This window comes from Dromiciops gliroides, chromosome 4 (genome assembly GCF_019393635.1).
Source record: "Dromiciops gliroides isolate mDroGli1 chromosome 4, mDroGli1.pri, whole genome shotgun sequence".
Lineage (NCBI taxonomy): Eukaryota > Metazoa > Chordata > Mammalia > Microbiotheria > Microbiotheriidae > Dromiciops > Dromiciops gliroides.
In genome coordinates, this window is record NC_057864.1 from 33,992,243 (window position 1) to 34,242,514 (window position 250,272).

A 250,272-nucleotide genomic window follows, 5' to 3' on the forward strand; every position below is an offset into this window, starting at 1 on the left:
AGACTGTCCATAATAAGTTCCTCCACTTTCTTTCCTTTCATTGTCTTCTTAACTCTCTACAGTTTGGTGTTTTTTCTTTCTTTCTTCTTCTTTTTTTTGATGAGGCAATGGGGGTTAAGTGACTTGCCCAGGGTCACACAGCTAGTAAGTGTCAAGTGTCTGAGGCCAGATTTGAACTCAGGTCCTCATGACTCCAGGGCCGGTGCTCTATCCACTGTGCCACCTAGCTGCCCCTACAGTTTGATTTTTAACCTCATCATTCATCTGAAAGTGCTCCATCCAAAGTTACTAAAGATCTCCTAGCTGCCAAATCCAATGGCCTTTTTGCAATCCTCATTCTCCTTGACTTCTCTACAGCCTTTGACACTGTTGATCACCCTCTTCTCCCTAATATTCTCTTCTCTCAAGTTTTTTTTGGAACATTGTTCTCTCCTGGTTCTCTTCCTACCTCTCTGACCATGCCTTCTCAGTTTCCTTTGCTGGATCTTCATCCACGTCATGTCCACTAACTGCAGATGTCTCCCAGGTCTCTGTCCTGGGCCTTCTCCCTTCTTCCCCTAAACTACTTCACTTGATGACCTCATCAGTTCCTAAGGCTTCAGTTATCATCTCTATGCTGATGATTCACAAATCCTGCTCCAATCTCTCCGCTGGCCCCCAGTCCTGAATCTCCAACTGTCTGTTGGACATCTCAAACTAGATGTTCCATAGATGTCTTTAATTCAACATGTCCCAAACTGAGTTCATTAAATGCCTCCCAAACTCTTCCCACTTCCAAACTTTCCCCTTACTGTCAAAGGTCCCACCATGCTCCCAGTTATCCAGCATCATAACCTAGTTGCCACCCATTATTTCTCACATATTTAAAGTGCATAGAAGAGAACAGAAGAAGTTCAGGAGACACAAATAGTACTGTATTGGAATGACCATATTCAGTGAATTATAATTTTTTTTAGAAAAAAGCTGTTCATAAGTGAGATTCATAGTTTGCTATGCAGTTCTCATTTTCTGTTCTTCATATATGGAAGTGAGCCCATTTGTTTGTTAAAACCTGTCAAATTCATGTAAAAAAAATTGAAAAAGCAACGAGGGGATTGGAGCAGATGGCTTCCCAGGCTCACATACTCCACTAGCATCCACAAGAAAAAGGCATTTTGGAACCCTGTGACATAGCGTTGGTCAATCAGGAGAGAGGAAAATCTAGTGGTAGGAGAGAAAATAAAGAGGAAAAAAAGTCATTTTAAAAATGTATCCAAATCTGGACTGCAAAGAAATAATTCTTGAAAGAAAGAAGGAAACGGCTCACAATTTGATTTGGAAAGGGAAGAAAAAGAATCCCTTATATTCCCTGCAAAAAACCCTTCAAAATCTAGTTCAGCTCAAAATTCAGAAACATCCCCCACCCCTAACCCAATTGTGTGGTAAGCATCCTTAATTATGTACCTCCAGTGTATTCCTGAGGTCAACCTGCCCCCTAAAATCTATCAAAATGCTCTGGACAGGGGCAGCTAGGTGGCATAGGGGATAGAGCACCGGCCCTGGATTCAGGAGGACCTGAGTTCAAATCCAGCCTTAGACACTTAATGCTCACTAGCTGTGTGACCCTAGGCAAGTCACTTAACCCTCATTGCCCTGCAAAAATAAACAAAAAACAAAATGCTCTGGACAAAGCATCCCATGAGTGATAGCTGTGGACCACGGGTGACACTTTGACCAGATTGGCCAGCACACTGCCTTCCTGAAGCTCATGGAAAGGCATTGTCACTTCACTAAGGCAGGGAGCAAGCTGGGGCAGTGGATAGAGTGCTGGGTGAAGAGTCAGGAAGAACAGAGTTTGAATCCTGGGTCAGACACTTTTTAGCTATGTGACCCAGAGCAATCACTTAGCAACTCTCAATTTCAGTTTCCTCATCTGTAAAATGGGGATAGTAATAACACCTCCTTCCCAGTGTTGTTGTGAGGGTTAAGTGAGAAAGCACATAAAAAGCGGGTTTTTTAAAATAGAATTTTATTTTCCAAAATATATGTAAAATGCTTTATATGTAAAATTTTGTTTTTACATATAAAGAGTTTTGAAAACCTTAAAGTGACATATGTGCTAACCACCACCAACACCGCCATCATCATCGGGTCGTCCTCCTCCTTCTCCTCCTCTTTCTCATTCCAGGGAGCGCAATATCCTATTGGTCCACCAGGTGGCGTGCTCTGATTTGAACTTGTCACTGACCACTGCCCAAAGCTTTTGTATCTCTTTTCTGTGATTTTATGATGACTTTATTTTTAACACTCAGTCTACGGCTCAGGGTCAAAAGCATTTTTGTGTTTTGGAATCTATTGCTTCATAAAACTTCTCTAATATTTTGACTTCCAGTTTGTTCCAATTTTAGTTAACATTGTATCTAACAATATTGTATCTAATCAATAATGCAAAACCAAACGGGGTGGGAGAGGGAGAGGGAGGGCAAGACAAAGACAGAGAAACAGAGAAAGAAAAAGAGACACAGAGAGACAGAAGAAGAGAGGAGGGAGTGATAGAGATAGAGAGGTGAGAGGGTTGGGAGGAGAGAGACAGATAGGGAGGAGAGAGAGAGGGAGAGAGAGAGGAGAGGCCATCTATTCTCCCCAACTGAGTCTACATGAATCTATGAGTTGACATGGATACGAGGTCCCACCATTGTTCCTGTCCCCATTGTGTCTTTTATTTTCTGCCTTCAATTCTCCTGTAGGAGTATTGAAGGTGGAATAAACTGGATATTGGGAGTTTCAAAAGGTTGGGAGAATTCCCAGGGCCCCAGGAGAGAGAGTCCATGCCAGAGTTTGCAGCCAGCTGAGCCCAGTCGGCTAGTAGAGCTCCAAGAAATGACCAGGACCCAAGCCAGCGCACTGCAGTCCAGATGCCAGACCCTACAAGCAAGGGGACAACTCTGTCCCTCATCTACGTCCCATTTGGAATGAACTTGAAAGAAGTAACTCAAAATTATGAGAACGAGAGCCATTCTCCAATCACCAAAACTAAAAGAAATGCTGGGGGCAGCTAGGTGGTGCAGGGGATAAAGCACCGGCCCTGGAGTCAGGAGGACCTGAGTTCAAATCCAGCCTCAGACACTTGACACTTACTAGCTGTGTGACTCTGGGCAAGTCACTTAACCCCCATAGCCCCAACAAAAAAAAAAAAAAGAAAGAAAAAGAAATGCTAATTAAAGCAATGGTGAGGTTCCACCTCACATCCATCTTGCTGGCAAAGACTATAAAGGGGAAAATGACAAGTGTTGGTGAAGCTATGGGGAAATAGGCACACTAGTGAATTGTTCATGGAGCTGTGAAGTGGTCTGGCTCTTCTGGAAAATGTTTTGGAACTATGACCTTGAAGTCACTAAAATATGCCTTACTCTTTGATCCAGAAATACCACTACGAGGCATAAACTCCCCAAGAGATGAAAAAAAGAAGAAAAAGTTGTATATGTATGCAGATTTTTTTTTTTGTAATAGCAAAAAAATGGAAACTGAGGGGGAACCCATCTACCGAGAAATGGTTAAACAAAATATGGTATATGAATATAATGGAATATTATTACACCACAAGAAATGACAAATGTGCAGTTTCAGGGGAAACTGGAAGACCTCTAGGAACTGATGCAAAATGAATCTGAACAGAACCAGGAGAACAATACAAACAGCAACATTATAAAGAGAAACAATTGTGACTAACTTTAAATTTTTTTTTTTTACTGACTTTTTTTTTTTTTTTGGTGAGGCAATTGGGGTTAAGTGACTTGCCCGGGGTCACACAGCTAGTAAGTATCAAGTGTCTGAGGTCGGATTTGAACTCAGGTCCTCCTGATTCCAGGGTTGGTGCTCTATCCACTGCGCCACCTAGCTGCCCCTGACTTTAAATTTCTGATCGCTGCAAAGACCTGATTCCAAAGGACTGAAGATGAAATAGACAACCCTCCCTCCTCCACCCCCACCCCCAACTAGAATAAGACAGTTTTGTGGGGTTTTTTTAGTGAGGCAATTGAGGTTAAGTGACTTGCCCAGGGTCACACAGCTAGTAAGTGTTAAGTGTCTGAGGTCGGATTTGAACTCAGGTCCTCCGGACTCCAGGGCCAGTGCTCTATCCACTGCGCCATCTAGCTGCCCCCAAGACACATTTTTTAATACAACCAGGGAAGAATTTGCTTTGTTTAAAAATAGATACATATTTGTTATGCATTTTCTTTTTCTTTTCTTTTTCTTTTTGTTCAATTGGGGTGTGTGTGTGTGTGTGTGTAAACAGAAAATAAATGTTTGTTCATTGAAAAAAATTACAATTAATTAAAAGAAACACAGGCAGCTAGGTGGCACAGTGGATAGAGCACCAGCCCTGGAGTCAGGAGGACCTGAGTTCAAATCCAGCCTCAGACACTTGACACTTACTAGCTGTGTGACCTTGGGCAAGTCACTTAACCCCAATTGCCTCACACAAAAAAGGAAACAAATGACCTTGATGGAGACAAATGCCTCAAAGCTCCTGCTTTCAGTTTAGGCCCATTCTTCAGGGACTGAGGTAAGAGTATGCCCCCAGTTTTGGGGGATGATTTTTGCATTTTTGTTCTTCTCAGTAAATCTCAGTAAAAATCCTTTTTAAAAAATCATAAAAGTCTTTTATTATTTTCCAGTTACATTCAAATAGTTTTCAACATTTGTTTTTTTAAATAAGTCTTTTATTATTTTCCAGTTACATGTAGAATTAGTTTCCAACATTTGTTTATATAAGATTTCCAATTTCAAATTTTTCTCCCTCCCTATCCTCCCTTCCCCCCTCCCCTAGACAGCAAGTAATCTGATATAGGTTATCTATACATAATAACATTAAACATATTTCGTCATTAGTCATGTTATAAGAGAAGAATCAGAGCAAAAGGGAAAAACCTCAAAACAGAAAACCAACAGCACCAAAAACAAAAGAAATAGTATGGTCCAATCAGCATCCGTATTCCACAGTTCCTTTTTTTTTTCTTTTTTTTCTGGATTTGGAGAGCCTTTTCCATCATGAGTCCTTTGGAACTTTCTTGTACCATTGGGTTGCTGAGAAGAATCTAGTCTATCACAGTTGATCAACACATAATGCTGATGATACTGTATATGATGTTCTTCTGGTTCTGCTCATCTCACTCATCATCAGTTCATGCAAGTCCTTCCAGGTTTCTCTGAACTCCTCCTGCTCATCGTTTCTTTCTTTTTCTTTCTTTCTTTTTTTTTTTTTTTGGTGAGGCAATTGGGGTTAAGCGACTTGCCCAGGGTCACACAGCTAGTAAGTGTTAAGTATCTGAGGCCAGCTTTGAACTCAGGTCCTCCCTGAATCCAGGGCCAGTGCTCTATCCACGCTGCCACCTAACTGCCCCCTGCCCATTGTTTCTTACAGCACAATAGAATTCCATTACATTCATATACCACAACTTGTTCAGCCATTCCCCAATTGATGGACATCCCTTCAATTTCCAATTCCTTGCCACCACAAAAAGAGCAGCTATAAATATTTTGTTACATGTGGATCCTTTTCCCTTTTTTTAATGATCTCTTTGGGAAAAAGACCCAAAAGTGGTATTGCTGGGTCAAAGGGTATGAACAGTCCCATAGCCCTTTGGGCATAATTCTAAATTGCTCTCTAGAATGATTGGATCAGTTCACAGTTCCACCAACAATGCATTAGTGTCCCAATTTTTCCACAGCTTCTCCAACATTTATTATTTTCCTTTTTTGTCATTTTAGCCAATCTGATAGGTGTCAGGTGGTACCTCAGAGTTGTTTTAATGTGCATTTCTCTAATCAATAGTGATTTAGAGCATTTTTTCATATGGCAACAGATAGCTTTGATTTCTTCATCAGAAAACTGCCTGTTCATATCCTTTCACCATTTCTCAATTGGGGAATGACTTTCATTCTTATAAATTTGATTTAGTTTCCTATATATTTTAGAGATGAGGTCTTTATCAGAAGTACTGGCCATAAAAATTGTTTCCCAGCTTTCTGCATCCCTTCTAATTTTGGATGCATTGCTTCTGTTTGTACAAAACCTTTTTAATTTAATGTAATCAAAATCATCCATTTTACATTTCATAATATTCTCTATCTCTTGTTTGGTCATAAACTTCCCTCTTTTCCAAGGATCTGAAAGGTAGACTATTCCTTTCTCTCCTAATTTACCTATGGTATCATCTCTTATGTCTAAATCATGTACCCATTTTGACCTTATTTTAGTATAAGGTGTCAGATGTTGGTCTATGCCTAATTTCTGCTATACTATCTTCCAGTTTTCCCAGCAGTTTTTGTCAAATACTGAATTCCTATCCCAGAAACTGGGGTCTTTGGGTTTATCAAACAGTACATTACTAATGTCATTTACTACTGTGTCTCCCATGCCTAACCTATTCCATTGGTCCTCCACTCTATTTCTTAGCCAGTACCAGATAGTTTTGATGACTGCCGCTTTATGGTTTTTTGGGTTTTGTTTTTTTTGGCAGGGCAATGAGGGTTAAGTGACTTGCCCAGGGTCACACAGCTAGTACATGTCAAGTGTCTGAGGCCAGATTTGAACTCAGGTTGTCCTGAATCCAGGGCCGGTGCTTTATCCACTGTGCCACCTAGCTGCCCTGCATGACTGTCGCTTTGTAGTAAAGCTCCATATTTGGTACAGCTAACCCACATTCCTGTGCATTTTTTTTCATTATTTCCCTTGATATTCTTGACTTTTTGTTTTTCCAGATGAATTTTGTTATTATTTTTTCTAGATCTATAAAATAATTTTTAGGTATCAACATTTGTTTTTATAAGATTTTGAGTTCCAAATTTTTCTCCCTCCATCCATCCCTCCCCTTTCCTCAGGACAGAAAGCAATCTGATATAGGTTATATATGTACATTCACATTAAACAAATTTCTACCTTTTTTTTTTTGGTGAGGCAATTGGAGTTAAGTGACTTGCCCAAGGTCACACAGCTAGTAAACTATCAAGTGTCTGAAGTCAAATTTGAACTCAGGTCCTCCTGAATCCAGGGCCAGTGATTTATCCACTGTGCCACCTAGCTGCCCCACATCAAACATATTTCTGCACTAGTCACGCTGTGAAAAAAGAATCAGAGCAAAAGGGAAAAACGTCAAAAAAGAAAGAAAAACACAAAAAAATAGAAACAGTATGGTTCAATTTGCATCCACAGTTGTTTTTTCTGGATGTGGAGAGCATTTTCCATCATGAGTCCTTTGGAATTGTCTTCGATTGTTGTATTGCTGAGAAGAGTGAAGTCTATCACAGCTGATCTATCATCACACAATGTTGCTGTTACTGTGTACAATGTTTTCCTCATTCTGCTCACTTCATTCAGCATCAGTGCACTTAAGTCTTTCTAGGTTTTTCTGAAATCCAACTGCTCATCATTTCTTATAGCACAATAGTATTTCATTATATTCATATAATACAACTTGTTCAGCCATTCCCCAAATGATGGGCATTTCCTCAAATTCCACTTCTTTGCCATCACAAAGAATGCTGCTATAAATATTTTTGTACATGTGGGTCCTTTTCCCTTTTTTATGATCTCTTTGGGGTACAGACCTAGTAGTGGCATTATTGGGTCAAAAGGTATGCACAGCCCCACAGCCCTTTGGGCATAGTTCTAAATTGTTCTCCAGAATGGTTGGATTAGTTCACAACTCCATCAACAATGCATTAGTGTTACAATTTTTCCACAGCTTCTCCAACGTTTATTATTTCATTTTTTGTCATATTAGCCAACCTGATAGGTGTGAGGTGGTACCTCAGAGTTGTTTTAATTTGCATTACTCTAATCAATAGGGATTTAGAGCATTTTTTTCATGTGGCAATAGATAGCTTTGATTTCTTCATCAGAAAACTGCCTGTTGGGGCAGCTAGGTGGCACAGTGGATAGAGCACCGGCCCTGGATTCGGGAGGACCTGAGTTCAAATCCGGCCTCAGACACTTAACACTTACTAGCTGTGTGACCCTGGGCAAGTCACTTAACCACAATTGCCTCACTAAAAAAAAAAAAAAAAAAAAAAGTGGAGACCAACCTATAGGTGGCAGTGGTGATACCGATATAGGCCTGCCCATGCCACTCCTTGGCTTGAAATGCTTCCTGGCTCTCTGGTATTGGAGTCAAATAGAATCTTTTCCTTGGTGTTTATTTTTCTTTCTTTCTTTCTTCTTTTCTCCTTGGTGTTTAAAAAGTTGCTTCTACCTGCTGTGATCTGAGCCAGCACTAGAATTAGCATGACAGACTTGACTAGACCAGGAGCAGAAGCAGTGACCAAGTGTTTTTGTCTGGCATATAGTAGGTACTTAATTAATGTTTATTGACTTGATTTAGGAAGGAGATCCAGAGAACCAGAGATTTCGTTTCCATATGTGTTGTCTCTCCCTATTAGACTATGTACTCCTTGAGAGCAGGGACTGTCTTTTCTATTTGTTTTTCTAGCTTTGCAAACAGTAAGCACTTAATGCATGCTTCATTCATTAATTTCATCCATCCATCCATCCATCCATCCATCCATCCATCCATCCATCCATCCATCCATCCATCCATCCATCCATCCATCCATCCATCCTTCCTTCCTTCCTTCCATTCATCCATTAATTGTAAAGCATAGAGACCATTTCTAAGCTGCCAATCTCTTCCTGATGAGTTCCAAAGTCCAGAGCTGGAACCTTGCACACATACGTCTTCTCTCTCCACCCCCACCCCCCATAATTAACAGTCATCCTGTATCATCCTATCGACTTGACGAAAGTACAGGTGCCAATGCAGGGTGCTTACAACAGTGCCCCAAGTGTTGTGGGGTGTATATCAAGTCACCTGGATCATGTACCTGTGTCACCTATGGGTTTTCTCATCCAGGATATTTAGATTCTTTGCAAGCCACAGGTGCTCAGTGTTTCTCTTCTTCATTTTCCTGCCTTCACTAAGGTGCCAGAGAAATGAAGAAAAGCAGGCTGGGAGTGAATTGCCCAGGACTATAAAGATAAAGGGAAGGGGGGCAGTTAGGTGGCATAGTGGATAAAGCACTGGACCTGGATTCAGGAGGACCTGAGTTCAAATGTGACCTCAGACACTTGACACTAGCTGTGTGACCTTGGGCAAGTCACTTAACTCTCATTCCCCCCCCCCCAAAAAAAAAGATAAAGGGAGGAGTAGGGACATGGAGAACCATCAGAAGCATAGAGCTTTTACCTGGGGATCAACTAGGAAGTGAAGGCTGTTCCACCAAGAGTGGGGCTGGGGGAAGTCACCTCCCCCTCATCTGCCTTTGGGACTGGAGGAGCACTAGAACCCCTTGGAAAAATGTCCCCTGGTCACACCTGTTTCCTGGGTGAGTGGAGTTGGAAAACAGAGAACCTCTTGCAGAGAAGTTGGGGTTCCAGAGCTTCCTAGCAGAGGCTGGGCTCAGCTGCTTGAGTGGGGGAATTCACATTAGATTTTTAAACTTCGGATTCTATTCAGTCAGTGCTGAGGGACAATGTGAGTAGGTAGTCCTTTTGGGTCAGGTAAAGTTGGGAAGGAAAGAGGCATTGGGGAGGGGGTGGGGCGAGATTTTAATAAATTATGGCATTTGGTGGGGGTGGGGGTGAGTTTTATACCCTGGATAGAGAAGAGAGCAAAACTCTAAAGGGAGAGCTTGGAGCCAGGTAACCCCAGGTAACCCAGGGCACACCTGCACAACTCAGGGTTGGAGCGCCACCTGGTGGCTGTGGATGAGATATTGCCCTCCGAGTTGGTAATTCCAGCCCTATTGGAAGGAGGCACGCAGTGCTGTCTGTCTTTTACTTCCCTCCCTTTCCATCTGCTGTACATTCAGCAGAGGCTCATGTGAAAACCCCTGCCCTGAGGTGTGTGTGTTTGTGTGTCTGTGTCTATTCATTTGATGGTTTGGTTTTTTTTGGTTTTTGGTTTTTTTGCAGGGCAATGAGGGTTAAGTGACTTGCCCAGGGTCACACAGCTAGTAAGTGTCAAGTGTCTGAGGCTGGATTTGAACTCAGGTCCTCCTGAATCCAGGGCCAGTGCTTTATCCACTGCACCACCTAGCTGCCCCGTGTATTCATTTGTGTACACATGGTTTCCCTATGGTATAATGTGAAGTCCTTGAGGGCAGAGTCTGTCTCATTTGTATCTGTTTCCCCAGGGCTAAGAACACAGTTGGTGCTTAATAAATGCTTGTTGAATTGAATCCCTCCTTTACATATGAGGGAAGAGGCTTGGAGCAGGCAAGTTACTTTTAGGGGGTCACACATTTAGTGACTGTCTGGAGGTGGGATGTAAAGCTATGTCTTTGTCAACCACAACAGACATTTATTAAGTACCAACTGTGTACCAGGCACTGTACCAAGTGCTAGGGATACAAAGAAAGGTAAGGGGTAGTCCCTGCAATCAAGGAGCTCATGGCCTAAAAGGGGAGACAACATGCCAACAACTATGTCCAAACAAGCTATGGACTGGTTAAACAAAGACAATTGAGAAGGGGAATCCTTCCAGTAGAAGGTAGGATTTTGTTGTTGTTGTTTGTCCTTCCTTCCCAAAGAGGGCCACGACATCAGGGTGATGTCACAACCTCACTCTCTCCTCCAGAGCCAACTGGGTCCAGCGGCAAGATACACATCAGGACGACTGGTGATGGCCCCAGACGTTTAAGGCAGTTGGGGTTAAGTGACTTGCCCAGGGTCACACAGCTAGGAAGTGTCCAAGGTGAGATTTGAACTCAGGTCCTCCCAACTTAAGGGCCACTGCTCTATACATTGTACCACCTAGCTGCCCCAGAAGGTAGGATTTTAGCTGGGACTTGAAGGAAGCCAGGGAAGCTGGGGGTGGGGGGAGGCGGAGATGAGGAGGGAGGGCATGCCAGGCAGGGGCCACAGCCAGAGGAAATGCCTGGAGTTAGGAGATAGAACATTGTGAGGGTGGAATACCAAGACCAGAGTCACTTTGTGCCTGGGCCTCTCCATATGTCTCTCATCCCAGTCTGTCTTGGATCAGCCATTTCTATATGGTTTCCCCCCATCAAACGGAGCACCTGGGTTCTCTGGGCCACACAGAGGGCCCTATAAACAGTAGGTGCTTAATAAATGCTCGTTGGACGCTGTCCCTGTTGCTACCCCCAGTGGCTGATGCCTGATCCTGATGCCGGCTCCTCTTCTCCCTGACTCTCCACCTCCCAGAGCCTGGGGGCCATGTTCTCAAATTCATTCACCTAGGATAATGAAACCTTGAGAGATTGAATGTAGGTGTGGGAGAGGCATCACCTGTCCTTGAGCCCTGCACATACCTGCCCATTAGCCCCTGATCAGTGGTCCAACCTGTGCTTGAGGAGGCAGACTGGTTTCCACCCCCCTCCCTCATCTTTACCCTGCTGGAACTGGGGCTCACCCAATCAGCTTCAGCATAGCCTAGAGATTGGCTTGACTCAGCCCCGTGTGGGCCAGCTGGGGACCCATCAGCCTCAGGCTCAAGCACACCCTGTCCCCACGGAATTTCACCTTCCTCTATTTAGCCCAGGGTTGTAGGCTGTCCCCCACAGTGCTGGCCACGCCCTCAGCTCTGGGTCATTTGCACATGTGATGAGTGAGCCACAGGGAACAGTATTAGAACAGCTATGTTGCTGCCAAAGCAACATTGATTCCTAAGGATGACCTGCTGGGTCCAAACATTCTTCTAATTCTGAACCTGTCCAGCTGTCCCTCCGGCCCATTCATGCATATCTTTGGGTCCAGTTGTGACTGGGTCAAAGTTTGGCCCGTCCCAAGGAGAGCCGTCCCTCCCTCCCTCCCTCCGCAGCCTCTCCTCGTGGTGTAGGGAGCAGGACTGCAGTTGGCGCTTGGCCCTCAGAGGGTCGCTGGGGAGGGGTCAAACCCCCCCTCTGGGAGGTAGCGGCAATCCAGGAGTCCAGCAGGGGTCTGAGGAGATGGGGACGAGCTCTCAGGCTTCCCAGGGTTGGGGCAGACCCCGTACTGGGCTAACTTCCCTTGTTTGTGAGAGGTCTGGGAGTAGACAGCTCCCTGTGGAAAGCATGGAGAGGTTGGAGGGTCACTCAGGAGGTGGGCAGCTGGGCTAGTGGATAACTACCAGGAAAGAAGAGTCAGGAGCCCATGTATATGAAACCTGATTATTCAAATTTATTAACATCCAGAATTATGCAATGACGCTGCAGTCTCATAACAAGTAGAAAACAGACGCGTGGCGTACAGCCGCACCCACCCAACAGCACTACACCCACAAGGCAGAAATGAACATTGTCTCCTCCGACAGAGTGACCCTGAGTGCCCACCCCCCACCGGTCGGGCAGGCCCAGGGTGCTCCCCTGAGTGAGGAGGAGGAGGAGGGGGGAGGGGGGATGCGACTAGGTACACCGAGTCCAGTAGTCTGGCCACATTGGTTCATGAGGACACCCTGAAGTCGAACATTTGCTGTGATGATGAATTATTCCTATAAAACAGCTGCAGGTTGGTGCAGGACGCCAGGGTCTCTGAGATACCCCCCGTCCTGCATGGAGAAAATGTGCTTCCCCCGGCCGGCCCGGGATGCCACACAGTGTGGGGGCCGGCCTCTGGATTGTGCTCTTCCCTGTATGTTTGTGACACTCTGCTAATTCTTCTATTTGCAGGGAGGGGCCAAGTGCCTTGGCCAAGCCTGGCCCCGCCACCCACCCAGCACAGGGCAGCAGAGAACAGAAAGAGGAGGCGGCCGCGGCCACTGTGCCTGCCCACTGCTCTAGCTCCTGCCTTCCCGCCTCTCCCTGCTCAGGGGGAGGGATGGTATTTTTAATCTCCGCAAACACGGGGGTGATGGGAAACGCCCTCTCAGGGTCTCCCCAGACGCTTCCTCTGTACCAGGCTGTAATTGTTAAAACACGCATTGGAATAGATGATTGGAGCTGAGAATTTCCCTTCTCCCCCAGGTCCCCTTCCTGCCCTCCCTCCCCTCCCCCCAACAGCTGTGGCACCTAAAAAAAGGCCTTTAAAGAAAACCAAAGAGAAAACAGAACAAAATGAGTGGTGGTTCCCTGCAGCTGCAGGAAACCAGAGCTTCTCCCGGAGCGGTAGCAGCCCCTGCCCACCCACCCCCGCCCACTGCGGATCCTGGGTGTGGGGCTGCTCCCTGGAGTGGGGGGCTCCCCAGGAGGAAAGGCATCTTCTGTTTATTTGTATCAATAAGAGTAAACACAAAGAAAAGGAGCAGAAAGTAAGAAAGTCCCCAACCAAGCCCCGAGCGTGGACCCTTTCACCGCCCACAAAGAAGGGAAATCAGAAGCGGTTCCAAAACCCACCCGGCTACCCCTACTGAACTGAGTACAAAAGGGGGCTCTGCCCGCCTGCCCAGGGAGAAGCAGCATGAGAGAGTGGGGGGCAGCCGGCCCCCCAGACACGTTTGGCTCTGGGGTTGGAGGGGAGGGTCCTGGGCCACGGTCTCTCTGGCTTGGAGAGCGGCTCCCGATGCCCCTGCCCGGCCCCAGGACAGGATGGGGATGAGGGGGAGGACGAGGACAGTGGGTGAGCGAGCGGAGGTTACGTTGCATAGTGATCGAAGCTGCCCAGGTACTCCAGCGCCGCTCGGTAGCACAGTTGGTACTGGTCCTGCCAGCAGGGGTGGAAGATGAGGTGGTGGTCTGAGGGGAGCCCCACCCACCTCGGGTGCCACCCCCACCTGAAGGCAGCAGTGCTCATGTCCCTGGCCTTCTCTTCTTCAAGGTAAACACCCCCAGCTCCTTCAGCTGGTCTTTTCCAACCCTAGCTGCCTCTGCAGCTGATCTGAGGCCCAGGACTGACCCACAAACCTCCAATGGAGGGCTCCTCCTTCCTACAAGCTCTGCCTCTCACTGCGGCCTAAGATACCCCTAGTCTTTCTGGGGCGGGGGGTCACTTTTCCCCTTGCTTTTGTCATCCTGATGCTGACTCATACTGAGCATACAGGCAGTCCATTAGGACCCCTGGATCTTTTTCAAGCAGATTCCTTTGTGAATTTTAATACTCACATCAGACAGAGCCTCATCTTGTTGGATCCAGCTCAGCTCCCCAAGGGAGCCTTCCAACACAGACCCCACCTCCCCACTTAATGTGCAGGTGCCTGTACCTCTGTCTGCACCATGGCGGGTCTCTGTGTGCGCAGGGTCTTCACGGTCTGGAACATGTCCACCACACCCTCGTAGCGCATGCGCTCCAGGACGATGCTCAGTGTGATGAACACTCCCGTGCGGCCAACCCCAGCACTACAAGGGAGCAGCTACAGCATCAGGGTCTTTGTTCCCACCCGTCTCTTCTGCCCCTTGGCCCAGCCTCCTCCCCACCATAGGCCTCACCTGCAATGCACGGTGATGGGCCCGTCCTGCCCAAACTGCTCCTTGGTCTTGTGCACCTGCCCAATGAAGTCGATGAAGCCCTCCCCGGTCTTGGGCACACCCTGTTCGGGCCAGTCTGTGAACTGGAACTGGCGGATTGTCCTTGACTGGCCATCCTAGAGGGACAGTGATGGGGGGGGGGGTGACGGGAGGCCCTCCAGGCAGCTGTCCCTGAGTATCCTGTTCTCCCTCCCAGGCTTGGGGCACATGTGAGCCCATGTATGTGTGGGGAAAAAGTGGCCCGGGAGGCCGGGGAGGGGCTCACACCGCACTGTCCTTTCTCAGTGTGACCTTCCTCACACCCACATTACAGAAGAGGGGACTGAGGCCCTGAAGGAAAACCATCTGAAAGGGGAACATGAGGAGGGATTGTTTCCATGAACGTACAGAAGCAGGCGGCTGGGCTTCGGCTGACGTGACCGGCACACACCAGGACCCCCAAGAGCCAGGCTGGCAGGGCTGTGGGGTCCTGGAGCACCCCACGGGCACTCGCCACACTGGCGCTAATCTGGACCCACCCACTTGCCCATATGCACATACCCTGGCATCCGTGACCTTGAATTCGCGTAGGATGTACTGGGGCATGTTGTATTCAGCCATCGGGTCCACCACAAAATACTGGTAGCGAGCAGAACGTTCAGCTGGCCAATATTGATGGCATTTCTCCTGGTGGGGTGGGTCAGAGAAAGAATCAGGGCCTGGGGCAGAGAAGCCCAGGGGGCAGGGGGAAAGTCTGGGGGGCAGATGGGGTCCAGGGGCCCAGCCAGGGCAGTTGGGGGGGGGCAGAGATGGGGCCCAGGGGCCCAGCCAGGGCAGTTGGGGGGACCAAGAAGGATCTGGGGGGGATGAGGGAGAGAACAAGAGACTCACCCGTCCCATCTCCCGGAGCTTGGTCAGCATCACCACAATGGTGGAGTTGTGTTCCCAGAGCATTCTCCAGAAGTCCTCTGTACTCTCAGCCAGGGGCCCCTGTGTGGCGATGTAGGCCTTCTGCTGTCTGGGGTAGCAAAGGGGTGTCACCTGCACTGACATCTGGTGCCCAGGAGCTGTACCTTGGCTGTGTCTCTGACTCAGACACCCTCCCCGCCCCGCCCCCCCAGCCCAAACCCAAGCCGAGCCATGTCTTGTTCAGTTCTCCCCCGATCACTCTCCTGAGGGCGGAGGCTGAGACCAAGTTTTCCACCCTGGCACTGGTGGCCCCCCCTATCCAGCTGCCTCTGGCCCTCCTCCCCCCTGCAGGAGCATCCTTCCAGCCAGGCAGGCAGTGGTCCGGCCCCACCGACCTGTATCCATCAATGAAGCTGGCATTGATGTAGTCTGAGCCCTCCACGCCGCGGATGGGCTGCAGGCACACACGGGTCAGCTCGTATGGCATGATGTTCACCAGCCGGTTCTTGAACTTGTTGCAGGGAAGGTTGGCGCTGATAAATCGCGATGTGTGGGCCTTGGAACTTGCCAACAGCTGTGGGAGCAAGAGGGCTTAGTCAGGTGGACCTCTGGGCACCCTGCCCTGGACTGGGCTGGAGGCAGGGCCCTGGGGGCTCTAGACCAAGGAGATCCTCAAGAGCACAACTGATGCTTCAAGGAGGATTACTAAGGGTTCCACGTCAGTGAAGAGGGAGGTCTCTGGTGGAGGGCCCCAGGGGTCTGTGCTTGGGGTTACTGATGACTCAAAGGAATCCACGGCCTCTTAATCCAATCTGCAGATGACCCCAAGCTGGGAGAGACGGCTGGCACAACAAGGGAAAGGACGGATCCCCAAAGATCACGTCTGACAAAAGCAGGAGCCTGACTCTCGGAAGATGAAACCCAAGACGGACAAATGCAAAGTTACACTTGGGCTCCAACAACCAACCTCCCCAGGACAAGACAGGAAAGGCCCGCTTGGAAGGCTCTGAGCCAGCAGCAGGGCCCCGGCCACTAGGGAAACCTAAACCTTGGCTTTCGATGAGAGGGACAAGCAGGCGGCTGTCTCACGGCCGTAAGCCCTTCTCCGATCACACCTGGGGGTCACTGGTCAAGCAGAGTGTCCGGAGGATGGTGGCCGGGTTGAATGTTCTGGGGGTGTTTAGTGTGAAGGAGAGAAGGCCAGAGGGGGTGGGCAAGGGGTGAGACATGAGAGCTGCCCTATGGAGGAGGAATGAGACCCTTCCTGCTTGACCCCCAAAGGCAGAATCAGGAGCAAGGGGGGCCACTATCTGGGCAGGTGCTGCTGTCCCAGCAGGGAAAGGGCTGCTATCAACCTGAGGAGGGGCTGGACAACCACCTGTGGGGAAGTCCAGGAGGAACCAGATGCCTGCCTCTGAGCGGTTCAGACCCTGGTGCTTCGCCCACCTTGAACTCTAGCTCCATGGCAGTCACGCTCTCCCCAGGTGGCACCTGGCCCAGCTTCTGGATGTGGGCATAGAGGCTTCGGGCTGGCACCTCGGTGTGGCCGCACGTGGCAGCTTCCAGCAGGGCCTCGTGGATGAAGACGTATTGATCCTCCGTTTGTACCATGTAGTTACGCTGGGAGCGCATGCACGTCACGTGCCCGTAGATGTCCACAGTCTTCTCGTGTTTCATGCGCTCTAGCATGGCGTCTGTGACGATGAAACAGCCGGTCCGGCCCACACCAGCACTAGGGGACACACAAGGACCGGGATCAGGCCTGGAGATGCAGCTCTTCCATTCCCGGTCCCTCAGCCTGGGCCCAAACACGTGAATCCAGGCCCAGGCTGGTCTCAAACACGCCCAGTCCCATGGACCTGTGCTCTGGGCAGCTTCAAATCAAACGAAATGTAATGGGAAAGATGTCAAAAAGTCAACTCATAAAATATCGGGGGGGGGGGGGCGCCTGGGACGCATTAAGAGCCAGAGCTTCCTGTCCTAAGGAGGGGACAGACCCCCTGACTTCTGCCTAGGCCTGTCTTCAGTTTGATGCACCGGGGGTCAAGGACAGCACTAAACTGGAGTGTCCGGAGGAAGACACCTGGCACAGGGGAGGGGCCAGACTTCTTTAAAGGAAGTGGGGGCATGTGGCCCAGACAGAAGACTCGGGAGAGGCAGAAGGAACATCTTCAGGTGTCTGTGGGGGGCAGGGGGGTGAGTTCCCTAAGCCTCTTTGGGGAGGAGAAGGGAGTCGTGTCCAGGTAGAGGATGTGCTCGTTGGACTGAGGGTCCATCTGAGCTCAGGACCACAAGACTCGTCACTCTGGCCTTTACAGCTGTGGGACCCAGGCCTCGGTTTTCTCATCTGGACCCTGGACCCTGGACCCCTGCCCCACCCAGCGTGAGGAAAAGGGGCTCTCAGGTGCAGGCCTCACTTCCCAGCGTTCTCCGACCAGCTCCCATGCTACTCCCTCCAGTCAGTGTCATTGCTCACATGCTCTTTTGCATGGCCCTGGAGGGGCAGCACCTCTTCCTGGGGCTGAGCTAGGCCTCCTTCCACTCTCTCCCCATTGTTAACAGAGCTTTGCCTGAGACCTGTCTTGAATATGCTCCTTCCTCTCCTCTGACACTGCCCCCAGCCCGGTGCCAGCTCTCCTCACCTCATACTGGCACCACTGCCATAGCTGCTGGGGTGGGGTGGGGTGGGGTGGAGGGCCTGCCTGCCTGGAGCCTTTCCCCGCTCCAAACCACCCTCCATTCAGCCACTGAAGTGACTTTCCCACTGCTCAGGTCTGATTAGGCCATCTCCCACCACTCCATAAATGCCAGTGGCTCCCTATCACCTACAGGATCGAAGACAAAGCGCTCTGACACTCCAAGCCCTTTTTAACCAGTGACACTGGCCTGGCTGGCCCATCTGTCAGGCCTTGCCCCATGCCAGGAAGGCTCTGACTCCTGGCTGCCTGGAAGCCTGTCCCACCCCCTCTCAATTCTAGGGCTTTCCCTCTTTTTTCCTATTTTCCCTGCATGCAGCTTGTTTCTACATATTTGTTTGCTTGTCTCACCCATTAGATTGTAAGCACCTTAAGGACAAGGCTCGTCTTTTGCCTCTTTTTGCATCTCCAGTGCTTAGCATAGTAAATGTTTAATAAATACTTACTATGCAGATTATCTGTCTGAATTATGCTGGATCCCCCCGTAGAAGGTGAGCTTCCTCACCACAGGGATTGTTTTGTTTTCAGTCTTTATATATCTAGCACCAGGAACTGGGGCCTGGCACAAAGAAGGTGCATAATAGCTGTCCTTTTCTGAAATAAAGGAAGCTAAATAACTGGAAATTCATTGTCCATGATCAGGCTGTACCAATGTTAATAACAATGACTACACTACCTAATTAAAGGATTTGGTGCCACAGCAATCAAAATACTAAGAGATCACATGACAGTTTGACAGTATCATCAAAAATCATATAGAGGGACAAAAGGTCAAGAATCTAAAGAAAACAGGGGGCAGCTAGGTGGCACAGTGGATAAAACACCGGTCCTGGATTTAGGAGGACCTGAGTTCAAATGCGGTCTCAGACACTTGACACTTACTAGCTGTGTGTCCCTGGGCAAGTCACTTAACCTTCATTGCACAGCAAAATAAACAAAAATAAAAAATAAAGAATCTAAAGAAAACAATGAAGAAAAGCAGAAAAAAGGGAATATAAACATAGCATTATCAGATTTTAAACTATATTACAAAAAAGCAACCTACAGAACTATTTAGTTAAAAAATAGAAAAGGAGATCTCAGTAAAAAAGGTTAAACAGCAATCAATAAATGTTAGTGTTAGGTACCATGCCGAACAGTGGACACAGAAGTAAGGGAATATAGTAATGTAGCATTCAGGAAACTAAAAAACACAAACTGGGGTGGGGGGAAGTGTAGGGGGGTACAGAAATGGATTTCCTATTCTGACAAGAACCACTGGGAAAACTGGAAAGCAGTTTGGCTGAAATGAAGTTTGGAACAGCATTGCACACCACATACTATAAGAAGCTCCAAATGGAACATAATATATATAAATAGAAAATAGAAAAGGTCAGACCTTTAAAAATTAGAGGCTAAAAGAAGCAGGTAGCTTTCACACCTATGGTGAGGGAAGAATTCTGAACCAAAGGTAGAGATAATTGTAAAAATTCATAGAAGGAAAGAGCTTTTTAAAGATTCATTAATCCAGCCCTCTTATTTTACAGATGGGGAAATTGAAGCCTAGAGAGAGTAAGTGACTTGCCTAGGATCACAAAGCTAGCAAGTGAGATTTGAACCCAGGTCCTCTGATTCTAAACACAATGCTTTGCCCACTGTGTCATCCCAATAAAGAGACTTTTAATTACATAAAATTTTAAAGGTTTTTTTTTGCATGAACAAAATTAATATGGATAGAGTAAGAGAAAATGATGAGTGAGAACAATCTTGGAATGACACACATACTATTTTTGTTTTGTTTTGGTTTTTTGTAGGGCAATGAGGGTTAAGTGACTTGCCCAGGGTCACACAGCTGGTAAGTATTATATGTTTGAGGTCGGATTTGAACTCAGGTAGTCCTGAATCCAAGGCTGGTGCCAAGGCCACTGCACCTCTTAGCTGCCCCCTTGACACACATACTATTGACAAAAGTTATAAAGCTAAGTTATACAGAAAATTGATTCAAATACCTAATTCCAAGGAGTTCCCCCAAGTGATTAAGTGGTCAAATGATATGAACTTTGGAAAAGGAAAGAGCTTTGAAAAGAGAAATTACAAAGATGAACAACCACAAAAAATGTTCCACATCACTAATAATGGGGAAATGCAAATTGAAACAACTCTAGGGTTCTATTTTAACACTCATCAAATTGGCAAAGATGATAAAAAATGGAACTAGTCAATGTTGGAAGAGGGACAGGAAGAAAGATACGAATACATTTGTTGGTGGGATTATGAACTGCCCCCAGTATTCTGGAAAACATGGAATCACGTGAGAAAAGTCGCTAAACTGTCCAAAACTTGACTCAGTGGACTGCTGGGCATATACCCCAATGAGGTGAGGGACAGAAGGAATTTATAAGACAAAATATTTGGGGCAGTATTTTTTTGTGGCAGCAAAAAGCAGTAACCCAAGAGCACTTGTCAATTGGGAAATGGCTTGGACAAACTTTGGCCCATGAATGGAACGGAATATCCCCTTGTGACTTTTCCTGGTACTGGCGCCAGTCCCTGAACTCTGAGATACGGCCCTCGCATCTCTACCTTGGAGGTGCATAGTTTTTCTGCATGTTGTCTTCTCCCTGTGAGGTCCCTTAGAGCCAGGAGTGGGGTTTGTTTCCCCAGGGCATAGTACAGTGCCTGCCACAGTAGGTGCTTAATAAATGCTTACTGTCAGATGGCACCAGAAGGAAGCATGTGAAGAATTATAAGAAACCTGAGATGGCAGCCAGGTGGTGCAGTGGATAAAGCACCAGCCCTAGATTCAGAAGGACCTGAGTTCAAATCTGGCCTCAGACACTTGACACTTACTAGCTGTGTGACCCTGGGCAAGTCACTTAACCCTCACTGCCCTGCCAAAAAAAAGAAACCTGGGAAGACTCACAGGAGTGGCCACAGCATACCAGACACAGTGAAGTCAGAGCTGAAAAGGGAGCCAGGCTGCAGGAGCGCCTGGGAGGGAGCCCACTCCTCCTTGGCAGGGGTCTGCAGGCCCCACACTGCAGCCTGGAGCCCGTCGGTGCGGCTTCCTTGCTTACAAGGAGGGGCTCCGTGGCTGGGGCCGGGGCCGCCCAACCCACCCCCCACTGAAGGGACTTGATCGCTGAGCCCTTCCTCATCTGAAGGTTGTTCCCAACAGAGAAGGGCTTGCTCTCAGTGAGTCTCCTCATACCTGTCTTGAGAAGGGAAGATCCTTCAGAGGACAAGAGCCCAGAGGCTCCCAGCCGCAGGGACCTCAGAAACGCTGGGCAAATCCCGGGATTTGGCCCTCACTTTGGACAGCCTTTGTTGTGCTAATTAAGTCTTTTCCAGGCTGCCCCTCCTTCACCTAATGCTCCCACACTCTATGCACTCGCAACCCCTCTGGGGGGTCTAACTAGACGGCAGCACCCACACTGACCAGGCCCAAGTCAGAGATGGTCACCTCCCTCAACCTCTCCCGATGCAGCCCGAGGTCACGCTGGCTATTTCAGCCTGCTTCATGTTGAGTTTGCGGTCCACGCAAACCCCCCTATCTTTTTCAGTCAAACTGCTGTTCTAGCTAAGCCTCTATTGGGAAGTGAATCTGGCCAACCCAATGGTCAGACCTGGCATTTCTTCCAAGGGGACCTGGCCTGATGCTCAAGGCCATCAGACATTGTGGAGCTTGGGGAGCAGTCGGTCTCCAAGAGCAGACCAAAGTACCCCTGTGCCCGGCCCCTCGCACAGGCCCTCACCTGCAGTGTACCACCATGGGCCCAGCATCCAGGGGGTTGCAGGCCTTGACCCTGCGCAGGAAGGCCAGGGTGGGGGTTGGGTACTCAGGGACCCCGTGGTCAGGCCAGGCCAGGAACTGGAACTGCCGAAGCTCCCGCTTCTCACTGGAGCCGGTCTGGCAGGAGAAGCGTGGGCCAGGGCCGGGTGTCATTGTGAGTTGTCCATGCTGACGTCCAGCCCATTCCCCGCCTGCCACCCCCTCCTCCACCCCCTCTTCTGGGCCCTCTCTGCACCCTGCTTCCCATCTCTCCCTGGGAACCCCCTTGGGGCCCTGGCACCTTATAGAGGGCGAAGGTGCGGACGGTGTAGGTGGCCAGCTCCACAGTGTCCAGCAGCGTCACCTGGACGAACCCGTAGGTCTCAGTGCCCCGGCTCGGCCAGTACTGGTCACATTTCACCTGCGACAGGGACGGGCAGGGCTGGATGTAAGGGCTGGAGGTTCCCAGGATCTTGCCCCGGGACGGGACTCCTGGACCACTCCTCTCCCTGCCTGTCGAGGGTCAGCCAGCAGCCAGTCCTGGTCACAGTGGGTCCGGCCCATTTGCTGCTACATTTCTCTGTCATGTTCATGAGGTATTTCCAGGTGCCCCCTCCCAGTGACACACACCAGATTCTCAGGGTCCTCAGCCTGTTGCTGACGAAGAACCCCCACTACATTGTCCCTGACAAGTGTCACTCCCCTGCTGTTCGGAGATTTCCAGTGATGGGGAGCTCACCACCTCCCCAGCAGCTCATTCCTCTTTGGGCAGCTTTCCTCAACACCTGCGCCTCCCACCCGCTGCTCGTGGCTCTGCTTCAGGGCCTGCTAGAACCAGGCCAATGCTGGCCTGGTGACGCCGGCCCTCCTCTCAGCCCCCTCTGCCGCTCACCCGGGACTTCTCCTCCAGCCTCGTCATCATGACAATCGTGGCCGTGCGCTGCTCCCACACCATGCGCCAGAAGTCGCCAAGGGTCTCGGGCAGGGGCCCCTGGGTGGCAATGTAGGCATTCTGCTTACGGTAGCCGTCGATGTAGTTGGCATTGATGTAGTCGCTGCCGGGGACCCCTATGGGAGCCAGGGGCACACACAAGAGTGTGACTGCTGCTGGCACGGCCTGGGGTAAGGAGTGGGAGAGCTGGCCTCTGGGCAACCCCCGCCCCACCTTGGTCTTCCCTTCCGTAAAATGGGTGGAGGGTCCCCCAGCTCACCATCAATGGACGTGAGGATGACTCGAGAGTGGTCATAAGCGATCACGTTGGCATAGCGGTTCTTGGGCTTGTTGACCTCCAGGTTGGAGTTCTCCCAGGTGAACTGCTGCCCAGGGTCAATGGACTATGTGGGGAGAGGAGCAGGCAGAGCTTCAGCAGCAGGCAGACGGGCACGAGAGCCTCCTGCTTAGGCTCTGCGTCCACCCCCGCCCCTCTCCACTTAGTTCTGATGCTGCCTCTTCTGGGAAGCCTACCCTGATTCACTCCCCCTTCCCTGCACAGGTGGCCTGTGTCTGCCACGCATGGGAAGTCCCAGGGGCAACGGAAGGGCACTGACCAGGTCAGAGAGAGGAACCTATGTGGGACTGGTCCTTGCAGAGAAAGAGAGATGAAAGTAGGGCTTCATTGGGGCACTCCAAGTGGGGGAAACAGCATAGACAAAGGTGAACACAAGGCCTTGAGTGCAGCCCTAGGTGGTGATGTGGCCTGTGCTCACCAGAGCCCTGTATAATTGCCAGTCTGAGCACACACAGTTGGGGGGGGGCACTTCCTGAAGATGCCCTGTGGTTTATTGGAGATGGGGTTAAGGGGGAGAAAAGGGCCTGGACTGAACCAAAGGTCTCGGGAATGGGAAGGCAGATGTGAGAAGCTATGTGGGCAGCTGGGACAGGACTTGACCAGTGAAGAGATATGGGAATGGGGGAGGGAGGGGGGGGCTGGGATGGGGAAGATGGCAATAGGAGTGAGGGCAGGACCGGAGCTGGGCCTCAGCTTTGGCGGAGCCCCCAGAAGCCTCTCCTGACATATCAGGGCTTCTCAGCACAGGGAGCACACTCTTTTGCTGGGAGATGAGCCTCCCACCTCCCCAGCTCTCCTTAAGGGCCCAGACCAGACCTGACAGCATGTCCCCTCATATGGGGAACCCCCTGAAGGCAGGGCCCAGGTCACCCCCAATCCCGAGGAGGATGGCACTCCCTTTAAAACAGCCCTCTCCCCATAGCTCTGTCCTGTCCAGCTCCTCTTGCACCCTTAACTGGGGGCCTGCTTAGGGTCCCCCCACCCCACCCCAGGCCAGAGTCAGTGTCTGATTCCTACAGCCCTCTCACCTCATACTCCTGGGAGAACTTCAGGCCATCATTGGCCTTGAGCCGTTCAATGTTGTCAGCCAGGTCGGTTATGGGGATGGGTGGGTGGTCCCGCATGCCTGGGGATCACATAAGAATGTCCAGGTCAGTGGTGGGGCAGGGCAGGGTCTTGGGGGATAGCCACAATGCATGTGTGTGAACACATGTGAACACGCGTGACCATGGGTGAGCCAGCACATGGTGGTGTGATGATAGACAAGGCAGCACATGCGACGACACATATGGGTGGAGCATGTGAGAGAATGGAGGCAAGAAGATAAGGGAGGCAGGTGTGCGCGCACACGTGTGTGTGTGTGTGTGTGCACGCGTGCGTGTGGGGGGGGGAGGGTCCCGAGCCTGGGCGCTGGCCCCTGGATCCCTCGAGGACAGAGCAAGGAGGCACTCCTCCTGAGGGTGACAGAAATCTGCAGAGACATGGGGAGACAGTCAGACCCAGAGATGGGGAGACAGATGGCTGCCTGTACAGCGTCCCCAGCAGGGCCCTCCGCAGATGGGGAGCTCACTCCCTGGCCCCCTGCGCTGTCCCTGCTTCTGCCCCAGGCAGCTATACTGGGAGTCCCGCCCTCCTGAGGCGGCTCCTGGGCGCCCCAGTCTTCTCTTCCAGAGGAGGGGCCATCAGCCCTGCACCACCTGCAGTGACCACCCACGCTACCGCCTCTTCACTTGCTTGGGGTCTGCACTGAACAGCCTTGGGCTGCAGGGAGGTCTAAGCGGGGCTGAGGGCCCTGAGGCTGCAGCTCTGCCCCCTCCACGTAGGCCCAAATCCCAGGGGACATCACCCGCCCTTCACACAGCTCCACCAATAGGTACTGAGAGCAGGGGTGGGGCTGTGGCTGAGTGGGGAGCCAGGCAGCCAGCACTCAGGTGCTCTGACCCTGGGCCTCTCACGGACCTCAGGACTGATGGCTGCCCAGGGCCCTGGTAAAGGGGGTCTGGGGTCTCATCAGGAACCTCCCACAGGTTCAGAGAAAGACCAAAGAAGGTGCCCAGCCCTGTGCTGGGCACTGGGGAGAACAGGCCCTGCCCTCAAGGAGCTCACATTGGCCTGGGGATGAAAGCATATGAAAATGAAACAGGAGGCTCCGAAAAGAGAAAGCCCATCACCCACTGGGGGCATCACAAAGGGCTCCCTGTAGGAGGCAGCCGGGAGCGAGGACTGGAAGAGAGACAGATTCCAATCCTCAGTGCCCCAGGGAACCCGTCCTTCTCACCTCGCCATGAGCCTCCCTCAGCTCGTAGGGTCGCAGGTCATGGCCCCCCCCACTCACATCCCAGCTGAGGACACGAAGGGCCAGGAAAGCCTGGCCCAGGCAGTGCCCAAGGCCTAGAGCTGGAAAGGACCTCAGGGGCTACACAGGAAGCAAGGATCTGGGGCCGAGTTCAGGCACAGGTCTTCCAGCCTCCAGGGCCAGCACACTGTCCCGGGCCGCCTCACGCTTTTCCCTTTGAACCCAGAGGTAAATGCACCTTCTCCGATCTTCGGGGCTGCTGATTCAGAGGCCCAGCTGTAGCCAGACCCCAGGACTCACTCTGGAGATGCCCAGGGCCCCAGGCCAAGCCCTGAGACCCTCCCTTAGAGACCTCCCTGTGGGTCTGCCCTGTGCTCTAGTCCTCACATACACTGATGGTCTAAGAGACTCGCAGAGACAGAGAGATGGGAGAGATAGCAACATGGAGAGGAGATGGAAAGGACTGGGTGGGGATGGGAGGAGAAGCCCCAAGAGGAAAGGGAGAGAATGGCCCAGGCTGGAAAGATGGGTCACAGAGAAGATGAGACACGAGAATACAGAGACGCAGGAAGCTCAGAAACTAACTTGAGATGTTCGGGCAGCTGGGGGCACTGGAACCTGTGAAGAAAAGACAGACAGAACTCGGGGCGCGAACGAGGGCACACGCTAGGCCTCACCCCCCGGGCTGCTCGTGGTCCCCAGAGCAGGGCCCAGGCCAGCACTGCAGGGACGGTCAGAGAGTCAGGAACAGGAAGGAGGGATGACAGAGGCAGGGAGGCTAAGAAGGCCAAGGAGGCTGGGGCCAGGGACGAGGGTGTAGAGTAGGCCTCAGACCAAAGCAGGAAGGAGGGATAATGGAGAGGGGGAGGCCAGGGCCAGGGACGAGGGCATAGAGTAGGCCTCAGTCTGGAGCAGGAAGGAAGAAAGATGGGAGGGGGGGACAGAAATGACACGGTCTGAGCTTAGCCCCTCTTGGGGATCAGGCAAGGTCCTCAGAGGCACTGAGTGCAAGTCTGACCTGCCTAAGAAGCCCCTGGACAGGAGGGCTGACTGTGGACATCCAGCTGGGGCTTGGAGCCCTCCAGAGACAGGAAGCTTACTACCTCTACTCAGGGCGAGGGACAGGTCTGACATCAGGCCCCACTGCACCATGTTCTGAGGCCAAGCAGAGCAGCCTAGCCTCGGGTCATCTTCCTGGCACTGGGCTGGCCAGGGACACAGGCACTGCAGATTTCCAAGCCCTACACAAGGCCTGGAAGCAGCGAGGATGAGCCCAGCTCAGCCTCCCCTCCCACCCCCCCCCCCCGACCCTGGCAGCTCCCAAAGATCCTACCTGGGGTCTGGTAGTTGAGCCTTCTCATCTCCACAGGGTCAGAGGAGTGTGCCAGCAGCGAGTCCTTCAGCCCCACAGACTGCTCATCCTTGGCCGAAGGAGAGTTGGTCCTTTTCCTAAGAGGGCAGAGAAACGTCCTCTGGGTGGGGTGGCCTGGGATCTGGCAGTGGTGGGGAGCCAGGGCAGAGTGAGGGGGAGGGCAGCCAGAGTCCCGGCTGGACCTTGGAGCCCTGAAGACATGACATGGACGGCATGCAGATGACATGATCAGCACGGGGACAAGCACACCAAGCCCGGGTGAGCTCCCTGAAAACTTGCCTCAGCTCATCCTCCGCCAGGGAGGAGAGAGCCCAGCCTGGCTTACTGTGCCATGCTGGCCATAGACGGGACCCTCTCTGGTCTCAGACATCTGGGTGGGACGGCAGAGATCCAGGAGATGAGAGGAGCCAGGGAATGGCCCCACCCTCCACCTGCCCAGGCTGGCCAGGGGCACGTTCTTGCAGGCCAGGCCCTGGAGGTGGGGAGGGAGGGGGCATTGAATTGCCTACTTCTCTCTTTGGTCATGCCTGGTCCCAGCTTCCCAGGCTGGCCCTGTCCTCGTCTCCTGCCTCAGTCGCTCCAGACTGGCCCTTGGCTTTGCCCTCACCACACTGGCTACCTTAGGCTATGCTCTGTCATCATCTCCATCTCCACCGCTAAAGCCCTGGAGCCGGCAACACCCCCTTTCCCTGATCCTGTGGCCTCTGTACAGCCATCTCTCTGGCCCCTCTTCCTGGTCATTCTCTAATCCCTCAGAGACCGACCCATCAGTGTCCTGCACATCCTGATCCATCTGTGACTGATTCTTCTTCACCCTCTTCCCAAAACACCCATGTGGGCTGGTGCCAGGAGTGTGTCCACATCCCTGCCCTCCCTTTATTCCTGCCCCCACCAGCCCGTCCTAGTGCCATGCTCAGGCTCCAAATGCCTCATTCTCTCACCCTCACCTCTCTTGAATGTGCTCCCTTCCCTCCTCTGACATGGCCTCCCCCCATTCCTGGTGCAGGCCCATAACACCTCACACCTGCAACAGCTGCTAGGGGATCTGCCTGCCTCAAACAGGCTGCCCCACTCAGTCACCCAAGTAGTTCTCCTAAGGGCAGGTCTGACTGCGTCACTCCCCTACTCAATGAACTTTAGTAATGCCCTGCCTACTGCCTGCAAAGTTAAGTTCAAACAACTCCGGCTGTAAGGGCCCCTACAACCGGCCTCACCTCACACCACTGGCCTCCAAACACCGTCCCAAGCCCACAGCAGGCTCTGGTCACTCCCCATCGGGTAGTGCCCTGCACAACCTGTATCCCCTGCCTGAGTCATTCTCTCCCATCCCTCAGACTCAGCCCAGGGGCTGCCTCTTCTAGAAAAGGCTCCCTGATCTCCTCAGGCCCCTTCTTGTACCTCGCTTTCCCAGCGCTGTGTCTTGACAGTTGTGCTGGCGGCTCATGGGCCTCCAGATGAGCCACTGTCCAACAAGGGCAGCCACAGACTCTTCCCACCTCTCCCCATCTCCTGTGCTAAGCAAAGGGCGCTGAACGTAGCAGATTCATGGTCAAGGTTTGCTGAATGGATATGTGTGTCAAGGTTCACATGTTGTGTGTCTGCCTGGCTTGACTTCACAGATGAAGAAACTGAAGTTCATCAAGGTTGCTAAAAGGCAGAGACTGGCTTCCAGCTGCCTGACTGAGGTTAGGGTCCTGCACCCTCTAGGGAGAACATCCTGCCCCTGGGTAGGCCCTTTGCTTGCAGATGCAAGGAGGCCCTGGCTAGAAATGGGCCAGGGGGTTGAGAAATTAGCATTTGCTGGTCCAGGCAAAGCCCTCAAGTCCCTGGGTCACAAAGCATGGCTCTACTGGGCCCCCAGGATCATGGGAGTGTGTGTGTGAACCAGCAAGCAATGAGGAGGTGGGCTCTGCTGGGCCATGAGAGAATGCTGGAGAGATGTGAATTGGCAAGGGAGGGAGTCCCTGCTGCTGCTCCTGGGGAAACTGAGCCAGGGCTGTGTCTGTCTGTTCCAGCGAGGACTCAGGAAGAAAGGCTATGGGGGCGTGAATTAGCGCAGGAAGCTGGGAGCGCAGAGCGGGGTCTGAGTTCTGGTGGCTCAAGCCAGGGTGGGTCTTGCAGGTGAGGGGGCAAGAAGACAAAACGGGTTCCTACCTTTCTTGTTTACTAGATCCAGAGACAAGCAAGGACAGAAGAGAGGAGCCGTCAGTATTATCAGAGAGCCCAGGGCCCCACAGGACACGCATGATCCCCGTCAGTGAGCATGGGGAGGCCCTGGCGTGCCTCCCTTTCCTGGGATGTCTGCACTGAGCCAGCCCCCTCCACCGTGGCCATACACAGCACCCTGCGGGGCCCTGGAGGTCAGCAATGAGGCACGAGCTCCCAGATACATAGACGGGCACACGCATGAAGACATAACACGTGGACAAGAGGGATGTGGACGCCTGAGGGCAAGGACCATCAACTATTTCATCTGTCTCTCTTCCCTACGTCTGGCAGTGGGGGCTCGGAGTGGCCCCAGGGCCATCTGCTGCCACCCCTCACTGTACAGTGGGACTGAGAGTGGAGGGGTCACGATCACCCAGCAAGGAAGGCCTGCTGTACACGGGAGCAAACACAGCCAGCCCTGTGCTCACACACACACTACACCCCTACACACGTGCACACCCACACCCACAGATACACACACGTGCACACCCACCCGCCCCTTACACTCCCACATATGTAGACACACCCCAATACACACGCGTGCAGACACCCACACGTGCAGACACACCCCTCCCCCAATAGCCCCGCCCTCACCTCTTGAAGAGGAGAATGGCGATGACGATGAGGATGATGAGGATGACGGCCAACACAGGACCCATGACCCACAGCATCTCGGGCTCGTCCTGCTGCTTGGCGGACGACACCTCCACAAGGATCTCATCGGAGTAGGGGCTGGCCGCGTACTGCCGCTGCGAGGGGGGGCACAGCTGTGAGGGCTGGGACCGAATGCAGACGCAGGGTGTGGGAGGGTGGTCGGGGGAATGTGGGGGCGGCCTGACCTCAGAGGGAAGCAGCGTGAGGCTGGGCTAAGAGAGCTGTGGAGGAGTGGGACCAGAGGACTCGGGGGCAGACTGGGGTTGTTGGCAGGAGGACAGCATCGGGGGGCGGCCAGGGACCAGAGAAGGGGAAAGGGCAGAAGCACAAGGACATAGACATGAGTGGAGAGGAATTGGGAAGAGCCAAGAACACGCCTGAGGAGGAGGGAGACCAGACCCAAGTGGGGGTGAAGAGTCATGGACCAGGGGAGGAGGCACAAGGGCACTGGGGCAATGGGGGACAACCCCCGCCCTCTGGGGTTCTGGCTGTCCCTCACACGGCCCCCGTGGCCTTTCCCAGCCCCTGCCCATCAGCCTTCTACTCAGGAGCCCTGCCTCCAGCCCCTCCCCTCCCCCCTTCCTTCTCTGCTGCGCCTCAAACATGGGACTTGAGGGGCAGGCCTAAGCTCGGCAGCTACCGGATGCCTCTGGGTGAGACCGGATGCCTCTGGGTGAGAATGCCGGTCAAGGTGGCAGAGAAGGCCAGCCACGCACTGGGCACGGGGCGCAGACGGAGATACTTCCCGTTCAGAAGCCATCGGTAAATGTGGTTGGGCCAAGGCAGGAATAGCCCCGGTGGGAGCCCGGAGGGCTTTTGCTACATCACTGAGACGCTACCGACTCTCCAGTTACAATGGCTGTGATCTTCTTATGAAATCAGGGCCCCGAGACCCCGTCCCCAGCAGAATGGCATCTGCCCGCTGAGCGCGGCAGAGAAAACCGGCGGCATCTCTCTCCAGCGGGTGAGCAAGCTCCGTGTCCCATGGCCTTCTCCACCCCCAGCCCCGCCACTCCCTCACACGCGCCCACTGCTCCCTCACACTCACCGTGTCACCAGCCTCCAGCGCGGCCAGCACGAAGCAGTGGTAGCTGAGTTCTGGGGACAGAGGCCGGTTGTAGAAGCCATTGTAGCTCTTCTTGTCTCCGAGGGTGAAGGTCTCAGGCAGCTCATCCACCTGAGCTGCCACATAGGGCTTCAGCCGCTCTATCTGCCGCCGCCGCCGTGCCACTGTACCTCCCTGGCCGATGGCCTCCAGCAGCTGGAAGTAGGGGACAGGGCTGGGGAGGATGCCAGGCACCAAGCACTCTCTTACATACCCTCCCTGAATTGCCTCCTTGAACCCAGGAAGGGCACACTGAAGCTGCTGACCCTGAAACCTTGGGTGTTGCAGACAGAGCTGAGTTCAAAGGCTAACCACCTCTAGCAGCCCAGGGAAGGAGTCCAAAAGCTGACCACTTTTGCCCCTGCCCAAAGGCCTTATTCCTACCTGATCCAGCTCTAGCTCGTCCGGTGTCTGCCAGCGTGGGCTGAGGGGCCCGCTGGCCAGGCGGTCAATGGGCACCACCACAATGTAGAACCACCTAGGACAGACAGGAACCCCGAGGGTCAGCCCCACGGCCACTGCTCAGACACACTCACGCAAGACCTCTCCGGGAGGCTGCGGATGGAGGATGGTGCCTGGCTGGAGGCATCACCACCAGGTCAGCTGGAGGTACTCACCTGATGGCTGATTTGGTCTCTACCCTGGGGAGCGTGAGAGTAAAGCGGCCATCCTCCATGTACTTGGCCATGGGCAGGGGCTTCTGCAGCAGGAGGTCAGGGGCCGTGCGGATGGACACCAGATGCTGTAGGCCGCCGGCACTGCTCCCACGACTCATCAGCACAAATGAATACTCGGTGTTGGGTTGCAAATCCCGGATCAGCTTCTTCATGGAGTGACCGTCTACCTCCACACTCTGTCCATTATAGAGGATCTGCGGGGCAGGAGGCCAGAGGCCTAGCTCAGCTCTGACCTCAGGCCAGGGATCTACCTCAGGCCTGGCCAGAATGGAGCCTGCTCACCCACTAGGCCTCTCTGCTTCTGTCTACCAAACCCCAGACCCATGCCACCAAAGGCTTGGGTCCATCCACCCCCAAAGCCCGGCCTCATCCACCCCCAAAGCCCGGCCTCATCCACCCCCAAGTCTGCTCCATCCACACTAAGGGCCCTGTCCTGCCACCATTACGTATCCTCGGCCAGTGTGCATGGCAGATTCGGCCTCAGGAAGGGTACCCCAAGCACAGGGCAATATCTCTGCAGTGACCTGGAGCCTGGTTGGGGGGAGGCCCATCCTAGCACCAACAGTGGGGCTATGCCAAGTTCTCCACAGTCAGCAGGGCTGGGAAGATCAAAGGATCTTCTCTGAATTTCTGCCTGACTGGCCCCACCTGAGCCCAGCAAATGACCTTCTCCTGTGCTGCCAGCCCTCATGCTCCCCAGGCTGTGCTGCCAAGTCAGACCCTGCGCCTCAAGCCAAGGTCAGCCAAGTCTGCCCACAAACACCCGAGCCAGAGGACAAAAGAGACAGCCTGGTCCTTCGGGCGCTCACTGAACCTCGTTGGGAGGGAACCCAGTGTTCCATTCCCCAACATGACCGGGCCAGGACCTTCCCTAAAGCAGCAGAAGGGAACAGACGCCTTGGGAAGCAGGCCGGGGACAAAGGGCAGGGGGAGCCAAGAAGGGACGAGGGGAGGGAGGGTGGCCTGGCTGTGAAAGCAGATGAGAGACCGCCAGGGAAGGCCAGGAGGTTGCAAAGTGACCCGGCGCAGGGGCAGGGCCCAGAAATCTGTGGGGACTCTCCCTGCAAAAGCAGAGCAGCTCAGAGCGGCTGCAGCAGCCTTTGTGGTAACTGATGCTCTGAGGGGTCGCAGGAAGGACGCGGGGGGCACCCTTTGCTGGAGCGCCGTGGGGAGGGGAATCTGAGGACTCAGGCAAGGAGCCAAAAGGGGGTACAGAGAATGGAAAAGACCGCCATGGAAGCAGGCAGCCTCTCGGGTGCAGAAGACAGGAACCAGGACGGTACCCAGAGGACCCAAGGACAGTGTGGCTCAGAGGGCAGAAACCAGGGCCCAGAGGGGAATGGCCTTCCCCAGGAGGCAGGTGGTCTAGGAGCAGAGGCTGGACGCCCACTTGTCAGGCAGGCCAGCTTCCTGGTCAGGTTCAGGCCAGACCAGATGCCTCTGCGCTTCTGTGACCCCCTTTTCTGCCCCATGGGCTTGTTCACTAGTATGCCCTGCCAATCTCACTTGAAGCTCTCAGATGCATCCCTTCTCTCCTCTGACCCGGTCCCCACTGACCACTGCACGAGCTGCCACGGGGACCCTCCCTGGGTCAGCCTCCACTGAGCCACTGAAATGAGTGTCTTTAGCCAGAGCTCTGTCCCCTCAGCTCCCCGTGGCCTCTAGGATCAAAGCCCTCCTGCAGCTGACTCCCACGCCCTTTTCCACCTGTGTTCACGCGTGGTACTGCCCACAGCCTAGCTGGGCCCCATCCAGCATGTGGACCTTCGTGTCCTCTTCCACCTCCATGGGTGGTGCAGACTATCCCCTATACCTGGGACAGGCTCCATGCTCATGTGGCGCCACCTCCTCCTGGAAACCCTCCTGGATGCCCTCAGCACCCCCTCCTGGCCTACCTTGAATGGCACTGAAGACTTGTAGGAGTCAGGGACTTCCCAGCTAAGCAGCACTGACGTCTTCATCACAGCATTGACCCGGAAGTTCTTGGCGAACACTGGAATTTAAATCAACAAAGGTCACAGAAATGTTTTCTCCCTGGGGGTGTAGAGGGGTCCCCAAGTACAAGGTATGGTGAGGGGAATTTTCAGGACTGGCCCCTGGGGGTCCACAGCAGCAGGAAAGCATGCCCCATGTCAACGGGAGCTGAGAGTGACCACTAAGCTGATGGTGCCAGCAGCCACCAGGCAAATGTGATTGAAGGCCACCACCAGGGTCAGAGGGCCATTGCCACCAGGGTCAGAGGGCCATCGCCACTGATAGTCAGAAAGCTACAACCAGGGGTCAGAGGACTGTTCCAGGAGGGCGTTAAGACCCACCACCAGAAGTCACTGGGAAATTCCCTGAAGAAATCATTCACTCATCAAACATTTATTAAGTCTCTCCAGTGTGCTCCCAAGGAGGAAGGGCCTCTGCCCTCAGGGAGATGACACTGTGACTGCTTCAACAGAGGGTTCTGGGAAGGCCAGGGCATCAGGGAGGCCTTCCTGGAGGAGGAAGATCAGGAAGGGGATTCAGAAGGTGAGGTGGAAGCGAGGACAGTCCAGGCCAAGGACACAGCCCAAGCACAGTCCCGGAGGCAGGAGAGCCAAGGGCACATTGAGAGGATGGAGAGAAGAGCCTGGCCAGAACGGAGAGTAGGAGGTAACAGAAGATAAGCTCGGAAAGGTGGCTGACGCCCGACTGTGAAGGGCCTCGAATGCCAGACAAGGAAGGCGGTCAGAATCCACGGCCTGCCGCCACGGCCTCCCACCTGGAGCCCGCCCTCCCTGTGGCGGCTGGTCCCGCTGACGTGGGTGTGGCTCACACACCTTGCTCCACGGGCATGGTCCGTGACTGGATGCTGGGGCTGAGCGGGCCCGGGCCACGGCTGGTGTGGGCGCGGACCTTGACGTCATAGGTGGTGTCGGGCAGGAGGCCGGCCAGGGTGAGCCAGGTGCTGCCAGTGACGCTCTGCTGCTCTTGCTGGCTGTTGATGTCCCGATACACCACGGTGTAGTTGGTGATGCGCCCATTCCGCTCGGCCAGCACAGGTGGCTCCCAGCGCAGCTCCGTGGTAGACGTGGTCAGCCCCACCACCTGCAGGTTCTGCGGAAAGCCACTGGGGGCGTCTTCGGGGGTGCTGACTTCCTTCTCCGCCGCCTCGCCAGGGCCTGCGCGGTTCTTGGCCGACAGGCGGAAGATGTAGGTGGCACCCTTGTGCAGGCCGGTCACAGTAAAGTGGTGGTCCTCCTGGCCAAAGGCCACCGTGGTGGGCTTCTCCTCGTCCGCCCGCTGGTACTGCAGCCGGTAGCCCAGCAGCTCACCCGGCACGTCCTTGGGTGGGTGCCACTGGATGAGGGCCGTGTTCATGGCTGTGGTGCTGACCATCATGGTAGGCCGGCCTGGGACTGAATGAGAGGCCCCCCCACACCACTGCTGTCAGCGCCTCACTCGTCCTCTGGCCTGGGGGAGGGCCCCCCCAAGGCTGCAGCTCTCCCAGGGCACCCACCCTACCGTATCTCTGTCCCCCAGCCTGGCTCACCTGCCCCTGTAGTGGTGACGATCTTGGGCTTGCTCCGTGCCCCGTCCCCTTTGGTTGTGTAGGCCGCGACGGTGATGGAGTAGGTGGTCTCTGGGGTCAGGCCTCCAATGGTGGTTTCCTGGGGAGTAGGAAAGAAGAGTCCACCAGGGTCCTGGGGCTAACAGGATGGTGTCCTCTGAGGTCTCTGCCTCAGCCCAGGGGAACAATGAGCTCAGCTCCCTATCGAGCCTGAGGACAGAGTTGGGGGCTTTCTTTGTGCCAGGGATAGAAGCAGTCCAGAGCCACTCATGGAGGCCTGGCGGCCAGGGCAGGAGGAAACTGGGGAGTGCCCCTAGAGGGGTTTGCTCCTCCCTCCCCAGACTCAGTTTCCCCTACAAAGAGGGAGAATGACCCCTTCGTCCTTCTCCTCCAAGACAAATGTGGGCAAAGCTAGAAGCCCTCAGGAGCAGCTCATCTCAGCCCTTCGTTCTGCAGATGAGGACACAGGCCCAGAGGAGGGAACGTGGCTCAATTGGGGTCCCACATGTAGCTGGGAGCCCAGTCAGGTTCACACCAGATTCAAGGCCAGCAGGGCAGCTGCATGGCCCTGGGCAAGCCCCCTCTCCCTCCATGAGCCTGCTTCCTCTTCTGCTGAGTTAAAGGGAGTGGGGAGGGGCTGGAAGAGATGGCCTTGAGGGGCCTGGGGACAATCTACTCCCACAGTGGCCTAGTACCTGCACTCCTACCACCACCGTAGAAACCTGAGGACCCAAGATCCCAGGGCCAGGGGAAGGGGAGGAAGTGACAGGTGCCCAGACGGGCCCGCTTCCCTCAGAGCCCAGCAGAGAGAGAATCCAGAGTGCTGGCATCTACACTAGGCTCCCCACGCTGGTCCCTGCCTCTGCAGTACCATGCAGGGCACCTTGGCTCAGACACATGCCAAACCACACCACACCATGCCACACGCCACGCCACGCCACGCCACGCCACGCCACGCCACCAACCCCAGGTCGGGGGGGAGGGTCTCTTGAGGATCCGCAGACTGGGGGCTGTTGCCAAACCTTTCCCAGCCACGGGCTCATGGTGCCTGCATCCTAGGTCCTTTAAGCCCCCTCCAAGGTAATGAAGTCTGGGATTGGAAGGTGGGGGCTTCCACTCAAAGCCTGATGGGGCTCAGGGACCTCGGAGGCAGCCATCACCAGCCGCTCGACAGGCAGACAAGGGTCTGGACAAAGGGTCCCCGACAGTCCTGGGTCTCCTTGGCCTGTCCCCCCCATACCAAATTTTCCCCAGTGAGGAGGAGCCACTCATGCCTTTACTTACATAGTCCTCTGACTCATCTGGCCGCCACTGACCACGGGAGGGAGAGAGAGAGAGATGGAGACAGACACTAGTGAGGGAGAGTGAGGTCTGGCCAGGGGCGGGGGGGTTCAGGGATATGAGACAGCTCTCTGGGGAAGCCAGATGGAGGCAGGGCCAGCAGAACCCAGGCCCACATGGCCCAACTTTAGCTCTGCCTGCCCTGCACACAACATCCATGGGACAAGTAAGTGCCCACGATGTGGAAGACGGAAGAGACATTGCCTTGGAGGGCCCAAGACCCCCCCATAGGTCAAGAGGGGACGCAAGCAAGCTCATGGAGACTCAGGGAAGGAGTCTGAGAGCTAGAAAGTGGGCATAGGGGTGGGGAGTATTCCAGGTGAAGGGAATGATGTGGGCAGAGGCAAGAAACAAGAGATGTGACAAGGGAATGTGTGCAGTGTCCAGGCAGAGGGTATGTGGAAGGGAGCAACTAGCCTGATGGGGTATGCTGGGGCCAGTGTGGGGAGGCCTCGAATGCCAATGGGAGGAGAATGGGCCCAAGTGCTGGGAGTCTATCCATCCCGGGAAGCATTTGGGAGCTGAGCTCCGCTCTAACCCAGTGCCACGTCCCCTTGGTGCACACCCCAAAGAAATCCAAGGGGCAAGAAGGCCCACAAGTGTGGTGTTTTGCGGGGGCAAGGAGCTGGAGACCAAGGGGCACCCCCCACTATGGAGCAATGCCCATCCATGTGGAGAGGCTTTTAGGAAGGGGTCCAAGAAGCCAGATTGGGGGAGGGGAAGCAGCCCCAGGAAAGGTTTCCAGATGGTGAGAAAGCTCCAGGGGCCATGGAAGCTGCTTTGTCATGGGAAAGAGGGGCTGGATGTGTTCTCTGGCCCTAGTGAGAGGAGCAGAGCTATAGAGAAGCAGCAGCCTTCCAGCTGATGGACAAACAGCTCCCTAGCTGGAGCAGGCTGCTCATAAGGTAGTGAGCTCCCTGTCTCTGGAGGTCTGCAAGCAGACCAAAAGAATGCCCACTTCAGTGGGGTTGTGTGGAGAGGCAGGATGACCTCTGATATCCTTCAGTATCCCCGACCTTCTGGGGCCAGCCTCTGGGGGACCTCCATCTGGTTGCCCAGCAGTGCCATATGCTTCCCTGGGAATGGCCTCTGGCCTCAGCCGAGTCAGGCAGATGGGGTGGGAGAGAAGCCCAGGACGGGTGTCCTTGAGATGCCCCTGCTCAGACAGATGGCCCCCACCCCCAGGGATCACCCAGCCTGCAGAGGCCGTGTCAGGAGCTCCAGCTCAGAGTCTATGCCACATCACTGGGCGGCTGTCAGTGGGGGGCAAGGAGCGAGAGGGCAAGGCCAGTGGCAGGAGGCTGCCATCTCTCCCTGGGCAGCCTAGAGTGAGCGGTGTGTGTTCTGGGGCTCCTGGGGAGGCCCTGAGAAAAGAGGAAGGAGTCCCTGCACCTTGGGGGCCTGACGACTCTGTCCCTCAGACAGTGCCACGTCCCACCCCCCTCCCTGCTCCCCTGCCTCAAAGTGGCAGGTAGGCATCCTGGCCTGGGAACAGGGACACTTAGTCCCGTTAGCCCATCACCCACCAGGGGAAGGAGAAAGAACAATGAGGCTCTTTAGCTTGAGAAGCGGAAGCCGAGAGACTATATGGGGAAAATTCAGTCCAAGGCCTGGAAGGGAAGGGAGCTCGACTCCTGGGCCTAAAAGGTGCAGGGGCAGAATCAGGCATACTCAGCCTGATGGGCTCAGGAAGTCAGTCTGCTGAAAGATGAGAGGATTGCGGGAGCAGGGCGGGGGCGAGGAAGTGGGCAAGGGAGACGATCGCACTGTTCAAAAGGCACCCAGGACTTTCTAACAAGAAAGCAGGAGTGCCTGTCTCCGCTCCGCTCCCCAAGAGCAATGGGCTGCCCAGAGGGCCTTCAGCTGCCCTGGCTGGAGCAGGGGTGAGGGAGTGAGCTGCCAGGGGAGGGCTCTGAGCAGAAGCAGCCTTCTCAGTGGGCTCTGTGAGGAGCAGGGGCCATGCACCCATGTACCCAGCGTGTCTCTCTGGGGTCTGCCCAGGGACTGGCCTCAGTTTATCTGCCTGTGATGAGGCACCCTCCCATTGGCCCCCACAAGGCTCCCTTTCTCTGGGGGGCTGCTGCTGGGCCTGACTGCTGGCCTCTGGGGCCCCTGCCCTCAGCTCTCTGGGGGCCGAGGCTCAGGGAGTCGTCCCTCTGCCCAGAGAGCAGAGGCAGGTGGCAGGGATGGGTGAGCATGACCAAGGTCACGGGAGGCCTGATGGGCCATGGTGGAAACCCCAGGGGAGAGGCTGGGCTCTCCCTGCCCCACATCTGCTCTTGGGTCTCCCGGGAATGGTCTCTGCCCCGAGGCCCAGGGCCTCAGGGCCCGCTCTAGCCCCAGGCAGGCCGCCCTCCCTACCGTGGCATTCCCTGTTCCCGTGCCCATCCCTGTGCCCGCCCCCGTCCACCTGTTCCTAACTACTCCCTTGTCCCAGTGCCGCCCGTCGCTACCTGTGCTTCAGCGAGCATCACGTCCTTGATGATGGGCTGCCCGCGGGGCTCATTGTTCTCCAGCCGCACGTAGGTGACCTGGTAGCCACGGATCTGGCCATGCTGTTTGCCGGACACAGGCAGCTTCCAGGAAACATGCACCGCGGTCGAGTTCACCGACTCCACCTCCACCTTCCTGGGGGGTGCGCTGGGCACTGCGGACGGGGATGAGGCGTGTCAGGGCCGGGCCAGGCCCATGGGACACGCCTCCGGCTCAGCCCAGCCCCCGGAGGAGCCGCGGGCCCAGCTCGGCCCAGGGAGAAGGACAAGGCCCCAGACTGGGCATCTGCGGAGTCCGCTTAGGGCCTTGAGGCGCTGACCCGGAAACCCCACCTCCTCAGCAGCACAGCCAGCTCTGAGCCCGAGCCCAGGACCCTGCAGCCCATCCATGTCCTCTGTTGCTGCTCTCGATGCCACCAGGTTCTCTCTAGACTGGGAGTTCCCTGAGGGCAGGAGCTAACTTTTCTCTGTAGCTTCAGTGCCAAGCATGCAGTAGGTGCTTAACAAATGCTTGATGATGGATGAACCCCCACACCCTGGCTGCCACCACCACTGGCTGCCACAATAGAGAAACCCAGATGGAAGGAGTGAGTTTCTTCCTAAATATGCGAAGTCTGAGGACCTGGGCTCAGCACTCGCCTCTGCCCCAGGGGCTGGCACCAAAAACGGTGGCTGGGAATAGCCTCTCTTGGGGGCTAGGCCCTTGCAAAGGGGAATAAGCAGAGCACTGAGCCCCCCAGCCCCCTGCAGCCGAGGCCTATCCATTCTCCCGCATCAACGCCTCACATCTATCCGGGCCCTTGTCTGCCACTCGGGGCTGTCTTAAGAGCCTCCAGATTGAGTGTCCTGGGTCCCCTCTCTCCAGCTTGCCCTGCACAGAACTACCAAATACAGATGTCTGACCACGTCCCTCCCCGGCTCCCTAGTTTCTAGGATGAGATGCTCCCTTCTCTCTACCTTGTGTTCCCCTGCCCCCCTTCCTCCTCCACATGTGCCCCCCTCTACCTCTTATTTCCCTCCCCCTTCTTTCCACCCCTTGGGCCTCCCCTGTCCCTCTGTCTTCTCTCTACCTCTCACTCCCCCCCTTCTCTGTGCCCCCCATGCCAGCTTCCCTGCTCTGAAAGCTCTCCTGCTCTCCTCAGTGTCCTTGCTGACTGGTGGGGGTGTGGATGGGCTCAGGGCACAGAGAGAACCAGCCCCTATCAGGCCTTGACATCCGGGAGGCCAGGCACCCTGGCAGTGTGCAGCCTTGCTCTTAGCCCCATGCCCAGCACAGAGCGAGTTCTCCCACACTGGCTGCTGCCGCCACTAGAGTCTGACCAGACAGAGAAGAGCCCAGGAGTGCCGTCACTCACCTCCTTATTTCAGGGGGTGACACCCCCTTAATGAAGCACACAGCACTGTGAGCCCGCAGGCCACTAAAACCCCCAACTTCTTCAGACACAACGCTACCCAGCCAACACAGCTAAGTGGTACTCAGGAGGGCGGAGCACTGTACCAGAGTCAGGAAGACCTGAGTTCAAATCTTGCTTCAGACTATGACCCCGTGTGAATGATTTCACCTGCCTTCCTCAGTTTCCTCACCTGTAAAACTGGGATGGTAACACCTACTTCCCAGGTGACTGTGAGGATCCAGTGAGACAACACCCATAAAGCACTTGGCGCAGTGCTTAGCACACAGTAGGCGCCCTCCCTTCCCCTCCCTGGCTTTGGAAAGCTGCTCTTTTGGTACCCAAGGACAAGGCTTTTCATCCATCCATGATGAACTTCACCTGGGGAGGTTTTCAACCCAAGACTTCCACCTGTCAAGATCCTTCTGGCTCTTGGCCTGGCCCCCTCTTAATCCGAGTCACTGATAAAAGCATTTGTGGATGACAAAAGATATCCCCAGGAATTCTCCCTTCCCCACCCCAGCCAACAGGAGAACGCTGTCCCCTTCTCTGGCCGCCAATGGCCACAGAGCTGACCTCCTCCACCAAGCTCCCCCCAGCGAGGAACAGCCATCCAGTCCAACCTCTCATTGTACAGAGATGGAAACAGAGGCTTAGGGAGGGGAAGGACTTGGGGCCATAGCTTTAGAAACTAGAAGGAACATCAGAGGTCAGGGAGCCCAACCACCCCATTTTACATGAGAACACTGAAGCTCAGGGAAATTAAGTGACTGGTCCAAGGTAACTGAGTAAGCATCAGAGTTGGGATTTGAACCCAGAACCTTTGCCCCTATAGTCAGGGCTCATGCTTCCTGCCTTCAGACGGCTTTAAACAGTCCAGAGCTACACTGCCTAGAAGGGGATAGGACAGCGCACAAGCACTCAAAGCTGCTAGGGAGAGACCCTGGTTTGTTCACAAGGACACAGGGGGATGGGACACTTAGGGAGATAGGTGGGGTTGGGAAGGCAAGGCAGGGCTGGCTCTAGACTCACTAGAGTGGAGAAGCCAGCACGGAACTGGGCCAGGTGCTGGGAGCGCACTTACATTTAAGATCTACAGACACCCAGAGGCTGCTGCTGGCCATGCAGCTACGAGAGCAGGGGGGCCCTGAGTTCAAGTGTGAGAGGGGGGATGGGCCAGGAGTGAAGAAGGGAGGTGGGGAGGGGGCCACGGACATCAGAGGGGTCTCTGGAAGTACGGGGGGTAGGGAGGCAGGGAGGGAAAGAGAGAAGGGGGGGGAGGGAGGGAGGGAGGAGAGAGAGGGAGAGAGAGGGAGAGAGAGGGAGAGAGACAGAAGGAGGGACAGAGAGAGATGGAAAGGGAGGAGGAGGAATAGGGAGAGAGAAAGGGAGGGAGAGAAGAAGACAGAGAGGGAGAGAAATCAGCTGTGCCCTGTCCCCCCCAAACCCTCGCCCCTCCCTGCGCAAAGGCGGCACCTACCGTCCTCGTCGGTGCGCACCAGCACCGGGGGGCTCTCGGGGCCTGGCCCCACATCCGTGTGGGCCCGCACCCACACCCTGTACTCTGTCCACTTCTCCAGGTCCTGAATCTCCTGGCTGGAACTGTCTGGTCCAATGCCGTCCACCACGTGTCGGGCAGTGTCCTCGCCGTCCACTGCCTGGTAGGCTATGGAGTACTGGGTGATGACGCCATTGCGGCTGGCAGCCGGAGGCGGGACCCAACTTACCCAGACCGTGGTGGAGCTGGTACTGACACAGCGGACATCCTGGGGAGGGGCAGAGGGGGCTGGCGGGACAGAAATGGAGGAAGCGGCGAGATGGAGGGGGTGAAGCATGAAGGGGGCAGGCGGGCGGGGTTAGGTGCAATGGGGTTGGGGGGAGTCTCAGGCCCAGCCAGGCAACTGCTTCTGAGGAGGAATGGGGCGCCCAGGCTGAGCCGCCCCGTGGGGCCTCTGGCTCTGGGCCTGCACACTGACCGACACAGGCTCTGGTGGGTAGGGGGGGAGAAGCCCAGCTCTGGCACAGATGAGCTGGGGGACCCTGGTGGTCCTGGGCCTCAGTCCCCTCCCCTGTAACGTCAGACGAGTCTGGGTAGTTTCTAAGGTGCCTCAGGCTCCAAAGCCACAACCCTGTCTCCAGACTTCACGGGCCACCTCAAGCCTCACACATCTCATATGCACTCATAGAGACCCCAGCATGTGCTCCTCCTTGCACACACACACACAGACACACACACACACACACACACACACACACTCGCACACACTCACACATAGGCACATCTTCTCAGGGGACATCTTTCTTAACCCCCTTCCCTGGCTGCTCGGGACAGCCCTACATGAGGGTCATGGCCTCCGCCCTGACCTCAGTGGCCTGTGGACACCAGACAGTGCCCTGGGTCAGGTGTGTGACTTCTGGCCCTCAGATTCACACCTCCAACAGCCTGGCTGGGAGCCTCCCCAAGGGAAGAGATGGAGCCATGGATGAGATGGGGGTGGAAGGGAAGAGGAGAGGAGGGGCGGACCCCACATGCAGACTTACCTGAGCAAGGGTCGGGTTGGGGTCGGGGCAGATACACACAATGACTTAGAGGGGGTAGAGATGGGGATAGGGGAGGAGAGTTAGGCAGGGGAGGGGCAGGTGGCCAGACTGGGGTGTGTGGGCCCTAGCTTAGGAGCCCAAGCATTCACTCATGCCTCCCAGAGACAGGTACAAAGCTGCTTCTGTGAGATTGGACTGTCTCCGTGACCACAGAGCCAAGGCAGACCCAGTCTAGGAGGGTGGTGGGAGTTGGGAAGAGGGGCCTTGCCCTTGCCATATGCTTGGAGCTTGGGCAGCTGGGCATCTCTGTAGGTCAATTGGGCAGTTCTTGCCGATGGCTTTACTAAAGCCAGGCTGCCTTTGGGGGGGTCAACAGGAGCCCACCCCTCTCTCCAAGCACCCGGCAAGCCAAAGCACCACCTGTCCCGTCATGAAAGGGTTACTGGGCCAGGGCACTTCGGACGAAGTCTCTAGTTTTTCTTGTGGAAAAGGCAGAGGAGTGAGCCAGAGAAGTCAGATTCAGAATCGAACGAATGGCTGGCCTCACAGAGCAGTCCCCGGCGGTCTGTGTACCCTAGGGAAGGTAGTCTCCAGTGAGGTGCCCCAGAGATCTGTGGTGTCTGGCACTGTTAGTGCTGCCGAACAACGGCAGACGGCACCAAAGCGGGAGGAAGAGCCAACACGTGGGGGCCACAAAGTCAGGATCCAAAAGGACCTCAACAAGCTAGAACGAACAGAAGGCCAAAGCTAGAGATGCAGCTCCTCAGGGACAAACGTGAAGTCCTACGCTCAGGTTCAAATAACCAGTCAATTATGAATCTTTGCTACTGTCGTGGGTGGCTGCTAAGGCTGCTGACTCAGCGCACGGGGGCTAGAAGCAAGAAAGATTCAGCTGCACTCATGGCCACTTCACAAAGTGCCTTCTGAGGGGCAGATGGGGGACTGTGGGGCCCCTGGGGGGCAGGAGGTAAGCCTCCAGAGCCAGTGCCATCACTGGGCCAGAGGAAGAAAGATGACAGGGACTCGGACCAAGAGTTCCACCCTAGTGTGGAGACAAGGGCATATCAGAGCAGCTTTGGGGGAAGGATGCCCTGGGGCAAGAAGGGCCTACAGAGGATGGGGCAGTGATGGAGAGGCATGGCAGCACAAAAGAGAACTCCAGAAAAACAGGGCACAGAACCTGATGGGGAGAAACAAACTTCACCTCCTGGCCTGGGCTGGGAGTCACACTCCAGCAAAGTCAGGTCTCTAGGGCAGCAGGACCAACTGAGAAGCAGGTCCCCTTGACCCTCTAGCAAAGTAAACCCTTTTTACTTGAGAGGGAGGCTGATATTGCATTGGTCTCTGAGAAAAGGCAGAAGCTCCCTGCAAGAGGAAAGGAATCTCTTGGTGTGCTAGGGGCTCGGATGGCGCCCTTTACATATAAATAAAACTTGTTCCATGTTTTAAAGCCTTGTGAGTCTAAATGCTTATGAGGGGGAGCTGATGGCCACTCATGGGGTTAGCAAACACTTAAGCCCCTAAATGACATGTCAGAGGCCCTGAAAGTGTTTCAGGCCCTCTATGTCTGGACAGAGCTTTTCAAAGAAGAGCGATGGCCATAAAAAGGACCTGTGGGTTGAAGTGGACCACAAGTCCACGAGTGAGCAGTGTGGGAGGAATGACAGCCAAGAAAGCAAATGTGCTCTTGGGCTGCACTGAGAGAGACCCGAGGCTTCCAGGAACAAAATGACATGCCTGTTGTCCCCGACCTGGTCCAACCACCTCAGGAAAACTGGGTCCAGTTCAGGGGGTGGCTTGGCACTATTTTAGGGAAGTCATTAATAATCAAGAGAACATTCAGAGAAGAGGAGCAGGATGTGAGGAGGAATAGACATCGGGTCCCACGAGGGGCCACTGAATGTGCAGCCCAGAGAAGACTGGAGGTGGAGGGGGGAGTGTGTGGAGGAGGAGCCTGATCAGCCTTGTTCTGCTTGGCCCCCCGAGAGGCCCATCCCCAACAGGAAAGGCTTTGATGAACACGGGTGAGGGGGCCCTTCCTACTCCTAAACTTCTTTGTGGCTCTCCCAGGTACAGGTGGTGTCCAGAGGGCACCCCCTCAGAGGGGACATGAGAGCTGCCCGAAGGTCTGAAGGGCTGTCACAAGGATCAGACCCATTCTGTTCAGCCGGGCACGGCCACTGTGGGGTACGGAAGTGGGAGGTGGGCAGCAAGATCCAAAGAAGCCAGCTGAGGCTGGGTGGTACTCCTTAACCCTAACGCTATCCTACAGGGGACTGGCATCCTCCCTACAGGGAAGGAGGTGGGAAGGAGGGTTGGGGGGAGGGGAGGAGGTGGGGAGCAGGGCTGGGGGCCTTCGAGCTCCATCTCAGACTTGAGGCCACTTACCAGGTTCTCTCCTTATCTCTGAAGGAGCCCTAAGCCCAGGTCTCAGCAGCGTCTGACTGGCCTCGAAGAAGACGTAAGCTGGGGGAAGGAGTGTGTGCCCCAGGCCCTGGAGGCCCAGGACAGGAAGCAATGGCTTGGGACACTTACTGGACTGCTCCGTGCGTGTTTCGATGGGGGGCGTGAACACCCCAACACCCAGGTCTGAGCGGGCAGCCAGCTGGAAGTGGTACAAGGTGTCTGGCTTCAAGTCTTCCAGGACATAGGATGAAGTGGGGTCAAAGGTCACTTTTTGCTAGAAGAGCAGAAGAAACCAGTTACTCAATAAGGCCACTGTCCCTCTGCAGGTCTGATTCTCCCGTTCCCCGGCCTCCCCTTCAGACCGGGAGACCCCTGGGGCAGGCTCAACTGCCTCGGGCCAAAGACTGTCCACTGGCAGAACCTTCCTACTGTTCCTGAGGGTCAGAGAGGCCCTGAGAATCAGATTTAGTGCAGGCCCCCCATCTCAGACAAGTGGTCACCAGGCCCTGCCCGAAGACCTCCAGGGACAGAGGGGTCCATGCGAGGGGTCCTACAAGCAGGCCCGGTCCCTATTCCTTACACGTGCTCTAGTCTGTCTGGATGCCACAATCACTCCCAGCTCCATCTCCCCTCACGGCTCTGGCTCCTGGACTTGTTCAACTATGGGTATCTCCCTTAATCCACAAGGCTCACTCTCCTGCACCCCACCTCTTCTATGTCTCCGGCACCTTTAGAACCAGGAGGGAGGAAGGCTATGTCTGGAGCCCTGGGGAGGAGGAGCTATAAATGGAGCAGGGGAGCCCCAGGTCCTCTTCCGGGTCTCCAGACCGGTCCCTATGGCCACCTGGTGTGGGACCTCTCACTCAATTGCCAAACTGAACCCAGAGTCTTTCTAACCAGTCTTTCCTTGGATCTGGGTGTCTTAATAGCGATCTTGCCTCCTTGATGAATCTTTCCCTGCTCTGACCCTTGGCCCAGCTCACCTGAGCTCCATCTTCTCCTTCCCAGTACACCAGCTCATACTTGGTGATTCGCTCCTGGGGGGGCAGCAGCCATGACAGCAGGACCCTGGTGTCTGACTCGGCCTCGGCGTGGAAGTCCGCGGGCTGGGCTGGCACTAGAACAGGCCCCACGAGACAGTCAGTGTTCCCCCTGCAGCCACACTTCGCCACTCCCTGCCCATCCTATCACCTCGGCAGAACTAGCCCAGCCTCTGAGCAGACCCATCAACTGTACCCCTTATAAGTGGGCATCCCATCTCTACCCAGCTGGGGACAGGCCCAGCTGTTGGGATGTTCTCCTAACAACCCCACTCCCCATTGTTCTGCCCGCTGCGGCCAAGCAGAGCAGGGCTGGGGCCCCTCCCTCCTTCTCATCCCTGGGGCCTTGCCCAGTTGTCAGATGGCACAGCCTTAAGGCCTGCTATAACGTCCTCCAGAAGCGGAATGACCAGGCATATTACAGTAGGCTGGACTGTCACTTCCTTCATCCCAGCTGGAGAGCTAGGAACACGTTAGCTTCCTCCACCACTCCCTGATTCAGACTAGGCTTGCAGTCCACTAACCCCCGCCCCAGATCTTCTTCAGATGAGCTGCTGTCTAGCTATGCCTGCCACACCTCATGTTTGGCAACAGATTTTGGGGATCCAAGTACAAGACTTTACATTTGATTTTTTTTCGCAGGGCAATGAGGGTTAAGTGACTTGCCCGGAGTCATACAGCTAGTGTCAAGTGTCTGAGGCCGGATTTGAACTCAGGTCCTACTGAATCTAGGGTCAGTGCTTTATCCACTGCACCACCTAGCTGCCCCTACATTTGATTTTATTGCATGAGGTTTAGCCCACTAAAGACAGCCCCTGCCTGAGCTGGGCCCGGGCCAGGAGAAGCCATTCCCACCCCAACCCCTGGGACTGAAGACTGAGCGAGCCCACTGGACTCGGAGGAAGAGGGGAGAGAGCACGACCCTACAGAAAGCCTGCTGGTTCACAGGACACACCTCCCTGCTGTGTCTTGACCTGGATGGGGGGAGAGGGTGGCCCGTCGCCTACAGCAGTGAATGCCAGCACGCGGATGCTGTAGGTGATGCCGGTCACCAGGCTGCCCACGGTGGTGAGGTGGCTGTCGTCCGTGTTGTGCTTGTGCCAGGAGCTAAGAGGCAGCAGGGCATCGGGAGTGTAGTAGACGCGGTAGCCGCGCACTAGACCATTGGGCTCGTCGGGGGGCTCCCACTGCACGAGCATGGTGCTCGCGCTCAGCATGCGGGCCTGCACACGCAGCGGCGGGCTAGAAGGTGCCTGCTCCCCGGTGCGGGCCGTCACCAGCTCACTGGGAGGTCCACGCCCTATGTTGTTCACGGCTAGCACACGGAACTCATACTCTGAAAAAGGGCTGAGGCCGCCGATGCTATAGCGTGTGGTGGCCACGCCATCCACCTCCTGGAACGTGCTGTCGCCGGCTGTCGGCCGGTACTGGATGCCATAGTAGGACACGGGCTCTGCGTTCCCCGAATCCCAGGTCAGGGTCACGCTTGTCGCAGTGGTCTCTGTCACCTCCAGCTCGATGGGAGGCCTGGGCAGCGCTGGGGACAGAAGAGTGGGTCAGCACCACCCAACCTGGTCAGCCCTAATCCCAAGAGCCTAAGGCAGCCTAGCAGGGCAGAGGCAGCCCAGGACCTGGAGCCAGCAGAGAGATGTATTCAAGTTCTGGGCCAGCACTCTCCATCTGGGGGACCGGGAGTACTTTCTCTCTCTCAGTTTAAGATTCTTCATCTGGGACTGTCCATGTCACCGAGCCATGTGCCGTGAGGTCTGTGTTGTGCGCCAGGCTGGTGACAAAGCCAGCCAGTGTTTCGTTAGCCCACTATGGCTCACGATGACAGGTGTAAGCATACATCATGTCTGCCACGTGCCAGGCACTAAGTGCCCTCCAAACAGGATCTTATGGGAGCCTCACAACAACCCTGGGAAGTGGCTGCTGTTATCCCTCTTTTAAAGATGAGCAAACTGAGGCAGCCAGAGGTGCAGTGACTTGCCCAGGGCCCCACTGCAAGCTGAATTCAGGTCTTCTTTCCTCCAGGCCCAGGGCTCTATCTAGCTGCACCTAAATAGGACAGGTGAGCACTAAGGGACGTCACCAAAGGGGAGCTCGGCTAATGGGAAGGAAGATGGTTTCCTTGATAGCAATAAGGGAAGCTGGGAAAAGAGTGGGGGGAGGGGGGAGGGGAAGAGAGTGAATTGACTTTGGACATGTTGAGTCTGAGATGTCCAACAGGCAGCTGCCGCAGGGGATTGGGCTCAGTGGAGAGGGGAGGCCCGGGGACAACAACTGACCTATGGGGGCTGGTGAGCCCCCTAGAGAGTATGGAGGGAAAAGGGAGCCCAGGACAGAGAACTGGGGGCATGTGTGACCTGCAGGAAGACAGAGTGAAGGAGGCTAAGGAAGGCACAGCCAGGGAGAGAAGCAGAAGGGAGCAGCGCCACAGAGACCCAGAGAGGAGCGAGCTCGAGAAGTGGCAGGCGAGGCTGCGAAGGGTGAGGACAGAGAGCGGGCCTAGTAGAGAAGCGTGAGTGGGGGGGAGGTGTGTGTGTGAATGTGGGGCTGTAGGTGAGAGTGAGTAAGCAGAGGTACGCTCACCCTGACCACGCTGCTGCCCCCATCTCTCCCCAACAAGGGGGGACAAGGAATCAGCACACACTGCTCCGTGGTGCATCCTGGGAACAGCTCCTGACTAACTCTACGCTGCTCCTCTCCCTCCCTCCCTTGCTCCACGCCAGGGCATCTGGAGTGTTTGACAGTGATCTTTTGGCCCCCGCCCAAGACTATATTCACCCAATTCCATTCCAGTTGACATTTGCCCTAATCTTCTAACCTGCCAAGGGTCATTCATTGTCTCAGCTATCCCTCCCACCTTCATTCTGCATCCTCACATCTGATGAGAGGCTAGCCTATGGACCTTCCAGGGTAATAGCAATTAACTAATAATGTCTCCTAGACATTCTCATTCGTTCATTCATTCTCTCTCTCTCTCTCTCTCTCTCTCTCTCTCTCTCTCTCTCTCTCTCTCTCACACACACACACACACACACACCCCTTCCCCTCATTTTCCAGGCCCCTGGACTTGGCCCCCTCCAGCTCCATCCCACCCTGTCCCACTGCCCCTGACCCAGTACAGCTGACCTTTGACGGTGATCTGGGCAGTGGCTTCAATCAGACCCAGGGAGGAGATAGCCACACAAGTGTAGTTAGCCGACTGAACGATGTTGGTGAGCTCCAGAACGTTCCGGCCAACAGGCATCTCATCTTCACGCGTGAGCTCCTCAGCCCCAGCCATCCACTTGACATAGGGCATGGGTGCGCCCACGGCTACACAGGTCAGGTTCACGCTGCCCCCAGGCATCACCTCATGGTTACTGGGGGGGATGGAGAAACGGGGAGCCACCCGGCGCACTGCAGGAAGAGAGGGGCCCAATAGACTTGTGGGCCAGGCTGGGAGGGGCTGCACCCAGGCTGCCCCTCTTTCCCCTGGATGCCACTCATTGTCCCAGCAACCTTGGGCCAACCTTAGCTCACAGGGCAGTTCCAGCCCCAACCTTCTCAGGCCTGGAAGGGCCTCCCTGGGTCTTGTGCTTATAGGTTAGGGGTCCCTCATTTGGAGGGGTGGGGTCAATGGGCCTCCATGTCCTGCAGGACCCTCCCAGGCATCTGGAGTCAGGTGAGCAGAACTCCAAGATTTGGAGACCCCATTGAGTCCCACTGCCTCATTTTATAAATCAGGAAGCTGAGGCCCAGAGAAAGCCAGGGACTGGCCCAAAGTCGCATGGCTGGTATGGAACAGAGCCAGGCTCCGTGCCAACTGGCTCCCCAGAGTGAGAGAGGAGCCCTGGGCAGGGCCAGTTCAGTGGCCTCATTCAAACGAGCCAGTTGCCCGACCAGAGGGAGGACGCCTGCAGCTCCAGGGGCCCCATACCCTGACCTCCTGAGGGCCAATGGCCTGGCCAGGGGCACCCTGGGTGGGGACCCTGCATGAGCCCAGCCCACAGGCCACAGGAAGTGATAGGAGCCACACGTCCACAGGAGGGGGGCGGGCTCAATGGGCATGACGATGGGTTTAACATGATGGAGGGGGTGGTTCCAGGCATGGGGGGGCGGGCACCCTGAGCTTCTCTGGGAACAGGGTTTGGGCTTCCTAGATCAGAAGGTGTCCTGAGGTGCTCGGCCCAGGGACATGACCCTAATATTCCCCCCTCCCCGCCTCCAAAGCCAGCACAACACATGCTGTGCCCCTGGCATGCAGGAGGTCCAGGCCAGACTGGCAGGACAGGGAGCAGCCAATAGGCACGGCCTTGATGATGGCTGAGCAAGGGGGCAGACAGACTGCAGGACCGGCAGGCAGGAGACAGGATTAGAGAACCACGCTTAGCCTGGTCTGGAAGAAGCCATGCATGGGCACACAAACAGGCATGCAGAGGGAACTCCAGAACTACAAAAAAGGGCTGCCCTCCCTGCCCTGGGTCCCAACCCCCAGGCCCAGACTGGCTCTGGGAACTGCAACGGGTCATCGTCTCAGACCCTACCTACTATAGCATTAGAATCTGCCCCCTTCCTGGGGCAGCTAGGTGGCACAGTGGATAGAGCACCAGTCCTGGATTCAGGAGGACCTGAGTTCAAATCCAGCCTCAGACACTTGACAATTACTAGCTGTGTGACCTTGGGCAAGTCATTAACCCTCATTGCCCCACAAAACAAAACACAACAAAAAAAGAATCTGCCCCCTTCCTGATTGAGATGGAGACCTGGGAGCTGGTTGGCTCCGGCCCACACCGCCCACAGCTCCCCTCATTGGTCCGAATAACACAATGGCCCTTTGCCAGCTCATGCCCTTTAACCCAAGTGTTTGTTAAGCACCTGCTGTACCCCCGATTTACAAGAGCAAGGCCCTCGACCTCAAGGCGCTTATGGTCTATAGGGAGATGGGAAAGAGGATGGGCGCTGGGGAAAGGACACTTACACCTTTGAGTAAATACAAGATCTATCTAAAGAAAGTACTAAGCCATCACCAGACGAGAGTGCGGGGCCTGGCTATGTTAGAGGGATGTAGTCATGTCAAGAGAGGCTCTGAGAAGGACCTCAAAGATCCTGCAAGGCAGAGACAGCCTGGAATTTCATCTCTGGGGAACAGCTGCCAGGTCAGTCTGAGAAAGAGGCTCATAGAGGCCAATCCATTCCCCAATAAAGCTAATGAGCCTTTCTTCCTCCTCTTCTGCTCCCCCCAATTCCTCGAGGATAGTTTATGATCTTCTCTGCCTAGCCCAGAATCAGATCCAGCCCAGAATGCAGAACATGGTGCCCAGCTCGGCCTGGAGCTCGATGTGGAGCCCTGATTGGAATCAGAGGCAGGCCATAAGTCAGTTTGCCACTCAGTGCTTGCCCTCTGTGTCCAGGCCACTGCCTGTCCATGCCTATGGACTCTCTCTTGGATGGCATACTCATCCCTGCCTCCTCAAGGCCCCTTGCACGGACCCTCCTGACAGACCCAGCTTGGCACCCCTAGCCCTAGTGTCTCAATGCTACCTGGTCTCCACGATCCTGAGAGCCAAGGCCCTTCCCATCCCCAGGCCTGGAACACTTCCCCCTGCCTTCTCAACCCTCACGGCTGTCCCCAAGGAGGCAGTCAGTGGCATGCCGGACCGGAGGGATCGGCCAGTCACTTGTCCAGAACACTGGACGGGGAGAGCTCGCTCTGCCCAGCTTGGGCGGGCGCTTCCACCAGCCTTGCCTGCACTTGGGACTGGGAATTCTTGGTGGGGACAGCAATTTCCTGGGTCCCCCAGCACCTCTGCTGGGGTCCTGGCCTATCCTCTGCAATGTTCACCTGGGCTGAGAGGGACCTGGGCCACTGAGAACAGCTCCCTGAAGCCAGCACAGGGCGGGGCACACTGGAGGGGCCTTGAGGCAAGAAGGCCTGGCTTCAGATCCCTTGGTCTCCCCGGGTGTCAAGGCCCAGGCTTAGCCCAAGCTGGGGCCTGCTGGGCCTGTGTGAACTGGTTCTCCCCACATTCCCTCTAGAAGGCTGGAGTTTCCTATGGGATGGAGAAAGCTAGATGAGGACAGTCTTTTAGGAGGTCAAGGTTATGGCCAGGCTGGGGATCAGTTTGACTTTGGAGTCCCCAGAATGCTTCACCCCCAGCAGAAGTCACTGAAGTCAGGGCCCCTCCCAAGGCCCCTCCCAAGGACACCCCCAACAGCCCCTGACCCTCAGCCTGTCTCCCTAAGTCACCCTCCCCACTGCTCCTGGTACTGTCACCTGAGCCTAAGCCCAAGTGAAATGAGCCCATCCCTTGTCCTGGTGTACAGGTCCCCCCCCACACACACACACCATAGGGAGCCCTGTCTAGCCAGCTCTGCTTTTGTAGCCAGGAAGGCGACTCCCCACTAGACTTGGCCCCCTCCAGATGGTCTCTGCCCCCTCCCCCAGGCTCAGGCTACCAGCAGGAGCCCCAGTCGCTCCTGGAAGCCCAGGCCTCTCCAGCTCTGGCTCTGGTCTGGGCTTCAGAGGAGCTGGGGGAGGTGGGCCCTCCTGCTTCCCCTGAAGGGCCACCTCTGGGCTGCTGGGTCCAGGCCTTGGTCAAGGCTGAGCATGTGGTCAGTCTAAGTCCAAGGGCCTCCTTTCCCCTTCCTTCCTCACAGGGGCCTGGCCAGGACGCAGAGCAGGGAAGGGAAGAGGGCACCCGGCCTGAGAAGGCAGAGGCTTCCCCAGATTTATCTGCTCCTGACACTTCTGCCTCGGACAATTTCCCAAGCAGGGCCTTGCTGTTTGGGGATTAGATTTCAGCTATAACTTCTAAAGTCTAATTTCTGTATGGGAGGGGGGCAGGGAGACATCAGCATTCACAGAGTGACAGGCTAATGGAGAGGGGTGGAGGGAGCCCGCCCTGCTGCCAATTTGCATTCACTCCCTGAAATTTCTGTGATGAAAAGACCACAACATTAAGGTGGGGGGAAGGGAGGGATCCGCTGCACCAGGACAAAATACCTCTGATAAATAACCTTGTAGCCGCCATCACCGTCGGCAAGCTAATTAAACTCCTGGGCTGAGCAAAGCTGGGAGACGTGAGATATAATTATGCGGGCCAAACAAACCCTGGGCAGCCCGCCCCCCCCCAACTATTTAGAAACAGCTCTGCCGCCCACTAAGTATTTATGCTGTTTGTGCGCTGTCTCCAGCAGGCTCTGAGGCTGGCTGGGGGGCCCAGCCTTCCTGCTGATGAATGCCCAGTCAGCAAAACCGAGTAAGTGAATGGCCCCAGGGTCCAGGAAGGCCTGGCCAGAGGCTCTCATCCTGAAACCCGAGCTGGGCCAGGAGCTCTCTCCCTCTCCCTTTCCCGACAGGCTCCATCAAGCTTTAGCAACTGGATCCCCAGAGAACAGTGAGAAAAACCACCCAGCTCGGAGCCCCAGGGAAAGTGCTTTCCAGGGCCTGAGAGGTACAGCTGGGGCCTGGAGGAAAAGAGCGGGAGCCTGAGCCAAGATGAGGAGACCAGGTGCCATGGCTGGCTTCTCAGGGACGGGCGAGGAGCCCTGAGAATCTGCTGGGGGGATGGCTATCTCTGCAGGGGGCTGCTTCCTCTCCCTGGGCTTCAGCGGCAATGGGAGGGGCAAGGGGCAGGGCCAGCCTGGCCAGCTATGTCCATGGCCAGAGGGGCTCGGTATTTTAACAGCAAGTTGACCTTAGGATGCCCAGCATGCAGTACTAGCTCTTGTCTAGGTGCATGCAGATGTCACGCATGTGAGGGTATGCGTATACGCCTGTGTGTGTGGGCATGCGTAGGCAGAGGAGCTGTGAGGCAGGGGGGCCTTCAGGCAATGGCAGCATGCAGGGTGTGGGGGCACGTGAGGAATTGAGGCCCCCCTCCAGCCCTCCCAATGGGCCTGGCCCAGTCTGGCCGGTCCTCAGCCCCAGGCCAACAGGCAGAATTCAGGCAGGTGGGCCTCAGGGGCAGCCCAGGGCCGGCCAGAAGGAGCACAGCCCCAAGAGCCAGGCCGCTCTCCTGTCCCTGTGGCCAAGTCCCATCTGACCTGCGGGGCTGTCGATGGAGAGATAAGAAGTGAAAGAGACCAACCTTCTCGCTGATCTGAGAGATGAGAGTTTGGGTTGATGGCAGAGTGCGATGAGGATGAAGAGGGAATAAAAAAAGACAAGGAGAAACACAGAGAGAGTAAAAACAGACCAAGCTTCAGCTGTCCACACACCACAAGACGAGACAGACGAGACGTCCTCCTGCCCCGCCCCCGCCCCCACGTGCTCACGCACACAGGACCTCGCTCACACACACACATGGCTGGCCTGCGCCTCTCACACACAGACTCGAGACTCATGGAGAACGAGGTGGACGGGCCAAGGCCCCTGCGGACACTCTCGGCAGGAGCTGGGGCGGGGCACTTCCCCTGGGAAGTGGGACAGAGAGGGTCCAGAGGGGGCACCCGCAGGAGAATGGCCGGGTTGGTGGCAATGAGGAGGGAGGGAGAGAGAAAGGGGCTACCTTCCTAATGCGGCAGGGTGTCCTCCAACCAGAAGGGCTAGACCCCGAGGCCGTCCCCACCCTCCACACCTGAGAGAAAGCACTAGGGAAGAGCCCCCAGCGACCCACCTCCCTTCCCGGCCCCCACCCCCATCCGCAGCAGGGGAGTGTGGACAGCTTGGGCCCAGCCCCCTCCCTCCACGATCATCATGCTAGACACGGGCCTGGAGGCTTCGGTGGCAGTGACCTCAGCCTGCTGAGCTCCACGGCCCAGCCCCTGGAACTGGATCCCAGCTGGGCCTGCCCAGGGGCAGGGACGGAGCCAGAGAGGCTGCAGATAGAGGGGGACGTCTGACCTAGGGCCCCCAGGTCAGGAAGGCAGCCTCTAAGCTCCAACACCTCAACTCCAGCATCAGAGAGCAGCCCCACTACGAGCCTGGGCACCAAGGACTCAGACCCCACAGAGGGGAGGAGGGCCCCCAGAAGCAGGGCGAGACCTCACAGAGTGGGCAAGGGAGGCCAGCAGGCAAAATCAAGCCCGGGGCCCCAGCACGGCCTTCCCATGACCCAACCATGACCCAAGTGCGAACGCAGCGGGAGCGGGAGCCTGGGAGGGAGGGAGCCAGGATGCTGGAGCACCATCTCCTGACTCCGGGCCTTTGTAAGGGCCATTCCCAAGTCCCTCTCCCGGTCATGGTCCTCAAAGCCCCAGCTCCCTTTGGAAAGCCTTTCTTTAGGTACCATGGCCCCCCCCTTTCCTGGTCCTGGCATGTCAGGCCCAGCCCCGCCACCAATGTTCATCTGCCTGTGCACAAGAAGCTACTGCCTAGACCCTGAGACCCCCTACCCCCATCTGGGAGGGGCCTTACAAAGAAAGCAAGGATGGGGGGGTCCTTATGGAGCCATGGAGACCCCCACCCCCCTCACCTGGAGCCAGGAACAAGATTTGAGCTGAATATGGAGAGGAAGGTGGACTCACCCCCCCCCCCCATGGTGATCCCGTCTCCTGTGTGCAGCACAAGGCCTGGGAGAACGAGAGCAGGGAGAAGGTGGTCAGGCACCTGGGATGGCAAAGAGCCTTCCAACGCTGGGGCAGAAGGCAGAGGGCAGAGGGCAGAGGAAGGCATGACTAGAGTGGATCTGCAGAGAGCACGAGGCAGGGAGGGACGGCTCCTGACTGACTATAGAGAGGGACAAAGATAAGAAACTTCCCAAGTCCAGGATGGGGGAGGTCTGGTTAGACAGACACCAGTTTGTTTGAAAAAGATCAGCAGCTTTCAGTGGACCGCAAGCCCATCCTGCCAACAGTGCGACTGGTGAGGCAGATAGAAAAGTGTGTCTGAGTGGCTCTGGGTCCCAAGGTTCAGCAAGAACACAGATCTTTGGGTGGGGGAGTGTCCCAGGCTGGAGAAGAGCCTGGAATCCACATCCTGGGAGAAGCAGAGGAAGGAAACAAAGTCTCAGGGGAGTCACATCTTCAAGCATCTGAAGGACTGTGCTCCACAATGGTCAGAGGGCAGAAGCAGGAGCAGAGTGGGGGAGGTTCCCATCCCTGCTGGGATGCTAAAGCAGCCATTCCCTTCAGGTATAGGTTGGACCAGATGCTAATAAAGTCCTGACTCCTGAGACTCTGACTTGGTCTGGGTCTCTCTCACTCTGAGATGGCGTGATTCTGGGCAGGAGGCCCGTGAGCTGGGCTTTGAAGTGGAGGGGAGGCACAGGGGACAGCGTGAGCCACGTCTCTGAGGCCCCACAGATAGGACAAGCTCCCTCCGGGGAAGGGGCCTGCTGTGACCTTGAGGGCCTTGAATGCCAGGCTCTCAAGCCTGGGCTTGACAGAGCGGGTAATGGGCCAGGAAGCAGATTCCCCAACCACAATCAAGACCAGCGGCCCCACCCACTAGGGATCAGCTGCTCTGGGGAGCCCTGAGAGATCAGAGAACAGGAGATGCTTCCGCCTGAGGGAGCAGAGCCCTCTGGGAATCCCGGCCCTAGAATGGGGCAGAGCAGGCCCTCAGAGGATCAGGGACAAGGATGCTCCAGGCCCCACCGGGAGCACAATCGCGGAGGGCGCCAGAGCATGTCCTGGAAATCCCGGGCATCCCTGGGCCTGAGGCCTGCATGGCAGGGAGGGCACGGAGGGGCAGCAGGGGGAGGCTGTCTTCCCTGGGCCCCAGCAAGCTCAGCTGACTGGCCTGCATGGCTGGGTCGAGCCCCTTCAGGGGGAAAGATGGAGTGAAATTCTCCAAGAAGGACGGTGAGGGTCAAGACAGATTAGCAGTTGAGAGAGAGTACAGAGAACTGTGAAGTGATGAGCTCCCCATGCTTGGAGATGTTCAAGCAGGGACTAAAGCACTTGGGGATTCTGGGAAAGTAGCCTCTCTGGGGGGAGTGGCCCTTGGCTGGGGTCTAGCCTTCTTCCCATGACTCTCGTGGCTCCCGTCCTCTGACCACAGTGGTCAAACACGACCACGCACCCTCTGACCACACCCCTTCATCCCCACTGGGCCACGTGGCAGGGAAAGAGAAGCATGGCCTCTCCCAGACGGCTGCCTCTCCTTTCCATGCCCCTCCCTGACTGGTCAGGCAGGGTCTTGGGACCAGTGGTCAGTGAGCTCAACAACCCAAGATGCCTGCAAAGGCCTCAGCCCAAGGTAAGCCACGAGAGGAACGAGGATCTCATGGGGAGAGCCTGGGGTCAGTGATCAGAGGCTGCTCCTGGAGGCCACTACCGCTGCCTCCCTTGAAAGGCAGACACAGGCCCTGCCACTCTGATGGGGAGATGGGATACAACCAGTGAGCTCCTTTCACTGCACATGTGGCCAAGCGGAAGGGCTCCGAATGCCAAGTCGAGCATTTCGGACTTGCTCCTGGAGCTGACAGGAGCCAATGGAGTTTCCTGAGTAGGGGGTGACAAGGTCAGGCCTGCGCTTTAGGAAAATCTCTGGTGGCTGTGGAGCAGCCCAGGAGTCAGGTGATGAGGGCCTGCATGGGGGGGGAGGGGTTGGGTGGCATCGGAGGACGTGGGGATGAAACAGTGAGGGGACCAGGATGGCACCCAAGGGACTAAGGCTGGCAGTCACTGGTCAGTAACTGAGATGGCAAGCAGGCAGCTGGGGTGCAGGCCTGGACAGAGGCACAGGGGCCTCTATACTGGGGGGCCCCACCTTGTCCAGAGCAGGTACTTCCAGCTTTGTCACAATTTCTGAACAGTCCTGGGGGACCTGCTTAATAAACTGAGCTTGACCCAGGAGCAGGAAGGAGCAGCTACCCGAGCCAGAGAACACTTTGGGCAGGGGGCAGCACAGGGAGCGGCCACAAGCAGGGTGCGTAAGCAGACCCAAGCACCGGACAGCTTGGGTCTGGCTCCCATCTCAGACCACACTTAGGGGAGCATGGGAGGGGAGTACCCTCACCTCAAGTCCTGCCCAGGCCCACTGTGCACTAGTGGGCAGCTCCCAAGTGCCCCCAGCCATGAGCAGGGTAAGGTCTCGCCCACTCTGAGGTTCATTCAGCCTGCACTCACGCACCTGAGCCACGAGGGGAAGAAACACCCATATGAGGAATGAGGGAGCACCTGGACGACGAGGAGGGCCCAAGGACCCAGGAGCCAGGCCACGGCACCACCTCCCCAGCCCCATCTGGGCTTGTGCCAAGGGCCCCCCCCTGCCAGGGAGCACAGCTGCCTAGGATGAGGCAGTCATGGCACGCTGGCGGAGTCATTTGCAGGGGATAGGAGGCAGGGCCACAGGGGCCAGCCTGGGCTCCTTACCTCGCACATAGAGATTCGCAGGGGCTGAATAGCGCGTGCCCGCCGAGTTGGTCGCCACACACTCGTACTTGCCCTGGTCCGACTCCTCGCTGTTCTCAATCTGCAGAGCTCCTGTGTTCAGAGAAGAGACAGAAGCTGAGTGTGAGGGTCCCGCAGGGCAGAGGGGGGAGCATCGCAGGAGAGGCACGGGCACGGCCCACCCCCATGGGGCCTAGGCCTCGGCGGCTCCACTTGGAGGGCAGGAGAGAGGGGCTGCTGTCCTGCAGCAGCAGCAGCCTTCTGATCCTACCTCTGACCCTAACCAGCTGAGTGAGCCCAGGTGGACCCTTCCTCTCCCTGAGCCTCAGGCCCCATGTCAGTACAATGAGGCCAAGGATCTGGGGGCTACTGCTGACCCTGAGGGCTAGCCTTGGGAAGAGCCCAGGGTCTGGAAGGGCCAACACTGCACCCTGAGTCCCCAAGGAGAGAAGGGCAGCTGGCAGGGACCACAGGGACCGGGCAAGGAGGTGGGTGCGGGGGGCCTGGGAGGGCAGGGCTGGGCTCCAGGCATTCCTCCAGGCTCCCCCTCCTCTTCGACCCCAGCAGCGACTAATGGGCTCCGACCACGACCCCCTACATAATTCAGGAGGCCAAATGGAGGCTCCAGCCTGAACCTGGGCCCCCTGGGAAGGGCAGGGCAGGGGGAGGGAGGGGGAGAAATGGACTTCATCCCTGCTTTCATGCAATAAAGATGACATGATGGGCTGGCTCCGGGGCTCTGCAGCTGGGGGGAGGAAGCTGCAGGCAGAGCCCACGGGTGTCTAGGAAGAGAGGGCGGCTCCCACCACCTCCTCCCTCTGCCTCCAAAGCACAGGGCTTGGCTGCTCCTTCCCCCTGAACCCCAGTCCCTGGGGGTAAGGAAGGACTCCCCAGGAGTCCAGTGGGCTTGGGACAGGAACCCAAGTGTCCAGGAGCCCCAGGCAGGCCAGTCGGCCTGAAGAGAGAAGCAGACCGAGAATGAAGAAGAGAGCACCCCCCTCCCTGCCTCCAAAAAGATGCTTCTGCTTGAATACCCCCAGCAACAGCCAGCTTGCCACTTGCAGGTGAGGCCATTTGGCTCTAGGACAGCCGATGGGAAGGATGTTCCAGCTGACGTCACACCTCAACCTGCCTGGCCATACTTCCCCCCACAGTGCCTAGGCTGAGGCTGTAGCCAGGGGGCAGGGTGGGGAAGACAGGCCCATGTGGTTGCTGATTCCTGGTGCCAAATCAGTTCGGACTCAGCAGGTTATATCCTGCAAAACCTTTTTGAGTCCTCCACGTGGTGACAGCCTGGAACAAAGCCCAGTGCTCCTGCCTAGTTCTGCCTCTGCCTCCTCTCTTGCTGGTTTCCTCCTGGAGGTCTCAGGGATGCCCAGCGGAGACTCTTGGTGCACAGAAGCTGAGGCTGCAGGGAGTGCTGCTGGCTCTGGGCAGAGGTTTCTCTTGTCATCCTTAAGGCCTGATTGGAGACCTGCTTCCTGCATTTGATCCCAATTGGGGTCTACCTCACTTCATTTTCCCTTTAAGACCTCTTGGATCTGGAACCTGTCCTGGTTCTAGTTTTGTCAGTGTGGATTGTCCAAAACCTTGGCCCAAGCTCTCTCTTCCTGTGGGCCAGGTCACCCTGCCTTTTTGATTATTATTTATTTTTTTTGGTGAGGCAATTGGGGTTAAGTGACTTGCCCAGGGTCACACAGCTAGTAAATGTCAAGTGTCTGAGGCTGGATTTGAACTCAGGTCCTCCTGAATCCAGGGCCAGTGCTCTATCCACTGCGCCACCTAGCTACCCCCCACCCTGCCTTTTAAAAAAATTTAGTATTCCCCCCCAATTACATGTAAAAACAATTTTCAACGGTCATTTCTAAAACTGAGTTCCAAATTCTCTCCCTCCTTCCCCACATCCCTCACTGAGAAGGCAAGCACTTTGATAAAGGTTGGTTATACATGTGTCGTCATGTAGAACATATTTCCAGGTTAGTCTGGTTGCGAAGGAAAACACAGACCGGAAAAAAACACCAAACAACAACAACAAGGAAAATGGAGAGTAGGCTTCGATCTGCTTCCAGCCTCCACCAGTTCCTTCTCTGGAGATGGCAGCACCTTCCATCAGAAGTTCTTCAGAATTGTCTGGGATTATTGTACTGCTGAGAACAGCTCAGTTATTCACAGTAGATCATGCAACGTTGTTGCTCCTGTGGACACTGTTCTCCTGGCTCTGTTCACTTCACTGCATCAGTTCATCTAAGTCTTTCCGGGTTTTTCTGAGAACATCCTGCTCCTCATTTCTCGCAGCACAGTAGTATTCCATCACAACCACACATAACCACCTGTTCAGCCATTCTTGGGGATGGACGCCTTCCTGCACGACCATGTCTCCTCACAAGAGCCCCTCAATGCTGGGAAGGTGGAGGCAGCTGGGACCCCCACGCCCACCCGTTTCTACGCCTCTGTCCAGGTGGTGGGTCTGTTCTTGCAGGGCCAACCTGCTGGTTCATTTTCATCTTTCAGGACCTGGCTTCCCTTGCTTCTCCCTCCCATTCCTACCCCAACCTCTTCTCCACTGAGTCACTAGTTTTGGGACCCTGAGGGGAAAGAGAGAAGTGGGGCGGATGGAGGGATTCAGGGATGGCATCCTCCTCCTCCTCCTGAAGATGGAAGGGGGGCTGGGCTGCCACAGAACAGACCTCTCTCTAAGCATTCCAGTTCTAGCTCCTTCTCCCCCAAAGCATGCTGGGAGTTGGTCTCCACCGAGCCCTTCGCTAGAACACAAGTCAGGCTTGTTGGCGTGTAGTCTCCCCCAGAGACTGTCAGCTCTTTGAGGGGAGGCGTGGTGTTCCACCGTTCTTTGTATCTTCAGCCCCTAGAACTGAGCCGGAACACAGGCATTCCGTTGCCTGGTAGAAAAGGCGGGAAGGCTCAGACTTCCTCTGGGGTGGGGCAGGTCGCCTCGCTCCCCCAGACCATCTCCACCTCAAGGAGGAGGCTGGGGTGGGGGGAAAGCACAGCTCACTGCAAAGTGCTCCAGGCGAGGGTGTCAGGCCCTGGGCCCTGCACAAAGGTGCTCTACAGGTTTGGGTTGCATTGGGTTGAGAGGGACCGTTTCCTTCCCTGCCTGGGCTGAGCTGCCGACGTCCTCATGGTACGCAAGAGCGACGAGAATACCCTGGGACTGGAGGGAAGCAGGAGAGAAAGGCTCCCCTGGCATGGCAAACTCGACTCCCCCAGAGAGCCCCGAGCACAGCCCCCGGCCTGCCTCCCCCATTCCCAGGAAAATGTTGCCTCTGGGCAGCAACCAAGGCTCCAGAAAAGGGGGCACCGGGTGGCTCATGGCTGGTGATGACATCACTCGCAGGCCGTGCTGTCTGGCAGGTTTGTCCTGTGCCCCTAGAGCTTCCCACTACAAGGGAGATGACCCCAGAGCAGTGTGGAAGGTCTCCTGGCATTGGAAGATAGACAGGAAACCAGCCGGGGATGGAGAGTGCCCTAGGCACAGGGAGCAGCCAGATCAAAGGCAAACAGGAGACCAGGCACTTTACCAGTGGCAAAAGGGAGCCACAGAAGTCTTGTGAGTACAAGAGCAACCACATTGGACAGGAAGGACGGCCTGTGGGGAGCAGAGGGTGAATGAGGGAGCCAGTGCAGCCATCCAGACAGCTAAGTGTCGGGGCCAGGAGCAAGGTGGTGGAGGCAGGAGAAAGTTTTGGGGTGCGGGGGGCAGAGGATCCAGGGGATATGATGAGGCAGAGGGAGCTATACGGAGGAGCAGAAGTGGCAAAAGAGAAGCAGCTTGGCTTGGGGCCCCCAGGTTTCAGAATAGAGGTCAGGGCTGGTCAGTGAGATCAGGGGAGGCCTCTCCATGGGTGCCAGACCTGCGGGCACTCTGGGTACACCCAGGTTTGTGACGAGGACGAGGAATCCAAGGAGGGGCCAGACACTAGGAAGGCTCACAGCCGAGGAGGCCAAGTGCCCAGGTGGAATCTGTACCGGCAGCAACAACGAGAGCACAGAGCGGAGCCGGCGGCCTGAGATCAGGCCCCTGGACCTCAGGGAGCCCAGACGGAGCAGTTTCAGTCAGGGGCAATGGTCACCATGGGGTGCCACAGAGCACAGAGTGCTCAGCCTGAAGTTCAAATCGGGCTCCCACTGACCTGCTGCGTGACCCTGGGCAAGTCACTTAAGCCCAGTTTCCTCAACCTTAAATGGAAATAGGAAGAGTATGCACCTGCCAGGGTCATCATCTGGAGAAACAAATGAGATGTTTCTAAGGTGCCTAGTGTGGTGCCTGGCATTGTTTCCTTCCTTGCTTGCCCCTCCCCCTTTCCCAGCCCATAGGACTTCTCTTCTTGCTTTAGCTCATCCACCTCTGACAAGTTCCTGGAGCCGAGTGTGAGGCTTTCCATGGACCGCAACCACATTTCAGCTGCCCCTCATTCAGTGTCAGCCAGGCCACCCCCCACAACCGGTTCAGGGACAATAAATAGGGAAGGCTGGAAAGGTTTTGTTGGAGGGGTTGGCAGCTGGGCGATGGTGCTCGGAGGGCAGGTCAAAGGTCCGAAGCTGACAGGGGGCGGAGATCAGGGAGGGTCAGGTGACACCTGGGCTGCCAGAGGCTAGCAGTGTGGATCCTGGCAGCTCACTCTTAAGTGCCAGAGCACCAGGAGGGGATGTCCTCTGAGGAAGGACTCTTGGACTGCTCTGAGGCCTGGAGGCTGGTGGGAGAAAGGATAGAGAGCCTCCCCATCCCCAGCCGCCTCCAGCTCTGGCACAGCTCCTCACTCCAGGCCTCCCTTCCCCTTCCCCCCCAACTCCATAATTCACTGGGGGCCTCACTCCAGCCTCAGGGCCCTGGGCTAGCGGCCTCTCTCCTCTTGCTGGGCACCACAGCTGACTTACCGTACACCAGCGGGCAGTCTGGGGGCAGCGAGCAGGGGAGGCCTGGGCTCAGAAGAACACAGGCAGGGGCCAAGGGCCTGCTGAGGCTCCAGAGTGTGCAGCACCGACACACCAACCCTCCTCCCCTCCCCATGACATGGACAATGAGCCGTGGGACAGAAATGTGGTGTTCCAGGTGGGGAGTGGGATGGGGACAGCTGAGCAGGGATGAGAAGTGTGGACACTCCACCTGGGCTGACGGCTCCAGTAACTGGCTTCTGGGGGCCCCATGACCCCCAACAGGCCAGGTCCTGGACTCCCCGTCTCTCGGCAGACAAACCCAGACCCACAGTATGGTGTTTGCTGAAAGGGGGATGGGGGCGGGCAGAGGACTGAGGCTAGGCATCCTCTGTTAAGCCCAGGGTCAGGTCAATAGGGCTGAGGAAGAGAAAAAAGCCAGGGGAAGGCTAGGTGGGAGGGTGGGGGCATTCTGAGGGAGGGCTGAACTGAGCCAGGACTAGGGACAGTCACTGAGGCTCTGCCAGCCGCTCTCTTAGCCGCAGGACTCTGAGCAGGTCCTTTCCCCTTCTTGGTTTCCTCAACCCCTGGGAGCTGCAGGAGGGGCTAGCCTTGGAGGCCCTCGAGTGTCCCTTCTGCAGGCCTGGCTCCAGGCTCGGCTCACTGAACTGCCAAGCCCAGGCCCTGTCTCCTCTAGCCTGGCCTGCTCTAACCCGAACCCCTGACCCCTTGGTTGTTCTTACTTGCAGTGGGTGAGTCCACAGGAGGTAAGAGGGAGGAAGAAGTTAACACAAATGGGTGAGTGAGTGTAGCCCCGGGGCTGCAGCAGGCGCCGGGGATGAAGTGGACAGTAAATGGAGTGACACACAGGCGAGGCGGCGTGGCGTGGGGGCGTGGCATGGCGTGGCGTGGCGTGGCACGGGGCCACAGTCCGCACTCTTACCTCTGATCGGCGAGCCCCCTGGCCAGGTTATGTGGATGCAAATAAGATCAGAGAGAAGCATTAGTACAGGGAGAACTGGGGTCACTGAGGCAGAAGCAAGGGCAGTCAGACAGAAGGAAGAGAGACAGGTGGGGGTGAGGGCACAGGTGGCGAAGGAGATCGAGGTTCCTCATGTCCCCTTCCACTCTGCCAGAAGCCAGGCTGGACCAATGAAGGGGTGAGGGAGGGAGGGTCCCCCAACCAGGAGGGTTGGCAAGGCCTTGGCCTGGCTCTGCCCTGTCCAACCTTCCTTCCTCTCCTCAGAACTGTCCATGACCTACTCGGCCTTTTACCACTGCTGACCACACCTCAGACATGCCCATGGAAGACAGAGAGGAAGAAGAGGGTTGGGAGAGACAGAGGGAGGAAGAGAGAGAAATAGAGAGAGGAAAGAAAAAAAAGGAAAGAGGGAAAGATGGAGGGAAGGAGAGGAAGAAAGAGAGGACAGGTTGCTAGGCTCCCCCTGGGGCATGCTGGGATGGGGCTGCCTCCCCCCCATATTGCTGGTTCCCTGCTCCCCAGAGGGACGTGTGTATGGGGGACCCTCAGAAAACTAACAGTGACTTGCTGACATGAAGCACTGATTCAAGCTCCTTTAGAGAGATTTGAGGGCTTCCCCCTTTTAACAAAGTATATAAAATACATCCAAAGGGCCCGGGGATGCAGATGGGAATAGAAGAACTAGGTTCCATCTGTGGCTGTCCTGCTAATGGTGCTGTGGCCTAGGGCGAGCCCCCACACCTTGCTGGGCGTGCTCCTGCCACCCATCCCAGGCCCATTCTCCTAGGGGTAGGGGCTGAGCCTCCTAGAGTGCTCCTCCTCCCAGCAGCCATGACGTAGGGAAGAAAGGCTGGGGGTGTCTTGGAGTCATATCTCCTAAGAAAGGTGGCTCCTCCTGTCCCCCTCACCATCTTCCCTTGCTCCCGAGAACCAAGGGAAGCCCTGGCTGACCAGGTCTACAGCGCAGGGGCTGTGGGGAGGGGGCATCGTCAAGAGGAAGCAGCTGCTGCAGAGACTGCAGACAAGATCCCACTGACACAGAGGCAGAGCCAGCTATGCTGGCCAACTGGCCTGCAGCAGCCTCCAAAGGCGAGGCCCAACCACTGTGTGTGTAGGTGTAACATTTGAGACAGATTTAGGCTGGAAGGCAGCACTTCCCAACAATGCAAATTGTTCCACAGAGGCCTCGGTTGTCCTGGGAGGTGGCGAGATCCCCATCGTTGAAGGTCTCCAAACAGGCTGGCTGGCCACTTTTGCACAGGGGCAGATTCGCTCTGACTGGATGCCTCAGAGGGCTCTTCTGGCTCTGAAATTCTACAATTCTGAACGTGTGGCAGAGGCAGTGAGGTGCAGTGAAGAGGGCCTTGTATTTGTAGTTAGAAGGCCTGAGTTCAAATCCTGGCTGGGCCACTGGATCCCAGTGTGACCTTGGACAAGTTTCTTGAGCTCTCTGGGCATTGGTCCCTGTAAATGGCCATAGCCGTGTCTGCTTTGTTTCCTGGGGTCTAATGATTCCAGGGTGTGAGGGGGCAGGGCCAGTAGGACCAAAGACCCAGGGGTATGGGACCTGACTGCACTCCGGGCTGGGATGGCTGTACAAATGCCAGGCCTGGGAACCTGCCCTGGGCACTGTGAGGCCAGAGGGGCCGCAGAGTGGAACGGGCTGGGCAGTCTGCTGTGTACTGCCTGGGAGACTCTGGGCCTCCGTGTCCCAGCCTGCACTAGATGGCCAGTCAGGGTCCTGCCAGTTCGGGGTCTAAGAACCCCTGCCCCAGATGGGGGGCCCCCTTGGCTCCTCTGGGGTCCAGACAGCTGGGAGAGCCTGTGGCCAGCTGAGGCCCCACTGGGAAGATCGGGAGCAGCCCTGAGAAGTGACAGCTAAGGGTGGCTGGGCCAGGGAAAGGCCCTGAGCTCGGGCCATAGCGGAGGGCTAGGAGGAAGAGCTGGGGGAGAGCAGGCATGGGGCACAGGCCAGCTGGGCCTCCTGTGGGGGACAGATGGGCCCCGATGCGGATGGCCTTGGTGGAGGGGACATCAAGGCCAACTGAGGTAGGATGGCGGGAAGGCCTTCCTCCATGACAGCTGGCCAGACAGCAGCGACTGCCCCAGTGGTCAGTGAGCTTCCCATCATGAGGTCTCTGAGGTCTCGGCAGCATCCCTAGCACGTGGTCCCCGGGGCAGGGGCTCGGCGGATGCGGCTGGTGATCCCTCTGGCAGGCAGCAGGGCGTGGCCAGGCAGAATGCGCTACCCCAAGCAATGCTCAGGCACCTCCACGTCCACGGCTTTATTGCGGGTGCCTTAATTAACTGCATTACAGCTGCCTCCATCTTGTTGAGTTTTAATTAAATTAAACGAGCGGATTCCTTCCCCGCGGCCCAGACGGTGGCTGGCACGCAGTCCCAGCTGGTCTCCTCCCTCCTCCGGAGGCCTTGGGGGCCTGGCCTGTCTCCCCAGCAGCCGCAGAGGGAGGGAAAGCACGTACCCCACCCAGCCCCCCTCAAAGGGTAGGAAGACCAAGGGAGCCTCCCTCCCCATTGAGGGGGGGCCTCCAGAGGCTTGGTTAGGGCCTGCCCACGCCAGTGACTGAAAGGCTGGACAACAGCTGCCACTCCTTGACCCTCCCAGAATGATGAGAATGTCTGTAGGGACAGGGAGGTTTGCTCCAAGGAGTGGGGCCCAGAGACCCTGCCCATGGGGGCGTCTAAGCCCCCGCACAGTGCCCTGCAGGCAGGGAAAGAGACCGGCCCTTGTGCTGACCGCTAATTTCCAAGGACTGGCCCTCTGAGGCCACCTCTTCCCAGGATCCACAGCCCTTCCTCCCTCTTCCTCTTGGACACGAATGGCAGCAGGGGTAGCCCAGGATGGGCCAGGGGTATCGTGGGGGGGTCCTTGAGCTTCTGCCAGGGTACTCCTGGACACTTGTTCCCAGCCCTCTGCTCACAGCCCCCAGGGCCGCCTCTGCTGCTCCTGGCTCAGCCACAGGGGGAGGCCGGGGGATCACCGACGCTTCTGCGGGCCTAGCCACCCAGAACTGCAGAGGGGGCTGCAGCAGGTTCCCAGCCCAGGGCAGGGGTCCATTGGTTCTGCTCTGGGAGCAAGGTTGCACCAGGCTCCTGGCGTGGTCACTGGGTAGACTCTGAGAGGCTCTGATGCTCTTCATACTTACTCTGGCCCAACACAGCCTGCGGGCCTTGGGGCACAGATGTGGCAGGCCAACCCCCTCCTCGCTTCCTCCACTGAGGCCGCGGTATCACAAGGGGATGGACGCCGACTCAGCCCTCGGCTCTGGAGCTCACGGCAGCCGAGTCTCAGCGAAGGATAAAGGGGCATTGGAGTCCAGGATGGTGAGGAAGGGTTAGCACCCCATGTGTGCTCTCCTGAACAAGGAAGATGGCAGCGAGACCCACTCTAGGCCCACCAGCCAGTCTTGCAGCAAGTGACCAAAGCCTCCAGGCAGCACAAGCCCGGGGCAGTGGCTGCTGCATGGCCCTAGTGCAGCTTGGGTGGGGGACCAGTCCACAGGGGGTGGGGCCTGGGCTCCCTCTCACCTCTCCTCCGGCCTGGTGCCCCACCCAGCACTAAAAGTGAGGGAGGGCGGAGGAGGCACGGCCTCTAGGAGCCTACAGCAGAGGCTGCCCCAACAGCCCTGGGGGGCCAGGGACACACGTACCTGAGCGGAGCTGCTTGATGCGACCGTTGCTGGCAGCTGGGTCTACAGGCAGGAAGTCCTTAAACCAGGAAATCTCGGGGTCAGGGTTGCCCCCAGCAGCACAGAGCATGGTGGCTGTCCTGGCCTTCTCTACCACCTTCAGCTGGGGTCCCATGTCAATGGTGGGGAAGCCATGAGGCAGCTGATCCTCTGTGAGGACAAAGAGCAGAGGCACTGGTGAGCCCCGGGTATCCATCTACCTTCATGGAGCACAGTGTGAGGGGGTGGAAGGGGTTGGGGTGGGTACAGGAGCCCAACTCGACCCCATGGGAGGGCTGAGGAAGCTGTCCCCAAGGGAGGGCTTCCTGGAGAGGCAGGGGAGGGGAGCTGACCTGGTTTGACCAAAGAGGACCTAACACTGCCCTCCCTGCCCTCTCTGACTCCCTAGGGAGTCTCCCAGAACTCCAGAGGGTGAGGGAAGGAGGGAGAGCAGGGAGAGCCCCCCCTTAGGCTCCCGGTCTGGTTTTCCCATTTGGATCCTGGTAAGGCTGGCCTGCCTCTGTGGGCTCTGAGGGGCAGATAGCACTGGCTTTGCTAGGGCTGGGAGTCCCTGGGCCAGCCAGGCTGGAAGCTTACAGTACCCTGTGTGCCCCTTCTTTTCCCCTGCTGCCCACTTGGGCCAGCCCCAACCTCACATCCCCCTGTCTCCATTACACTTGCTGCTTCTTGTCTCCTAGCCCGGGACTTCTGAAGTTTTTTCCACTCGTGACCCCTTTTTGCCTGAGTAACTTCTATGCGACCCCAGGTCTATAGGTATATGTGAACTCCGCCTGCAGCCAAATTTCTCACGACCCCCCCCACATGGGTCATGCCCCCCAGCTTAGGCAGCTTTCTAGCCCCGCCCTGTGCTCAGCCTGGGAGGCATCGCCTGCCTCAGCTCCTTTCAAGGAGCTTCCTGACAAGCGGTCAGTTCCAGGGGTCCTGAATGCACCCCCCCACCCCAGCAGCTCCATCTGGGCCCCCCTTCACCTGCTCGACTCTTCCCCATGCTTTACAGCCCAATTCAAGCACTGTTCCCTCCAAGAAGCCCTGGGTACTCTCAGGCCCCCTACGCCTTCCCCAAAGGGGCCTACCCCATCTTCTCCCATTATCCCAGGGGAAGGCAGCTCGCCCCAGTGCCCAACACAGGGCCCTGCACGTGGTGGTCACTGGGTAGACAGAATGGCCAGGGCCTAACAGAGCCCAGGCCAACCCTCCTGGCTGCCCAGAGGAATCCTGGGAGTCCCTGAGGCGCCCTGCATCCCTGAGAACGGAAGGCTTCCAGACTGACGGCATCAGCACTTATTGGAGCTGAGAACACAGATTCAACGGGTCGATATGCCAATGGTGGCTGAACGCCGGCATTGATGAAAGAGTTAGGAGAACAGGAGCCAAGAACCCCCTGCTGCTTTGTCAAGAATGAACTGGCAGCAGTTTGGCCAGACCCCGCCAGGGCCCAGGGGAGGGCCTGCCTCTTCTGGAGAGCCCTCAGGCAGGGGTGCTTTGGGTGGCCACCAGCTGCCCACAGGAGCAGAGTGCCTCACGGGGAGTCCTCAGTTTCTTCATCTATGAATTGGAAACAATAACCCTCCTGCTGCCCTCTGTGTTGTGGCCATGGTCACCACTCACCAAAGAGAATGCCAAATGGCCCTGGCATCAGGGAAGAGCAGGCCCCTGGCACTAGGCCCACATCTTTGTCCGGGAAGATCCCAAAGGCCTAGGGAGGCCCGGGAAGTTTATTCTTTCCTCTTCCTCCATCTGCCCCAAAAGCAGGGACAGAGCCCCCTCCCAGCCCCTAGACCTCTCTCTCTGCCTGGCGCCGGCCCCTTCCTGCTGCCCATCTGGTCCCAGCCTCACTCTTCTGTAGCCTGGCAGTCAGCTGAAATCTAGACTAGACGCCTGCTGGGGCCACCCCAGGGTCCCTCGACCTTTAGCTCCAACATGGAAAGGGGCTTCACCCCAGCACTCCCCCATGCTCCTTCAAGCAGAGGGGGCACAACCACGTCCCCAGGGATGTTGTGGGGAGGGGCGCCTGTGTCTGGGAGCAGGTTGGGACGCTTATTGGGTGGAAGGGGTGCTCCCAGTTCAGAAACTTTGGGATCCTGGGGGCCACAGCATCAGGGGGTTGCCAGCTAGCCCTGCACATGGCCCATGGACCTGGCTCCCCACAAAGTTGGCGCCGTTCTGGCCCCTCCCAATGGTTCCGCTGCCAAGATCCTTCCAAAGCCAGCAGAATCAGAGGCTTGGCTGAGTCACAGCCCCACCCCCACCCCATGAGAGAAGGAAGACTCCCTGAGAGCCCCAAGGGAGGCCTGGGCTTCCACAAGGTGTAGGGAGAGGAATTGTGCCAGGCCACCTTGCCTGGGGTCATCCCATCTACCATCCTGGATTTAGAGGGAAGGAAAGCGAGGCCCAGTGAGGGAGAAGATCAGCCTGAGCAGACACAGAGAAAACAGCAAACACTAGGATTTCAATCCAGGTCTCTTTCCACTGCACATCGCTGACCTTGGGCCCTGGTAAGGCCCTCATCCTTTCCACAGCTGGGGTGACTGAGACCCAGGTCTCAGGCACCCACAAGAAATCCTCCTCTTCAACTATTGTCATTTAACACCCTGATACTAACCAGGACGGCAGGCAGATGTGGTCTAAGAACTAGAGGTCTGCAAAGTGCTTTGCTCCCACCAGAGGCCTACAAGGAGGAAGTGACCTGTCCAGGGTCACACAGCTTACATCAAAGCCAGAACCTGAACCTGGGTCCTTGGACCCCAAGGCCAGAGTTCTTTCTAGGACACCAGAGAGGATGTTTAAGTCAGGGGATGTCTTCGCCACCCCCGCCCCAATGCCTTCCATTCCCTGCTGAGATAGAGGGGTCAGAGCCAGGGGCATGAGTGAGGGGAGGGGGGTGGGGCTGCGGGCTGGCTGGAAGGCCAACCACAAAGGCAGCACCAACTGCTCCCAGATGCAGAAGTGAGGGCTTGGACCCATGGCCCACAATCCTTCATGTGCATTCACTCCGCTATCTGAGGGACAGCCAAGGGCTGCATGTCCGTGTATTCACAAATTAAAACCATGCAAAGTGACCTCCTGGCGGCTGACAGACAAGCCCTCCCCAGGATACGGCAGAGGGGTGCAGTCAGACCTGGGATGGTCTGGAGGCCTCTGGGGAGAAGGATGAGCAGTTTCCCCATCAACTGGGTGCTCATGACCCAGCCAGGGTCTCTCCCTCCTCATCTTCCCTGTGCTGCCTGGGTCTGGCCTGGAGGGAGGACCCATGGGCTAGGCAGCACTGAAGGCACAGAGCTGGGGTGGCTACTTAGCCCCATCTGAGGCCAGGGCAGACCCGGCTTCTTTTTAGTTCCTGCCAAAGCATCACCTCATACAGGAAGCCCTCCTGGGCCTCTCTTAATCCCAGCGCGTCCCTATTTATCCTGCTCCTTTGTACAGAGACTGTGAGCTCCTTGAGAGCAGGACTGGTCCTTGGCCTTTCTTCATCTTGCCAGTGCTTGGCACAGTGCCCGGCACACAGTAGGTGCTTATATGCTGCCTGACTGACCTGCCTCACTAGAGTCTGGGCCCCCTCCTGAGACATCCTGAACTTTCACCAGGACAACAAAGGCTACCGGCTGCTCTCCCAAGCAGGGCGGTGGGGACAAGGAGCTAGGGAGCCTGGCAAAGGGAACAGAGGCTGACCTCCAAGGCAGGGGACCTGGGCTGGGCCCCAGGAAAGGCCCTGCTCCCCTGGAGCCATTCTCACCCTCCTGGGCTGGGCACCGGGCTGCTGCCCCTGGAGCAGCTCATCGTCCACCTATCTGCCCAGGCCGACTCCCTATTTGGGCTCTACCACTACCACATGACCATGGGCAGGTCCCAGGCCTGTTTCCTTTCTACATAATGAGGGGTCACAAGTGCAGAACCTGGAGGTGGATATTGGCTGTCATTGAGTACGATCCTGGACCACAAGGGTTTGACTCTGTGGTCTGGGGACCCGGGCTGGCCACACCCCCAGGGGCAGCCAAGGAGGCCCCTACAGGGAGGGGGCACTGAGCCCAGCCTACTCTGACAGCAGGGGCCGCTTCAGGGGCCAAGAAGCATCACTCAGAATCCCTAATGGCCAAAGTTAGCATGGTCTAGTGCTGGGTGCTATGAGTGGGGCATCACTGAGGCCACAGGCTGGGTGTGGCAGAGAGGCAGAGGAAGATGGGGTTAGGGAAGTCCTCCACGTGCATCTGGGGCAGCATCTCGGGCCCCCATGCTCCTTCCCAGGCCCTCAGGCAGGGGATGCTCATGTCCTCAGATGGGACGCTCCACACAGGTGGGCCAGAAGGTTCCCCGCCCCCGGCCGTGTGGAGCTCCTCTCTCCTGAGTCGGGCCTGCACCTCTGCCTGCGCCAGCCTCACAGCACTGTTCTGGGAGCCTCCTCAGGGCAGGGCCTGTGCCCCATCTGTCTGCCCATGCCCAGGAGGGGTGGCCTGCCCATGGTGGGCTAAACAAATGAAAGACTTGAATTCTGGCTCAGTTATTGCTAGCAGGGTGACCTGGGCCTCAGTTTCCTCTTCTGTCCGATGAGGGAGGGAGAAGGGAAGAGAAGCTGTGGCCCTGTCCTGGCCATTCACTCGAGAGCTCGCCTGCCCACCTGCTCTCCCTAGCAAAGCAGGCACTGAGACCAGCCTCATTAAGCTGCTAGAGTGTGGGCACCATGGCGACGGGAATCACACCAACAGCAGCAGGGCCTCTCCTCCTCCAAGAGATGCTGAGTGAGCCGCTAGGCTCAGCCAGCCCCGGCACCATCCTGAGCTATGGGGCATCAGCCTGCCTATGAGCAGCACCCCCCACCCACGCACGTCTGGGCTTCCCGGGGAGATCTCAGGCCATGTCTCATCAGGAAGGAGCTAGAACATGCCACGGAGGTCAGGGAGGAGCAGAGGCCCATGGGCCCACGGCTGGCACAGGGGACAAGACTGGCCCGGAGGAGGAGGAGGAGGAAGGATAAAGGACGAGCTGTTCCCATACTGCATCTCTAGGGCAGCCAGACTCGGGGAGGCAGGAGGAGAAGTACTGAGCACCAAAGACTTAGGGACAGAGAATCCCAACCCTGAACCTGGGAGGGGTCTCCGAGGCCATCCAAGTTCTCACTGTACAGGAGAGAGCTCACTGGGCTGGGAGTCAGGAAGGCCTCCATTCAAAACCAGCCTCCGACACCTGGCAGCCTCTGCCTCAGTGTCCTCCCCTGTAAAATGGGGGTAAGGACGGGATGGCTCCTCCTTTCCCTCCAGGGACGTTGTCAAGGCTATTTCCCGTCCAAGCTGCACAGTCACCAAGAGGCAACAGAGGGTTCTAACTCAGGTTTTCTGATGCCACATTCTGTGCTCTGACCAATGGACCAGTGGCTGGCCAGCTCCTGCTAGGAGTCCTTAGAGGATGGGAGACTCACTCCCTCTGGAGGCAGCCCTTCCTCCGCTGGCAGACCCCAGCCCCGCCCTCTGGGGCCCAGCTAAACAAGGCCCATCCGTCTTCACAGGACAGCCCTGCAGCTCCCGGCAGAGGGCTGTGTGACCCCCTGGGCCTTTCCCTCTCCAGGTTCAAAGTCTCCAGCTCCTTCCACTGGGCCTCACACACCTCCAAGGACAGGGGGACTGTTGGCCCCCAGGTTTTCTGGCCAGGCCAAGGGGCCAGCAAACTTGGGCCCGGTCTGGGGTCCAAAGGCTCTCGGCGTGTCAGGACGGGGCCAACCTCACCAAGATCCCATACTGGGCCACCCCTCCCTCCATGCCCAAATTTCGGGGCACCCTGTGGGCATCTCCGGTCTTGAGTAACCCCCCAGGTGGGGGCCAGGCCAGCTCACTCTCAGCCCAGGAGAGGAGGCGCGCTTGGGGAGAAGTGGGGTGCAGGCCAGCCCATGCCCATAGCTGCAGGAAGGCCTCCCTCTGGGGTATTCCTAGCACATGGTGGAGGAGAAGGAAGCTGCCCAAGCCAGCCATCTGCTCTTGTAATTCAATCCTCTGGCAATTAGCTGCCGCTCTCAATCTCATTAAGACACTGAGCCTTGTAAACAGAAATCCCAGGCCAGCCAGGCCTCTGCCTGTCCTTCAGTCACATGACCCCCGTTCATGTAAAATTCAGAATGAGAAGCAGGGGTGGCAGCGGGCCGCAGGCGGGCCACCCATCTGTCCTGAATGTGCGGAGGGTCCCGGGCTCCTCCAGCCTCCTCCCTGAATTTCACAGATGGGGAAACTGAGGTACCAGGCAAAAAGGGACATGGCCCGCAGTCATACGGTGAGTTGGAAGCCAGAAATGTTCTTTTTTCTGTAAACCAGTTCCAAGCTCAGACCTGCCGCCCGAACTCTAGGCCTTCTGCCCAAGTTCTCTGACCACAGATATCTCTGAGATGTGACCTTGGGCAAGTCACTCAACCTGTCTGCCTCAGTTTCCTCAAATGAAGAATGGAGATTGTCACCACACCTGCCTCCCAGGGTTGTGGTGTCTGTAAATCACTGAGCCCAGTACGTGCTTGGCAGGCAGGAAGCAGGGGCTGTAGAAATGCTGACTATTATCATCATCGGGGTCCCATGCCCATACCCATTCAGGGATAAAAAAACCTAAGCCCCAGAAATAAGGAAGGAATATGCTCCAGGTCCCATGGAGCAGGAACTCGAACTCGGCTCCTTCTGGATGTCAGAGCCAGGATACCTACTGCTCTGCCCCCTCCCTCCCAGGGGCACCTGGACAATGGTTCCATATGGTGTGAGGACAAGTGTGAGGCTAGCAGAGGGCCCCAGGCCCAGTCCTCAGGTTCGTACCCGGCCATCTGGCATCTGGCCCAGATGGGACTTGTCTAGACCACCCAGGTACCCACACAGGCGGGGCTGGCCTCGGGCAGGCTCTCTTCCCATTATTCTCCAGGCTCAGGCCCATCTGGTTACCATGGTGATGGGGGAAGGGTGGGGGGAGAAAGAGGAAAGAAAAGAACAGGAGCCCTCCAAGGGGAGAGGGGAAGCAGGCCCTGTAGCCGCTCCAAGCTCGGCATTCAAGGCCCCTGCCCTCCCACCCAGGGGCCTCTGACCCAGCCCACCTCCATGGGCAGCCTCCCCTGACTGCCCTGGGAGGGTCTGCCTCTCACCTCTCTTCATCAAGTGTGGGGGAAGGGGGTACCTAACTCTGCACACACAGTCAGTCCTCACTCAGTGCTTGCCACTGTGTGACCCAGAGTGCACAGCACGCTCTCCTGTGGCCAAGGGTGGGGACGAGCCCTGAGCCAGGGCTGGGGGGAACCCAAGCTCCAGAGGGGCGCCAAGGGGCAGTGAGGAAGGAGCCCCCGGCAACCCTGGCTCAGGTGCCTCCTCTAGTCCCACCCTTGGGGGCTTCCAGTTTAGGACAGAGGGACAGGGCTGACAAAAAGGAGGCCAGCTCAGTTTGCAGGGAGATGGGAAAGGGGGCGTGGGGCTCCAAGCCCTGGCTTCCACAAGCAGGTGGATAAGGGGAGTGGAGAGGTAGAAGGACCCCCCCCCTTCCCCCTTTCTGGAGTCCACCTGTGCCTGGCACCAGGGAGGGGCCTCCTGGCCTTGTGCCCGGACCTGCCCTCCCTTGGAATCTCTGCAACCTCCCCCCATGCTTGCTCCTGTTCGGGGGGAGGGGGCCCCTGGGCTCTGCTCCCAGCCAGGAAGCCAAGCCAAAGCCGAGACCCCGGGAGCTGGAGGGCCCTTGGTGGCCGGCTCCTCCCTCAAAGGAATCCCTACCGAGTGGTGCCCTGGGGGGAGCCTGGCAGATGGGGCCCAGAGAGGAGACTGAGCTCTCCCAAGCAAACAGATGGAGAGTCTCGGCAGCCAGACACCCCAGCAGAGAGGAGGCCGCGGCGGCGTCTGTCGGGGTGACCTCCTCGCCCGCGTGTTTACCAGCCGCCAGAGCTGTGTGTGCACACCCGCACCCACACGCGGGAGCCCCTCCCCCCCACTCAGGCAGCGGCAGCCATTCTTCTCCTCGTCAAAGCTGGCACCTTAAAAGCCTGTTTTGTTTTTGAATCTGGAAGCTGCTGGGATCAGTCTAGAGATGAATGGCGAGGGGGGGGCCTTGCCGCAGCCCCCACACCCATGCCTGGCATTCAAGGCCTCTCCTCTCCCTCTCTGCTGGGCCTCCAACCTCCCCTCCGGCTCAGAACTGCCTCCCACCAATGGCCAGGGGAGGGTGGGGTGAAGATTATTCCCCTTTTTACAGATGACGAAACTGAGGCCTCTCTGGCTCTGCTCCCCACTGAGTGCCTGGAGCCACACCTCCTCTGACCATAGCTGCCTAGCTTTGAACACCATGCCCTTTCTGCAGTGCACGAACCCACAAACGTGGGTGGCTGCCAGGGTGGGGGGGCACCACTGACTCCCTGATGTTGGGCTGGCGGTCCACTCAAACCCCTGAATCTTTTTCAGACAAACCCCTACCTGAGCAGGCTCCCCAGCCCCGGCCCCATCTTCTTGGGAAGCCAACCCTTTAAACCCAGGGCAAGATGTGACATTGCTCTCTACTGAATTTCACCTCATTAGTGTCAGCCCCACGTTCTAGCCCATGGACTCATCTTCGGTCCGGTCCAACCCCACATCTATTTATTAAATGCCTAGTCCGCACGAGGCCTTGGTGACACAGACGAAAACACCAACAAGATGGGGGAGGAGGGGACGCGGGGAACGCACCGAGTGCATCAAGCCCTGGAGGCTGCGATGAGCGAGGGGCGCAACCCTTCTGGCACGGGGGCAGAACCCCTCCTAGATGGCATCATGCCCAACGATATGAGGAGGCACGATGGGGGCTCGAGGCTGGAGCAGCCTCGGCCATTCTGCACCCTCAGGGCCCTGCTCTGGTCCAGAGGTGCCGAGCTGGCAAGAGCGACATGCGATGTGGCCTCAGGGAGGGCTCCGGGAAGCACTGCTGACCCAGGCCGCTGGGAGCCAGAGATCCAGGCACAATTCAGGAGGATGCCAGCTCTCAGGAGCATCTCTGGGCTATTTCCCTCTGAAGGCTCACAAGCCATCCCTCTGATGACCCCAGCTGAACTTTTGTCAAGGGTCAGCTTGAAACAGACAACACGCTTTTCTAAAAACAGGGGCAACTTTCATCCGCCTCCAGTGTCTCTCTCTTCAAATGCCACCAGCTCGGGCACCTTGGCCATGTGCACAGACGGTCTCTCCACTTGGGGGCCACCCAACGTGCCGGACGCCTTCCCTGCTTTCTCTCCACATTACCTGTGCCTTGGGACTCTGTCACTCTTGTTCTACCTCTGGAGATGGCCCTTAGAACCCCTCCAGCACCCCCCAGGGTCCTCTCCCTGTACCCCTGACTGGGTCACAGGCCTACTCTGCCCTGGGATGCCCTCTCCGCCCCCCCCCCCCAGTCTCCCTGAGTTGCCTTTCAGCAAGGCACCTTTTCCCTGTTGCCTCAGCCCAGGATCTGAGCTGCAGGGATGCCCCTGGGGAAGAGGCAGCGCCAGTCAACGAGGATGGCCCGCCGCCAGAGCGGGACAGCCTGCCTCTGTGGAGGGAGCCTTTGGTACGTTTCAAGGGGATGCCTGCTCAGGCCAGATTGGATTAGATGCCTCCAAGGACTGCCCCAGGTCTGACGCAGTGTACTTCTGTCTCAGTGGCGCAAGACAGGCCCGGTCAATGATGAGATGAAGCCTACCCAAGAGACGGAGGGAGGGAGGGAGGGAGGGAGGGAAAGAAAGGAGGACAGGGAGAGCAACAGAAGTGGGAGAAGGACAGAGGAAGGGCACGGGCTGGCTCCAGGGGCTTTGGGAGCTGGCCTGCATGCCCTTGCCAGAGCAGGGAACACTGGCACTGAAGGCTCCCCCACCCCCACCCCCTCCAGGCTGGTCCTGCCCTTTACAGCTCAATCCATCTGGAAGCACGATCTGGTATCTGGGTACCAGGCGTGGAGCTGGACACGAGGGATAGGAACGGAAGGGCAAGACAGCCCCTGCCTGCCCCCAAGGATCTTAGCGTTTACTTGGGGAACTGCCGGTAAGTTAATATAGAGGAACACAAGATAAATAGACCGCAACAGGTGGTGAGATGGAACACTTACAAGAGGAGAACCAAGACAGGCCTCTTGGAGGAAACGGCCCTCAGGACAGGAGTAAAGAAGGGGAGCATCCCAGGCATGAGGCACAGCCTGAGCAAAAGCCTGGTAATGGGAGAGGACACGTCTACAGAAGCAGCAGCAGGCCAGTTTGACTGGACTGTGGATTGTGTTGAGGGAGAAATATATAATCAGCCTGAGAGGGCAGGCTGAAGGTGACTGTGAAGGCTTGTAAAAGCCCAACACGGGAAGATGTATTTTATCTAAAAGCCAATGGGGAGCCATAGAAGTTTCTTGAACAGGGCAATAACATGGTCAGACTTGTATCTCAGGAAGGTCATTTTGTCAGCTGAGTGAGGGAAGAGACTGGAGACAAGGAGAACCCCCAGCAGGCGACCTGAACTAAGGTGCTGGGTGGGGGAGTGGAGCCATCATCTTCTATGCTTCCCAGCCTCAAGGTACTCCTCAACTCCTAACTCTCCCTCAACACCCAGATCCAATCATTTGCTCAACTTGTCATTTCCACCTCCATAGCATCTCACATGCCAATGCTGTAACTGAAGCCAGAAGACCTGGGTTCAAATTTCACTTCAGACCCTTGCTAGCTGTGTGACTCTGGCCAAGTCCCTTGATGTATGTTTGCGCCTCAGTTTCCTCATTTGTATGATGAAGGGTTGGCTGTGTCTTCAGGCAGTCGGTGATAAAGGACAGGTGCTCAGGAGAGAGGTTAGGGCTGGATCTATAGTTGCCTAGAGAAGATAACTGAACCTATGGGAGCTGATGCAGTGGGTCTTCTAGGGAGAGCAGGTAGAAGGAGAAGAGAAGTCAACACGAGATGGAGCCCGTGGTGACACCGACATCTAGCAAGTGTGACCTGCAGGAAGCTACTGCAGATGAGCCTGCCTTCTGAGGTCCAAGACTGGAAGTGACCAGAACTCTCCTTCCCACACGTACCACCCCCATCTTCTCTCCAGGGGGCGAGTTCACATGACCAGGTCCACCCCAGGCTGTCTCTACTCTCTCTGCAGCATCCCTACCCTGCCAAAGACTGGACTCAGAGGGAGGTCCAGAAGGCAGCCTGGAGTGCTGAGAGTTGAGTGCGATTCCTGCCAAAGACACTGACTAGCTAGCTGCATTTGGAGCCTCAGTTTCTTCATCTGCCAGGTGGGGCAGGCACTATTTGGTTTCCAAGGTCCGAGAAGTCTAAATTGTCTGGCATTCAGAGCCATCCTTTCCTTCTCGCTGTTCCTCACACACAACTCTCTTCTCCCCCACACAGGGGATGCGCTGCCTCCCACCTGCTGCCTCCTAGAATCAGTTTCCTCCAAGACTCCACACAAGGCCCTTCCCTTCCCGACCGCAGGCTGGCTCCGCCTTCCTTGCCCAACTCCCCAGCCCTGGTTCTGGACACAGGTTCCCCACGCCAAGGAATTGCCTTTTTCCCCCTTTGTGACAAACACCGCCCCCACCCAACACACACAAAGTAAGGATGATTCGGCGGTCAAGCTGCAGCTCCATAATTGGAGCGGCTCTTGGGTCAAAGGGGAACTCGAGGGGACATGAGCCTGTCTTGAGTCTAAACACTTCCTGGGCAAAGCTGAGCTATGTGACATGAGACCCTCATTCTGTGAGCTTTAATCCATCCCGTTTGGCTCTTAACGCCAAACCAGTCCAGACCCTGGGACTCTGTCCGAGGGCAGGCAAGGTCAAGGCTGCCCTCTGTCTCTGAACCCTGACGCAGCAGCTGGTCCATGGCAGGTGCTTCCTACATATCTAAGCAGAGAGCCTGGGCACTCCCAGGGGCTGGCCTGGGTGGGGCAGGCCCAGGCGGGGCAGGCTTGGGCAGGGCCTCCCTTGGCAGCCATCGGCCATCGGCTACCAGTCACAGAGAGGAGGCTGGTGACCCCAGAGGGCAGTGCCTGCCCTGGTGTGGTCGCTGCTAGCATTCTGCAGCTCTGGCTCCACCCACTCCTGCCCTGGCCAGGCCAAGGTTTCCATAGCAACCCTGGGTGGACCGATGGGGGCAGTGAAGGGGGCGGGGCCAGGACTAAGGACTGCCAGCCTGTGAGGCAGAGCTGAGCCAAGCAGAAGAAGAGGCCTGCGCAGGTGGGTGGTGGGGAGGGAGGGAAGGAGCCAGAGGCACAAACAGAAAGACAACGGATGGGAGGGAAGGAGGGGGGTGGCCTCCAGGAAGATCCTGTTACCAGAAGGCTAGAGGCAAAGGAGCAGAGCCGGCCTGTCCCAGGCAGCCGCTGGGGAGACAGACGGACACACTGCTGACAGCCCAAGCCCTTTCTAAATCTTACTTCATGGGATCCTCACAATAACTCTGGGAGGTCAGCACCATCATTATCCCTGTTTCACAGATGGGCAAACAACTGAGTATCTGAGGCTGGATTTGAACTCAGCTCTTCCTGCTCTAGGTGCAGAGAAGTCACTTGCCCACAGTAACACAAGTGCAGAGCCCCAGAGAGAGCCTTGTTTTGGGGCCCAGGCGGGCCCATCTGACTCACCTGAGCCAACCTGCTTCCCGATCAGGACAAAGAGGTGGGTGGAGGCACTGGTGACCTCAGGGGTACCAGGCTCTCCTTTGAATGACTGGCTGTGCCCAGAGGCCATCCTGTGCTGGACAGCTCCCAGGAGGGTGGGGCTCAGCCTCTTCCCTAGCCTGGAGTGACCCAGGGCCCAGCAGGGCCTAGCCTCTCTCAGAAACCTCCTCAACCAAGGCTCTCCATGGTGACCTGTCACCTTGCCTCTCCAGGGCCCTGGACCAGGCTTGGTACTTTCTTCCCTCCAAGCCTTTGCTCAGGCTGTCCCTTTGCCTGGACCACCCTCCCTCTAACTCCCTGCTGAATGTCTCAGCAGGGGTGACCTCCTTCTGAAAGCCCTCCCTCCCCCACCTTCCCCAAAGACACACCTGACCACCCTGCAGAACAGAGGCTATGCCAGGGAAGGCTTCCCACAGTGGCCCCGGGACATGGCCGTGCCCAGGCGGGGCCCTGGGGCACGGGGCAGTCGTGTGCTGGGTCCATGAGGATGCCCCACCCAGGAAGCCCCAGCCATGGCCCTTGGCACAGAAAGGGAAGCAAGGAACTGATGCTGGCCTGGGCCCTACAAAAGCCACTCCTCCCAAGTCTCTCCACTACTTATGCTTTATCCTGGCACTCAAGGCCTCCCACAATCTGGGGCTGACTTGAGGGAGAAAAGGGGCTGCTTAGTCAGCAAACACAGATGGCTCCTGGGCCCCCAGTCTTGGTAATTCAATGGCTGAATCACAGGCTGAGCCCCACAAGGAAGCTCAGAGGCCGCCTAGACTTGCCCCAATCCTTTTACAAGGCCAAGGGACCTGTCCATGGGCCCAGGCCAACAGGGCTCGGAGCGGGAATCTGACTCGTCTTCCTCTGCTTCTGAAGATGTCTACACTGGTGGCCTCTCCTCCCACCGCTCACAAGTCCCGCTCTTGGGCGTTCTCTTCCCAACTATCCCCGCCAGCCCCCCAACCCCCACAGGTCCCATCCTAGGACCAAAGAACGGGACAGAAGCTGCCCAGAACTCAGGAGCCCCCTTCTTCTCAGAAGCCTACCATCTATACCTCCCACCTCCTGCCATCCACACTGTCCTCTCTCATCATCAGAGACCATGAGGGCACATCTGGCCTCCCTGAGGGTCCTACAGTGACCGCAAAGAAACCACTAGCGGAGACGCAACCTCACTGACCATCGCAGCACAAGGGCCAGCTCAGCAGCACCAAATTCCACAGATACAGCAAAGTGACTTCTGGCCCCAGCAGCCACGACCCAGGGGCCAAGAGGGGAAATTGAGCCTCATCAGCTGCTACACAGACCATGAGGGGCCATCCAGCCTCACTGACCCAGGGCTGGGGCTGGCCTCCCCAGCCTCTCCTCCACACCCGCTGCTGCCCGCAGCAACCCCGAGTCAGCATGCGCCACACATACCGTCCAGCACAGTGAGCTTGGCACTGATGTTGATCTCGCCCAGGCTGTTGGTGGCCGTACACTCGTAAATGGCCTCGTCCCGATGCACCCGCAGAGGCTGGATGCGGAGCACGGACCCGGCCCCATCATCAAACTCGATCACCTGGGGGAGGGGCACACAGGCACGGGAAAGGGGCTGTCAGGGAGGGATGCTCCGCTGCTCCCCCTTCCTGGCTGTCTCTGAGGCCAGGGCAGGCTCTGGGCACAGGATGAGGGAGAGGTGAGAGACCACAGTCCTTCACGCTGCATGGCGGCAGGGGGAGTGAGGCATGCTCCCCATGGGTGCACGGGCCCGAAGGCTGCAGGAGGTGGGGGGGGGCCTGGAGGATAAGGACGACCCTGCAGGCCTCCAGCCTCATCCCTACCTCTTGCTGATCCCCCCCAAACTCATTCCAAATGCCAAGGCCCCAGCCCCAGCCTGAAAGCCCCACGTCTAAGCCCCCAAGAGCGCCAGGGCTTGCAGGGCATCCTCTCCCCTGCCCCCCTGCTCCCCCCAACTCCTCTGGCCTGAATATTTGGATTAAGGCCGGCTTCAGCATCCTCAGTACTGCCTCCCCCCACCCAAGTCCATCCTATGCCCGCCCACCTTGGGGGCTGCCCTCCCCCTCCCCCTCCCCGTGTGCTGTGGCCAGGGCTGGCAGCCTCACCTCAAATCGCTGGGAGCTGACCTTCTTGCCTTTCTTCATCCAGGTGATTCGGGGCTTGGGCTCCCCCGTGGCCTGGCACACAAAGGAGGCCACTCCCCCAGAGAGGCCCGTTTGGTCCTCAGGAGCCTTCACGAAAGTGGGCTTACCTAGAACACAGGGGGCAGATGGGGCAGTCACCATGGACCAAGGGCCTGGCCCCGTGCCTCTGCTGGCTGAGGGTATGCCTGGCCTGGGGTACTGCAAAGACGCAGAGGCATGAGAGGGGCTGCCAGCTGTGTTTGGGGAGTTTCATGAAGGTCAGCTTGGCTGGAGTCTGGAGGTTTGGGCCCAATGCCTCTGACCTCAGGGGTAACGGCCATCAGGCTGTCACCACTGGATGCCTGATTTAGGGATCCTGGGCCTCTCGGTGACACAGCGTGACAGAGGCCTCGCTGAAGGTGGGCTTGGCTCTGGGAGGGGCCTTCGGAAAGGAGGCCTTTGGGCCCCACTGATTAGGCCCTCGTAGCCAGAACCCACCCCCTCATAAAGTCCGGGGCTGCCAGGTGCCAAGGAAGGAGGTAGAGCCCAATGGCAGAGCTTCAGTCAGGGTCTTCCCTTGGCTCCAGGCCTGGCCTCCCTCCCCCACATCCCCTTCCCCCTCCCGCTGCTGCCCTGGTTGGTGCCCCAGGAGCAGACTCCTCCCCCTCACAGGCACCTGTGTGCCCTTCGGGAGGGGGCAGGGCTGGGAAGGCAGGAGCGCCCAGAGGGTTTGCTGGGGAAGCCCCGCCCCCACTCCGACTCACAGCCTGTAAACCTGTCAGACCCGCAGCCAGCCCCGCCCCCACGGCCCAGACTGCAGGGGGGAGGGGCAAAAGGACAGGCAGCTCTTCTCAGGGGCATTTAGGAGTGGGATCTGGGCTCCAGCCCCTGGGACAGAGTCAGCAGCAATGAGCCTGGGGCTGCCTCTGCCTCAGTTTCCTCCAGCCCCCTCCAGGATCCTGAGGTTCCGAATACAGAGCCTTAGAGCACCTAAGATTGGCCCCTCCCCCCTTCCAGACCAACGCCCAGAGCCCAGGCCAAAGTCTAGCAGCCTCCCTGGCCCTGCCCAGACACAGTCAGAACCTGAGCTGCCAGGCAGCAAGTGCCCATCTGCCAGGGCCGGGCCCTGCCCTCACCCAGGTCCAGAGCCTCTCCTCTGCTCTCTGGCTCAGTCAGGTGGCACCCTGGACTCCCCTCCCCCCACACCCAGGCTGGGCCAAGGCCCCCATTCTCTCACAGTTGGGCCACCTAGCCAGGGAGAGCTAACCATCTCACCCCCGCCCCCCTCCCCGCTCCACAGGGCTCAGGCCCCTGGCCACCCTCCCCCAGCCCCCTTCTCTTCCCCAAACCTGTGGGCCTCCTCCCTCCAAGTCCAGCTGATGGGCCCCTTCCTCCATGCATACATTCAGACACTCCCTAGGGCTCTTAGGAAATGAGAAGGGCACTTACTGTCTGCCTGGGTGCCCACTGCGAATCCAAGGACCACCAGAGTGGGCAGCAGTGGCACCATCACCCACCTAGGGGCAGCTTCCAGGGCCATGGCCAGGCCGAGCAGCAGACCTAGGGTGGGGAGAGACACAGGCTGTGAGATGGAGGGACCCACCCCTCCCTCAAGGTCCCCCCCAGTACCCTGAGAGGCTCCTATGCAGGTCGCAAGAGCAGAGGGTCCTCTCAGACAGGCCTGAACTCTGGGAACCCTGGCTTGTGGACAATGGCCCACTGAGGGGGGTCCAGGAAAGAACTGGAGGAGGGAAGGCTTAGGGAGCATGGGAGCTGCCTTCAAAGAACTGTGTCATGGGGAGGGGAGACTCAGCCTTGTTGTGCTGGGCCCCAGGGCAAAGCTGGGAGTAGCAAGAGGCCAATAGAGCCAGAGGTCATGGAGAATGCCACAGGCACTGGGCACAAGTGGAGGGAGTGAGCTCCTTGTAAGAAGTGTTCTAGGGGCAGCTAGGTGGTGCAGTGGATAAAGCACCAGTCCTGGATTCAGGAGGACCTGAGTTCAAATCCAACCTCTGACACTTAACACTCACTAGCTGTGTGACCCTGGGCAAGTTACTTAACCCTCATTGTCCCACCAAAAAAAAAAGTGTTCTACCAGGGGCTCACTGGCTCCCTGAGAAAGAACTCTGTCGTCTGTGGGGGCAGACATCCTGAGACCCAAGAACCTCTTGCCCTGTCAATGTAATCCAGACTGGAAGAACACAGGGTGAAAAAGACCAGCGGCCCCCCCCCCCCGGGCCCCGCCTGCCACAGTACCCCATCAGGAGAAGAGCAGAGCCCCCCAGAGGCCCGGTTGCCCCCAGGTGAGCCTCTGTGCAGAGGGTGTGCTCCAAGTAGCTCCAGGCCCGGGCGCCAGGCCAGAGCGAGGCCAGCCCAGGCTCCCCAGGACTTGTTCCCAACAAGCCCCGGCCCAGACACCCTCGTCCCACCCAATTCCCATGACGGCACCCTCCACCCTAGTGAAACCCCCCGAGGCCATGTCTACCAGGCTGAGGTGGCTGGCCCACGTCACAGGGCCTATCTGCCCCCCCCCCACTCCCATCCAGTCCCTCTGTCCTGTGCGCACTTCTTGGGCAGTGCTGGCAAATCCTCTCCCCGCCCCCCACCCATGAAGAGACACCTGGAGGACAGGGATTCTAACTCCCAGTGCCCAGGCCGGTGTCCAGCACAGAGGAGGCCCTCCCTCCTAAATGCTTGACTGGCTGTCTATACCAAGAGTCCTCAAGGACACACTGGGCCCAGGGGTAAAGAGGACGCAGCCTCGGGGAGGGGTGGTCCAGCCCAAGAGGATGGGATACTGCCAAAGCATCCCCTGTTGTCGGCTCACCGGCTCCCTACTCCTGGGAGGTCAGGTTCAGGCCCCAGAGCCTGGCCTTCCGGCCCCTCTGACCTGGTCCCAGCCACAGTCCCACACTGTCTGTAGTGAAGAGGGCAGTGGGGTCACTGGGGGGAAGGACCAGGCCTGCCCTGCCTCTGTCCCTCAGGGCCCAGAGCTGTTCTCCTCCGCCCCTCCCCAGACTATGAGACCCCTAAAGGCAGAGCTCAGTGCTGCTCCCCCACTCCAGCACACACACCCCCCCCCCCCGCCAGACGGGCAGCCACCTGAGAGCAGGGCCCAGGCCTGGCTCTCCTCCACTTGCTCTCTGAATACTCTCCGGGACTCCCTGCCACTCTCCCTGCTGGGGCTTTGCAGCGGATGAATGAGCTCCAGACGCCCCCGGCCTGTGGCCAATCGGAGCCTTAATTACTTCCTGAGGATGCTGGGCCAGCAGCCCGGCTTCTGCTTGGCGGCTGAAATGCATTTCCCGGCCCGCCGCTGCTCTTGCCTCTTCCCTCTCATTAGGTCGAGCTGTTAATGCTACCAGCTCGCTCGCCCTCCACATCTCTCCTCCTCCCCCTCAGCTGAGGCCTCAGCTGCCCTCCCAGGCTCCAGCCCAGTTCCAGCCCGAATGCCCGGGCACAGGGAGCTGCCCTGACCCTTCTCCATTCCTCAGGCTGTAGCCCCTCCTTCCAGAAGCCCCCCAGCCCACTCACACCAACAGGACAAACAGTGCTCTCAGGGAGCAGGCCTGGGCCTGGGCCCCCTCTACACAACTGGACACCTGCCAGGGATGGATGTACCTTTCTATAGCCAGGGCAGGCCAGGCCAGCAGCCCTGAGAGCCAGAGGTAAACTGAGTCAGACCCAGAGAAAGTAACAAATCCAGAGTCAGAAAGAGCCAAACCAGGGCAGAAAGCCCCAAGAAGCCAGAGAGACGATAAAGAGCAACCAGTGTCAAAGCCAGAGCTCTCTCCAGGAAGGAGCCTGCCCTGCAGCCCCTCACCCAGGCCCAGCCCAAAGCGTCATTCAGCCCAGACCTGCCTAGGACTGAGCAGAACCAGGCCTTGAGGAAACCGAGCCCAGCTCTCAAGTGCCTTCTCTTGGCACCTCCTCATTTTGACCTCTGTCCTCACACCACACTGTGGTGGCCGGACCCCCTCATCAGAGGACGGTGGGGCTCTCACCTCTCTTCACGCAGACCCCCAGCATCCCATCAGCACGGTCCAACTGACTCATTCTCAGCCGGCTGGTAGGCCACCAAGACCCCCAGGGCTTCTTTCAGTCTGAAGCCTAATTGCACTTCCTCCACCTTGTACTGGGGAAGCTGAATGCTTGAACCCAAATGCTGGACTTCACATTAACTCCTTAGACTCAGCCCAGTGCTCCAGCCCATCAAGATCCCTCTGGATCCTGGCTCCGTCATCCAGTCTGTTTACTCTCCTTTCCACTTGATGTCATCTCTACGGGGGGGGGGGGGGCGGGCAGGCAGCTCCAGGCCTAGGATTTAGGGGCTTGTAGGAAAGTGGGGGGCTTCACCTGCCCATGCTGCAGTCACTTCTGGGGAACTGTGTCCAATTCTTTGTGCTGAGATTTCAGAAGGAAATGGATAAGCTGAAGAGTGTCTAGGGAAGCTCTAGCACCCGTGTGACCTTGGGTAAGTTCCTTCACTCCCTGGTCCTCAGGGAGTAAAAGGACAGTCTCCGAGGTCCCTTCTAGCTCTGGGTCCAGGGGCCCACGAACCAGGATGAGAAAGGGCTCGGAGTCTCTGGAGGATCTGACAGAAGAGCAGTGTCCCAAGCTCAGTGTGAGGGGAAACACTGTGGCCCTCCCCCATGGCTGTCCCCCTCTCACTGCCCCCCTCTTCCTGGCTTCAGGGAGAAGCAGCCACAAGTATTCGCCCTGCCCAGGACTCAGGGCTGTGGTCACTGACCCTCCTCCAGCCACCCCCATCTCTCAGTCCCGGGCAGCTTCCATTGTCTCAAGCCAACAGTCAAACAAGTCTTAGAAACACTGATGTCAGCCCCGCTGCTCTGCCGTGCGCAGCGCCCGGGTTCCCCACAGAGAGAGCAGGGGGGGAGACAAGCACAGTGTGTCTGGCAAGGCCCACGGGGGAGGGAGCCAGAAGCAGCACAAAACCACACGGGAGTGTGTGGGACCAGCCAAGAGACCACCAGTCTGGCTGGCATCAGGAGTGGGTGAAGGGCAGGAGCAAGAAGTAAGCCTGGAAACGGAGGCAGCCCTGGGCATGGAGGAGGGGGCCTCCAATTCCAAGCCAAAGCGGTCAAACTGTACTTGGGATCCACTGGAGAGCCAGCAAAGGCCTCTGGGCACTGACAGAGCTCTCTGAACTGGAGGAGAGGCCGGATGGTGGGGAAGAGGTGGGGGGAGGGATCCTGAAACATGATGGGCAGCCAGGGGGGGTCCCCACGCAGGCAGAGAGGCCCCTCGGGAGGAAGCGCCTGAGCTCAGTTTAGGGAGGGAGCCGCATGAGGAGCAACAAGAGGCACCCAAGCCAAATCCTGCCCTCACAGAGCCAAGGGCTTACCCATAAAGTCACCAGAGAGGCCCCTCCTTGGCCCAGCCAGCCATGCCAGCCATCTCCCCATCCCCATGCTCCTGCCCCCCAGTGTCACAGGACTGGATTGCAGAGGTCATCTAGGTACAGAGGGCAGGACCTGCAGACCTTTCACCAAGCTGACCACTCTCCATGGGCCACTGTCTTGCAGGCCTCCTCCCATCTCGCATACAGAAAGTTAACTTAGAACCCATGCTGGGCTTTACAGGATCTATCCTTGTTGAACTGAATCTTTTCAAGCTTGACTCCAAAGAAGTGGTTAATCAACAAACATTTATTAAGTCCCTCCTGTATGCCAGGCACTGTCCTAAGTCCTAGAGATACAAAAGCAGCCCCTGCTCCCAAGGAGCTCACACCCAAATGGGGGAGACAGCGTGGCCACAACTGGGTCTCTACAAGCCATGCCCAGAGGAGGCAGACAGTGCCCTCACGGTGGGGGAGGGGAGATGGGGAGTAGCCTCTTGCCCAAGGGGTGACTGGACCTGAGTTCTAACAGAAGCTCTGGTTTTGTCCCTGCGGGCACTCAGTAGCCACGGGAGGGAATGGGTAAGACATGCACTGTGGGAGCTGGGTGAAGAATGGCCTGGAGGGAGGGGAGGCTGGAGGCAGGGAGACCCAACAGGATGCCAGTGCAATAATCCAGGGAAGAAGCTGGAGGCCTGAATTGGGTGATGGAGGGAAGGGGGTGGATCACAGAGACGTTACAAAGGTGAAATCAAAGAGATCTGGAACTAGACTGGATGGAGTGGGGCGGGTTTGAATGAGAAGTCAAGGACGAAACCAAGGTTGGGAGGACTGGTGATATCCTTGACAGGAAGAAGGAAGGCTTGGGGGGACCATGTTGAGTTTAGGAGGTCTACAGGACATCCATTCTGAGATGTCCAGAGGTAGCTGGTGGCAGGTGGTACCTGGAGGAAGGGAGAGAGGTTGAGGGCTGGGACAATGAACCAGTGGGAGCCGAGGAGATCCCCACACACAGAACCAAGATTCTTTTTGTTTTGTTTTGTTTTTCAGAACCAAGATTCTTAACTCCACCTGTGTTCTGGACCACCCTTGGCAGGCAGTCTGGGGAAGCCTGTGGACCCTTCTCAGAAGTAGCTTTTTAAATCACTGAAGGAAATGTTGAATTTCAGTTAGAGATTAGGGAAAATAAAATATGTAATATTTTTTAAAAAAATCAACCGTGTCAAAGGCTGCAGAGAAACAAAAAAAATGAGGAAAGACCATTAGATCTGGCAATTTAAGAGATCATTGATACAAAAGAGAATATAGATCATTTTGATTACATGAAGCTGAAAAGCTTTTCCACAAACAAAATTAACGTATCTAAGGAAGCCGTTGAAAAGGGGAAAATCTTTTTATCCAATATCTCTTGTCAGGACCTCATATCCAAGATAGGAAGAATCCAAATTCATTCCTCAATAGATAACAGCCAAAAGATAGACACAAACAATTCTCTAAAGAATCACAAACCATGCAGAAAAATGCTCCAAATCACTAATGGTCAGAGAAATGCAGGTCAAAACAACCCTACAGTTTCACCTCAAACCCTGCAAGATGATGAAGAATGACAACAGACAGGAACAGTCAGTGTTGGAAGGGCTGTGGAAAGACAGGCACTCCGGTGCATTGTTGGTGGAGCTGTGAACTAGTCCAGCTGTCCTGAAAAACAATCTGGAATCATGCAAAGCAAGTGACTAACAGGTCTCCATACCTTTTGTTTTGTTTTGTTTTGTTTTTGGGGGGGAGGCAATTGGGGTTAAGTGACTTGCCCAGGGTCACACAGCTAGTAAGTGTCAAGTGTCTGAGGTCAGGTTTGAACTCAGGTCTTCCTGACTCCAGGGCCAGTATTTTATCCACTGTGCCACCTAGCTGCCCCTCCATACCCTTTAAATCAGAAACTCCACCACTCTACACAGAGTCTAAAATGATCACTGACAAAAAGAAAGGTCCTATGAACACCCAAACACTCAGCACTTTTCTCGTGGCAGCAAAGAACTGGAAAACAACCAGATGCCTGTGGGGTGAGGTTGGAGAGTGAAATGGATTCTTACTTTGCTATAAGAACAATGAACATGAGGAATAAGAAAAGCACGGGAAGACTCACTTGAACTGGTGCAGAGCGAAGTAAGCAGAAGCCAGAAAACAGTATCCGAAAGGCTCTAACAACGTAAATGGGAAACGCTGCTAAATGATCAAGAACAAGCCTGGCCCCAAGAAGGAGGAAGAAGAGGGAGAGATACAGAAAGAAATTTAGATGATTCAAAACCAAAGTATGTCATTCAAATCTGCTTTGTAAGGAGCAAGACTGGCAATGATGTTTGGAGGAAGCCCTTTCCATCACACCATGAGGCCAACTGCGAGGAAGCACCCATTGCAGAAGCCATTCTTGAGGACTCAGGTCAGAAAACTTTGGGCCCCAAAATTTCCTCCACAAAAAGGAAAGAGAGACCATCACCTCAGAGCAGCAGAAATAAACAAAGGGCAAAGCAGCAGACTCCATCTTAGAAACTTTCATCTTACGTACCCTGCAGGGGTCTGACAGCTGCAGAGAAGATTGAAAGACCTTCCACTGTCCAGGGATGCCAAGCACAGCTGTGCTGACCAAACGTGTCCCGGGCATGCACCTGGTGAATGTGGTAGTGAAGGGTGGTGACCCTGCAGAGTCCCTGGCTTCAGTTCCAGGGTAGAGAGGACAGCTGTAGTTTGCAGCCACCAGAGGGATCGCAGGGAGCAAGAATCATTTGCAGTACAGTATGGCTGGGGCCTTAGTGGTGGCTTACGAGTAAAAAGGAGAGCCGGAGGTTGGGCCCTAAGGCAGACCTCAGAAAATAACTGCTAAAAACTAAATAAAACTAAATAAATAAAAATGAGCAAGCAAAGGAGAAAGACCCCAACCATAGATAGTTACTATGGGGATAGAGAAGATCTGGGTTAATATTCAGAGGAAGATAATGGAACTTTAAAAACCATTTCTTTTTCTTTTCTTTTTTATTTTCTTACTTCGAGCAAATATTTTTCCACTCTTTTATTAAAAAAGAAATCAACATTTCATTTGTTTCAACTCAAGCTTATTGTAATAATCAAAAAGGGGACTTATGTACAAACAGAAGCAATGCATCCAAAATTAGAAGGGAGGCAGAAAGCTGGGAAACAATTTTTGAGGCCAGTACTTCTGATAAAGGCCTCATCTCTAAAATATATAGGGAATTAAATCGAATTTATAAGAATCCAAGTCATTCCCCAATTGAGAAATGGTCAAGGATATGAACAGGCAGCTTTCTGATGAAGAAATCAAAGCTATCTATTGCCATATGACAAAATGCTCTAAATCACTATTGATTAGAGAGATGCAAATTAAAACAACTCTGAGGTACCACCTGACACCTATCAGATTGGCTAAAATGACAAAAAAAGAAGATAATAAATGTTGGAGAAGCTGTGGGAAAATTGGAACACTAATGCATCGTTGGTGGAGCTGTGAACTGATCCAACCATTCTGGAGAGCAATTTGGAATTATGCCCAAAGGGCGATAAAGCTGTGCATACCCTTTGACCCAGCAATTCCACTTTTAGGTCTTTTTCCCAAAGAGATCATGGAAGGGGGAAAGGGACCCACATGTACAAAAATATTTATAGCTGCTCTTTACATGGTAGCAAGGAATTGGAAGTTGAGGAGATGCCCATCAATTGGGGAATGGCTGGACAAATTGTGGTATATGAATACAATGGAATACTATTGTGCTGTAAGAAATGATGAGCAGGAGGAGTTCAGATAAACCTGGAGGGTCTTGCATGAGCTGATGATGAGTGAGATGAGCAGAACCAGAAGAACATTGTACACAGTATCATCAACATTGAGTGTTGATCTACTGTGATGGACTATATTCTTCTCACCAATGCAATAGTACAGAAGAGTTCCAGGGAACTCGTGATAGAAGAGGATCTCCAAATCCAAGAAAAAAAAAAAAAGAACTGTGGAGTATAGATGCTGATTGAACCATACTATTTCTTTTGTTTTGGGTGCTGTTGTTTTTTTTTTTTCTATTTTGAGGTTTTGCATCACTGCTCTGATTTTTTCTCTTGTAACAGGATTAATGCAGAAATAGGATTAATGTTATTATGTGTATATATATGTGTGTGTGTATATATATATATATGTGGATATGGATATGGATATAGATATATAGATATATAGATATAACCTATATCAGATTACCTGCTGTCTAGGGGAGGGGGGAGGGAGGGGAGGGAGGGAGAAAAATCTGAAATTGTAAAGCTTGTATAAACAAAAGTTGAGAACTATCTTTACATGTAACAGAAAAAATAAAATACCTTATATGTAAAAAAAAAAAAAGAAATTGAGCCTTCAAGTAGAGAATTAAAAAAAAAAGGGACTTATACAAGGTGTCTGTTTTTATACAGTTTACAAGTAAAGCATTTACTTTACAAAAAAAGGGAGGTGTGTGTGTGTGTGTGTATGTGTAATAGTGATAGGGGCTGACCAAATGTTGGTAAAGCCACTCCTCTTTCAATGAGAAATGTAAAACGGTCCCAAGCACAAAGAGTTCCTGGAAAAACTTAATAAGGACTTTAAAAACCAAATAATAGAGATCAAGGAAAAATTAGGAAAAAAAAAGAGCAATCCAAGAAAATCAAAGAAAACTGGAAACAGAATAAAAATTTAAGGAAAATAATTCCTTGAAAACTAAAATTTGGCAAGGGGAAGATAATGACAGACTAGAACAACAAGAAATCATAAAACAAAACCAAAAGAATGAAAAAATAGAGAAAGTGAAACATTTCATTAGAAAAACAACTGATTTGGAGAACAGATCAAGGAAAAAGAATAGAAGAATAATCAGACAACCTTAAATTTATGATAAAGAATCTTGATACAATATTATAAGAAATCATCAAGGAAAATTACCCTAAAGTTCTAGAACAAAAAGGCCAAGCAGAAATTGAAAAAAATCCACAGATTACCACCTGAAAGAGATCCCATAAGAAAAACCTACAAGAATATCATGGCCAAGTTTCAAAGCTCCTGGGTTAAGGAGAAAATACTGGAAGCAACAAGAAAAAAAACAAAACAATTTAAACATCATGGCGATACAATAAGGATTACACAAGACCTAGCAGCTACTATGTTGAAGGACAGTAGGTCTTGGAATATTATATTCTGTAGAGCAAAAGAGCTGGGGTTACAACCAAGGGTAACTTACCCAGCAAAGTTAAGTATAATCCTGAATGGGGAAAAAAACAACAATGGACATTTAGTGCATTGAAAGACTTCAGGTTTTTATGCCAAAAAACCCAGAACCTAAGGAAAAACTCAACATATAACATCCAAGAGAAATATATGGTGAACATTAAAGACCAATAAATTATAAGGGGCTCAATAAGGACAAATTGCTTCTTATATGTGAAAATATTAGCAGTACTTTTATGATTGTCATTATTATTTGGGTAGTTTGATAGAAAGGTTGACCTGAGGATGATGGGGTGATTAAAAAAATAAAACTGTAGAGAAAGATAAAAGAAGTAATTATCTCATACAAATGAGGCACAAAAGGAAAAACTGATACAGAAGAAGCTAGTAGGGGGGTAGGTGGGTGGGTAGTGATGGAACCTCACTCATCAGGAATGGTTTAAAAGGGGATGGGGGCGGGGTGAGGATAAGGGAGGGACTCTTAGAGGGGTGAACAGGGTAAGGAACAGGAAGGTAAGGAAGTGGGTAGAAGTAAAGCAGAGGAGTGAGGAGGGATGGGGTAAACAGGGTGAGAAGGATAGTGAGGAAAAATAGGAAGGAGGAAAATACACAAGTAATTGTAGGTTAGAATGTGAATGGGATAAATCTACCTATAAACAAATGAATAGCAGAATAAAAATGTGAATTCGACAATATGTTGCTTTCAGGAAACATAAAAATGAGAGATACACACAAAAATAAAATGAAGGGTAGGTGAACAATTTATTATGTACAAAAAGTAAGAACAGTAATCATGATCTCAAAGTTAAAGTTAAAATCGATTTAATCAAAAGAGAAAAATAGACAAACTACATTATGTGTCAGCAATAGTATTCAATATTGTTTTAGACCATTTAAAATAACTAGACAGTATAAAACACCTGAGCATATACCTGCCAAAACAGACACAGGAAGTATCTGAATATAAACATCAAACACTTTTTATACAAATAAACTCAGATCCAAATAAGTGAAGTAATATTTATTGTCCGTGGGTAGGTAAAACCAGTATAATTTCTAAAATGACAATTTTACCTAACTAATCTACAGACTCAATGTCATCCCAATTAAACTACTAAAAAATTATTTTAAATGAGTTAGAAAAATAACAAAGTTCATTTGGAAGAACAAAAGGTCAGGAACTTCAAAGAAACCAGGAAAAAATATATAAAGGAAATGGTTTCAGCAGTATTTGGACCTTAAACTATGTTAGGTGAGAGCACTGTTGAAGTGCTAAATGGATAATTTTGATTGTTTTAAATTAAACTTTTCTTGTATAAGTACAACCTATGTAGCCAAGAATAGAAGGAATGCAGAAAATTGGGGGAAAAAACCTTTCGCAATATCTCAGAAAGTCTGTGACTGGGCTGGAATCTTGCCATGGTGTAGGAGATGATGAGCTTGGAAAGGCATGGAAAGACTTGGATTTGTGAAAGAAGATGCTATGAACCTTCAGAGAAACAGATGATGAGTGGAAATAAACATAGTACGGTCTTACACATACATGTATGAGTGTACATGTGTATGTGTATAGATAGCTATGTTTACATATATATATATATATATCTACACTTAATTGCATGTATATGTGTATATATGTTCCCTTCTTTGGGGGGGAGGGGAAAAATAACAAAGTAAAAAGTACACAGCAGAGAACAAAAGAAAACCAACCAGGAAGCAAAGAAAAGCTAGGCAGATGTGACAACAATGGGGAGGATGTATTATATAGGTTTTCTTGAAATGGCAATATGTCTTATATTGAATCCTTTCCTATGTTCTGCTGTGTACATGGAAACTTTTTTTTTCTTTTCTCGTTTTGTATTTGTCTAAAATAAATTTTCAAATTTATCCCCTCCCCTCCCCTCCCCCCCAAAAAAGGAGTTTAGCCACTAAAGGAAGGAGAAACATGGCACGAGCCAGCAGGGATGGACAATCCAGTGAAGGCTTTTTGAAGACAGGAGAGACACAGGCCTGTCTGAAGGCAGAAGGGAAACAGCACACAGGGAGGGACTGACAGTAAGTGAGAGAGGAAGAAGGGGTGAAAGGGCAAGATCTGCAGGAAAAGATGGGAAAGGGAAACCATCAAGGATGAAATGCCAAAGATTGCTGTCTCTTCATCAGAGCCAGGGCTAGGTGTAGGGACAAAGAGGGAGTGGGGGATGATGTCTTGGGGCTTGCAAGAGGAGGACAGGGTCATGATTCAGTTCAAGTCACCATTCATCAGGCACCTACTATGTGCCAAACAAGAAGCAGTGTGGCCCAGAAGTTGGCCTTGGAGGCAGGAAGACCTGTGCCTACATCGTACCCTGGCTGACCCCTCCTGAGAGCCCCAGTGACTACCTGAGACAGAACAACCTACATGCTTGGGGAGGGGGCATAGCAGAGCCCGTCCCAGACCCCAGCAGAGACCCCGCCTCCACTCTGCTGCAGTCTCTCCCTCATCAGCTCACACCTGGACTACCGCCATGGCCTCCCAGGCCCTCCTCCTCACGGCTGTCAAGGTGATCTCCTTAGTCAGGTCTGAGCCCCCTTCCCAGCACCCTCAGCCTGGCCTGCTCCTGCCTCTGCAGACTGAGCCCTGGCCATTCACCTCACACACTCAGCTCCCTCCACGTGCCCCTTCACCTCCTGGCCTCCGTGTCTGAAGTGCTCACCAGTCTCACCCTCCGGCTCCCTCCTGGCAAGGCTCAGTTCCCTGGCCACCTCCCTCAAGAGACCTTTGCTGATCCCTAAATTATTGGACATGACCTCTCCTACCTACTTCTTTCCACTTGCCTCCCCCCAGCAGAACGGCAGCAGCTCTCAGAGGGGAGGAATAGTTTCTTTTCTGTACTAGCACTGCCCCTCACGCCCAGCCCAGCACATAGTAGGACCTTCACAAATGCTCACTGAATTGAAGCTTTGTATCAGCAAACTGGTGTGGCTTCCTGTAGCCTTTCTCGACAGCGGGAGAAGGGGCCCAGAGAAGACAGAAGAATGTGTGTGGTGGGGCAGGGCTGTGCCCCAAGAAAGGGAGCCCCAGGTCTGAGAGCTGAGGAACATGGACCAGGCTGAGTGGGACAGAAAGACAGGAGGACCATGGTGGTAACGTCAAGTGTATTCTGGACCCCGGGGGCACTGAGGATGCTGGGACAGCCCAGATTGAGAGCTAGAAGGGACCACAGAGGCCATCTAGTTGGGAAACAGGCTCAAAGGTAAAGTGACTTTCCCAGGGTCACACAGCTGGCCAGTGTCCGAGGCCGGGTATGTCAGGTCACAGATCAAAGGCCCCGAAGGCCGTCTTGTTGTCCTTTTACAGACGGGACGCCAGACCCAGCAAGGGGAACAGACTTGCCTGTGATCATCCAGGAGTCAGTCAGGCTGGCTGCAGTGGTGGTGGGTGGGAAGGGAGAATGAACTGGCCATCGGGAGGGTTGTCCTGACTGCCCCTGGGACCCACCCCTCTAAGCCGCCTGCAATCGCCAGGGCCCCACGTGATGCCCCGTGCCTAGGCTCCATGCCCTGGTCCTTGCTTCCATCTTCTGGACATGCACATTGAAATCCCAAACTCTAAGTGCCAGCCCTTGCCCCCCAGTCTTGGAGGCTACTGAGGACAGGGCCCGGGAACTGCTTGCCCCCTCCCTCCCCTGGACTGACAGGGGCCAGAGCTCAGGCCCAGGAGGAGGGGGCCTCAGGAGCGGGGGACGTGCCTCATGTCCCTTCATTACCAGAATTACGGAGCCGGAGCCCACAGTAAGGACTCACGCTGACGGACGTGCCCTTTCCTTCCCCTGGTATTTTAATGAAGTCCTTTCTCTTGCTGGAGTAGGAAGCTGGGGGGCGGGGGAGAGACAGAGAAGATGTGCAGGGCTCACTGCTCGCCCGGGGAAAAAAGCAGCATATTGTCTGTTCCCAGCAAAGCCACTGTGTCATTATCCCAGGAACACGGAGCTGTCAGGCCCTGGACAGGCCTGGGGGAGGCAGCTTCACTGGCGGGAAGTGGGGGGAGGGGGGAATCCTATCCTAGGCTCAGCTCTTCTCCCTCATTAAATGAGCAGTGTTTCCCCCCACCCCCACCCCCAACCTTCAGTTCATGTCCGGGACACTCTACCTCTTGACCCTGAGAGCCCTGGGCTGCAGTGGCTGTACCCCTGGGGCCACCCCCCAAAACAAACTCAAGTGCAGCAGCGGCTCCTGGGAGCCCAGAGCACTGACCCAGCCCCAGCCTACCGAGAGGAAATTGATCTAACAAATGGCTATGGGGCCTCTACTAATGCCCTTCTGACAGGGAGGCCGCTACCCGGTGAGGCAGCTCTTCCCACTAAGAACCTGCTGTGGCTGACCCCACTTCTTCAGCCCCACTGCCGGTCCTGTGCTCTGGGGCCGAGCCAAGCAGCTCAGCGGGGCTGACCCCGGGAATGGGCAGCCGGCCCCTCACGGCTGACCCTCCGCCCCATTGCTTCTTGCCACACCCCCATTCAATTAAACAGCTATCAGGCAGCTACTGAGTGCTGGGCTCTGGGCTGGGCCTAGAGGCTGCCCAGGCAAGAGCCATACGGCCCCTGTCCTGGGGGAGCTTCCACTCTACCAGAGGGATGACAGGGACAGAGACCAGCTATGCCCGGCAGGGAGGCAGCATCAGAAAAGGGCCGTGCTGGGCAGACTCTTGAGGGACATGAGGGGCTCCAAGAGGCAGAGGGGAGAAGGGGCGGCCCCCAGGAGCAAAGGATGACGACCTGGGCAGGCCGGGGAGGCTGTTTCACCACTGAATCTGCCCCTCCTGGCCCAACCCCCACCTGCCTCTTCTCCCTCACGCCTGGATGTCCAGTCAATGTCCCCCCTCCCTCCCTTATGCCCACTCGCCATGGCCCAGGCCATGTCTCAGACGTGCCCCTCCCCTGCCACCTGACTGCTGGGGGGGGGTCTGCCTGCCCAAGTCCTCAGCCACCTGAGCGCAGGCCTGAACGTGCCACCCTCTACTGCCTCTGGGAGCAAACACACAATTCTCTGCCATTTGGAGCCTTCCAGGAGCTGGCCCCTCCTACCTTCCCAGTCAGGTGTAAGAAACACCTGACTCCCCAACAAGGAGTCCTCAATCCAGGGGCCCCGGCCTCCCGGCTGTGCCCCCTGTCTGACTTGCCCTGACTAGTGACCGCTCTGCCTTAAGTGCCTGCTAAATGCCCATCTTGTACAGCGTGTGTGCATGCATGCATGCTTGTACGGGAGACTGAAGTCAAGCTGGAAAGCACTTTAAATGCACAGTAGAGGTCGCATTTGAAGCAAGAGGGAGCTAGTGAAGCTTCTTGAACAGAGGAGTGACACAGTGAACTTGGTACTTTCAGAAGCTGAGGGCCCAAGGTGAGAGGCCAGGGGCTTGGGGCTGGCTGGGTGGGGCAGTGACAGGATGAGCAGGCTGCCACTGACAACAGATGGCAGGGGGAGGGCTGGAAGAGGGGACCAGGGAGAAGGACCATGAGGCTGCCTTTGGACAGGCTAAGATTTAGGTGTTTATGAGACATCTAGTTCCAGATACCCAAAAGGCAGCTGTGATTTGGACTGGAGGTCAGGAGAGAGGTTAGGGCTGGATAAACAGACAGAGAATCATCTGTTCAGGGCTGATGAGGTCACCAACGGAGTGCTGGGGAGGGGGAGGGGAGGGGCCCAGATCATTGCCCTAGAGACACCCAGGAAACCTTCCCTTCAACTGGTCTTCAGTCCCTCCCCCAACATCCAAGCTCCAAACGTCCCAGCGCTGGGACCCCTCCACCTCTCTTCCCTCTGGCCCCAGAAGAGGAGAGGCCTCCCCTGACCAGGGTAACCCTAGCCCCACGGCCCTAAGGCACTGGCTATCTCTTCCCTCCCCTGCTCTGGTGCTTCACTCCTCATTCCCCCACTGCCTAAGCCATTCCCATAACCCACTGCACCCTCTGCCCTCCACTGGCTCCCATTACAGGGCGGCCGGTGGTGTTTGTGACCATGGCCCTCACCCTCACTCCTCAGTCCCCCAATCACCAGGCCCTGATTCCCTCCAGCAGCCACCAGACCCTGGACGACAGGCCTGCGACCCTTTCTGCCCTTCTGCAGGATGAGTGCCCTGCCCCAACATGGCCCTATGCCATGATTCTGCATCTCTTCCTCATTTGAGTTTTTTGGGGGGACCTGACTGGGAACTCCCTGCAGCCAAGTCCCTGAGCACAAGTCCAGCCCAGTCCTGTTGCCCTGCTCCCCACACACATACTTCTGCTGCACCGGCTCCCCCCTCACTCACTTCTTGATTCAGTATGGATGTTTAATTTCTGATTTGGGGGCAGCAAAACTGAGTGATATATGTGTCATCTGCCACACGGACATGGCTAGAAGGGCCACCAGGATGAGCCTGAATCTGGGCTTGTAGTGAGTCTGGGGCTGAGGCCGACCCCAGGTTGCCCAGCCAGGGTGTACAGGGATAGGGAGAAGCATCTACCTCATCGCCTGTTTCCACTGGCCAGGACTTTATCTAAGGCAGCCCCAGTCAAAGCTAAGAACCCATCTCCCCCATGCTCCCCAATATGCAGAACCAATCTCTGTCTGTTCTGAGCCCACATCCCCAAACTTGGACCCTAGGAATTCAAGCTAGATCTCTGGGCCTTGAATAAAAAGGGCTGATGGGGTATCCGGCGGGCCCCCTATCAGGGACCTCAGAAAGAGCAAGAATGATGAGAACAAGAGAGGCTCCGTGGGCTTGGAGAAGGGCAAAAGCCGACCTGAATCTGAAAACAAGAGGTCAGTGTGGGTAACTGATTCCTGGGAAAATTCCAGAATAGATGTAAAGGGATGGCCAATAACTGTCTAGAAAAGGAAGCGGGGACCACAGAGAATCAGTCTGGCCGGCCAGCAGGTCATGCCGGACCAAGCTCATCTCCCTTTAGGTCCCTGGGCCAGGAGGGGAGGGAAGGCTGGGGCTCCCGCCTGCCCCGATTTTAGTGACATCTAAGACTTTCACACAATTCCTGCGAACAAACGATATGGAAACGTGCGGCCACAACAGCAAGATCCGGTGATCTGGACCAAGGCTGATGTCCTCTCTCTGAGGAGGGGGAGGGCTGTAGTAGAAGACCCAGGGACCTGCCTGTGACTTGGTGAAGGGTGGAGCTGGCAGGCTCGCCGATTCACAGATGGCACAGAGCTGGGGAGCTGATACATGATGGAGTCAGGACCCAAAAAAGGGTCTTTGTAAGCTAGAATGCTGGCCTAGCCCTAAGGACATGGAACTAAATAAGGTCAAATGTAAAGTCTGAGGCCTGGGCTCAAGGAGTCAATGCCACAAGGACAGGTGACGGGGGAGGGTCTGGCTAGGCAGCAGCATGCCCCCAAAGCCTCTGGGGTCTCAAAGGCCCACAAGCTCAGTGAGTCATCAGCAGGATGAGGCAGTGAAGAAACCAAAGGGGAGTCTGAACAATTCAGCCGGCTTCCAGGAGGGCAGGGAGTGTGCTTCTGTCCTCTGCCCTGGACAGGCCTCACCTAGAGGCACCAGCATTTAGGAAGGGCCTCGGAGGGCTGAACAGCATTTAGAGGGGGAGACTTGGCTGGGGAAGGGACTCCAGAGCATGTCTTCCACTCGTCAGATGAAGGGTCAGGGAGCAGAGACATCTCAGGAAGGCTCAAGAGCCTTCAAGGAGATGAAGGGGCTGTGTCATGGGAAGGCCAATTCAAACTGGACGTCAGGAAAACTTCCTTCACCATGAGACTGTCCCTGAGTGGCCTGGGATGCCCTGACATGATGAGCTCCCCAACAGAGGCTGGATGTCCACTAGTTGAGGAGGTTGGAAAGGCATTTCCTGTGGAGCTGGGGATTGGACTCAATGCTGCCAAAATGCCTCCTGACCAGGCAGCCCTCTACTGAGGGATGACAACTGAGCATAGGGAAGCTAACAAGGGAGGGGGTGTGGAGGAGGAAGAGGAGAAGGCCCAGGGACAGGCCTGGGGCGGGGGTGTCATACAATGAGACAGCAAAGGAGACTGAAAGGGGCAGGTAAGGTGGGGACAAGGGTGGGGGGCTGGGGTGGACAGGGTCAGATGAGGGAATGGGGACTGGGGGCAGAATCAAATGTTGTCAGAGGGAGGAGGAGACACAAAAGGCAGTCCAATTAAGAGATGATTAGGGTGTGTAATTATAATGACCAAGCTCCTTCCTTACAATGGAGGAGACCCAGGAGACTTGGAGGTGTGCAGAGTTGCAAACACAATTGCTTAATTGCTTTTAGGGAAGGCTCAGGTTCGAGGTGGGGACACGGCCACTCAGACAAGAGGTAGCAGTAAAACTTTCAAAGCTAGGGTCGCTGGTGGCCAGGTAGGAAGCCGCACTCGGTGGGGCAGAGGAAGGGAGCACAGATGCAGCCTTTCCAAGAGACCTAGGGGCCCATGGATGGGCGGGTGATGATGACAGTTTGGGGGACAGCAGAGTCGGGGGAGAAGACCTGGGCTTGGTGGAAAGTAATGGGGAAGGAGGGACTAAGCAGAGGGGGTGACTAGAAGGGCTCAAGCCTGGAGAAGGTGAGGGGGCGAGGGCGGAAGCTGGCTCCCAAGCCTCCTCCCAGATGAGAGTAAAGAAGGGGGTGATAGGGGCAGCTAGGTGGCACAGTGGATAGAGCACCAGCCCTGGAGTCAGGAGTACCTGGGTTCAAATCTGGCCTTAGACACTTAACACTTACTAGCTGTGTGACCCTGGGCAAGTCACTTAACCCCAATTGCCTCACTAAAAAAAAAAAATGAAGAAGGGGGTGATGGGGGAGGTTAAATGGAGAGAAATGGGGCTCATGGTGAACAGCCTTCCTGGCAAGGGTCTGGCTGAGAGGGGAAGGGGACACAGTGGTGTAAGACCTGAGGAAAGATGCCAAGGGAGGGAACCATCCTTTTGTGACTGAGCCCAGAGGTGGGGAGAGCCTCAGTGAGACAAACGGAGGCCCGTGTCAGGAAAACAAGAGCTTTGGAAGGGGGGAAGTTCTCCATCCCTGGAGGTCTTTGAGTAGAGGCCGGGATACTGAAGATTAGGGTTCTTAGGTTTGCATTCAGAGCCTCCACAAATCTGCCTTTCACCAGGTCTCCAGCCCCCAAAGGCCCTGCACTGGCTGCAGCCGAAGCCTGGCAGAGGGGCCTCGTGGGGCAATAGAAGGAGTGCCAGGTCTGCAGCCAGAGGCCTGGCTTGGCAATGCCACTTACTCCTTAGTGGTATGGTGCAGTGGAAAGAACACTGGGCCTTGGAGTCAGGAAGACCTGAGCTCAAATCTAGCCGTGTGACCCTGGGCAAGTCATTTAACCTCTGCTTGCTTCAGGTTCCTCGCTGCAGAATGCAGAGCACAATCGCACCTGCCTCCCAAGGTCACTGTAAGGACTAACTGCTATTTGTAGAGGGGCTTAGCCCAGGGCCAGGCAGGTGGCAGATGCCACAGACAGGCCCCTTCCCTCTGCTTCCCTTCCCCATGTGACCTGTGGTGGGTTATTTTCCCCCTCTAGACCTCAGCTTTCTCCCCTGCCCCTCAACACTCCGCACTCGTGACGCAGCCCTAGGATCGTCTGGCCCCGGCCCTGGCCTCTCCTCTGCCCCTCTCATCTTTAGGACTTCCTGTGTCACTTTCCTTCGTTAGAATGTAACCTCTTGAAGGGAAGGGCTGTGCACAGATACTAGCACACAGCAAGCACTTAATAAATGCCTGTTTCCTGACAATAGCCTGTACCCTCCACTCTCACGGCCACTGCTTGGGTGCAAGGCCCTCATGGCCTCCCCCTGGACTATGGCAACACCAGCCGGGGGGCAGCCAACCTCTAGCCACTCTTTCCGCTTGGCTGCCAAAGCAATTCCCTAGAGTGCATGTCACTCAATGAACTTCAGTGGCTCCCTCCTACCCAGAGAGAACAAACACACTTCCTGGCATTCAGGCCCCCAGTCACTGCCAGGGCACAGAGTCCAGCTGTGCCGTACTCACCTGAGTCTTCAATCTGTCACCTTTACTGCACAGATGCCTGAGAGGCCTGGCTTGGAGCTGGGGGTCCCTGATTCATTCCTGCAGAGACAGAAAAGGACACAGGAGTTAGGCCTCTGTTAATCAAAGAAGCCTGAGGTCCCCACCCCAGATGATGTGGCCAAAGCACTTGTAGCTGGAGAGGCTCAGGATCTGGAGGAAGAGGATCTGAACTGGGGGTCCCTAAATGCTGGGCCATGCAGTCTACATTCCTTCCACCCTGGGAGACCCCAGTTTGGCAGTGGCCCCACTCCCCCTCCCCCCTTCACTAGGTACCAAGAGGGATCACAGGGTAGGGAGCTCTGGCCAGCCAAAAAGTGACCCAGACTCCCATCCTCCAGGGGTGTGACTGCTACCCCCTGCCCCAGCCCCTCCGCCCCCAGAGCAGCTTCAGGATGGATGGCTGGTAAGGCGGACTGGCCAAATCACCAGCCTTGGGGTCTCTGTAGCCCGGCCCCTCAGCACTAAACGCCCGCCGCCCCTGCTCTGCTCTAAGCTCTGCTTTCCACGGGCATCTGTCTTCCTGTGCTGGACGTCAGCACCTGAGCACCCCCCAGGCAGCCATCGATCTCAGCCCCGGGCCCGCCCGCTGCCTAGATTCACAAACAAGACTGAGCGGAGGCTCCCCACTGACTGAGGACAGAGCTCTCTCACAGCCCAAAGACCAAGCCTCATCCCCCACCCTCTCCCCCAGAAAGGCCCAATTAACCTGCCCTGAACCTCACTGTCCATGGCTCCAGCTGCCCCAGGATTAAGTTTTAGACCGGCCTTCAAACTCTTCCCTCCCCAACACACCCAAGTGTCCCCCCGCCAGGCCACCATCCATCCCTAGCACACACAGTTCCTTCCAGCCTCCATGACTTGATTTCCCGAGTCCCTTCTCCCAGCTGGGTCCCAAAGGGTGAGAAAGGTTCCCATTAAGGTAAGGACAGCAGCTGCCACCACTGCAGCCACCACAGCACCCACAGACGAGCCTCCCACAGATGAGCCTCCAGGTGGTTCAGTCTCATTCTGTAAGCAAGGCCATGGAGGCTCAGGGGGCCCCAAACCTGCCGGGGTCACCCAGCAGCTAGTAAGTGTCAGGGGCGGAGTCCGATCCAGCAGAGAGAGGAGGAAGGAGGGAGGGAGGTGTGAGGACACAGCCAGAGGGAAGGAAGTCATCAGAAATCACTTGGGAAAGGGAAGTGGGAGCTTGGAATGCCAAGCCCAGAGGCAGTACTAGGGAGCCACAAGAGGGACATGATATGATCAGATTTTTGCCTTCCTCAAGTAGAGGAATGTGACAGCAGTGTCAATTTTTTTTTTTAAACTTTCCTTCACTTTTAGCATATAGTAAGTGCTTAATAAATGCTTAAAAACAGATTGACTGAAAGACGTTAAATGCCCCCCTTGGGGAGGCCCAAAGATGATGCAAGTCTGCAGGGTGTGGAGCAGAGACCTAACCCAGCTTCTGGAGAGACTCTGGGAGGTTTGGGGTGGGGGATGGTCCATGAGCCTGGGCTCCACTGACCCACGCTGCTTCCTTTTCTAAGGTCACTGCACTGGACACTCAGGAGGATGCTATGGAGAGCTGAGCAAAGGGTCATGGTATTCTGGCAAATGAGGGCCGCTGTGGAGGAAGGGGGGAGGGGGCAAGGCTGGTCAGATGGCTGGGAGGCAGTCCCATCTCCTTCTAGATCCCCCTTTGCAGAGCCCTCCTGAGACGGTCTGGGGCCCATTGCTGCTTGATACTGACTTGTGCAGAGACAGAGAGAGAGCACCCCAAGTGAAACAGCAACAGGAGGGATGGGGAACCTTCTAGGGGCAAAAAGTAGGATCCCAAAGGGACCGGGAGTAGGAAAAAGGACTGGAGAAAAAAGGCCTGGAGCACAGATTCAGAACTAGAAAGCACCTTGGAGACCACTAAGGCTAAGCCCCACGTTTTATGAAAGGATTGGCTTGTTGTGGTGAAGGCTCTGTTGAGTGCAGATAACATAAATTTGTAGTATACTCGGCTTGGTTAAACAATATCTAAGCCCCACATTTTACAGATGAGGATACTGAGACTCAGAGAAGGGAGGTGACTTGCCCAGGGTCATACAGCTAGTAAGTGCCTGAGAAAGGATTTGCACCCAGGTCTTCTTGACTCTAGGTCCTTCCCTCTGCCCACAGCTCCTCTCTGGAGGGCTATGGCCAAGAGCAGCACTGAATGAAAAGAGTTTCAGCCAACCAATGAGCTTGTGCATCTACTAAAAAGGGCAAGTCCTGCACTTGGATTGGAAAAAAAGGAAAAAAGCCACCAAAAAGTCCAAGGCAGGGGAAGGCATGGCTAGAGAGAACAGTTCACATGAAAAAGATCTGGGGGTATCAGCGGCCACCTGGAGCCAACAAGGAAGAAGTGGCATGTGCCCCTTTAGTGCTGGAGGGTACCTGTGGCTGAATAAAACCAAGTCTTCCCTCCCTTGGGGAGTGGGACTGGTCCTCAGAACACAGAGATTCAGGCCCAGGAGGTCCCTGTTCTCTCCTCCCCAGGCAGAGCACAGCGCTGAGGCTGGAGTTACCTAGTTCACTAAGGACCCTGAGAAGGTGGGGAGCCGCTGGGAGGGTGACCAGGAGGGCAGTGAAGGGCTTTGAGACTGGGTGAAGGAAGGATGGATGAAAGGAACTTTGGGAGAGAAGGCTCAGAGCCAACAGGAGCTGGTCTCCAGGTCTTTTAAATAAGGCTCCAACGCTGTTCTGCTTGGTCCCCAGAGCACAGAAGAAACAACCACAGTGGGGACAGGAGGGGTTGCAAAGGGAGATCTAGAAGGAGATGGGGCTGCCTCAGTAAGTAGTGAGCTCCCCATTCCCAGAGGGCTTCCTGGGAAGGCCCAGTCTGGAGGGGTCTACTGTTCTCCCACCAGAGGCCAGCTTGCTCCGAGCCTCCCTGGGGAGGCTTTGACTTTGGGCACTGGGCAGACTGGCTCTTGTAAATTCTGAGCCTCCCTGGGGCCGAGCCCAACCCACCCAGCACCAGCCCCAACCAGGAGGGGAGAGGAGGGGGGCTCTCCGTGTGCCCACCTGCATCCAAACCCTGTCCAAACCAGGCTCGGCCACCCTTCTGCCCCTGACCGTCCCCTCCTCCTGGTCAGTCTTGGGGGCTGCAGCCTCAGTGCCCTGCCCGCCCCCCCCCCCAATCCAGTGCCAGTTCCGAGCCTTTCTTCCCTCTCCTTCCCGTAGGTCCCAGGTGCAGGCCTCCCACCCGCACTCTCTCCCCTCGAGTAGCTCAGCCCACGTCCCCCGGCCCACCCCTGCTCAAGAAGCCTCCATGGCTCCCCATCCACCTCCGAGTCCCCCGTATTCCCCCACCCGCCCCCGCCTAGGATGAGGGGGGAGGCGGCGGGGGGACTGGTCGGCTGGCCCCCCGGCGGGAGGGGCCACCCCTACCCCCGCCCCTCCTCCTCCTCCTCCTCCTCTGGCTCGCCCCAGCCCCCCACATCAGCCGTGCCCTCCCCCCTCAGGTAGCCCGGGCCGGCGGGGCGGGGCAGGGGGCGGGGCCGGCCGGGCTGGAAAAGCCGGAGGGGCGGCATTCCTGCGCGCGGGCGCCGGGGGGGAGGGGGAACGGGGACCGAGACTCCCAGAGACGCCCCCCCACCCCGAGAGGCAGGGCGCCCCTGCCCCCCCACTCCGCACGTGCCCCGAAGAGGGGGGAGGGCCTCGAGGACTTTGCCTCTCGCGGGCCCCGCCCGGGCCCTGGCCGCGGGCACGGACACAGGGCGGGCGCGGACACGCGGGGAGGTGGCGGGGAGGTGGCGGGGAGGGGGGGGGTCGGAGCCCGGGGGCGCGCTCACGGGGAGGGGGGAGCAGGGGAGGCGGCGGTGGGGTGGAGTGACCGGCCAGGACGCGCGCCCCCTCCCCGTTCCTCTCCTCTTCCCTCCCCTCCCCCCCGTCGGCGGCCACGGCCACGGCCCCCACGGGAAGACACGGACGCGGGGGGCCGTACTCACCCGCGCTGCTGCTCCTGCTGCCGCGAGCCCCCGCGCCCCCGCTCCGCATGGCCGCCCTACTCGGGCTCCCCGCGCCCCGGGCCCCGTGCCCGTCCACCCGCCGGTCCGGCCTCTGGAGCGCCAGCCCAGCCCAGCCCGCGAGCCGAGCCGCCGCCGCCGCCGCCGCCGCCTCCTCCTCCTCGCCCGCGTGCCCGGCGGCCGTGCGCGTCCCCGAGCGCCGTGCGCGTCCCCGCCCTCGCGCGCGCGCCCCCACTCGCCGGCTGAGGCTCGGGGAGCGGGGTCGGTGCGCGCGGGGTTCACCGCATGTGCGCTCTGGGCGCGGGCAGGGACCTCCCCCGCCACGGCGTGCCGACCCAGGCCTGACCCGCAGGGGGAGAAGAAGGGGGCCGGGGCTGGGCCCGCCTCCGCTCGCAGTCCCCCCCAGCCCCTCCCCAGGCTACTTTGGGGGACACCGGGGGATTGGGCCGAGAGCCCCCACCTGCCTCCCGGGCGCCGACCCGGGCCGGCCAGAGCGAGCCCGCGGACCTTTCTCGGGCGAGCCCCCTGATCTCGCAGGGGGCCTTTCCCTCGGGGCCACGCGGGCCCTTCGTGCCTCTCCCCCTATCGGCTCCAAAGCCGGGTCTCCGGGCTCCCTCAAATCTCACCGAGTGATGGAGAAGGGGGGTTCGTCCTCCCCGGCGCCCCTGGCTCCCGGACTCGCGGAGGGGGCGGGGTCGTTCACCTGCTTCAGGTGTTCGCCTCCTCCCGCGCAGCCCCGGCTTCTCCCAGTGCTTCCTTCCTGATCCCCGGCATCCGTCCTTGTCCTCTCCCTTATGGTCCAGAGATGAGTCTCCAGACAAAGAAACCAGACGCCGAGCAGGAACCGAGCGCTTGGAACTCGGCCCTGCCCTTAGCTACCCTTCAGTTACCAGGGTGCCCTCCGAGCGAGCAGGGCCAAGCTTCCTCTCAGCCTCTTCTTGTCTCCAGGAGAACTTAGAAAATAATAAATCCAGCCCCTTTGTTGTCCTAAACGCCCCCCCCCCCTTCCCCTAGCAGGTTAACCTCAGCCCCTGGAGTGGAGCCGGGCTGTGCCACACTTGTATCCCTGGTACCTGCCCCTCCCGCTTCCATCTTCCCTCAGCTGGTGGGCTGGGGAGGTCCCTGTGTATTCACATTGGTCTCTTCAGACAAATTCCCTTTTTCCTCCTCGGAATTTTTTCCCTTTGTGCTCTCAGACTTGTTGAGCTTCTCCCATCCCCTCCTGGGCTGATCTCCCCTGTGGAACTTCAAACAATCCTCTTTGTCCTCCCTCTGACCCCCTTGCAGTCCACTCTCCCCACACCTAGGGTGCAGGCCTGCCGATGCCTAGATTTCACAAACTAGGATCAGGGAGTCACTTCCCTCGAAGGCTCCCATCATTTCTCCTACCACTGCAACCCCCTCCCCCCAATCAGAGGCAGGATGGGATTTCCTCTGGTTGATTCCTCCAGTTTTCAAAGGATTAAAATAAATGATCAATTAACCAAACAAGGAAAATTTATTAAACACCTACTCTGTGCTAAGCACCGAGGGTACAAAGACAAAAAAAGAACCATCCCCTATCTCTCCCCCCTCCCCAATCCTCGCCCCAGCATATACTCTGTCCCAGAATCAGAATGGCCTCTGACCAAAAATCGATGCAAGGTGATTGATGGTGAGCTGGTGAGGGGTAGCAGAGACACTAGCAGCCTGGGGGCAAAGGTGGAGGTGGGAGATAAGAAAAGCCTTCCATCAGTCAGGGAACAAACCCTTATCATGTGCCAGGCACCGTGCTAAGTAAAATACAAGCAGAAAGACAATCCCTGCCTTCAAGGGGTTTACATTCTTTTGGGGGAAGTCATTGGAAACACCAAGCAGAGCATGGTGTTTGCATAGACTTTTGTGGGGGGGGGGCAATGAGGGTCACACAGCTAGTGTCAAGTGTCTGAGGTCAAATTTGAACTCAGGTTCTCTGGAATCCAGGGCCTATGCTTTATCTACTGCGCCACCTAGCTGCCCCTGTTTGCATAGACCTTTTTTTTTTCAGGGCAATGTGGGTTAAGTGGCTTGCCCAGGGTCACACAGCTAGTAAGTGTCAAGTGTCTGTGATCACATTTGAACTCAGATCCTCTTGAATCCAGGTCCAGTGTTTTATCCACTGTGCCACCTAGCTGCCCCTGCATAGACTTTTTTTTTTTTTTTTTTGGTGAGGCAATTGGGGTTAGGTGACTTGTCCAGGGTCACGCAGCTATTAAGTGTCAAGTGTCTGAGACCGAATTTGAACTCAGGTCCTCCTGACTCCAGGGCTGGCGCTCTATCCACTGCGCCACCTAGCTGTCCCTCCTGCATAGACTTTTGAAGGAAATCCAGGATTCCATGAGGTGGGAATGCGGTCCTGCATGAGAAGGTTGAGGCCAGGCTATGAAGGACTTTAGAAGCCCAACAGGAGATGACTGTCAATTTTCAAGGCAGTAGGGAACCATTGGAAGTTATAGAAGAGGAGAGTTGCCCTTTAGAAATATCACATAGGCAGCAAATGGGAGCGTGGATCAGAAGGGGAGAGACCAGCAAACTCTTGCAGTAGCCAGACTCAGGGGTGATGAAAGCTGGGTGTGAGAAATGCCCGTTAGAAAGCAGAACCCAGGGGCAGCTAGGTGGCACAGTGGATAGAGCATCGGCCCTGGATTCAGGAGGACCTGAGTTCAAATCCGACCTCAGACACTTAACACTTACTAGCTGTGTGACCCTGAGTAAGTCACAACCCCAATTGCCTCACCAAATAAATAAATAGAAAGCTGTGGGCCATGAGCAAGAGAAAACTGCCCCATCCCACCCATTCAATTCTACCCACTCAGTGGGGGAGTCCCTACCCTGGTTAAGGTGCTGGGCTAGGATGGAAACTGGGACTGGGACTAGAGCTGAGATGTCAGTGACAGAAGGGGACTCCCAGAAGAGGAAACACCTCTTCCAGTGCAGGCCAGCGCAGGCTCTGCACCTTCCAGAGCTGCTTGGGGCGCTGAGTGGGGAAACGAGCCAGAGGCTGGTCCTGACTCCAGGCCTTCCCAGTTTCTAGGCTGACTCTCCAGGGACTTGGCGACATGGTCCTTACTTTGAGCCACAAAGACAAAAGTGAGACAATCTCTACCCTTCAGGCATTGTATAGGAAGATGCCAAGCAGCTACTAGGAAGCTGGGGGGGGGGGACAATCCCACACTCCTCCCCCACACACCTGCTTCATTCTGATGCACACATCCTCACACAGTCCCAGTAGCAGCAGGGAGGGCAGGGGAGGGCAGGGCAGAACCCAGCCTTGGCTCGTGCCTTTCCTGCTCTTCCAGGCTGCTGCCTCCCCCACACCTGGAATGCGCTCTTTTTTCACCTTTGACTGCTGGCTTCCTTCAAAGCTCAGCTCAAATCCTACAGATGGGACTGTTTGTGTCCCTGGTTAGACTGGGAACTCCTTGAGGGTAGGGATTGTCTTTTACCTTTCTCTGTATTCCCAGCGCTGCACATGCTGCTGGCACACGATAGGCATTTAATAAATGTTTATTGATTGGTCGACTTAGGCCTAAGGTCAGGAATAACTTCCTAAGGATGAGAGCTGCCCCTGGGAGGAGGGGATTGGATAGGCTCCAAAGCAAGTTCCCTGTCCTGGGGGGGATCTCCCAACAGAGGAAGGAGGCAGAACTGGGGGTCGGTGGGGGCAAAGGCTGGGTCTGCTCTGGCTGTGAGTCTGCATTTTCTTCCTGAGGCAAGGGAGCCCCTGAGGGTTCAGGAGGAGGTGAAGGGGCAGTTCTTTCAGCTCGGGTGGGGCCAGTTGGGGACACCTGTTCCCAGGGCCAAAGCGGGCGTGTGCAGTGGGATTGTGTAGGAAAGATGGGGGTCCGGGCCTGAAGCTGCTGGGGAGGGGGGCAGAGGAGGTTCAGGGCGGCTGCCAAGGTAGACTGGCTGGGGGGAGGGGGGAAAGGGAATCCCTACGGGGTTTATTTCCGGTTAGGTTATGAGTCCCCAATTCGCAGGTGGATCATGGGCGCCCTCTCGTGTCTGTGGAGAGGCCAAGACAGAGCCCGTCCGGGAGCAGGGGATGGAGCTGGAGAGGCCTGCGCCTGGACTCCCAAAGGGACCATCACGGGCGCCAGGCTGGCAGGCTCCTCGGAGGCACGGGTGGCATGGGCACCTGTGCTCTGGAGAGGGGGATGGCCACGGGTGTGAGTGAATAAAGTGCTGCTGGGAAGCTGGGCTAGGCATGGATGGGCACAGTAGGCACTGCGCCCGGGGTGGGGGGTAGGGGGTGGCCCCACACATTCGCTATGTGTGTCGGAGTGGGCGACAGCCATGGGTGCCAGCGTATAAAGTGCAGTGTGGGCACCATAGAGGGGTGGCTCCACACACCCACCCGTGTGCTGGGTGCGGAGGAAGAATGCCGACCCTTGGAGTTCTCTTCTCGGTCTGGGAGTGGGAGTGGGGGGCTGAGCAGGGCTGAGCAGGGCTGCCTCAGGATTGACATCAGGGGAGGTTTGTGAAGAGCCCAAGATACTCTTCTCGCTGTGCCAAGACCTTGGTCTGGAGGCCCAGCCCTTCAACTCATAGATACGGGAGCCCCACTGGGGGGGGGACGGGGGAGCCCCGAGTCCCCTGGCCCATCCCTTCCACATCTAACCTCCCACTGCCATTACTACTAGTTAGCATTTAGGTGGGGCTTTGCCTAGGATCACACAGCTAGTAAGCTTCTGAGGTGGGATCTGAACTTTGTTCTTCCTAATTCCAAATCCACGGCTCTGAGTCACATCACCCAGCTGCCTCTTGGCTTGGGTGGGACCTGGAATCGGGGCCATCTTACAGAAAGTCCATAGGTCCACCTGAAGCCAAGGCAGGGAAGTGAGGGTGGGGTGGATTTGAAGAGGGGAATTGGGGATCTTGGGGTTACTAGTGCCACTTCCACACTAGGCATTCTCTGTTGGCGCTGACAGGAGATATCTGGGAATTCCTGCCCCTCCTCTGTGAACTGAGACAAAGGGTAGCCCCTCCTTTCCTGGTGTGTCTGATGTGAGGCTGTCTCACCTGCAGGGCCCCACGGTGCTGGTGGCCTAGGGCTCTAAGAAAGGGGACTCAGCTACTCCTCCCCCCCCCCACCCCCTCTAGTGCTAGAGGAGAGATGGCACTTCCAAGTTTGGAGATGCAATCCTCCTTTTCTCCACCTCGGGACCCAGGTCCCTCCCCTCTCTTCCCTGGGTCTCCAACTAAAAACATTGCCCCAGCAGTGGCTCAGAGAAGCAGAACTGGCTATTATGACTTGGGAGGGTGAACGAAGTGTTTTAATCTCTCATTGCTGAGATACCTCTGGGCCAGGCATGTGCCCAGACTTGGGACTGCGGGAAGACAGAATCAAACAGGGAACAAGGAGGGCTGGGAGGGCTGGAGGAGTCCTTCCTAGTCATTCAGGGCCCCCAGTCTATCAGGAGGCCCCAGGCTGTGTCTGTCACAGTTGGTTAGTCCTTCAGGGGAGCTGGGTAATTAATTAGATTTTATTTCTGCTCCACCTCCCCACTCCAGTCCCTCAGACCCAGGAGTGGGCAATCTCCTTTTTTTTCTTGTAACAGGGGCCCCTGAAGCCCATCTTTGTGTTCTCCTTTGGGGTCTGCTGGAGGTGGAGACAGGAAAGAGGGGACAAAGGCCAGATAAGGAAAGCTCAGGTGTCAAGGAGGTTTGGGGGGATTCCAGAATCTAAAAAACCGAAGTGAATAGTTCTGGGGTCATTTCAGCAGCCTAGGGCAGCAGAGTCTGCTGGGGAAGACAAACTAGGAAGGGCTAGCTCCTTTGGAGTGCTAAGAAGAGGGCAGAATCAGACCAGGTCTACCGCATGCTTACAGGTTACAAGGTTACAAGGCAGAAGTTGACTGGTGACCTCTTGCCTCCACGCTCTGGCCTGCTAAGGGTCATGATCCCATGGACTAACACTGTATCCAGCCCAAGGAGGTGGATCAGGAGCTCTCAAGAAGGAAGTTCTGAGGGAACAAGAGAGAAGTGATAAGGACACACAGGGAGCTCTCTAAGCAACCACCTTAGGTTTTTGGAATCTCCTCCAGAAGATGGAAGGAGGGGGGAAGGGGGGGGGGAAACGACAGGATGGCTGAAGGAAAGAGGGCCAGTCCTCTCTGTGAGATCAGTGTCAGGAGGGTCAAAGGCCAGAGGGAGCTGAGGCTGCCCAGCAAAACTAAAAGGCACTTGAGCAATATTGGGGGAGAGGAGAGGGTCAGAGCACCAGTCTTATTTTGCTCTGCTAAGGAAAATGCTCTTTGGACAATGAAGGACACAAGGAGATATGACTAACAGGAGTTAATACCTAACATAAGGAAGAAGATAGTAGGAAAGCACCTGGCTGACCAGGCCCCGGTGAACTACGGCCTCTGTCACAAGAGTTGGCAGGCAGGACTGTTGAATAATATTGGAAACATCACAGAGACAGGACTGGAAAAGGGCAAATGTCCTCAATTTCCAAAAGGGAAGAGAGGAGAGTCTGCAAACTATAGGAAAATGAGTTTGTCTCAATTCCTGGGGAAATCTGAGAATATATTATCAAAGAGAATGTAATCATCTGAAGAAAGAATCAGTGATCACAACTAGACTAATCTTGTTTCCTTTTTTTGGAGACCTTCACTAAACTAGTAGATGAGAATGCTGTAGATATAATTTACTAAGATCTTACAACTACTGATAATTTTAATAGCATTTATCTAGCACTTTAAGGTTTGCAAAACCCATTACAAGTATTATTTCACTTGATCCTCATAACCCTGGGTGGTACGTACTATTATTACCCCCATTTTACAAGTGAGGAAACTGAGGGTCAGGGAGGTTAAATAACTTGTCCAGGGTCAAACAGCTAGTAAGCATCTGAGGCAGGATTTGAACTCAGATCTTCCTAACTCCAGAGCTAGTGCTTTGTGCCCTAAGGTAGTCTCTCAGACTATTCTGGAGAAGATGGAAAGATGTGAACTAGAAGATAATACTTCATTACTGGCAATTAGATGGATTCCAACCTGATTAGATTCCCAGACCCCCAAAAAGTTATTATTTCAGGGCAGCTAGGTGGCAGAGTGGATAGAGCACAGGCCCTGGATTCAGGAGGAACTGAGTTCAAGTCTGGCCTCAGACACTTTACACTTACTAGCTGCGTTACCATGGGCAAGTCACTTAACCCCAATTGCCTCACCAAAAAAAAAAAAAAAAAAAAAAGAAAAGAAAGAAAAGAAAGTTATTATTTAAATGTTATCCAAGTAGATTTTTCCAGACTGAATGACATTCAAGACAGGCAGATTTACAAAATCATCTTTACAAAACCAAAACAGGAGAAATAGGGAGAAGGCAGCTCATTTGAAATGAAGCTGAGCCAACAGTGTGATGTGGCAGGGGAGAAAGCCACTTGCATTCTAGGTTGCAGTTCACCCATCAGTGAGCCTATATTACGTGGTAGGCATTAGAGAGGGGAAGTGACGTGTACCAGAATGAAGGGAAAACAGTTCTTTGGTACTGGCTAGACACATCTGGGCATCAAAGGTATTGTTGAATGGGGAGCATCCAAAGGTCAGAGACTAGTGAAGGACCAAAAATCCATAAAGGGAACCTACTTTACCACCCATCCAGATTGCTTGAGAACAGTCTAAAGAGGAATCCAGACTGTGAGGATGCAGCCAATGGGACACAGGCAGGATCTTACAAACGATTCCACTGCAGACTAAATCTTTAGGGCGGCCACAGGCAAATGGTGTTGTTTTTGTTTTTTGGTGAGGCAATTGGGGTTAAGTGACTTGCCCAGGGTCACACAGCTAGTAAGTGTTAAGTGTCTGAGGTCAGATTTGAACTCAGGTCCTCCTGAATTCAGGGCTGGTGCTTTATCCACTGGGCCACCTAGCTGCCCTCAAGACCCATGTTTTTAATGCCAGTCTTCTTCCAGGGATTCTATCTCCTCCATAACCCCCGTCTCTCATGAAGGGGCCCGTCTCCTTGCCAAGGCCAACCCCTCCACATGCACAAGGGATCCCCTTCCATCCCATCTTCTCCAGCATTGTCCCCTCTCATCCTCCCTCTTACTAATCTTCAGTTTCTCCCCATCTACCAGTTGCTTCCCTACTGCCTACAAACATGCCCTGTCTCCCCCATCCACAAAAAATCCCCAATAGATCCCCACTTGCTAGCATCCCATCTCTCCCCCGCCTTTTTTTGGTAAGGCAATGGGGGTTAAGTGACTTGCCCAGGGTCACACAGCTAGTAGGTGTCAAGTGTCTGAGGCTGGATTTGAACTCAGGTCCTCCTGAATCCAGGGCCGGTGCTCTATCCACTGCGCCACCAAGCTGCCCCTCTGTCCTCCCCTTTGAAAGCCAACTACAGTAGGTGTCCTCCCTTCCTTTCCTCTCACTCTCTTCTTGACTGCAATCTGGCTCCCAGCCTTGTCACTCAACTGAACTGCTCTCTCCAGGGTGACCAGTGACCTGGTCCATAACTAATGGCCTTTTCTCCGTCCTCATCCTTGCCGAGTTCTCTGCAGTCTTCAGCACTGTCCGCAGCCCTCCTCTCGATACCCTGAGAGGTTTTCCTTCTACTTAACTACGATTCAGCTCCCTCTGCTGATCTCGATCCAGGTCACACCCACTGAGTGAGGGTGGCCCTCAAGGCTCTTCCCTGGGCCCTCTTCGCTTCTCCCTCTGCTTGTCCCACTTGTTGATCTCATCAGTTCCCATGGTTTCAACAGTCATCTCAATACAGACGACTCTCACAGTGACTGTCCAGCCCTAATGTCCCTCTTGATTTCCACTCGAATCTCCAATTGGATTCATTGGATGAGTAGAAACCCTAAACTCAGAATGTCTAACATTCCTCTTTTCCCAACTCCCCCATCCTCCTCCCAGTCACCAAGCCCCTGACCTAGATCTCATTCTTGGTTCCTCCCAGTCACTCTGTTGCCTTCTATCACCTCTCACACTCCCTTCTCTCCTCCATTCTGGTGTGGCCGCTCATCAGGTCTGGATTGTTGCAATGGTAGCAGGGTGGTCTTCCTTCCCTATGTCTCCCCACACCAGTCCAGCCTCCACTCAGTGGCCTAAAGTGCAGGCCTCACCACTTCGCTTCCAGGGTCAAGTATAAAACCCTGTTTGGCCTTCAAAGTCCCTCCCACTCCTTACAATTCCTTCTCCCCTACAGCACACACAATGGGCTCCATTGCCAGACTCTGGGCATTTTCCATCCCTCTGCCTGAAATGTTCTCTTTCCTCTTCTCAGCCTCCTGGCCACCTTCGAGTCACCCACAGGGAGGTTCCCCTGATCCCCCTCCCCCCATGCCAGTGACTTACCTCTACTATCACCTGTGCTATCCTTTACATAGCTTGTCTGCCCTGTTAAGACTGGGAACTCCCTGGGAGCAGAGAACTGCCCTTTTTTTTTTTTTTTTAAAGTGAGGCAATTGGGGTTAAGTGACTTGCCCAGGGTCACACAGCTAGTAGGATGTAAGTGTCTGAGGCCAGATTTGAACTCAGGTACTCCTGACTCCAGGGTCAGTGTTCTATCCACTGCACCACCTAGCTGCCCCTGGGAACTGCCTTTTGCCTGTCTCTGTGTGTGTCCTCAGGGTTTAACAAGGGAGAAAGACCCCACCTTGGCACCTAATAGGATGACCCCAAGACTGTGGAGAGGCTGTCCTCAATGACCACAGAAGACAATGGGCTGGGCCTGGGCTCAAAGGAGACAGCCCTTGTAGTTCATCGCTATCCTTGCCCTGTCAGGAGCCCCCAGTGGCCAGCAGGAAGGGTGTGGCCCAGTCCTGCAGAAAGGCAGGTAGGATGAGGTACAAGCAGCACTGGTGGAAGGACCCCCAACACTGGTGAGATCAGAGACTTTTGTGTGAGTCGTGAAGAGCTCCCTAACAGAGCACTGATCCCCATTTCTGCCCAAGGGAACCCTTTGCAATTGAGATGGGGTGGGATGCCCCGGAGAAGCCTTGAACGACTCCCTGCCTGCCCCTCCCAACTCCACCGCATTTTGTCATTTGAGGCCCAGAGACATCGGACTTATCCTTGGTCACAGTCTTTTATTGGGAGTGTCCAAAGCTAAACTTGTCAAGGCAGAGAGCGAGAGAAAGAGAGCAGAGAGGAGAGTGAAGGTCAGGGAGCAGCGGTGGAGATGTGAGCATGTCCTACAGTAGGAGGAGGCAAGGACACAGCTCGTGCTCTTCCTGGTCAGGCCTCAGGTACACCCCGCCTGGATCCCAAGGAGGAGCTGCTACATACAGTAGGCAATTACTGTTGGCTGTCTCCCAAATCCTCAGAGAGCCTTGGTCCTGTTGGGGCAGCGGCAGAACCACCTTTCCCTGATGGGCCTCAGATCCCCGCTCTGCTGAGGACGCTCGGGCCTGGAAAAATTCTGTGAGCCAGACCCTGGAGGCCATGTGGAAATCTGGGAGCACCAGAGCAGCTTTGCTGTAGCCCTGCTAAGTTCCCACATTCCCCATAGGAGACTCATGAGGTGGATCCCCATCGTACTCCTGGAGATAGTGAGCTTTGGGGGTGGTGGCTAGGCCGGGGCTGCCATGGTTACCCACTCTCACTCGGGCCTGTCCCCTGCTCCCATTCCCCAGTGCATGCAGGGGCTTCACAGACCAGCCATTGTGACTGTTGGCAGCAAATTCTGGAAGCCCTCGAAGACCAAAATGGACCGGGGGCCTGAAGGGAGAATGGATGGGCCAGTGCCAAGACCTGGTCTGGGGCAAGTGACGGGATCTGCATGAACAGCCCTGTGGCCGAGGGGCCCCACAGTCCCCAGGATCACCCCGGTTCCCAAGACAGCAGCAGGAGACACCCCATATTCTCGGGGCTCTGGTCCACCTTTTCTCTTCTCTTCTCCTTTCCCTCCCATGGAGGGCATCCCATGGTGGCTGGAGGCCCAGGGCCCTCCTGCCAGGGTGGGCTTGTGGAGGGCTCAGTCGGTGCCACTCCTGCCTGAGAAGCGGAAGCCTGGAGGCCAGCAGCGCACCCCCAAGTTATTAGGCCCACCCATCCAGGGGTGGATCCATAGGAGTCACCAGTGTAGGGTGGGGGGCCTTGAGGGAGGGCTCCCAGTGTTCCCCAGGTGCAGGGGCCCTCCAGAGCCGCCCAGGGTGTTCAGCTCTAGGGAGGACTCCCAGCAGTCAGCAGGTCTGGGGAGCACATTCCCTTCCTCAGAGGAGTCGAGTCCACAGGGTGAAGCAGGCTGTGTTGATGACAGACTCCAGGTGGTGGTAGGTGGAGACCAGCTGGGCAGGGGGGCTCTCGCTGTTCTGGGGCTGCACAGGGAATGGCTCTCGGAACACCACTGTGAGTGACTAGGGGAGACAAGAGGGGCTGCAAGTGAAACAGAGCGGAGGCTGGGGGCCTTGACACCAGCCCCAGCATCCCTGGGCCACCACGCCCGCTCACCGTCTTTCCTGAGTGAGAATCCAGAAATACCAACACGAAACAGTCCGTAAACTTCTGGTTTAGCACCACCTGGGCACGGGAAGGGGCAAAGGTCACACTGGGCACTCCCCCCAGACTAGGGGAGGGCAAGGCCCAGGACCAGGTCATCCTCCCTCCCCCCAGCCTTCCGTGATGTCCCTGGCCTCTCAAAGCCTGGTTTTGCTCAGCTTCCCCATCTCTGTCTTCCTTCCTCTGACTGAAGGTACCCCCCAGAGCTCTTCCCTTGTCCTCAGGGCATGCCAGGAAGGGCAGGAATCGTTTCTCCTCAAGGAGTGGCTGGCTGACCATGGGCAAAGCCAAAACCAGGAGCGGGGACAGCCCCAGACCGAATGCAGAGCATCTGATTTGCACTGCTCCCTGCAAGGACTGGCTGTCCAAGAGTGGCCTTCTTCTTAGCCAACTGCAGCTGGACCCTGGGGACCCAATGTCCTCCTTCAAATACAGAGCCAGAATGGTACAAGATCCTTGGGCACAGTCTCTCACAGTCAAGTTCACACCAGCTGTCTGGGCTGCTCCGTCACTCTGCTGACTCTTTTGCTGAGCTTGCACTCCACTAGGACCTCTAGATCTTTTTCTTTCTTTCTTTCTTTCTTTGCATTCTCTCTGAAAGCAGCTCAGCAGCCTGGGGACATTCTTTGGGTGCCCTGAATGCAATGCCGTCTTCCTGTCTCCTCTCTTACCTTAAGATTCTGCTCCTCCTGGGCTCTCTCTTCCCTGTCTGAAGCTCCCTGCCTCCTGGGCACTGGCCAGCCGTGACAACCATGTGATACAGTCACCTCACTTGGCCGTGTCCAGCTTCCCCTCCCTCACCTGCTGGCTCCAATTCACTACCAAGTCTCTCCTATCAGCGGGTCCTCTTCTCCCTCTTGGGCGTGGCAGTGGCCTTTGAATGCTCCTCCCTCTAATCTGTTCTCCATAGTTCTAAATGACCTTCCTAAATTAGCACATCTCTGACCTGCCCCTCCTTCAAGAACCTGCATTGGCTCCCTCCTGCCCCTGCCCAATCTGGCTCCATGCTCATGCCACATGACCAACTGCCCTACTCACTGCTCCTTGGGCCTTGACCCTCCTATGTCTTCACACAGGCGGCCCCAAGGCCTGGAAGGTCCTACCTGCCTCTCCTTTCAGTCTCTCAGAAGCCCCAGCTTCACTCGGGGCTCAGCTCAGGGCCCACTGCCAACCCCCTTCTGAACCGTCTGGGGGGCTCGTCTCCCCGGAGGAACCAGATCCTGCTGGCAGGTACAGGCCTGGGTCCAGGTCGCTGCCCCCAGGAGTCTGACTCTTCCCACCTGTGGCGTGGTCCATGATGTCCTAGCTGAGGGTCAGGAGATGCTGAGACAGCCTCAGGGAGAGATGCCAGGAATGTCACGTCCCTGCTACCTCGTCACCCCCCACCTGGACTATCCAGGGCACCTCAGCACAACAGCCCGCTGGCTCTCGGGGAGGGGCCTGGAAGGGGCGTGTGGTGGTGGTGGGGGCGCCCACTGAGGCTGAGGCCTCCCTCACCAAATACTGAGTCCCCGAATCTGGGCTCTGGAAGTGGCGGCAGCTCTGGGGGAAGCGGCTCAGAAGGACTTTGACGAGGCTCTGGTACCAGGAGACCGTCATGGACAGGAAGCAGTCCTAGGGGGAGCCACTGGCTCAGTCTGTGCTGCGTCAGCTGCGGCACACCCCGCCCCTTGTGTTCCCCCCAAGCCCGGCCTTACCAGCTGGGGATCAATGTCCCCAATGGACTTGGCGTGCACAGCTCCCAGCAGTTCCTCCAGCTCTGCCAGGGCCAGCCTTCCGCCCAGCCGCAGGCGGTCAGCTCCCGGTGGCTCCAGAAGGAAGAGGCGCTTCCAGAGAGTGTCTCGGCGGCAGTGCCCACCTGCCTGCTGTACCAGCTGTGCCAACAGCGCCCGTGCCACACCCACCTCAGCAGCAAGTGGTGGGAACAGGGGGGCTGCTGAGCCTGCCTCAGGGCTGAGGTCAGAACCTTGGGGGCCTCCCCCTACCTCACTGGGGCCCCCCCTTGTCCCACTGGGACCTTCCGGTTCAGGGGCCAGGCGAGGGGGCTTCCGCAAGCGGCGCATGTCGGCTGTGAGCCGGGGGAAGAGCTCCCGCTGGCTGGTGAGCACCACGAAGAACTGCAGGCTGGGGGCAGATGCGGGCAGGCGGTGAGGCCCGGCCCAAGGGCTCCCTGCCCCCAGGCTGGCCCCCCCAGACCTCCAGCCGGGCTTACCGGAGCACATGTCTCTCTGCCTCCCCCTGCTCTTCGAAGGGGGCGGCGCAGTGACACACCAGCAGGGACACGTCGAAGTCATCCTGGTGACGCAGGCCCTCCGAGTCCTGGTAGACGCCCGGACTACAGGGAAGGGTGCACACTATGCTCCTGCCCTCCCTGGTTGTGGAGGGAGGGGCCCAGCAGAACATCTCAAAGGCCTCATGCTAGGCGAGGGCACTGCCACGATGGGGGCTCCTTGAAACCTGGGCTGGGCAAGACTCAGGGAACATAACATGTGAGGCCCACCTTGCCACCCTGGAGCCCTGGGGCAGGGAGAGGAAGGCCAACCCTACCTGTTCCACACAGACACCAGGGCATATTCGTTGTGTTCAGGGCCCCCGCCAGGGCGAGCCATGCGCAGTGGTTTCAGGTGGTAGGTGCTGGCGTGGTCGGCCACATAGTTGTAGAGCTGGTGCGCGGCGATCAGCTGGGTGGGCAGCTCCATGGTCCCTGCAGAGCAGAGGGCACCGAGGGGAGTGAGCGGCTGCAGCCGGGGCCCTGGCAAGGGGCAGCCCAGGCTCCCGCCCCCTCTTACCCTGGTAGATGTGGTTGCGGCCAAAGTTGGGGCCGTCGGGGTGGTGAGTGAGGAAGCAGCGCAGGAAGCTGGTCAGGTGGTAGCCCTGGCGCAAGGCCATGTGGGAGCCCAGCACGTGCTGATGCGCCAGCCGCAGGTGGAAGTCGTAGCTGAAGGAGTGCACGTGCATCAGGTCCCGGACCTTGTCACACTCTTCGGTGAACAGCATGGAGAGCTGAGGGGAGACATGGGGTGACAGGCACAGGGCAGTGACCCTGCTGCCCACGCAGGGGGCCTGGGCCATAGAGGGCCCGACCAGTGCTGGGGAAAGAGCCTGGCTCATCTCCTGGGACTAGCAGCGTGGCTGGCCTCCGTTTCCCCATCTGTAAAGTGAGGCGAAGGACTAGATGATTCCTAAGGTGCTTTGCTGCCCTTGTTGGCTTTCTGGTTTCAGTGGAAGGAGTGGCAGGAGAGAGGCCTCAGCTGCAGGCCAGGAAGGGGACAGACGGGACAAGGGGAGAGAACACCGTGGAGACGTACACGGCTTGAAGGGGCAGGGGCTGGGCCCCATGTGAAAGAAGGTTGCGGGTGAGGGCTAGGTGGGAGACCTATGGGAAGTGTGGCTGCCTGCTCCTGGGGCAAAGGGAAGGGGCAGGGGAGGCAGCCTCTGAGGCCAGTGGAGAGCCGGCAATCCGAAGGCGCAGCGTGGCGCGGTACTAAGCATGGGATGCTCCAAGTCCCACCCCAGCCTAGTGACCACATTCCCTTCCTGGGCTCCCTCGCCACCCTCCATGTTACACAGACACAATGGACGACGGGCTTGGCGAGGGTGGGAAGGGGCTGGAAGAGAGGGGAAACTAGCAGCCCATCAGGCCCAGGGGGTAGGGCAGGGGAGGGGCTGAGCAGCAGGAGGCACCGTGCCTCAGGAGGAAGCAGCTGCTCACACAACGCCCAGAGGACAGGTCATTTGGGAAGGGTCTGAGGGAGAAGGGCAGGTGCTGGACACTCCCTGCTCAGGGGCACTGAGGCCAGCATCTGTCCACCTGACCACCACAGAGCCTGTGGTCCTGCCCAGGGAAGACAGAGGACCCCTATAACTTGTCACAACAGAGCCCTGGGACCCACTTCTGGTGGCTCCTTTGGGTACAAATGACCCTGTGGGAGGGAACTCAGAAAGTGCCGTGTGGGCCTGGGAAGTCTTGGGCACGAGGTGCAAGGTGAGGCTCCCTCTCAGGGGCTTATGGGAGGAAAGGGATTCAGAAGATACACAACCGGCCAGCTGAGGAGTGAGTCTGACAACGGGCGGGCTGCCTGCCCCTAATGCAGGGACACCCAGTGGCTGGCCAGGGACGGAGCACACATAATGGTCTCCTGCGTGGAGGCCTGGCATATGCTCCCGCTGCTCATGTTCCCACCTTAGAACCTAAGCTCTGTCTTGCTTCCCAGTGCCTAGCATGGTGCTTGCTGGCCTCGCTCCATCTTTGGGGGCAGGGAGTTCTGCTCGCTCTCTGCTCACCCCCTCTTCAACGCTGCACTTCCGGGACCAGGCAGGAAAGAGAACCTTCCCCTTCTTCCTGACCTGCCCCTGCTGCCCGCGTACCTGGGAATTGACAGCCTGCCCCATGGGGATGCGGGAACACTCCAGTGCATACTGCTTCACACAGAAGTAACAGCCCTGGGAGGAAGCGAGAAGGCGAGGGTTGAGGCCCGGCTCCGTGCCCTCCCCACGTCCGTCCGTCCCCAGATTCCCAGCCCCCTGCCTCCTCTCACACCCTCCCCAACCCCATCAGTCATTGCGGGGCTCCTCCTCTCCATCTGTCCCCTCTCTCTACTCACGCAGCTGTGACCTTACTGCAGACCCTCTTCACCTTCTGCCCAGCTTGTCCCAACTGCGCTCCTTCCCATGCCTTCCATCCTGAACACAGCTGCCAAAACCAATCTCGAAGGCCCGCGCTGCTCCCTGGCTCCCTCTCAAGCACACTCTTTGGCCTAGCACTCAATGCCCTCCAAAATATGACTTCAGGGCCTTTCCCGGCTTTCCATCATCCCGCCCCCCCCCCAGCCAAAGTGGTCTATTCCTGGTCCCCCAGATGAGCATCTCTGCTGAGCTGCCCCCACAGGGCCCTCCTCACACGCCCTGCACCGTCCTAAACAAACTCTCCCTGATTTGTGCCCTCTTCACCATCTGCTGGCTCCTCCCAGGCACCCGGGCATGCTCTCCAGCTGATTCTATGCTATGCTGGGCCTGGGACAGGGACTCCCCACAGCCCCCACCACTGCTGCCTCTAGACAACATCAGCCGTGTCCGTGACCCATCCCCCATGAGCCCTCAGGCCCTTGGAGCCCAGCTCCCAGGTGCCCTCTGGCCCAACCTTGCCCCCGTCTGTGTTCTGCCACACCAGCGGCCTCATTAGACACAGGCCATGAGCTGCGACGATGGCATCCTCAGGGCCAACGTCAGCCTTTTACTGCCACTGTACTTTGTTCTCATTGGCACCTTGGAGCCCTCTACCCCTCAGCTCTGGGCTGGGCCATCATGCCCGCTCTGGCTAGTGACAGCTAGCCATTGCAGAGTGCTTTACGTCGGTTATTGCTATTGATCCTCTCGTCAATCTGGGGAGGCTGGGGCTAGAATTATCCCCATTTCACAGGTGGTGAAGCGGGGTCAGAGAGCACTGAAGTGAACTGTCGGGTTCCAGAGCTGGGTGTGAACCCTCTCAGTCCCAGCAGCCAGCTCTACCCCTCCCCTCTTTCCATGAGGGCTCCCTGACTCCATCCCCTGCCCTGGAGAGGCGGCCCCGTGGTCCTGGACAGGATCGCCACACCACCACCCATCTTTTCTCTCCACCTCTCAATTAGATGCTTCCATGTGGTCTCCAAACGCCCTCACAGAGCCCTCCCTTGGCCCAGCATTCCTGCTAGCTGGCGTGGCCCTGTCATCCTCATTCTCCACCACCGTTGCAGACACTGTGGATGGCCTTGAGACTCAGGCCCCAGCTCCTCTCACTTCTCTTCCTACCTCTCCAGCCCCTCCTCAGCCTCCTTTGCTGGATCCTCCTCTAGGCCACCCCTGCTAACTATGGGCAGCCCACAAGGCTCTCACCTGGGCCCTCTTTCCCCCTTGATACTATTTCACTTGGTCATCAGCTTCCACGGATTCAATGATTAGATGATCATTGCTATGATACCTCATCATATGCTGATGATCCACAAATTTACTTGTCCAGGACTGACCTCTCTCCCAGTCTGTAGACTCGAATCTTTAACTGCCCATTGGACATCTCACACTGGGTGTCTAGTAAAATTTAACCCATTATCTTTCTCTCCAAACCTTGCCTACCATCCTCCTCTCCGTCACCCAGGTTTGCAAGGTAGGCTCATCCTGGACTCCTCGCCATCTCTCACCACCCATATCCACTCTGTGGCCAGGGCCTGTCAAGTTCACCTCTCTGACATCTCTCGAATATTCCCCCCCACTGGTGCAGGCCTTCATTGCCTCAAAAGCCTGGACCACTGTAATAGTGGCCGGGGGTGGCGGGGGTCTGCCCGCCTCCAGTCTCTCCCCACTTCAGTCATCCTCCATCTAGCCACCAAAGTGGTTTTCCTAAAGCTCAGGCCTGATCACCTCACCCTCCTAAGTAAACTCCAGTGGCTCCCTATTACCTCCAGGAACAAACATAAAATCCTCTGTTTGGTTTTTAAAGCCCCCCCCCTTCAGTCTTCTTATGCTTTACTCCCCTCCATGTAACCTATGATTTAGGGACATGGACTTCCTTGCTGTTCCTTGTGCACAATACCCCATCTCCAACCTCTGGGCCTTTGCACTGGCCGTGCCCTACTCCGGGAACTTTGTCCTTCCCACCTCCTGGCTTCCTTTCTCATCCCAGCTAAAATCCCGCCTCCTACGAGAAGCCTCTCACAGTCCTCAGGTGTCAATGCCTCCTGGCTTTCAGGTCACTACTTCCCATTTCCTGTCTGTGTATCTTGCTTATAAACAGGCAAAAGTTTAATTTTTGTCTAATGATCTTCTGTGTTTAGCCCAGCGTCTGGCCTATAGTTGGTGTTTAATAAATGGTTGCTGACTGCCTGATGCCTGCCTCCCAGACACCTTGTCTTCTGCAGCTAAGCACAGGCATCACCTCCTCTAAGAAGCCTTCTCTGATTGCTCTCTCCTCCACTGACTCATCACCTCTCACCTGGAGCCAAATTGTGCCCCTTACTCAACAAGTATTTAGCCAGCACGTTCTCTGTCCGAGATCCTGCACTAAGCTCTGAGGGTACAAAGACAAAAGGAAGACAGTCTCTGTCCTCAAGGAGTTTAATTTCTCACAGGGATAACATCTATTCACCTTAGAGGGAAAAGTCTTGGCACTTGGGGGCTTGTCCTCCCTTTACTGAACCACATTCTGTTGGAGGACAGGGACCGAGACAGGCCCCAGGCTTGGGCCAAAGCAGACGGGGGTTGGGGAACGGCAAGCCGTGCCCAACACTCACCTGGAAAGCCAGTTCCATGAGCACAATGCCTCCAGGCAGAGCCCGTTGCAGGTGGTACGTGGTGATGGGTGAGCTGGCACTCTGAGGAAGGAGGAAGAAAGAGTGAGGCTCCAGGCTGGGCAGCCCAAGTTCTCTGGAGGAGGGTGAAGTGGGGCAAGGGAGGGATACTCACCTTTGGGCTCCCATCTGTCTTGGTCTTGGGACAGGAGAAAGAGCCTCGACCTTCGGTGCCCAGGATGGCCATGGCCCGGAGCCGGCTGGTGCTGGAACAGAGCAGTGGGAAGGGGCGACAGAGGTTGGGGAGACGGGTTAGTTATCTACTGACCTCATCTCTGAAAGGTTGGAATCTCAGAGTGGATGGACAAGAGGTGGAGGAGGGCAGCACGTAGGAGAGCGCCGTGTGCACGGAGCCACATGGGACTTGCCCCACATGTTCAGCTGACTGTAAGGAGGAGTCTTAGGTCGTGTATCTGGGAGGGGTCCTGGTCCCTCTGAAAAGGGGCTGCAGCTGTCAGCTTTAGGGGGGGAAGTCCAGGCCTCTGTGGCAGCTGGGCTGCTCAGGAGATTCTTGGTCCACCAAGTCCCTTCCACTCACTTAGTGAAATCACAGGATTTTGGGGGGGGGGTAAATGAGACCAGGAACTGCTGAGCTTCTGCCCTTTCACACTCTGAGTGACCACATCCTCAGCTTGTAAGGGGCACCCCAAATGGTGAGTGATGTCCTCTGAGCACAGGTCGGACCTGATCTCGTCTATGTGCGATCAGTGAAGGATGGGAAGCCAGCAGGAGTCCACCCCTCTGACGGGGTGAATGAGTGTTAGGAGGGGTAGAGACACTGTCATCACTCCGCTTCGATGTAAAAGGAATTCATCAATTGACTTGGCAGAAGGGAAGCGGCATGTTGTCAGTGGAGAGAGTGGCAGAGCCTGAAAACTGTACGACCCTGAGCAAGCCGACTCACCTCTTGGGCTCCTGGGTTCTGAAACCTACATTTGTGAAGAAGGATTTGACTTGGCCAGTCTCCAGACGGGGGCCTTAAAGAGCATGAGCAAGGGGAGAGTTGCCCCTGGCAGTAGAGAAGAGAGCGGGGACGTGGCCTACAAAAGGGAATCGCTTGTTTGTCCCCGGGGCAAGCCCTCTCTCCACTGACAAAGGTATCTTGCCCTGGGATGATCCTTTAGTAAGAGACGCTCTGCCAAGCAGAGAACAGTGGGACCCAATCAAGCAGGGGCACTGCCTGAAGTCCCCGAGGCCTCTGCCTTTCCACTTGTGAACCATGCATGTGTCCATTCTTCCAAATGATGTTGCATCTATTTGTAGGCTTCTAGAAGAGAAGCTCTGTAGCTACTGCGATGTCTTTTCTTTGGTCTGTTTTCTGATTGACGAGGGTTGGGGGGATATGAACTACAGTTTTAGGAATATGGACCCCAAAAGCCTTGTTGTTCCCCCTGGAAAACCCATAGAGATGAAATGATTTGCTGAAGGTCAAAGAGGAAATCAGAAGCAGAGGTAGGATTCAAACCCAGCTCCAGTGTTGGCAGATCTAAGTCTCTTTCCATCGCACTGCCTTCCTTAAGAACAGCCTACCTTCTCTTCTGACAGGGCACCTAAGCTAAGGTCAGAGGGCAAGGTAGTCTTCCTACATTTGGGCAAAGCTGTGAGAAGGAGACGAGAAGAGAGTTCATTTATATGCATTTGGAACTGCTTGAATGGCTAGAGGTTCAATGTCAGCTTGGCAGGAAGTCTCCAGTGAAGTGACCCAGGGATCTGTGCTTGGCTCTGGGTTTGTCCCTTGGATAAAGGCATAGATGGCACAGTCATTAATTGTGTATCTGACACAGTGGTGGGAGGGACAGCTAACAGTATGGATGACAGAATTGTATACATAAAGAAAAGGACAGGATAAGGGCAGGATTTATCACCAAATGAGACAGAGATCATTACTAGATGATTATATTAGATTTGATTATATTAAATTAAAAAAGTTTTGCACAGACAAAACCAATGCAGCCAAGATTAGAAGGAAAGCAGAAAATAATTTTTGCAACAAGTGTCTCTTATAAAAAGACCTCATTTCTCATTTATAAGAATACAAGTCATTCCCCAATTGAGAAATAGTCAAAGGATATGAACAGGTGGTTTCAGAAGAAATCTAAGTTATCTATGGTCAAATGAAAAACTACTCGAACATACCAATTATTAGAGAAATACAAATTAAAACGACTTTGAGGTACAACCTCACACCTATCAAACTGGCTAATATGATCAAAAAGGAAAATGATCAATGTTGGAGGGGACGTGGGAAAACTGGGACACTAATACACTGCTGGTGGAATTGGGAACTGAACCAACCATTCTGGAAAGTAAATTGAAACTATGCCCAAAGGGCTATAAAAATGTGTATACCCCGTGACCCAGAAATACCACTACTAGGTCTATATCCAAATTTTTTTTAAAAAATAAGAAAAGGATCTATTTGTACAAAAATATTTAGAGCCGTTCTTTTTGTTGTGGCAAAGACCTGGAAATTGAGGGGATGCCCATCAGCTGGGGAATGGCTGAACAAGTTGTGGTATATGATTGTAATGGAATACTACTGTGCTATAAGAAATGATGAGCAGGTGCATTTCGGGAAAACCTGGAAAGACTTAAATGAACTGATATAGAGTGAAAATGAGCAGAACCAGGAGAACAGTGTACACAGTAACAGCAACACTGCATGATGATCTATTGTTAATGACTTAGTTATTCTCAGCAACACAATGATCAAGTATAAAGGATTCACAAAGGAAAATGTGCTCCATATCCAGAGAAAGAACTGATTGAATCTGAATGCAGACTGCAGCATACTTTTTCTTTATTTTTTTCATGTTTTTTTTTTTTAGGTGTGTTTTCTTTCACATTTCTAATATGGAAATATGTTTTGAATGATTGCACATGTATAACCTATATCAAATTTCTTACTGTCTCAGGAAGGGCGAGAATTGGGAACTCAAAATTTTTAAAAATGTTAAAAATTGTTTTTACATATAATTGGGGGAAAATTCCAGAAAAAAAAAAAAGAACATGAAAGACAAGACATTAAGCTGAATCTGAAATGAAACTATGCAATGGAGAGAAAGGTTTTGCACTTGGGTTCACAAAATCAGCCTCATAAGTATAAGCCAGCAGAGACCTGGCTGGACAAATTGTAGTATCTGAAAAGGATCCAAGGCTGTGGGTGGGTCACCAGCTCAATGAGTCACAAGGGTGGTGATGTTTGAAAATCAGAAATAAACCAATTGGCTCATTTGTTCAAATAAATCATTGGAAAATATAGTAAAAAAAAATAGAGGAATGTATTTTTGTCTCAAGATAAATAAACTTTGTCTGGAGGGGTTAAGACATGAGCTGGGAGCAGGACTGGAAATGAGAGGCAGTATAAGCCCTGCTAGAAGGCCTCCAATGGGAAGGTCAGTGCTGGTGGGCCAGAGAAACTCCCATGAAGACAGGGAACAAACACTGGTTTGGAATCCAGCTCTGCTGCCAATGCCCTGCGTTATTTTGGGAGTGTCACTTCCTCTTTGGGGCCTCAGTTACCTTTTCTGTTAACAAGTGAGTTGAGCTAGGGGAACTCAGGGTAACGGGATCTAGGATAGAAATGGCTGTAACCCCAAGTTTGTCTTGTCCTAGCAGTGGGGGGCTTCAGCTGCTATTCTGGGCCAAGCTAAGGAGCAAGGGCTGCTGGGAAGGACACAGAGAGGAGCCCAGAGCCACGGACAGAAAGCTTATTCCCCAGGGGAATAAGTGGGCATGAATGATGGGATTAGGTCTGCACCAAGAAATGAAATGGGAGTCCCAGGCAGGTCTCAGGGACTGGGGAAGCCCCCTGCTGCCTCCTCCTCAGGTAAGGAAGCTCAAAGGCCAAAGAGGAACCTATATTGACCTTCAAAGGCCTCAGGGTCTGGCCACTTGAGAAGCAGCCAGTAGGTGGGACACAGAATGACCAGGGTAGGAGGCCAAGGGGAAAACAAACCAGGAATGGAGATGGTGGCCTTCCATGGCTGGGAGTCAGAGAGAAGCTCACTGAGGGCACAGGAGGGGAGTGATGGGCTAAGGCCAGATGGTCTGAGGCCCAGGAAGAAGATGGGAAACATGCAGATATGGTGTGATGCTGGAGGACCACGGGCTGAACACCTAGAACCTGCATTTACAGAACCCTTTAAATGTGATTTGTTATGGAACCGAGAAGGATGAGGAGGAAACAAGAGCTCAGAGACACCAGGCCATTTCCCCAGGTGACTCAGCTGAGCCCGCGGCTGCCCTGCCTGTGGGAGCCTGTTGGGGGGGGGGGGGAAAGAGCGGGGTAACAACTCACCTGCGTGTGGGTGAGGGGGGCCGCAGCTGCACCAGGATAAAGCCTGTGCTCTGAAGGTACTGCACATACTGCAGCAGGAAGGTCGAGCTCAGCTCCCGGAGCCACGGCTCCTCTCGGAACCCTGGGGTGGGCAGCTCCCCACCCTCACAGCTCGGAGCCGACTCTCGGCCTCCACCCCCTGACTCATTGGAGCGATGGCGGCGCTGTGGGGGAGGAAGGAGGTCAGAGCTTCTGCAGGGTCCAACGAGACCCCCCACCCCCACCCCACTGCACCCTCTGGGGCCTATCTGAGGCCTCCATCCTTGGCTTCACCCTCTGCCAGAGGCTGGGGTGGGCAGGGCTGAGGATTACCTTTCCCTCAGTGGGCGCTGTGGGCTCAGGAGGCCCGTGTTGCCAGGAAGCCGGGTCAAAGAGCAGGGCAGTGGCACAGTAGTGGACCAGGCGTGAAGACTGCTTCAGGGTCTCCAGCTCCCCAGCCTAGGGAGGGACATAAGGGTCACTGGAGGCCTCCCGACAGGAGCTGGCCCAGGAGGAGGGGACTGTCAGGAAAACAAGGTGGGGGGGATTCTCCTGGAAAGAGTCAGACACTTGTCCCCTCCTAGCCCAGTGAGGGCAGTCAGACAGAGGCCAGCGAGGCCTGGACACTCCCCACAGTGGCCACACCACACCCATCTCCCCTGAGTAAATCCCACAAAGGCCTGCAGGTTTGCTCAGGTCAGAAGAGGCCAGGAGAGACCCGAAGCTAGTGCCCTGTCCAGCAGGGGCTCAGAAGGAGGAGAAATGCCGGGGGGAACATTAGAAACAGGAGCAGAGGCTGTTCCAGGAGACTGTAGGGAAGCCATCCCTGAGTTCCCCCCACCCCATCCATGGGACAGGGAGCCATCCACAGAGTGTGCAGGAGGTAGTGCCTGCCCCAGAGGTTCATGGAAGATAGGGAGGAGGGGAGCTTCTCCTGGACAGGGGCCCACGACAGGGAAGATGGGGGGCTGGAATACATCTTGGGGATTACAAGGGGTCAGAGCCCTCAGGCCCCCTCTCGGCTAGGGCCTCACCCCCATCCCCTGAGGTGCTCACACTGATGGGCATGTTGGACTGGGCAGATCTCTGCTGCCATGTCACAAAGAGATTCTCCATCTTCATCTGACGTTCCAGCTCTGGGGGAAGAAGGAACATGAGCCTGGAGGTCAAAGGTGCCCCAGGGGCCAAGTGGTTCAACTTCCCCCCTTACCACAGCCCTGCCGGTGGCTGTGGGGAACCCAAAGCCGGCCTGACGCACTCTGGGCATCAGCCACTCTTCGGCTGCCTGGTCCCATCCTCTGAGGCCAATTCCTCCTGTGGATGACACCTCTCCCCGCTGCCACAACGGGGCCACAGGCACGACTGACCAACCACCTTACTCCCTGATCAAGAAGCTTCAGTGAAATGTAATGCCAGTAAACCACCAAGGCGATTCTGCACAGCTAAATAGAATAATAATAAACCTCATTTAGATGAACAAAAGGTCTAGGATCTCAAGGGGAATAATGAAAAAGCAGGAAAGAAGAATGGCACTTCAAGAACTTCTATTATAAAGCAATAATCATTTAACTTGTTTGCTACTGTGCTATCCCCCCTCCCCAACCCCAGTGGAAAAGTAGATCAAGGAAACATACTAGATAAATGAGAATCAGAAATAGATCTGAAAATATACACTACTTAGAGAAGAACTCATTAACTGACATGAACAGCCGGGAAAACTGGAAAGCAATCCAGCAGAAAATGGGTTTACACCAACATCTTACATCATATACTCAGAGGAGCTCGTAATGGATATGAACCTGGAATAGACAAGGTCTTATCATATTTTTAAAAACTAGAATATAACAGGATGAAGCACCTTTCACGACTATAACTGGGGGAGAGTTCCTAACAAGCAAGGGATAGAGGAGATCACAAAAGATAAAATGGGTCATTCTGATGACATGCAGTTACTTCATATCAACTTTATGTGCATTTATCTTATAAACAGTCTTTTCCAACCAGTTGAATGTCAATTTCTTGAATGCAGGGACTATTGTATCCTAGCAAAGAGCCTGGCTCTAGCAGATGCTTAGTTATATGCTTGCAAAATTGAATGAACCGCATCATTCCGCATCCCTAGCAGTCTTCTGCTGGAGATGCTTAACATACTCCCTAGAATGCAGCACCCAGGACTGAGAGTATGGCACTCCAAACGGAACCACCACCGCCCTAGCCTGGGAAATGAAGCAGCCTGGGCACCAAACCATCCGATCCCTTTCAGGCAAAGAGGTGAGTGAGCCACGGCTCCTCCATCTTGGGGCTCGTAAAGTTGACTTTTTGGAACAAGCAAATAACTTAATGTAGATATCCTTATTAAACTTCATCTGCTAAGATTCAGCTTCATGTTCTAGTCTGTCCAGACCCTCTGATCCTGACTCTGTCCTGTAGGATTAGCCCTGCCAGTGTGGTGCTGTCTGCCAATGTACCTTTATACAAGTCAATGAAACATACATGCTGAGGCCTGGGGTCACTCCCCTACAGACCTGCCACATAGTTTGCAAACCATAACTGTTTGATGGACCTGGTCTTTCAGCTAGTTTAGAACCTGTTCACAATGCTTCTTTCTTGTCCACAAGGGGAGTATGAAAGACTATGAGCTCTGCTGAAATCTAGATCTACAGTGTTCTCCAGACTCAGTAATCCTGTCAATAAAAGGTACTAAAGTGAGTTTGAAATGACCTAATAACACTCATGTTTCTATAGAGCCTGAGGTTTGCAAAGCACTTTTATGTACATTATCTGACTTACTCTGGTTTAAGTGGCATTATAGTATGGCAGATACTGGGCTCAAGAGTCCAGGAAGATATGAGTTCAAATTCTGTCTATAGATGTATAACCCTGGTAAAGTCACTGAATTTCTTTTTAGTTGACTCATCAGTAAAGTCAGGGTATTGGATTCAATGGTCCCTAAGCTCCAGATCTAGGCAACATAAATCTAAGCTTTTGACTCTTTGGGATCATGATTTTCCTTCCTAGATGGTCCTCCCTTCTAGAATTTTACTAGGAATTAAAGTCAAGGTCAATGGCCTATAGTTTCCAAACACTGCTCTCTCTCCCCTCTCTTGAAAACTGGGACAACATTTGTCCCACAGAGCCTTGCTCAGTGTCAATAATCTAGAGACCTACCACTTCTCAGAACTTAGGATGGTATTCATCTGACTTAGGGAACTCAAAGTCAACTGAGGGCAGCAAGGTGCTTTTTTTATTGTTGTTTAATCGTTCAGTCATGTCTGACCACAGCACACTAGGCCCTTCTGTCCTCCACTATTACCCAAGTCTGTCTAAGCTCATGCTCATTTTTTCCTCTACCTCTCTTATGTTATCTTCAAAGTCCTTTTTGAGCGCCTCTATGGCCTGAAACCAATTCATATTTTTCTTGGAAGCTTTAGATGTAAGGGCCCTGATATTGCTATCCTCTTCTGAGGGTGCACCTCAATCTTCCTTGTCACTAAAGAAGCTTTCTATGGTTTGCAATTTTCTCTGCCTGCTCATCTTGCCCGTCTTTCACTTGACTTTTAACTCCTTCTTAGTGTGGGATCCTGCTTCCAGGATATACTGTCTCAAGCTTTGAGGGGGTCCCAGGTGTTATGATTTTTTTTTCTTCAGGTGTTATGATTTAATGAGGGGCAGTTGCTTCACTCGCCTGGTCCTTTCTCTGGTCTATATATAACCCCAGGCCAACTTGCCAATCAAGCAGACAGCAAAACTTTATGTACCGTGGTTGCTAGCTCCAATGAGCCTGCACCCTTCCCCCACTTGGGCTGCCACTGCTCAAGGTTTCTTCCTGGTTCCCCACTGAAGTAGGACATCCAAATGCCCCCTTAGCTCCTGCATACACCGCCCCCCAGACTCGCCCCTGGCCAGCCATTCAGCCCTCTCACCAGACCGTGAGCTTAGTTCTAGAAGATGCTGGCACTGCCGCTGATTCAGAATCTTGGGGGTAAGTTTCTCTGGTGCAGCCTGCCTGGGGCTGTATCTGTGTGGGTGGGATCATGGGGCTGGACTCCACTCCCAGCTTGGCCCCCCCCTTCGAACTTCCAAGGTGTCTTTAGCTGGAAAATCATCTCAGCCATCTTTCTGTGGCTTTTGCTGCTCCAAGAGTTGTTTTCTGGCTGTGTCTGGAGGTTTTTTTTGGGTAATTGTGCCAGGAAGTCTGAGTGGTCACTGTCTTTCCTCCACCATCTTGGCTCTGCCCCTTGGAAGTCTCCACTCCTTTTCCTTTTGCCGTCAATCTTTGCCAACATCAGCGTCTTTTCCCATCTTCTCATTGTGGCCAAAGTATTTACGTTTCAGCATTTGATCTTCTAGTGATAGCCTGAATTAATTTAAGTACTGACTGATTTGATATCCTGGCTGTCCAAGGGACTGTCCAAAGTCTTCTCCAGCACCACAATTAGAAAGCACTGATCCTGTGATGCTCAGCTATCCTTAGAGGCCAACTCTTAGAGCCATATATTACTGCAAGAAAAACCATAGCTTGGACTACACAGACCTTCGTTGGCAGGGTGATGTCTCTGCTTTTTAGTATGCTGTTCAGATTTGCCGTAGCTTTCCTTCCAAGGAGCAAGCGTCTTTTAATTCCATGGCTGCAGTCACCATCTGCAGTGATCTTTGAGCCCAAGAATATAAAATCTGACACTGCTTCCATTTCTTCTGCCGGGAAGTGATGGGACCAGTTGCCAAGATCTCCATTTTTTGTTTTTTCTTAATGTTAAGCCTCATGTTAGCTTTTACACTTTCCTCTTTCACCCTCATCAAGAGGTTTCTTAATTTCTCTTCACTTTCTGCCATCAGAGTGGTAATCATCTGCATATCTGAGATTGTTGATATTTCTCCTGGCAATCTTAATTACAGACTTTAATTCATCCAGCCTGGTACTTTGCATAATGTACTCTGGCTAGAAGTTAAATAAATAAAGTGACAATATACAGCCTTGTTGAGTAATCGCAATCAGCTGTTCCATGGTGGCTTCTAACTGTAGCCTCCTGTCCCACATACAGGTTTCTCAGGAGACGAATGAGCTGATCCAGTACTCCCATCTCTCTGAGGACTTAACACATTTTGTTGTGATCCATGCCATCAGTTACTTTAGTGTGGTCAATGAAGCAGAAGTAGAGATTTTTCTGGAACTCCCCTGCTTTCACCATAACCCAGCAAATACTGGTGATTTGGTCCCTAGTTCCCCTGCCTCTTCAAAAACCAGCCTGCTCTTCTGGTAACTCTCAGCTCACCTATTGCCGAAGCCTGGCTTGCAGAATCTCAAGCATGACTTTGCTGACATGCGAAATAAACATTCCTTGGCACTGCCCTTCTTTAGGATTGGGACATAAAGCCATCTTCTCCAATCCAGTGGCCACTGCTGAGTGGTCCATGTTTGCTGGCATATCGAGTGCAGCACTTTAACAGCATCATATTTTAGGGTTTTAAATAGTTCAGCTGGAATTTGGTCACCTCCACTAGCCTTATTGCCAGCGCTACTTCCTGAAGCCCCCTGGACGTCATTCTCCAGGCTACAGTTAGAGGCTCTGGAGCAGTAGCCAATGAGGTGCTTTCTTACCATCTCCTTACTTCTCTTTGCGCCCAGGTGCCCAAGCTTGGTGACATCCCTTACTCCTCACTCCCACTCATCCCATCCTGCCAGTTTGTTGCCAAGCCTTGTTGCTTTTACCTCCAGAGCATCTTCTCTCTACTCACATGGCCGCTTCCCTAAGCCCTGTCAGCTCTCCCATGGACTATTATAATGACATCCACATTGGCCTACTGGGCTCAGCTGTCTCCCCACTCAAATCTAGCTTCCACAACAAAACTTCCAGTGATTTTCCTAAGAGGAACATCTGATCATGCCAGTCCCCACCTCGACAAACTCACGTGGCACCTGCTGCTTCTAGAATCAAACACAAACTCCTCTGGGACTCAAAGCCCTTTACAACCAAGCCCCAAATGCCTTTCCAGCTTGACTACACTTTAATCTCCTCCACATAGACTGTGGTCCAGTCAACATGGCCTTCTTACTGGGCTCCTCATTCCGGGCACTCTGGAAATGATGAGCACCAACACCTCTGGAGCAAAGACAGTGAGCATGGTGTCCTGGGATGGTGCCAAGGAGGCCAGGGTTCAAGTCCTACCTCTGACGCTTGTGATAAAGGCACAGGCAGGTCACTTGGCCTCATCTGTAACGGGCACATATCAGGTATCCAGCCATTGAGAGGTGAACATGAGATGGAGGATTGCTCATAATTGGGTGAGCAGATGTCCGCCCTGGCTCCCTGTTTCTCTGGGCGCTCCACTGTCCACTGAGCTGACCAAGCTGGCTGTAGTCTTCCTTCCTGTCCATGCCCCTAGCCCTCCCATCTCTTCTGTTCCCACTGAGGCCAGCAGGTGCCACCATTTACCCAGAGCCATGTCCTGGCCACGGCAGGGCCCTGGCCTCCATGAGTACCTCAAGGAGGCCACCTGGCCTCGTTCCCCTGCTCATGCCTGCTCTTCAGGCGACTCTGTATGGACAGCGGTGCCATGGCCCCGGACCCCCAGCTCTTTTCTGGATTCTGTTGCTGCTGCTGCTGCGCCTCTTTCTAAAGTGTCACTGACACCTTCTGACTTCACAGCTACATCTCCGTCACCATAAGGAGAAAGGGCCAAGCAGAAGCAGTAGGGCCAGGAAAGGCCTGATGCAGGCCTCGTCACCCTGCGCCCACCCCCACCCCCATTTAGATGGCAAGGGACCCTGGGCCCTCCCCTCCCCCAGCCTCCCTATCTCTTTCCACTGCCATTCCCTATTGCCCCCTTTGACGGCATCACCACTGGGCTGCCACAGTCCATCCATCACAGCTCACTGGCCACCAATGCCAGACGCCTCCGTGTGCAGGCAGAGGTCACTTCTCCCTACTATCCTCCCTCTGCCAACCCCCTCTCCTCAGAGGTCAGGTGCATCAGAGGCTTTCACTCCCTGGCCCTCAAGGCCTGGCCCAGAAACCCTAACCCATCCTCAGCCGCCCGCTTGCCCATCCCCTCAGCCTCTCCCTTCTGAAGGGAATCCTGGCTTTGGCCGGGCCGTGCGGTGACCAGCCCTAATGCTCTCCAGGGAGCAAGTGCTTTCTCAGGCCAGGCCCTGTGCTAGATGCCGGTGTCACAGGTGACACTCTCTAGACACCTCTGAGAGCACTGTCCACGCCCACGTCAAATACCAGCAGTAGCCAGCGGCTCCTTGCTTGTCCTCAGACTCGGCCCTCCCAGGTTCTCTCGGCTCCTGCTCTTAGTCCTGGCCCTCCCCCGTCCCCCCGACCCCCAGACGTAGTCCCCACCTCTTCGTTCTGCTGTCTTGATCTCCAAGAACTGCTGCCCGTGATAAGTAACGGGGTCAGGGGGACGGGGGGCTGGCCCCGGGCGGGCAGCAGCAATATCCCTCAAGGCCTCATCGAAAGGCATCGTTTCAGGGGCCAGGCCGGCCCCTCCCCGGGAGGAGCTACTCAGTCGTCCCTGTTCCCGGCTGGGTGGGGGGCCAGGGCTTCGGATGAGGGTCTCAGCCTCCAGAGATGGGGTCAGGAACGGATTTGGCTCCTGGAAGAAGCTGGACTTAGATGCCAGACACCCCCTCCCAGTCCCATTCCCTGTCCCCCAGCTGTCCAGGGTTCAAGAGCATGTATGGAGAGGGGAGAGGTCACCTTGTCATCATGCCCGGGGCAGTCTAGGTGACCATAGTGGTGGAAGAGACCAAGCTTCTGACTGAGCAGACAGTGGACGAGGTGGGCCCGCGCATTCTGCCACTGTAAGAGGCGGCCTAGGGCACGGCTGAGGGCCCCTCCCAGGTCCGGGGCCCAATTATAGGTCAGCAGCTGCAGCTGGAAGCACAGGTCAGGGAGGCCTGGGTCAGTGCGGCCGAGCTCATCTCGGCCCTTCCTCGCCCAGGGCCGCCTTGCCAGCCTTTACCTTGGTGTCCATAACCCGCAGGAGGAGGAGTCGCTGTCGGGGGGCATCCCGACCAGATCCTTCCACTCCCGGCTCGAAACGCTGCATGGCCTTGGGAGCTAGGGGAGGGGCAAGGGTTAAGAGGGTCTGAGGTAGCTCGGCCCCAGGAGCGCGTGTGTGTCTTACTCTGCTCGCTGTGCCCCGACAATGTCCAGCCCTGCCCTCCCCTCCCGGCGGGGTCTGTCCTCACCTCACAGCCCCCCTCTCCCAGTCAGTATCCATCTAGCCCTCACCCTGCTGGGTTGGCCTCCGCCACTGGGAGAAGTTCCTTCCCAAGAGCAGCAGATGGCGCTCAGCTCCAGGGCGGGGCGGGGGGTGCAGCTGCGCAGTGGAGCAGGGGGTGAAGATTACAGGGTCTGAGCTCCTGCAGAGTCAAGGAAGGACATAAAGGCAGTTCAGCCTCAGCTCCCGAGCAGCTCTGAGGGTGACTAAAGACCACGACAGGACCCCAGGACCCTCTTCGTGTTAGGCGGAGACATCGAGGTGGTGGCACAGGAAGACCTGAGTCCAAATGCAGCTTCATACCCTTACTGGCTGTGCCACTAGGCCTGTCACTTAGCTGCGGGCTGCCTCAGCTTCCTCATCCTAATGGCTCTGACTGCCAGGGAGGCTGTGAGGCTCAAACAAGATGATGTTTGTAAAAAGCACTTGGTGCGGGGCCGGACAGCAGGCTCTTAAATGCTTGCTCGTTCCCTTCCCCCCTGAGTACCCCTCCCCACCACGGATGCCCACAGACAGGTGGCCCCTGGCCCCCACTCACGGCTGTCGCTCAAACATGCGGACGCTGGTATCTCCTGCCAACGAGGCCACAAGCGAAATGGTTTCAGTCAGAACCGAGGGAAGAAGGAAGCGGGACACCATGCGGGTAGAGCTTCCAGAAACAGAAGGACACCCTGTGGAGGGCAGAGAGCACGGCTCAGAGAGCACGAGTCCAGGCCCACCAGGGCAGGGGGGAAGCAGCCTCAGGCACACCCTTGGCATCCTCACCGATCCGGGCCATGAACTCCATCCAGCGCTGACCCGCTCGTGCCAAGCCCGGATGGAGGACGCCCACCTCCCCTTCTTCTAGCTGCGCGGCCCGGCGCCTGCGGAGGAGAAGCGGCCATGAGCCCGCAGCAGCAGCAAGGGCTGATCGATGACCAGGCCGAGGGGCCGGAAGTCACCAAGAACCCCTAGACCGACCCCCCTGCCCGACATGCCCCATGTCTGCTCAGGCTTTTGTTTACTGCACACCATGAGGAGGACATCGGGAGGAAATTGTCTCTCCTCTTTGCCCTCAACAGTGGGCAAACTCTCCTTAATTCTTCCCCTCGAGGGGAAGGTGAGGGACCTGAGGCAGCCATAAATGGCAACCAGGTGGGTGGAGCAGAGCCTGTCCGCACTTGCTGGAGGTGCCCACATGGTCAATTCTGCTGCCAGAAGGCTGCAATCGGTGACTACGGGGGCTACAAGAAGGAAACTCCACAGGGATGCAGGATGGGTGGTGTGACATGCAGACTGGCTGGCAATGAGAGGCAGCCACTGAAGAAAGCACAGGCTGTCCAGCCACTCCAGCCATCTGAGGAACTGGACACTGGGTGTTCGTCCACACATATGGGGGCTTCCTCTGGACAGCTGGCTACTGTGGGGACCCCTCAGGTAGCTGCCCTTTTTGCCCTGGGGAGCCCCACACTCTGGTCCTTTGGAGAGCATGGCAGCCACGCGACAGCTTTAGGGGAAGATCTACCACACTCCCAAAGATCACCCTGCTGGTCCCCAGCCTCTCTGTTCACTTAAGGGCCTAGCCACAGCATCCATCCCAGGTACACTCACAAGCTGATGGCTGATATCGAGGGGGAGTCCACCAAACTGCAAAGTGGGTCTAGACCAGAGGTAGCCAACATGTGGCTGACGATTAAAAATACAATGAAAGAGATAGCTTTATGTTGTAAAAGCTAGGCCAATGCATAGACCACCGAGATCCCTCTGTAGGGATTCACAGCTCTTATCTGCTCCATCCCTGGGGTTTTTCCACAGGGAACAGTGCAGTTGTGCTTGTGGACTATAGTAGGCCACGGCTAGGTAAGCGGCTCACAAACACAGAGCCACCTACACCCATGCTGGCTCTGGGTGGGAGAGGGGTAACGGCCATCGGCTGCCCAAACACAGCCTCTCCTCCCCACCTTTCGCTGACCCTCGACAAGCTACAACCTACACTCCTGCTCTGTGGCAGGAGGGCCTTACACTCAGCAGAGGCAGGGGCTTCTTTTTTGTTTGTTTTGTTGTTTTTGCGGCAATTAGGGTTAAATGACTTGCCCAGGGTCACACAGTTAGTAAGTGTCAAGTGTCTGAGGCCGCACTTGAACTCAGGTCCTCCTGAATTCAGGGCCAGTGCTTTATCCATGGCATCACCTAGCTGCCCACAGGGGCTTCTTTATGGTCACTCTCTCCACCAAGTGGTCAACTGTAAAGCTGTGGTTTGCTGCTTGTGACCACCTGCTGTTTTCTTCTCATCCGCTCATCCAAGATGCCCCCACATAGGAAGATTCTTCTTAGAGAAGTCATAGTAAGGAGAAAGTTGTCATGTGGGTCAGTAGTTTTCTGGGACCCTTTTGTTTGTTTGGTTTTTCGGAGGGTAGTAAAAAGGACTGTGATTTTTTTCAACTATTTGGAGCCCTCCAACTCTTTCCAACACCTTGAGACACTTAAATGCCCTCACAGTGGTGCCGCTTCCACCGCGATCCTCCTGTGGGCCTGAGCAGCCACCTGTTTTCTTCGGGGATTTTCGTGGCATACCACTTCTGGCCTCCGTGCTCTTTCTAGTGCTCAGGATGCCCCAGCTCTTGCCTTGGCACCGCTGCCCTGGCTGCCCTCCAGGTATGGGAGGTCCTTTCTGTTTCCCGTGGTCTGAGTAACCATCTCTACACAGACTACACTGTACTGGTTTCTCTGTGGCCACACGTGGCTCGTTGAATGCCAGCTACTGTAGGCATGTGGCACTGTCAGCCCCGGCCAAGCCCACGGGCTGTGCTAAATCGATGCTTGTGGCACTGCATCATCACAGCTCTAGGGAAGGGGGGCGCTGAGCACTGGATCTGGGGAGTCGTTATGTAGAGCCACACCCCTCTGTTGCTCCTCCCCCCCACCACGCCCTACACACACCTGTGACCCTGGGCACCCAGCTCAGGGGCGGGTGTCCGCTCTGGTCCCCCCGGGGGCCGGATGCTCTCAGTCTTGTGACGCCTCCTTCCCCGGGTGTCTTCTGACCTTTCCAGTACAATGTCATCTGTTGTCTTTGGGGAACCAAGATCGCCACCTTCAGCTTTACTCTGCAGGGAATAACAGCCGTGAGGGAGAGGAGCGGTGGTGGGAAAAGAGACAGGGGGGAAGGAGAGAAGAGACCCTCCCCCTCCCTCTTCCGGGGTAGATGGGAGACAAAGGGAGGAGATACCAACACCTGCCCCTGCCCCCTCACCAGCATATCCCAGAAGCTGCGCCGGCCCATTTTGCTTGGGGGTGTGACAGGCTCTCCTGGGCTCAGGGCTGGTGGGAAGGGGAGAGGGGAGGTGCTGCCTGGGTCTCCCGGGCTCTTGGCCTCCAGCGAGGTGCTCCTCGGGCTTCCTGGGGACACAAGATAGGACAGCCTTCAAGTCTCTGCCCCTCCCCAGGGCTGGGCAGGTCCCAGGGCCGGGGCACACCTGGCGGGACCTCCTCCACACACAGGGGGGCTGGAAGCAGCCGGAGCTCCAAGACAGCATCAGCCAAGGCGTGCCGGGCGGCTCCACGCAACTTCTCTTCTAGCTGTGGGCGGCTGATGTTCCCCTTCTCCCATATGTCCAGCCGCAGCTGCAGGTCCTGGCCCTGACCTGGTGGAGAGAAAACTGGGGTCACTGGATGAAGCCAAGCCCATTACAGGGTCCCCTCCCCCTAACCCCTTTTGGGCCTACCTGCAGCAGTGCTGTTGGCTGGCGTGGGGCAGCAGGTGACCCTGGTGAGACTCTCAAAGTCGGTGTCCTGCAGCAGGTCCAGGGGGGCCGGAGCAGCAGGGGGCCAGAGCCCCAGTGAGATGGGGGCTCCCCCTTCATCCATGAAGGAGAGGGCGATGCAGGCAACCCCTACACCAAAAGACTGGAGTAGGTCTAGTCTCCAGGGAATGCCCTGCCCCACTCTCCCTCCCCCAACTTCAGGGCCCCTCCCCACCCCAGCCATGACCCTCCAAGCTCCCCAAGGCTGCCATCTGGGAGCGGGTACCTTTTCCCCCAGTGCCTTGGCCACCAGGCTTGTTGTAGAGATAAATATCAGAGTCAGGAAGGCCACTAGGAGGGTGGAAAGGATGCTGGGGAAGAACAAAACTCAAGATGAGGATAACCTGACTCCTGGGAAGGCAGGTTCTACCTAAGGCCCTCCACCCAACAAAAAGATATTGCTCAAGCTCAAGAGACAAGGGTGGGACAGGCCAGAGGGCAGTAGAGCACACGTCTAGATGGAACCTCTGGCTGCTGCCCCTTCGGTGCCCCGGCAGGGTGGTCTCCCCACAAGAATGTCAGCTCCCCAAGGGCAGGGCACATCCGACTTGCTTGTACTTGTATTGCGCGTGCCCAGCGCTCTGCCCAGCTCACAGTAATTGCCTAATTCATGGATGTGCCAGGGGAGGAACCACTGAGAGCACACAGGGAACACAGGAGAGGGAGACACACGAGAGAAGGGCAGTCTGGGAAACGGAGGCCAGGCCTGGCCAAGAGCCCAGAGAGCAGTGCCAACGGCCTTGTGTCCAGACAGCTGGGGGGCATGCTGGGCAGATCATTTCCTGACGTGCCCCAGTGATGATTTAGCCTAAAAGGGGAATGGCAAACAAGGTGAGATTCTTCCTAAAGGACAAGGATGAGCGGGAATGTTGGGAGCCTGTGACAGAGAAGCCTGGCATGTGCCCTGCATCTGGGGAAAGTGGATTGCAAAGGACCGGGAGGAAAGACAGGAGGAGCCACAGAGTAAAATGCTTTTGGGAAGGCCAGCCCAGGAAGGAAAGAAGGAGATGCTGAAGGAGGAAAGTCTGAAGATGCAAAGCAAAGCAAACCCAAAGACAAAGAAAAGCAGGAATTGCCCGAAGAGGCTAACCAGCCAGAAGACGGAGCAAGGCCAGGCCCCAGAGGAAGCCTACAGGGGCCTGTCACAGCCCCGTAAAGGCAGTGTGAGGAGAGAGGCTGCTGAGGGAAGAAGCCAAGGAGAGAAGACTGCCTGGGGGAGGCAGCACCGGCTTCTAGCACAGGACGGGCCGCCGGGGGAGGGGGAATTAGCGGCCGAGGGCCCAGAGGAAGAACCTGCTGGCTCTGAGAGCTGTCTCAGTGTGGAAGGGGCCTCCCAGGAGGGTGGGGGCTTCCCTTCTGTGGAAGTCTTCAGGCAGGAGCCGGACATGCCACTGCAGGGACCTGGGAGAGGGGCTTTCTTTTTTTTTTTTTTTTTTTGGGTGAGGCAATGGGGGTTAAGTCACTTGCCCAGGGTCACACAGCTAGTAAGTGCGTCAAGTGTCTGAGGCCGGATTTGAACTCAGGTCCTCCTGATTCCAGGGCCGGTGCTCTATCCACTGCACCACCTAGCTGCCCCAGGGGCTCCTTTCTGAGCTTGTGCCTGTGGAGTCCCACTGGGGAGTGGGGAGGGGGGTGGTGTCCCACACAGCAGGAGTCTGCCAGGCACACGGCTGTTTCCTCACCTGGAAGTGATGGCAACTGTTGCTGTCTGTGTACTTTGGCGAGTGCAGGAAGATGAGCAGATTCTGCCGCAGGTACCAGGCCAAGGCCGGGAGCCATGGCCGACAGGTGGGCGGCAGCACCAGGTGGAGAACCTCAGAGGGGGGGCTTCCCGGGGGCTGGATGAACTGAGAGAGTGGGGGGGGGGGCAGTGAGCCTAGGCAAGGACATGGCTCAATACCGGGCATCCTGGGGCCAGGCCAAGGCTGGGGAAGCCTGAGGAGACCAGCAGGGGCGGGGCCGTTACCTCTACATCAGCGGGAGTGAGTTTGCAGTTGCGCACAAGCATGACGGTGATGATGTCCAAGGTGGCCTCGTCCAGGCGCCGCCGCAGGGCTCGCACCAGCTCTTCTGTGATCTCGGGGCCTGTGGGCGCACAAACACCTTAGAGCCTGAAGGACCTCCGCGAGTGGGGCAAATTAAAGTCAAGAAAGAGAGCCAAGGCTAGAGAAGCAGCCGAGCTCAGGCCGTGTAGGGCCTCTTCCTCCAACAGACCTGACCCCTCCGCGTGTACCCGTGCCTCAGTTCCCTGCCTCCTCTGAGGTCAGGGCGGGGTGAGGCTAGACCATCTGTAAGCCTCCTCTCTCCCGTGTCTACCTCTGGGGTCTGAGGGGCAGGGGGAGGTGTTTGTTTGGACCCTGCACCCTGAGTGCAGAGCTCAAAGATTCACACCCAGGAGAAGCCCTCATTGGCCAGGCTAAGGGACTTCTAGTTTGTCTTAGAGGCGCAAGGGGGCTCCATGGTCAGGCCTGTGTCCTAGGGAGAGTATGTGAAGAAGAGAGACAGGCCACAAGGAAGCCAATGAGGAGACCACGGCCAAGTCCAGGAGAAGGGCGATGAGGGCTGTGGGAGGGAGAAGGCCCATGAGCACTTCCACTTGATGCCAGGAGAGCTCCCTAGAAACGAGCCGGCTGCGCTAGATCGAGGCCGGGGCCTGGCAATGGCCGGGAAAGCCGCTGTAGCTCTTCTGGCTGCATGACCCTAGAAAATCACTCAGCCTTTCAGAGTTCCTGTTCCCCCTCTGGGGGTCATGTTGTCTCTGCCTCTCAGGGTGCTGAGGCTCATGTAAGGTATAAAGCACTCGAGGCACAAGCAGCATGAGCGGCGGCTGGGCAGGCTGCTGCCTGTAGCGGGGCTGGTGGGGGGGTGATGAGCTGGGGGGAAGGGGCCACTGCAGGCAGAAGAGGAGGAAGCCAGGAGGCAGAGAGGGGAGAACAGGCTCCAGGGTGTGGCCTGGACCTCAGAGACCCAGAGAGAGGCAGGCAAGGGCTGGGGCTGGTACCTGGGCTGGGGGCAGCGCTCCCCGCCCAGCCCCCCTCTCAGAACCAGACAGACCTCCTGGGGTGTCACACCTCAGCCAGCACAGGCGATTGGCTGAGCCTTGCTGCACACACTATCAGATTCCTCCTGGCCCCATCCACAGAGCAGGCCTCAGAGAGTGGGGCCTCCTGCTTCCTCTGGGCCTGGCCCTGCGACTGCCCTCTGTCCCCAGGCCAGCCCTGCAGATACTAAACGGGGTTACCATAGAGCCCCGAGCTCTCTGCCTGAGGCCAAAGGTACCAGGCTGGCAGCCCTCAGCCAGGCCCCTGGTGGCCCCTCTTTCCTAACTTGGTCCTGAGCACTGGAGACTGCCCCCAACCAGTGTGTAGGCCTCACCTGCCTGTCCCACACCATGCACTAGGAGTTGAATGTGTCGGTCAACCTGGCCCACAGGACGGGTGGTCTCAGAACTCCGGCTGGAGGCCACTTCCAAAGGAGACCGAGGGCCCTGAACAAGGAGAGGACAGGAGAATCAGAGGGGGGCGGGGTGGGGTGGGAGAGAGAGCGGCAAAAGGTCAGACTCAACCATGGAACCGAAGAGCAGGGACGCTGGGGGCAGGAGAGATGGTGGTGTTGCCCTATGTGTAGACATCCTGCCCAGCAGCCTCAGGGCCCCAGGCAGGGGGGCTGTAGGACCACAGGACCCTGGATTCAGAGTCAGGGAGCCGCAGGGACTATGGAGCATCGTGTTCAAGCTTACAGAGGGAATAAGGGGCAGAGTGAGGATTTGAACCCAGGCCCTCAGATTCCAAATACAGCATTCTTCCCATGGTACCATCATTATTCCCATTTTACAGACGACAAAACCAAGATTCAAACTGGTGAAGGGATTTGCCCGAGGTCACAAAGCCCAAAGATTTAGGGCCAGATTTAGCTGGCTCCAAGCCCAAACTCTCCGACGAGCCGCAGTGACCAGTAACGCCAAGGGGCAATGGGGAGGCCGTGACTTACCGAGGCCTCCTCAGGGCAGATGGGTTCCTGGCTTCTGGAGAGGGCCAGGGAGGGGGGCAGAGCATCCCCGTCCAGGAGCTTCTCACTGCACGAGGTCTCCAGAAGTCTACGAGGGGAAGGGAAGTGGGGGTGAGGGGACCAGAGGTCTGCGTACACCAGCCAAGGCCGTCCCCCACACCCTGTGCTCGCTAGCCCATGGTAGCCTGCTCCCACTCCTCCTACCGCAGGTAATAGACGGCTCGAGTGGCTCGCTCCTGGTATACAAACATGTTCTTCCTGTTCACCACCGAGAAGGCGTTGAGCACAGAACGAAGTGCCTGGATGGCTGTGGGACAGCCAGGGCTCAGGGAGGCAGCCAGGGACACCCCCTGCCCCCCACCCAAGCACCCCCAGGGCAGGCCCACCCACCCGGAGATCCCGCCCCCTGTCCCCTGCCCGGCCCCTCTGCCCAGGGCCTTCCCTTGGCCCGTCTCCTCCTACCCCGGGACACTCCCATGCTGGGCCCCATTTTGAGTCGGGAATGGACGCGGATCACAGTCCCCCAAACAACATTGCAGGAGAAGTGTCCCGGCACAAACTGCATCGTGGCTGCCAGGTAGCCGCGGGGGGGACAGCTCTCATCAGCTGCATAATCTGTGGGCAAGGAACCCTTTGGCTCAGAACCCTCCCTCCCTCATCCCTGATACGCACCATCAGGAGGCCCCATAGTGCAGCCTCCTATTTCTGCATGTATGGGACGCATGACCTGGGGGCTGGGCTCAGATGCTCAGCATCTCTTTGGCAGTAGGAGCCATAGGCAAGGGGAAGGGGTGTCAGGCCCTCACCGTCACTGGGCAGGAAGGCTCACTCGTGGGGGATGGGACCTCAGGCCCATCAGTGGGCAGCAGGGCCTGCTGGTGGTGGTGGTGGGGCGGGGAACCTTGGGGCTTTTGGTGTCACTGGGCTGCAAGGGCTACCTCAGACCCTCACCCACAATAGGCAGGAAAGCTTACTGGCGGGGGGAAGGGGCCTCAGGCCCTCACCATCACTGGGCAGCAGGGTGGGCTTTGGGGGGGTATACCTTAGGGTTTTCAGTGTCACTCTTTGTGGGGGCAGGGTACCTCAGACTCTCACCCACACTAGGAAGGAAGGCTCACTGTCAGGGGGATGGAACCTCAGATCCTCACCATCACTGGGCAGCAGGGTCCGCTGGCGGGGATGAAAGGGGGTCTCACTCCGCCAGAGATCCTCCTCGCTCTCAGCCACAAGCAGGGAGTTACAGACATGGCTGTCATGGAGGTCTTGAAGAAGCAGACGCTGGAGGAGAGAAGGCAAGAGGTCAAAGGCTAAAAGGTGCCGGGGTCCCTGGGGGTTGGGTGAACCAGAAGGAGGGCCCTGTGGCCACTCAGCCCAAGAGGAGTTCTGGGGTCACCGAGCAGGCAAGGTCTTGGCCAGCCCTTGGCAGTGTGCAGCCCATCCAGATCCCACCAGAACTTAGTGTCCAGGCCCTGCTTGAAGACCTCGAGGGCAGCCCCTTGCTCTAGGAGGGCTCTCGCTAATGTCCAGTCACAATCAGCCCCTCTGCCTCAGACCCCACGTCATTCCTGCTCCTGCCTTCTGGTCTGCACCATGCAAAACAAAGCTGAGCCCCCCTCCCTGAGCCTCCTCAGGCCAAAGACGGGGTCCTACGTCTTGAGCTGGAAGGGCCACCTTTTATTTTTTTTTCAAAAGTGAGGCACTGAGGCTCAGCCAGGGCTGCACCACTGGCCCCACATGACACAGCTCGTATGGGACAAAGCCCTCGGACCCCAACCACACCGTGCTGCCTCTCATCACCGGCTCCTTCACGTGCTCCTCCTGTGGCTGGAACGTGAGGCTCCTGGCCTAGGCAGCCAGAGCTTCCTACTCCGGAGAAGGGCTGTGACCGAGGGGAGGCCAGCACAGCCACCTCAGGCTGCCAGAAGAGCCTCTGAGGAGGCCGGCCTGCCCTGTGACCCCAAGTTAATGGTTAGTGAGTTTCATCTGACTGCAGTCAGTCCAAGGCTTAGGCCTGTCAAGATTTCTGATCCTCCTCTCTGGTGTCCAGGGTCGGGGCTGTTACTCACTGCCCAGTGCCACCTGCCAGTCTGAGCAGAACTGCCGCCAACAGAACCCACAGGAGGCCTTCCGAGCAGACACGGCCCCTTCAGGCAGCCCTACATCTACCTGACTGGGCTCTCTTCACCCCCATCTCTGAATAGCTGGTAACGAGCCCTACACGGAGCATTCTCCTGAGTGACCTGCCTCTTCCTGGGAGGCGCTCACTGACCTAGTGAGCCTGCTGTAACCCTGGACAGCAGGTTAAAGTGACATCTGCTTCTCCCCTCCCCTCCCCTCCCCTCCCCTCTCCTTTTGTTTTAAAACCAGGCCCCCTGCCCTTCTGCAGCGCTCCTCAATATCCTTAATGTGTGGAAGGGACTGTCGGCCTCCTGCTGGGCAGGCCTGGCTCTGCGCCCATGCTCTGCACCTCACAGGTTAGGGGTTCTCTACAACTGGTGTCCAAGCTGCCAGCTCCTTTCTAGTTTAAAGCCCTTAGGAGTCACCTCACAAGATCCCCTAAGAGATACCTACAGATGAAGGCAAGAAGCCCATTCACTGGGGATATCTGAGGCACTGGGAACTGCAGTCAAGTATGGATGGGGCAAGATGACCACTGAGGCCTGAGAGTCATGCCCTGAGGGGCCTGTGGCCTGCAGAAAGGAAACCTCACCCACCTGAGTGTGCACAGGTGTGCGTACGTGAATGCACACATACACACATGCACGGGATTGCTCACCTGGTTGACCTCCCTGCAGATCTCTCCGACCTTCTTCACCAAGAGCTGCTGCAGCTGCCGGCACTCGGAGCCTGGTCCACTCTCATCCCGACTGAGGCTCCTGTAAGGGACGGGCAGACATACGGGAAGTTGGGGGGAGGTGCCGAACTGAGTCAGGCAGATTGGCCAGCACGGGGAAGGAGCTATCAGCTCAGGCATGGGCTTCGCTAGCAGGGTTAAAGGGAAAAGTAGGATGGGCTCAGAAAAATTGTGCTCACTAAGAACAACTGGTCAGGGGCTAGGCCTACAGCCACATCTGGGTGACACAGAGCAGAAGGGACAAGAGGCCCCTTTACCACCTGCAGCCAACTTCCTCATCATGGCAGCCACTAAGGGAATGGGCCTCTCTGTCATTGGTGTCATTGGCCTGCTCTCTGGGACCAACCAAGGACCCTTCCTTTTCTCGGAGAGCTCAAATTCACCGATTCAGTGCTGCCTACACAGAAACAAGACTGTCCTCCCAGCACTGGGGGGCGGGGTCACCTCTGGCCTGGCGACTGGAGCAATAGTTGAAGAAGCTACCCACACTGGGATGGGGGAGGGGGGGCCAGAGGGACCCACTGTGGTTATGGGCATTCACTGAAGGGGAGAAAGGTACGGAAACTCACCAGAGTCGTCCCTGGGATCACACGGGGGCACTTGGAGGGGCATTATAGGCACTCGTCAGGGAGCTAAGGGTGTCTGCCTGGTGTTATGGGCACTTTCCAGGGGGTGAACAGCAATTACCAGAAATCAGTGGGTTCTCAGTTGGAATCCCCCCAGGTCTGCCCTCACCGTGCATGGGCATAGACTTCCACTCGATCCTGCATGACCCGGACGAGGAGCCAGAAGTCAGGCAGACGTGGTCCTGGGAGGCTGGGTGGGGGCTGCTGCTGTGGGGCAGGCCCCAGGGACGTCTCCTGGCCCGGTGGTCTGGTTGGCGTGAGGCCCGGAGGCTCCTTCAGTGTGGGGACAACCTTTTCCCCCAGGGCTGCCTTCGGTCCCTCATTTTCTGAGCCGCTGCTGCTGCCTCCATCATAGCCTGGGGAGACGGGAGCGAGGCTCGCTGAAGCCGTGACACTCCAAAGGGCCTCCCTGCCCGTCCACATCACTCTGGCTTTTCTGACCCTCCTGCTGTCAGCTCACCTAGCTGGTCAGAGTCCATGCTGCCCTGGCTAGACACCACGCTCGGTCCTCGGCTGGGGCCGGGATGGCTGCCTGCACAAGGGAGGGGAGAGCAGCAAGGCCTTTGAGGACGCCTCTCCCTCAGCATCGCATTGTTCTCTCCCCGACCCACTCCTCATCCCAGCAAAGGTGTCCCCCACAAAGGATAGGGCACAAATACAGGCTGGGGGGTGGGGGAGGAACAGGCACGGGGTCTGTGGAGGCTGCACCTTCCTTACCACAGGCTCCATGAGACCCCAGGGGGGCCATACCAGGCAAGGCACTCAGAGTGGAGCTCTCGTTGTCATCAGGGGACCCAGGGACTTGGGGACTGGTCGGCAGAACCTGTGAAGAGACAGACAGCTCAGAGGAAGGCCTTCAGTGGCCCCAAACCCAGACCCCAGGCACTCACTTCTGCCGGGCCGGAGTGTGTCGCTTGGTCCTCATGACTGACCCAGGTCCAGGGGGTGGGGGGCTCCTCAGGGAGGGTAGGGCTGACAGACACAAAGAAGCAGCCACTGTCGGGGTCCTGGCACAGGGAGTGGCCTGGGAGATGAAGTCGACAGAACTCCTGGGTGGGACAGAGATGAAATGGGATGGAGGAAGAGGAGAGGAAACTCTAGGCCAAGGATGGGGAGGAGGGGGATGGAAGGGGGCTGGGTCAGGCCATGCACAGGGCTGGGGTGGGGTGTGGGGGGAATGCCCAGTGGAGCACAAGGATCATCAAAGCCAAGACCACAGGCCTCAGGGGACAAGGGGCCTTGGGAAGGCCTGGGCCGCTGACCTCCGCCTCCCTCCTCACACTTCCCATGGCTTCCCCCTCCTCCCACACTCCTCATCTCCTAGCACCAGGCGCTGCTGTCGCCATCCTGGACCCGCCCCCCAGCGCCAGGGCTTCCCCTCTGCTGAGGGGCCGTCAGTGCCGCTATCTGCGTGTGGAAGCTTCTTGAGGACAGGACTTGTCTTTGCCTTTCTCTGTATCCTCAGCACCCGCACACACTGCTGGGTACCGAGTGGGTCCTTGATAAATGCTCGCTGACTGACCTCTTTAAAGCGGGCCAGGGAGCGTTCTGGCCCGAAGACAAAGCTGAGAGGCAGCGTCTGTCGAAGGCAGGTCGAGCGTCCAGGGGAAGCGTGGATGTGGGCTGCTACTCGTTGGAGGGAGGGGCCGCTGGGGACACCCCCCCGACGCAGGGCCCCCACCATCTCGTCCTCGAGCAGCCAGCGAATCTGGGGAACAAACCGAGGGGCAAGGGCAGCCATAGATGGGGCAGGGCCTGGGGGGGGGGCCCCGATTTCTGATCCTTCCCCAATTCACCTCCAGCAAACTCCACGGAGCTGAGTCGGGGCAAGAGGGGAGCCCACCTCACTAGCCCCCCTGGGCTCTCTGAGGTCTCTGGGCCTGGGCCAAGACAATAGTCTTACCTCGCTCATGGTGGTCTCGATCGCCTGCCGGTGAGGTAAGGGGAGGCTGGACAGCCCCGGCTGCCTAGAGAGGGGAGGAGGCCAGGGTCAGCGCGGATCACGTGAGACAAGGGCTGGGGGCCCGAGCCTCTGGCAATCATACCTCTCTATGTCTGGGGGGGGCAGTGGGGGTCCCAGGCTGTCGTCAGAGCGCAGGGAAGAAGGCTGCCCAGGAGACCGAGGGAAAGAGGCGCTGCTCTCCGAGACAGACCTGGGGGAGGAGAAGGGAGCTAACGGCCCGTCTGAGAGCCTGGGAGTCTCAAGGAAGGCCTGGGAGCCTCAAGCATGCCTGACCTGTGGTGCTGGGGGTCCGAGGCTGGGGGCAGCTCCACCTCCAGGGGCAGGGTGAGGATGAAGACGTCCAGGGTCACGCTAAGGTCCTGCAAGGCCAGGCGACTCCCCAGGGGCGGGCTCTCCAGGGAGGACAAGACCTGACCTGGAGAGGGAGGGAGGAAAGGGTTGGAGCCTGGGGAGGCTCAGGCCTCGGGCAGGTGGCTGGCTGGCAGAGAAGCTCACCCAGGCAGGTGGGCAGCGTATGCACGGGCACGGAGCTATGCTGTCCTCGGAGGCGCACAGAGCAGGTGAGGTGTAGGAAGAGAGGGGGCAGGTCGTGGGCATTGCCCTCGGGGCCAAGGGCCACATCCTCCCCCAGGACACTGAAGGAGTCTTCGTCGGGGTTCATGGTGTCCTCGTCAGAGAGTGACGCGGAGTCTGGAGGCTCCAGCTCCATGTCCCGGCTGTCTCGATACTCAACTTCCAGCTCTGGGTCACTCTCGGTAGCAATGCAGCCTCCGGACACCTCTCCTGGGGACATGAGCAGGCTGCTTGTGACTGGGGGAATGGGCGACAAGAGGGCACATGTCCCCTGCCCCGCCAGCCCATGCCAAACACCCACCTTCGTCGCCTGCTGGCTCAGCCTCTGAGAGCTCCAGGTCACTGACTTTCCTGTCCAGGCCATCGCGAGTGCTCTCATCCTACAGGGAGAAGGCGCAGAAGGTGAGTGGTGGGCCCAGGCCAGCAGCGGACATGGCAGGAGGTGGGCAGTGAAGACACAGAATGTGGGGGTCAGTGAGGATGCTGGAGGGATGGCGCAAAGAGCAGGGGCAGGCTCACCTCGCGTTTGCTGGAGGGTGGGCAGTAGAAAAAATAGTGGGGGTTGGAGGGCACGGCTCGGAAGTGCAGGCGACTGATCTCCAAGAACTTCTCCTGTGGGGGAGGGGACACACAGGGATGAGGGGCTGGGGCCAGCACCAGCCCACTCCCTTGGCTCCCCCCTGGCCCTGAGCCCCACCTGAATGATGCTGTGCAGCTGGTCATGGGTCCCACCAGAGAGCTGGCAGACCTCCGAAAGCAGAAGCTCTGGCCCTGGGGCCGCAGGGTCCTGCATGCACAGGGCTTCAGGCTCACTGGAATCCTCTGCCTCTGCACTGGGGATGAGGAGGAGAGGGTGGGCCAGGCAGCTCCGGGAGGCCAGGGGCCAGCCCTGCCTGTCTGGGGCCTGTCTGCCGGGCTGTGCCCACCCCACCCCATCCCACCACAAGCCTGTCCCTCAAGCCTCAGCCTCTGGCCCGACTCCATCCCCCTCTTTTCCTTCTCTGGGTTTTGGGGACACCCCACTCTATCTGGCCATTCCTTCTCCGTCTCCTGTGACCTCTGACCTCCAGATCACTCTCCTCGGGGAACTCCTCAGCTCCCCTGATCTGCACAATCATCCCTCAGATCTAAGTATCCAGTCTGGAATTTCCAAATGCCTCTCAGACACCTGGAACCCCAGGACCCCCAAATATCTCAAACTCAGCATGTCCCAAACCCGAAGTTCCGCTCCCCCTCCTGCCGAGGGCACCCCATCCTCTGGGTCCCGCAGCCTCTAGCCCACGACCATTGTTTTGACCGTTGTGACATCCCTTGTGGGCGCCCCCTTCCCTCCTCCCCCAGGAACCTGGCACTAACTGCCTGCCTCCAGTCTCTCCCCATCCATGCCATCCTCCACTCAGCTCCCAAAGGGATTTTCCTCAAGGGCAGGACTGGCCCTGACACTTCTCTACACAATAAACTCCTGCAAATCACACAGAAAACGCAAGCCCTGGCAACCTCACCCTATGCTACCTTTCTGGCCCTCTGCTCCACTCAGGCCTGCGATCCAGGGACAAGGCCTCCTGGCTGTTCGCCCAGCTCTGGGACTTTTCTCTGGCTGGGCCCCCTGCCTGGGATGCCATCCCTCCCCACCTGTGCCTCCGGGCTCCTCCAGCTTTCGCCCTCTACAGGAAGCCTTTGCTAATCATCCCCCATCTATTCGGTACTAATCTGGTCAGTACATGGCATCTGTGCCCATGAGCTCCCGGGGGGCAGGGACGGCCTTCTGACTTTCTATCACCAGTATTCAGCACGGTGCCTGGCACAGCGGGACTTCCCCAAGAAGTAGCTGCTTCCCACGCAGGGTCCTTCCCTCAGGTCCTAAGCAGCATCCTGGTCTGGACCTCTCAGGAGACAGTATCTGTATCACTCACTACCAGGCATTCCTTGCATTCCATCCTCACCTGCCCCCCCCCCCCCCCCCCCCCCCGCCCCCAATGACCTTTCCAGGGTAACAACAGCAGTAACAGCTAACATCTAGGCAACACTTTAAGACTTGCAAAGCACTGTGGGTCATCTCATTCCATCTTCATGGCAACCCTGGGAAGCAGGTGCCATTCTCATCCCCATTTTACAGATAAGGAAATTGAGGTCCAGGCTTGGTGATGTGACTTGCCCAGGGTGACAGAGTCTCTGAGACAGGATTTGAACCCAGGTCTTCCTGACCCCAGCTAAGACTGTGCACTGTGCCCCCTAGCTGCCTATGGCCTTCGAATCAAAACTGTGACTCTTCCTGGCTCCTAGCCCAGGCCGGACTTTGCTCTTGCCGACTCATCCTCTACATATGTTGTGAGCTTTGACTCCAAAAGGGGACAATTCCTGACTGATGGCCAAAGTGTCCTTGTGTCTCACTGGCCCAAGCGGTCAGCACGGTCCCTTCACACCCTGACAAATGCCCCAGCTTACTCCCTCCTTGGCTGTTTCCTCCTGGTGCTGAGCCTAAAGTCAGTCCCAAGGGCAGGGACTTTACCTCAGGCCCCTCCCCGATTCCTCAAGCTCTGAATTCAAAGCAGAGGTCACTTGCTCATGAGGTCAACGTGCTCAGGACTAGAAGGGACAGGGAGGTCATTGAGCCCAATGTCCTCATTGTACAAGAAGAGGGATTGGCCTCCCCAAGGCCGCATGGGTAGAGGCAGCTGAGTTGAGCGACAGGCTTGGGGGTGGGGGGCTGGGGGCTGGCCTCACCTCAGCTCTGAGGCCGGGACTGCCCTGTCGCGAGGCTCAGAGCCTTCCTCGAGGCTGCAGCTCCCGGGCCCTTGGGGCAGCCCGTGAGCACGACCACAGAGCGCCAACAGGAACGGTGTGATGTCAATTTCCTGAAGCAGCTCCTCGCAGGCGTCCACAGCAACCAGGAGGTCCTGGCAGCTCACGACCTGGGCCTGCTGGAGGCTGCGGAACAGGCCTGGGTGCGGCAAGCAAACGGGGTGTCAAGTGGGCACAGCCCTGACCCCGGGAAACTAGTAGCAGGCCGGCCCAGCCGCTCACCTCGGACGTAGCACCGCTGGGCATGTTCCTGAAGGAGCGCACAGTGATCGGCCACTTCCTTAAACTTGGGGTCTAGCCAGGTGGATGTAGGGGAGGGGTGCTCAAGGAACTGAGACCTGGAGGGGAGGAGGAGACGCCTCAAGAGATCCGTGCAACACGTCCAGCTTCCCCCAATCCCCACCTGCAGACTCCCATCTGCAAAAACTGTCCATCTGTCTATCCATCCACCCACCCATCCATCCGTCTGTCCACCCATCCAGCCACTCATTCATCCCATCTATCCATTCCATCCACCTATCTATCCATTCATCTACCCATCCATTTATCTGTCTATCCATCCGTCTATCCATCCATCCATCCATCCATCCTCCCATCTCTATCACTTGTCCTTCTGACAGCATGCAAAACTCCCTACCCCGTGCCCTGCACAAACATCATGAAAGAGGAGAGGAGAGGCGGGAGCCACTCACGTGAGGGTGAGCTCTTGAGGAACCCTACAGGGCTGAGTGCTGACCACCTGCTCTCTCAGTGCATCCAACGAGCAGCTGTAGACAAAGACTGGGCAGCGAGAGCGTGGCCCTTCCCCACCCTCAGTTTGCGAGGTCTGACGCGCAGGCCAGGGTTGGGGGTCCTTTCCAGGAGGCAGAGCAAGCTCCCCCTGATCCTGAGCTTTGTCTATAGGGAATAAGAGAAGCATGGTCCCTGTGGTCTGCCCTTACCACCTGCCCCTCCCAGGCCCTTGAGCTCATTTCTGTGCCCATTTGACTCTTAAGTTTGCCTCAGTCTTTGGAAATCCATCCCCTGGCACAGGGCCTGGACACAGCAGGTGCTTAATGAGGGATGATGACTATCTCCATGTGCCAATGGTCCATGGCCTGAGCCACGCTGAGCCCTACCCTAGCCCCTCTCCTGAGCCACGAAAGGCCTTACCGCTGGCAGGGGTCACACTGAGGGCAGGAATCAGGGCTTTGGTGTCCTTCTGACTCGCTCCTCCTAAATCCTCAGGGCTCCAGACGGCATTCCACTCTCCCGGTGCAGGCCTCATCTCTTCTTGAAGGGGCCGGCCAACTCCACAAGCAACTAGGCGCTGGACATCTGGGAGTGTGTGGAAAGGAGAGCTGAAGTGGGAAAGAATTCAGGGGACAGGGACTGCCCAAGGTCCCCTTGAGGGATGTCAAGGGGAAGCTGAGCCCACAACAAGAGCCACAACTGGGCCAGTGCTGGTCATCTGAAGGCCAAGAGGGAAGGAGGGGACACTAACTAGCTGGCAGCCCCCTGGGATCTGGCAAGAATAGACATCAAAGGTTTCAGAGGAAGGGGAGACTCAGAGTTCATGGCTTTGGCCAAAATGGAGGCCACATTCTCACGATAGGATTAAGTTTTGATCCCTCAAATACAAATGATTTCTTCAGGAGGAACCCCTGGGATTGTGCCCTGAGGTGGAGCAGGAAGGGGCCCCCGTGGCTTCTAGCCTGCCCTGGAGCAAACAAGAGCCCCCTCTAGACCTGCTTCTGCTCACTGACCTCTAGCGATGGAGGACTCATCCTCTCCCAAGGCAGCCCCCAGTGGGCACGTGGATATCCCAGCGCCACTGAGCAGGGAGCAGCCGGGTGGGGGCAGGAGCTGCCTCAGCAGATGTGGGAGCAGCAAGGCCGTACCTGTGAAGGTGCTTGGGAGAAAGGTGAGCAGCACATGCTGTGGTGTCACAAGCCGGCCATAGCAGCGCCACTGAGGGGGCGAGGTCTCCGTGGGAGGCTGTGCAGAGGCCAAAGGAGCAGACCCTTCAAAGAAAGCAGACGCCAGCCCATCCAGCCCCAACACCCCCTCCTTCAGGCCCACCTCCCCCTGCCCTGCCCCGGCCAGCCTAAGCAGGAGGCCCAGGGAAGAGAATCCAGACTCACCAGAGGTGTGACTGCAGAGTGACTCAAGTCCTGAGAACCGCCCAAGCGGCCTTGGGGCTCGGAGCCTCCCGAGGGACGCACCTCTGGAAGCAGGACAATGACCGTGAGGGGAGCACTTTGGTCAGGGGGGCAGCAAGTGGGGCAGGGACCCAGATACCAAGAGGCTCTCACCTGGGCCTGGGGCTCCCCACTGTAGCACCTGGCTCAGAAAGGTCTTCTGCTCGGCCGCAGAGAGAGGGAGCTCACGGTCACTCAGCTCCTGCCCTAGGCAGCGGTGCAGTAGGCCCAGCAGGGTCTCGTTGGCAGGACTGTGGGCCTCGGGACTGGGGCCTTCGGCCTCTGCCCAGCATAGAATCTGCTCAAAACCCAGCTTCTGTCCCACCCTACCCTCTCCAACAATGGCGCTGGGGGTCCTAGCCGAGCTCCCCCATAGGACCCCTAAGGACCTGCTCTCCTCCCCCCCATAGGACCCCCTGAGGACCTGTTCTCTCCCTGCCATGGGATCCCCTGAGGACCTGCTCTCCCCCCACCATAGGACTCCCTGAGGACCTTCCCTCCCTGCATAGGACCCTCTGAGGACCTGCCTCTCCCTCTTTCCCCTCTAGGCCCCTCTAAGGCCCTGCCCTGCATCCAGCTCACACTTATCCTTGCTGGTCCAGGCAGTTCTACCTGAGCCCCTTCCCCCATACAGGACCCTCTGGGGCTCTGCCCTGCATCCCATTCTGCCCTCCCTCTGCCAGCCTGGGGGGTCCCGGCTGAGCCACCTCTGGTTAGCAGACCAAAGGCCGTCTGCATCCGCTGACACCGCAGCAGCAAGCGCATCAGGTCAAACCGAAATGGGATCTCATGGACACAGGGACCTCCTGCTACATCGCGCCCTGTGATGGGGATGGGGGGCGCTTCAGAGCCTGGCCGGGTACAGGCACTAGGCAGCTCCCCCCCAGCCTTGCTGGCCAGCACTGACCATCAGGAGCCCTGGGTTCGGGAGGCGGGGGGCTCCACTCTTTGCTCTGGCAGAGGTGGCTCAGGTATTCGAAGCTGAGCATGGAGCTGACACAGGCGGCATCTCTGGGGAAAAGCTGCAAGGAGGGGAGCACAGAGGTGGGGTTCAGGGTCCTGCCCCCCACCCCCACCCGAGGTCAGCTCAGAGGCGGGCAATGGGACTTGGACTCACCGCTCGGGGAAGCTCTGGGTAGGTCAGACCTCGGAGATGCCTGCAGCCCTCGGGGCCAGAGCCCACACGCCCACACTGGGGCTCCACCCAGACCTCAGTGACCAGGTTCAGCTCGGAATCGCCCTCCAGGGCCTCCACTTCTCCATCATTGTCATCGTCTGTAGAAAAGCTGCCCAGGGAAGGCCCTCAGCCCCGACAGGGGAAAGGCACACAGGGCTTGGGCAGCCTGCCAGGCACCTGACCCTTGCCTGGGGGCGTCTGCCTGGGTATCGTGGGGATCTTCTGGCCACGGGAAGGTGCCAAGCTAGGGGTATCCCTGGATTCCCGGCTCACCTGTCCTTGGTGGAGGTGGAATGAGGAGGGAAGAGGAGATACTGGACAATGCATGTGGGGGTCTCATTTCCTCCTGCCACTCCGGGAGATTCGCTCTGTCAGCAGGGACAGCGGTATGAGAAACACAACATAAACCCCTGCTCCCCGTTCCTGCTGGAGCTCAGCTTAGGGCTAAAATGCCCCTGCTGGGAAGTGCGAAATGGGTCCCTGGGGCACGGCAGGAGCCCTGCCAAGCCAGAAATGCTGCACAAGCAATCCCGTGCCTGAGGACCAGAGAAGCTTATGATCCATTCCTGCCTCGGGGCTGGAGGGGGCATACTATATGGCAAGCCTTAAGGACAGGGGAAAGGGGTAAGAGTTGTGGCTGGACCATCGACTGGTCCAGAGAAGGGTGTGGGTGCCTTGCCATCCCCTGAGCCCAGGACTTGGCAGAGAAGAAGATGGGGAGCTGGTCTCTAGGCACAAACAGAGCTCGTCCTGCAGAATAAGCCCTCCTGTGGCAGAAGCCATATGCCCCAGGGGCTCTGAGGACAGGAGTCAGGCAGGCAGGTCTAGAAACCGTACCAGACCATTGGCATGTCAGGATGAGATGGCAGGGGAGTGGGCACGGGGCCCTTTCTTTGCAAGTTAGTCATTGGCTAATGCTCCACCAAAAAACACCCCCTCCCCACCTGCCCCGGTCCCAGTGTGAAAGGGTAAGGAAGGGGTACCCAAGAGTAAGTTAGGTCTAACGAGGAGTGTGAAGCGCCCAGAGCTGGCCAGGGAGCGGGGGCAGTGGGAGTGTGGGAAGGAGATGGCAGGCACTTGCAGACACTTCCCTGGGTTACCTGAGGCTGGGAGGGGGCATCCTCAGAAACTAGGAGGTTTAAGTTACTTGTGTGTTGGGGGTGGAGGGGGGGGGAAGATACCTGTATCGGGAGCTCCAGGACCATTGTGATGATCCCTTCCCCGCTGGAGGCAAAATGGAACCCCTCGGCCAGACGGACTCTAGAGCCAAGATGAGGTGAAGTCAGACATGGGAAACCAAGCATGCTGAGAAAGCCCCCTGGCCTTGGAGGCTGGGGAACGAGGGCCGGGGCCCCAGCACTTACTCAGTGAGCGTGGAAAGCAGCTGAGCCACAGCACTGAGGGGGAGCACGGGCACCAGGGCAGGCTGCACAGTCCAGACCCAGCGCTGATGGCAGAGGTAGCGTGACAGCGAGGCCAGGCTGGAGGAGGCGGAGCGGCCGGACACCAGGGCCAATGGTCCTGGCGGCTCCAGGGCCAGCATGAAGGGTGCGCGGTAATCCAGGGGCAGCTTCTCATACCTGTGCATTACGGGACCCAAGAAATCACTCATCATCTCCGCAAGAGCCGCGCCTCCCCATGCTGGAGGGTGGCCTTCTCTAGGCCCCCTCAAGGCCGAGGCCTTTGGTCTTACCCCCAGCTACTCCCCTGCCTTTAAATGTCAGCCCCTTGGTCCCCCTGCCCCCAGACCTCTCGGACAACGTATTGCCTCCTTCAGACCCCTCAATCCTCCCTCAGTTCAATTCAAAAAACCATTTCCTCAGCACCTTCACTGCAGTCAGCAGGGTGCTTCCTCATTTTGAAAGGTTTAAAAGAAAAAAAAAGAAAATAACTAGAATCCAAGAGGGTGCCCATCCACCTGGGAACAGATGGACAAATTGTGGAGTATGAGTGTAAGCAAATCTCCCTGTGCTGTAAGAAATGAGGAAAGAGATTCCAGGGAATCCTGGGTTGTTCAAATTGCAGCAGACACAAGAACAATGCAGGAAAGACAAGTATTATGGTAATATCTGAGAACCCCAATCAGGGTAATGATGGAGGTGAAACTCTTTTCCCGCCTGCTGACAGCAAAGCAGGCGATGGGCACAAAGTGCAGGATGAGATGTGTTAAAATAAGCTAGAACAAGCTGGCTTCCTCCCCTTTGCTTTTTCACAGGGGAGGGGGCAGGTCATTGAGTATTTTAAATATTTGCTAACTTTGCACATCCTCCCCCCACCCCCCAGCCTCTATTCCAATCCTAGGGGATTTTACCATTCAGGTGGCTGTTCCCTCCAACACCCCGGCCTGCCAGTTCATCCTGGACATGCTCTTGACCCCATCTCCTTCCTCACACCATCACTGCCTCTCCCCTTCTCTTTTGTTTGTTTGTTGTTGTTTTTTTGTGGGGCAATGGGGGTTAAGTGACTTGCCTAGGGTCACATAGCTGGTAAGTGTCAAGTGTCTGAGGCCAGATTTGAACTCAGGTACTCCTGAATCCAGGGCCGGTGCTTTATCCACTGCGCCACCTAGCCGCCCCCTCTCCCCTTCTCTTGATGCTGTCCTTGAAGCCCACATCTTCCCCATCCTTAAAAACTCTCCTCTGGGGGCAGCTAGATGGCACAGTAGATAAAGTACTGGCCCTGGATTCAGGAGGACTTGAGTTCAAATCTGGCCTCAGACACTTGACATTTACGAGCTGTGTGACCCTGGGCAAGTCACTTAACCCTCATTGCCCCGCAAAAAACCAAAAACCAAACAAACCAAAAAACTCTCCTCTGACCTTCCCACTCCCTCAGTCTATCGCTCTGCATCTGCTCCTCCCTTTCAACAGGCAAACTCCTAGGAAAAGTTGACACTGGCTGCCTCTCCTTCTTCCTGTCCTCTGGCTCATTTCTCAGCCCTTTGCAACTGCCTTCCTACCTCACCACTGAGATACAGCTCTCTCCAAGGTCACCAGTGACCTCATGATTGCATAATCTAATAGCCTTTTCCCAATTCTCATCCATTTCCATGGGCCCAATGATGAGCTCTAGAATGATGAGTGCTAGGCCTGGAAAGGTAGCCTCAGGCTCTCTCCTGCCTATTGGACCTTCGATATGTCCCAAACGGAATCCATTATCTACCCCCTCCCAGTGTCTTCTCACTGTTAGCACCAACCTCCTAAGCTGCCAGGCTTCGTATTGCAGTATCATGCCCCCCCACACACATACAACTCCCTCCCACTCATTCCCCACATCTAATCTGTCAGCCCATTTTGTTTGCTCTGCCTTACCAGCACCTCTCATGCTCACCTGGCAGCCATCTTCACCCTAGTTCACCACCTTGGCACCTTTTACCTAGATGATGCAATTGGCTCCTAGCTACTCCCTTTGCCTCTGATCTCTGCCCACTCCAAGCACCCACCGCACTATGTCCAGAGATTTACTCAATTACAAGTCTGACTGTGTCACTCCACCAGAGCTCAGCAAGCTCCACGGGCTTCCTAACACCTCTCAAACACAATTCAAACCCCTGCTGAGCATTTATAGCCTTTCACCACCTGTGCCCCTCTCGCTTCCCCAATACATTACACATTACTCTCACACACTCTACAGCAAAGCTTCTTAAACTGTGGGTCATGACCCTCTCTGGGGCTGCGTAGCGGAATGTGGGGGTTGTGACAAAGCTGAAGAAGCCCTGCTCCAAGGGGCGGCTGATGGCCTTGCTGTTTTCCTGGCCTCCCCTCTGAACCTCTGTCCGGGCTGTCCCCAGTCCCTCCTCACTTCAGCCTCCTGGAACCCCTGGCTCCCTTCAAAGCTCAGCTCCAATGCCAGTGTCTATGTGAGGTCTTTCCTTATCTCAGCTACCAACTCAGTGATCGTCTCTGTATATGCCAGTCCCCCAGTAAGCTGCCTGAGGACAAGAGCTATTTCTTTTCTGTCTTTATATCCCCAGTCCCTGGTACGGGACCTGGCATACAGTCAGGGTTTAATAGATGCTTGTCACATGATTGATGAGATCAACCAAAGAGTCGACAGAGAGAAGGGGGGAGGGTCTGGGACAGAGCCCTGAGGCCCCCCTGCTGAGTGGGCAGGACAGATGCTTTCTGTGTGAAGGAGGGGCTAAACAAGAGGGAGGCTGAGGCCACCGAGCGCCAGCTTCCTGGCTGTCCCTGGTCCCGGCCTGCGCTCCCTGCCTGGACGGCTCTCCTTCCTCATGGCCGCTCCCTGTCCTCTGGACTCCGGCTCATGCCCTGCCTTTTACAGAAGGCCTGAGAAGACGTGGCCATGTTCAGCTTGTCAGGCCTGTGACACTGAGCTCCTCGAGAGCAGGGACTGTCTTCTGCGTGGCACACAGTAGGAGCTTAATCCATGTTTACTGGCTGAGCGATCAACAGATGTGGTCTGAGAGCTCCCGGGAGCCCTGGAGAGAGTGGTAGCTGCTTAGTGAGGAGTCGAGAAGCCAGCCCAGAAAGAGGGCAAAAGCCAGGGCTCGAGAAGGGGAGGAGAGATGCCAGACGGTGATCTGAGAGGAGGGCAGGGGCAGGTGTCCTTGAGGCATGTGGGCAGGCAGGACTTAGGGAGGAAGTCCACGGCTACAGGGTGGATCTGGCCAAAAGGAGAGGACGGAAGAGGAGCTGGAGGGCCTTAGCACAGCAGAACGGGAGGGTCACAAGCGGCCTCTATTGGTAAAGGATCCATCCATCAGCAGGTTTTCAATAAGTCCCTGTATACTATATGTCAGGATCTGTGCCTGGCTTTGGGGGACCCACAAAAGCCAGAGTGAAAGGGCAGCTCCCTGTCCTCAGGAAGCTTATATTCAATCAGGGGTGCACTGGAGGTGAGAGACTCGAGCAAAGACAAGTTGCTGCAGCCCGGAAGGCTGAGGCGGCCACTGTGAGTGGCAAGGGTCTCCCCAGCAGGAGCTCCTTCCAGCAGCCTTCAGCCTTGTTCAAGGAGGGGTTTGGCAAGGCAAGAAAGCAACAGGACAAGGGTCAGGGGTCAGTGTTGGGGCACAGAGGGGAAGTGTACAGGGGGCAGGATCAAGACTCCAAAGGGAAAACAGGGAGGGCCAAGGGGTGTGGAGGCAGCACCATCTGACTATGGGTCCCTGTATGAAGGTCCTGAGAGAGTGGAGGCTGGCATAGTACGGTCCTTCTCTTAGACCTCCCTCAGTTCCCATTCAGTCCCATCAGTCCCCCCCAAAACCTCCGTTCACATTTCTAAGTCCCGACTCACACTGCCATCTCTCCTGAACTCCTCAGTCTCTACTTCTGATGCCTGTTACATCTCCCAGACTCCCTGGGCACCTTGCCTCCTCTAGACCCCTCAGAGCACACCCCGTTAGGCACCTCCCTCAGTCCTGTCTGACCTGATCAACAGCTTGTCCAGGGGCTTCTGCAGGACGATCAGGCAGGGCCGATCAGACAGGGTGGGTTGAGGCACAAGGAGTGGAGGCGACTTAGAGGGAGAGCTGCCTGCCCCCAGTCCTTTCCGCTTCACTTTGGGGGTGGCTTCCTTGCTCTGCACCCGGTGGGGGAAGCGAAGCTTCAAGATCTCCTCCCGCAGCTCATCCACGATCTGGGGGCCCAAACCCAGGAACAAAGGGTCATGCCCTTTTCCTTCAGTGATGATCCAAGGATCAAGGAATTCCAATTCTAAGGCTGAGTCCAACCCCTTTATTTTACAGATAAAGAAACTGAGGCCCAGAGAGAAGAAAAGACTTACTAGCAAGGCAACAAGAGTAGTAAGTGGCAGATTCAGGATTCCAACCCAACTCTGCCACCTCCAAATCCTATGAGTGGGTCCCACTTACCTTGGACACCTGGAGCTGAGAGAAGGGGCCCTTCCCGGAGGGTGGAGACAAGAGCAAGTGTCCTACATCCTATGCCTAGCTCCCTGGGCCCCCACCCGCTTTGGGAAGGGGAGATCACTGCCTTCCCAGGAGGGATCCAAAGGGAAATGCTAAGATCAACTGTATTCCAATTCAATCGACTCCCCAGACCTCATGACCTCACCTTGTTGCGTAATTGAGCTGGTGTGCCAATGGGGAAACCGAGTCTGAGCACCATGCACGGAGCTTTGGAGATGATTCGGACCATGTAGAAGGAGGAAGGGGGCAGGTCTGGGGCACTAAGGAAACATAGGAGATCGACAAGGGTGGGGTAAGTATGGGGTCAGTCAGTAGGGCAAGTAGGGGAGATCCAAAAGCCACATGAGAAAGTGGAGGGATCGATAGAAATGGTAAACTCAGGCTGTGGAGAAGAGCCTTAGAGTCCTTAACAGCAAAAGGGCAGTGGGTGATATAGGTCATGGAGCAAGGCCCCACCAATAACACATGAAGACAGCTCAGAGATATGTCTTAACCTCTCTCCCTCTCTCCCTCCTTCCCTCTCTCCCTCTCTCCCTCCCTCTCTCCCTCTCTCCCTCCCTCTCTCTCACATACACACACACACACACACACACACACACACACACACACGCATATTATCCCCACCCTTTTCACACGCACACCCCATCTACACGTACGTATTTGCTCTCTCAGTCATCTATACCTTTGATATCTTTCCCTCTATCAGATACCTTGTATATTGATCCCTAGATACCCCCACAATTACACCACTCCCACCAGAGATTTCCGCCACACATACTCTCGGCCCAGTGTGACTCTGTCTTTTCTTCTTTACTCCCACGTCTGCCTCCTCTGAAAGGACTCAGGGTCCAAGTACGGTGGTTCCACTGTCCTCCATGGAGAACAGTATGGTTTAAATAGCTTTTGCAGATCTTTCCCATTTTTCTTCTAATTTCATTTTTGAATGCCCTTGGATTGACTTTGCTTAGCTGGCTAGCTTTTCAGGCTTTCTTTACACTGGTCTTACCCTCCACTGCTTCTCTATGATTTATGAAATGATAATGCTCATAATCATACATCACTCTTTCTGGTAAGATTTTAGAAATGCATTTACATCTGGACACAGTGTTGCCCTTGGCAACCATCTTTCCTTTTGGCAATTAAGTTGGCTGTTTGCAGGCTAAGGCATTTTTGAGGACTTTTCTGGCCTCCCTGTTGTAGTGATTTAAAATAGTTTACTTTCTGAACGAAAGTATTGTGGCTGGTGTAATTTCTATTTTCCATTTCTCATTTTTGATGTTTAATTATTTGTTTAAATGGTTTGGTTGTTTCCACAATATGCAGTATCTTGTTCTTGTTATTATGCTTTCTTTTTATATTTTTGTAAGTATGATATTCACTTGGATGACTCAGGGCTAACTCCTGCACCAATAAAGTCTTTCACTCTTAACATATCACACGTTTCATATTTTGTGATACAAGAAAGGAATTGTCCTTCAGCTTGTTCTTGAAGAATCTTGAGGAAAGGGAGCCCACCCCTTCCTAGAACCAACTCAGTCCCCGATCCAGTACTCCTTGATAGGAAGTCTGTCCTGACATGAAACCTTAATCTTCCTCTTTGCAACTTTCTCCCACCACCAATCCAGGGGCCAAACATAGCAAGTCTAAACTCTTCTCCCATGACAGCTCCTCAAATAATTAGGCACACCAATTTTCATTCCCCCAAATCTTCTCTTCTTGGGTTGTGCATGTGCAGGTACTTTAACTGATCCTCATACATCAACTACTCATGGCCCCCTGCCATCGAAGTTGCCCATCTCTGGACACCTTCTAGCTCATCCCATCCTTCTCTTAAACTACGGTCCCCAGACCTGAACCCAGTATTTCTAATGAAATCTGACAAGGAGAGAGAACCAGGGCACCACCCCCTCCCTATTCCCAGAAGCGCTATCTCTCCTAATCCAGCACGAGATTATTATTATTATTATTATTTTATTTATTTTTTTTTTGGGGGGTGAGGCAATTGGGGTCACGTGACTTGCCCAGGGTCACACAGCTAGTAAGTGTCAAGTGTCTGAGACCGGATTTGAACTCAGGTCCTCCTGAATCCAGGGCCAGTGCTCTATCTACTGTACCACCTAGCTGCCCCCATAAGATCTTTTTTGGTTGTTGGGACACATCTCTCACTCTCATTGAGTTTGTGGCCCATTAAAACCCCCCAATTTCGTCATAGATAATCTCTGCCTTCCCCATCCTGTCCTTGGGAAGCAGATTTTCTTTTGTACCTGAGTGTGAGACTTGACATTTGTCCCTACTGAAATTCACCTTCTTAGGTTCAGACCACTGCGCTACTCTGCCAGTATCTGGCTCTGTCTCCAGTGTGTGAACTATCTCTCCCAGCTTTGTGTCATCTACAGATTGGATAAGCCCATGCTTGTGCCCAAGCCCCTGATAACAATGGGATACTCCACTGCAGACCTTCTGCCATGCTGACAAAGAATCATTAAAACTATTCTGAGTCTGGCCATCCAGACAATTCTGAGAGCATCAATTATATTGTAGTAGCAGATACTTCATCAAAAGCTTTGCTAAAATCCAGGCACCACAGCATCCTCTTTATCTATCAGTTCATTATTTCAGTTAAAACAGGAAACGAGGCTAGTCTGACATGATCTGATTTTGATGATAACATGCTGGTTCTTTGCAATCACAGCCTTTCTTTCTAGATCCTCACCAATCACCTCTTTAATAATTTGTTCTAAGATCTTCCCAGGAACCAAGTTCACTGGCCTATAGTTTACAGACTCTTTTTCTTCCCTTTTGTGAACATCAGGAAGTTGGCTTATCTCCAGTCCTGAAAGGTCTCCCCTGTTTTTCACTATCATTTAAATATTACTGACACTGAACTCAGCAATAACATTGACCAGTTCTTTCAGGACCAAAGATGCAGCTCATCTGGGCCAGCTAGGTGCTTTCTTTTTTTCTTTTTGGCCAGGCAATGAGGGTTGACTTGCCTAGGGTCACACAGCTAGTAAGTGTCAAGTGTCTGAGGCTGGATTTGAACTCCTGAATCCAAGGCCAGTGCTTTATGCACTGCGCCACCTAGCTGCCCTAGGTGCTCTCTTTAACATTCTCTTACTTATTTTGGGCATTCACTCCATTGGCCATCTTTGTGTTTTCATTTCCAGTGTGAAGATCCTTTTTTACGGGTTGGGGGTGGGGGGGGCAGGGAAATGGAGAGTAAGGAATAAGCGGTAATTTTTTCTCTGTCAGCCACCTTGTCCTGTACACCCCAAGAAAAGGTCTTCTCTCTTCTTTCATCTTCTCTTCTCCAGATTAGTTCCTGCCTTTCTTCTTTTTTCTTTTTTTGCAGAGCAGTGAGGGTTAAGTGACTTGCCCAGGGTCACACAGCTAGTAAATGTCAAGTGTCTGAAGCTGGATTTGAACTCAGGTCCTCCTGAATCCAGGCCGGTGCTTTAGCCCCTGCGCCATCTAGCTCCCCCCTCACCGCCTTTCTTCTTGTTGCCAGCACCACGAGCTCTCCTTAGCATATTCTGAACTTTAACACTCCTGGCACCCTTGTACAGGACTGTGCCCTGGTTTTAGATTCACTTTCTGTGACTTGGGTTAGCTTCTCCTTTCTGTACATTTCTTCTAAAAACTGAAGTTGAGCTGATGACTTCCTCATGCATCCCTATTGCTCTTGACAGGCAAAGCCCTTTTTTCTCCTCCTTGGAAGTGTTTCCCTTGGAGTCTTCAGGCTCTCCTCCTTGAGTGTTCCCATCCTTCCTGGGCATATTGCTTCATCTTTCCTCAGCACCCCATAACTCTGCTTCTCCCTCAATACAGGGTGATGGGGTCAAAAGAGGCCCAGCTGTTTTCTCCTTCTCTATCACAAACCCTATCAAAGAGTCATCAGTTCACAGAAAGTTCCCATCACTTCTACATCCAAAGCCAGTTCTTCCTTCTTGTTGAGACTCAGATCCAGAATCCACTTTCTTGTTTTTTGTTTCTCCACCTCTAGAAGGTCAAAAAGGGATTGGCTGATCTGCTTCTGCCAGGAAGAGAGCTCTAAAACAAAGGTTCTTACACTGTGAGTAGGACCCCCTATGGGGTCACATAAGTGAATGTGGGGGGTCGTGAAAAATCTGGCACAGTAAGAGGTTACATACACCTATTTTATATGCCTATGTATGTGGGGTCATGTGAAAATTTCTTGTGTGAAAAGGGGTCGGGAATGGAAAAGATTTAAGAAGCCCTGCTCTAGAAGACGTCCAGGTGACTAAAGTTTCTCACTGCTATTCAAGGGTGCCCCTATGTCAGGCTTGTAACTCGGAGTTTCCCAAGCTCCCATATTTACTTTCTGCCAGACAGTCTATAACCTATGCTAATGACAAAATCACTTCTGTTTTTCCCCTTGGACCCTTATCCAAATGCTCTTCTCCATCAGGCTTCTCCTCCCTGGTTATAGATTTGCTCACAAATACACCTTCTCCATATACAGTCCTCTTCCAGCACTCTCCCTAATCCGAGTCTGAAGAAGGCATGTCCCATCTGGAAACAGTGTAGGTATGGCTTCCAATGATCCCAAAGAAGGCTAATTTCTCTGCATGTCCTCTTATTTCTTGAGTATTTGCAAACACAGGCTTGAGACTTCTTGGACTTAGTCTCCCGTGCATTTCTGGGCATCTGCGCTGCCTTCTTCTTTCATTGTGACCACTCCCCAGGGGATCTAACTTTGGGGGGGGTTATACAGGGAGGGGGTTCTCCCTCCCTGTCTTTTTAGTTTAAATCCCTTGGGATTTGCCAGCTCCCTGGCACTTGCACTCTGACCAGCCTTTGTTAAATGCACTTCATTTCTGGCTGGGAGTCTGTCATCACCATATTGTAATCCCACTGGTGAAGAGCATCCTCTTAGCCAGCTGCTCACCTTCCCAATTCCTTGTTCCCTTTTCCCCCCATACCTTCAATGAGTGACCGAGATGGAAACCCAGCCTCTGGCCCCAGAGTCTTCAATTTCTCGCCTAAGACTTGGAGATCACTGGCAGAAGCTTCTAGGTTTCTCTTGGAGTTGTCACCTGTGCTCCAGTGAACTAGCTGCCTTGGGTGCTTGACATCCATTTGGATAAGTCTCGGAGGCTCTCAATCCTGAACAGAGGGAGCCAAGAGAGCACCGTAACTGCTGTGACTGGGCCAGCAGATGGTTGCCTATTTGTGTCCCTGGCAAGAGCCACTAACGACCCCGTTCATCTTTTTGCCTCGGCCGCCTCAGTGATGGATGATTTCTCACCCGTTGTTTGTCCTTTGTTCTCAAAGGGGACCGTGACATCAGGGGATGTCATGACTTGCACTGATCTGGATTGAAGCGAGGCAGGGCTGTGCAGAGTCACCAGCCTCACTCTCTCCTCCAGGGACATCTGGGGCCAGTGGCAAGATGTACATCAGGACGACTGGAGATGGCCCCGGATGTCTGAGGCAGTTGGGGTTAAGTGACTTGCCCAGGATCACACAGTTACTAAGTGTCAAGTGTCTGAGGCCAGATTTGCCCTCAGGTCTTCCTGACTCCAAGGCCAGGGCTCTATCCACTGCACCACCCGGCTGCCTCTCACCTGGGAACCTCTGGGGATAGGCTGCATACCTGGGGAATCAGCAGATGCTTCCTCCTCAGAGCAGCCAGCTCTATCCCCTTCAGGAAGAGACCCCAATGGTCCAGCTGTCCTTTTCCTCCTTTGGGTAGGATTTCTCCCTCCACTCTCTAGTGTCCTGACCCCAGGCACACATGCCCCGCTCTGCCTCCCACAAAAGCCTCCCTTCCTTCTCCTTACCAACCTGGAACATGGAGAGGCTTCTCTGAGTCCCATGACCTTCTCCTCCAGGACAGAGATCAGTCTACCTAGAGCCCAAGTCTCTTAATCGCTCAACTAAGGCAGAAATACCAACACTACACATCGGACCCAGGTTACTGCACAGCTTCACCTGCTGTTCACGATGGCTAAATTTCTGTGGCAGCTGGGAGGCAAATGGAGAGTGGTGGGTGGACTTGGTGTCAGGAAGATCTGAGTTCAAATTCAGTCTCAACCCCTGGGGAAGTTACTCCACCTTTGCCTGTCTCAGTTTCCTCCTCTGTAAAGCAGGGACAATAACAGTGCCTACTTTCCAGGGTTGTTGTGAAGATTAATGAGATAACACAGGGAAGCACTCTGCAAACCTTAATACACTCCACTAATGTTGGCTATTTCCAGTCTCATTCTTCTGAATGACTTGTGGGTGTTTATAACGCGATCCTAAGCCCCTGGTGAAAACTTCAAGACCGATTACGCATTCTAATAACTTGGCAGCCTCCCTCCTGCTTCACCAGGATTGTGGGCTTCCGCCGGGCCCAGCTGCTTTCCTGTTCTTACCAATCTGTCTCACCCACCAAGTTGATATCCATGAGCCGACCCCTCTAATGGTCCTACTTAGCTTTCCTTTCTTACCATCCCTTGAGTTGCCAACTACCTTCTTTTCACTCTTGTGTATCCTTCAGTCCAAATTCTATGTCCTCCTTAGTTGTCCTTAATCTTAGCCCTCTTTCAAAAGGTCAATTCTGGACCTGGAGACAGTTCACCTTAATAGTTTACTCAATTTCTCCTCCCCAGATTCAAATCGTGTCCTACTGCACTAGTCCCAACCCCTCCATGTCACCTATACTGCACTAGTCCCAACCCCTCCATGTCACCTATAGAATGACTTCCTTTTGATCTTCTATTATTCTTTCTTCTCCTATTCCTTTTTGACAAGAGCAAAGTTTAGACTCCAAAATTTGGATTCAGAAGATCTGAATGCTGTCCTAGCATCCTAATATCAGCCTCCTTTCCTCAGACATACATATACCCAACTTTATGTCCTTGATTCCATCCTCCACTGCCTTAGAGACACACACACACACACACACATCCCTACACATTGCCCTCAACACACCTGTGTAGCAGTTTGACATATGAGTAACCCTCGACGAGCACGAAACTACTCCAATCCCGGAGAAGAGACGTCAATGCTGAATGTGAAATTCGGCACTGGATGGTGCTGTAACGTCCATTACTCCCTGGTGTGTGCAGGTGTTTGGGGATCGGCCTAGGAAGAGACCCAAGGCCTTAACACCACTGGGACAGACTTGGGAGAGGGGTCCCAGATTAAGGACCTGTCTCATCACTCCCAGGTCCAGTCCTGCATCTCTATGTGCCTCTTGGACATTTCAAACTGAATGTCCTAAAGACATCTCAAACTCACCATGCCCAAAAGAGAACTCATTGACTGTCCTACCCCGACACCCTTCACTTCCAGACTTCCCCATCTCTGTCAGACTTCTTCCCACTCAGGTTTGGTGCTACCCTCAATGTTCCCTCAACCACCCTGGCCCCATCCAATCAGCTGCCAAGTCTTGCTGGTTCCACTCCTTCTCATCTCTCCCATCTGTCCCTTTTCCCCATTTGTGCCACAAGGACCCCTCTAGCCCCTGCCCTCTCCAATCTCTTCTCCACCCAGGTACCAACAAGATCTCCTACACCTCAGGTCTGACCAAGTCACCCCCCTGTTCAAGAGATTCCAGGGCTCTTCTTTGCACTGAGGTTAAAATACAAACTCCCCCACTCCACAGTGAAGGCCTCGCACAGCCTGGCTCTGGCCTATCTTCGTGGCCCCCTGCCACACCATGCCCTCCCCCAGGCTTTTCCCAACATGCGACGCCCACAGGCCTAGCCCTTACGTGTCGTGCTCAAGGACCAGCACAAGCCGGTGCATGTGCAGCCAGCGCTGCCACGAGTTGGCATCCATGGAGAGGACTGGCTTCCAGTAGGCGGCAAACTGTGAGTGAGAGGAGTCAGAGCCACTGTGCTGAAGGGAGAGCACCTGGCAGGGAGACAGAAGTGGACATCAGCTGGGGGGCTGTCACCTCGGAGGAGGGTCAGGATGGGCCTGCGAGCCATCTGCAGGAACGGAAGGGCAGCTGCACATGAAGGGAGAATAATCACGAGCATTTACATGGCACTTTAAGTTCTGCAAAGGCCTTTATCACCCTGATCTCACTGGACACACACCAGCCCTGGGAGGGAGGGCACTATTAACCCCATTTTACAGATAAGGAAACAGAGGCAAACAAAGGTAAAGTGATTCACCCAGGTGCGAGGCAGGAGCTGACCACAGCTCCTCCTGGCTCCAGGCCCAGATCTCTACCCACTGCACCACCAGCTGCCTCTACATAGGCCTCAATTCAATTCTGTTCCCTTCTCATCACCCCCAGCCTGTGGGCCCCCAGGGCCCATGCCGGTCAAAGGATGCTTCCCCAGGAGAACCAATAGGCTTTCTTCCTAATAGTAGATACTAATTTGTTTTGTTCTGTTTGGGGAATGGAGAAAAGAAGGAAAAAAGGAGAGAGGAGGCATAGACTACACTTTATGGTTGCCATGGAGGCGAGGTCAGCCTTCTAGAATTGCTTCTACCAGCAGAGTTCAGCCAGGTCGATGTCTTAGACCCCTCTCCAAATTACTGGAAAAAACAAAATGAAAACAATTCTAAAATTTCATTTCCCCCTCCCCACCCCCAAAATGGGAGTGATAAGACACTACCTGCTTTGTACTTCTTTCAGACAGCCTTATGGTCAGTAGACACTTGGTCCCCAAAGCCAATAAACTGGGCATAGCCCTTGACACAGGGATCCCACTCCTGAGTCTATACACAGAAAGTCCTATATATGACAAAATGCAAAAAGCAAAAGCAACTCTTTCTTGTAGAGATGCCCATCCACTGAAGAATGACTGGACCCACTGCAAGTGTAAAATGTTATAGGAAGCTACCTTGGTGTAAGGAGTGATCACTGTGAGGAATTCAGAGACAAATCCACTGGCAAGCACTGAGTCAGTGCCAAGCACTGTGCTAGGGCCTGGGAATACACAGACTAATGGCACAGCCCCTGCCCTCTCTAAGAGGAGCCAACGTGTATGTCTCCTAAGCACGTACAAATGAAATACAATATATTCTCAGAGCTGGAGCCCTAGAGAGCCCCACTGTCTTCTCTGGGCTTGAGCCCTAATCACCAGGCTAGCTAAAATGGATGTCCCAGAGACATCTCAAACTCAACACATCTGAAGCAGAATCAGTAATCTTTCTCCCAAAATCCTCTCCTCCTACAAACATTCCTACTTCTATTGAAAGTATATTGGGGGGGGGGGGTACAACCAAGATGGTGGAGAAAAGGGAGTCTAGCCTGAGCTCTCCCAAATTCTCCTCCAAACAACTTTAAATAATGCCTGGTGGGCTGCTAGGTGGTGCAGTAGATAAAGCACAGGCCCTGGATTCAGGAAGACCTGAGTTCAAATCTGGCCTCAGACACTTGACACTTACTAGCTGTGTGACCCTGGGCAAGTCACTTAACCCCCATTGCCCTGCAAATAATAATAATAATAATAACAATAACAATAATAATAATAATAATGCTTCAAGACAAATTCTGAAGCAGTAGAACCCACAAAAGGATGGGGTGAAACAATTTTCCAGCGCAAAATAACCTAGAGTCAACAAGAAAGGTCTGTGGCAATGGGGTGAGAGTAGAGCACAGTCCAACACAGGCAACACCTGGCAAGTCAGCAGCAGGCCTTAGGGGCAATTGAATCAGCAGTAATGGCTTCTGGAGCTCCCTGACCACAGATGGTAAAAGGGGTCAGACAACTGGTAAGGAGATTACATAGGTAAATTAGGAGAGGAAAGATAGTATACCTCTCAGATTTATGGAAAGGACAACAGTTTATGACCAAACAAGAGATAGAGAATGTTATGAAATGCAAAATGGATGATTTTGATTACATTAAATTAAAAAGGTTTTGTAGAAATAGAAGCAATGCATCCAAAATTAGAAGGGAGGCAGAAAGCTGGGAAACAATTTTCATAGCCAGTATTTCTGATAAAGACCTCATTTCTAAAATATATTGGGAACTAAATCAAATTTATGAGAATGTAAATCATTCCCCAATTGAGAAATGGTCAAAGGATATGAACAGGCAGTTTTCAGATGAAGAAATCAAAGCCTTCTATTGCCATATGAAAAAATGTTCAAAATCACTATTGATTACAGAAATGCAAATTAAAAGAACTCTGGGGGCCAGCTAGGTGGCACAGTGGATAAAGCACTGGGCCTGGATTCAGGAGGACCTGAGTTCAAATCTGGCCTTAGACACTTGACACTTACTAGAAGTGTGACACTGGGCAAGTCATTTAACCCACATTGCCCCGCCCAAAACCAAAACAAAACAACTCTGAGGTATCACCCCACACCTATCAGATTGGCTAATATGACAAAAATGGAAAATAATAAATGTTGGAGAAGCTGTGGAAAAATTGGAACACTAATGCATTATTGGTGGAGCTGTGAACTGATCCAACCATTCTAGAGAGCAATTTGGAACTATGCCCAAAGGGCTATGGGACTGTTCATACCCTTCGACCCACTAATACCACTATTAAGTTTTTTCTCCAAAGAGAACATAAAAAAGGGAAAAGTACCCACATGTATATGTAATGTACTTATAGCTGCTCTTTTTGTGGTGGCAAGGAATTGGAAACTGAGGGGATACTCATCAACTGGGGAATGGCTGGACAAGTTGTGATATATGAATGTAATGGAATACTATTGTGCTGTAAGAAACGATGAGCAGGCAGATTTCAGAGAAACCTGGAAGGACTTAAATGAACTGATAGACCTATATGTGCAAAAACATGTAGCAAATATCTAGGAAATTTATGGAAGCTTTTTGTGATGGCAAAGAAAAAAAAAGGAAATTGAGGGGAGCCCATCAATTGAGGAATGGCTGAATAACTTGTGGTATATGACTGTGATGGTATATTATTATACTATAAGAAATGATGAGCAGGATTCTCAGAAAAACCTAGAAAGGCTTACATGAACTGATATAAAATGGAGTGAGCAGAACCAGGAGAACACTGTACACAATACCAGCAAGAGTGTATAATGATCCACTGTGGGTAACTTTGCTATTCTCAGCAAGACAACATTCCAAGACAATTCTGAAGTACTCATGATGAAAAATGCATCCCCCTCCAGAGAAAGAACTGATGGAATCTGAGTGCAGATTGAAGCATCCTTTCTTTTACTTTCTTTCTTTTTCTTGGAGGGGGGTGGGGTGGTGGTGTTTGGTCTGTGTTTTCTTTCACAACATGACTAATATGGAAATGTGTTTTGTATGACTACACATGTATAACCTATATCAAATTGATTCCCTTCTTGGTGAAGGGGAAAGGGAGAAAGGAAAGGGGGGAGAGGAATTTGGAACTCATTTTTTAAAAGAATGTTGAGGGGGCAGCTAGGCGGCACAGTGGATAGAGCACCGGCCCTGGAGTCAGGAGGACCTGAGTTCAAATCCAGCCTCAGACACTTAACACTTACTAGCTGTGTGACCCTGGGCAAGTCACTTAACCCCAATTGCCTCACCAAAAAAAAAAAAAAAAAGAATGTTTAAAATTGTTTTTTATGCATTTAGGAAAAGAATAAAATATCAAACAGAGGGGGAAAGTACTACCATCCTGCCAAAATCCCTTGGCATTTATCTGGGACTCTCATCCCTCAAATTCAATCAGTTGCCAAAACTAGCTCTTTCTCCCACTGCAGCATTCTCAACCCCTTCTCCAATCACATATCTGACTACCACCTTTGTTCAGACCTTGTCACCTCTTGCGTAGATTTTTTTTTTTTTTGGTGAGGCAATTGGGGTTAAGTGACTTGCCCAGGATCACACAGCTAGTAAGTGTCAAGTGTCTGAGGCCAAATTTGAACTCGGGTCCTCCTGACTCCAGGACCAGTGCTCTATCCATTGTACCACCCAGCTGCCCCTCTTGCCTAGATTTTTGCAATGGCCTCCTAAGCCGTCTCCCTGACTCATCTTCCCCCACTCCAATCCATTCTCCATACTGCTGCCAAAGAAGCACAGATCTGACTCCATCACTCCTCTAGAATCAAATACGAACTTAGGTTAGCTTTTAAAATATATATATTAGAATTTTCCCCACCTTACATATGAAAACAAATTGTAACATCAACTTTTAAAACCTTGTGTTCCAAATTCTTTCTTCCTCCCTATCCCCACCCCCTCAAGAACTCAAGCAATTCAATATGTTATACATCGGGCAGCTAGGTGGCGCAGTGGATAGAGCACCGGCCCTGGATTCAGGAGGACCTGAGTTCAAATCAAGTCTCAGACACTTAACACTTACTAGCTGTGTGACCCTGGGCAAGTCACTTAACCCCAACTGCCCCTCAAAAAAAAAATGCAAAACATAGCAGACAAAAAAACTTTAGAAAAAGGAACTAACAACAACAACAGGATCTACTTCCATCTGTATTCAGATACCATCAGTTCTCTCTCTGGAGATGGAGTGCATTTTTCATAAGTCCTTCAGAGTTGTCTTGGATCATCGCACTGCTGAAAATAACCAAGTCATTCACAGCAGATCATCTTACAAGATTGTTGTTATTTTGTAGACAGTACACTTCACTTTGCATCAGTTCATATAAGTCTTTTCAGGCTTTTCTGATAGCTTCCTGCTCACCCTTTTTTTTTTAAATAGTAAACTACACTTACACAGTACTTTACAGGGAGATTTCCTTGCAAAGCAGCCACGAGGTTGATTATTGCAGCGACAACAATAGCTTACGTTTATATAGTATCAGGTTAGCTTTTAAACCCCTTCAGAACCTTGCCCTGGCTTGTCTCTCTGACCTCGATACCCCCAACTGCCTCCTGTTGTGGCCTCCGTGATCTGGTCAAACTGGCTTTCTCCGTATTCCTCACACACAACTCTCCCTCCTGTCTCCCCTCCTTTGCCCTGGCCCATCCCCACCCCTGGAATGCACCCCCTTTTCATCTCTGCTTCCCTAAACCCCTCTCTTCCTTCTAGACACCCCTAGCTCAAGCATCCGCTCCCATGGGAAATCATTTCCTGCTCCTCTCTGCCACTTTCTGGCACCCTCTCTCCAGACCAGCTGGTGCTTAACGACTTGCTATTATTTCATTCTATATTTATGCTGTACATACCTATGTGTGTCTGCACAGTCACCATGCAAACAGGAATTGCTTTATTCACTGTCTTTGTGCCCTCAGAACCTAGAACAGCACCTGGTACAAAGTGGGTACCTCATAAATGTTGATTAATTTTGCAGGGCCATTTCTACTACTTGCTCAATAAGCCTGAGTGCATATATGGCAGTTCTTCGTTCCTATTTGTTATGAAAATCTTTGCAGACTTTCCTCTTGGTCTCATCCTGAAATGACCTCAGAATGACTACGCTTAATTGTGCCTCTTGTCAAGCTTTCTTTAAACTGGATTTTTTCCCTGCATGGCCTTCACAGTGTTGTATGAAGCACCACTAATCAACACCTACTGACGTCCTTCCCATAAGATTCTCTAATCTGGGACTGCCTGCTACTGCCATTCTCTCTCACACTGGCAAGGGTTCGTCACAGTTGCTGCTTGATATGGGCCAAAATTTTACATACAATTGTGATGCTCAGGGCAAGTGTGCTTCCATTTCCCATTTTTCAGTGTTGATAACCTCATTTCTATAGGTCAGATTGGAGTTGTTTTATTTGTGCTTCCTTACTTTTCATTTTTCTTATTCTAGCTTCCCACAAATTCTTGAGGGCAGCTAGGTGGTGCAGTAAATAGAGATGGGCCTCAAACACTTACTAGCTGTGTGACCCATGGTAAGTCCCTTCCCCCTGTTTGCCTCAGTTTCCTCATCTGCCAAATGAGCTAGAGAAGGAAATGGCAAACCTCTTCAGTGTCTTTGCCAAGCAAGCCCCAAATGGGGTCACAGTTCTAACAAGTCAGTTATCTAGCTACCCTCAAAAAGCTGATTCAGCAAGGACTCCTAAGTCAGGACTGCCCACGTGCCCACAGGGTAAAATTTGTATGGTGTTATCTAGTATTATTTTCACAGGTTGATACAAAGAGTAACAAATTTGGGTTGTACCACATCCAGTGGTTGCCTCTTCTTTTTTCAAAGAAAATGTTCAGGCCATGTGGATGGGAGGCTTCTGTGAGGTGAACGAGTCTCTGACCATTTTCATTCTTTGTTCCTGAACAAAGAATTTGCCATTTGTTACTGTTCTCACCTACGTTGACCTCTGCATTGAAGATGCTAAAGTTACCAAAGAACATGTGTTCTTCACACCCCTTCTCTACCTGTTCATTCTCTGCAACAGATGTTGACACATAAACTAAGATGATCTTCCTGGTGGCCTTTCCACAACAGGAGATGACAGCACCCCACGAAACAATGCTCCTTGCCTTTGGAGGCACAATAAAAGCAGCTCCACCAAGTGGTGTTTGTCTTTACAAGCTGCGATTTTCTTCTGTTTTCAGGCTTCAATCATGGTCAGGATTGAGAACATTCAGTTCTTCCAGCATTCTGTCTCCCTGTTGACCCTTGATCAAGGAAGGGCCTACCTCACACTGACAACACAGAGGGCTACGTTACAGTTTAGAGATGGTCTGAATACACTGTAATTATTTTGTTTCATGGGTGGCCACGTCCAAATGATTCACCTCAAGGTGGCTGGCCGGCTGGTGATGTCTCCCTGTATTAGCCTGGCTGAGCCAAGGAAAGCAGCTACAGGCCGATGTGACTGAAAGTAATATTTAAAAAGCAACTGTACTCTAATTAATTGTAATGACCACCTTGGTCCCAGAGTGATGAAACACACTTTCTTCCCTCTGGAGAGAGGAGAGGACCACTGAACGGGCAGTGTGGTGCATGCTCAAATGTAGCAGACACTTCATCTGCTGGTTTTATTTAGCGACTTTGCTTCATGACAAGAAAGGTACAAGATGATGAGGGTGGAGGCCAAGGGGAAATGAGTATCATGTAAAAAGCAGGCTGTGTCCACCTCTTCCTGGGGCTTCCTCCCCATCACTCCTGGTTCTGACCTCAAGGGCCAAGCAGACAGAAGTTGATCCTCCCACCATAGGACAGCCCTAAGCACCTGAACACAACTAAGTCTCCACATGCAGCAGAGATGTGAGGTCCTCTGCCATCCCCGTCAGCTAACGGGCCCAGGGCAGAACACGATCCCCCGCATTGGTCTGACTGCCTTACTTCTGGGAGAGATTCCTTTCACTTTGGTAGCAGCTATGTGCTGCTGCCGATTCATCTTCTCCCAAATCCCCCAGGTCTCTCCTCTGGTGTACGGCCGCAGGGCTGCTGTTCCCCCATATTCCACTCGCAAAGCTAAGATACTACCTGATTTTCTGATTCTATTGATTTTCCAACTTACTCGATTCAACCCAAGGTTCCAGGCTGCCAAATCTGCTTGGGTCTCTGGATTAGCCCTGATAAGCATGCCATCTAAGCCTTTTTTTTTTTTTTTTTTTTTAGTGAGGCAATTGGGGTTAAGTGACTTGCCCAGGGTCACACACCTAGTAAGTGTTAAGTGTCTGAGGCCGGATTTGAACTCAGGTACTCCTGACTCCAGGGCCGGTGCTCTATCCACTGCGCCACCTAGCTGCCCCCCATCTAAGCCTTTTACAAGTCACTACTAAACATGTTACAGAACAGGGAGTCAAACACAGATCTAGGAGACATTCCACTGGAGGCTCCGCCAATGCTCATGAGACCTACATGAGGGCTTTCTTTCCTTCCCTAACAGAACTAACCTGCCTGTGCCTTGGCAGAAAACCACTGAGAATCTATGTTCTATCTCCTTGTATGTGTTCACACTGGCTCCCTTTCAAAAACTTGTGGATAAACCCATGGACAACAGTGGCCCTTTTCTTTTGCTTTTGTATTCCTAGCACCGAGCACAGGGCCTGGCATATAGCAGGTACTTAAATCAATGCTTGAATCCCTGCCACTGAATCACAAATGACTACTCTGAATCTGGCCACTGAGCTAGTTCTGAACCCATCCCATCACAGTCCTTAGTTCCACTGCCTCCACGAGAAGGGTAAGGGAGGAGGTCCACTCGACCGCCAGCCTCCCCCTCATCTCCTTTCAGTAACCCCTTGACAGACAGAAATGAGGCTGGCTGATGCAGCTTGCTGCAGGTGCAATAGGAGGGTGGCTTGTCCCAACAGGGACACTAACCACAGAGCTCACTCACGCTATGTTCTAGAATTTTGCCAGGAACCAAAGGCAGGGTCACAAGGCTGTTGACATATCGATTAGGTATACTAAAGTTTTTTTCTTTTTCTTTCTGTCATGAAAAAATATCATTTGTTTTAAAGGAGAGTTCTCTGGGAATGGGAGAGATACTGATGAGGGAAAAAGACATCAATAAAAACATTTTAAAATTTAAGAAACGGAAGAGAAGAGGTCCTGTCCCCTGAGTTTACTCTGTCTGTGGGATCTCGCTCCACTGCTCCTGCATCCCATCAAAGATCAGACCAGGTACCACTTCTTATATGAAGCCCTTCCTGATCCCCCACAGGCTGGGGGTGAACCGCCCCAACACACACACAAAACTGCTACTGAGAGGCAGCTTCAGAGCCAGGACAGCCTGGGTTCAAGTACAACCTCTGGCTGCCTGCTGGCCGGTGACCCTGTGCTTTTGTGAGACTAAGTTGCTGAGAGGGTGACAACTTGCATGGGCAGAGAGTAGTGTTTCCTCATCTGATGCCAACAGCATCAGTCCCTGCCTCTTCGCCTGCACATACTTCATACATGCCTCCGCACGCAGGTACGTGTTGTTTTGCTAGACAGCATGCCCCGTGGCTGTGCCTGGCATGCAGCAGGCATCCAAAGCTTTCTGGCTGTGGTCCTCCACAGCAGGGAACACTATCTTTTTTTCTGAGGCATCTGAAGCCGAGCCCAGGGCAGGGTGGTGAATTGTATCACGGCTGAGTTGCAGGACTAGCCACAGGATCTCTGATAGGGTCTGGGGCAAAGACTAATTGGGGTCACAAAAGGGCCTGCAGACACACCCTCTGAATGCTGCTGAGAAAAGCACCCAGAGCCCTTTGAGGCCAATGCCAAGAAACCCCAGCCAGTGGGAGTGGGGAATGAGCTGAGGAAGGGATGGGGAGAAGCCCTCGGGTCCTTTGCCCAGGGCAGAGCTTCCCAGCAAGCTGTGGCTGGGGGACGGACGTCTGTGCTGACTCCTAGAGCTGGCCGAGTGCCCACAGCTTCAGACCTGCTTGGAGCTGAGGATACCCACACAGAGGGGCATGTCACCACTCCTGTTCTTGAAGGATTCTAAGCATGACATCAGTGCCACGATTGAGGAAAATGCTTTTGGAGGGGGCAGCTGCCTTGCCTGGCTAGCCCAGACTGAGGCACCTCTCCTGAGAAGCCGCTCTTGCCCTAGCTCTTCTGCCTGCTGTGACATGTGGGAAGGAAAAACCATCGAGGTCTTGGGGCTAACAAGCAGATGAAAGATGCTGCTGTCCAATGAGAAGGAACGGGGGAGCCTGTGACAAAACTTGCTGCGACTTCTCTGAAGGGGCCTCAATAGTCCCCATCCCTGCTCTGACAGAGGATCAGGGCCCCACAAGGAGCCAGGGACCTCTTGCTTCTGGCCCCTCCCACATCTGTAACATGGGGGATACCCTGACCTCGAACCCAATCCTGTCTCCGTCCACACCTCCTGATTATTCTCCCCACGGCCGGCCTAATTGTCGACAACGTCCTAGGATCTCCAGCACTGCTGTCCCTGTCTGGGATGTGGAAGGATGGGGGTTCAGAGCAGAAGCAGGCTTCAGCCTGTGTTCAGGGAGGATGCCCTAGGAAGACCTGAAATGCTTCCAGCTGTGCCAAGGCTGCCTGCAGCCATAAGGGAAAGGCACCTCCAGACAAGAGCGGGGCCTGAAACCCCTTCCCTGCGCTCAGAAGGCCAGGCCCTGCCATGGCCTTCTGACCGGTCCCCCCACCCCAGGCTCTCCCCTTCCCAATCCAGACTCTGCTAACATTCCTGAGACATGGATCTGACCGCACTGTGCCCCTCCTCAGAAATCATCCGCATCTCTCTCAGCTGGGAGCCCCAGGGCCTCACCAGCCCAGTCCAAATCTGAAGACTCCAAAGAGTTGCCATCAGTGACAACACTGCCCTGCCCTATGCAGGCGCTGCCTGGGGCCACAGAAGACATGGCTACAGGCCAGCACAGCGTGTCCATACATGAAACATGGATGTGTAAGAAGATGCAAAGTGCATGCAAGGCATTTTTCTGGGGACAGTTCCTGGCAGTTGGGGGACAAGGAAGAAACCTGGAATTCTAGGAAGCAGAGGTAACAGATAAGGAAGAAGAATTCTCCAGGAAGAGGGACAGGGGCAGCCTGCATGAAGGCTCTGAGCAGGCAAAGGAGCAAGAGCAAGAAGGCCAGCTGGCCTTGACAGTAGTGAGGGAAGGGGAGTCATGGACAATAACACTGGAAAGGCAGCCTGGGATCAGGCCACAAAGGGAGTAGGGAGCCACTGCTGTTCAGTGAGCAAGGTCAGCTCTGCACTCTGACAGCTGTATGGAGGGTAGATTGGAGTGGGAGGAGATTTGTGATCACACCATTTTCTAGTTAGAAGAGGCTTCCTTCAGCCATCACCCAGTCCAACCCATTCGAGAAAAGAATCCCCACTACAACATCTCAGTTTCTGCTGGAAGCCCCCCCCAGGATGGGAAGCTCACAGCCTCTAGACACTGAGCAGTCTCGTTTCCAGAGCTCACTGCTGGCAAGTTTCTCCTGATGCTAAGCTGGAATCTATGTGCAGTTTCCTCCTACAGCTCCTGGTTCTGCCCTTTGGGACCAAGCAGAACAAGGCTGAGCCCCCTCTTCTACACCCCTAGTCTCCTCTCTTCCAATCCCTTCTTCGTGCTGATCGCCCCCCGCACCCTCTATCCCTGCAGTGCTCCAGGTCACACACAGAGCGAGGGCCACACAGGCACGGCCTCCTCCCCCCGAAGCCCAGCCTCTTTCTTCCTGCAGCCCCAGAGTGAATCTGCTTCTTGGCTGCCACAGCCCACTACTAAACCACATTCAGCTTGCGATCCACTCAGAGGTCCAGATTCTTTCCAAAGCAACTGCTGTCTAACCTCGCCTCTCCCATCTTCTACTGGTAACGACAAAGTACAAGACTTTCCATTTCTGCCTAGCAAGCCTCATCTTCGTAGGTTCCAGCCAACAGTCCAGACTGTCACGGTACTTTTGGACCCACTCCCCCGCCCTCCCCACGAGGAATCACCTGCTCCACATCTATGCCTTTCCCTGCTTTGTCACTGACGAAAAGGTGAGATGCACCACAAGGAGCCTGCTCTCTGCTGACGCCGGGCCTTGGGCCCATAGCCCTCACACCCTACTTCAGGGAGCTGTGACCCCTTCCAGCCCCAGACACCAGGATGAAGAGTCAAAGCTCAGGGCTTGCGGCCCAAGTCTGCTGACTCAGGGCACGTCAGCTTTGTGCCCAGCACTGTCTGCTTGGCTGGCTCCTGCAGGTGATGCCAGGCAGGCTCTTTCTCTACACGCTCCCTCAAGTGATACCATCTAGAATTTTGAACCTAGGACATTCACTCACCTCTCTCTAGTCCTGAGAAGCTGCCCTCTGCAACCTTTCAGAAGTCACGGCTTCTGGGAGGGGGTTGCCCAGAGAGGGGGTCGGGCAGAGGGGGCTCCCCACTGGTCTCCCTACTCCCCGTCACCAGCCCAAGCAGTAAGGAGAGGCCTGGCCCTCTCTCTGTCCTGTCCCAAGCAGCCTCCAGCCTTTTCCAAACACCCCATGGCTTCTACTCTAACCATCCTCCTGGTGCTGGATGGCTCTTGCTTCCTTCTTCCAGAGGGGTTTTAACAATCTAAACTGGCAGGGAAGCACCCTGGGCACTGCCTTCCCGTCTTGGCTCTCGAAGCCTTCCCCAGCAGGGCTCCAGCCAAGGTGTCCTCTGTAACCCCTTCTCACTCTGCTTCCATGCAGGCAGCACCATCAGCTGGCCCCCTCCCTCCCACCTGGCAGTCCTGAGCATCCCCCAGAGATCCTTGCAGGGGCCCCCTTCTAAAGGAGTCCTGCCCCAGTCTAGGCTGTTGGTGGCTTCCCTTCCTCCAGGGAACAGTCACAGATTATCCTGTTCACATGCTCTACCAGCTCCTTGGCAAAAGAGACAGTTTGGTCCAGCCTTGGGGTGCCCAGGAGCCAGCACAGGGCCTGATACGCAGCAGACTGCTAAGTATTTGCTGAACTAAATTGCTCTGGGAGTGCCCAAGCCGTGCCGGTCAGTGCCTTCTGCAGTCAGCCTGGATGCAAGTGGAGATGAGAGGCCCAGAGGGGGTGAGCCCCTCCTCGGGAGGCCTGTTTGTTTGTTCTAGGTTTCTCAGCAAAGTTACTTTCCCAGAAATGCCAATCTTGTCTAGACTAACCTATTAGGGAAGTGAATTTCCCCAGGTCTCTGCAGATGGGGGTAAAGCAGCCTCCTGGATGCTGGCCTGCGTTTGGAAGCCAGCAAGGAGAGTTGGAGGTGGCTCGGCGAGCCTCCCTCCCTGGGATGAGCCAAGTGCACCCACCCTCCAACCAAATCCTGGGCCTGGATTTTAGAGGGATCTTTCTGAGCTCCCAACAACACAGAGCTGGCCATACTCCACGAATGGGTATTTTTTTGTTTTGTTTTGTTTTTAGTGAGGCAATTGGGGTTAAGTGACTTGCCCAGGGTCACACAGCTAGTAAGTGTTAAGTGTCTGAGGCCAGATTTGAACTCAAGTCCTCCTGAATCCAGGGCTGGTGCTCTATCCACTGCGCCACCTAGCTGCCCCCACGAATGGGTATTTTTAAAGCTGCCTGGTGGTCCTTTGGTCAGTTTCCCCATAGTTTTCAAAGGCACACAACTCAGAACAAGGAGCTTCCCCCAGGTTTGGGCCTAGTGGGAGCCACATGCCAGACTTGGGGAAAGGCTGAGCAAGGACTGGGAGGGAGTGACCTGGCGACTCCCTGAGGACTTAGAGGAAGCACTGAGGGTTTAGGCCCAGGGACAAGGCCTCAGAGGAGGATCACGGGAAAGGGCAAGCAGTGGCGAGGGTAACTTACTGGGGTGGTAGAGCCAGGTGGGATATAGAAGAGGGGAACTCCACTCTTGGTGCTGTCGGGAAGGGTGAAATGCTCTGGCACAGAGGAGAAAGCCTGGAGATGTGCCAGCATCTGGTCTGTCTGGTTAATGCTGCAACAGAAGGGGCAACGACATGAGCCCATTTCTCCCCCAGACATAACAGGCCCCATCCAAGGCATCGCTACACCCAAGGTGGTAGCCAGCTAGATGTGACCCTGGGGTACAGGGGGAGTTCCTAAAGCTCAGGAAATGGGCCAAGTGCTGCCCTGATCTCCCCCTCACACCCCCAGTCTTACACTCCTAGAAAACTGAGCCTAGCTGCTTTTGCAGGGCTGAGCCCAGACACACCCCCAAAGCTACTCTGCTCAACTGAAGTAGCTCCCTGCAAAGATACCAATGATGTCTTAATGGGCAAAACCCATTAAGACCCTTCTCCTTGACCTCTCTGTGACCTTTGACACTGTTGGTCACTCTCTCCTCCTTCACCTCGATGACTTTTGACACTGCCAGTCACGCTCTCCTCCTTGACCTCAGTGACCTTTGACACTGCTGGTCACTCCTTGGTGACACTCTCTTCTCCCCCTTCCTGGTTCTCCTACCTCTCTGACTGCTCCTTCTCTGTATCCTTGGCTGGATCCTCCCCCAGATCATGCCCTCTGACCCTGGGTCTCCCCCAGGGCTCTGTCCTGGGCCCCCTTCTCTTCTCCCTCTCTACCACTTCGCTGGGTGATTGCCTCAGCTCCCATGGGTTTAATCATGCTCTCTATGTGGATGATTCCCCATCTACCCATCCTTCCGAAGTCTCAGACGCCCAATTTTGCATCTCCAACTGTCCTTCAGACATCTCAAACCGGACAGCCAGTAGATACCTTAAACTCAACGTGTCCAAAAACAGAGCTCATTGTCTTCTTCCTCCCAAGCTTCCTGTTACCCCAGAGGGCCAGCCACACCCTCCTACCCACCCCTCAGCTTCACCACCGCAGAGTCGTCCTGCTCTCCTCCCCCTCTTACCCCCAACCCAGCCAAGCTGTTGCCAAGGCCTGTGATTTCGCCTCTTCTACCAGCCCCCTTCTCTCCTTTGACACCATCACCCCCGGTGTAGACCCGCATCACCTCACCCACATGTGGACTACGCAATAGGCTGAGGGTGGGTCGCCTGCCTCAAGACTCCCCATCTTCCTCTCGGCCATTCAATCACCTTTCCCAAAGTGCAGGCCCAAACCTGCCCCGCCTCCCCCCCCCCCCCCCATGCCTCAATGAGCTCCAGCTTCCCTATCGATTCCAGGATCAAAGAGAAAGCCCTTCCTAACCTGGCCCCACCCACCCTTTACTCCCTGACACATGGACACCAGCCTTCTTGTGGCTCCTCCATCTCCCGACTCCAGGCACAGTCACTGGCTGTGCCTCCTGCCCGGCATGCCCTCCCTCCTCATCTCTTCCTCCTTCAAATGCCAGCTAAAGTCCCCCGGGCCTTCCCCAGGAAGCCCTTCCCGACCCTTCTCGATTCCAGCGCCTTCCCTCTGGTGATAACTCCCTGTGCATCCCATAGCGATCCTGCCTATCTGAGGTCATTTGCACGCCATCCCCACCATGGACTGGGAGTGCCCTTCTGCCTCTCCTTGCCTCCCCACCACTTAGTGCGGTACCTGGCCCCTGCCTGGCACTTAGCCCACCTCTGCAGCGTGTTCCAAAAGCGGCGGATGACATGGGTGCGGTAGAGGGAGCGGATGGGCTGCCGCAGGGCACAGGACACGTCATGCAGGATGTCGTAGCCTCCTTCCATGGTCACCTCCACCCATGTCCCCCGAGGACCTGCACTCTCCAGGGGCCAGGGTGCCTGCGCCACGTACTCAATCCTCATGTTATGCTTCCACAGCAGAACCAGCTTCACCTCCAAGTGGGAGCCCCCTTTGGGGGAGGGGAGCAGAGGCAGTCAGAAGGTCCCACCTGCCCACTCAGGCCCTCCCTGCCCCAAGCCCCTCCCCGACCCAGGACTCCCACCTTTGGCCAGGGTGACCTCACGGACACTGTAGCCCTCCCTCAGGCGCACGGACACGGTGCTGACCAGGTCAGCAGGCACCTCCTTCTCTGCGTGCTTCTTGCGCCGCAGCGCCAAGGCAGGGTTGCTGCTTGCTGACACCAGATGTTCATTAAACAGCCTGTGCTGGGAGCCTGGAAAGAGGCAGTCAGGGAGTCAGAGCTGGGGCCTCCCCTGGGCCGGCCTCCCTCAGCCTCGCCTGTCTGCTCCTCACCACAGTAATACTCAGGATTCAGGGCCTCTCCACTGCGCAGAAAAGAGTAGAGGAGAAATGCTCGGTGGTACACAGTCAGCCCGAGGCCACCCGGCTCCGGCTCTGGACACGTGGACAGGTAGGAACCAAAGGTCGCCATGGCCATGAACTTCATTAGCTCCACGTTGGGCACGTGGCCGAAGCTGCAGTCGTAGGAGTACACACCACCCACCTGGGGAGAGGCAGGGCCAGGCTGGAGGACCCAGGAGGTCACGAGGAAGCCCAGCCCAAGCCGCCACTTACAGAGAATGTCATAGACTGAACTGATGCCCTGGGCAAGGGGCCAGATAAAAGAAGGGAGTACTGAGGGAGTGAATGGACCCCAGGCCAGGCTGCTCCCCACGTCCCCAAGCCAGGGGTGACGCCGCCAGCGCCCGCACAACTGACCTGCACAAAGGAACATGCCACGGTGCCGCTTCGTAGCTGATTCAGCAGTGTCTCACACACTGCAACGTCTGGGACACTGGTCACCCCGTCAGTGATCACAATGATGCCTGGGTGGGGGGCAATAGAGTCAGGCTTGATATGGCCCACCAAAGGCCCCCTCGAGTGGTAGGCGAGCTCCAAGATGAACTCGGCCACTGAGAGCCCCTCATCACCAGATCCATAGAACCCAGAGAAGTCCACTGACCCAGCCTTGACTGCTGTGGCTCCCAGGTATGAAGACCCCAAGTCCCTGAGAGCCCCACACTCCCATCCCATGCCGTCCCATCCCTTCCCCAGGCCTGCTAACCGGCGCTGGAGTTAGACGGCAGAAGCTGCAGAGCTAGAATGCCTTGGCGGATCATACTGACGAGGCCGATGTCAGCTGTCACCATGGAGACCCCTGCTGAACTGGGGGGCCGGTCCTGGCTCAGATGAGATGCGTCCGCCTAAGCCCAGGCCACCAACGAGAGACAACATTACTGTTCCTTGCCTGATGGCTCAGTCCTGCCCAGTCAATCCCACAACCCAGAATACCCTGCCCTCCACCAATATGCCTGGGGATACAGAAGTCCAGTCCACACAGCCACACCAGGGCCATGCCCCAGGGCACAGGAGTGGCCAGCTCACGTCCACGTACCTGGCTCCGGGGCTCATACTGTTGCTGAAGTGTAGCAGCCACCTTGTTCTCGAAGACACACAGCTGGCTGTATACCTGCTGCAGGAAGGCCTCCCGCCGAGAAGGCTCCAAGAGGTAGCCTTGGGCCAGCACCTGGCGGGGCAGGAGGTGGAAGGCGGCACAGAAGGGCCTCAGGACAGCACTTTCTCCGCCTCACAACCCCAGCCCCTGAGAACAGTCACTAACCTCCCCCCCTGCCCCATGCTGGCTGCCTTCCTCTGGCCCCTTCCGGCCCTCTCGTATCCTCACAGTAACATAACCCAAAGGAGGACAGAATGGCTTCCAGGGCAAGAAAGTGGCAGCCGCGGCCTGGGTGCTGGACCTCAAGTGAGAAAGACCCGAGTTCAAATCTGGTCTCAGATGCTTTTGAGCTGTGTGACCCTGTTTGCCTCAGTTTCCTCATCTGTAAAATGGGGACCATAAGAGCCACTAGCTCCCAGGGCAGTTGTGAGGATCAGCGAGAGATTTGTGTGCAATATACACAGTGCCTGGCACAGAGTGGGTACCATATAAAGGCTCCTCTTATTCCCTGACGGGTGCTAGGGGCAGCAGAGGAATGCTCAGAGACCTGGACTGCAAGGCCCTGCCTGACACTTCCCAGCACCAGGCAGCCCCAAAGGGGCCAGTGTCTTCAGCCCTCTCGACCTTAGTTTCCCCATGGGACAATGGGGTTAAGCGACTTGCCCAGGGTCACACAGCTAGTGAATGTCAAGTGTCTGAAGCTGGATTTGAACTCAGGTCCTCCTGAATCCAGGGCCAGTGCTTCATCCACTGAGCCACCTAGCTGCCCCCACAGAATCTTTACAAAAAACAACTGGAAGAACAGCACAGGAAAAGGCAGCAGAACGGTGTGGATGAGAAAGATCTGGGGGTCCTGGTGGGCTGACAACAGTCTACCATGGAAGCACCTGAAGCTAACTCAACACTGGTCTGAGTTAAGAGAGGAGGCGGTCACATCCAGTACTCAGGACTGGGCACCATATTTTATTATTATTTTTTTTTTTCTTTGCGGGGCAATGGGGGTTAAGTGACTTGCCCAGGGTCACACAGCTAGTAAGTGTCAAGTGTCTGAGGCCGGATTTGAACTCAGGTACTCCTGAATCCAGGGCCGGTGCTTTATCCACTGCACCACCTAGCCGCCCCTAGGCACCATATTTTAGAAGGACTGTGAGAGGAAGGAGAAAGACCAAAGCAGGGAGAGGGCTGGGGCCTAGGAGCGGAGCAGCCACAGGACAGTGGGAGGTTCACTCTGCTCAGTCCCTGAGTTCAAATACAGAAACAAAATTTCCACAGCAGAATCTAGCTTGACGTCAAGAAGTCTCCAACCCTTGGCTTCCATCCACACCCTTCACCTGAGGGGACTTCAGGTTCACGCTGATCTCCTAAGTGCGAAATGCCAGCTCCTGGCTGCCCCCCACACTGGGGTGGGAGGGGGGAACTCTGGCACTGCCCATCTCCTGCCTGACCATATCTTCTTCCAGGCTGGGCCCTCGAGGCAGGGCTTGACCCCCACGCGGCCTCTTCTTCTTCAGCCCCCCTGGATCTTACCACCGTTTCTACACCGAAGAACCTCCCCCCAGACCCCATCTCTTTGGAGTGCCAGCCCCGTATCGCAGGCCCCTTGAGCATGATCTGTGCCACCACCAGCCACTCTTCCTGACTTACCCATCTCTCCCAGGTCCACAGCCTCAGCCAGTCGCTGAGCCATGTGATTCTCCCCACACACACACACGGATGTCACCCTCGCTGGTCCCTCATTATGGGCACTGCCAGAGGCATGGAGCAAACTTCCTCTTTGGCCCCCACCTCTAGTCTTTCCTTCTTCTATCCACCTCCCTCAGCATGGCCGAGGGATCCTCCTCGGTCCATACCACTCCCACGTCTATCCTTCCCTGCGCCTTCAGGCTCACTCCCCTTCCTGACCCTGTGACACCCCCCCCCATCTCCCTGATCCTTGTGACAAAGCTCAGACTCGTGCCTGGCACTTACAGCCCTTCCCTGCCGGCTTCAGGATGGATTCCACATGCTTGACCTCTGGCCTCCTTGCTGTTACCCTTACACAAATGGTCATCTTACATCTCCCACCTCCACGCCTTTGCACAGGCCCTGACTCATACTAAGAATGCTCTCCTGGTGATCTTCAAGACTCAGCTCAAGTCCCCTTTCCTGAGCCCCCCGGCTGGATCCTTGTGCACTGCTGCCGCTCTCCCTGTATATGGAACCTGGTACACAGCAGGTGCTCAATAAATGTTCAGTGGGATAGGCTCACCCACTCACTGGATGGCAACTTCTCTGCAAGGCTGAGGGAAATCTTGTTCAGATAGGGATTGGGTCAGATGTCTCTGAGGTCTGTCTCTGAGGTCTCTCCAACCCTCCAATTCCCTGATTTTGGATGTCAGGGCATGGGGTCCCAACTGCACACTCAGGACAGTGGGCTTGGCACAACAGAGCGGATGAGAAGGTGGGTCACACGGGCAGGGGGATGCTAGAGCCCCTGGCTATGCCCACTGAGGCATAACCGTGCAAGCCCAGGGAGGAAGCCAGATGTCCCCAACACCTGGCTTTTAAAAGACTTTAGGGGGGTGGCTAGATAGCACAGTGGATAAAGCACCGGCCCTGGATTCAGGAGTACCTGAGTTCAAATCCGGCCTCGGACACTTGACACTTACTAGCTGTGTGACCCTGGGCAAGTCACTTAACCCCCATTGCCCCGCCAAAAAAAAAAAAGACTTTAGAATATGGCCTTTAAAATCTGAGAAGCACTTTAAATACGTCATTTCATTAGAGCCTCAAAGCGCCCTGTGACTTGCCAGGGTCACCCGGCCAAGCAGCGGCTGAAGTGGGATTTGAACCCAGAGCCTACTGATTCTAAGCTCGTCAGGCACCTGGGCAAGGCAGGCAAGGGTAAAGACAGCACCAAGACCCCCACCCTGGATGTACGGTGGCCTCAGTCGGGATGCTCTGGGTTAAAACCCCGCCTCAGACTCTTAGCAGTGAAGTCAGCAAGGTGCTGGCCCGCAGAGTTTTTTCCAGCCCTGAATCAGGGCAGGCTGAGGAGCCTCCTCCACAGTGGTCAGGCCCAGGGGGAGTGTAGATCCGGCCGTGCCCTTCCTACCTGGTGGGACTGCAGGCCAATGATGGAGGAATAGGCCTGCACAGTGACATAGATCTCTGGCTGGAAGGTGATGGAGGAGCCGGGGACTCGGAAGGGCCGCAGCAGCCCCTCCAGGCATCGGGAAAGGGCCCTGAACACTTCGTCAAAGAGAATCTCTCCAGTGGAGTCATCCTGGGGGGGTGGGGGAGCCGAGGTCAGAGGAATGAAGGCCCCCCCACCCAGAGTGGGGAAGGGGGGCTGGCACAAGGGAGGGATCCAGCAGAGGGGGGTCTTACAGGGGAGGGGGTTGGCAGAACCAGAGAGGGGGGCTGGCACAAGGGAGGGATCCAGCAGAGGGGGGTCTTACAGGGGAGGGGGTTGGCAGAACCAGGGGGGGGCTGGCACAAGGGAGGGATCTAGTAGGGGGGTCTTACAGGGGAGGGGGTTGGCAGAACCAGAGGGGGGGCTGGCACAAGGGAGGGATCCAGCAGAGGGGGGTCTTACAGGGGAGGGGGTTAGCAGAACCAGGGGGGGGGGCTGGCACAAGGGAGGGATCTAGTAGGGGGGTCTTACAGGGGAGGGGGTTGGCAGAACCAGGGGGGGCTGGCACAAGGGAGGGATCTAGTAGGGGGGTCTTACAGGGGAGGGGGTTGGCAGAACCAGGGGGGGCTGGCACAAGGGAGGGATCTAGTAGGGGGGTCTTACAGGGGAGGGGGTTGGCAGAGGGGGGCTGGGAGAGGGGAGAAGGCTGGCAGTCACAGAGTAAGTGGGACAGAGGGGAGGGGGCTGGCAGGCCCCGTGGGCGCAGGGGGAGGCCGGGCGCCTCACCACGATGCCCGTGGACGGGCTCAGGTCCAGCTCGATGACAAAGCGGTAGCGCCACGCCAGAAAGGTGACGCGCGTGGATGGCACCAGCAGCAGGGCCCGGCCCGGCGGTGCCAGCGGCTCGTCGGGCTGCCAGCCCGGGGGCAGGACGCTGAGCACGGCCAGCTCGGGCTCGGAGTGCAGCTGTGGGGGGCGAGGGGAGGGGTCAGGGGGCGCTGTGAGGGGGGAGGGGCCGCGCCCCCCAGCCCCCCCCACCTCCCCCAGCCCCGCCCCCCCAGCTCACCAGCTCCTCCGGGGACGCGGCCCGCACAGTCTGACGGAGGTGGTTCAGGAACCAGGCTAAGCGCACGTTGCGGGAGATGCGGTGGCCTTTGCGCATGAGCAGGAAGACCTGCGCGGCCTCCTCCACCTGCACGGGGAACTCATCCCTCAGAGCGCCGCCGCCGCCGCCCCCGGGGTGGGGTAGGGGGGGTGGCAGGAGAGGAAGGTTTGTTGACTGACTGCCCGATGGACAGAGGCGGTGACGCGGGATCTAGCTCCCTGAGCGAGGGCCCGAGGGTCTGGAGTGTCGAGCCCAGGCTCAGGCCGGGCCCTGCACCCAGAGTCCTGAGCTCGGCATTCCAGACCCTCTCCCCGGACCACCTGCCCCCCCCCCCCCCCCACTTACCTCGGCCGGCTCCGCCGCCATGCCTGTCAGATCCCGGGGTGACCTCTGACCCGCTGCAACCCGGAAGCTCTCGGCCTCGGGCCGGAAGCTCCCCTGCGAAGCCGTGGGGTTAGAAGGCGGTGCTTCCGGAAGCGGAAGCTAGAGGGCGGTAACCCGGGACGTGAAGTTGTTGCGAACAAGATGCAGGTAAGGACTGAACTGGGGGTCGTGAGAGGAGCGGGGTGACCTCGGGTCGAGACCCCAGGGCGAGGATGCAGAGAAGGAGCTCCGTGGAGAAAGCCTTGAAGGCCATACCCAAGAGCTCACGGCTCTACCAGCAGAGCCGGAGCGGGGGGAGGGGGGGAACCTCCAGGGTGTAGTAGCACATACACAGGAGAGTGACCTGTGATATGGGCGGAGCCGCCCCCGGGTTTGCAGAGCCCCTGATTGGGCTCTGACATTCCCCACCCCCACGCCTAATTTGCATATAAAGAAACCGAGGCCCAGAAAGGGTCTCAGGGGGGGCGGGAAATGATGTGGGGGAGGGGAGGGGCGGGGCCTGCAGGAGGTGGAGCTGGAGAAGGAAGCGCATCCTGGTGATGCGGGGAGGGGGAGGATGCGGATCCCCTGGCCCGGGTGAGGTTGCCCATGATGAGCCTTAAAGAGGTCCAGACACAGCGGGTGTAGACCATCGTGGGAGGGCCGGCCCCACGTGTCCAGGGAGTGATATCTCTGACCATTGAGGAGACACGTGGCCAGTCGTGGTGATTAGATGGGGGTGGGGGTCACCTGGAGAGGCCTGCTTAGGGGGGGACCCAGGAGGAAAGGGGGACGGAAAGGGGTCAGTGATGCATTTATTAGACTCTTTCTGTAGACACACGATGCCAGGGGTCTCTGCCCTCCAGGAGCTCCCAGTCTAACAGGAGATGGCCTCCTGGTCCCGAGGGGGCAGTGACAGCGCAGGGATAGAAGCAGGTCCAGCGGTGAAAGGGGCTATGCCCCCCCCCCAGGGCCCGCACCCCCCCCAGCAGGTGGGAGGGGATGAGGGCCCAGAACAGAGGGTGGCCACGTCAGAGGAGAGAAGGGGGCTGCGGAGGTAGAAAGAATGAGAAAGGGGGGTCATGACTCCTAGCGGGGAGCCTGGGGGGAGGAGCTGCGTGCTTGTGCTGGGGCAGAAAGACACAGGCTGACCTACAAACAAGCAGAAACAGAGAAAGCAAACCGGCGTGTGGGAGGGGACGGAGACTTTCATTCTCGGGGACATCGAGGTATCAAGGCGTGGTCAGAAACTGAGAAGCACTGGGGGGAGTGGGGCCGGTTGTCCCAGGGCATGTGTCATTGGGCAGGAGCATCCAGGCTGGCCTGATGGGCAGCCCCAGGAGCTGTCTGGGGAGGGGCCCCCACGGCCAGGGCCTGAAGGCAATTGGCAGGGGCAGATGCCACATGGAGGGGAGGGGAGATAAGGATGCCGTTTGTCAGGCCTTGGGAAGAATGAGGTGCTTCTGATAAGCTAATGGGGCAGGAGGAATGCAGGCAGGGGAGCAAGTTGAAGTCACCAGGGTGGCCCCTGACCCACCCTGCTAGGACCACCCACCATGCTGCCCTGTATAGGATGTAAGTCTTATACAGCCCTTTGCCCCCTCTCCCACCTGAGCACCTGAGTGGGATCCCCTTGGTCACCAGAGACTCAGGCTGGGGTGACCACACAGCCTCAGGCCATGGCCTTGTTCCTGCTTGGAGCATGCTTCCTGTCTAGAGGTCCTCGGGGGACCCTCTTGAGCCGCAGGACCTGACTCGTGCCCCAGTGCAGTGGAGGCCGGCTCACTCACACACACCCCAGGGAGGGCAGGAATGGTGGGGGTAGAGATCCCTTCTGAATCCTCCCTGGGTCAGTGGCCCGGGCTCTGCCCTGGGACCTGTCCATTAGAAGCCCAGTAGGACTCTGAAGGAACAGGCAGCCTGGTGCAGTGGGGGGGAAGATGTGCCCGTGCCAGTGAGCCAGGAAGATGACCGTGCGCTCTCCTCTCCTCCCCGGGGCGGCTCAGCCTGCTTGTCGGACCCCAGGTGCCCCATGGGCTGAGTCCTGAGCCCTGTCTGGCATGCTGGTCCCAGAGCACCCCAGGCTGACCAGCTGGTCCCTGCCCATGCAGAGGGAAGAGAAGCAGTTGGAGGCGTCGGTGGATGCCCTGCTGAATCAAGTGGCGGATCTGAAAAGCTCCTTGGGAAGCTTCATTTGCAAGCTGGAAAACGAGTATGACCGGCTTACCTGGTAAGGGCAGGTGGGTGGGCAGGGCAGGCTGGGAGCCTGGCAGGAGGCTGGCATGCATGCTGCTGAACCCAGGGTGGGAGCCTCCTGGACCACATAGCTTAGCTGCCCAGTTTCTGGGCCCTGAGGCCTGGAAGGGAAGTGAGTGAGCCCTCCTCTTCCCTCCAGCTTCTGGGCCTGGGCCGTTGAAGGTGCCGTGGGGGGTCTTGAGCCCCTTGTCCCTGTGGTGCAGGTCAGGGCAGCACAGACGCCCTGAAGGTGCCTTCCCCTCTGTCCCCAGACACTGTCAGGCTGCTGACAGAATTGGAGGGCGAGGGAAGTACCACGAAAGTGAGGCCGCCCCTTGCTCCCTCCCCTTCTGTCTGTCTTCTGCTGAACCTTTCACGTTTTGGATGCTGTGGAGAGGATGGTCTGTGTCCAATCCCACTGTGATCCCATTGGCGAGTAGAGGCCGGCCCAGACATTGAAGGAGACCTTTTGGAGGAGGCCTGGCCTCGACCCGTAGGGTCCCTGTCTTGAGGAGGCCTTTTTTCTTCCTCTAGCCGTGTCAGGAACCCCCGACTCAGTCCCAGGTTGTGCATCTCTTCCAGGTGGGCCTGGATGTGAAGGGGCCTTCAGCTCAGAAGCCTAAGGCTACATCTGTAGCCTGTCTGAAAGGCTTTTGGGAAGCTGTTGCACCCCGAGGGGGCCCAGGGGGTTAGGGCCTGCATTTTCAGGCAGGCCCTGTTGCCCTCTTCCCCACCCCAACTAGGCCCTCAGTCCTGGACAGCTTTGCTCTGCTCTCTGGACAGCTGAACACCCTCAACAAGGTCCTCAAGCACGAGAAGACCCCATTGCTCCGGAACCAGGTCATCATTCCTCTGGTGCTGTCTCCAGACCGTGATGAGGAGCTCACGGTGAGAGGAGGGGCCTGGGAGGGCACAGCAAGGGCGCTCTGACTCTCAGCAGCTTCTGTCCAGAGAGTGTTCCCTGCCTCTGCTGCCAGTTACTGGGGCTCTGCCCCCTTTCCCCGCTCCACTTGTGGCATTTGCTCTGTGGCACTGTTGAAAGATAGCCTGGGATACCCTTTGACCCAGCAATACCACTACTAGGTGGACCCACATGTACAAAAGTATTTATAGCTGCTCTTTTTGTGGTGGCAAAGAATTGGAAACCAAGGGAATGCCCCCCAATTGGAGAATGGCTGAACAAGTCGTAGTATGTGAATGTAATGGAATACTATTGTGCTGTGAGAAACAATGAGCAGGAGGAGTTCAGAGAAACCTGGAAAGACTTACAGGAACTGATGCTGAGTAAGAGGAGCAGAACCAGGAGAACATCATACACAGTAACAGCAACGTTGTGTGGCAATTGACTGTGATAGACTTAGCTCTTCTCAACAGTGCAATGATCCAAGACAATTCTAAAGAACTCATGATCTCCACGTCCAGAAATAAAGAACTATGGATTCTGAATGCAGATTGAGCCATACTGTTTCTACTTTGGGTTTTGTTTTTTCTTTTTTGAGGTTTTTCTCTTGATTCTCCCTTCACAGCATGATTGATGCAGAAGTATGTTTAATGTGATTGTACATATATAACCTACATCAGATTGTTTTCTGTTTTGGGGAGGGGAGAAGGGAAAGAGGCAGGGAGAAAAATTTGGAACTAGGAATCTTATAAAAACAAGTGTTGAAAACTGTCTCTACGTGTAACGAGAAAAAAATAAAATACTATTAAGATTGGGGGGGGGCGGGGGGAGAAAAGAGGAAAAGAAAGACAGCCTGGGCTGTGGATGGGCTGGGAGTCAGACTGCTTTGCTCTCAGCTAATGCAGTTCACCCTTTGTGCTTATGATAGAGGCAGACAGAGGGAAGGGTTCCTGTCTTCAGTCATGAAGTAGTCCCTGACCACCTGAGAACCAAGCCAGACCCAGAGGTTGAGGAACAGGAGAAGCAGCTGACCACAGATGCAGCACGCATCGGTACCGATGCAGCCCAGGTAATGACAAAACCTTCCACGGAAGCCAGGGCCCTGCCCCGGCCCCCTCCCCCTCCCCTCCAGGAGGCAGGGGTGTAATCTACCCCTCAGGCCTGGCCCTGCTCACCTCATTGCACCTACATGTTTTATAGAAGCAGATTCAGACCTTGAATAAAATGTGCTCTAACCTACTGGAGAAAATCAGCAAAGAAGAGCGAGAATCAGAAAGTGGAGGTGAGTGTATCTGGTGGGGTGGGAACGGGTCATCATGAAGGAGGGAAGATTGGGAAGGAAGCAAGGGGGTGTAGACATGGAAAGTGAAGCAATTGAGGGCACATCATGGGGGCCCACGTGTGCTGGTCTGAGGCAGCCCCCACACCTGAGTTGCTAGGGATCCCGAGGTATGGGAGTGGTCCGAGTCTCTTTAAGCTCTTGGGCCTGGTAACCCAGTTCCTGCTTTGCCCACTGCTCAGTGCCTCGGCCTTCCTTTCTAGGTCTCCGTCAGAATAAACAGACCTTCAACCCTACAGACACCAATGCTCTGGTGGCTGCAGTTGCCTTTGGTAAGGGTCTGTCCAACTGGAGACCTCCAGGAACCAGTGGCCCCGGCCAGCCAGGCCAGCCTGGGGCAGGGACCCTCCTAGCTGGAGCATCAGGCATGCAGCAAGTTCAGATGACAGGTGCGCCCAATCAGCAACAGAGCACTCTGCTCAGTGGAGTACAGATGGCACAAGCTGGCCAGCCAGGTAAGGAGAACAGTGTGAGCAAATGCCTGGAGGCAGGAAAGAGCAGTACCCAGAGGAGCCCAGGCTAGGCCTACAGGCTGTCTGGAGGCTGCCAGGAAAGCTCGGTCTTAGCATTCCAGGCTCAGGATTGGTAGCACTGTGCTCATGCTGGTCCCAGCTTAGGAGGGGGGTGGCCAGGAAGGGCAGGGAGGACAGCTTGACCTAATTTTGCTTTTTTATTGATGCTTTGGCTTTTTTATTCTCTTTCACATCCTAGCATGCTGCTCCATCCTTGAGTCCCCCCTTCTAACAGAGAAAATCACCCAAGACCCAACCATGTAGCCACATGCGCCATATTCTGTAGCTAGAGTCCCCCACCCCACAAGGAAGGAGGACAGTGTGCCTTATTGTGGGCCCCCAGGACCAACACTGGTTGTTGCTGTCAATCCGTGTCATCTCTGTTCACGGCTTTGCTGACTGAGCCCTGGTCTGGGGTCCTCTGATTTTCTTACGTTCTCTCCTTCTTATGGAACAAGCATTTAACGCATCCCTGAGCCGATAGGAGCCTGTGTTGGTGGCTGCAGGACCTTTATTGGTCATTGTGCCCAAAAGGAACAAGCAGTGAGGGGCCTTGGGGGGGGGGGCAGGAATCAAGCCTGGGACTCGGGGTCAGAAGGATGCAGGTTCCATTTTGCCTTTGTAGCCATGTGACCATGACCAGTCCGCTGTGGGATGGTGATAGTAGGGCCTGATGAGATCACAGGTATAGGGGAAGCACGTGGCTGCCCAAGTATGAGCTGCTGTCCTGTTGGGTCTTTCTCGAGTTAATTCCAAATTACTTTCAAAAACGGCTGGGCTGTTTCACAGCTTCAGTCGCAGTGGATTTGTGTGGGCATCCTATTTTAGGAAGAATGTGTCAGAAAGCCTCCTGAGGAGGGCAGCCAGGGTGTGAGGGGCCTTGAATTCATGGCACAGGAGCTGGGGACTGGGGCGCGAGCCCTGAGAATTATGGGTAAATATGTGAAGGGCTGTCATGTGCAGGATGGGCTAGATTTCTTCTCTCAAACCCCAGACGTAGGACTTTGGAGCCTCAAGTCTGGTTCCCTGGTCACCACGTTTTGCTGCCTTTATATGCATCTTTGATAGAAAGAGTGAACAGGTCAAGGCTGAGCACAGATCCTCTGGGGTGCGCCCCTGCTGGATTGATGTGCAGCCATTCAGCTCCTGAGTCAGTCTTGTCTTAGATGAGCGGGAGGCCCTTTGGAGTCAGGAAGACTGGAGTGCTAACCTCATCTCAGACATTCCTATCTGCATGACCCTGGGCGGGGCCACAGTGTCCTCAGCTGTAAAATGACTGAAGCTTACTATGTACAGCAGCCTCTACCAAGGGCTAGCGAGGCACTGAGGACAGGAACAAGCCCAGCAGAGCTCACAGGCAGATAGATAGAAGGATTCCTCTGCCAGTCGTACAGAAAGGTGCTGTGATCCGTCAGGGGCCTGGGCAAAGCAGAGGGACCCATTGCACTCTCAGGTTCCTCCCAGCTCTAAATCCATGGTCCTGCCTTGGTCTAGGCTCCATCTTGCCTATGTTTTCCATAGGATAATGAGATACTTAGTCAAATGCTTTGCTAAGATCTAGGTAACTATGTCTACGGCCTTCCCTGCTCTACCACTTAAATAACCCTCCATAAAAAGGAAATGAGGTTAGTCTGGCACGACCTGTTCTGGATTAGGTCACACTGGCTCTTCCTAATCCCTCATTCCTTGTCTAGATGCTCACTGTCTCCTCGATGAACCATTCTGGATTTTCCCCAGAAATCTGTGCAGCTCACTGGCCTCATTGATCTGTTCTCTTCCCCCTTTTGAAAATCAAGACGTTTGCCTTTTCCTGTCCATCCCTTCAGTATCACTCTCTACAGTCTCCTAGGTATTACTGACCATTACTGAGCAATCAGCAGTCATGTCTGCCCAGTTCTATCTGGTTCGAGTGAGCTTGGTGACTTGCATTTGCAGGTGGAGCAGCTGCTGGCACTTAAGCACTGGCTTGTCCACCCGCAGTGGTGGCCCGATCCCTTTCTGGACCTTTTGCTCTCCTTCCCATCTTTTTCAGGATTTTAATTTTGATTTTGTGTTGTTATGAACTCGATAAACTCCAGCACATGTGGACACTTCCATATATGAAGAATAGAAATAGAATCGTCCATGAAAGTAAGGCTCTATCACGTATGGCTTCTGTTTTTTCAGTCTAACAAATTTACCGTGTTTGTTCCAAAGCTGCCCCTTTTTTCCTTTTGAGGGAAGCACCATTATCACTACCCCAGAAAGCCCCTCCCTTTGTAACAAACTGAGTCAAGCAGAGTAAATCCAGTGTCTCCTTTATCCTGAGTCAGGAGGTAGGGTAGTAGGCTTTGGCAGCAGCCCTCTGGAATTGTGGTTGGTCATTGAAGTCTTTCAAAGTACCTTTTCTTTGAAATGTTGTCATCGTTGTGTAAATTGTTCTCCCAGTTGTGCTCACTTCACTCTGCATTAGCTCACACGGTCAGTCAACAGGCATTGTGTGTGTTAGGCACTGTGCTAAGCTCTGGAGATACAGAGAAAGGCAGAATCAAAGTTCCTGCCCTCAAAAAGCTCCTAGTCTGATGGGGGAGAAAACAAAGAAATGGCTGTGTCTATACATGCTATATCCAGGGGAAATGGAATGGAGGTCATCAGAGGGGAGGGCACTAGCAGCTGGGGAGACTAGGAGAGGTTTCTTATTGAAGGTGGGATTTGATGTCAGTCTTGAAGGAGAGCAAGAGGTGGAGATGAGAAGGAAGAGCATTCCAGTCATGGGGCACAGCCAGGGCAAAGGCCTGGAGATGGGAGATGGAGTATTGAGTCTGGGGACCAGCCAAGAGGCCATTTTAGCTAGATCATAGATAATAAAGTGTAAAAACACTCGAAGTGCGCAGAGGTCATCTGGATACATCATCCCTTTATCTTATAGCATAGTCAAATTTACATTCCTGTACCATTCTTTTTTTTTTTTTTTTTTTTTTTTTTAGTGAGGCAATTGGGGTTAAGTGACTTGCCCAGGGTCACACAGCTAGTAAGTGTTAAGTGTCTGAGGCCGGATTTGAACTCAGGTACTCCTGATTCCAGGGCTGGTGCTCTATCCACTGCGCCACCTAGCTGCCCCTCCTGTACCATTCTTAATCAATGGGCACCCCCTTGTTTCCAGCTCTTTGCTGCCATAAATAGCTGCTATGAATGTGTGCATTGCCTCCTCCCCCACATTCTTTGGTGTCCCCAGGTATGGGCTTGGGAGGAGGATCGCTGAATCCAGCCTCAATGGACTTCACAGCTCCCCCAGCACGCACTCATATAACTTGAAAGAACCCCCTTTCTCACCTTTGCTTCCCTTGCACCTCAGCTGTCTGGGTTTGGGCATCCCTGACCCCATTCTTGTGGGGCCGCACCACATTCTTGTGTTCTTGGTGCCATCGTCTGCCCGCCTACCTCCAGGCCCTCCCACATTTACCATTCAAGTCATATTTGTAGGTCTGGTGGACAGGCAGTGGAGCCATCCCTGCTTTGGCTGTTGCCAGCTGCATTTATTCCTTTGACCACTCACTTGCCAGGGAATGGCTCTTCTGGTTTCAAATTGCTGCAGATTCCCTGTGCATTTACTTCAAAGAGCCTTCCCTGTTGGCACTCCCATCTTCTCCAGGCGTCACTGCCAATCCCTTGTCTGACCTTTCTGAAATCTGGTTATCCCAGACGGAGGATGTGCCCAGTGGCCCCCCTGGTTCCCTTTTCTGTCACAGACTGCTATGGACTGAGTGGAGTGGTCACCGCCTTTTTAGGTCACCTCCATGGTCTACCACCCTCTTCTGTCCTGTAGGCATTTTGTGTCGGGCACACCCCTGGGCAAGGTCGTCTGGCCTCAGAGATAAGATGTGTTTTTTCTCTGCCCCGTGATGGTGTGGCACCAGCCGTGGCATTTTTTTCTGGCAGCAGAGAAGAGTATATCTCACCTATTCATTTTCCAGTGTCTTCCCTCCCTCGTTTTCCTCTTCACTCACTTCACTGAAGCTCAAGAGCTTACAGGTCCATCTTGATGATGTTTAGCTGGGTGGGTTCAGAAGGGGAGTCTCCATGGCTATAAAGATTCAGAGTTATGCATTGGTGGGCTTAGAACTAGATTGAGGCCAGGGCCTCAGGAACCCAGGTGTCAGGGTTTAAGAAAAGCTCAGTGGGTGGTCCTGGGGCTGAGAGACACATAGTGAAAGAGAAGTGCCTGGACCCCAGCCCGAGGACAGGGGCCAGAAGAGCTTGGGGTGACCATGGGGGTTGAGGGTCTTCTCTGGGCTGAGCCTGAACAGGGTCTGCTCAACCTCCTCCTGCTTCTCCTTTAGGTAAGATGCCGAGCGGCATTAAAACCAACATCAAGTCAGCTTCGATGCACCCCTACCAGCGGTAAGCTGCCCACCGAGCACAGACACTGCCCCTCTGGCTCCCCACCAACTCGGATCACTGGACCTGCTTCTGAAGTGACAGAGGCCCTCACAGGCATACCCCATCTCAGAGGCCAGATCTCTTTCTGGAGCCTTCTTGCTCCTTAAGTTCACCCAGGCCTCACTCTGGGACACATCTGTGCCACCTGTCCAACCCAGAAGGTAGCCTTACCCCTACAAGCTGGGCTCGGTGAGCCTCGGGGCCTGTCCAGTCGCTGGCCTTTGGGGCCCTTACCCTTAAGGTCCTGTCACTCTGTGGAGGCTTCCTTGGACAGAGGCAGCTGTTGCAGCTGCTAAGGGAATCTTAGTCTGGGGGCTGATGGAACAGGCTGGTATGAAGAACAGTCCTGTCCCATGACTGAAGAGAGAAAAGCTCCCTTTGCCGCTCTTCTGTCTGGGAAAGGGGCTTCCTGAGCAAGTGCCAGGGCCTTTGGCAAACAGTTCCACCTTCACCCTGAGTTCTGGGGCGGGATCTGTGCCCAGGGAGGGCTGGGGGGGGGGGTCCCCTCTGCCTACCTGCTCCTGGGCAATGACTACAGGAGGGCCCAAGAGTGTTGCTAAACCAGCTGCCTGGCTTTCCTGCATGCTTTACTGGACCCACTCCCAGGAGAGTGCTCCCCAGAGCCCCTTTGAGCAGGAAACTGGCCCCCACTGGAATCCCTCCTGTATTCTCTGAATAAAAAAAGGCTTTAAAGTGATTCATGAGTCAGTGTTTTCCTGTAGGCTAGCATTTCCATAGCACTTTTCAAAGTACTTTACAAACATTATTTCACTTGCTCTTCACAGACCTGGGAAGTGGGTGTTATCCCTGTTTTTCAGATGAGGAAACTGGTGGATGTTGGTGAAGTGACCTTCCCAGAGTCCCAGGGTCTGAGGCTAGTTAAGAATGTGGGTCTTCCCTGATCCTAGGTCCTGAGCTCCGTCTAATCCAGCACCTCGATGCCTGGGGACTGACCCCCTGGCATTCTGAGATGGTCCTCATTCATCTTCCTTGGGGAGGCCTGCAGCCTTGGCCTCCTCTGTCTGGGTTTGGGCTTCTCAGCAGGCCTCTGGGCCAAGCCTGGCCTGGGGACCTCTCAGCCCAGCCAAGCTACCACACTCCTGTCCAGTGATGGAATTTGTGACACCTGAGATACTCCAGCCACCCATTGCAAACAGCTAAGCCGTGGCCTGTTGACCGGAGAAGCGTTTTAATGGCTGGCTGCCTTGGAAGCCTGCCCACCCAACCCACATTCCATTGTTGAGACTGGGGAAATATGCCCAAGGCCTCAGGACCCCAAGCACTTCTGGCCCCTCCAGGCACTCCCAGGAATGCTACTAAATGTCAGACATTCAGGGGCCATGCTTCCCTACACCAGCCACCTCTGCAGCTCTCCCACTACCTGGGGGACCCTGGACGAGGCCCTGCACTTCTCCTAGGCTTGTTCTGCTCCTCTGTAAAGCAAAGATTCTGGCACCCAGGAACCAGCTGTGGCCCGGCAGGGTCCTTATGAGATGGGCTAGGTCATGTGCACTCTGAGGGCATGTGTTCCTGGACACACAACCTGCCATCTTTGAGAGAAGAAAGCACTCCCTCAGAAAGGCATCTGCTAAAGAAACTCTGTACCCAGTGCCTGGGTACTCCCTGGAGCTGTGCTGCCCGCAGAGGAAACCCCATAGAAATATGAACTTGGGAGGTGCTGTGGCTCCGGCCCTTCGAGGGGGTGTTTTGTAGCGAGTGAGTGGCCCTTTTCCTAAAAGAGGCTGGGAGCAGCGGGAAAGGAGTCCCAGAGCTCAGCCCAGCTCTGGGTCTTCGGAGAGAAGAGCACAGGTCTTCCTCAGGCCTGAGCTTGGATGGGACTTACACCCACCCACCTCTGGCTGTGTCAGTGGGTACAGCTCCCATTGCCCAACCTTTCTAGCTGGCCTAGCGCCGCCCTTTGTTCCAGCCTCCTCCTCCTCCTGTCTCAAGCCCCAGATGCTGTCCTTACCTAGCTGGCTCACCCCCCTTATCCCTCAGCCTGAGAGGGAGGCTGCAAGCTGGGGCCTATATGGGCCCCCAGCCCGCCTCTGAAATGCTCGGCACCAGCTCCAGCCGGGCTCTTTGCCTGCCGCCCCCACACCCACCCCCCCTGGCAGCTGGAAACAAGTCCTGCATTGTGCAGCAGCCTGGCCAAGAACAATCCTCCATGGACAGTGACCTCTCTGTCCACACAGGCAGGGCCCGTGTGAGTCAAAGCCTCCAAACACCCACCCCAGCCGCCAGGCAGGCCAGCTCAGGATTTCCTTCTCTGCAGCAAACTCCCCTCCCCAAGCTCACTGGGGCTCGGTGTCTGCAGCCCCTCGCTTGCCTGGCTAAGGCTGGGGCTGGGGCTTCAGCAGGTCTCCTGCATGGCAGCATCACAGGGCAAGGCCCAAGCTTGGGCCGGGCAAGTGTCAAAGACCAGCGCCCAGCCCTGTCTGTGGGCTGCTCGTGGCCAGCCATCCCCCAGGCAGTGTGCCTTAGCAGGAAGATCACCAGCCTCCATTTCTTCTTCATTTGGAACATGGGGAGAAGGAATACTTGGGTTCTTTCTAGCACTCTGGAAGCCCAGGAGATCCCAGCTGCCTTGTTTTTTGTGTTGTGGCTCATGACACAAGCCTTGGTTCTCAATCTTCTCTAGCCCATGTCTCACCCCAATAGGGTAGGGGCCCCAGCTCACTGAGTCATGTACATGGGCCCCTTCTGCTCTATCCCAAGGGTTCATTTGGTCTAATGATAGTGGGCACTTGGGTCCAGAGGCCTCCTTAGGTGAAAATGCCCAGCAGCTCAAGATCAAACTGGCAGGAGTCAGAGGAAGGACACTCTTATAAAGAGGAGGCAGTCTACCCTGGAATCTTCCCTGGAACAGGCAATCACAAGAACATGACATCCACACCTTGGAGCTGGATTCAAATTCACCTACCATTTGTCAAGGGCCTGCTGAAGGGCTTGGAATCCAGCCATGTGAGGACCGCTTGAAGCAGTGGGTCACAATCAGCCTGGAGAAGACTGGGGGGTGGGGGGGGGGGAAATGTTAGTTCCAAGTATTCATAAGGTTGCTTTGTGGAGGAGTTGGTAACGCTTGTTCTGCCTGGCCTCAGACGTCAGAACCAGGAGAAGTGGGAGAAAGGTAACAAGAGGCAAAGGTAGGCAGATAGGTTAGGAAAGACTTCTTGGACCTGTGAGAGCTGCCCTGGGCCTCCTTGGAGGGTAGTGAGCTTACCACGAAAAGACTGGCAGCTTGGGTGCCCCTTCTGACGCAGAGAATGAGGAGAGAAAGAAATGACTTTTCTTTCTTGAGGCAGCCAGGTGTGTAATAAAGAGAACACACAGCTAATAAGCATCTGAGGCCAAATTTGAATTCAGGTCCTCCTGACTCCCTGGCTATCCCCTGTAGCACCACCTAGCTACCTCCAGCCTCTTGCTCTTTCCGTCTTCAGGCTCTCGGAGACTTGGATCTTTGGGTGACAATGCATCCTTAGCCATCCTTTCCAGTCCCTGCTTACAGCTTCTCCTGGGCCTCCAACTCCCCGGTCAGGGCAGAAGAGTTAGAATCTTCACTCTCTGTCACCACTTCCAGACCTGCTCTCTTCCACCATCACACTGAAGTCAAGCTTTCTTCCCTTGTAGTTTATTCGGTCCGGACTCATGACCCAACCCAAATCCTGGGACTTGTTCTCTATTTATGCTCAGAACATTCTCTTCTTTCTCAGTAGCTGTTTGTCCTTCTGTATCTTGACTCATCTCACCATAGGAGAATCAGAAGGGAGGCGTTAGCAGCTTTAGGAATAGGGAGGGAAGGCTGCCTGCAGAAGGTGCCATTTCACCTGAGTCATGAAAAAACAGACATATACTATGAGGCAGAGATGAGGAGGAGGAACATCTGGAACATGGGGGACAGCCATGTGGACTGGAGCCTGGGTCGGAGCCAGGGGTGGGCCCTGTGTGTTTGTGAGGAACAGCACGCCAGTTCATGGAGAGAAGAGCACGGGAAGCGTAAGAGGAGGTCAGGCCATTAAGAACTTGAAATGAGAACCAAAGCAGTTTGTATTTGATCTGCAAGGCAATGCTAGCTTGAGTGGGAAGGCCGTGTGGCCAGACCTGTATCTTAGAAAGATCCCTTTGACACAGGGGGAGGCCAGACTGTATCCAGGACAGGGAGACCAACGGGAGGGCTACCGGAATTATCTATCCAAGTGAAAGGTGATGAGGGCTAAAGTGGAGGCAATGACAAACACACATGAGAAATATTGTGGGCAAAGACATTACAAGATTTGGTAATAGTGCCTGGCACCTAGTAAGTTCTTAATCCATATATATCTGACCGAATCTGTGGGCTGAGTTCAAGGAAGGAGCCAAGGGTGACACCTTGTTTGACAACCTGAGTTGTCATTCAGGGAGGATGGTAGGCCTTCCACAGTAATGGGAAAGAGAAGAAAGGGGGAGGTTTGGGGGGAAAGAGAATGAGTTAAAGCTTTGGGCGTGTTGAGTTCAAGATGCCTGTAAGACGTCCAACCAGGAAGTCCAGTAGGCAGAGGGAGAGACACCTTGGTGACAGGACTTTCTGAAGTTACCCCTAACCCTATGTCTGTGGGGCCAGAAGGGGCCTGGCTCTGTGTGGCTAGAGATGTCAGACCACCTCTGAGAGAACTGCTTTGTTCCAGCTCCGGGAAGACCCCTTGGCCCTCACCTGTGCCAGAGTGTAGCATCAGTTTGGGTGTCTGAGGCATTCAGGTCTATGAGAAGCCCTTTTGTGGTCATTGGGCACACCAGCGCTGGCAGGGCCTTTCTCCTCCTCGGTCACCTGCCTGCCCTCAGGCTGCCTTTTGTTTTTTGTTTTTGTTTTTCAGGGCAATGAAGGTTAAGTGACTTGCCCAGGGCCACACCACCTTCTTTTTTTACCTCAGTGCACTTAGCTATTATGTTTTAGCTAGAATAGCTTTCTTATTCTTCTTCACCTTCTGCCCCAATACCTTTATAGCCCCTGTGCTCATGTCTGGAAGGCCCCACTCATCTCCTCGTCTCTTTCTCCCAGGTACCTCATGTCAATTTTGCAAATATTGTTGGTTGTTGTTTGTTTGTTCTCATGACTTGTAGGGAATTGAAGTAAGGGAGGGCTGTGTAAGGTCACCAGCCTCACTTTCCCCTCCAGAGCCATCTGGGTCCACTAACAAAATATACATCAGGACAACTTGAGTTATTCCTGGATGTTTGAGGCAATTGGGGTTAAGTGACTTGCCCAAGGTGACACAGCTATTACGTGTCTGAGGTGATATTTGAACTCAGGTCCTCCCAACTTCAGGGCCAGTGCTCTATCCACTGCGGCATATGCCCATCTCTGTGCAGAAGTTCTAAAGGTCAGAATATTCTAGAAGTTAGAAAGTCCCCAGTGCCTGTCTATGCAAAGCCTTAGGGGTACCTGGGGCCTGTGGGAACCCCTTTCTGAAACTGGATAAAAGGCCAGTCTCTTCTTCTCTCCATCCTTGATGGAAGGAGGAATAGAAATCTCTCAAGAGACAAACTCACCTGGGGAGGTGGTAAACATGATGGTGAAAGAAGGCAAGGGGTACACAGACCTGGTGCCTGCTTCTTGTGGGCACAGACAGCTGCCAAGTCTTGTCATTTCCACCTCCACAACATTTCTTACACCTGTTCCCTTCTCTCTGCCCACACAGCTACCACTCCCATCACAAGCCTTCAGCACCTCTCACCTAGACTCTTGCAATAGTGTTCTAAGTGAGTGTCAAGGCCGTATTCTTACCAATCTATCCTCTGCACATAAAGGGATTTTTCTTAAGCCCGGGTTTGACTGTGTCACCCTCCTACCCAATGGCTCCCCTCCCCAGTACCTCTAGAACCAAATGGGAACCCCTCTGTCCAGCATCCCAAGCTGGCTTCTGCTTGCCTTTCCAATCTGTGGGCCAGTCAAACTAGCCACTTTTCCTCACACGTGATCCTACATCTCTCATCTCCATGCCTTTGTACTGGCTTTCCCTGCCCCCTGTCTCTCAAACCCCTTGACTCTCTCTGAATCTCAGCCAAAATGTCACCTTCTACCCCGAAGTCTTTCCTGATCCCTTCAGGTGCCAATGCCTTCTCTACCCCCAGCCCTGCCCTGCCCCATCACTTTGCAGTATTGTGTATGTACCTCTGAATACATGTCCACTCTGGCTGGACTGGAAGCTAAAGTGCAGGGATTGTCCCAGCCAAAAGCACAGTACCTGGCAAATAGTAGCCACTTAGTGTTAGTCGATTGAGTAATTGATAGGGATAACCCACAAATGAAAGGTGACAGCCTTGGTCCAAGAACCAATCTGGAGGACCTGAAGTCCCTGTACCGTACTCACCTGGGACTCCTTTTTCCTGTTCCCAAGAGAGTCATTGTAATGTGTAGCATGAGTTAAGTACAGCAATGAAATGGGGGAGTATGTGCCTGGGTGGGCCCTTTTATTAGCCAGTGTCTCATTTGGACTGTTGTGACCCTCTTGTGGTGTCAAATGGATAAGACATCCCAGGATTATTGTTGTTATGTTTTTATTAGTGCTCCCTACCATATATATACCAAAGTTTCAAATATTACCCCCACTTTAAAAATGTTCTTTCCTAAGCAGAAGAAACTTCAGAATTGTCTGAATACTTATAGATTCCATGTTAAGAGTTGTTAAGAATTGCTCTCTTTAAGATCATAGAAGAGGGAAATGGACCCACACGTACAAAAATATTTATATCAGCTCTTTTTGTGGTAGCAAAGAATTGGAAATCAAGGTGAATGCCCATCAACTGGGGAATGGCTAAACAAATTGTGGTATATGAATGTAATGGAATACTGTTGTGCTGTAAGAAACAATGAACAGGAAGAGTTCAGAGAAACCTGGAAGGACTTACATGAACTGATGCTGAATGAGAGGAGCAGAACCAGGAGAACTTTGTACACAGTAACAGCAACATTGTGTGATGATCAACTGTGACAAACTTGGCTCTTCTCAGCAGTGCAATGATCCAAAACAAAAATGTCAAAGAACTCATGATAGAAAATGCTCTCCACATCCAGAAGAAAAAGATCTGTGGATTCTGAAAGCAGATTGAACCATACTGTTTCTACTTTGGGGCTGTTTTCTTTTTCCTTCTTTTTTGAGTTTTTCCCCTTGTGCTCTGATTCTTCTTTCACAAGATGACTAATGCAGAAATATGTTTAATGTGATTGTATATATATATATATATATATATATATATATATATATATATATATAAAACCTATATCAGATTGCTTTCCATCTTGGGGGGAAGGAGGAAGGGAAGAGAGGGTGGGAGAAAAGTTTGGAACTAAAAATCCTATGAAAACAAATGTTAAAAAAATATCCTTACATGTAACTGGAAAATAATAAAATACTTTTTAAAAAAGTGTTGTTCTCTTTAATGATGAGCAGAAAGCTTTCAGAAAAACCTGGAAATGGGGACAGCTAGGTGGTGCAGTGGATAAAACACCGGCCCTGGACTCAGGAGGACCTGAGTTCAAATACAGTCTCAGACATTTGACACTTACTAACTGTGTGACCCTGGGCAAGTCACTTAACCCTCATTGCCCTGCAAAAAAAAAGTAAGAAAAAAAAGAAGAAAAAACCTGGAAAGACTTATGTGAACAAAAGGTGAAATGAGTAGAACCAGGAAAACACTGTACACAATTCAATGGGAGGGAGAGAATTTGGAACTCAAAAAAATTTTTAAAGAATGTAAAAAAATCATTTTATATGTAACTGGGGAAAAATAAAACACTACATTTTTTTGGTTGGTTTTTTTTTTGGCAAGGCAATTGGGGTTAAGTGACTTACTTGCCCAAGGTCACACAGCCAGTAAGTGTTAAGTGTCTGAGGCTGGATTTGAACTCAAGTCCTCCTGACTCCAGGGCCGGTGCTCTATTCACTGCGCCACCTAGCTGCCCCAACACTACTTTTTTTTTTTTTTTTGGTGAGGCAATTGGGGTTAAGTGACTTGCCCAGGGTCACACAGCCAGTAAGTATTAAGTGGCTGAGGCTGGATCCGAACTCAGGTCCTCCTGAATCCAGGGCCGGTGCTTTATCCACTGCACCACCTAGCTGTCCCCATTTCCAGGTTTTTCTGAAAGCTTTCTGCTCATCATTAAAGAGAACAACACTTTTTAAAAAAGTATTTTGTTATTTTCCAGTTACATGTAAGCTGCCCCAACACTACATTTTTTTAAAAAAAGAATTGCTTTCTTTGAAGATGAGTCACTTGTAGCCTCATAAGTTTGCATATCAGAAATGTAACAGATGCTTTTTATACCTGGACCCTCACTCTAAGATAACAATGGCTTCTGTCAAGGCCACTCTCAGGATGTTTCTTAGTATCCAAACTGAACAGACTGGCCATCCTGAGACATTTATCACTTCCCCATATCACTGTCATCCTGATTTCTCTCCTTTGGACACGATCCAGCTTATCAATGTGAATACGAAGCTACAAGCTGGGCAAAGAACACTTTCTCTTTTCTCAAAAGCCATGCCTCTCTTAATGTAGCCCAAGATCCCATCAGCTCATCTGGTTGCTGTATTTCTTTTAAACCATTCAGGAGAATCCTACTGCATTTCCATGTTCTCATGGGAATCCCTAGGATCCCCTTCCTCATCAGATGTTGATTCATTTTCCTTTGTCTTGCAATGCTTGGTCACAGATGCCTGATCTTGACACAATCTAGAGGTCACATTCCTTTTGCTATTAATATCTTTCCTGTTGGTTTATCTGTGTGTGCTCAAGGTTTTTATTTCAGTTTTGTTTCTGCTGAGGTCTTGGGTAATTTCTGTCTTTCCCTCTTTATTTTCCTAATGCTCACTTTCTAGTTTCCTCTCTTTTGATGTCAGTTTCCCTGGGGGCTGGACCTCAAAACCTCCTTCTATACTGAGTGATTCATGGTTCACCAGCTTCAGTCTCTGCTTCAAGTGACTTCTTGGGAGGACAGAACTGGCCCCAGATGGATGCTGGTCTCTCTGCCTCTGGCTTAATGGAATGCCTCACAGCAGAGGCACACACATATCCTGCCCCATCCCTCTGTTCCTCTGCTCTTAGGCTGAGTTCTTTTGTTTCTCTTATGGAACAGAATGCTGCCATGATGTTTGGATGTATGTTTGGGGTAGGGAATGTTAGGGTGGTAGAGTTGAGTTCTGTTGAGGCAGCTAGGTGGCACAGTGGCTAGAGAGCTAGGCCTAGAGTTAAGATGACTCTTCTTCCTGAGTTCAAATCCACCCTCAGACACTTCCTAGCTGTGTGACCCTGGGCAAGTCACTTTACCCTGTTTGCCTCAGTTTCCTCATCTGTAAAATGAGCTGGAGGAGGAAATGGCAAATCTCTCCAGCATCTTTACCAAGAATAGTCCCAATGGGGTCACAAAGAGTCAGACACAACTGAACAACAACCACCACCATGTTCCCTTCCACAACCTGAATTTTTTTTGACCCCGAGTAGTAGACTTGACACATATTCCTAATGCATTTCATTTTACTAGATTTAGCACAATCATGATCCTTTTGGATCCTGACCCTATCACTCATCATCTGCATTTTTAAACTAATCTGGGGGGGGGCAGCTAGGAGGTGCAGTGGATAAAGCACTGGCCCTGACTTCAGGAGGACCTGAGTTTAAAATCTGGCCTCAGACACTCAACACTTACTAGCTGTGTGACCCTAGGCAAATCACTTAATCCTCATTGCCCTGCAAAAAAAAAAAAATCTGTAATTAACTAATCTGCTTCTCTTCCAACGTGGTGTCATCTACAAATTTGATAAGGCTGCAAACCTATGATAAAAATGTTCCAAGTAGCACAGAAGCAAGCAGAGATCCCTGGGGCATACTATTGGAGCTGCCAGTGAACCATTAATAATTAATTAATAATCCAGCCAAATCTGAATCCATCTGCTGGTATTATTGTCTCATCTCTATTTCTATCTTCTCTGAAAGAAGAATATGAAACACTTCATCAAATGCTTTGCTAAAATAAACTAAACTCTACCTACAACATTGTGCTCATGTGCTAGTGAAGCAATCCTGTTCACAAAGGATAAGAACTGAGCCCGGCAGGACCTGTTCTGGGTGAAGCCAAGTTGGCTCTTTGGGAATTTCTACTTGCCATGTTAGAGGTTTGCCAACAGGTAGGTCACCTAATAATCTGTTCCAGAATTTTCTGAGGAATCCAAATCAAACTCACTGACCTCTAGTTTGCAGACTCTCTTCTCTTCCCTTTTTCGAAAATTGGGACCACATTTCCCCCTCCTGACCTTGCAGCACCCCTCTCCCAATCTCTGTGTTCCCTCAGATGTCACTGGCAGTGTCTCAGGAGTTACAGCTGTCATTTCCCTGCCAGGTGGCTTTACTTCATTCAGAGCAGCCTGGTGCTCTCTTATTACCTCCTTGGTTATCATGGGTACCAGTCATTTTTGTTCTGTTATTTCATTTTTTAAAAAATATTTTAATATTCATTTTTTAAATGTTGGGTTTTAAATTCTCTCCTTCCCTCCCTGCTTCCCTACCTATTGAGAAGGCAAGCAACATGCATGTAAAGTGATGTAAAACATATTTCCATATTAGCCACGTTTAATTAAAAAAATGAAAAGCCAGAAACATTAAGGAAAAAGAAAATGAAAAAAAAAGAACATGAAAGTAAATCTGCCTCAATCTGTATTTAGAGTTCATCAGTTCTTTAGCTGGAGGTGAATTGTCATTTCCAATGTAAAGAGCATCTACCTTTGTAGAGGAAAAGAGACAAAATAGCAATTAGGTGACTCCAACCTTTTCTCTGTTTTCAATTAGCATCATCATCATCCTGTTGACCTCAACAGTCATCCCAACCCTTCTCTGTTTCCTTCTCTTTTCCTCAGGATATCTTAAAAACAAACAAACAAACAAACAAACCTTTTGTTTTGTTAGGTTTCCTCTCCAGACTCAGCTTGCTCAGAACTTTAGCATTCCTGACACTGTTCGTTAAGGATTGTACCACTCTCTTATATCCATCTTCTGTTATCTTGCCTTACTTTCATCTTCTTTAAATTCTGAGTTGGTCAGAGAGTTCCCTGTGCATCCACATCAATCACTTCAAATAATCTTTGTCTTTGCCATGGGAACAGTCCATGATCTCTTTCTTTCATGCAGTTCCTTAACCTTTATTTTTTTTTTTATTTTTTTTTTTTTGCAGGCAACGGGGGTTAAGTGACTTGCCCAGGGTCACACAGCTAGTAAGTGTCAAGTGTCTGAGGCCAGATTTGAACTCAGGTACTCCTGAATCCAGGGCCGGTGCTTAACCACTGCGCCATCTAGCTGCCCCCAATGCAGTTCCTTAACAACATCCTTTACTCTAGTTCTTCTTCAAAGGTCTCCAATTAACCCTCAATGTGCCTCTCCATGACCTTCTATATGATGATCATTTTTAATTGCTGAGAAACCATTATGTTACATGTCTCACTACTATTCAGTAACACTGGTAGAATATTAGTGTTGAAAAGATGGACCTTTGCTTTCATGAAAAGCTTGAAGTCACTGAAGGGACTTGTCTCCTCCATCTGATTAACTCTAGGTTCAGTTTGTTGTCCACATGCACTTTCTGTACCAGACTTGTGTGTTGCTGGGCAAACCCTTTCGGGGTTTGCATCCATTCAGATGCAAATTGAAACCTACATGATACTACACAAGGCTATTAAACTGTGCTTACCCTTTGACCCAGTAATACTCACTAGTTCTATATCCCAAGGAGATCAAAGAAAGAGGAAAAGGACCCATTTGTACAAAATATTTATAGCAGCTATTTTTATGGTGGCAAAGAACTTGAGGGTTTACTCATCAACTGGGGAATGGTTGAACAAGTTATAGTATATGAATGTGTTGGAGTACTATTATGCTACAAGAAATGATGAAGGGGATGGTTTCAGAAAAACCCAGGAAGACTTGTATGAACTGATGTTAAATAGAGTGAACAGAAACAGGAGAACTATCTACATAGTAACAATAATATTATTATTTTGTTTTGTTTTTTTGTTTTTTGGCGGGGCAATGGGGGTTAAGTGACTTGCCCAGGGTCACACAGCTAGTAATTGTCAAATGTCTGAGGCCGGATTTGAACTCAGGTACTCCTGAATCCAGGGCCAGTGCTTATCCACTGTGCCACCTAGCCGCCCCCTGTAACAATAATATTATGATCAACTGTGAAAGACTTAGTAATTAACTTAAAGACTTGGTGATTAACGCAACAAGGGACCACAATTCTAAGTTTTCATAATGAAACATGCTATCCACTTCCAGATAGAGAATAGATGAATTCAGAGTGCAGTTCCTTCTTTCCTTCCATTCTTTCTTTCTTTCTTTCTTTCTTTCTTTCTTTCTTTCTTTCTTTCTTTCTTTCTTTCTTTCTTTCTTTCCTTCCTTCCTTCCTTCCTTCTTCTTTCTCTCTTTCTTTTTTGGAGCATGACTAATGCAGGAAGTTGTTTTGCATGGTCATATATATATATATATATATATATATTGGTGAGGCAATTGGGGTTAATTGACTTGCCTAGGGTCACACAGCTAGTAAGTATTAAGTGTCTGAGGACAAATTTGAACTCAGGTCCTCCTGACTACAGGGCCAGTGTTCTAACCACTGCACCACCTAACTGCCCTGATCCTTTATATTATTAACAGGTTTTGTTTTTCTTGTCTTCTCATGATGGGAGGGGAGGGAGAAAGAAAGAATTCAGAACTGAAAAAGAGGATAAAAATGTCTGTGTTTAAAAGGAAGGAAGGAAGGAAAGAAGAAGAAGAAGAAGAAGAAGAAGAAGAAGAAGAAGAAGAAGAAGAAGAAGAAGAAGAAGAAGAAGAAGAAGAAGAAGAAGAAGAAGAAGAAGAAAAGAAAGAAAGAAAGAAAGAAAGAAAGAAAGAAAGAAAGAAAGAAAGAAAGAAAGAAAGAAAGAGAAATCTAGGTAACAGATGGTCTTCATCCACTTGGTCTTTCATATGAGGATGGTAAGACCAAACTTAACTTTGAGTGGTTACAGATCTCTTCCAGGACGGCCTGTGAGTTTCCAGGGCTGTGCCATTCACAGACAACAACACCTAAAGAACCTCACGATCCACTTAAAGATAATTCCTCCTTGACTTGGACTCTGAGCTGGATCGCCCCTATTACAGAGGCACACACCTTTGGTGAACATGGATCTCCCTATTTGACATCCCACCTGATGTTTATCATTAGAGGGTCACTGCACATATTATGTCTGATGTTACATACTACACATGGTTGAATATACACCTCATATTTAAGTCCCTTAAGGCTTTCATAAGTGTATCACCACAACATGGTTCTCCCCTATGTATAATTGCCCTAATCCAGAGACTTTTCCTACCTTTGTTCCTTTTTCCTGTCATTTTCACCTCTCCTAAAAGCATATGTAGGACTGTGGTGTCAGGGTCCAAGGGTGATGGTTCTTTTGCCTTTTTAAACAGATTTTTGCAGATCTTTTCAATGTTTCTTCTATTTGGGACCTTTTTCTACTTTCACCTTCTGATGCTCTTGCAATAACTTTGCTAAAGGTCGGATCTTTTGCCAAGCTTTTTAAAAACTGATTTTGCCCTCAACTGCTTCCCTCCATCTTATGAAATGATACTTCTCCTAATCGTCCATGATTCTTCTTTGTAAGATTTTATAGACAAGTTTACAATCTAACCCGATGTTACCCTTGGCAGCTTTCTCTGTCCGGGTGAGTCAGATATTTATTGCCGAAGGCCTTTTGAGACTTTTTTGATCTCCTTGTCATAATTGATTTACATTACTTAAACTTCTCTATAAAATTACTAGAGTCAATATTGATGTCTTCTCTGCTGTCCATTTTCTATGTTTGGTTGCCAGTTATTAAGGTAGTTCAGGACCGATTTGTTTCAACTGTATGTCATCCCTCTTTCATTCTTGTTCTTTTTTTGTTATAGATTAACATACCTCCTTAATAAATTTATTCCCCTTCCACCCTTTCCTATCATATTTCTTTCAAATGATATCTCCTTGGGGGCAGCTAGGTGGTGCAGTAGATAAAGCACTGGCCCTGGATTCAGGAGGACCTGAGTTCAAATATGACCTCTGACACTTGACACTTACTAGCTGTGTGACTCTGGGCAAGTCACTTAACCCTCATTGTCCCACAAAAAAATAAAAATTATTTAAAAAATAAATGCCGTCTACTTACCTAGAGCCATGGTATAGCCATTAGATTCATCCCACCAAGCAGCTTTTGTTTTCCCCCTGGCACTAGGACCCTTATTTTCTTTTTCTTGTTGCCTGAACTATGACCGTTGATCTTCAGGCTTTTGAAGCCACAGGTGGTACCCTCAGCTTTTATTCTTGCATTTTTTTCCTCTTGAGAGTTTCTCACTGCTAGTCTTTTACAGAAGTTACCCCCTGTAGTGCCTCACTTGGGTGGGGGAGGGGGAGGGAGGATGTGCATAGACCAGTTTCTCCAGCCCTTCATCCTTTTGAGTGGAGACAAGGTCTGAAGGCATTTTCTCACAACCTGATGATGATGCATGAAGAAGTTCCTCAGTCAAGCTAGTGGGATTATAGGACACCAGCCACTGACACCACACAGGGGACTCAGTGAGTGGCTGAGAGGATCAAGCAATGCCCAAAGTCGTTTTTCATCTTTCCCTTTGGACCTTATACTAAGTGCAGGATGAGGCAGCAGGAAATGTGTCTCTCCTTGTCCCATTGGCAACAATACTCGAATTCAACATAAAAGAGGAGTTTGAGGATTGGCTTCCAAAGAGCCCACCTGCAAAGTTGAGTTGAGTGACTTGGTGTGAGCACTTAAGTTCTGGTGCTAGGAATGGGGACATGATGATGTGGAAAATGCAGACCCTAGAGCTGAGACTTCTGCTGTTCCTGTGGCATAAACTTGGATCCTTCCTGGCAGTCCGGGGCAAGAGCTGAGTCCAGAGCCCAAGAATACCATGGCCCTGCAGCTCTCTCTACAGCATCAGAGGCATGAGCTATTCCTCATCATACATGCCTTGGTCACATGTTTCTCTCTGTGGATTTCTTTCTATTACACACCCTATGAATGTATTCATACTTCTCTTTGATACCTTGTATATTTGTAGGAGAGTGTATCCCCAAGTTAGGAGGAGGAAGAAAGTTGTTATATTGCTGCTGTTCTTAATATACCTTCAATAAATGTTTTTGCATTTGCCTCAGAGGCCAAATCTTGCATTAAAATAACAAATGAAGAGCAATATGTCTATAACTGAAAGGAAAAATATGTCAAAAGTACATTTGTCAGCAGTAATCATCAGAACAATATAATATTGCCGAAGAAATAGAGTGGTGGATCAGTGGAATAAATTAAATACATTCAAAATGGGTACATGATTTAGACATAAAGGGTGATACCATAGGTAAATTAGGAAAGGAAGGAGTAGTTTACCTCTCAGATCTATGGAGAGGAGAACGCTTTATGTCCAAATAAGAGATAGAGAATATTATGAAATGCAAGATGGATGATTTTGATTACATTAAATTTAAAAGGTTTTATACAAACAGAAACAATGCAGCCAAAATGAGAAGGGAGACACAAAGCTGGGAAACATTTTTTTACAGCTAATACTTCTGATAAAGGCCTCATCTCTAAAATATATAGGGAACTAAATCAAATTTATAAGAATCCAAGTCATTCCCAATTGAGAAATGATCAAAGGATATGAACAGGCAGTTTTCAGATGAAGAAACCAAAGCTATCTATTGCCATATGAAAAAATGCTCTAAATCACTATTGATTAGAGAGATGCAAATTAAAACAACTCTGAGGTAGCACCTCACACCTATCAGATTGGTTAACATGACAAAAAAGGAAAATAATAAATGTTGGAGAAACTGTGGGAAAATTGCAACACTAATGCATTGCTGGTGGAGCTGTGAACTGATCCAACCATTCTGGAGAGCAATTTGGAACTATTCCAAAGGACTATGGGACTGTTCATATCCTTTGACCCAGTAATACCACTATTAGGTCTGTATCCCAAAGAGATCATAGAAGAGGGAAAAGGACCCACATGTGCAAAAATATTTATATCAGCTCTTTTTGTGGTGGCAAAGAATTGGAAATTGAGGGAATGCCCATCAACTGGGGAATGGCTAAACAAGTTGTAGTATATGAAGGTAATGGAATACTATTGTGCTGTAAGAAACAATGAACAGGAAGAGTTCAGAGAAACCTGGAAGGCCTTACATGAACTGATGCTGAGTGAGAGGTGTAGAACCAGGAGAACTTTGTACACAGTAACAGCAACATTGTGTGATGCTCAACTGTGACAGACTTGCTCTTCTCAGCAGTGCAATGATCCAAAACAATGTCAAAGAACTCATGATAGAAAATGCTCTCTACATCCAGAAAAAAAGAAATGTGGATTGTGAATGCAGATTAAACCATACTGTTTCTGCTTTGGGGCTGCTTTCTTTTTCCTTCTTTTTTGAGTTTTTTCCCTTGTGCTCTGATTCTTCTTTCACAATATGACTAATGCAGAAATACGTTTAATGTGATTGTACATATATAACCTATATCAGATTGCTTTCCATCTTGGGGGAAGGGGGAGGGAAGAGAGAGTGGGAGAAAAGTTTGGAACTAAAAATCCTATGAAAACAAATGTTAAAAACTATCCTTATAATTGGAAGTTGAGGGGGTGCCCATCAATTGGGGAATGGCTGGACAAGTTGTGGTATATGAATACAATGGAATACTATTGTGCTGTAAGAAATGATGAGCAGGAGGAGTTCAGAGAAACCTGGAGGGTCTTGCGTGGGTTGATGATGAGTGAGATGAGCAGAACCAGAAGAACATTGTACACAGTATCATCAACATTGAGTGTTGATCTACTGTGATGGACTATATTCTTCTCACCAATGCAATGGTATAGAAGAGTTCCAGGGAACTCATGATAGAAGAGGATCTCCAAACCCAAGAAAAAAAAAAAGAACTGTGGAGTATAGATGCTGAATGAACCATACTATTTCTTTTGTTTTTGATGCTGTTGGTTTTTTTCTATTTTGAGGTTTTTCATCATTGCTCTGATTTTTTCTCTTATAACATGACTAATGCAGAAATAGGATTAATGTTATTATGTATATATAGATATAACCTATATCAGATTACCTGCTGTCTAGGGGAGGGGGGAGGGAGGGGAGGGAGGGAGAAAAATCTGAAATTGTAAAGCTTGTAAACAAAGGTTGAGAACTATCTTTACATGTAACGGAAAAAAATAAAATACTTTATTAATTAAAAAATATTGTATTGTTAAAAGAAACTATTTTTAAATAAACATTTTTATTTAAAAAAAACTATCCTTATAGGGGGCAGCTAGGTGGCACAGTGGATAGAGCACCAACCCTGGAGTCAGGAGGACCTGAGTTCAAATCCTGCCTCAGACACTTGACACTTACTAGCTATGTGACCCTGGGCAAATCACTTAACCCTCATTGCCCAGCAAAAAACAAAAGAAAACAAAACAAAAAACTATCCTTACATATAACTGGAAAATAATAAAATACTTTTAAAAATATTAAATACATAATATGCAGTATAAAAGACCATAGAAATCTGTTTTTTGATAAACCCAAAGATCCAAGCTTTTGGGTCAAGAACTCACTATTTGATAAAAACTGTTGGGGAAATTGGAAAGCAGTTTGTCAGAAACACCTCACACTGTCTACTAAGATAAGGTCAAAATGGGAAAGTGATTTTGACTTTTTCCTATGAATAATATTTTATTTTTCCAAATTCCATATAAAAACAATTTTTAACATTTGCTTTTAAAATTTTTGAGTTCCAAATTCTCTCCTTCCCCTCCCCTCTCACTGAGAAGGCAAGAAATTTGATATAGGTCATACTTGTGCAATCATATGAAACATATTTCCATATTAGTCATGTTGTGAAAGACAACACAAACTAAAGGAAAACCCCACAAAAATAAAGTGAAAAATAGTATGATGTGATCTGTGTTCAGACTCCATCAGTTCTTTCTCTGGAGGTGGATAATATTTTTCATCATGAGTCCCTTGGAATTGTCTTGGATCATTATATTGAGCAGAATAGCTAAGTCTTTCATAGTTGATCATCATTACAGTATTGCTATTACTGTGTACAATGTTCTCCTGGTTCTGCTCTCTTCACTTTGCATCAGTTCATATAAGTCTTCCCAGGTTTTCTGAGACTATCAGCCTCATCATTTTTTATAGCACAATAGTATTTTGTCAAAATTATATAACATAATTTGTTCAGTCATTCCCCTATTGATGAGTATCACCTCAATTTCCCATTCTTTGTTACCACAAAGAGATCTACTATAAATATTTTTGTACATGTGTGTCCTTTACCCTTTTTTCCTTTTTTTTTCTCTCTTTGGGATACAGACCTAGTTATGATATTGCTGGGTCAAAGGGTATAGACAGTTTTATAGCCCTTTGGGCATAGTTCCAAATTGTTTTCTGGAATGGTTGGACTGGTTTACAACTCCACCAACAGTGCATTAGCGTCCCTGTTTTGCCACATTCCCTTGGCATTTGTCATTTTCTTTTTCTGTCATGTTAGCTAATCTGATAGGTGTGAGGTGATACCTTAAAGTTGTTTTTGTTTTTTTGTTTTTGCAGAGCAATGAGGGTTAAGTGACTTGCCCAAGGTCACACAGCTAGTAAGTGTCAAGTGTCTGAGTTGAGATTTGAACTCAGGTCCTCCTGAATCCAGGGCTGGTGCGTTATCCACTGCACCACCTGGCTGCCCCCCTTAAAGTTGTTTTAATTTGCATTTATCTAATCCCTAGTGGTTTTTCATGACTATAGATAACTTTGATTTCTTCCCAAAATTGCCCTTTGACCATTTCTCATTTGGGGAATGGCTCTTATAAAATCAACTTAGTTCCTTATATATTTTAGAAATGAGCCCTTTATCAGAGAAACTTGCTGTTAATTCCACCCTCCCCAGTTTCCTGCTTTTCTCCTAAGTGAAGTGAAAGTGAAGTGAGCAGAACCAGAAGATCATTGTACACAGTGATAGTGTAATGATGATCAACTGTGAAAGACTTAGCCATTATGATCAATATGATGATCCAAGATATTTCCAAAGGACTCATAATGAAAAATGCTATCCATCTCCAGGAAAAGAATTGATGAACTCTAAGTGCAGATTGAAGCTTACTTTTTTAAAACTTTTGAAATTTTTCTTGCCTTCTCCCCGCCCCCAACCCAACATGGTTACTATGGAAGTTGAGTGGTGTAGTGGATAAAGTGCCAGTCCTGGAGTCAGGGAGACCTGGGTTAAAATTTGGTCTCAGACACTAAACTAGCTGTGTGACCCTGGGCAAGTTACCTAACCCTGTTTGCCTCAGTTTCCTCACCTATAAAATGAACTAGAGAAGAAAATGGCAAACTACTTCTTTATCTTTGTCAAGAAGACCCCAAATAAGGTCACAAAAAGTTGAACATGACTAAAAATGACTAAACAACAACAATGTGGAAATGTTTTGCATGACTTCACATGTATAATTAATATCATATTGCTTGCCTTCTTTATGGGTTGAGGGAGGGGCTGAAGGGAGAGAGAGATTTTGAAACCCAAAATTAAAAAAAATGAATGTTTAAAAAAAAGAAAAAAATGAATGTTAAAAATAAACAAAAATAGTTTAAAAATACATTTGTCGGGGCAGCTAGATGGTGCAGTGGATTGAGCACTGGCCCTGGAGTCAGGAGGACCTGAGTTCCAATCCGGCCTCAGACACTTGACACTAGCTGTGTGACCCTGGGCAAGTCACTTAACCCAAATTGCCTCACCAAAAAAAAAAAAAAAAGAAAAAAGAATAAAAATACATTTGTCATATTAGATTTGTCATATTAGACCCTTACAGTCAGTAGTCCATAACTTCAAGGACTCCAGGATATGAGAAAGATATTGCAAATCACAGAGAGTATATGATGATAAGAGGTCTAATTATACCTGTTTATTTATTATAATTTTTTAGTGCAGCATTGGCTCTAGGGCTACCATCCCAACTCACACACACTGACAAGTCAAATCCTCCTTAGAGGCAGTGGTGGTTGATTGGACAGAGCACTAGTCTTGGAGTCAGAATGACCTGAGTTAAAATCCAGCTTCAGATAAGTAATAATTGTGTGACCCTAGTCAAGTCACTTAACCTCTGCTTGTCCCAGTTGCCTCAACTATAAAATATAATAATAGCACCTACCTCCCAGGATTGTTGTGAGGATCAAATGAAAGATTTGTAAAAGTTCTTAGCATAGTGCCTAGCACATAGTAGGCACTATATAAATACTTATTTTCTTGCCATCTTCAGAGGTTTAGTCCTAAAGGATTGGAGGAGAGGACTTTGCATTTCTAATGCTATAGTTCCTGAGCCCCTACTTGTGTGCTTTCCCCTATTATCATCAGTTTCTATCAATTAGTCAGCTAGACTTAAATGATCTTTTAAAAAGGCAGTAGATGGGGGCAGCTAGGTAGTATAGTGGACAAAGCACTGGCCCTAGATTCAGGAGGACCTGAGTTCAAATCCAACCTCAGACACTTGGCACTTACTAGCTGTGTGACCCTGGGCAAGTCACTTAACCCTCATTGCCCCACAAAAGAAAAAGTGAAGTAGAGGTTTTGGGCTTAAGAAGGCAGTGGAACTTAGCTAGACAGCAACACTCCCCCACCTTTTTTTAGACAAACAATCATGACAGCTTCAAGGATGGAAAAGATCTAACCTTTAAGAGTTGACCTTCTACCTGATTTTTATCATTTTGCATATTTGCATGTATACTATAAAAAGGTACCCCCAAAGCAAAAGGAGGAAAAATATAAAGTTTCTCTTTGGGCATCTACCCCTTTGTGTAACACTCTGTTCCTGGCTTCCTGGGAAATGTTTTATATTTTTGACTGATCACGTTCTACTTTCCCTCATCCTAAATTATCTATCCTGTGTCTTACTTCCACTGTGTTCTGCTAGGTGATGAGCCCTTCCACTTGACTTTTTGAAAATTTGACTAAGCTTTTAATAACTGAAAATGGCTTAATGTGTTATCAGTCATATAACATCTATGTTTCAACAAGGACTTTTTTAAAAAGTATTTTATTATTTTTCAGTTACATATAAGGATAATTTTCAAATTTTTTTTTGGTGAGGCAATTGGGGTTAAGTGACTTGCCCAGGGTCACACAGCTAGTAAAGTGTCAAGTGTCTGAGGCCGGATTTGAACTCAGGTACTCCTGAATCCAGGGCCAGTGCTCTATCCACTGCACCATCTAGCTGCCCCGCTATAAGGATAGTTTTCAACATTTGTTTTCACAGGATTTTTAGTTCCAAATTTTTTTCTCCCACCCTCCCTTCCCTCTCTTCTCCCTAAGGCAGAAAGCAGTCTGATATAGGTTGTATATGTACAATCACATTAAACATATTTCTACATTAGTCACCTTGTGAAAGAAGAATCAGAGCACAAGAGAAAAACCTCAAAAAAGAAGGAAAAAAAACCAGTCCAAATGTAGAAACAGTATGGTTCGATCTGCATTCATAATTCACAGTTCTTTTTTTCTGGATGTTGAGAACATTTTCTATCATGAGTTCTTTGAAACTGTTTTGGATCATTGCACTGCTGAGAAGAGCCAAGTCTATCACCATTGTTCATCACACAATCAACAAGGACTTTTAATGTTAATTCAGTAATACTGAATAAAGAACTAAGGGGGGGGGCAGCTAGGTGGCGCAGTGGATAGAGCACCGGCCCTGGATTCAGGAGGACCTGAGTTCAAATCCAGCCTCAGACACTTGACATGTACTAGCTGTGTGACCCTGGGCAAGTCACTTAACCCCCATAGTCCCGGAAAAAAAAAAAGAACTAGGGAGGGGGGAGGCAGTAGAGTAAGAACAATTAGGACAAAACATTCCTCTCCCAAAGATCTGTGACGTCCTCACCTACAAATACATATAGAGTCCAAAGAAAAGTGGGTTCATGGTTAGTGAACTCATGTAACTAACTCATTGCTCTCAGAAGTCCTTTTGCTGGAGTCCTCAAGATGTTACCCTTTGGAAGCTTTTTTGAAGTCACTTTTCTCACTGTGATTAGTCTGTCCCTGGCTCCTGATGCAGTCATTGCTGTCCCAGAGTGACTGTTAAAATGTTGATGAAAAATTTCAAATCTTCCATTTGTACAAAGTTCAAGAGGTCCTCCTCCAGCTTGCTCATTATGAGAGGAGATGGAGAAATAGTGAGGCCATGGTAGGCTAGGGCCAGGGCCCAGGCTCTTCTCCTCCTTCCACTGAATGATTCCTTTTCAAGGGCTTGACTGGAAAACTTCTCTTCTATGCTATTAGATGCTTGAACCTCTGGGTTCTGAATTAGTTTGCTTTTTTTTTTAGACAACCCACCAGATATGACCAATACTATACAACAACAACTTTTTTTTTTAGAATGGACCAAACAGGATTTAATGACTCCGTGAAACAACAAGAAATATTAAAATATAGAAGAAAATGTAACATATTTCATTTATTAGAAAACCAGTAAAATGGATCAATGCAAGATAATCTTTTTTTAAAATAGTTTTCAACTTTTTATAAGATTTCTAGTTTCAAATTTTTCTCCCTCCCTCTCCTCCCTCCCCGCTCCCCAAGACAGCAAGTAATCTGATATAAGTTATATATGTACAATCACATTAAACAAATTTCTGCATCATTCAACAACTTTCAAGGGCTACTTACCCTTTGTTGTGTTCTGGAGCCCTTTGGCATTCTAGTGAAACCTATAGACTCCTTCCCTAAATTAGGCTTTCAATTAAAAAAAAATTTTTTTTGACTGGGTCAATGAAGGTTAAGTGACTTGCCCAGGGTCACACAGCTAGTAAGTGTCAAGTGTCTGAGACAGGATTTGAACTCAGGATCTCCTGAATCCAGGGCTGGTGCTTTATCCACTGCACCATCTAGCCCTAAATTAGGCTTTTAAATGCATAAAATAAAGTATATAATATTGTAAAGGAAACCAATTATGTTGAAATATAATAATTTTTAAAAACCCAGATGATAGAACCCTTGGTCTAGACCCAGCAATATAGCTACTAGGTCTGTTTTCCAAAAAATCAAAGAAAAAGAGAAAGTACCTATATGTACAAAAATATTTATTGCCACTCTTTTAAAGAATTGGAAATAAAGAGGATGCCCATCAATTGGGGAATGACTGAACAAGTTGTGGTAAATTATTGTGATGGAATACTGTTGTGGTATAAGAAATGACATGCAGGATGGTTTCAGAAAAACCTGGGAAGACTTATATGAACTGATACAAAGTGAAATGAGCAGAACCACAAGAATATTGTGTATACTAATAGCAGTATTTTATGATGATCAGCTGCGAGTGACTTGGCTACTTTGATCAATACAATGATCCAAGACAATTCCAAAAGACTAATGATGAAAAATGCTATCCATCTTCAGAGAGAGAACTGATGAACTCTGTCTATAGCTTCCCAAGTCTTTCTCTGCACACGTTTCCTGAACATGAAACCTTTCCCTGAAGTACCTCTGGCATTAACTCCACCCCTAATGCTGGCCTACATAATTCCATTAGCATTCTTTCCACCAATTTGGTATCTCCTGCATTTGTAATGGCAAACAAAAGGCTTCAGGCTTGGAAACCTGAATTCTATTTGCAGCTTCCACTAGCATCAGCACAAAAGCTATTAGCCTAAGTCAGAGCCTTAGAATATTCAGCCTAGTCATTAAGATATTTCTTAACTTTAATTTCCCTTTAAGTTGAAATTTTAGTTTTCTGCATCTACGCGGAAGAGCCCCAAATCTTTCTTGAGTCTGGCTCTCTACCCTCTTTCTTTCTTCCCCTTGTAATTCTGTTTTAGTCTTCTACTTTCCAACTTCTGACAAGGATCAAGTTTACCCTTGTCCACCTAGATCCTCCCCTGCCCCCACTGAAGCCCCACTTCTGACGTATTTTTTTAAGAATACTTCCTTGTCCCTCATCACCTGGAGTGTGGAGAGGCATTGCTCAAATCCCTTCAGCTTCTTTTTCAGGAAATTCAGCCTGTACTCAGAAAATAGAGAGGGGCCACTTGACTCTGGCAGAAGGACAAACCACACAAAATATAAATTGTGAAATTTGCCTTGCTCTCTATGGCTTTTGGAAATGACCTTATCCTAATTAGTCAATCGACAAATATTTATTAAGCACCTATTGTATGCCAGTTACTTTTCTAGGTTCTAGAGATACAAAGACACAGATAAGAAAGGTTCTGTCTTTAAGGAGTTTCCATTCTACTGAAAGGATACAATATGGTCACAGATAAGATGGGCAGTGAGGTGGCATCATAGTGGGTAGAGTCCTGGACCTGGAGTCAGGAAGACTCATCTTCCTAAGTTCAAATCTAGCCTCAGACACTTACTAGCTTTGTGACCCTGGGCAAGTCACTTCACCCTGTTTGCCTCCATTTCCTCATCTATAAAATGAGCCAGAGAAGGAAATGGCGAACCGCTCCAGTATCTTTGCCAAGAAAAACCCCAAATGGGGTCATGAAGAGTCAAACATAATAGAAAAAAATGACTGAACTATGAAAATAGTACATTTCAGTTGCATTCAGATTAATAATAACAGCCAGCATTTATATAGCATTTTAAGGTTTGCAAAGCACTTTATAATTGTTCTTCACAACAACTCTGGTAAATAGATGCTATTGTTATCCCTCTTTTATAAGTGAGGAAACTGAGGCAGGCAAGTTAAGTGATTTGCCCACAGTCACAAAGCTAAGGAAATGAATTGGCAGGATTCAAACTAAGGTCTTTTTGACTCCAGGTCCAGTGCTCTATTCACTGAACCACCTAGATGCCTGTGATTTGGGAAGGGGGCGGGGCAGGGCACTAACAATTGGAGGAATCAAAAAAGACTTTGAAGGTAGAGAGAGGTATCTGATCTGAGCCTTGAAGGGAGTCAGAAGTTGGAAGAGGCAGAAGAGAGGAGGAAGAACATTCCAGGCATGGGGGTTAGTCTATGAAAGAAACAGGCAGTGAACAGAATGGAAGAGCAAACAGACCAGTTTGAACATACCAAAGAGTGCATGAATGAGAGTAACATGGAGTGATATGCAGTAAGCCCTGGAAGGTCAGCTGGAGGCAGGTTGTGAAGGTGGGGTTTCTTTTGTTTTGGGGTTTTTTTTTTAGTGAGGCAATTGGGGTTAAGTGACTTGCCCAGGGTCGCACAGGTAGTAAGTATTAAGTGTCTGAGGCTGGATTTGAACTCAAGTACTCCTGATTCCAGGGCTGGTGCTCTATCCACTGTGCTACCTAGCCGCCCCCTTTTATAAGATTTTTTTGTTTGTTTGTTTGTTTGTTTTTGCAGGGCTACACAGCTAGTAAATGTCAAATGTCTGAGGCTGGATTTGAGCTCAGGTACTCATGAATCCAAGGCCAGTGCTTTATCCACTGCGCCACCTAGCTGCCCCTGTGAAGGGTTTTTTAATACCAAAGAGGGGTATTTGTATTTAACTTGGAGGCAATGGGGAGCCACTGAATCTTCTTAAGCAGAGGACTGACATGGTCAGATGTGAGCTTTATAGGAAAATCACTTTGATGGCTGTTTGGACAATGGATTGATTGGAGAGGAGAGAGACTGGAGGCGGGATTGCATTGGGAAGCTTTTCCAGTAGTCTGGGGCAGAGGTGATGTGAGCCTGGACTAGGGTGGCAGCAGTGTGAATGGAGAAAAGGGGTCCAATGTCACAGATGTTGTAAAGGTAGAAATGACAAAACCTGGTAGCTGAGGGAGAAGGAGAGTTGGGGTGACTCTTAAGTGGTGGGCCTGAGTGACTGAGAGAATGAATGGTAGTGTCTCTGAAAGAAACAGGGAAGTGAGGAAGGCTGGGTGTTTCTGGAGAAGATAATGATTTCTATTTTGAATGAGTTGAATGTGAGGCATCTATAGGATGTTCAACTGGAGATGCAAGACTAGGGTTTAATAAAGACATAATTATAAGGGCAGCTAGGTGGTGCAGTGGATAAAGCACCAGCCCTGGATTCAGGAGGACCTGAGTTCAAATCCGGCCTCAGACACTTGACACTTACTAGTTGTGTGACCCTGGGCAAGTCACTTAACCCCTGATTGCCCCCACAAAAATAAACAAATAAATAAATGGAAATAAAGATGTAATGACTCGATGTGTAGGGTAGAGAATCAGAGGCATGGCTGATAAGTGCCAGAGAAAAGAGGCCATGAAAGAATCTTGACCCTCCCCCCAAAGTGAGTTGGTTGGGTAAGGAGACAGAGAAGGTATTTCCCTTATAAGAAGTAATCAGGTTTTATATGCAGCTAAATGCTGCATATAAGTTCCTGTATCAGACTGCACAGCCACACTGTGGCCTGTGGCTCTTCAAGGCGCTGATCCATGGTTGTCCATGACTGGCAGAAGCCTACTAAGGTATGGTGAATGGAGCACTGGGCTGTCAGGAAGACCTGAATTCAAATCCAGCCCCAGTACTTACTTACTAGCTGTGTGGCCCTAGGTAAGTCACTTCAACCCTATATGTCTCAGTTTCCTCAACCATAAAGTGGGAATCACAATAGCAACCTTCTCTACAGGGTTCTTGTAAGATTCAAATGAGATGTCTTGGCACTTAGTGCCATAGGAAGGAGAAGAGGAAGAGAACAAGTATGCATTAAGTACCTACTATGTGCCAGATACTACAATAAGCACTTTACAAATATTATTTCATTTGAAATGCACAACATCCCTGTGGTGTTATTATGCTCTTTATTTTATATTTGAGGAAACTGTAGGAAAGAAATTACTCCTCTGCTACTTTACTTGGAACCATATTCATCCTTATCATTTTGAGTTCTAAAATAATTCAAGAGTATGTTTGGTTATTCCCCTATTCATCACTAAAATTCCTACAACTTTCTCATTAATTAAACATTATTTCTAAGCCCCCAACCCAGGTTAATAAATATTATTTATTTAGTAAGCTGGAGAAATCTCTTTTCCCACAAGCACTTGCTCAGCCTTCACAATACATCAAAGCTCCTAGTCTTCCAGGCTTAAATATCAAAGTTACTGGCTCTATAATTTATTAACAGTGTAACAAATAATAAAACAAAGACATAATTATTTATAATGTTTCAACTGAGAAAGATCACAGCTGGAGTCACCTTTAACCAACCCTTTAACTGCTGACTTCTCAATTCTGAAAACAAAGTACCAACTCAAAAGAGTGGCCAAGGCCTCTCAAGAATTCTCTTTATAATGTTTCTTCAGAATATAACAGAGGACTATCCAATAAGAACCCAGTTTTTCTTACCACACGAATCAGGGTTGCCTGATGCATTTCCCTTCGTGAAGTTTGGAGCACGCACAGACATTTAATAACTGTTTCCTGTCTGTGTGCTTTGTGGTGAAGAAAAGGATTTTTAATTGGACCTGGGTGTGCATTTCCAAAGACATTAGTCAGCCAAAGTGAGGTCTCTTTTCTTCCTACCTGGCTGCATGCAAATGAGGAAGCAAGAACTGGTGCAAACCTTCAGGTAGGGGAAGAGAGACAGAGACAAAGACAGAGGCAGAGACAGAAAGACAGACAGACAGAGGGAGAGAGAGGGAGAAAGAGGAAGAGAGCGAGAGAGAGAAGGAGAAAGAGGAAGAGAGAGAGAGAGAGAGAGAGAGAGAGAGAGAGAGAGCGAGAAAGAGAGAGAGAGAGAACTAGCACTGCCTGAGCTCTTCCCCCAATTTAATATGAAGCCATGAGTACATGGCCTTGCTGTTGCTTCTGTTCCTTTTGTATCTATTATCTCCTGTCTTAGATGAAGAAATATTGGAGAGGGCAGCTAGGTGGCTCAATGGATAAAGCACCGGGCCTGGATTCAGGAGGACCTGAATTCAAATCTGGCCTCAGACACTTCACACTTACTATTTGTGTGACCCTGGGCAAGTCACTTAATCCTCATTGCCCCGCAAAAAAAAAACAAAAACAAAAAGGAAAAGGAAAAGAAAAAAGAAAAAAGAAATATTGTAGAACAGATTAGGCTGTGACCTTGTGAGTTTTGAGATGTCAAAAGAGCAAGGAATCAGATATCCAGTGACAGGACTCCACTCCAGAGTATTGGAGCAGCCAAACCCAATGATATGGAAGCCCAAATGATCCACACAATGCAGCCCAGCAGTGGCTCAATGCTAAGTCCTACAAGTGAAGGAACAACTCTGCCTGTTGTCTTTGGAAATGAACTTGATTGCTATAAGTGCCTTATAGTAACTTGCTTTAACGTTGGGTCCCCTCTTCACAGGGACCAAGATGGTGTAGAGGAGAGTGTGCTCCCACTCTAAGGGGATGTGTTTTGTACTTCTCTTCTTGCTATAGCTTTTCAGTAAATATCCCTTTGTAAAAGCCAGTTGATGCAAACTGGTTGAAGACCTGTCTATTGTTATTCAGTCATTTTTAGTCATGTCCAACTTTTTGTGAACCCATTTGGGGTTTTCATGACAAAGATACTATAGTGATTTGCCATTTCCTTCTCCAGATCACTTGACAGATGAGGAAACTGAGGCAAACAGGGTTAAGTGACTTTCCCAGGGTCACATAGTTATTAAGTGTCTGGAGCCAGATTTGAACTCAGGAAGATGAGTCTTGCAGACTCCAGGCTCAACACTCTATCCACTGCACCACCTAGCTGCCCCTTTGGTTGAAGAAACTGAAATGTTAATCTTGAGTGATTGATATTGAGAACACACTGGGATAGAAGCTTGGGGTAAAAGCCTCATTAGAAAGAAAGATACTGCTAATACTTCAGGTGTACTTCTAGACTCTAAGGGGATTATACTCATAAATGGGAGTGCGAATTGGGAGAACTGCCCCAGAGAATGTACTGTTATGAGATTGAGTGACAACAGTCTCCTCAGCAGTTTTCTTCGTCTCCCTTCTTTTCTCCTTCTCAGTTTCTCCCAATAGTTACAACTCAGTCTCTTTACAAATCACAGTCAAAATCTTTCATTTCAGGCATAGCCAAGATGGTAGAAAAGAGACAGAGACTCTCCTGAATTCTTCAAAATTTCCTTCTAAACAACTTTAAATAATGCCTCAAAATAAATTCTGGAGCTACAGAACCCACAAAAGGATGGGGTGAAACAATTTTCTAGCCTAAGACAATTTGGAAAGTTGTCAGAAAGGTCTGTAGACCCAGGTTGAGAGTGGAGAACTGGCAGGTCATACCACAGAACACCAGCTGCGGGCCTTTTGAGCAACTGAATCAATGTAATGGATGCTTCCAGAGCTCTGAGCCCACAAATATTAAGGGGGTTGGACAACTGGTCAGGAGATTACAGGGGTCCCTTTACTGTCACTAGGTGCACAACTCAGTTGTATTGCTCATACATGGATCCTGGGTTTGCAGTCCTGGGTCCCATTATCAGGGTGAGGAAGAACATTAGCATATCATAGCTTGTAGCTGCAGAAGAATGACCAGAATGCCCTGGTCATAGTTCCAGAGAAGAAAAGAATGCTCATGACCACTCACAGACCAGAACACAGTCTAGGAGAATAGTAAACCCTCCTCTCCTTAAATCATACCACCTTGGAAGAACTGAAAGTTTACAGACCCATAAAACCAGCAGCAGAAAAACTCGAAGCTTGGGACAGTGACCCCTTCAACCTGGAAGCAGAGCCCAACTTTAATATAAAGTTAAAAGCCAAGAATTAGGCAGAAAAAACAAAAAATATCCAGACCATAGAAAATTACTATTGTGGCAGGAAAGTTCAAAGCACAAACTCAAAAGACAACAAAGTTAAAACTGCTATATCCGAAGCCATAAAGAAAAATATGAATTGGTCTGAAGCCCAAAAATAATTCCTGGAGAGTCCCAAAAGGGTTTTGAAAATCAAATAAAAGAGGTAGAGAAAAAAATGAGGAAAAATGAGAGTGATGCAAGAAAACCATGAAAAAGAGTCGATAGCAAAAGAGGCACAAAAAAAATACTGAAAAAATAACAACTTAAAAAAACCAGAATAGGCTAAATGGTAAAAGAGAGACAAAAATCCAGTGAAGAGAACAACAACTTAAAAAGTAGAATTGGTCAATTGGAAAAGGAGGGACAAAAGCTGACTGAAGAAAATAATTCCTTAAAAATTAGAATTGGGTGAGTGGAAGCTAATGACTCCATGAAAAATCAAGAAACAATAAAACAAAGTCAAAAGAATGAAAAAAGAAGGGAATGTGAAAACCCTCATTGGGAAAATAACTGGCTTGGAAAATAGATGAAGGAGAGATAATTTAATAATTATTGGGACTACCAGAAAGCTATGATTTGAACTTGGGGCCTCCTGAATCCAGGGCCAGTGCTTTATCCACTGTGCCACCTAGCTGTTCCACCCCACTCCCCCACCCCACCTAGATATCATCTTTTAAGAAATTATCATGGAGGGGCAGCTAGGTGGTGCAGTGGATAGAGCACTGGCCCTGGAGTCAGGAGGACCTGGGTTCAAATCCAGCCTCAGACACTTAACACTTGCTAGCTGTGTGACCCTGGGCAAATCACTTAACCCCAATTGCCTCACTAAAAAAAAAAAAGAAATTATCATGGAAAAATGCCCTGAAATTCTAGAATCTAGGGGTAAAATAGAAATTGAAAGAATCCACAGATCACCTCCTGAAAGAGATCCCCAAATGAAAATCCCTGGAAATATTACAGCCAAATTCCAGAGCTCCCAGGTGAAGGAGAAAATACTACAAGCAGTCAGAAACAATTCAAATGTCAGGGGGTTAAGGTCAGCATAACACAAGATTTAGCAGCTTCTACATTAAAAGATCAGAGGGCTTAGAATATGATATTCCAGAGGGCGAAGGAGCTAGAATTACAATCAAGAATCACCTATCCAGCAAAACTGAGTGTAATCCTTCAGGGGGGGAAAGTTGATATTTAATGAAACAGAGCACTTTCAAGCATTCCTGATGGAAAGATCAGAGCTGAATAGAAAAGTTGACTTTCAAATATAAGACTCAAGAGAAGCATAAACAGGTAAACAGGAAAGAGGAAATCATAAGGGATTCAATAAGGTTAAACTGTTTACATTCCTATAAGGGAAGATACTTGTATCCTAAGAACTTTCTCATTATTAGGGCAGTTAGAAGGAGTATATACATAGACAGAAGGCATGGGTATAAGTTGAATATGATGGGATAATTATCTAAAAAAATTAAGGGTTGAGAAAGAGGAATTCACTTTGAGAAGAGGGAAGAAAGAAGTAGAATGGGGTAAATGATCTCACACACACAAAAAAAGAGGGATGATAGAGTTTTTACAGTGGAGGGGAAGATGAGGGAGATGCAGGAAGCACTTGAACCTTACTTTCATTGGAATTGGCTCAGAGAGGGAATATCATACACACTCAGTTGGGTATAGAAATCTGTATTACCCGACAGGAAAGTAGGAGGTGGAGGGGATAAGAGAAGGGGGGGTGCTCATAGAAAGAAGGGCAGATTTGGGGGGGTGTTGGCTAGAAACAAAACACTTTTAAGGATGGACAGGGTGAAAGGAAAGAGTAGAATAAACAGGGGGGAAAGTAAGATAGAGGGAAATATAGTGATCATAACTGCGAAAAAAAAACACTTTACAGCAAGTATCTCTGATAAAGGCCTTACTTCTCAAATACATAGAGAACTGAGTCAAATTTATAAATATAACAGCCATTCCCCAATTGATAAATGGTCCAAGGATATGGACTGGCAGTTTTCAGACAATGTAATCAAAGCTATCTATAGTAATATAAAAATGCTTTAAATCACTATTGATTAGAGAAATGCAAATTGAAACAACTCTGCGGTACCCTGCCCTTACCTATGATATTGGCTAATATGACAGAGAAGGAAAATGACAAATGTTGGGGGGGATGTGGGAAAATTGGGACATTAATGCATTGTTGGTGGAATTGTGAACTGATTCAACCATTCTGGAGGGCAATTTAGAACTATGCCCAATATAACATTTTTTGCTTAATAAAAAAAGCTATAAAACAGGCATACCCTTTGACCCAGCAAAACTACTACTAGGTGTATATTCCAAAGAGATAAAAAATAAAAAGGAAAAGGACCTATATGTACAAAAATATGTATAGCAGCTCTTTTGTGGTGGCAAAGAATTGGAAATTGAAGGGATGCCTATCAATTAGTGAATGATTGAACAAGTTGTGATATATAATTGTGATGGAATACTATAAGAAATTATGAGAAGGATGATTTTGGAAAACCTGGAAAGACTTATATGAGCTGATGCAAAGTGAAGTGAGCAGAACCAGGAGAACACTGTATACAGTAAAAGCAATACTGTAAGGATAACCAACTATAATTGACTTAGCTATTCTCAGCAATACAGTGATCCAAGACAAGTCCAAAGCACTTACGTGAAAAATGCTATCCACTTCCAGAGAAAGAACTGATGGAGTCTGAATGTAGATGAAAGCATGCTTTTTTAAACTTTATTTTTTTTAAATCTGTGTTTTCTTTCACAACATGAGTAATTTAGAAATATGTTTTGCCTGACTGTATATATATAATGTATCTCAAATTGCTTGCCTTCTCAATGAAGGAAGTGGGGAAGGAAAGGAGAGAATTTAGAACTCAAAAAATTTTAATGAATTTAAAAAATTGTTTTTACTTGTAATCAGGGTAACATAAAATATTTAGTAATCAAATAAATAAATAATGGAACTTTTCCATCTCCTCACAGATTCTTCATAGATAAAAATTTAAATGTACCATTTCGGGGGGGCAACTAGGTGGCACAGTGGATAAAGCACCAGCCCTGGATTCAGGAGGACCTGAGTTCAAATTTGGCCTCAGACACTTGACAATTACTAGCTGTGTGACCTTGGGTAAGTCACTTAATCCTCATTGCCCTGCCAAAAATAAAAAGGAACAAATATTGACTTAGTATGATGTATATGTGAAAATATCCAAAGGGAATAAGCTTGCAGGGGAAAAAAGTATCATCTCTTCCCTGGCTTCTTAGGAAACAGCAGTTTAGCTGTCACTGCCCAGAGGCTTTGAAATATTCAGCAAAGGGGTCTCCCATTTGTGTAAGAGCTGCTGGGGAAGCTGCTATGAAAGAGAGAAGAGAAGCAGTCTGGAAGGGGTCAGGGAAGAGGGACTGGGAGAGCACTTACACGAAGTGAGTGGGTTGAGGGTGCTGCAGCTGCTGAGGAGAACAAGAAGGCACTTCCTTGGCAAGGAATTTGCTACCCGTCAAGGTTTGCTACCCCCATCCTCCTGGTGCCAGGCTCTTCCTGTACCCAGATCGATCATGACCTTCTCTGGTTTCTGTAGGCTATTGACCTCTGACCCCATCACATGCACAAGGAGAACAAAGGCCCTTCCCTGAGATGGAGAAGGCTCTGATCCAGGAACTCTGAAGAAGAGAAGACTGGGAGGGAACATTGTAACTGCCCCTTCAAGTATCTGAAGGAAGTACTAGGTCTGTTCTGGCTAAACCCAAAGAGCTGAATCAGGAGAAAGAAGCTTCCTGACTCCTGGAACTGTCACAGAGTGGAACAGACTGCCTCAGGAGGTAGTGATTTTCCCATCCTGGGAGGTATAAAAACAGAGGCTGGATACCCACTGTGGAGGGACTTTTATTTCAGGTGGGGGTCCCTGCTGCCTCTCTCTGGTGGCTTCACTTTCTGGGAGTTCAACTCTTAGGACTTATTGTCCAAAGTCCTGCTTATCTGGCTGCCCTGGGCCTCAGGCCTCACTGAGCACCTTCCTGCCCCATGCTAAGATGGAGTCCTGGGGACCTCCCCTTCATTCTGGGGCTCACAGCAGATGGCACTGAGCCCTTCAGCCAGGGCTCACATGGGGCATTGAAGACCCAGCTTGAGGCCCAAGCCCTGCCTTTCTTCTGGGCCCCAGGCTGATTTAGCCCCTTTGGTTCAAAGATCTGCCCCACCCCAGCCTAAACCCCTTCCCTCCTTGTGCTGCTGGGCTCCCAGTTCCTTGACCTCCCCTTTCCTTGCTTTCACATATTCCTCTCTTCTCAGAATGGGGGGGGGGAGTGAGGGTGGTCGGGGCCCTACCCTAGCAGCTAGCTCACACACTGGCTCCAGGTGAGCCCCTCTGCCTGGGGCACTTTTTCTTTAGATGAACACTTTCTGGATGATGGAGATCTACCGGAGTCAAGGAGAACCCTCCTGAGGTTGGGCAAAGGCAGATTCAAAATAAAGGGAGAAGGGGCAGCTAGGTGGCACAGTGGATAGAGCACTGACCCTGGAGTCAGAAGCACCTGAGTTCAAATCCGGCCTCAGATACTTAACACTTACTAGCTGTGTGACCCTGGGCAAGTCACTTAACCCCAATCGCCTCACTAAAAAAACAAAAAAACAAAACAAAATAAAGGGAGAAAAGTAGTCAGCTTGTGCAGAGTACCCCTGTGGGGTTGGTGTCACCATCCCTTACCTTTCCCTCCCACCCTCTATCTCATACAGCTAAGCCATCATACCAAATGCTCCCCATCCCTCTCTTACCCATACCACCTGCACAACACCACCACAATCTCACTACTCCCCTATCATATCCCTCCTTCCCCAACACTAATACTACCACACACCCCCATCATCTGCCCCACAGGCTTACCAATATCCAGAGCAGAGTAATAGAGTTCAGTACCCCCAGTGGAAAAAGACCACAACTGCCCATTGAAGAGCCCAAGAGACTAGCAGAGCTCTGGACCTAGAGTCAGGAAGATCTGAGTTCAGATCCAGCTTCAGATACTTAAGAGCTGTGTGACCCTGGGCAAGTCACTTCGTCATCAGAAGAGATAATAGCACTGTCCTCCTAGTGCTTTGTAACCCTTAAATGTCTCTGGAGGGGCAGCTAGGTGGCACAGTGGATAGAGCACCGGCCCTGGATTCAGGAGGACCTGAGTTCAAATCCAGCCTCAGACACTTAACACTTACTAGCTGTGTGACCCTGGGCAAGTCATTTAACCCCAATTGCCTCACCAAAAAAAAAAAGTCTCTGGAAATGCTAGCTGCTATTGTTTATCATCATCATTATTATTATTGTTATTGTTATTATTATTATTAATCAGCCCATCCAACAGAGACCCCCCCACTTTGGGAAGGGCCTAGTGACAGAATAGCCTGCCCCATCCCTTCATCCTGGGGCCTGTCCAGCCTTGACTGGCAGGCACCTCCCAGTGACTGCCTTGCCCAGGCCATCAACAGATCAGCCCAAACAGCTGAGACATCATGCACTAGGGGGAGAAAGCCCAGCTGAGCCACCCTTCTATCACCCTTCTATCTAGTGTTCTAAGAGCTGTATCATTTAACTGACACCTGTGCCTCCCACTGGTGTCCTTATTACCACAGTACTTTCCATTCCTGCCTATTCTTTGCCCCCTGGGACTCTGGGTGTATTTATGCAAAAGAGTGCCCCTAGTTGACATGCACTTGGAAAGTGGTCCACGGAGGGTTAGGGAAGGGGTTCTCCCATTTGCACCCATTCACATATGAACAGAACCCTCTTCCTCCCCTACTCAGGGAGCCCTCCTTGGGACAAAGATTCTAAAAGAGAAAAAGAAAGCAGTTCAGAAAAACCTGTGGAGCAATCGACTGTGTCTGACAGCACAGCAACATTCCACACCCATGGTCCCTGGCTTCTGCAGCGAAGGGACACATTCTCTCAGCTCTCCTCCTGGGCTGGACATCTTCCATTCTAATCATACAACATTCAATTTCACTTATTGGTCTTTCTATTTGTGATGTTGGCATCATGATGTAGTTGTTTCCTTCCTCATTCTGCATCCCTTCCTACAAGGCAGAGAATCATAGGCTCACATCTCTAAAGCTGGGAGGGACCCAACTGGCCACCGAGTCCAATCCCTTCCCTACCTTATGTTGGGCTGAGCTAGGGCTACAAGTGTCCTGAGGGGCACTTCTCTCTGCAGGCCTGTCTGTCTGTCTGCCTGCTTCCCTCTGGTCCCTGAGGAGCTGGGAAATGGCAGAGAGCCTGAGCCCTCCTCCCCACCCGTCTGCTGTGCTGAAGCCAGAGCTACAAATGTCCCAAGAGGCCAGATATTGCACCAAGACACAGTGGGAACACATCTGCCGGAGGCCTCCAGTCCCCACATGTTTTGACTCCTGGAGTCCCTGGGTATTGTTGTGAACCCTGGAGAAGTCAGGCCTACTCGATGGAGGGAGTAGGAGATGAGTACTTGACCAGCAGGGCTCCGGCACAGTGGGCCCTGGCCAGCTGGGAGAGGCCTTTGGGGTTCCAGCTGGGCTCTCCCTTCTCTTCTCTCTGTGTCTCTGTGTCTCTGTCTCTGTCTCTTCCTCCCCTCTCTGCCTGCCCCACCCCGAACCCACATACCCTCACCTTTTCCTTGGGGAAAGACTCACATCCACAAGCTGACAGGAAGCATTTGCAGGCTGTCATAACTTAGCCACTTGTGATTGAAGAGTGAGTCACATGGGGTGGGACTGTGGGGAAAACCTTCAGTTCCTTCCTATTAGTCAAGGAGACTTCCTAAGCAGGTAGAAATTAAGGAAATGTTTGGATTTGAGGGGAGTGAAAGCTCTAGGGGTAGGGGAGGAGAGGTTTTCCTCTCCAGGAATGGGGTTGGGCGGGGCTTCGAGAGGCAGGAACTGGGCAGCCAAACCAGTCGGGCACTGGCCCCACTCCACCCCCTGGGGAGGCTGGTTGGCAGCGGTGCCCTGCTGAGCAGCCTAGCTGGACTCCTGCCCGGAGGTGATGGCACCTAGAGACTCGCAGCCTCCTTGGAATTGACAAAATATTCCAGCCAGCCTAAGGTGGGCCCTGGGCCACGACACTCCTTCCAGCCCCCTTTGGCTTTTATGTTCCTCTCTGCCTGCAGTACCCAGAGCTTCCTTTCTGGTCCCTGCCTCCCGTCTTTCCCCATTTTACTCAGTTTTACTCAGAGTCATTTAACCAAATCCAGCTCTGCCTATGGCCCTGGCACTGCCATGTCAGTCAGCCAACTCCAGAGGCTCCTCAGGACTTCGAGGATCAAATACCAGCCTCTGTTCAGCTTTTTTTTTTTTTTTTTTTGCCGGGCAATGGGGGTTAAGTGACTTGCCCGGGGTCACACAGCTAGTAAGTGTCAAGTGTCTGAGGCCAGATTTGAACTCAGGTCCTCCTGAATCCAGGGCCGGTGCTCCATCCACTGCGCCACCTAGCCGCCCCTCTGTTCAGCTTTTAAAGCCCTTCGAAACCTGGTCCCAACTGAGCTTCCCACGATTCCTCCTCTGTATTACTTGTTTTCACACACTTCGTGCTTTAACCAAAAAGACCCACTTGCTTTTCCCTGTAGATAACATTCCACTTTCCATCTTAATGCCTCTGACCAGGCTTTCCCCATGCCCAGAGTGCCCTCCCACCTCACTTCCATCTCTTGAAATCCCCTACAGGAGGCATTTTGGGGCAGCGACGTGGCACAGTGGATAGAACACCAGGCCTGGAGTCAGGGAGACTCCTCTTCCCAAGTTTAAATGTGGCCTCAGATACTTCCTAGCTGTGTGACCCTGGGAAAGTCACTTCACCCTGTTTGCCTCAGTTTTCTCATCTGTCAAATGATCTGAAGAAGGAAATGGCAAAACACCCCAGTATCTCTGCCCAGAAAACCCCAAATGGGATCACAGAGGTGGGCACGACTGAACTACTACTAGAGCCCTTCAATGATTCTCAACTTCCACTCACCCAACCCTCCCCCCCCCCCCAGCTGCTGGTGCCTCTCTCTCTGCCTAATGACCTTGTGTTTATTCTGTATATCTATCTATGCAGTGTCACAAAGGTGGGGGTCCTTAGGTAGCCCTCAATAAAGAATTACACTCTCCCTACATAGTCCAATTAGAATTAAAGTGGTCTTTTATTTGGCACTAGAGAAAGTGACCAAATGGAAAGTCAGACTTCACCCCTTGGAGAGAAGAGCTTAGAAACATCCTTCTCTGAGAACAGAAGGAATGCAAAAGATTTTATAGAGGATAGATGGGTTGTCCACTTGAAAACTGGAAAGTTCCCTTTTGGAGTGGGGAAAGCCTGGATGCTTATCATATTCCTGAGAATGGGGGGTGGGGGTGGGGGTGATTTCTTTGGAATGATAGTCCTGACCTTGGGGGTTATCTCTGTCTCCAAGCTCTGGTCGGGTAGTGGCCACACCTAATTGACTTTCCTGCTATAGAATTTTATCTCTGGGACAGCTAGGTGGCGCAGTGGATAGAGCACCAGCTCTGGAGTCAGGAGGACCTGAGTTCAAATCCAGTCTCAGACACTTGACACTTACTAGCTGTGTGACCCTGGGCAAGTCACTTAACCCCCATTGCCCCGCCAAAAAAAAAAAAAAAAAAGAATTTTATCTCTCCTTACTTCTTAGGTATGTCTGTCCTGATATCTGGCTGGTCAATCTAAACTTTAATATTCCCTTCATTCTTTTTGTTTGTTTGTTTTTTGTGGGGCAATGGGGGTTAAGTGACTTGCCCAGGGTCACACAGCTAGTAAGTGTCAAGTGTCAGAGGCTGGATTTGAATTCAGGTACTCCTGAATCCAGGGCCAGTGCTTTATCCACTGTGCCTCCTAGCTGCCCCCCTCCCTTGATTCTTAAATAAATGTGTCCTGTTATCTGGTTTTGCTTCTCACAGAACAAACTTCTTCAGATTTATCCTAAGCCCCATGTCATACAGGGTGTCCCTACAATTTAAGAAAGGAATAGCTTCAGTTCTATGGGAGAGAAAAACCAAGGTGTAAAATACAAGAGAGGTGATTTATTTCTGGTTTTGGTCATTTCACCTTAAAGATAACAAGTCTTACCTTGCCCACCAATACTCCAGGTCCACAGAGTAGTGTGTGTGTGTGTGTGTGTGTGTGTGTGTGTGTGTGTGTGTGTGTGTACATGAGCCTTCCTGGTTATCAGATATGGGGAGGGAGCTGTTGTGGGCTCCTCAAATCTTCCCTTATCCCAACATCAATAGGAGGGCATTATTCAGAGAATGAGATTGGGATGATGATATGTCAGCCAGACATTTCAGCCTTCAGAGGTCAATGCTCTTCTTATAGCCCTCAAGGACTTGAACCCAGTCAACCAGACAGCATGATTCCCTTTTTCATTCTTTTTTTAGAGTATTTTATTATTTTCCAGTTACATATAAGGATAGTTTTCAACATTTGTTTTCACAGGATTTTTAGTTCCAAATTTTTTTCTCCCACCCTCCCTTTCCTCCCTCCTCCCCAAGATAGAAAGCAGTCTGATATAGGTTGTATATGTACAATCATATAAAACATATTTCTACATTAGTCATCTTGTGAAAGAAGTATCAGAACACAAGGGAGAAACCTCAAAAAAGAAGGAGAAAAAAACCAGTTCCAACATAGAAACAGTATGGTTCAATCTGCATTCATAATTCACAGTTCTTTTTTCTGGATGTTGAGAGCATTTTCTATCATGAGTTCTTTGAAACTGTTTGGATTGTTGCACTGCTGAGAAGAGTCAAGTCTATCACCATTGTTCATCACACCATGTTGCTGTTACTGTGTACAATGTTCTCCTGGTTCTGCTGCTCTCAGTCAGCATCAGTTCATGTAAGTCCTTCCAGGTTTCTCTAAAATCCTCCTGTTCATCATTTCTTACAGCACAATAGTATTCCATTACATTCATATACCACAACTTATTTAGCCATTCCCCTATCGATGGGCATTCCCTCGATTTCCAGTTCTTTGCCACCACAAAGAGAGTTGCTATAAATATTGTTGTACCCTTTTTCATTCTTACCAAAACCCCCCACATTTTATGAAAATTAATGATTTGATGATTTCATAAGTCACTCCACCTCTTGCATTTTTACAGCTTGTCTTTCCTCTCTCCAGCACTAGGTCCCTGGATTTCAGGGCAAGCCAGTGTATGCACTTGTAGGGTCTCAAGTCCAATTCACAAGCAAGTCAAGATATCACTTTCATGATGTCATTGATCCTCTTTGAGAATAAGGATGACCAACCAGAACACAAAAGTGGGGAGTGGGCCTTCATTAGGACCTGCTGAGTGGTTGGCTGGCTAGTAATCTCCCCTTCTTCCAAGGGCTCTCCACCACACCACCACCCTCAGCTTTGTGGGTTTCTTCTTGATGTTGTCTTTTTGAGTTTGGGGGAATGTATGTGGCCACAGATCTCCAGAGATGCTAGGGGAGATAGTGATTGCTCCCTGATCCCTTCCCACCCTGATGCTTGTCCTTGCTCCCCTTTCTCTGGGGATTGGCAGAGGTTTGGGGCTTCAAAGACTACCTCCATGTGGGTGATTCCCAACTCTGTCCTTCTGAATCCCAAGCTCCTGTTCCACATCTTCAGCTCTCTGTTGACATCACTTGGAAGTTGGGCTGTCACCTTCATGGTAACACATCTGAAACTGACCTCATCATCTTCCCTGAAAAACTGGTTTCCAATCCTGAAATCCCTCCATATGTCAGTGGGCCTGTCCTCACACATGAACCTAGTCAAACCCTCCCAGGCATCTCGGATCACCTTTGACTCACTCCACCCACTGCACCCACTCCCTCTACCCTTCCACACCCCCACCCCAGTACACACCGACAAATCCAGTAAACTCAGAGGGTCTCAGAGGTTCAAGGGACCTCCGTAACCATTTTACCCAAACTTGCCTAGACAAGAATAACTTGTACAGCATCACCAACAGACCTCCAAGGAAGGAGAACTCATGGCCTCCCCAGGCAGCCCATCCCATTTGGTGGCAGCTCTCATTGCCCAAAATTTTTTCCTGACATTATTAAGGCCAAAAACCTTTCCTTACTCCCCCTCAACCTTATTGCTTGTGGTGCTTCCAAAGGATACAACCCTAATTCCTGTTCCACAAGACAGCCCTTCATATACTTAAGGATTGCTATTATGTCCCCTTTGGGTCTTCCCTTCTCCAGGCTAAACACTACCAGTTCCTTCAATTTTTGGCACCCCACTCTAGGCTACATCCACAAGTACTACTCGGTTTCATGGCCTGGTTCCCCAGAAGGAAGCTAGCTAACTACTAATCTTGGTATTCTAGGAATAATCCTGAAGGAGATGGAGGTTCCTAGTATAAGCCCCTACTGGTGTGCTCTGCACTGATTTATCAGCTAGATATTCATTAATGTTTAGAAGTCATTGTAACAAAGATAGTTTTTATAGAAACATCTCCCTAAACTGAAGATACATTCTCTCCTTATATAAGCAAAGCCCCTTGGGAGAAGAGGCTCAGGGGCAGCTAGGTGGTGAAGTGGATAAAGCACCAGCCCTGGATTCAGGAGGACCTAAGTTCAAATCCGACCTCAGACACTTGACACTTACTAGCTGTGTGACCCTAGGCAAGTCACTTAACCCTATTTGCCTCACCAAAAAAAAAAAAAAAAAAGGAGAAGAGGCTCAAACTTAGTACAAGTGGCAAAAAGGAAAAAACAACTCTCCCTCCCCTCCCTTTCATGGATTCCTTATTGGGGGGTGGGGTGGGGTGGGGAAGAGCTGAAGAAAGCAGTACCACTGAGCTAGGCCAGTGGATAAAGGTGGCCAAGAGTTGCAGCTGGCAAGGAAGACTGTCATTCTCCCATGTACCTATTCCCACAAAAACTTGAAATCCACACCAGTCTGAATAATGATCAAGAAATGCAGTGAGAAACTTTAGTTTCTCATTCTCCCCTCATTTCTCAGTCACCCCAGAACTGCACAAAAAGTCAGTCAAAAGTCCAAAGATAAGAAGAAGGGAGGAAGTGAACAAAGTCACTGACAACAAATGAGGCAAATAAGCCCAGCCTCCCAGGGCCATGAAATACACATAGCCCACAAAGATCTCTGTCTCTATGCAGCAAGAGTGGAAGGATTCCTGAGAAAGGCCCAGAGAGAACAGAAAATCTGACAATCTTGGAAGCTCTAGGGAGTAGCAATGGCCAGAGCAGGGATGGCAGTGTTCAGACCAGGATGGTCCAGGCCCAGGAACTTCAAGGTCCCTAATACTCTGTTCCTGAGAGGACCCAGAAGATCTGGCACTCTGAACCTCAGAGATTTAGAATAGCCTAACTCAAGAGATGGAGGTCAGCACAAGAGATCAGAAGACTCAGGGTGAGACCAAGAAAGCCCCCCCCCAAAAAAAAGAAACATAAAGCAGGGAGCATAATCACAAGATGATACAAAGCCCCTATTCAGGAATTGAAGCTGGAGAGAATAATTGACCAGTATCAAAGAATATTATAAATCTAGAAACCCCCAAAGAAAAGCTACCAGTAATGGAATCAACTGTCAGCAGAGACTCAAAAGGGAAAAAAAAATTTGATTTTCCACAGAGCCTACATGGAGACTTCATTTCTTCTACTATCTAGAAGAAATGAAGCAAGAGATTTAAAAAAAATGAAATCAAAGCTCTGGAGGTAAGAATTAGAAGGAGAATAAATAGCTTAGAAGAGAAAGTGGTAAATTTTATTCAGGTAAGTGGTTCCCTGAAAACAAAAATAGAACAAATAGAAATCAATGACTCCATGAGATGAGCAATAGTAGAACAAAGTCAAAAAGTTAACAAATAGAAGAAAATATAAGGTATTGTATATCTATATATAATTTGTGATCTCTCTCTCTCTCTCTCTCTCTCTCTCTCTCTCTCTCTCTCTCTCTCTATATATATATATATATATATATATATATATATATATATATATATCAGGGATTCTTTCACTCTTGCTGCATCCAGACCTGCAAAAGAGGTCAAGAAGAGAGACTTTGAATGAAGCCAATAAGTTCTGGTCCTCTTTCCCAGATCCAGGTGGTCTACATCCCCCTCAAGAATACAGGATACCCTGAGGGATTTGTGGGTGACTTTTTCTCTATTGCCATTGGGTCAAGCCCCTATCAGTTGTGTTCCTCCTAACACTTAGGGGCCAGGGATTAATGTCTCAGTTCCATTTAATTACTTACCAGCCTGTTTTTACACAGAATATTTGATTTCATAGAGCAAGAACAAAATACAAATATTTACCCCCAGATCCTCTGGGGCATACAATGCCCTGTACCACCTTAGTCTCTGGCGAAGAAGGTTCTCAACTAGCATTGATCCCATCAAGTTCATGTCCGGAGGTGTTATGGCTGCCATGTGAGTCCTTCAGCTGTGCTGGAATCCGGAAGGTCACTTAGAAAATCCCTAGGTGTCCCCTTCCACACAGGGCATGCTAGAATTTCTCCAGGGGTCTCCATAACATAGGGATCCCTTTGGAGGACCACGTTTTACCTGGGGCCCAGTACCAAAGGGCACAAAGGGCACCTGAAATTTCCCCAGTGGAACTCTGTCACTGCAAGGACAATCCAAATAGACTTCCAAAAGATTCAACAATAAGCCAGGTAGACTCAATGTGCCAGGTAAGCCCTGGACAGATGTAAAACTCTCCATAGAGTCTACATAGTTGAGGTTAATTACTGAAGGTTTCTAAGCCACCAGGCAAACCTTATCCTAAGGACCTTTAGTCCATAAGGATCTCACTAAATTAAGAAAAGCCTTTCCTGTCTGCCTAAAAGAAAAACAAACCAACTCTGTTCTCCTCCCCAACATTTACAAGCTATGCATGATCAAAGAGTTGGGTGATAGTGAACAAAAGGGTACACAAATATAACTGATAATACCTAAACATTCAACAAGCAAGTTATCTCAAAGGAACTGGTCTGACTTGTAGAGGGAACAAGCTGGAAAAATGACCAATGAATGACAATCTACAATTAACTGGGGGAAAATGCTAATTTAGCTCTAGTGAATCTCCCCATTCCATTAAATTGTATTCACTTATTTTGTTCTGACACATCAGTTACTATCTGGAAAATGACAAACCCATATTGCCCCTCCTCGAGTAAAAAACAAAAGCAGTTCAGTTAAAAACAACTAATGTGGGGGCAGCTAGGTGGCACAGTGGATAAAGCACCTGCCCTGGATTCAGGAGGACCTGAGTTCAAATTCGACCTCAGACACTTGACACTTACTAGCTGTGTGACCCTAGGCAAGTCACTTAACCCCCATTGCCCCGCAAAAAAAAAAAAAAAAACACCAAACAAACAAACAAACAAAAAACTAATGTAACATGTCAATAAATATTTATTAAGCACCTACTATACGGCAGGCATTGTGCTCTGTTGGGGATACAAAAAGAGGCAAAAGACAGTCTGCCCTCAACTTCAAATTCTTCATTTGACCATTTCTTTTTTTGTTTGCTTTGTTTTGTTTTGTTTTTGTCTTGCTTTTGGCAGGGCAATGAGGGTTGTGACTTGCCCAGGGTCACACAGCTAGTAAGTGTTATGTGTCTGAGGCTGGATTTGAACTCGGGTCCTCCTGAATCCAGGGCCAGTGTTCTATCCACTGTGCCACCTAGCTGCCCCCTCTTTTTTAATAATAAACATTTTTATTTATAGTTTTGGGTTTCAATTTTTATCCCTCTTTCCCTCCCTCCCCTTCTCCCTCTCTGAGGTGGCAAACAATCAGATATGGGTTATACATGTATGGTTATATAAAACATTGCCATATTTGCATTTGACCATTTCTTAACAGAGGTGAATGAACCAACACTGACCATTACATTTGACCTCAGCTTTTAGTCTTTAGCTATGGAGGTACTTTCATTTGACATAATTGTAGTCACTGCATGTGTTGTTCTTCTGATTCTTATTTCTTTCCTCTGCATCAGTTCATATGAACCTTCTTGTGTTTCTCAGAATTTTTCATATTCATCATTACTTAGAGTGAAATAATATTCCATTACACTCACATTTCACCATTATTCATCTGCTCCCCAGTCATTGGGCATGTAGTTTGTTACAGTTTTTTTGTTATTACAAATAGCGTTACTCTATATGTTTTGGCATATGTGACACTTTTGTTTATATGATTGACTTCCTTAGGGTATAAACTCAGTAGTGGGATTGCAATATCAAAAGATATAAACAGGTGTGGTAACTTTTACCACATAATTGTAAATTGTTTTCTAAAATGGTTGGACCCATTCACAGTTTCACCAAGTATGTTAATACCATTGATGTAGTGCTTGAAGGTTTGCAAAGTGCTTTACAAATATCATCATTTGGTCCCTGTAATAACTCTGTAAGTAGGTGGCATTATTATCCACATTTTACAAAGTAGGGTCCTGCAGCAGAGGTTATTTGACTTGCCCAGGATCAAATAGCTACCGTCTAAGGCAGGATTTAAACTCAGGTGTTCCTGCCTTTGGGTCCAGCACTCTAATGTTAGTGTGCCTGTCTTCCCCATGCCCCACCAACATTGACTGTTTCCACTCCTTACCCTCTTTGCCGATTTGATGGATGTGAGGTGAAACCTCAAAATGATTTTAACTTGCATTTACCTTGCTTGTGATTTGTAGAATTTTTTCATATGGCTGTTGATAGTTAGAATTCTTCTTTTGAAAACTGTTCATATGATTTAACCCCTTATCCATAGTCTTGTGTTCTAGTCTCATCAATCTGTGTCAATTCCCTATAAACTTTGGAGGTCAGACTTTTATCAAAGATATTTGTTGAAAATATTTCTTCCCCCACCCCCACTTTTAAAAATTATCTTAGCTAGATAGATTTTGTTTGTGGCAATATGAATTCTATCCCTTTCCCCCTAATGAAGGATATGACTTTCTATTCTTCTCTGGGTTGTTACTTTTAAATGATGGGACTTTTTTTTTTCTTTTTCTTTTTTTTTTGGTGGGGCAATGAGGGTTAAGTGACTTGCCCAGGGTTACACAGCTAGTAAGTATCAAGTGTCTGAGGCCAGATTTGAACTCAGGTCCTCCTGATTGTAGGGCAGGTGCTTTTTCCACTGCACCACCTAGCTGCCCCCAAGTGATGGAACCTTTGATATTCATCTCCTTTATCCATTTGGTAGAGGTGAGAGACATAGGTGCATGGTGGATAGAGAGCTGCCTTCAGGGTTAGGAAGGCCTGCATTCAAGTCTCACTTCTGATTCATATGGCTATGTGACCCAGGACAAACACTTAATTTCTCTCTCTCTCTCAATCTCTCTCTCAGATAGCAAGTTGAAGAGTAGATGCCTACTAACTGTGTAGAGGGAGTTTCCTCATTAGAAACTGAATGAAATCCCAGGTCTGGACCAAAAATTCATTTGAAACTTATTGTGTACATTGTAATTAATATGTTGGCATAAGCCTATTTTCTGCCAAACTGCTTTCAAGTAGTTCTTGTCAAATAAAGAGTCCTTTCCCAGGAGTTTGTATCTTGGGGTTTTAAAACGTGAGGCTTTTGGATTCTTTTGTTCTCCTGTATACTCGGGTAAGATTCATTTTAATAGGTGATATCTTAGGAATCCTGAGCTTTGAGACAGGAAGACTTGATTTCAACTCCTGAATTGGGACACTTACTAGCTATATGACTGGGGGCACGTCCCTTCACCTAGTTAAGCTTCCATTTGCTCATCTGTAGAGGATGGTTGTGAGGATTGGATGAAATAACATGTAAAGTGCTGGTCAAACCTTAAAGTGCCAAATAGACAGTAGCTATTATTACTCTTGTAATTGATTAAAACAAAATCCACCAGTTCTATAAATATTGGATTAGATGCAAAGATCCAAAACAACTCTGAAGGTCTTAGGAAAAAATGCAATCCATCTACCTAGAGAGAACTAATGGTATCTGAATACAGATTGAAGCATTTTTTTTGTTAGTTCCTTTATCTGAAGTTTTGTTTTTGTCTGTTTTCTTTCACAACCTGACTAATGGGGAAATGTTTTGAATGACTGCTCATGTATAGCTAATATTGAATTGCTTGAGTTTGGGGGGGAGAGGGTAGGGAGGGAGGGAAGAGAATTTGGAACACAAAGTTTTTTTTTTTAAATTGATGTCAAAATTTGTATTTTACATGTAATTTGGGAAAATAAAATTCTAAATATAATATAAAGATAAATAAATGAATGAATGGTGGATTGGGAAGATGTGGCTGAGGCTAGAGAATAATTCACATAAAAAAACAAAACCAAACCAACAGCAGAGAGACAACATGAAATAGTGGCTACCGGTCCTTGTTTTAGGAAGACTTGGATTCAAGTCTTGTGTTTGATTACTGGTAATATAACCTCTCTTAACACTTCTATTTGCAGAATGGTTACCTATCTGCTTCAGTAGAGGGAATTTCCACGCAGGGAGTGGAGATTACAGGTCTATGCCAATGAAATTACAGGTCTGGACCAAAACAAAGAAGGAAACTTAAGGGTTTTGGTTGACTGCAGGCTTAACATTAGTCAGCAGAGCTATACCAGTCAAGAGACCAAGGGAGGCTAGTCCTTCCTCTGGGTTAGTCTAAAGCCTCAGGTCCCTAGCCAAGGTGTCAATGGCCTCAGAAAACTACTCTGCTCAGACCACACCTGCAGTACAGGT

The 250,272-nt window shown here is 52.9% G+C and overlaps 3 protein-coding genes across 27 annotated transcripts; 1 reads left to right on the forward strand and 2 right to left on the reverse strand.

Annotated features, from left to right (window-relative positions):
* Positions 1 to 12,133: 12,133 nt before the first annotated feature.
* PTPRF (protein tyrosine phosphatase receptor type F) lies at positions 12,134 to 107,321 on the reverse strand. Of its 23 annotated transcripts, XM_044000475.1 has the most exons (38): positions 107,197 to 107,321; positions 103,196 to 103,273; positions 84,058 to 84,168; positions 82,591 to 82,736; positions 81,905 to 82,046; positions 67,875 to 68,063; positions 64,165 to 64,182; positions 58,311 to 58,421; positions 54,140 to 54,151; positions 49,197 to 49,466; positions 47,017 to 47,598; positions 46,005 to 46,138; positions 45,151 to 45,295; positions 41,555 to 41,860; positions 38,645 to 38,838; positions 36,135 to 36,161; positions 34,833 to 34,950; positions 34,120 to 34,698; positions 33,208 to 33,305; positions 31,253 to 31,506; positions 31,020 to 31,113; positions 30,579 to 30,791; positions 29,471 to 29,625; positions 28,823 to 28,834; positions 26,630 to 26,745; positions 25,882 to 25,914; positions 24,029 to 24,126; positions 22,923 to 23,046; positions 22,604 to 22,779; positions 22,013 to 22,132; positions 21,695 to 21,849; positions 16,711 to 16,996; positions 15,660 to 15,838; positions 15,247 to 15,373; positions 14,917 to 15,042; positions 14,338 to 14,492; positions 14,112 to 14,247; positions 12,134 to 13,615 (listed from the first exon to the last, which is right to left on the reverse strand). In XM_044000475.1, the coding sequence occupies exons 3-38, from the start codon at positions 84,146 to 84,148 to the stop codon at positions 13,547 to 13,549; spliced, it is 5,790 nt and encodes a 1,929-aa protein (XP_043856410.1). In that variant the 5' UTR covers positions 84,149 to 84,168; positions 103,196 to 103,273; positions 107,197 to 107,321; the 3' UTR covers positions 12,134 to 13,546. The 23 variants fall into 23 exon arrangements, with proteins under 23 accessions (XP_043856410.1, XP_043856413.1, XP_043856412.1 ...); XM_044000478.1 differs by lacking the exon at positions 64,165 to 64,182; XM_044000477.1 differs by lacking the exon at positions 54,140 to 54,151.
* A 9,921-nt stretch (positions 107,322 to 117,242) lies between these two features.
* SZT2 (SZT2 subunit of KICSTOR complex) lies at positions 117,243 to 193,595 on the reverse strand. Of its 2 annotated transcripts, none has more exons than XM_043962853.1 (72): positions 193,419 to 193,595; positions 193,035 to 193,160; positions 192,755 to 192,934; positions 191,948 to 192,118; positions 188,794 to 188,925; positions 188,464 to 188,602; positions 188,118 to 188,224; positions 187,692 to 187,902; positions 187,441 to 187,611; positions 187,113 to 187,347; positions 185,421 to 185,550; positions 172,130 to 172,272; positions 171,346 to 171,498; positions 164,552 to 164,666; positions 163,906 to 164,114; positions 159,881 to 160,096; positions 159,698 to 159,776; positions 158,790 to 158,884; positions 158,457 to 158,625; positions 158,247 to 158,361; positions 158,047 to 158,160; positions 157,454 to 157,621; positions 157,283 to 157,365; positions 157,040 to 157,136; positions 156,312 to 156,476; positions 155,852 to 156,056; positions 155,382 to 155,497; positions 155,082 to 155,298; positions 153,055 to 153,190; positions 152,877 to 152,969; positions 152,659 to 152,737; positions 152,280 to 152,567; positions 152,058 to 152,199; positions 151,867 to 151,974; positions 151,725 to 151,788; positions 151,344 to 151,529; positions 150,712 to 150,870; positions 150,539 to 150,644; positions 150,282 to 150,353; positions 149,931 to 150,177; positions 149,118 to 149,217; positions 147,490 to 147,619; positions 146,804 to 146,956; positions 146,546 to 146,648; positions 146,324 to 146,429; positions 145,709 to 145,820; positions 144,300 to 144,418; positions 144,016 to 144,180; positions 142,560 to 142,644; positions 142,256 to 142,423; positions 142,007 to 142,174; positions 141,784 to 141,929; positions 141,471 to 141,637; positions 139,317 to 139,414; positions 139,090 to 139,222; positions 138,563 to 138,693; positions 138,291 to 138,388; positions 138,026 to 138,202; positions 137,666 to 137,921; positions 131,379 to 131,458; positions 130,656 to 130,781; positions 130,305 to 130,507; positions 126,120 to 126,210; positions 125,948 to 126,028; positions 123,054 to 123,128; positions 121,475 to 121,688; positions 121,233 to 121,389; positions 120,898 to 121,020; positions 120,383 to 120,809; positions 120,183 to 120,299; positions 118,638 to 118,706; positions 117,243 to 118,543 (listed from the first exon to the last, which is right to left on the reverse strand). In XM_043962853.1, exons 1-72 carry the CDS (start codon positions 193,437 to 193,439, stop codon positions 118,400 to 118,402), a joined length of 10,284 nt encoding a protein of 3,427 aa, XP_043818788.1. In that variant the 5' UTR covers positions 193,440 to 193,595; the 3' UTR covers positions 117,243 to 118,399. The 2 variants fall into 2 exon arrangements, with proteins under 2 accessions (XP_043818788.1, XP_043818787.1); XM_043962852.1 differs by having other exon boundaries at positions 142,007 to 142,189.
* MED8 (mediator complex subunit 8) lies at positions 193,471 to 203,526 on the forward strand. 2 transcript variants are annotated; one of them, XM_043962855.1, is made up of 7 exons: positions 193,471 to 193,604; positions 195,548 to 195,666; positions 196,415 to 196,559; positions 197,501 to 197,641; positions 197,773 to 197,854; positions 198,115 to 198,366; positions 202,743 to 203,526. In XM_043962855.1, the coding sequence occupies exons 1-7, from the start codon at positions 193,599 to 193,601 to the stop codon at positions 202,805 to 202,807; spliced, it is 810 nt and encodes a 269-aa protein (XP_043818790.1). In that variant the 5' UTR covers positions 193,471 to 193,598; the 3' UTR covers positions 202,808 to 203,526. The 2 variants fall into 2 exon arrangements, with proteins under 2 accessions (XP_043818790.1, XP_043818789.1); XM_043962854.1 differs by having other exon boundaries at positions 193,545 to 193,604; positions 195,443 to 195,666.
* The last annotated feature ends 46,746 nt before the right edge of the window (positions 203,527 to 250,272 follow it).

Coding starts and splice junctions, on each gene's coding strand:
- PTPRF (XM_044000475.1), bottom strand. CDS start 84,148: ATGGCCCTGGAAGCTGCCCCTAGGTGGGTGATGGTGCCACTGCTGCCC. Junction 45,296..46,004: donor AAGGAGAAGATGGAGCTCAG/GTGAGCTGGGCC, acceptor CTGCTCTTCTAG/CAAAAAGTGACCTTTGACCC. Junction 21,850..22,012: donor GCACCTTCGCCCTCTATAAG/GTGCCAGGGCCC, acceptor TTCTCCTGCCAG/ACCGGCTCCAGTGAGAAGCG.
- SZT2 (XM_043962852.1), bottom strand. CDS start 193,439: ATGGCGGCGGAGCCGGCCGAG. Junction 152,970..153,054: donor AGCTGCACAGCATCATTCAG/GTGGGGCTCAGG, acceptor CCTCCCCCACAG/GAGAAGTTCTTGGAGATCAG. Junction 123,129..125,947: donor TCATGGAACTGGCTTTCCAG/GTGAGTGTTGGG, acceptor GCTTCCTCCCAG/GGCTGTTACTTCTGTGTGAA.
- MED8 (XM_043962854.1), top strand. CDS start 195,497: ATGCTGGTCCCAGAGCACCCCAGGCTGACCAGCTGGTCCCTGCCCATG. Junction 195,667..196,414: donor GAGTATGACCGGCTTACCTG/GTAAGGGCAGGT, acceptor CACCCCAACTAG/GCCCTCAGTCCTGGACAGCT. Junction 196,560..197,500: donor ACCGTGATGAGGAGCTCACG/GTGAGAGGAGGG, acceptor TGCTTATGATAG/AGGCAGACAGAGGGAAGGGT.